The sequence below is a fragment of the Rissa tridactyla genome, chromosome 5 (assembly GCF_028500815.1).
Source record: "Rissa tridactyla isolate bRisTri1 chromosome 5, bRisTri1.patW.cur.20221130, whole genome shotgun sequence".
NCBI lineage: Eukaryota > Metazoa > Chordata > Aves > Charadriiformes > Laridae > Rissa > Rissa tridactyla.
The window spans coordinates 27,794,615-28,064,183 of record NC_071470.1 but is presented as its reverse complement, the minus strand read 5'-3'; the positions used below and the strand labels follow the sequence as shown (position 1 = coordinate 28,064,183).

Genomic DNA, 269,569 nt, shown 5'->3' with positions numbered 1-269,569 from the left:
GCAAAAACTGAAGTGTTATTTATATAGGGACCCGACCAGAGTTAATGCTTTTGGAAAACCTCCGTTATTCAAATCTCACAGCTATCTTTATTTTTATTAGAAAAGGGCATTCTTAGCACACGGTAATATGTGGCACTGTTCCTGTGCTCATCCTCTGCCTCCATCAGCTACCCCAGTTGGTTCATAGTATGTTACTACTTAGTTTGGTGCTGCTTTTCAGAAGCTGGAAGCAAAATGAGTGGTTTTGAAGAAATATTAATGCACACACTCACTCACACTTTAATGCGGGAAACCCGTCTTCATTTCTCAGCAAGGTAGCAATGCAGTTGCTTACAGCAGTAACTGATTTGGTCTTCATCCAGCACCTCTTTAGAAAACACACACCAGATGCCAAGGGAAATAATAGCCCCTGGAAGCGATGTTTTGGAGTGCTGTCTAAGCAGAGGAAACACCGGTGAGGTTCCAAAATCTGGGCTTCTGCTCTCGTGTGTCTTTCCCTTCTTCTTAATACCTGGCCAGCACTTTTGAAGACAGATATACCTGATACCCAGCCACCAGCTGCCTTGTCAAATGTTAAGATATTTCAATGTGGAAAAACACTTGCAAATATTTAACATCATAACTTTTATATCGATAAAATGATGCTTTAATAATTATCACTTCTGAGAACTTTTTTTGGAGCTTTATCTTGCTGACAGTAAAATACAGGGCCTGGTAGTTCAGGCTGGAGGTCAGATCGTAATGCATCAAATGTGCTAATAATAAGGGTATTAATAATAATATCCTGTGATAATAAGATAGTAAGTCTTTGTTATCCTAGTGTAGCTACTGCTTTGTGATTGGGGCCATAGTAACTTACCATGTAATTATGCCTTTCTCAGTCCAGTCCCTCTCTATCAAAGGCAGACAAGTGTGGTTTATTTTAAACTATCAGACTTCGTTTTAAACTAACTAGGTGATTTGGCCCCATTATTCCTCCCGCTAGAATTGCAGATTTCCTGAACAAGGACTGCAGACACACACAGGTGTACATGGGGGAACAGACAACTTGCAAGCATATTACCTGCCTGGAAGCACTGTTATGCTAAATGGACTCAAGCAGTTCCTCAGGCAAATGGATTCTGCGCTGGCACTTTGTAACTTTGCTTCACAAGTCACAGATTTCGGTTAAAATCTTGTAGCCCCTTGTGTTTTTAATTTTTTAAGGCATCCATTTTTCCTACTGCAAAGCATTGTTTAAATATGTGCAGATACCACTGTTGCCATTTGGCCAGCTGTTTCAGCTGTTTTTCATTTCTCTTAAGTAAAAATGCGTGATTTTAGATACTGCAGTGGAGGAATGCTAATAATTTAACAGCAATCTGTTTGGAGTTTTGCATGCAACAGCATTAGAAAAGGTGGGTCAGCTAAAAGTTTTCTTTATTTAAACTCTGTCCTACTCCATTTTTTCCCACTACTGAATGGGCAAATGAAAAGTGGCGGATTATGCCAAATAATTATGCACCAATTGATGTACAAGAAGATTAGATGATTTAGATGATACATTGCACCATCAAACAAGCTCCTTCAAATAATCTTTAAGTACAGTCATTTGTAGAAACCAGCTCCAAGATGTACAGTGGCAGGCCAGATGGTTTGTATATTGGTGTCCTGCCAAGCTGACGTCCTTTGGGAGTCTGAGCTCGCTGAGTGACTCGTACAGAATAATTAATATTGCCCCTTATTCTGTAAATGATTTGGGGGTTTTTGAAATTGAGGGTGATGAGTAGCAATGTGCTTACAGAACACATCTGAAGAGTTGACTTGTGTTGGACCACCTACGATTTGCTCCTTGTCATCCACGGACCTCCCCAAGTCAAATGGCGTTATCTGTGCTTGACTGGATGATCAGGACACTCGGAAGGAAGCTGGACGACAGCATGCTTCCTACCGACACGCGCTCAGCCTGTTTCCCATTCAGACTCTTCCACTTACAAAGAACTTGTTTGAAACAGCACAGAAAGCTATTTGCTCAGATCAACAGTTCACATCAAATGGGTGCTTATTAACATACTCAGGTAATATTTGCCCAGTTCTTTTTTTCTAGACTTGAAGTCCCCAGTACTAAAGTCAAAATATCTCTTATTTTAGCAGCAAAGTCATCTCTCTAGTTTTAACAGAAGTATTACTTAGAATACAAATGCAATACATGGAAGTAGTGACCTGAAATGGTGCATAGTGCTTTTTAAAGGCCGTGTGAAAGATAAACTTAAAAAGAAAACTTACAATGTACCTGAGGCTACAAATGCACTGTAGGGTAGTTTGTACCCACTTTGGGGGATGACTGAAAATCAAAAACCACTGCAAGGAATAGCCGTTCTCCCATGACAGGTGTAAAAAAAAAAAAAAAAAAAAAATAGAAAAAGAAAATATGAATCCATCACTTTCTTCTGACACTGAACAAGAATTTTTATGTAATCAAAGAAAAGTAATAATTCTCCTGCACTTGTGCTTTATCTGTTTTGCTCATCTCTGGTAGAAGAGGTCATAAACAGGGAATGTAATGCCAGTTTTTATGTTCAGATGAAAAAAACCAGAACACCTGCACTGACAGATCATGCGTATTTTAGGAGTTCTCTTTAGTCAATGAAATTAATAGAACCATAGAATAATTTAGGTTGGAAAAGACATTTAAGCTCATCAAGTCCAACCGTTAACCTAACACTGCCAAGTCCACCACAAATCCATGTCCCTCAGCACTACGTCTACATGTCGTTTAAATACCTCCAGGGATGGTGACTCAACTTCTTCCCTGGGCAGCCTGTTCCAGTGCTTGTATTAGACTACTCCTTCTATTCCACTTATTTTTCAGAAAAATAGCATTCATTATATTTTAAAAAATAAGTTGCCCTGCACTTTGTCTACACTCACCTGTGCATACAGTCTCACTTAACTACCAAGAATTCATTATGCAAGTTCAAAAGATTAAGTCAGTTGCCAGTTAATGTTTTAGGAACATCTAAACCAGACATGGTTTTGTCACAATCAGTGGAAGGGACGTGGTCTGCATCTCTCTTTGAGAACTGGTCTGCTGGAGAAGGCCTGGAAGGCAATGGAAACTAGGGAAGATGACAAAACTCAGTGTCTTTAAAGTAAATTATGCCACTATCCACTCTAGGTTGTCCTGGAGATTAAACATTTGTAGAAAATGGAGAGGCTCGGACGCTCAGCCTGTGGTAATTCAGTCCCATGCTTAGGACTGATGATATTTGTATGTATTTGTGTGAGTTGCCCATGATTAAATTTTCTGTAGTCCTCATTAGTTCCTGTTTATATTTTCTGGGTAGCAGTTCTGATTTGTAAAAGCACTATTTAATATCTTCTTAGCAAAAGCCTTTTCATTTAGCCATTAAGCTGACAGATATTAAAGCTCCTAATTAAAACCAGATAATGTATGAAAGATTTCTACAGTGTAGACCTCTCTCTTAAGGCTCGATTAAACCAAGAAACTCCCACATCTGTTCGTACAACTATATTCTCAGCAGGTCAGGCAGCTGGTAGTGTTACCTTAAGTCCATCTTTCTTGCAGTAGCTTTATCTTGGGAATAAAGAGAACAGGAAGGACTAGGATGGAAAATGGAATGTTTCAGAAACCATGGCCTATTACATTTAGCTAGGAATATTGTCATTCCTCAGTCTGTGGCTCTGATCCTATCAGTTGGGATAATGGTGAATCATAGAATAACATGTTCTTTTACATATAAATATGTACAAAATATTTATGTGCATATATATACACCAATATATGTATAATTGCATGAGGTTTGGCATAGAATAAAGGTAGTATGAAGTAATAGGGAGAAGTAACTTTCTGCAGATCTTTCTCTTTTTTTTATTTTTTTTCCACTTTCCTTTGGGATTTGCTAATAGAAGCAGGGACATGAAAAGAGATTGATTTTTTTCATTATTGTTATTTTAAAGACCGAATTTAAACCTTAAGTTAAGAGGAAAGTTGCAGTGGAAGTTCTGGTTGTACCTTGACTCCACTGCAGGTTAAAATCCACGTATGTATCAATCTGCTTCCCTTTCCCAAATACCCTAGTTTCCGTAGGAAGGAAGCTCACTTGCATGCTCCACCTGTCAGCCCAAGTGTAGATGATAGTGGAACCAGGCCAATGGGGGACACTTGCTCGGTAGCAGTTTAGCTCCCTATTGTCTCTTTTGGTGCTGAAAGAGGGGAAGAAAAAGACCAATGGTTGTATAAAGTATTCTCAGCACATTTTTGCCTTGTTTTTATATGCTTAAACTATTGAAAATTTACTGGGTAAGAATTAGGCACCACTAGGGAAAATGCCAAGCTCCCACAATGGAAGTGGGACTGACTAGCGCCCTTGTTAAAGATCTCTTGAACTGTAGCCACTGTCGTATTTCATGCAATATAACCTATCTGCCTAAGGAAAGCTCAGAGTAGTGTGGCAAGTTCTTGAGAGAAAAAGTTATGCATCTCTTAAAAAGAAGGGAAGGAAAAAAAAAAAGAAAAAGGAAAAAAAGGGGGTAGAGGATCTTATTACAGATGATGGGTCAGGTTCACCAGGGTGCCACAGCAGCTCTGTTCCAGTCTGGTAATCCACAGCAGCTGTAAGCCTGGCTTCTCAGGCACTGAAACCGGGTTTATGCTCAAGCCATTAGTGAATCAGGTCACACATCTAAGGATGGAGAGTGAGTTCTTTTTTGGTGGGTTACTGAGCACATCTAATCAACAATAACTCAGAAATTAAGATATTATCTGTTCTGTCTAGTCACTGCAGTTTTGGTCATGATCTGAGAACATGGAGCAGAGTAAAGGGGAGTTTCAGTAAAGGTTTCCTTGAAGTTCACCTGGGTTGGACTAATTGTATTTGGACAAGAACAAGAAGCTTTGAAGTGCTGTGGCCTCTCAGCATATGGCTATCTGGCAAAGCCTTCTTTAAGTGGGAAGATCCTGATGCACATTGTTGATTTTTGTAACACGGCTCCAAGGCTGAAAGTCGCGACTGATTCTCTCTCGCCCCTAGTGAAAGCCGCAGATAGGGAGAACGTGGCCATCTTTTGTTGCCCTCCCTTGCCCCCACCATCTGCTGGGTGCTGCCTCTCTGCTTTCCCATCTGTGGGCTGGGGACTCTGTTTCTCAGCAGCCACATCTTTGTTTCCAGCTGGCTGCAGACAGTCCCTTCTGGTGAGTGGGCTTTAAAACCGAGGGATGAGGCTGCCTAGATGGAGGGTACCGATAGTTTGTGACTGTTTGCGCAGGGAGTTTTGCTTGGGGGGGGCGCATGGCTGTTTTTGTCTCTCAGAGGAGCTGATTTGTAGGAGAAACTGTAGTCCACCATGTAGCTGCTCTGTGGATAGCCAGGGATTGGGGTCTGCTCATCTCTGACAGCCTTACAGTTTCACACGCCTTTTCTGTGCTGGATACGATCACCAGATGATTTGGCTTCTGAAGGAACAGTTTGTTAGAGATCTTTTGTGGATGGTGGATCTTTGCAAATGGTGGTTTATGGATGAGCAGACAGGTTTGTCTGATGTAGATGAGCTATTCAGAAACAAAAAACAAATGTACTTTATATGGCCCCTATATGATCTGGATACCTCATCATTTTGCAAGGCAGAAATATACTGTCCGTATCCTATAGCTAGTGAGCAGAAGTGTAGAGAAGCCACGGTCCAACTAAAGAGCTTTATTTAAGAGCACCCTGAGTGTTATCAATGCTAAATTAAGACATGGTCTCATGGAGGACATTCCTAAGTTTGAGCTGGGAGGTAGAGGTCTTGGTCATGTATTTTTTTTATGGTGGCTGCAGTTTTTCATCCCCTAATTTAGCTCTCGTAGCTCATCATGGCCCCATTGCCACCTATCCACAAGTAGAAATTGCTGCCTCCTCAAGCCCATCAGTGTGGCTGCTCATGTGATAAATCCCTGAAACCATTTCTGTCAAAATGAACCTGGTAAAGAGCAGATGACCACAGAAGGAATTCTGCAAGAAGTTCTGGGGAAACAGTGGTGCGTGGCAGCTGGCTGGCCCTTAGTGAGTGTTGGAGAGGGTACTGGAGGCAATACCCTCTTCAGGTTTTTGAAACCTAAGAAACGAAGCAACAACTGGTGTGGACAAGTATCCCAGTGTGTTATGTGGTCTGAACTGGGTTCAGAACAGAAAGTACCTTGTGTGATGATGCTTAGGAGCGCCAGAAAAAATCACCGCTTGCTGTATCTGACATCTGCATCTTTCCCAGAACAGCACATTCCTGTAGTCCCCCTTTTAGATGTCTCTGTGAGACTGGGATTTGCACTGACTCTTGCATGTAGACAGACAATTGACTCAACATTTCCTGGTTCTTCTGTGGTGACACAACATCTTTACTACGCTACAGAAGTAAGCTCTTTATTGCTTACAGCTCAGCCAACACTGCAGACCTTCACAGCAGTGACTGTCAGATGTCTGTTTCCCAGGCAGGAATCTTGTTCTCATGCATTTAGGAACTAAGCTTAATTCATGCTCTAGGGGGTGGGATTCCTTGGAACATGTATAAATCTGAGTTAGTCTTCTGGCGTCCCTGACAGTCATGAGAAATCAGCACTTGACCTACAGGACAGGATTCGTCTCATCATAACGTAGATCTAAAATAGGTAATAGATGATTTGCACTCTAGAGGTGCCTTTTCAATTCACTGACTGCAAGGATGAGTGGAGGCAGACTGCCTTAGGTGCCAAGGCTACACTGCAGAAGAAAGGGAAGGTGATTCCCACCCAAAGTACTAAAGTAGTAAATGTGACTGAGGTCATATGGGACTTGGTTGTGGTGATCTGGTAGTGCCTAGCAGGACAAAGACTTGAAGTCTTCCTCCTGTCTCCTATGTGACTGCTCTGAACACTGGACTAGCCTTCTCATAAGAGATAACGGATGCTAACACTTAACACTTGGGAGCTTCTCTTTTGTGTTGTTCGAGCTCTTTTTCGAACGTTCCGCCTGAGGTCTTTTCCTCTGTACTTATACCTTGGATTAACTATATAGTTTTGTCTTAATTTGTAGTCACTGACTCTGCTGGATTCACTGAAAGATGTTTAGGTACCGGTTTATAAATATATTAAATAGGAAATAAAATGTGTATGTAGATCTGAAGCCTTGTTGACCAGACATATTCTCCTGAGGCCCTGGGAGATCAGAGGCAGCATTCATCAAGTGAGGCATTGAGCATATGTTGGATCTAGTGCATATTCAGGAGCTTTTGCATAAAATTAAGCTGAATTCACTGTCCTTTATCTGTGTACTGCTATTGTGCATGTTTCCCCTTGAATAGGGTACAATAGGACAATGCAGAAGAGAGGGCAACAACTTTATAAAATAGCATATTCAAACGTGTCGTTTCAGCCTGAGCTGTGGAGAGTTTTCTTCAGTGGATTAGTACCTGCAGTCACCACTGTTCTCCTGGGAAATCACATAAGCACATGTGTTTCCTTTAGAGGGCTTCTGACCTCTTTTGTGTTCTTCTTCTTAATTTCTGTGTCCTAAGTAAGGTGATATTAAAACAAATCCTTGTTGGTATGCTTCCTTGGGAGCTTTGCAGAGCATAAAGGAGGGAAAGTAGTTTCTGCTGTTTCTAAATTAAAAGCAATTCCTCAAATTCCTGCAAGTCTCCAGAAGATGACATGTCTGCTAAGAATGAGCGCTGCTCTTTGCACTGGCAAAGTGAATGCTGGGGAGAAAATAATGTGATTGTCAAGACACATCTTTCAGTTTAATAAACCATTTTGGGAAGAAGGCTCTGCCTCAGTTTAATAGTAGTTTTGGGGAAAAAAAAAATCTAAACTCTAGCATGAAAATAAATACTTCTTGCCTATTTTGAAGTAAACATACTGCTGTTTTCTGCAGCACTGTTGTACGTTGTATGTTAAGCCTTTTATAAACAAATGGCGTATGAATAAGAAAATTGCCTTGGCAGTATTACTAGGAGTAATAACTTCTGCTGTGGATAAATCTGACCCTTTTTAAATGTAAACACGTTCATATTTTATTACCTAGCCTAGCTTTACCCTCAGAAGAGGTTGTCTTGTCTGTAAGACTTATTCGAAATGTCATGATATATGACCTACTATGCATTAATGTTTTTGAGCTCTCAGTTGAACAGAGGTCGTAGCAATATATTGTTTTGTGCATCTCCACTGGATGCTCTGGAAGCTTAACATCAGGGGCTCCTTCCTGCTCCAGAATGATTGTTTGGGGACTGATTACCAAGTGTTGTGCAAAATGTCTGAATCTGCTTGCCAATCTCCTCCTTGATTTTTGGTGGAAGGAACTGCATTTCCACCTGGGTGCTTTATGTTGGGACCCCTATACATAAGGGTCTCCCCTCCCCTCTGTCCCGTGGCAGAGTTTATGCTGCTCCCACAGTCAGAGCAGCTGGTGTGTTTTCCCTTTGCAGCGAAGCCATTACATCCCCAGCCATCACAAAGCTGACACCCATCCATCAACACTCAAAGAGAATAAAAGATCAGTCACACAGACCTCAGGCTGCACTGCTGCCTTGTGCACGTGAAGCCTTGGTATTTTTGGATTGCTGCAGCTGAACTCTGTGTTATCTGTTAATGACCACACCATTAAAAAATCAACTTCTAATTTATTGCCTAATTTATAGGCCAACCTGATAGACACAAGTTGAACTCATGTTCAATGATTAATGTGAAATAAAAGGTAACGTTACGTGGCCCAGTTAAATCAGATGCTCTTGATCTAATCCTGTCATTCAGCCACAGCTGTTAACAGTTTTATGTCCTTATAAAAGACCATACCTCTGCTGATATAGCCAGAGCTTATATAACTCAATAGGATAAGAGATAAACATCCATAAACATAATCAGAAAATTATAGGAGGATATACTTAAACAAATACGATTTTTACCATATAAAATGTTACAGAGATTTTTCAAAGTCATAAGAAGACATTAGGTATCCAGATTTCCTCGCCTTTCCATTTTAGTTGGTAACTAACTCCTCTTACATCTTTGAAAATGTCCCCTAAATTATTGAATTTGATTATACATGCCATATATAATCATATAGGCTCAAAGATGAGGATTCTTTGTGATTTTTAAATTCTATTTTTATTAAGTACAAATTTCCAATTGAAATATTTACCCATGGAATGAGTAGCAATGAAAGTAGCTGAAGAACCTCAAGGTGGTTTCACTGGGGCTTGGTAATATTCACCTTTGTAAAACCTGGCAAGCAATAGGGCTGTTGAAAAGGCTTTTTGTCACCCTGGGCATCAGGAAGTGGCTGCAGAGTTGACTGCAGGGCTACAAGGACAGTGTAATCCTCAGTCACGTGTTGGGTTTAATGGGAATTAACAGATTCCAGAAATCTTAAATGAATGTTCCCATTAGGAAGGACACTTTTCTTCTCCCCCATTTTGTGTGACAAGATCAATATCTCATCAGGGAAACCTTCAATACAGGATATTTTGAATGAGCATACAATAAATAATATTCTCTTGACTGTATTTGGGCTATAGGAAAAAGAGTTTTCCTGGTATAATCAGCGATAAGTAGAACAAAGGTCATTTGGGAATAAAATGTAGCTGTTTGATCCATTTGATAATTTCCATCTGGATGGCATTTGCTTCTCTCAGTAAAGGGAACGGGAACTGCCTATTTCTAGGCAATCTGTTCAGTTTCTTTCATGGGAAAGAACAGTTTATCTATTCCTTCCATATGGGCATACATTATTACATCTAACAAACATGTTGTTCATCTTTCATTTTATTCAGACCCTCTAAGCAGTCTTAATTCCTGGGTGGGTTGGGATGCGGATTGAATATCCTCTTCTTTTTTTTCCCCCTCTCTCCAGAAATCAATAAGGGAAGGGAAAGATCCCCAATATTCTGTATAGACAGGTGCTGGTTAATTTACTAGAACAAAAGAAACTTGGCTTGAGGGGGCAGAAAGCAAGATGCTGATGGGCCCAATGATGCTGGAGGAATACAGCTCTGCAAGGGTAGCTCCCTGCTATCACGGGATCCAAGTCATGCAATCTCTGTCATAACTAAGCAAGCTGTATCTCAGGATTCCCCCTCTAGAACAGTAAAATATTCTAAACATTAAAAGAGTCATTATAATCATAATGACGTCTTGGCTAACGGAAGAGAGACTATTTTCTTAGTACAGTACTGGTTAGTGCTGTGGTTTTGCCACTGCCCTGAGACTCCTGGATCTTATGCATTTTTAGAAGTTTTTGCTATCCGTGTGGTTTTTTGTCTGAGGCAGCCTGGGCCCTTTGGTTAGCTTTCAAGAAGACCTGTGTATCAGAAGGGACAGGTCAGAGCTGCTCCACTTGGCTACCTGAGGTGGGCAGCGAGGTCTGCGCCCTGCTGTCCTCCCTGAGCATAAGATTCATTCCAGCATTAATTCCTGTCACCCCAAATGTCATGAGGTACCCGAGTGCAATAAGCACGTGGGCACTGCTGCTTTTTCCTTGGAATACTTTTATTTGAAAAGTGATTCTGTTGCCTGAATCATAATTTTTTGGGAAGTGCTAGTGTCTAAAACTTTTGAAAAAGTACTGAAATATATTCCTAGTATCCCTGTGTGTAAAAGTGGGAAGCAACAGTAGGATTCGCTGCTTTGCTGGTTGTAGTTTAAGAGGAGATACCTATGGAAACGGAAAACAAGCTTGTAATTTTTTTTCCCTTTAGCAAACCCATGTGATGTTGTTCTGCAGAAATGGAGTATTGTGTGACTGAAAGGAGCCTAGAAAAGGAGGAAAAATTAAGAAAAGGATATACTTAGTGCCTGATGTTTTAAGGCTACGCCTCCTTCATCCTCTTCTTACTAGCGGTCTCTAGATACTGCTTATTCTCACTTTCTTGGTTTGGTTTGACTTGCTGGGCTTTTTCAGCAGTGAGTGAGCTTTGCTTTACCACATCCAGCATCCCTGGTGGATGCTGCTGGTCTAGACGTGTCCAGGCAGCTTGACTGGAGGTTCATCCCCAGATCGGTTCAGAGTTAAAAGAGCCTTTTGTTGCTGCCACTGATAATCGTTTGCTTTGTCAGCAAGAGTTGCCGTCCCTACATCAGAGCCCTGAGAGCATGAATGGCTTCTAAATGTGCTAATTCAGCTGTGATTCTAGCAGCAATTGCTCCTTAGCATTTCGCACCTGGAATTGTTAGTAATTTTCATATTTATCAAACAGCTGTAAATTGAGACCTCTAGCTTGCAAATACCTGCATGATCCAAAGAAGCCTGTGAAGGATGATTACACTCCAGTTTCAGTGGAGGCTCATACAGATTCAGGTAAAGTTTGGTTAGGGCCTGTTTTTTGGGGAATTTCAGTGCCTTGGCAATCACATATTTCATCAGTGAGCTATGAATTTTCAATTTCAATGCCTAATTTTTATCCTTGCTGCTTGCTGGTTATGTTTGGACTGGGCACAAGTAACCTGAGAGGCAGCGAGCTCTGACTGCTCACAGTAGGTTTAAGGTGAGTCCAGGCCATAACACTCGTGTTTGGAACGTGCAGTCCAAGACAACCAAAATTCTTAACTTCTAGAAAAGACTTTCTTTTCTTGTTCTGATCTTTAGCAAGCTGCACCAGTGAACAGAGCCGTGTCACAGGCAGCTGGTAGGAACATGCTCGGCTCTTTCGCAGTCTGCATCTGATGTGCCTCCTGCGTGGGAAGGGGAGTCCCACCAGGCCTCACCTGCCACCCCCCTAAACACGAGGTTTTCCTGGTACAGTGAAGCCAGATCTTCTCTCTGCTGAGAAGCTTTGAGATTTCTTGTGGCTGGAAATAAAGGATTTAGCCTTAATTCCAGGCTGGCTTGGCTGTCCGTCTCCTGCAGGAGTGCTCCTAAACTCTTGCGGTGACAGGAGGTGGTGGGAAAGAGTGTTGGTCAGGTTTCTGGTGACATGGGGTCTCATTATTCATAAAGTCCACTAGCCACAGTGAAATTACTAAGGATTTAAGCCTAGCTGGCTGAGTTAACTAATGGTGTTTCTTTCATAGTCACCTTAAAGGAGGTAAGGAGGGAGAGGAAAAAGATGTAGGGGAAGAAATGTGGAAACAAAAATCCATCCAGAAGTAGAGGCTGGTGGAGGAAGAGATGAAATTGTGTTGAGGGGGAAGGATTAGAAGGAACACGTGGGTCAGGCAGGACAAAGATTTGAACTTGAATCCCTGCTTCTTGATTCTGATGATTATGTTTTATAAATCTGTATTTATTCTTAGTTCTTCAGCACATATTTAATTCTTCACTAAAGCATGGTTAAAGCCAGAAACATCATAATGTGTGGTGAGGATACAAACAGCTTCTTCCAGTGATGATGGGCTTTTTATGCTGCTAAATGATCCATATCAGAAACAAATAATGTAAGTATTGTAGTCACTTGCCTTCAAGTTTGTTTCCATGGAGCATTTTCAGTTTGTTGAAGGAGGAAAGCACTGTAAAACCAGGTATATTCTGGATTGCCTTATGTGTATATTGCTCATAGAGTGATTATGAGGGGAGAAAAAACATTTTTTTATTAGATTTCTTATGAGTGCATTTTAAGAAGGAAATGTCATATGACACATTAGGCTATTCTTTAAAATAGGAGGAAAAGGAGGATGTGTGGAGTCTCCTTCTGTTCCCCAGAGTTTTAAGAACTCATGGCTGAGCCAGTTAATGTGCACATTTTTCATGTGAATTTCGGTCTTGCCATGCTGGAGGCCTTTGTCCCTCCACAGCACACAGCCAGGATTAGAAATCTTCAGGCGGGTTGACTCAGATGTGGTAAATAAAATGAGACGGCAAAGCGTGTTGTGTACGGAGGGCTGGGGAAGCACGTGCGCCCGGCTGTGCAGAGCCCAGCTGCTGGAGGACTTTTTGGGGAGGGGAGAGGGAATGGGTCAAAAAGAAGAAACAGATGTTGTCTAGGCAGGAATTCCCATTCATTTTGTTTACTCACCTGGCTTTTGACGAAACCCCGTGACAACATATGTTTTCAGCTGACAGTCTTTTTATAAGCTCAGCTGTGACAAATATAATACCTCGCTTTCCACGCAGAGAGCTGATGCCTGTTACTGCTGTGTCACTTCAGTTGCAGTTGTGAATTTTCTTTTTCTCTTTCTCTGAAAGTAGCTTTATATGAGACAGAAGTAATGTCTGGTTTGCTCACACAAATTGAACAGCCAGCTGAGTTTTCCTTCCTTTGCCAGAGCCCTTAGAGCTCTCCTTGTGCTCTTTAAGATTTTATCCAGACAGGTCATGGCTTTTTCAATCCTGGTGGCATGTGACAGTTGGTTCTGGCTAATATCTACGCCCTTAATAAGTTATTAAAGTAGGCAGCATCATTAAGAATTTATTTCATGCCTTGAAGCCTTTCTCAGGCCTTTTTGTTATGAGACAGCAGCGGCTACTGCTGGCAAACGGGGCTTTGCTGCTGCAGAGTCACGGCAGCGCAGGGGCTGCACAAGCCGTGCCCCTGTGGTACCCCCAGGCGTGCCGACACTGTGTTGTGGGCATCCTCTGAGCAACTACGATACAGCATTCAAATTCTTGATGTGGTTGTGTTAGGCATAGTTTCCTAAAAATTGGCTTTATTCTTACTTGCAAAGTTACGTCCTCATGTCTTCCGCAGGCACATACTAGAACACGGCTAGAGAAGGCAAATAGCCAAATTGGTATGTTGTTTCTCATTCTTAGAGAATGACAACTTCGTTGTGGATAGAAGGATAGAAATATGCTTGTGGACAGAAAAGGAAGATCCATTTAAAAAAATGAGCCAGCAGCTGAAAACAGATACCTTGGGGAAGAGAAGAGAGCAGACTGATACTCTCCAGGGCTTTCATCATTTGCTGCTCAAGGACTTCCTGAAGCAGAGCTGGTTTCTATCCATTCAGTGATCCTTGATGGATTTTTCTTCTATTAGGTTGTCAAGCCTGTCTCAAACCTGCATAAACCTTTTGTATTTGCAGTATACCATGGAAAGGAGGTCCACTGCTTAATTACATGTTAAGAACCACTTTGTTATGAACCTGTTGCTGATGTTTTCATTAGTGCACTCTGGCTTTTGTCATTCCTGCTTTCTCTCTCCACTTCGATGTACTTTTAGCCAAGAATCAGTCTTCACTGTAGAGCGTAAGGTTCGTGTAAGAATCTACCTAGCAAAGAGCACCTTCATTTACTGTTAGCTCTTGGACTCAAATTTCCAAAGCCATTTCGGTCCATATATAGAACAAACATTTTTGAAAAGTCCTAGCACCTTTCTTCTCCAAAATTGTAGGCTTTAGTGTAAATGGCCACTTGCTATTTTTTCTTTCTTTTTGAGTAAGAGAAGGTACTCACTGGGCCAATTCCAGAGCACAGACAAAACATTGTCAGGTATGACTAATACTGCAAGCTGTGTTCCTTATCAGAGCTTGTAAGATAAATCAGGCAATGATAGGTAGCAGGAAGGTGGACTAAGTTAGGAAATAAAGAGGGTACCATTCCTTTTCTATTCCAGATAAGTGTTTCCATTGGAAATATTTGACATTTATTATGTCTTTGTCTCCTCTGTACAACTCCAGAGTATTTTGCACCCTGGAAACCCTCAGCTTCACAAATTATTGACTCAGGTTAACACAGACTGAGGCAAAGTGAACAGGAAAAACAGGAGGAGAGTCTCTTATTGTCAGCTCTTTAAAGCTGCGTATGCACAATTAACAATTTCATGATTCCTTTTCATTTTTCAGTTGCTACCTGTTCTGAAAGAACTTTTAAAGCCAAAGTCTTTATGTCTTTAAGACACATTTCTACCCCAAAATGCCCAAATACTCATTCTGCTGTTGAATATTAAGAAAGACAATCAGCCTTTTCTGGCTGAAGTATTGTTTCTCTCAGATTCCTACCCTGATAATTTAGTAGCTATTTTTTTCAGATATTGTCTTTTTTTTTCCATGCTATATTATTACACCTGCTTCTTTTTATTCACTCTTTTGTCTGTTTAACAAAGTCCCCTTTTGTTACAGTAATTTTACTATCACTGTGAACCAACATTTTGATGAAAATTGTATTAGACTACCTAGCTAATGCAAAAGATGGGTTACTTCTAGTGTTTTTCTAATCTCCAAAATACAGAGTTAATAGGGAAGTTCATGGAACTGATAAGGAAGTGTTGATACTAGAAAGCTATGTCCCTGTTGAACCAAAGCATTTAAAGCATCTGCTCAAATTGCATTGTACCTTGAATGCTATATTGGCCAAGGGGTTAAAAATTGACTAAATAGTAAGAACTCAAATGAAATGTTGTACTGAACTGGGGACACTGTTAAATTGACTTTGCTCACTAAAGAAGATAAAAGCTCCAGTGCCTGCATTTACACCGTGTCAATGATTTGAAAAGCTAATGAAAATAGTATTCTTGCTGTATGCTTTTTGTTTTCTCTCCAGGGATGACTTTGCCAGTTGGTTTGGGCTGCGTTATTAAACAGTGGGGAGAGGCAGCCTGATGGTTGGTTCAGAGTGTCCTGTAGATGACGAATTAGGATTTTGGAATATGACTTTCATTGCGGAATACAAGGTAGGTTCAATACTAATGAACATTTACTGTTCTATCTCAAAAGACATTAAGTAATTTTTGTATAATTTTGATGTTGCTTTTTTGAATAGTTTCATTTAGATAGAGAAACTCCTGTATGCTAATTTTTAGGAGCGTTAATTTTCAGATACAGCACATCGATCTTGAAACACTCGATAAAATCAATGTAACCATTTCTGATGACAAACGCGGATCTGACATTTTTTGCGCAACGATCACTGACATATAATCTATTCTGTTGCCTTACAAAAAAAAAAAAGCCAGCAAACTAAGTAGAAATATATGTCATCAGGATAGTTCTAAAATCTGGTATTTAAAGTTGGTCTTAATATAGTTACTCTTTTTTTAGTTGAAATACCAAGTTTAATTATATTTCCCATTTGCACTAGAGGCTAGATTTCCTGTTCTACATTGGTTCTGTTCCAGGACTTGGACTTAGACAAGACTTGGGTCGTACACTGTTGCTGAGCCATCCAATTTGTATCAACTATTTACCTGCCTCTCATGAACTGTGTAATGCTTGTTTTGATCACATTCAAGATGCCCACAGTCCTAAACCAAGATCACCATGCCTTTAAAATCCAGCAGCTTTGTCTGTTACTGAGGTACAGAGAGATTAAGTCCAAGGTCATGCATGGTCCGTGGCAAACCAGGGTATCAAAGTCTGATCTAAATCCAAGGGCAGCACGCTAAGCACTTCTTATGTCAGGAAGGAGGAGTTGACAAATTAAGTTTTACCCAATAGAAATAAACGTATTAAAAGCTGACATGTAATTTTGATGGGAAATTGATTTATTTGTATTAAATAGATTTAATTCTTGTGAAAGGTGCCAAACTGATTACCTGGGAGATACCAGAATCCTATATTCATCAACGGTTACAATAATTTACATTTATATAGCTATTGAAAACTTGTGTAGGCTTGAAATAGATACTTTTCCACAAAAATGAGAGTTCATAGTCTGTACTTTGATGCTTTGACTGCCTTACTATTAATGTTTGCGTTACTATTAATGGAGGACACATGCTATCGGGTTCATTACGAGAGTCTGAATACTTCTTCCCTTCCTGCTGCTCCATCTGCCCCTTTCACAAATCAGAGTTTCCTCGCTTTCACAGTAAATTCAATGTTTCTTCTGGTCAGTCCTGTTATGCCCCTTACCCATTTCAGTCCCTCCAGGGACTCTGCAGTACCACTAACCATTTCTCATAGCTCCTGACAGCTGGCTGGGCAGGAGATACTACTTGCTGCAGCTCACCTGGGTGGAGGTATGGGCTCATTTTAACCAGCACATATGTGCTGACTGAGTCAGGATCACCTGCCCCTTTTTTTCTTATGAAAACTGAAATCCCTTTCCAATTAACTATTGAAAATGTGTTCTATTATTGGGAGATAAATTTAGTACATTATCTTCTTTATACTACTTTGATACAGATGCAATATTAAAGGTACACAGGGTATTCTGCCACTACTATCTGTAATTTGAAATTAGGTACTCTTTGCAATTCTTCCACATCTTCCTATGCATAATTAATTTTAAATATATGTCTTTGCTGCCCTTTCCAGTTCTCTAAACATAATCCCAATGAGGGTAATGTCACTACTCCTAGTCGTCTTGTCATTTGGATTTATGCATGTGTTATCTGAAATGACTTATGCACTTTCAAAGGGAAGTTGTTTCCATCTTCTTATCAAGGGCTTGATCCTACCTTATTAAAGACAATAGTAGGCCCATTTTCTTTATTAAGAACAGTTTCCATACGACAATAACTTCCATAATGTGTGGTTTAAGAAAGATCCCTGCATATACACTCACATTTACAAACAGCTCTTCAGGCTGTTTGAATTGTTTGTGTTTCATCATACTAAGACAGTAGTTGAAGAATTATTGTTGCTCATGGTTACCATATGTTTGTGTCTGGGTTTTTTGGTCAGCGTTTATATTGTGGTACTCAGGAGAATTTTTTGCAAGCAGAAATTGCAGTTCAATGGCTGAAGCCCTTGCTCAGCATTACAGTAAGAGCTGATTTTTCGAGCAGCCCCCTTGAAATCCATTGCTTCCTGAGGATTAAGTTGGCATGCAAAGCTGAAATTGAATCCAAATGGCCCAGACTGAACTGAATGGACTGAAGAGGTAGACACCGATTTAAGAGAGAATTTGGATATATCTGCACAGTCCCTGGCAGAGGGGAGCTGGCAGGAATGTGTGCCACTTCATTTATGCATGAAACGCTGGGTGAAGTCAGAGGCATTCCTACAGCTTTCTGTAACACTGGGCACAGGCAGACAAAGCTGGTAGCTTCCTAGGAAAGCCCAGAAATGTACCTTTTGCTTGAAAATAGCACGAGATTTGCCTGAATGCCAAAGGTGTTTAATTATTTAAAGATGCTTAAGCAAGGCAGTTACCTAAATATGCATGTGGGGAGGAAGGAAAGAAGAGTAGTGACTATAGGATTTAGCCTAATATATTTAGTCTGGGCTTTAAATTTTTACATATACATTACTGTCTCTAGTTGCCTTTCTGCAGTCATTGGTGGTGTGAATCTGAAGATGGGTTTGGAACCAGACATTAGAAATCTTAAATAGGACAATTTCTAGTCAGCCATGAGAATGCCACAGCTGTGCTGGGGTCAGAGAGGCTTTTATGTTGCTTGTCTCCAAGTCTCACAGAACATCTACTTGCCATTTGAGTCCATGTAATCAAATCATGATAAAGTAGAAGCTATGAAACATAGATCACCCTTTAATATCCACTTAGGACTTCATGACCACTAAAGGCAAATATCTATCCTATATTAAACTATTTAAACACGTGCTTTTCACATCAGCTTTTTACATCTTTTTGTTTTCTGCCATGGTTATACCCAGATGAGGAGTTGCGTAAGTCAGCTATGAGTTCAGCAAGTACCAAGGTAACCCAAGTGTTTGTTGAAAGATATTATTTATTCTATCGATATTTAATGTGGAGCAACCACTGAACTGCATAATTTGATAGAGGTGGGTGTGCTGCTCCCTGAATACCTCTAACACTCTCATGCTTTCTTCACTTTTTAGAAGCAATGTAAGAGAATAAACACTAAATGCTGTGTTCTGGAAAAAAGCATGTAACAAGCCAATAGTACTTGGTATCGCACATATATTGTCCTGGCAGTTTTCTGAAACTCTCCTGGGGGCTCAGTGGTGTCTCTTACACAGTTGATTGCTCAGCGGCTTTACTGGCGCATGGAGGTTGGTTCCCAGCACGCGGTATGTGATGTGCCTTCTCAGACACACATTAGCTTCTCCTGGGATTTGTGGTCCTTCCCGCAGTGAGCTCCCAGCAGACATTCAAGTTAGTCATTGTAAGCAGCAGGGTGAGACCAAGTGAGTTTGCTCTTGGTAGTGTTACTGCTGGTTAGCCTTCTCCATGCTTCTTGTTGGCTCTGAATGCTGAGGCAGCTTCTGGGTCTGCTATGGCAGCTCTTTAACAGCATCATTTGCAGTTATTACCTTAAGTACACTGAGATTAGGTTTATTTCTCTGAGCTGCTTAAAGAAGTTCACCCTGAATATCATTCAAAACAAATTTGAGAATACAGAAACGGCATAAACCATATGGCCATATGATAAATTAGTTTATCTTGCCCCTTTGGCCTCTCCACCTGATCTCTGTTCCAGGGGCCTCTTCCAGTACTCCATGCCACTGAGATAGGAACTGCCATCAAAAAATACAACAGGCAAGGTAATTTTTTTCCTGTTTCTTGTGAAATTCTCACAGACAAAAATCGGTCCTTTGGGGGTCCTGTGAAGTGGGTAAGATTCTCTCAAGGGCTGTTAAATACAAGCATTTTTATGTCAAGGATAATTGTTAAAGTCCAGGATATTATTGTATTCTCTCCCACAGGAAAGGGTGAACTTTTTTTCACTATGATTTAGCACTTTCAGTTCCCTAAAAGATTGAGATGATAGACTTGAAGCCATAATAATTTTTAGCATGAAAGAACTAATGTAATTTTTAAACAATTTTGTGATCTTTTGTGAGCTCTTTACAGCAGGAGTCTAGATGCCAAAACCTAGAGCAGGGAAGCCATAAAGTACTTTGCCAAAAATAAAATGTACACATTTCTAAGGAGTGACAAGTAGAGAATAAAGACTTTAAATGGCAAGGATTTAAGAAGACCTGCGTTACTCAAAAGTGATTTGACATTCTGATGTAACGCAAGCATTCTGGAATAAAATAAAACTCGATGCTATTTCTCCTCTGTATCTCATTTCATGCACCCCATATTATGTAGCACACAAAGTACTATGAACTCTGCTGTTGCAATCAGGTAAAACTGCTTTCAAGTCAAAGGATTAGTACTCATTTGCTAGCTTGGTCTAGTATTGTATCAGAAAATGTTGCCTAGTGGGTAGTATTGCTAAAAAGGCTGTAGGAAACTAATTTATTTTGCAATTAATATTTTTTTTTCTCTTTCTAGACTGTCTTGGAAAACTCATGCTCCCTATGTACATTTCAAATCAGTGTTCAAATTGCTAGTGTTTCTGGCTTGGTTTCTGAGAAGACAAGTGTCCAGTGCAGTTGTAGGAGAGAAGTTCTGTGATTTGAAGTTCAGTCTTGCTCTGAAAAGCAGTGGCCTGTTGCCAGCTCTTGTAAGGTAGCAGTTGTACTCTTCATGTGAAAGTTAATGCCAATATTTATCCTCAGAGCATCTCTGTGCATCTCCATGCTATTGTCTTTGTTGCAAAAGCATTTTTAATTTAAATACATGCATGTTCTAATAAGGAGACACTTTAACGCCAAAGAACCTGTAAAAGGTCAGTAGTACATTAAGGTAATTCAGCAGAAATGCACAAAACAAAATGGTTTTGTGCTACTTTTTTTTTTTTTTTTCTTAAACTGAAGCATCTGTTTGTGATTCCTGACTAGATATCATGTTTCTGGGTGAACAGCGTTTCAGTGTCTCGTTAAAGGCAAGTTCCAAGTGACAGCAGATGGAGTTGAAGCTAGGATTAATTGTAAAGAAAGTGAGAGCTGAGGGTGTTTGGTTTCAGTTTTAAGAATCAAACCTCCTGCCCTGGTTAACACTGAGATATTTGGATTTGATACAGATTGATAAGGAGATTATTGGAGCAGGGAGATAAAGAGCAACTGCAGATCACCTGAGTAGAACCTGGTTTTATTCACTGTAACATGGAAAAACTGTTCTAAGGGCACAATAAAAGAGTACTCAGCTATGGCAAAGCTTGCTTTGAGAAGTTAGTAACATTAGTGTGTGAAGACCTCTGGGCTCAAAATACAGGGATTTCAAAGTTTGAAGGATCTTGTGAAGCTTGGTTAAGAAAGTTACAATTTCACTTACTGAAGAAAGTAAGAGGCAGACATTATGTCTTGGTGAAGAGTAGTGAAAAATACTGTCTAGGTAGAGAGTGCCTCTAACAAAGAGATTTTAGTTAGATGCGTCCGTGGTAATCCCAATGTCTTTAAAAGTCAGGTTCTTGCAGCACATGAAGGAAAAGAGTGAGAAGATCAGATTTCCTCACCAAAAATGCTTGGTCTGTAAGATGGGACATCTGACTTTGAGTTTTGCTGGGTGAATGTTACGTAGTGCTGGCTACCCAAAGAAGTCCCCCTGACTTGAGCAGTTCTGCATTATACACACCCTAGAACGCAAACAGAAATAACTGCCTGCTTTTACATGCCCCTGTGTGCACAGGCTAACACCGGTAAATAATGATAGTTGTTTAAATGTTTTTATTGGTTCATTTTTTAAAATGCTCTGTGGTGCCTTTGAAAAGCCACCAAGCCAGTCCTTCAGCAGGGAGCTGTGGTAGGTCCCTTTTGTTTAAAAGAATATGTATTATATTGTAACTTTGGATGTACGAATAGGTATTTAGGTCTAAAGGTGATTTTTATTTTTTTTAACCCAGATCAGAGTGACTAATGTTCAGACATGAGCATGCTTTGTAATGTTCCCTTCTTGCTGTTCTGCCTCCAGAGAGGAGATTCTCCAATTCATTACTCCTGGACATGCCTCCCATGCTAAGTGTCCCTGCGTAGTACATGTCCAGGGGAGGGCACAGGCGGTGCTGTACGTTGCCACAGAAATTAAATCAGGCAGCCTGCTGGATTACAAACACAACTCAAATTTACTCATTTGGAAAGCAATCTTGTTTGCTTTTGGATTTTTTAATTTTTATTTTTACCCTTGAAATCAAAATGGGCAAATTATTAATTTCCCATAATTGCAGGCAACATAATCTTGGTGATAAATCTGACAAAATAAGAGGAGATAATACTGATCTAGCCAAATAAGAGAGGGATATCTTCCTTGTTTATGCTGTACACTAGTCAAGGCGTGATAGTTTTACCCGCCTAAATGAGAATGCAGTGATTCTTGGCTTTTTATTGCTATACAGTAGTTTCCGCACGTTTGTTAAGTTTAAGTTTATTTTTAATTAATGCTTGTAAAGCTTTAATCAAAACACTTCACACAAGATCTTCAAAGTCTATGATTGTACTGGATAGCTTATCCAACAGATGCAGATTTAATATATTTTTTAAATTCTTTAATTTAGTTGAAGACTTTTTTTTTTTAACATAGGTGGCATTTGACCTATGCCAGATGAAATTGACATCTGTCTTGGCAAATACCATACCAGACTGTAATGAGGAAGTTAATAGAAAGCTGATGATGAGGAAAACTAGTTGTCTGGGGTAAAAGCAAAAATTCAGTGAGTGCTGACGAGCAATGCTTTTTAATTTAATAGTTTTTATAAAAAATTATTGACTTACGTTGTCAGGGGGACAAATTAATCTAGCACATTCACATTAAGTAGGGTTGTAGAGGGGTCTCCAGAGGTAAAGAACTAATGTCCTGCACACTGTGTCCCCAGCTGGACACTCAAAGGCATGCTTTTGTTCATCTTTGTCCCAATCTCTTTTGCTGTTGTGCTGTTGTTTAGCCTGTTCGTCTGGGGAAAGATACAGAGTGAACAATGAGAGAAAAATGCAAGAAGTGAAGTAACACTTCTCTTGGGTTGCATGGGACAGTCTGCCAGCTTTCTTGAGCTCTACGGTCAGCAAGAGATGAAAATCATTATTTAAATTTTAGCTAAGAAATACATGCTTACATTAATTGTAACGACATAGGTTTTGCTTTTAACTATGGAATATTTTTCATACGTGAGTTTAAACTGGAAAACGCTCTCCAGCTGCTGATGGCTTTCAGTCCATCAGATCAGACCAAAGCTATTCAACCCCCCAAAACTCGAGTGGAATGGATATCAGGGCCTTTCTGCTTTCTGCTCCACCTGCTCTGATTGTACTTCATTATTTGCTAAATTAGGCAAAGCCAAAAATATTGATCGGAATTTAATATTATTTTAAGTGAGTTTTAGATGTTTTTGTAAATCACTAAGGGTACCCTCAAACACCTCAGTAGGTCAGGCTCTATGACAACAAACCTATTTTCAGTGCTCTGTACCAAAATATTAAAAAATTGTCTAAATAAAAATATATTTCCTTCTCCTAAATATGTTTCACAAAATAGGAAATGCCTTTAAAAGCACATATTTTCTAAATAAAACAAAATTAAAAAATATAACCAGGTACTTTTCAGACAGTTGCAAACATATGGTCTTTGTTCTCACAATCTTGAAAAAACTGTAGTAACTTGGGACAAAATGGTTATTTACTGTTAATGGTGTATTAAATACTTACTTGCATGCTTTTAGTTGCAATAAAATAGCTCCTGTTAAATTCAATAGTAATATATAGTTCACTTCAGTTTGGCAGGATCAAAGCTTGAATGAATAAACAATTTCCTTCTTGCTTATGGTGCTATTCATAAAATATTCAAATTTTTTCCTTTACACATAAGTAGAGCCTCCTGAGAGACGGCTTTGTTTCAAAATCAGGAGCATGCTATACTATCTCTGGCTGCGAAACCACTTTAATCTGGAGGTGACAAATAGAAGAGATTAATGGCTTCAATTTGAACACATGCAGCCAAGTACCACATTGATTCTTTAACAAAGGCAGCACGGACATGATTGCCTGGGATTTAAGAAAGAAAATATTGACTTGGTTCATGATATTAATACATTCTTATTTAGCTTAAAATATTTTTAATATCACCATACTGATGGGAATACTCTATGTACACTGCAACGCCATATCAGCAAAACCGCTTGAGTGTATGTTTAAGCATACAGAGAAATTTCATGAGCTTCAATAGCAAAAGACGCATAACTAAAGGTACAGATAAACTAAAGGGTTACGCAGGTGTTTAAATACTGGAGTAGTTCTTACATCCTTGTTTTTACAAGGAGAAAATTAAGACACAGAGAGGCCAAGTGACTTCCCCAACATTTCCCAATAAGAAAGAAGCTGAACGCAACTTTATTGCGCTTCAGACTCTAGGTTAGATTCAAGAGTGACCTACAAAGTCACTCTTAAAATGCAGATGGTGTCAGCATTGCTAATTGTCGATGCAAATCCTGGTGGGATGGAAAACAACCCCAGTCTTTGCGCCACTAAGGGCTTTTAATAGACGTGGTTTTAGACAGATATTTTAGATAAGATATTTTAGGCTAGTTTTATCAACAAAAATGACTGAAATTTTTAACACAAAAATAATTTATGAAAGTTTTAGGCAACATTTTGATACATCTGTGGATATTTTCCCCTGTCTTTGCGTTGTTTTTAGAGACTATTTAACCCTTTTTTGCAAAAGATGAGAGAGAGGGGCTAGGATTCAAAGGAAGGTTGCAGAAATGATGTTGATATATTTTAATTGCTAGCCAGCATGCTGTCCTCTCTAATGAAGCCTTTTCTTAAGTCAATTAAAATAAAAGGCTTAGAACACAGGAGGGTGCAAAGAGGTGATGAGAACTGATGTGCGGTCATATTAGCTGGAGAGATGCAATGTTCATTTTCAAAGGCACAAGGGAAGGCCGAAAAAACCCTATTCTCATCTTTCTGTTACACTAGGAGCATAGGAAGATTTTTGCTTGGTGGTAGATATGAGTGTTGCAAAAAGTGCAGTCTAAGACTTTCTGAAGATTAACTCGTGACATGTGAGACCGCCATCAAGAAAAGGTAGAGCACCATTCAAACCTCTGTCATGGTGTGACATACCCAGCACTTTTTAAAAAACAGGCCATTTAAATATAGCTGGGAGCCTAAGGAAGGCAAGTTTTAAAAATCTTAGCCAAAAGCCTTAAAATATCAAAGGGCAATAAGTCTAAATGTTACAAGTGTGAAGTTAGACATATGGTGTGATGGTTTTTGGGTTGATGTCAATTATGCAAGTTGATTGGAATTAAGTAGAACTCCATCAATACTGGGAAAGCAGGTGGATGGACCCAATTTAACCAGTTTCTCCCCTCCGTGGTCTTAACTGAATATCTTTGAAATTAGTGTTTTTGCTGGAAAATGGCTGTGGACTAACAAAAGCAAATTGCAACAGATTGGAACAGAAATAATGAGAAAAAAAGGCCAAATGCAGAAGATACAAAAGCTCTTTGTTAGTTAAATCATCCATAGTAAGAAATCAAAGCTTAAAAACCAACCAACTGTCCAACCAATAAAAAACCCCCAAAATCCAGCTGTCCATCTGATGACAGAGCTGTTCAGTCCAGGAATCCCTTAAGCCACTGTCTGCTTCATGAGACTCCAAGGGCAAAAAAGCTTCTGCATTTTGTGTCAAGACTGAAGTGATAGAAGATTCTTACAGTGGATTTACTTCATCCCCGTCAGTTCCTCCACTGATATTGGTGGGGTTTTTTATAGTGTATGGCTTTGGGGCACTGCATTTTGAAGCTCAATTTCCCTCCTTCCTGAAAATAGAAAAGTAATCCTGCTGCCTTTGGGAGAATGAGTTGGCTCAGAGAAGAATTATGTTAGCATGACATATAGAGAAAAAAAAAACCAAACCCAAAACTTGCCTGAGAGAGAACAATGAACATTTATTTACTGTCTCCTGGAGACAGACTTTCATGACGGCATGGAAGGTCACCATATGACTTATATGCTACTTAAGTCTCACTTGAAGGCCCACTGTTTTGCTTGGATGATTACTCAATGATAATTTCTTGCCTGTCCTGGAACTGAAGCATTTAAAAACCAGATAAAGCTACCCATGTCTTTCTGATATGTGATCATGTGTGCACACTCAGGCAGTTTGTGTGGTAGAAATGAAGGAAACGCAGACCAGAACTATGCTTGCTGCCTGACATTCTTACAGTAGCTGAACCTGTATTTTAATGAAACTCCAGCAAAAGAAAAGGAAAACAAAAATACTTCAGTTCCCCAGTAACTCCCTCCATGTACATCTCCTTCATGTCACCATCCTGGTTGCGTGAGCAACTTTGATCCAGCTCTAGATTTAGGTGCTATGTCTTTTTTTGTCTGCTGAAGAATGGTCAAGCAACCCTTTGTATATTACTTTGATGTGTTAGAAACTTGTAGTAGACTGCTAGCAAGCAAGTCTCTAGTTGAATGAAAGTTAGTGACTTTTAAAAAGAACCAGTTGAGTAAAGGAAAATAAAAAGCAAATTGAAGGAAAACGTGATCTCTGCACTTAATATTCAATAAGCTGGCTTTCTAGTTCTGAATTTGCTCATTTTAAATATAGTGGAAATGTATATAATCCGCATATCTGGTTAAGAACTCTAGCTTCTGCAAGATGCAAATAACTTGATCACCCATACTGTAAAATGTACGTTAGTCTTTGGACTTTATGAAGTAGTTTAATTGTGTGCTAAACTTGAAATAGAATATAAACAGCAAGTTTAAATGCTGTTGCCTTAATAGATTGTATCATGTACTCTAGTTTAGCATTTAAAGATCTCTAGTTTAGCCTTTAAAGATAAATGTATTTTGAAAAGGAGATGAAATGGGATAAATGTAACACCATGAGTAAAGTATATCTGAATTTCATAGACCATTAATCTTTAATCTTTAAAGTTTCCTCTTCAGGGCTATAAATGCATTAATTCAGCTATCAGCTCTTCTCTGCTATCTTGATTATGCAGGTCGCACAGAGGTTGCTATAGTAACCTTGCATTACCAATGTAAAGACAGTGAAGGGTCTGTCTATCTAGATAAATGAAATAATCGAGGGGTGCTTGCAACCTGCACCCTGATTAATATAATGCCTAGGTCTATTGAATGAGCACTTAGTCCCGCGTGGATTAGGCCCTTGACTTGTGGAGTATGACAAAGACTGGTGCTCAAAGCCAATTTGGCTGGGGTTAAACCACGACAGTGGAACAGGTTAGTAATTACAGAGGTGCTATTCGCTGGGAAAGCCCGTGCGTTATGGCATGTATGATCTTCATTTGTTGCAGTCTGCAGTCACACTGTCAAAAGACAGCCTGGTGAGGAACCCGTGTGTGCACTCAGAGAAGCAGATATAGTTTGGATTTTTAGAAAACCAAGAAAAAGTGGTTTCTGTGAAGCTGAGGTAAGTCCAGACTATTGAATACAGTCATTGAAGTAGACAGCCCGGTGCTAGTGGGCACTAGGCACTTCACCTTGTGGGAGAAAAGATGAGATTACACAGCGGTCAGGTAACAGGTGTCATTAAATGCTAGTGCTGGTCTGTCATGGGGACCTCTCCTGATGATAAAGAATGAAAAGTAGTAAGCAGGAAGAAGCAGCAGATTTCTGAATTAGATTTGCCCATGAGTTGAATATTTATGAGAGTTACTGCAGGGGCTTGAGCCTCAGCTGAAGCCTTGCAGTATTTGGGTACGCAGAGGACCCATGTGAACTCTACAGGAGGAAAAATCCTAGCTTATGCAGTTTTTTCTATAGCAAGGAAGCTTATTTTGGGGGTTGCTTTCTTTTACCAGGCCTCTGAGTTCTCAGAAAGTTGTAGGAAGTTTGAGGCTTTTTCGCTAAATTGGTTTTGGTCAACTATAGCCACTGGGTTCAAAAGCAACGCAGAGATGCAGGTACAGAGAGGCACAGTAGTGGCGAATGCTCTGTTTCCATTGGAAACCAAGCCTAAAAATACTCCTGCAGCCACAGCTCAACTGTGCTACCAATTGAAGTTGCTGGCTAAGCCTGTGAACTAACTCTTGAGCCTAAACCAGAGAAATAAGAGAAAGAGTTCAAGCTGTAGTCTCTCGTGAGCCTTCGTTCAGCCTTCAGTCCTACAAAGGAAACCTCTCATTGCTTTGGAAGGGTCCCAGCTCTTTTCCTTTTTGTCTGGTCCTGAAAAGCCAGATCAGTTTTGTGACTTGCATTGTTGAGACTGTCAGCCCGCTCCCTGAGAGAGGCTGCTGCTCTCCTGGCAGCTTTCTGCTGGGGGAAAAAGGGAAAGAAAGATTCTGCATCAGCAATTCCATTCGTATTGCTTTCCTCCCCTCCTTCCCAGCACAAAGGTGGTTTTGTTTGTGCTCAAGAGCCAACTAAAAAGTTTGGCTGTGAAATGAGCTCTCTGGAGAAGAGGGAAGGGCTCGAAGATGTAGCATACAACTGCCAGACATGAACTTCTGCTCAGTCCCTCCTCCAGGTCACAGGCTAGAGATGGCTTTAGCATTGGCTGGTGGTTGTGTTGTTTCACACAGCCGAAGACCAGCTAATGAGACAGCAGTTGCTCATTTGAATCCTTGATAGAAGTAATTTATTAAATTATAACATTCAATTCTAATTTCATGATGTAATTAGATAGGAGAGAACTTTAAAGAAAAGGTCCTTCCCCGTCATTGGTGGGACACAGGGAACAGGAGGGTTGGGTATCTGTAATTTCATTGTATTGGTATTTACTTCAATTCAGAATCTTTTGTCCTGTCAGACCAAAGGGAGAGAGGTAGAGCAATCAACCCTTGCAGCTAACACCCACCTAGGCATCTCAAGGTGGTCATTACTTGTGCAGACTGAATAACATTAGACTCAGTGAATTAAAAATTCTCTCAGTAGTTCCCACTGATGTGTAGTCTCTGCTGGTAAAATAGGTTCTACTCCTGAAAAGTGTTCTACTCCTGAAAAGCATTCTGCTCCTGAAATTCATATTGCCTGTTCTTTGTGCAACTAAGGATTTGCAGGATCAGAGAAGTATCTGCATTATTCTTCCTGTCAGAGATGAGGTGAATATATTGAATAGAGGGGAGTGTCTTTTCTGTATTACTCTTATGAAAAGATAACCACAGCAAAGCATTGTTGAGCACATTTCAAGGTTTAGACTACAGTGATAACAGGGTAGGCATGGCCCATACACCCAGGGCAGTTGGGCATCAAAATCAGATGGGTAACTGAAAGCCTAACTCTGTGCTTAAATGCTTTGGACAGAAATGGTGGAGGAAGTTTGGAAGAATGCATCCAGCTCTGGGGCCCCCAGTGTAAGAAGGACATAGACCTGTTGGAGAGGGTCCAGAGGAGGACCATAAAGATGATCAGAGGGCTGGAGCACTTCTGCTATGAGGACAGGCTGAGAGAGTTGGGGTTGTTCAGCCTGGAGAAGAGAAGGCTCCAGGGAGATCTTATAGCAGCCTTCCAGTACCCAAAGGGGGCCTACAGAAAAGGTGGAGAGGCGCTCTTTGTCAGGAAGCATAGTGATAGGACAAGAGGTAATGGTTTTAAACTGAAAGAGGGGAGATGTAGATTAGATATTAGAAAGAAATTCTTTACTCTGAGGATGGTGAGACACTGGAACAGGTTGCCCAGAGAGGTTGTGGATGCCCCATCCGTGGAAGTGTTCAAGGCCAGGCCGGATGGGGCTTTGATCAGCCTGGTCTAGTGGGAGGTGTCCCTGCCCATGGCAGGGGGATTGGAACTAGATGATCTTTGAGGTCCCTTCCAACCCAAACCATTCTGTGATTCTATGAATGTGTGTATTTTGCTTTGCTTCCACAAAAGACAGTGGCTTACATATTTTGAAACAAAGAAAGAAAGTGTAATGCCTCAGTAAGAAATGTTAATGAAGTGAGTGTACCTGGAAGTTGTCTGGTGTCATTCTTTATGAGGCTGATGCCCTTTCTCAGGCTCAAGGTTATGGAATTTGCAGGATAATCAGCCACATAATCCTCTGCAGCTCCGTATGTTCAAGCAAAGGTATGGGATATACAATGTCTGGGTAATTAGCCGTGACAATCTCCCTCCAGCTTTTTTGGCTAAAATGACTTGGAGAACTGACCTTTGTCTCTGGTGTCTGGTATTGCAAGTTAAATGATGGCTTGGGGTTTGAATGGAGAGAAAGCATAGTCAATTCTCTTCCTTGTAGCTGCCTGCACACAGGCGTGAGGCACAGAAAAGGCTGTGGTTGGTGAAGTTGGTCTCCACTGGAGGAGCACACCAGTTGAACTGGTTTGCATCCCAGCGTTGTTGATGAACCTTCTGAAGACATCACATGAAGATCTATTCATAAAGGAGTGAGGAATGGTGGTAGAAAATAAGTGTGCATGAACCCTTTTATTCAAAAATTAGTTCATGCTTTCAGTGAAGGTCTATCGTTCCCTTCGAGCTTGCCAGCATCCCTTAATTCATATCACTTAGAATAATATGACTTCTGGGTGTAAGGAAGATTTGAATTGTCTTTTCTGTATCGCTAAATAATGATTACCTAGGGAGATACAAAATGTAAATTGGAAATGAATGAGGTATAGCTGGTAATATGTTAGATGTATTATCTCCAACCTGAGGCCTTCAGTCAAGAGAAGGTCATCTGTTAACATTAAAGAGCACTGCAGCAGGTATTTATATTTTCATTTTTCTTCTTTCTTGAGTTGCATTTTCTCCTCATAAACAGTGCAACACTTTTCTGAGGAGACATGTGCCATGACTTCTTCTTAGACTTCCTAAATTATATTTTTTTTTGTGACATGTTTCATAAAACAGAGAAAGGAGGGATCTGTGTTTTTCTGAATGACTGACCTTTGCTCGTTTCCTGGAAATGTGTAATTTTCCCCTTTATTTTCTTTTCTGAACGATCTCCTCTTTGTGCAGTTACTGTGTGAACAGTTCAAACCATAAAGACATTAAGTCTCACTTCCAATAATCTATGTTCCTGTGTTGGAATTAAGTTTTTTTTCTTTTGTTCCTGTTACATCATTAGAGCATACCCTACATTATGCTGAGTCAGACAGCACTGTAGAAAAGGTACTAATTAGTCCCATGAAATATCTCTTGTGCTTTGCTGAATTACAGACGGCACGTTTCTTAAACTCCAGACCTAATTTTTCACATTTAGAAAACAGGGCCGGAATTATTGGTGATGATAGGGTGTAATATATTGAATCCTAGTTAGTTGAGGCAAGATTGTACTGGACAAACGTGCTGGAGGGAGAGAAGTATGGCCTGCCTTGAATTTCTCTCCAAATATTCCCAATGAGAACAAGCAAACTGGAAGCAGATGGAGACTTGTTTGTCTCCTGTTGCTGTGACGAAGTGGGACTGGTTGTAGTTGGTCTCCTTACAGATGTCTGGGTTTGTCTTTCCATGGAGCAAGAGGGAATATCTGAAGCTTTGTGTCTCCTGGGGCTAGAACAGTTCTGCACTGCTGAAGGCTGGGGTTAGTGCCATGAACCATCCACCAATGGTGGATGCATAAGCAACAGTGGACTTGTTATTTAATTAAATGACACTTTTCTAGTTGTTAATTATACTCCTATGGTTTTTCATGTTTAAGCTGTATCATTATGCTTAACAAAATGTTTGTTGTTACCTGCTGTGATTTTGAATAATTCATGGTATTAGTATGCAATTTGAGACTATCATATGTTCTCTCCGGAGAAAACCAAAGGTTGATTCACTGTTTTTGTGTCTTTGAAGGTGTATGGAAGGGAGGGTTTGGCTCCCATGGTCCTTTATCAGAAAGTTAATTTTGAATCACCCAAGCAAATTAAAGAAGGCATAATAAAGGTATAGTAGTCACAATATATTTGAAATATTTTTCTGAAATATTATGAAATAACTTGCTAAGATACAAAGTAACCTGAATAAACCAGCCTAGGACCTCTGTAAACAACAGGGTCTTGTACTTTCAGTTAATAGTTTCCACAGATGTAGTCAATGACAACATTGTGTTTATCCTAAGGCAGTGTTACTGCAGCTCCCAATTTCATTTGATTTCATTTCCTTTTCTTAATGGATGGGTTAACCAAATCTAAAAATAAAAATCTATTTTTTCAATTGTGACAGCGGTTTTCTTAGATGAGTTTTGTGAGTTGCCCTGGAAACAAGAAAACACTGAAGTAAGGTCAGAAAAGTGGTGTCATGCCGAACATCGTTTCTAGTTGTTTGGTCCCTGCTTAGATAAATGATATGGCTGAGGAGTCCAGCTGTTAGCTGATACCGGGAGGTAACTTCTGAACAAAGATAGGTGTGGTATGTTTGTTTTGATTAGAAAAAAGTCAATGGGAATACTCCACAACGAAAAGTCACAGTGTCAGAAAAACATTTTTTAGAAGCGTTTTCCTCCCCCATCCTGGCGCGTGCTCTGGCGTCGCTTCCCTCTGCCACTGTCTGTGCCTCGTCGCAGTCTCAGGATTGCACTGACTCCATCTTTATGCTGTCTGCATCAGCCAAGACCTTTCAGACTGCAAGGCTGAAATCTTCTTTATGGTTATCTTCACAGAAAGTTGTGGAAGATATTCTCATTTTCCAAACGCTGAAAATGCTGGTCCTCTGAACACGAAGAAGACCAGCTTAATGTTAAAACAAAGGTCATTCCTAAAGGTTAACTGCTTTATAAATAGCCAGATTTTTCCCTCCACTCACTACAAGTCTGCAATCTGCTTAATATATGCACAGTCAGGGAAAAGCTGTAAATATAATGCTAAAAGCAGACGCTTGGAACTATTCCTCTTGCTTTTCTTCAGCTTCTGCAACTATTTGCAGTAGCTTATTGCCAACACAACGGTTGTGTCCTAGTACTTCGGGATTAATATCTTATAAGTCTCCTGAATATGCTGTTCCCATTCCAACACCCTTGAACAGATCTGTGTGAGGAGGGTTTGCAAGACCAAGTCATTAACTGAAAGCCACAAATACATCACCACCTGCTTAAGCCATCACTCTAGAACTGAGATAGTTCATGAAGTTATGCCAGCCGAAGTCCTGGCTAAAAAAAAAAAAACTATTAACCAAACATTTTGGCTGTAAGAAGCCTGCCCCTCAAATCTTATCCAGATCACTCCACCTGCTTCTCCTCTTGCAAATGATTGAAGTTTTCCAGAGGTTTTCCAGTGAGTCTTGCTGATCTTTCAACTGCAGCTTTATGTCCATTGATAAATGTTCTTTTCTCATCTGCCTATTCAAAGCAGAGCCTAAAAATGCAGAGGTTATCTGCATCCTTAGCCTTCTCTCTGCAAACTGATCCGGAGGGTCTCTGACAGTAAAAGCATTCTTGCTCCACAAGCGTGTAAATCCACTGAAGATGCCAAGGTGATCCAGGAAATTGCTGCCCTCAAAAATTCCTGTGACTGTGTGTTCGAGGCACAGTGTCATCTGTGATGCCTGTCTGCCACTGGTGTTCTCCAATATTATTATAATCTAATGCATTAACAAGGCGTAGGAGGGAAGGACGTATTTTATGTAAATTTCGTCAGGAAGTCTTTGAAACTAATTGCTTAAAGTGGGTGGGGAAAGCTGATGGAGTGTGATAGACATATAGAATTTTTTTTGCTGCTTTCAGAATAGATAGTGTTGATTAGCTGGGCTTAGTATAGCACTGCATATATTAACTGAGCACAAAATTGCTCAGTGGATGGGCCTGCTCTGTGGATGAACTTAAGAGGCCGTGCTCTGGATGTTATTACAGGTGCGAATTTAGGAAGTGTTAGAGCTACAATTCTGCAGATAAAACCATGGGTTTTGGCGAACTTGGTATCGAAATATTGTCCTGGCTTAGTGTCAATATTTTAATTTGTGGTGAAATGCATTGTGGTAAAATGTGTAATCAAGTGCAAAAAAAAAAAGATGTGAAGCCATACCTACAGAACGGGCCATTTAATTGGAAAAGTCTCAAACTCAGGAGTAACGCTAGGGAAATTCTACTTCACATATGCTACTCAGCATAGGTACTCCTGAGAGCTGTCAACAGCTTGTCTGTCGATCCGTCTATTAGTTTACATGTAAAGTCCTGTTTGGTCTTTCTAGTTTGTGCTTGTTGGTCATGCTGACTTGTTGGCTAGAGCAGTCTCTGATCTTTCTTCAGTGCTCCTCTGGACATGGTCTACCATTCTGAAGGCATAGGCTGCACGCCTTGTTCCTAACGCATCACTTTGCATTTAACCATATTAGAATATTTATAGAAAAGCAGAGATTTCATTTCCACACTAGCTGGAGTCTGGAGTTACAAGTTAGAGTTGTCTTCCTGGTCTAGAACTGGGGTTGGCATAGATGTTTACATGTATTTGATACCTGAATAAAACACATTATGGTACCTACTTTAGTAGGTCAAATCTGTTGTTCTCAAATATGAGCGCATGTCATGGATTTACGCATACTTCATTTCAGCATGAGAGCTGGGCACCTGCTGTTGACTTGTGTCCCCTTGCTTTCACAATGCCATAACCTAGTTTTAATGGAGAGAAGATTCTTACAAAATGCAAGTCTGGACAGAGTCTCCTCTGTGCTGTGCTCTGGGTACGTGTATGAAATCCCTGGCCATTGCCATGACCATTTCACAAGGGTGACTGGTGAATGTGTGACAAAATAAAAAACGCCAAAGGAAAAGGCAGACCATGAAGCAGCAGTAAGAAAATGTGATGGAGTGAACTCACAAGTTAACAACAGAACTTAAAAAAGTATATTAAAATATAACTAATATGAATTAACTCAAATGCTTTCTTTCCAGAAGCAAAACTGCACTTGAATGGATGGGCACTAGTGAATTAAAAAACAAACAAACAAACAAACAAAAAAGCTTCATGAAAATGATCCTGTGCTTCTGATCGTAAGCACCAGGCTGAGAACGGGTAACAATTACAGGTCTTTGGAAAACTGAAGGCTGAGATTTCAATGGGTCTCCTTTAATAGGAAAACAATATGGATAGGAACTTTCGATGAGCAGCGCACAAGGTTATGTAGCAGTCACAGCATATTCTGTCGTACTTATTTGGGACAGAGAGCCAGATGCATCACTGTTACATAAGCCTGCTGACCTGCATATAGAGCTTTGTGGTAACAGGAGCTGCAGAAAAATAAATCCTGTTTGACTCAGACAACATGAAGATACAAAATTAGTGCCTGTTTAAGGTTTTTTTTGCTTTCTACTTGCTTTCTCTGGAGTCGTATGGCTATATGTATACATACAGCTATATGTTTAAGGGGGAAAACCCCACAAAACATATTATTCCCTAAAGGGCTTGGTTTGGAAAATAAAATTGTGAGGGCATGAATACCTAGGATAGATAGGAGATGAAAGCTCAGTCTGCTGAGTAATGGTACAATCTGTATGTTTAGGGAGCAGGACCACAAGATGTGTTGTACCAGCCATAACAACCCGTTATTTAAGAGGTGCAGCATGGAAAAAGAGCATGCAATTTTGCAGAAGATTTTGGTAGATTTGTTTAGTTTGATTTTATTCTAATTTTAAATGAACACGAGTATTTTTTTCAATTCTTAATGAAATTAATGACACCTGGAACTGGAGACATCAGAAGCTCTGGGGTCCCCAGCACAAGATAGTCCGTCTGGATCCTCTGGCTCCCTGGGATGCCAAGGAGTTGCACATTTCCAGAGCTTCCAGACCCTTACTTCTTGTCTTTCTGCCTGGTGGGCTAACAGGGAGCTGGCAGTCTTGGAGTTTATGAGCAGGGATACTCTGCTCTGAGTTTCTTGGCATCCTGCCTAATGAGATCTGTAGAGGAGCCAGCAGCTTAGGAGCTCTGCAATCTCTGAGACAATCCTGCAGCAATAACTTCTTCCAAACTCCCACTCTCTGTCAACCAGCCAGGAGTACTGTTGAAGAACAGGGAAGGGAACCTGGCAGGAAATCAGGCGTGATTCCTGCAGCCTCATCAAAATCAAATGTTCCATGCAAAATGTTTCTGGCCACTTTTAGTAACCCCACGCAGAAACCCTAATGTGTCAGCACCTGATCCTGGAGGTCCTGTATCCCCTTGCTTTAGATATAATGGGTGCAAAGCTCAGTGAGGCAGAAGAGAGGACAAAGAGATATTTACACCATCCTAGCATCCCTGTAGTTGGGATGCGAGTCAGCTGCGGCTCTTCACATCGTGCTGGACTGCCTGTAGTCAAATGGCCCACAAATCCTCATTGTCCTGAAGGTATTGAAGGACATGGTTATTCTAGGAAGGCTCTAGACTGGCGTAGTGACTAATATGATGGTATTGGAAAGGCAGATGAAATACGTGTTGGCACCTTGCACTCTTTCCCGCACTTCATTTATGATTGACCTTGAGTTCTGTGTCTGAGTAGAGATGTTGGTCCAAGCAGTGTGGACAGGAGAATTGTCCGGGCACATGTGTGTCCCAAGCATGTATTTAAAATTCAATACAGATATTTCCAATGTAAGTTATAGCATCCTAAAAGTTACTGTAATTTATACTTACAATCTACAGCAACAAAGTGATGTTTCAGCAGCTGAGGGTCCCTGGAAGGTAAGCATGCTCTTGCTTTTTCCAGACATAGAGCAGGAGCATGATAATACAACAGGCCTTGTGGCTCACTGTCACGACTCTGGCCCCTGCAGGGTGAATTCAGACTAATGATGCAGTGCAAAACTGCCCAAATGACAGAGAGAATCTGGGCCACTGCGTTCATCTTGTCTGTTTTCCAAACTTTTCAGTGCTCAGGGGGACAGGATTATAATAAAGTTTGACTTCCTGCTATGTAGGTCATACGCTGTATGCTGACTCTTCCATCACAGGGGTAAAGCTGGAGCAGGGAAACTTGCTTTGCCTTTGCAAATATTGATGGGAATAGCAAATGTTTTTCTTTTATTAATAATTTTCAAGTAGTTAGATTTGGGATAAAAACATTTCATAGTATCATAGAATCATTCAGGTTGGAAAAGACCCTTGGGATCATCGAGTCCAACCATCAACCCCACTCTACAGAGTTCTCCCCTGCACCATATCCCTTAACACCACACCTAAATGACTCTTAAACACATTCAGGGATGGTGACTCCACCACCTTCCTGGGCAGCCTATTCCAGTGTCTGACCACTCTTTCTGTGAAGAATTTTTTCCTAATGTCCAGCCTAAACCTACCCTGCTGCAGCTTGAACCCCTTTCCCTCCTGTTCTATCGCTAATTACCTGTGAGAAGAGACCAGCACCAACCTCTCTACAGTGTCCTTTCAAGTAGTTGTAGGGGGTGATGAGGTCTCCTCTCAGCCTCCTCTTCCTCAGACTAAACAGTCCCAGCTCCTTCAATCGCTCCTCATAAGATTTATTCTCCAGGCCCTTCACCAGCTTCATTGCCCTCCTCTGCACACGCTCCAGCGCCTCGATATCTCTCTCGTATTGAGGTGCCCAGAACTGGACACAATACTCAAGGTGTGGCCTCACCAGTGCTGAGTACAGGGGGACAATCACCTCCCTCCTTCTGCTGGTCACACTATTTCTAATACAAGCCAGGATGCCATTGGCTTTCTTGGCCACCTGGGCACACTGCTGGCTCATGTTCAGCCGCTTGTCAATTAGAACCCCCAGGTCCTTTTCTGCCTTTTCTTTCCTTTTAGACTTTTACTGTTGGTGTTGCATTAAAATATATTGCGGTAACGATGTGTTGCAGTTGTTAGACTCCACAGTCTTTAGACTGCTGTCTCTGAGCAAAATTCACTGTTGGTCTGCGGTGGTGAGTGGACAGTCTGGCTCTGCCATGGGGTGCTCAAGAGTGCCACCCCGTTGGTGCTCCTGTGACCACGGCTGTGCATCCCCTGCCTCTGGCAGACAGGGCTGTGCAGGTGGGCACACAAAGCTACTGCGAGTTGATCTGGGAACAGATCAACCACAGAAAGCCTATGATTTGCTCACAGATTTGTAACGTTACTGCTTTGAGCAATACTTTAAAAAAAAAATAAAATAAATCCAACCTACTCCAGTAGTTATTCTGGCTTGCAACAGGCCTTTGTAAAGAACAGGCAAGAAAAAACAAGCAAAAGAGAAAAGCTCAAATGTTTGTGTCATCCTGTCTTCCTAAGCTTTTGCTATGGGGTGCAGAGCATCTAGAAATCTTCTTCTTCGGATGCTACTTAATCTGTTCTGGATGTGCATGCATCATTTTTCCCTGCATGGTTGGAGGGGTAGTGAGATACAAAAATGCTTTGCTGAAATGTGAATTCACTTGCCAATTTTTCTTAGGCTGACAGCAGCAAGGCAAAGCTGCTGATCACTTACATGTATGACTGTGCATTTAAGGGAAAGATGCTTCTTTGTTACTGCTGCAGCTCTGTTGCAGCAATTTAAAAAATGTGTCTGAGGAGGAGGCAATAACTCTGAAAGCGTCTTTGGTGACTAAACATTGTACTCTAAATATGCAGTGTTGCTGCTGATTTTCCCAGTCTCCTGTGAGTCATAAAATCTTGTCTCATATTGAGTGAGCCATTCATAATGACCTTGAATTTAAAAAAGAAAATTAAAAAAATGCCTGTGACTCCCTCTAAGTCAAATAATTTAAATTAATGGTTTTCTGTAGGACATTTGTACTGCTTTTCAGATCATTAAAATTTCTGAAGGGCAAGGGGCAGGTTCACATTTGGAGGCATCACTGCTGTCCCCAGGACAAAGCCCCTCTGGCCCAAAGGTTGCTGTGGCTTAGATAAATGTGCAACCCTGAGTCTTCTGGGCAGCCTTTACCCATGTAAATATGAATAGGCTGCCTGGGAAGATCATCTGATAAAGAGATAGCATCCTCCAGAAACTGAAGGGCTCCAATGGCCTCTACTTCCAAGGACATTATGCTGTCCTGCTCATAGTTTGTGCTCTTCTATCCCAGCAGGTCTTTCAGATTTTCATGGTTGTACTTACCTCCCTGGCTTCCCCAGCACCCCGCACAGACCCGAGCGCTGCTCTGAGGCACAGACAGTCTCCCCTCATAGTCTGTTGATCCAGTTTGCAATGTCTTGCTGCAAGGAGGTTGAATCAAGCTCAGCAAATAAAGCATGTTTTTACAAGATTCATGGCTGCTACCTATTGCAAATATATTTATTCCAGCAGTGTTCTACAACTGGTCTGTGAAACTGATGTTACCCATTACCAGCAGAACCTTATCATTAAGATTTTGATATTAAGGATACCTCTCTCAGAAACTGTAGGGAAAACAGTGGCCCACCAGGCCAAAACGTTTTGAAATAACCAAGTTGAACATGTTTCTGTTGCCTTTTTTTTTTTTTTTTTGGAGTTGTGTGTCAACCTGACATTGCATATTCAGCACTGGAAGAAACACTGTATGTCCCAGTTGCACTGGATGTGTTATGGTGCTAAAGCACATGGTGAAGTACATTAGATGTGAAGTGTTTCTTGTGGTTGTTGCTGCTGTCTGTTACCATTGGTAATTTTTTGATAATACTCACTTCATAACTAGCCCCAGTGAAACATGCACATGATAGGGATTGTCTCTGTTTTTGACTGGACAAGATACTCCTTCTGGAATTTACTTTTTCATTGTATTGAGTTGCATTATTGTTTTGAGACGTTTCTCAGAAACAATATGCCTGCTATATAGAAGGTACCACCCTGCTGTCGTATTTGAGCGTGTTGTGCGGTTATTGTCTCTATGGTGTGAGGTTAACTCATTTGTATTGACCTTTAAATCCATTATAAATGTCTTAATGGGAGAGATGTAAATAACACTAAGTTCATGTCCTCAATTTACCTTAGCACAAAAGAGAGCCTATATTTAACAAGTACCGTTAGATTTTCAAGGCTAGTAAAAGCTCTGGAGTATATAAATGGGGTGGCGCCTCGACAGGAAAGTCGAATCACTAAAGTAAATGGGGTCCTGTAAAAGATGCTTTGAATACAAGGGTGTTTTAATTATTTCTTATTTTAAATTGTAATAGGGCCACTCTTTAATTAGGATTAGCACTGGATGAACTCTACCATAAAAAAAAAAAAAAGATTCCAGCTGGTTTTTCCTTTTTTTGTGTGTTCTCAACAATCTGTGATCAGACTTCAAGGTTTCCTAGTTTGTCATTTAAAATTGTTGGACTGCTTTACATCAGCTTGTTTCACCCCAAGCTTCTTGGCAAGCTGGTTTGCTTTGGCTGCGTTTTCAAGATTTTGGGTTAGAGATTGATCTCATAAGCGTCTATGTTACTGCTGCTTGCCTGCAAAGTTGGGGAATATTTGATGAGCAGGAGGTTAGACATCGGGATTCTTCTGTAAGCTTTTGCATCTCAAAGCTGCAAAGGGTTGCAAGGATACCGTTTTAGAAGACATTTTTTGAAAGCAAATGTATTGTTTCTATGTATATTGGTAGGCCATTAACAGAAGAAATAAACTTCCAGAATGGCACTCGGCACAGCAGTGAATTCAACTGTCTGTGCGCATTTCTAAGTTTCACGCTTGCAACTCCTGTTCACTGTGGTTATACAACCCTAATTAAGACTCTTAAATTGTTCTTCTACAAAAAGTGTGAAAATGAGTGTGTGTGACGTTTTTATAGAGAGTTCAGTAACATTAAATAGCCGCAGTGCTTGTATGTTGTGTATTGACTGTCTTGTGGATTCAACAGTTAATGAAATGAATGGATTTTTGCGTAGATTATGATTAAGACAAATCTCATTCATCACTGTGTGGATTCATTTTACCAGAGTAACTACATTAGTTTCATAAGAAAGAAACTGGCATAAAGCCAGAGCAACAGTATTGAATGAGATCTATAAATGTAACACTGTTTAGTATGTAATATCTTTATTAAGTACAAAAGCATAGAACAACATGATTTAATTTTCTAACAGAAGAGAATATAATTTATTTGTGGTTTTCAGCTTCCATGTTTCATTAGTTGGTTGGATTTTTTTGCCTGGGATGAAACTGGTGTAGCTTTCCCTCTCCTCTGAGATATAGGCAAGCTCTGTTGGCCTCTGCTTGTGATGGGGATCAATATGTCTTCATTCAGAGTTTAATGAGATTCACACCTCTTGAGCTCCGATGTGAATCCATCAATTAGAAATGAATTATATAAGCAGTAATTTGTGAATAAGAAGGCTACACTGAATACTATTTTATTTATTTTTTTTTTCTGAACACAGAAATCAAATATTTTTGCAAAGACCAACATGCTCTTGGTTATACAGCGTTTCATTACCAAACGGTTGAGGGATCCCATATGTATTATGGGAAAATGCAGCTTTGCAACCTTTCCTTTCTTGCGATCACTTTCTTTTTTGCCAGTTTTTCTAATCAACATTTTTCTAAATAAAGATGTTTATATTTTAAAATAAGGTACTATAAAACATACACAAAATAATTTATGGTAGATAATTTTTCTATTAGGGTGTGTGTGTGCCACAGACACATTTGATTTTCTGTAATGAATAGAAATTATAAAATGACTGGTTGCTCATGATTATATTAGTTAGCCCATGTGAAATATCTGTAACTTCATTATCAAATATTGAAGAACAGCACAAGTCTTCATGCCTGGCATTTTCTCTTATTTGTACTACTGTACCTCCAGAATAGTTGTAGAAGCCAGTGGTGCTTCTGTGATGCTAAAGAAAGGATAATATGTGACCCTTGATTGGGGCAGAGGCTCAGCAGAGTAATTCTTTTATCTTTTACAGCAGAAACTCTTTTCAGGGGTTGCATAGAATCTTCTTCAAATATTTGGTCACAATAGCAAAAATATGAATTTCCTTGATGAGTATAAAGAAATGTTATTAATTCTTTGAATTTTGCATTTTCTCCACTGTAAATGACTCTAATGATAAAAAACAATGGAAACACGATGTACTCACCCTGGTTATCAGGACTGAGGTATAGAGCACCCACTGCGTACTGGTGACTTCAGATCTTTGATGCTGTGTGTTGTATATTGAGGAAATGTTCCCACTCTGCATTGACTGAGATTATTCAGAAGCCAGAGTGAAGCAGCTGGAACTGCATGATGGTCCATTACCTGAACCCATGTCAGATACTTGGAAAGTCAGCAGACATTATTTTGGTATGTTTTGATAGTGGTATCACCACGTTTCATGTCCTCTTTCAGATGCTCAGAATAAAAGAGCATCCTCCATTTTCCATCTTCACCTTCTCAATGGAAGGAAATATTTAACTTAAAATCTTGTGTGTGCATTCATTAATTAAAAAAGAGAATAGGGACTCTCTAAAGATGCCGTGGAGATTTTAGGAATGCATGTTCGGTCCTGCAGCTGTTTGGTTTTTTTCCCTTCCAGCCCTGCTGTTGTTTGTCTTTAAAGTCTCTATATTGGCTCATTTCTTTCTGACTTTGATGCACACTCTGAAACGTTTCTGCAAAGCTTTTACTGCTCTACCTTCCTAAGGGGAGCAGGGTGGCTTCTGCCCTGTCCTTTGCAAGGGACAGAGACCACGGACCCTGGCAGTGGACACAGAGCTCTGGTCTCCAAGGAAGTGAATGGAATGGATGAGTAAAACAGGACAGACCTTTTTAGGAGGTGTAGCTGGTCAGCTTTAGTTCTGTTCCACCAGTGTGAGGTGAGATGGATGAGCTTGTGCAGACCAGTCAATACCATTGACTGAGGTGGCCAGGGGATAGCAATGGCCTTGGCTGGCAGTACTGGTGCTCTCTGAGCTTCCTTAAAGATGTTAGTTTAGATACTTTGAGGGGTAGACCACTTGCTCTGTGAGTAGAGGCCAAGGGACCTTGACTGGTTCACCCTGGAGAAAAGTCAGCTTTGTGGGGACCTCACAACAGCCTTCCTGAACCTACAGTGAAATAATGGAGAAGATGGAGCTGGGATCTTTGCAGTGGTGTAGTGGTGGGAGGATGAGGCACAGTGGGCATAAGTTGAAACAAGGGAGGTTCAGACTGGATATAGGAAGAGCATTTTCCCCACCAGGGCAGCCCAGCAGTGGGACAGGCTGCCCAGGAAGCTTGTGCATTCTTCATCCCAGGAAGTTTTCAAGATTTCATAGAATCATAGAATGGTTTATGTTGGAAGAGACCTTAAAGATCATGTAGTTCCAACTCCCCTGCCATGGGCAGGGACACCTCCCACTAGACCAGGCTGTTCGAAGCCCCATCCAGCCTGGTCTTGAACACTTCCAGGGATAGGGTCTCAACAACTTCTCTGGGCAACCTGTTCCAGTGTCTCACCACCTTTGACTAAGCCCTGAGGAAACTGGTCTAACTTCATAACTGACTCTGCTTTGAGTAGGTTGATCTAAATGACCTTCTGAGGTTCCTTCCTATGATCTTATGGTTTCTTGATATTTAGCACATGATGAACAAGGATAGATGAGGAGGATTGGGAGCTAAAACAAATAAATGCTGGTGGCTCACAGAGCTGGTAAAAGATTGGAGAACATCAAGTGAGTGCATGAAAATGGATCACTAATTTTTGTTGAGTTGGAAATTATTCAATCCTGGCTTAGAGAGCAGTGCACAGTCATCACTTTTATGTTGCAAGGTTCTTTTTAAGGCTCCAATATCATGTAGAAATCAGTTCTGTTTAATGACCTTCTGCATTAGCAGTTCTTTCTGTTGGTGACTGAAATTGATTTTGCTTGCGATGTGAAGGAACAGGAGCCCAGCCTCTGCATCATTGCTCAAGCATGTGCTTTAGCCCTACCAAAGAATGGGAGACACCAAATTTCTGAGCACCAGACATACCCATGCTGAAACTCTTAGGACTATTATTGATAAAGACTCAGCTGCTTTTTAATCACTGTGATGCATGGTTGGAAACTGTACCTTTGTGCTTAAGCACTGGAAATTCTTCATCGATACTTTTCTTAGGTAAAGTGACATCATGAAGACTTTCATTTTCCTCAAGAATTTCACAAAACAGACTTCCTCCCTGACCAGAGTAATTACAAAACAGTTCAGTAGTGGGTTTTGTTGCCATACTGCTTAGTTAGATAAGTGGTATGAAGCAAAAGAATAAGAGAAGGGTGAAGGATAAATATGTTACGGACATAGACTGCAAGGAGCAAAAGGTTTCAAAAAGACTTGCAGCAGAGAATAAAAGGAGAGAAAAATAATGTCACATAGGAAGGAGGAAGGACAGACAAAGAGGATGAAAGGAATGTGAAAGTGAAGAGTCTGACAAAAATAAGAAAAGAAACATATTTGATGGCTAACATTTCAAGAAAACATGTTAAAAATGGAAGGAAATGTAATGCAAATAATGACTTTCAGGTTTGTAAACGGTCCCTGTGTGTTTGGCAAACATTCTTTATCCCTGACTTTGGAAAACTGGACAACTTGGTTTAAATGTAAATGGTGGGTAACAAAAGATGTGGTCACTGAAGTGCAAAAAATACATGATCGTTGAAGGAAGTTTGAATGAAATTTTCGTCATTCTGGCCACACCAATTTTCAGACCTGACATTTTAGGGACATTTTTTCCTTTGAACAAGTCAGTAAACTGGCAACAATTTACATTACTGAAAATGTTGAAACATGCAACAGTAATTACTATCACCAGTAGGTTATTATAATAATAATAATTACAATATACCACTTTTTAAAATTCTGTATGTTATTATTATTTCCTATACTCCTGATGTACTAAGATGTATGTTTCTCCAGCATTAAATATACAGACACTGCATCACTGGTGGTATTTAGCAGTAATAATGACAGCCTCAGTGGAAATTGCAAAGCCAGATATAATGTTTTGCAGGTTTTGAAACTTAATATCTGTAGAAGAATTCAAATGATGAATATTGCTCTGGGAAGAGGCATAGATAAAGGACTTATTTAGAAGGTCAGATTTGTGATGGCTGTCATCCCTGGGATGAACTTTATCCACGAGACTGCTTCTCTGGATCCCTGCCAAGGGGATTATGAAATGGTGTTGGGAAGATGGAAGGGAGTGTTTATTCCCATATTAGACGGACGACAGGAACTTGTTTACAAGGAGTAGCAAAAGGGAAAAGTATGGGATGTGCTTAAAATCAGTAAATCATGGGAGAATGTCTCAATGTGTGTTGAACAGTTCAGTTTCTACCATGTGTTCTCTTAATGCTGCTGTTATGTTATGTTGTGTGGAAGCACACTTCTTCCCAGATGCTTCATGTTGGCCTTGAGTGAATAACAAATAATTCCTTAAATTGTGAAAAGCCAGGTACTTATCTTAGTCTCTTTTTTTTTTCTTCCCTTCCCTTTTTTTCCCTCCTTCCTCTTATCCAGGGAAGAATGTATCAGTCACACAGAAGAAGCACTACTGCTCTGAAGGAAGGATGAAAGGTGCTTTGACCTGGTGGTCAAAGCCGCTTCATTACAGGAAAAACTGAGAAGTTGCCCTGACTTACCATCTGCCACGTTTTAGCCACATCCTGCAGTGGAAGCTGGCCATGTGGGCCAACCCAGTGTGTGGTTTGAGTTCTTGTTCTGTTTTCTTGGGATCTCAGCATTTGCATTTTAAAGAAATTATCAAGTTAAGCACAGATCTTGGTCTTCATGGGTCTGCTTGTGTGGGCATGTAATATCTTCAGCCTCATATGGCTTTGCGCATTCCTGAAAGAGTCTTTGATCTGAGTTAGGATGTTTAGTATTTCTGAGGATGTGGTACTTGAGGGTACAGACTAGGAAATGAGACAGAACCGCATTTTTACAAGGGTAAGTAGGAATTGGGAATGTACTTCATGTGCACTGAGAGGCGCTTGAAACATCAAAGGGCTGTGTCCTAATACTCCAGATTGATTATTTCAACCACATGAATAGGTCACACTGAATTTAACTTTCAGATAAGGTATTTGCAGGCATACATGCTTTTCCTGAAATAGGTGGGTTTGTGCGCAGTGGTTGGCTATGGTGCACTCATTTTGCAACCACACTGCACGATACAGATTTACACACCCATAACCCATACTATTCATACCTGAGTACCCATTTGTGAAGGCAGGGAGATGTGAACGCCGGCACAAGATTTGTGCATAAGGGATTGTATGGTTGCATCCATTCCTTCTTTTAACTAAAGGCTTGCACACAGCACTGTTGAAGTCAGTGGCAATACTTGTGTTGTCCTGAATGGGAGCAGCCATGGCTACTGTTCTCTCGAACTACCCCTTACAGTCTGATGCACTTTCAGTTTTGATAACTGTTTTATAACTTGTATTTCCTCTTTTTTTTTTTTTTTAACATTGAGCTAACTGCTAGATAGTGCTGTCTTTACAATGCTTAGTTGCCCCGTAATTCCAGATATCCTTTGAAAGGAGGCAGAAGGATAATAAACTGTGGAATCCCAAATCAGTTTAATGTAACATGCATTTCTAGGTTATGATTAGTAACAAGATGACACGTTGGCATGGTAACACTTGAAGCTTAACTACAAGTTCTTAAAATAAAGCAATGACATATGTGTAGGTTTCTATCCATTTGCATACTATCCACCTGAAAACATACATCATTTCCACAACACTCAGGCAATTAAACACTACTTACTTTTGAATTAAGTGCTGAACTAAAACATCATGCCTCTTTCCTAGTATTTATGCATAATCTCCCACCACAAATTATAAATGTTGATAATGAGCCTGTCCATTTTGTAACATCTTAGGCTTTCTGCCATTTGGTTTCTTTTTAAAACGATTAGCATAAGGAATGTAGAACACATTTAATTCTTTGTGGTTTCTACCACATTGATCTCCTTTAAATTCTACCACCTCCTAATATGAAAATCGTCTCACGGATATTGGAAAAGCCTGTTTATTAATTAAATTGATAGACCAGTGGGTGCATTTCAGGTGGCTGAGGACCGGGAATTAAAATCCCAACTTTACCTCAAATAGTTGTAAGAAAGCAGTAAAATTTTTAAGTGAGATTACTAGGTGAAACAGAGAGCCTAGCTATTGTTTTCTAGTTGCCTTATGGTGAAGAGAAAAGTGTTGTCTAGTTGTTATAGCCCATTCAGCTTTCTTTCACTAAGCAGAAGTTAACTTGTTTAGATGTGCTATGTATGGTAAACATGCCAGGGGATGCTTTACGTGTATCGATGTTTTGTGTTAAACCTTCTCAGAATGCAAAATCGGGCACTTTGTTCTGATTGCTTTATATGCACAGTATTGCTTTGACCAAATTCCTTACAGTCAAAATTAAGATGCTGCTAAATTCTGCGTAAGTAAATATACAATCTTCTTCTGTCACCCTAAATAGACAAAATGGGCAGTGTTACATGGAAAATAAGATTTCTTTGACAATTCATTTATTTACATATACAATTCTATATAGAGCATCGCAGGATATTGAAAATAAAGCTTACAGTGTTTCCAGAGCTCCTTACACGACCTTTAAATCCCAAATTCTGTTCACACCACTATGGATGGCAGATTCTGGAAGTCCAATGATTGACTCTGGCATGATAATCATGTTACATTCAGTATAATACATTTGCCAGGAAATATTTCACATATGCAGCAGAGTTCCCAGGATAAACCTCCTCCTAAGGTATGGCTGATGTTTGTCCTTGTGGCCTTTTAAAAAGTTAAAAAACCCTGATCTGTTTTTTCATAAATCTACCTGTATTTCTCACTCGCAGATGAAGGATTTTAGTATTTGAATTTGCCGTGGTTGTGGGGTGGAGGGAGGGAGGGAGGGACATGTGCATGCTGGGTTTTGCCACTAATCCTTTGGAAATCCTTTAGTGCCTTAAGGAGGCAGAGGGGGAACAGACCTTAGGATTACAGAAACTTGTTCAAACCTCTTTCCTGCTTTAGCAGAATTCTTTTAAAATATATTGTGCCTTTGGCTCCAAACACATTTACATTAGAAATCAGTAGCCATGGGATTATGGACAGGAATTTTTGCCCCTGCACGGATGTTAGGAAAGAGAGTCTACTGTTTCTTATATAGGATATGAATTAAAAATATAGCTAACTTAAGTTCTGACAGTGGAATCCATGCAAAAGCCATGATTTGACAACTAGGAATGTTGCAAGTTTCAGGTAAAGTCAAAAAGAAAAAAAAAAAAGGAGAAATTTAAATGTGCTGGATGAAATGCTTGTGCCACTGAAGTGACTGGCAAATTTCCACTGGCTTCCCTGGGACCAAAATTTCATGCTTGCTTCTACTTGGCTTAAGAAATGCTCACATCTGATTGATAGATACTTAAGTGTCATGCTTTAATGTTTTCTATGCACATAGGAGAGGAAAAGAGAGATTAGTAGTTGTGGAGATGGGCCTTGATTGGGAGCTGTTGGGATCTGTGGTATAAATCTCTGTTCACTATTGTTTCTCCGTGTAACATAGACTCTTGCTATGGGAATACGAATATGCAAATGTAAATTCCCATGTGAGAGGTTACTGCGCAGTGTGCACTAACCGATGCCGAACAACTATATTTCTCTACTCTCTGAATTGTGGCTTTGTCTTTTTTAAAAAGAGGGTGAAAAAAAGCCTGAGTGAGGCAATTCATGTACTCACTGATGGTCATAAGTAGATCTTAGGAAAACTTGAATAAGCTTTTAGCTCATGAGTGAATTTTACCTTTTAAGAATTAAGAGCAATATGTTGGTTACAGAGCCACAAAAAAAAAAAAAAACAAGGCAAAAAAATGAGGACCTGAAAATCAGAGTAGTGATGGTGGTCTTCTATTTTGCTCCCTGTTATGACAAGTAAGTTTTAAAGAATATGTAAATAGTTAAAAGAAAATCATTACATGGCTCGCAGTATGTAAGACAAGACCCAGCATGGAACAGATTTTTATAGCTTGTTTATAAATTATGCTTCTGTCTTTTGCTTGGAACTTGGAAAAAGAAACCACGTAAAGTAAATAAGGAGTAAAGACTTACTGCACACATTTGTTTGACTGAAACAAAGATATTTCCCCACCTCCTGAGGTCTTAATGAGAGATCTGGGATGAATAATGTATCTTGCCATTTGAGCTCTAGTGCTGTGCAGTTATTTAACTCCTTTGCACAGATATCAGTGGGATGGTAACCAGTGGTCATGAAGAACAGTTGTTAGGGCTACAAATTGGGATCCATTTGAAGAGGTGCCAAAGAATGAACAAAAAGACCGGGGTTTATGGTGTGATATTTATTAACCCGATGTACCACCTGGACTGCGGAGGGAGGGGTGTTTGTAAATAAATGCAAGAAGTTTAAAGTCTGACCCATGACCGCCCTGTAACCAGGTGTCAAATTGGTCTCAGCTAGATGAGAAGCTTCAATAATATCCGAGAGGCCACTCTTGTTTTGGTCTGTTCCATTAAAACCTTCTGGATAACTTTTCAACAAAGATTTCCACTCTAAGACATTTGTCATAGGTATCAACTGTACATACGTGTTAATTTTCAGTGTAACTAGGGAGGATACAGAATTGTAATGAAGTCACGAAGTCTACTTGATGATTACCACAAATTTGTAACTCTCACTTAAATTATGTAAGATATGTTGACATTTTATCTTGTTAACAAGATGTATTTTTCTATGTTAGTTAAATGTATAATTTGTATAATTTTGTATATTAAATGTATGCATATTTTAAATTAAAAACTTTATAATTTTAATTATTTTTAACTCTAAAATGGTGGTGGAGCTTCTGAAATATAGTTGTAAATACAACTGTATCTCTGGGTAGCAACCCAGGGACTCCATTTTGAGGAAGGGGCCACCTGGTCTGCCAATAGGGTAAGGAAACTTTTGCACCTGAGCTCTTGCTCCCCTTGGTGGAGGAGCCATTCAGCTTTTGCTGATTTAGCAGAATTAATATGAATTAGCAAAATGCTGTGGGCTGGATCACTTGCTCAGGAAGTGGGAAACTTGAGCCTTCCCCGGCTTGTAGGGTTTTGGATCCATGGTTCCTACAAGTCAGGAGACAGTCCGAATCACCAAATCATGGGATGGGGTTTTGTGGGGGGACAAGGACACTGCAGCCAGAAATACAACGGTTGTGTAGAGCAGAGGGAGGGAGACTGACTCAGAGACTCAGTGACGCAAGTCACTCCTCTGGGAGAAAGAAAACATGGGTCCCTCTCACACTCACTCCCTTTGGGCTGCTCATGCCTTTTTTGTCTGATGATTCTGTTGTAAAATGCACAACGGCAATAATAGATGCAAGATGTACATTGCGTATTCTCTGAGCCCCTGAACCAGGGAAGTCCTGTGCTAGCTCATGATGTTCACATCGTTGCAAGAAGAGTTCCAGCTACAACCGGAGCCAAGCAGGTAAATGATATCTTTCTTGTTGGACTTTTGTTGTAGGTTTTTGTTGTGTGAAGTAAGCACGTCTCTAGGTTTTCTGCTATCTCTCACATAGTCTATTCAGAATACAATTACTTTGTAACTGATGCTACACTGGTATAAAGATTAAAGGTCTTATAGGAAGAGGGTGCCCTTTCAATCAAGTTCTGTCCTCTTTTCGTCAAGCTATGTCAAGACAGGATGAGATGCAGTGCCTGTAAGAGAAGATACCAAAGCAATATATTTCTCCGAAGCTGCACGCGTGTAAACTCGTGACAGGGTTTCAGGCTGTAACTGGGCCTGCTTCTGTAGCACCTAAAACTGCAATTTTATCTCTTTGTGAACACAAGAACAGTATGCATCTGTTGACTTAGAACACAGTTTTTAATAAACTAAGGGCTACAATATGAAAAAATCCATTTAAAAGCAAAGAAAGACTCCAATATGATTTTATGCTTATTTCTAACTTGAAAATTTGATGCTGTTTTCTAAAGCATTGATTTGATGTGTTCTCTGAGTCTTGTGGTCTCCTTATGTATTAGCATTAAGATGAACGTCCTAGCTTAATACTGAAAGAAATAGCATTATTCTTTTTTATTAAAAAAAAAATAAAAATCAGAAGTTTTAGAAACCTGAACATTGTTATCTAACTAGATTCCAAGTGTAAACAGAGTCCATCTTTCTTAGCTTTATGATGTTAAGTAAAAGATGGTCTTCATTTAGCAAACGCACGCACTATGTGCAACATACGGAACCATATGGGACCATCAGAAGTCTTTTTCTGGAGTTTTAAATTAACCTCTTGATTGGAAAGAAATATCTCATAAAATTAATAATTTTTCCAATACTTGTGAAGACAGGCAGGTCACACATCACACTTCATGTGCCACCTGCATATTTTACTAACTGTCAGGGTTTGGTATCCCGTGGAGGAACAAATTGACTTTTTTTTTTCCCCAACACGATCAATACATCTCAGTGTTACCATTAGGAACAAAAAAAAAATCAATATTTGTCTACATACAAGAAAAGAATTTAAGGAAGCAACAAAGCAATGTCCTACATGCTATACTTATTTTTCCACACACCAGTGAAACCTCTATATGATATAAGTGTTAATGTGGTAGCAAGGTTTGTTAAGTGAGCTGTGGAATCTTGGGCAATATATGCTCAGAAATGTCAGTCCCGATTCTGCAACTCCTAAAATCAGTGTGTTAATAATCAACGATGAGTGAACTTTTGATTAATTCCCTAATTCCCCTCATGCAAACAACAGTGTTCCATGGCATCCAAGACAGGAGGTACCACTGCATTATAACAAACACAGAAAAGAAAGGTGTTTTCTTTTGATGTGTTTTGGCAATGCTCAGGTATGTTAAATCACTGCTTTTTACATGGTTTTGGTCCAGGAGTAGCTGTTAATGAAAAAGGTGTTTATCTGGACTTGCTTCTGATGAAATCCCAGGGACCTCTATCTTTAACATCCCCTTTTTCCTGATCAATTTATAACTTGTCATTTTTCTTGTGCTGGGACCACCAGGCATGCCTGCGGGCCATAGGCAATAGTGCTGTGTGGCTGGGCTTGTATTCAAATGGCATAACTGTGTTATGAACAGGTCTTGCAATTGATCCACTGCTTCAAATTTGCTTAGTCATTTAATTGATCTCAGACCGGTTTATTCCAATATATTATTTCAGAGCAATAGAAAATATTCCTTATGTAACTGCTGGTGTATTCACAACCTGTCAGAATCGGCTGAGGCTGGCAGCATGTGCGGGAGAGGAGTGTCCCAGGTTTTATGCTTTCAGTGGATGATCTCTTCAGGCACTGTAAGACAGGTAGCGGTGTAAAGATGGACTTTCTGAAGTGGGCTGTGCAGGGAGCACATTCTCCACCCTTCCTGCTTTAAAAAAAATCAACCAAAACCTCCTTCATTTGGGGAACTGGCATCCCTCACAGCAAAAAGAAGCCCTTTGCCTCAGGGTCCCCTCTCCGTGGCCGAAGCGACAGCCAGGCGAGCGCCGGCCGGGGTTGCCGGCGCGGGGACGTGGCCCGGGGTGCTGAAAGGGACAGCTCCACGGGGGCGCGCCGCGCTCCCGCCGCTCCGCTCCGCGGGTCGGGGGCCGCGGGGCCGCGCCGGCTGGCGCGGGGGGTCTCGGCGGGGCGGGCACCGGGGGTAGCCCCCGGTCCGCGGGGGTCTCGGCGCCACGGGCTGGGCACGGTGTTCCGCGGAGCCACCGCCCCCCCCCAGCGCCCCGTCCCCGGTGGCGGAGGCAGCGCGCTCGGCGCGATCACTTCCGTGTCAGGGCCGGGTGCCGCCGCCGTGCCTGCTGCCGGATCGGACGCCCCCGCAGCCTCGCCGCGGCGGGGGGGGCGGGGGGCGCGGCGGGGCGGGGCGGAGCGGAGCGGGGCCGCCGTCACCTCCCCCCGGGCACCAGCTGCTGCGGCAGGGAGAGGGCAGCGCCACCTCCCTGCCCCAGGGACCTGGGGCTGGTTGTTCTTTCTTCCCCCCTACCCTGGCTATCCCTCTGCCGCTCCCCCTGCGGCCGCCGACCGACCCCGAACGACGGGGGACGCAGCGCGGATGGTCCCCTCCTCTCCCCCTCGCGCCCCGCGGGCTGCCGCGCCCCCGCCCGCCCCCCCCCCCGGGCACCGCCGCAGCCTCCTCCTGCGGAGGGAGCGCGAATGTGCAAAGTGGAAGAAACTCCCTCCGGCTCGCTCGGGGGCGGGGGCTGGGGAGATTTTGGGCTTTTCTTTTTTTTTTAATCTCTTTTTTTTTCTTTTCTCTCTCTCCCCCCCCCTCCCCCGAAGCCACGTAGCAGCAGGTGACTGGCGCCCGCCCGCCGGGAAGGACCCTGTTTGCACCGGCTGTGTGTGCATGTCGAGGGCTCCCTCCTCCCCCTGCCTCCCGCCCCCCGGATCATTCTTTATACCGGGGGAGCGTGTGCACTGCGGTCCTTGCTCTGGGAATTGCTGCTGCTCCTCCTATTCGTCAAGGGCTTTCCAATCACCTGCCTCTGCCACCCTCTCCTCTCCGCTCTTTGTACTTTATTTTCACGTGCTCTTTACTAACACGGCTATTTTTAAATCCCGCTTGGATTTATTTCTTTCTCTCTCCTTCTCTCTTATTTTTCTTTTTTTTTCTTTTTTTTTTTTTTCCGGGGGGTGGGTGGGGGGAGGGAGGTTAACGTTTGCATCTCCCTGAGGGAAAGATCCCACCAGCCAACCCAGCTCCGCCACTGCTGCATCCATCCATTCATTTTTATGGTCACTAGCAGCTTATCCCGGTAGTAGAAGGTGCAGAGAAGTGGGAGGCAGAGAGAGAGAGAGAGGGAGGGAGGGAGAGATCCGGACAGCGAGAATGGCCGAGAGAAAGAGGAACTGGAATAAAGAAGATGACCTGCCTGTTTATCTAGCTAGGCCGGGTACGACAGCCCAGACACCGCGGCAGAAATACGGGGGGATGTTCGCCTCCGTGGAGGGGGCCTACGAGAACAAAACCATCGACTTCGACGCCTACAGCGTGGGGAAGAAGGGGTCCCGGACCCCGCGGAGCGGCAGCCGGCACGACATGCTGGACGGCGGGGACAACTACAGCGAGACCGCCAGCGACATCAGCGAGGTCTCCGGCTCCGTCATCAGCTCCCCGGGAGACCGGGAGGACAAGACCCCGGGCGTGGAGATCAGATACCCCGCGGGAAAGGAGCTGCTGCAGGGCCAGGACAATGGGCAGGTGAGCGGGGCCGGAGCGGGGCCCCGGGCCGGGGGTGGGGGGGGAGCCGCCGCCCCCGCTCGCCGGGCGAGCTGAACCGAGCCGAGCCGTGCCGCAGAGCCCCCGGGGGCCGCCTTCGCGGGGGAGTTTCGGCACGGAAGGTCGGGGAGGCACGGACCCCTCCTCCCCGGCACGGTGATGCTATAGGAAAAGCCCGGCTGGCCCCTAAACTATTTCACTACCCTCAGCTTAGTGGGGGCGGGCGGGGGGGAGAGGAGGGGGACCGACCCCAGAAATCGTTTTCCTTTGTAAGTGATGGCCATGAGTTTTCTCCGTTTCCCTTCCTGCCGGTAAAACGCTGCCCATGCCGGCTGGGTTTGGAGGGCAGCCCCGGCGCCTCCCCGCCGCGCCCCCTCCCCTGGAACAAAGCAGCCCCCGCTGCACTTCTGGGCTCGCCGGGCAAACTCCGCGGAGCCTGTCCCAGGCACAGACCCCGGCTCTGCCCCGGCTCCCCCTCCCCGGTTCCCCATGCGCCTTCATTGTCTCCCCGGCAGGGAGCCTGTAAGGCGGGAGGATCAGCCCAAACCTTTGCCCGGGAGTTCCCCACCTCCGGGGCTGCAACCTGGGCTTATATTGTAGACTTAAGGAAAAAGTGAGGCTGATGGTGGGGCTGGCTAGCCCCCGCCAGCTGTGCTTCTCCGTCTTACCCCTGTCTGTGGCACGCAGGCTGGAGGCAGACCCGGGGGGCTGGCTCTCCTGTGAGCCGGGGCTGTCACTGATTTCCCCTTAGAAAGAAATGTGGCCTTGCAGTCATGTCCCTGTGTAGATGCACCGGTTCCCTTAGCACCCAGCCTGGATGCTGTATGGCCTGTCCATGCTCCACTCTTTCCACAGGCTAAACTGAGAGTTTCCACTCTTTTCTCCCCCTCTTCAGTTTGAGCATGAATGGGGCACTGGTCCTCTCTGGTCTAGGTGCAGGTGCCACATGGCCTCCTGTGCAGCCTGGTGGGTGCCCGCTGTGGTGGGGCACTGGTGCAAGCAGGCAGGGCTTGGTGGGAGACTGTGTCTCGCAGTGGTGCCGCTCCACTGCAACGACCTCAGGGTTGCCTTCAGAGGCTGCCAGCTGCAGTGCAGTCTTCCCTTTCCCAGCTCACCTGAACCACTGTGTCTTTTCCATCAGGACCCTGGGGCAGTGGGAGGGCATGGCACACCCTGAACATCCCCCTTCTTTTTATGCCTCCTCCCCATCTTCTCTGCTTCCTAGTTCAGCCTGGGACTCAGGGTAATGAGCACATTGCACGCTACCTCCTCGTATCTCATTGTGCTTCCAAAGTTGGCTGGCTCTGGATTGGGCTGGGGGGTTAGGAGGAGGAGGTTGGGGGTAAAGCAGGCAAGATCTGGCTACTGGCTTAGGAAGATGCGTTTTAAGCAGCAGCCACGTGCCTGACCCCGGTGCAGCAGCGTCCAGAGCTTTATGCAAGCTCCGAATGGTGATTTTGAGGGTTGTGTGTCAGGGATGTGGCCTGCGTGGGAAATACCTTGTGTGTGTCGCAGGGGTGGATGTGCTGAGAGCTTGTCATTGGGGGGATTAACTCAGGCGCAGCTTTGCAATGCCTTTTACCCTTCCTGCAGTGGTTCATGGAGCATTAACCAAGCACCGTGGGTGGAGGGAGGCACTCTGAGTCAGAAAAGACGGAAGGGTTTCAACTAGCCACATTTCTTCTGCAGCAGCTGCTGGCATAGCATCTACCTGGCCTGGCCAGGCTGTGCCGGGCTGTGCCATCACCCACGGCCTACCTTGGTACTGGGACAGTGACGAGGAGGGCAGAGCAGGGCAATGTGGTGGGGATCAGAGGCAGTGGTGGGGACAGAGCAGGCAGTGTCATCTGGGTCAGTGCCATCAGGGACAGAGCAGGCAGTGGCATGGGCACAAAGCTGGGCAGTGCCATGGGGACAGAGCAGGCAGTGGCACGGGGACAAAGCAGGGCAGTGCCATGGGGCAAGAGCAGGCAGTGCTGTGGGGATACAGCAAGGCAGTGCCATCGGGGTCAGTGCCATGGGGACAGTGCCATGGGGGAACAGAGCAGGCAGTGCCATGGGGACAGAGCATGGCAGTGCCATCCGGGTCAGTGCCACGGGGACGGAGCAGGCAGTGCCATTGCCGTGCACTGTGCAGTTGGACCCACAGACGGGGGGTTACCCCCCCCCCCCGCGGTCCCCACCCTGCGGGAGCCCACGCGTGGGACCCTGCCGGTGACCTCCGCCTGCAAGAGGGGCGGCGGCAGCGGAGCTGGGGGGGGCGGTGTTTCCCAGCGCCGGTGCGGGAGGGAGGGAGGGAGGGAGGCTCCGGCTGGATTGATGGGCTGGGAAGGGGGGCCGAGGGGGTAGGGGTGGGGGGGACAGGAGGGAAGGAAACGCTTCCTGGGTTGAGCTGAGCGAATCCTGCTCCGACCTGCAGCCGGGAGGGCGCTGCTGCCGCCGGGAGAGGCAGCGCTCGCCGACCCCCCCCGGGAGCCGCGTCCCTGTTTCACTGCAGCCGGGAAAAAAAGGTGCCGGGTTTGCCTGGCTCCCCTTCCTCTGGGCGAGGAAACTTTGCCTCCATTACCCAGCTCTGCCGGGTCGCCCCTGCCCCGCCCCATCACCCGACCGGGCTCCGAATTATTATTTCTCTTATCACCGCCGATATTTTTCCGTCGGGCTCGGCTCGCTCCTCGGGGTGTGTGGCGTGCGCCCGGCGCTAGTGAGAGCCAACATGTCTTACCAGGGCAAGAAGAGCATCCCCCACATAACGGTAAGCGGATGCCGGCAGGCAGCGAGCCGCTGCCCTCGCTCCTTTGTTAGCGGGGCGGGGAAGGGCGTGAGGCGGGAGATGCCCCACGGATGGCGGCGGGGAGACCGCCGGGACCGCGGCCGGGCTTCCCCGCGGCTGGGAGGGCGCCGGTGCCCTCTCCTCCTCCTGCTGGAGCTCCCGTCTGGGAGGGATTTAATTTTAAATTTTTATTTTTATTTTTTAATTATTTTTTTTTCCCCCATTCCTCCCCCTCCGCACCGCCGGGGCTCAGCGCTGTCTGCTCTCTCGCCAGCCCGGGGCCGGCGGTGGTGGGTCGGGGCGGGGAGGGGAGGGGAGGGCAGGGCCGGCGGGAGGCTCGGGGCCCGGGGCGACGGTGCCGCCGCCCTCCCGAGGAGCAGGGCCCGGGGAGGCTCGGCCGCCGGGCGAGGCAGAACAAAAGAGGGAGGGGACGAGCCGCAGCACAACGTGCCCCCGCCACCGCCGCCCCCCGGCAGCGGGCAGGGGCAGCACAGCCCCCCGGCGGGGGCAGGGGGCGGTGGGCCAGGGTGGGCTGGGGGTACGGGGAGATGGGAGGTGGGGAAACGGGGGAGCGGTGGTGGTGATGGTGGCGGGGGAAGTGTAGAAAATCAAAGAGCGCCATGATGCCAGCACCGACACCTCTGCAAGCTATTAATGCATCAGGCATGGTGGGGATCAGGAGTCAAAGAGTTAATCATAACCATCCTCTTCCTATCTGTGCCTGTCTCCCGCTAGATGCTTTTATCCCCGAGCAGGGCTACAATAGAGCATGCTTTCCATGCCAGAAAGAAAGGATCTGGGTCCTTTGATTCAGTATATCGTTTCCCATAGATACACCGGATCGACAGGGGCTAGTGGCTATTCTTTATTGAATGGGCAGAGCTGACGGGGAGGGGGCTTTCAGGGGAAATCTCCCCCCAGAGTTTGGTCATGCAGAGGTTTTGCCCAGCACTGGTGTTGGTCTCCAGGCTGGTGCCAGCTTTCCTCTTGGGGGGCTGGATCAATGCATGATGGGGTCACTGCTGCTTTGGCACCTGGGGCACAGATGAGTGGGGAAGTGGGGTGAGCTCAAAGAGGCTTGGGTTCGTTGAGCTTTCCCAGGAAAGCTGGCACCAAAAGCATTCAGGGCAAGTTTCAGTAGCAGAAGAGAGGGCTGACTGGTGGGTGTGGCAGCTTCACGAGCAAACCTGGTGGTTAAAGGCATTATTTGAGCCTGTGTTACAAGGCTTGTAAGCACCCTGAGGCTTTCTCCGTATTAAAAAAAAAAAATCCTTTAGCCAAAACATTTGGTCAGGAGGGGTACAGCTTCCTTCTAAAAGCAGAGTATTATGATAGCAAAGTATGCATTTATAGTTTTCCACTATCAACAGGCAGCAGTTCTTGGCGGACAAGGCTGAACCTGGGTATTGCAGTGGCTCTTTGGGTGATGGCTCCTCTTGCCTTGGTCCTCAGTGTATGGTGTGAACTGAGGTTACTGAGGGTACCTCTGGACTGGGGGAGGCCCTGGCTGCCCTCTGAGTGAGTCAGGTGCTTTGTGCATGGCTTGACCTTCATTTGCAGCTGGAGTGTAACAGGTTCCCACCCATAGCTGGTTGTTTGCGCTCCAATTTGGAGTAAAAGAAGAAATTGGAAGAGTTGCAAGTGTTTGCCTTGGAATCAACAGTTCATTTTCATTTCTTCACTTCTCACAAATTTCCTTCTCTGTGCGAGAGAGAGGATTGCTGGGAGAAAGAACCCCCAAACCTCAGCCTGTTCTCTTTGAAATAGGATGTGTTGAAGCTTCTATAAATGAATATTCATTAACACTAGTGAGTTTTGTGACCAAATCAAAGGCATAAATTAACATTAGTGAAGTTGGCAGGCATCAGACTTGGACTGCCTTTTTGTATTTTAGTGTTTTACACTTCTGGCCTTTCTTCTTCTCCAGCGAAAGCAAATCAGACACTCTGTGTTATACCTTGTGCGTGCTGCCCATCCCACAAGAGCCCACCGGATTTGTCTGTGTGTCTCTTCTGAAAGCCCCATTCCGGTATGGTAAATTAGGTATTTCATCCTGCCACTAAGGAAATACATGGGAGCTTCAAGCCTTCTGGGCTCTGAGGAAATGTGATAGCTCTGTAAAGTTATGCAACAACAGCAGCAATGATGAAATCATATAAAAATGTCATTTGTTACTGTGCTTAACATTTCTCTCCCCCCCGCCCCCCCCTTGGCTTTTTGGAGCTACAGCAGCTCCTGGATTCATTGGAATAGTGAGAAACTAGTTTTTGACTGTGTCCTGTGTGCTGATACTTTGCTGTGGATTTTCCTGTACCAAGCCTGTGTTCCATGCATGGGGCCAAGAGCCATCCTGAGCGCACGAGAAGAGCACCCAGCATCCTGCCACAGCATCCAGCCACAGACACTACCTGCCATCAGTACCTGGCCGAAATGTCCCTCCAGGAGCTTGCTGTGAGTCAGGTCTGTGCATCAGGAACTTTGTGAAGGAGGAGGCAGAGGCTGGTTTCAGCTCTGGTCGGTGTGGGAGCAGGTGTCACTCTTGGGAAGACAACCCTGTAGTGTCCTTTCTGGGTTACCCCCCTTGGTGTACGTGGGCATAACTGCCACCTTGTGCTTTGTCTGACTGTGCCTTGCCTCCTGACTCCCTCGGACTGTTCACAGTGTCTGACTAACACCCTCTTTCCCCTTTATTTCTGCTTTCCCTTCTCCGCTTTCCCCTGGAAGTATCTAGGACAGCAGAGACACTATGTTGCAGACAGGCCCCCTTTGGCACTCAGCATCTCCCTGCTCTCATTTATCAAAGCCTCCACTTGCTGTTTTTTCATTTCATTTCACCTGCCTTATTTTTTCCTTTCAGCCCCTGAAAATTCATGCTTCTTGCAATTTATCTGGTTTGTGGCTCTCCTGTTGCCCTTTATGCATCCCATGCAGCATCCAGGCTTGCTGTTGTTAGCTGAGCACCAGCACTGCTCCAGTGTAAGGTGCCATTCGGTTGTAAGTCAGGCTGGAGAAACTCGGCCCCTTTCGCTGTAAGTGCTGTGAGGAGGACCTCTGTATTCGAAGCCCCAGACCAGTCTCTGGGTGATGTAAAATAGAGATGCACTGAACGAGTAAGTGTAAGCACTTCAGTCACGTCCCCTGCACCGTGTTGAAGTCCTGGGGGGCGGGGGTGTCTCACTGCCCTGGTTCAGGAGTGTTAGCTGGGAATGTAGCAGGGTGTGCATAATGTAAGGGTGACCAAGAATGCATCTGCAGGAGCATATTTCTCAGGCTGTGTAGCACAGTCAGCCACCGCATCCATTGCTGAGGTGTTTTTCTGCATGAGGTGGCAATCTTTTGTGCTTCGGTTGTGCAGGCATGCTCTCATGCAGACAGATTTTCCGGGATACATCCTCCCGCCCATTGCTTTTAATGTCGCTATTATACTCCTCTTGTGCAGCATGTTACAGGGAATCAATGGGGCTGATGACACTGGAAGATCTGTTACAAATTATTTTGGCTTGTGGGTTTGGGTAGTGCTCGGCACTTTTCAAGCAAGGCCTGAGCCCAGATGAACTAAAAATTACAGTATATACAGAGAACAACTTAAAAAAAGCATGTGGCATGTAAAATGTCTGTTAGAGGACTTGTTTTTTCCAGTAGCGATTGCAACCATGAAAACATAATCAGTGTGAGCTCAGTGAAGAGGAGGTGTGAAGACAACTCTACTGAGCAGAGGGAGAATAGCTAGTCACCAAAGCAAATGCAAGGAGGGACACAGGAGAGGCAAATGGTGCACAAATCTCTTAGAAAAGGGAATAATATTCCTGGGAATGGTCCAAGGGTTGGCATATGAATGGGGGAGGGAGCTGCTGGTCCTGAGCTGGCAGACTGTAAGGCACGGGGAGACAGAGAGCTCAGTCTCCTGTGGTGTTACAGGGGAGGATCTCATCATTGAGCTTAGCAAGTAAAGAGAAGAACTGGCACATGATGAGAAAAAGAAGCAGATGCAGAAAAATGAAGAGAGGCTGCAGAAATTCAGAGGAGTGGGCACAGAGAATAATTTTAGTTGTAGCCTTTTGAATTGATTGACGTGGAGAGAGCTGAGAAATAAGTAGGCTTCAGTTGAACACAGCAGAATACTTTGTGAGAGAAAAAATACATTCATCTGGACTTCTGCTGTGTGAGACTTTGGTCTCAAGATAACTATTGAGAGTCAAGACAGAAATTTTCTGTTTGGCCTGAGCAAAGCGCTGGGTTAATGTGAGGTGTTCTGGTGTCAGACAAGATCAGTGCAAGAGCTGCCAGCTGATTTACTTTGGACACCAGACGGGACATGTCCTACAGATGCAAGGTATGGTGAGCACCTGGAACGGGGAACCAAAGTCCTCGTCTAGGTTTGGATCTATTCCATATCTCACCTCACCATGCTTTTTTCCCACCCACCTTTGCTTAACAATATGAAGCTACACAAAGATTGGTGAGTGAGGTGCCAAAAGTGTTTGAAAAGCCCATGCCCTACTGAGTGCTGGGCACGGGAACAGTGTCTCACAGTGTTATTCTGCTAGTGGCGCAAGATTTGAACTGATTTAGACAGCACTTTTTGTCCTGCTTTAAAACACCAAGGCCTGGGACTTCTGGGTCCCCTCTTACTCTTGAATATTTGCTTAATACTCCAAAGTTAAATTTGTCCATTTCTAGCTGTTTCATAGACTTGGCCCCTCTCAGTTTACTTGTCTGCCGATGAATATTTGTGAATTCACATTGCATATTGCGCTGGACTTGGCAGCTCTGGAGGTACTTTAGCTGCTTCAGTAGAAGTTGTTGGACTTCCAACCACCAGTTCTGTCATTCTGTGGTAAGTCTTTTCCTTTCCTTTTTCTGCAGGAGAAAAAGTGGCCATAGTATTTAAGCCAATTCCATCTGATGTCTTAAATTACATTCAGCGTAGGTCCTTCTGGGGACATTTCTATGGAGATTGAAACCTTTGGCAGAAGGTCAGAAAGAGGGGTTGGGGGCAGCGATTCCTTTAACTGCCACAGCAAGTTTGTCAGCTAGTGCCCACATCAGTGTCATAGCTGGTGGGGAGCTGAGCTGCGTTTTGCTGGAAGCTGTGCAGGTTTGGAAAGGGGGCAGTGGCTGTCTGGGCAGACAATTGATACGGTAAGGTGGTTGTTCAGCAAGTCTGAATCTTCTTACAAGTGCCGAGAGCGACCACTGCCAACGAGCCACTTTCCTCACAAGAGGTCAGAGTCTGTTTTCTGCTTTGCTGCCATTTCTTCCATAAGCAACTTTATTCATCTGGTAAAGCTTCATTTTCCTGTGTGGAATCCAGGAGAGCCCACTGGCTTCTGAAGCACTTGGGCACTGCGAGAGTTAGTTGCAATAAATTTCTTGCTGCTTTTGTAAATATGAGAAAGATGGAACAGAGATGAGCAGCAAAATAATTTGTAGGTTTCTAATCTTGCTATGTGTAAAGACGATGGCATTTTCCCTTGGGGCAGAGATACTTTGGGATTACTTTTGCTTGGCGCTTAATGCGCTTGTCACAAGGTAAAGTTCTGAACTGTAGTGCATGGCCTGATGAGGTTTAAGGCCTCAGCTCTTGCTTAGGTGAATAATAAAAGTCACTGAATAATAAATTTCCCTAATGATTTCAGTAAAATCTACACTCTATGTGAAATCTCTCTTGGTAAAGCTGATCACCCTTGCACGTGGCTGGCTGAAGGAGTATGTAGTGCCCACAGCTAAGAGACTGTGGAAGGGTTGTTCATGGACTGGTGCTGATGCCATAGAAGCAAGAGTTGCTACTTGCAATGACTTGCAAGGGGAAGTAGGTACGTGAGGCAACATGACAGCAAAAAGTGTCTAAGTGCAGGCAATACACATCTGTATCCACCGCGTTTAGTCACTCAGGAATTACTATTGCTAACATATTACATTGCTAACAATTAACATTGCTAAAGGGCAATTTTTACTGTTCTGCTTCCCTTGCATCCACCTCTTGTGTCCAGAGAAGGGATTTCTTATGGTCTTAGCCAGATTTTGACCACGAGTGGTGCCAAGGTGTCCCGGTAACCTGAGACAGGTTTCCGACTAGAACTGAGCTGAAACTCGTCTTCAGTTCCGTGGCACACCGCAGCCAGTCATGCTGTAAATTACTGTTATTTTTTCCCAAGTTTAACCTTTCCTATGAATGGCTTGCAGAGATTTCGAAATCAGCTGTGATTGATGTAACCTATGTGTAACCCAAGAGATGGCTACAACACACAATGCAATGGGTTACACGCTCCAGCCCATGCTTAGGTGAACTCCCTGCTGATGCTGATGAATATTGTCATCGATAAGATGTTTGTTGTGCTTCCCTTCTAAAAGCAAAACAAAGATGACATTTACAGTGTAGAAATCCCCATGGAGTTAGGAGCTGTAGGAGTAGCCCTTTTAGGCTGTGTGATTAAGGAGTGAAATTGCTAGCTGAATAGAGAGTCAGGTCTCCAAAGGGGAAACAAAAGAACATCAGATCTTTTAAATGAATAAAGATGAATGAATATATTGGCTACAGACCAAGATACAGCATTACTACAATCAACATAATCCTTCCTAAATGAATTGCCATATACTGGAGTGCATTTGTGAAGAAAAGGACCTTAAAAGCACGATTCTCCATTAGTGGCGTATCATAAATGATGCCTCAAGGATACAGTGTTTTACAAGCAATTCCCTGAGTTGATTCAGGGATCACCCTGCTTAAAAATTACTTCCTATGGAGGGTAACCTAGACGTGAAATTCAAAAGGAAGGGTAGTGCCGATTAAAAACAGATCTTCTATAAGGAGACGGTACTTCATGAAATCCCATTTACAGCTCTTTGATCCTTATGAAAGGATTTTAAGCAAGCATTCCTCATGGGAAGGATGTCTTTCTTCTTTTGCCATTGAGTTTAAAAATGTTCCTTATTTGTAAGTACTTTGCTAAAAGCAAGGTAATTTAATGGTATTGCATCACAACTGAGTCTGAATCTGACCAGCTCTGACAATAGACAACCAAATATATCCACCAAAAAAAAAAAAAAATTAAATCTCCTGTATATTATGGACAATAACTGCAAGAAGGAGAGCACAGAAGCACAGAGGAGCTCTGAGTGTCTTCCTCCATTGTCTGCCAGTGGCACTTTTGCCTTTGAGAAACTGCTCCCTTGCAAATAGTCACCTTGTGGAGATTTGGATAATCAAGAAGAACACAAACTGCAGCCTGTGGCTTTTGAGCCTTCCCTCTAAATTGGGGATGCCCTGTCTTTTCTAACTCTCAATGGCCCTTTTAAAGCCTTAGCAACAAAGGATTCTGCCTCTCAAATGCTAAAAAAGTAAAGATGGATGCCTTGGCTGCAAGTGTGATAACGTAGCCTAATGCCTTCTTATGTCTATTGCCTTTAATCTGATGTCTTTTAAATCACATGCATTTATAGGCAGAGAACTGGAAATACAGGTGGGTTTGGAATTTAAACTGTTTTCAGTCGTCTATTTAGCATAAAACCCTTAGTCATCTTCAGGGCCATTGACTAATCTGGATTTTAGAGAATACAGCCATTGTTGCTCTGGAGATGTAAGGACAATGGTATATTCTAATAAGTCCTTAGAATTATGAAAAGGATGAAATCACTGCTGAGTGCTTCCTCCTTCTTTAGGCTTGGAAAATGTGGGGCTCAGAGTGTTGCAAAGACTTTGTCAGTTGGCAATGGCTGCAATGCAGCAATCATAAAAGTCCAAATGCAAGAATGAAGCAGCGCTTAGTTAGACCCATATGCTGGGTGTGTTATATGAAGTTCATCGTAGTTAAATTGTAAACTATGTATATATAGACTATAACTATGTAAATAGTTAAAAAGACATGTTTTACTTGATTCAGAGATGAAGACGTAACACGTAGACATTCCATTTGTGGAAGAGAAGCAAAAATGTAATAGCATATATCAGAAGTGCAGTCTGGATAGATTCTGCTATTTGTTGAAAACACAAAACACTGCTCTTGAAATATCTTTGAATCTTTTTGTATGGTTAGAATACATCATGGCAGATTCATTCTCTCTTTTTTTTTTTTTTTTTTTTTTTTTCCCAAACTCCATCTTGTAGGATAGAGGCGTGGTTTTCTCTGAAAGGTGCCTGCAGGTGGTTTGCTGTAACTTGTGCTCATTGTATTTTGACATGCTGCACCAATTTGAGATAATATTTGTTTAGTAAATCTTATGTCAGAAGATGGCAGTTTCTCAGTAGTTCAGAAGCAGATTGAGAACTGCATGTGTAAAAAATGTATTTGAATTTTGCTTTGTGTAATATTTTTAAATACCTCTAGCTCTGAGTGGAGTAGGTAAATGAAAAAAGGCTAATTTTCAATTTCTTTGCAGTTGTTCCTGCTCTAACATTTGAATCTAGCATTTGGATTATATTTACAAATAACCCAGAGTGATTTACTGACCAAAGTAAATCACTTCAGTTGTAACTGGGGAGACTGCTGCAGGTTTTGGGCTAGCAGCAGGGCTCAGGCTCATTGGCTGGCAGGTTGGTGCAGACGCTGCTCGTCTCTGCTGGCCTCGTACCATTGGGAGCATATGAAAATACGGACCCGCTTCACAAGAGCTGAGCCAAGCTGGTTTAAAAATCTCAGCAAAACAGGCAATTTGTACAAATTGTGCCAGTCACCAGCTTCCACGTTTCTTGTTGCTCTTACTGTAATGCAAACAATAGTTGTAAAGGAGCGAAAGCCACCGCCTCAAGTCTGAGCAGCCGGCCCCTCCTCCTGCAGCAAACGATGCTGAGTTTGTGGCATCTCCTTCTGCTGCCGTGAAAATTGCTGTCATGTCGCAGGCTGAGCTCTGTGGCTCTGCTGCCAGGTTAAGCAGGAGAAACTAGAGCGTGATTAGCAAAAAATCACCAGGAAAGCAGTGCGCAGGGTTTGAAGGTGAAGAGCTGTGAATAATAGGAAAGGCTGTATGACACTCAGCACCGAGCTGAGCCGGGAGGTGCCGGAGTGCTTGTAAAATGGAGCTGCAGGGAGACAGCAGATAAGCATCGTTCTGCTGTGCTGATGCTGTGTCACAGCCGGGCATGAGGCCTGGAAGCAAACGGCGATGCACTGATGCGGTTGCATCATTGCAGCAGCGATGGGTGGAGGAGAAACACCTGGGCTCCCACACCCGGCAGTGAACGCTGAGCGGCGGCACGGATTTACAGCGGTGATTTCCACACCTCCCATCTCAATGAGAGCAGGGTTTTTTCCCCCCTTGAATCTTGGCACCTAATGAATTGCTCAGTTTATGCGTTCAATATAATGGTCCTTCTCTGTTTTGCTGTGTTCCTGCTGTCTGACCTTGGCAGCCTGGAGGGAGGAGAACGTCCTGGCAGCTTTTCCAAGAGAGCTGGGCTGGCAGCTTCTTGTAGCAGGCAATGCACTGAAAGCTTGGTATGGAGCCCTTAAGGCTCAGTAGCCAGGGCACCAGTGACTAAGACATCTGTTAGCTGAATATAAAGGTGGCAGCCACCCTATAAAGGCTTACACTATATTGTCACCTCCTGAGCTGAGTAATGCATGCGTTGTTTGTACTGTGAGAGCACCCAAAGGTCACCCCAGTGGCTGAGGGTACATCTGGGAGCTAGGCAAAGAAAGCGTCCTGCCTGGAGGGATTTACAGCTGGGAAGGGGAAATATGGGCCAGCGCTGCCTGATTAATTCATGAGCTTCATGAATGCTTTCCCCAGGGTGTCACAGAGCATGGAACATTGGTCAGGCAGAAGAGGACTTTGGTCCCTAGTTTTTCTAGATGTTTGGCACTTGGTGAAGAAAACTGCAAGAAGCCTTGCCTGACATCAGGCCCCTGGTAAATAAGAAATGGTCCCTGACCATGCACAGCCGGCAGCGGGTCAGAGGGGGCTAACCTACTTCACAGACCCCATGCGTGCCCAGATTTCTGTCCAGGACTTCACTGCCACAAGTAGCGGTGACCTAAACCAGTGCAGAAGCGCCCAGGCATCAGTGGCTGTGGCAGCAGTGCAGGGTGGCAGCGTCCCTTTGCCTTTAGGCCAGGGCTGTGCCTGTGCCCGAAGCCTGTGCTTAGGCAATCATAGAATATGTTGGGTTGGAAGGGACCTTTAAAGGTCATCTAGTCCAACCCCCCTGCAGCTAGCAGGGGCATCTTTAACTAGATCAGGTTGCTCAGAGCCTGATCAAGCCTGGCCTTGAATGTCTCCAGGGATGGGGCCTCCACCACCTCTCTGGGCAACCTGTTCCAGTGTCTCACCACCCTCATTGTAAAGAACTTCTTCCTAATGTCTAATCTAAACCTACCCTGCTCTGGTTTAAAACTATTGCCCCTCATCCTATCGCTACATGCCCTTGCAAAAAGCCCCTCCCCAGCTTTCTTGTAGCTCCCCTCCAGGTACTGGAAGGCTGCTATAAGGTCTCCCTGGAGCCTTCTCTTCTCCAGGCTGAACAACCCCAACTCTCTCAGCCTGTCCTTATAGGAGAGGTGCTCCAGCCCTCTCATCATCTTTGTGGCCCTGGGAATCCTCCATGGTGGGGATGAATACTCACATGCTGACCATGTCTGCATACAAGGATCTGCATGAAAGTTTATTTCATGAAGTGTGCAGCAAATTGCTTGCCAACATTAACCCACGCCTCCCTGCTAGTCAGTTACATTTGTGTGGTTTTTTTCCAGTGTGTTCGTGGAAATGCATCTATATGGTGAGGTTCACATGGCTATTGAGTGCTGCTGCTTTAGCTAAGCACAAGCCACCTCTGGTCCGGAGCAAGGTGTAGGAGGCAGCGCCTGTTTGCTTGGGCGCAGTGTACTGCCAGGATGTCCCTGTGTCACTGAAACCCCACCTGGGATGCTTGTGCCCATCAGCCCCATCTGTGTAAAGGTACCCTGCTTTACCCGTGCTCCTGGCTTGCAGCAATCTGCAGCGTGTCCTACCAACACACTGACAGCTTAAGCTGGTTGTGAAAAGTTCCAACAAAACCCTTTTTCTTCTGAATTTGCTGATTTGCTGGAACGGAAATGTGTGTCAGACATGTTTCCACATCTATCAGGTCCTAATAAAAGCTGGGCAGGGCTCCATGACACCCTCCCTGGTGGCTCGGCAGATTACCTGGGGAGCAGTGGGGAGCACCAAGATTGGCGTGGTTTTTTGTCGGCCTTGTCTCCCATGGCTTTGTATTCCTGGCTGGGGGCAACCAGAGAGAGCAGGACCTGCTCTTTTTTGCAACAATTATGAATGGTTTGCGTTTTCTACTGAAAGGGAAGGTGTCAAGAATCAAAATGCTGGAAGTCCCCATAAAGAGGAGTTTTCTTTCTTCACCAGAATTTCTTAGACCCTCTGAAATTCTGAAGAAGGTGAGACTTTATAGCTAAACGTTCAGTAATCCTTTATGGACTGTAAGTGAGGCTTAATTTAATGGGTGACTCACATAATTGAGGGCTTTCCTGAAAGTGCATTTGTATTCTTTTTCATTTCAGATAATTCTAATACCTAGTTTTACCACTTATATATGTATATTTGTATATAAAAACGTGTAAAATCCTTATGTCTACAGTTATTTTTCTGGGGTTGTATTTCTGCTTTATTTTAGTCCGTCTTACTTTCCCAGCCTGTCACATTTGCTTTTATTTATTATGCACCTTCTCCTGTTCTAAAAGAAATAAAATGCAGAACATCTTGATGAGCATGCCAATTTTTTGATTCATTAGCAGTGACAGATGCAGTCCTCTGGTAACGTTCCCTGCCCGTATCAATAAGCTCTCGCCTTTTGTAATTGGACAGTATTAATGTTTAGGAAGGCAATTGAATGAGCTTAAAAAGAGCTCACAAGATGGTGGCCTCTGCAGGTCAGCAGGCAGTGCAGTAAATCATCATGGTGAGGAGATGCAACTGCCAGCACGTGGCAAAATAACTTATTACCATGCAGGCTGCTGATGCACAAGTCCTGCGATTACAAGTGACAGCAGAGAGGCTGGGGAGAAAACAGGGAGCCTGCTCTGGCAAACTCCAGACTGAGGACTTGCTTTCATCTCCATCCTTTTACGAGAAGGTACCAACATCTGAGGCAGGTCCTGGGGACATATTTCATTGTAGTTCTCTGCCTTGGTTCCCCCTCCAAGGTCATCTCACTGCTGCAGCACATGGAGAAAAACCTCAGACCTTCTATGTTCATCCTCTTTTGTAATGGACTGTATTTAAATTGTCTTCCCCCCCTTCTTTTTCCCCTTAAAATGTCTGTTTCTCCCTTTTTGTTTTTCTAGAATGATACAGAGGGCTATAAAGGCTTCAAACCTGCAAAATGTTCAAATACAAGCTGGAAAGTAAATACACTATGTAAAACTGAGAAGTTACGTTGAAGAAAGGTTGTTGTAACATCTCTAACTCTGACTTAGCGCTTTTTAATCAATACGTTTTTAGAAGGGCCGTATCGTTGTCCTGGTTTTATAGATGAGGAAAAATAGCAACTTGTTTAATTGTTTTCTAAAATGGGAACCTGGGACATTCATGGTTTATATGGGTGAGTCATCCTGTAATTAAACCAGGAATTGAGGCTGGAGTGAGGAGAATAAAACATGGACAAAATGAAGATTCAGAGTTATTGTTTAGTGAGACAAGGAAATAATTTACAATAAATGGCTTTTTTGTATATGAATGGGAAAATAAGATTCTGACTGCTTTAGGCTTTTCCAGCATTCGCAGTCACTTGGCAAAAGTCTTTTCAAAAGTGTTAGGTACTGAAGTTACAGAGTTGCCCTGTCTCTGGCAGAGTGCTGGCGTTTCCTTTTGAACTTCCATTTGAATAGAGAAGAATGGAAACAGATGATTGTTGTGAACAGTGCCCCATCAGACTTGATGGTGATGATGAACAGTTCTTCACAGGAAAAATTGTTTGCTTTCTGGCACTTAAGAAAACAGCAGAAGGCAGTATCTCTCTGTGCTGTTTGTATGGTATTTCAGGTAAACCAAATCTTTGAGGCTGCACTCCCGACCTCACTCATGGAGTGAGTGAGATACGGTGTGGGGAGCCTCAGTGCAGAGTGACCCCAACTAACCAGCAGCCTTTGACCTCACAAATTAGACAAGAATTAATTCTCATGCCCACCAGAAACTAGATTTTCTGCTGTTGGTCTGTAACACAGTACATGAGGTGCAAGCTGTGGGCCATGACCCTTGGCCACCTTGGTAGAGCAGCCGAGTTGACCCTTCTGAGGTGATGTTTCTTAAAGTAGCTTTCCTGGGCAGGAATTTCTTCATTACAGAGCTCAGCAGCCTCTCCTGTCCTTGTCCCTTCCCATTTCAAGCTCTGTTACTCTTCCAGGGATGCGGAGAGTCTCAGGTGAGCTCATCTTGGCCATTCCGGTGTTGGGCTGTTTATTTTGAGGTCTTCTCTTCCATTTTTGGCCTTCGTACAATAAGGTGGTGGTAAAAAGAGGATGTAGCGGGATTTCAAGTGCTTCCACATGCAATGAGTTCTGCTTTGAGGAAAAAAGACTGTGATGGCCATGAGGCCTCATGTTCCAAAAGTCAGAAATAAACACTCAATGAAACTATGGTTTTCCTCTCCGCTGTCTATGTACCCACCTGAATCTATGGCATAGACCTTTATATAGGGTAAGTACTTTGATGTTAATGTCTTTCTATATAACATAAGCCTATTTGATATCATCAATACATTGTTATGTTTGTTTACTTCAACAAACCCACGTGTCTTCCTCTTTTTTTTTTTTTCCCCAGAGTGACCGACTACTCATTAAAGGTGGAAGAATTATCAATGATGACCACTCCTTCTATGCAGACATATACCTTGAAGATGGACTTATAAAGTTGGTTTTTTAAAATACTGAATTTTTTTTTGCATGCCTGTTAGTATAGACTACTGTGATTTCATGACAGTGCTGACCTGCAGTCTTGCAGCCAGCATCTCGGTTACCTCTAGATGTGGGGTGAGAGTAGAAGAGAGTTTAATTATGAAACTCTGCCATTTTATCTTTACTAAGATTAGATAAGTAGAAAATTTCTTTGTTGTAAGCTGAAGGTATTTGCTTTTCAAATAGTTCAGTCTTAGTTTCTTCCAAAACAGTCAAGGTAAGTAGGCTCTCTCGAGAAGTGATACTAAGGATAATGGGTATTTTTGAGTCCGTGTATGACAGAAGGCCCATTACAGCTTTTTTCCCCACACCTAATCAGGGCGAATGCAGCCGTGCTCTAAAGGATTGTACGGCACAGAAAAATGCCTCGTGTTACACAGTGCTAACGGGGACCTGCTCCATCTCAGTTCCCCTGTTGGTTGCTGCTGAGGCATAGCATGTTCTGTTCTTACAACATTGTTATGCGTTGCTCATGTGTCCCTTTTCTTGTTTAGCAAAGGTTTAGCAAAATCTTAAAATCTTCCCACAATTATTAGACAGAAAATCCTACTGATTTATCACAATATAAATTACAGGAACTGGGAAATTATTCCTTAGGTGAAAAAACATGAAATACATGTTACTGATAGCCTGGGAAACAGTAACAGAGATTCATGTAGCTCTACTGGTCCTGCTTTGGCTTAGTGGAAACGGGGGTCTCTAGTTTTGCAAAGCTACATAGTGTGTACAAGCACTCTGATGTACACAAGGATCAAAGCGTTTTTCTTGACTGCTAAACATTTCCACTAGTGACCTAACAAGTTTGGTCTCCAGAGGCTACAATTTAATGCACAGAAAGATAATTATGGTTATCTGGTAAATAATTAATTACCTACTTGTTTTCAGAGCTCCTTTTCGTGAGAATATACCATCAGATTAAGAGTCCAGTTCTTTATACATCTGTGGCTACTTACATTATTCATGATTCAGGTCGTTCTAACACAATATAGCAGAAAAAATTATGAGCACTTTTATCCATGGACCGTGCAGTTTTCTTTTTAATACTTCACTCTGCCTTTCCAGTTGTGGTGTTCCTTGCGTTGCAGAGGTGGCAAAAGGAGCATATTGTTTTAAGTGGAGAAGGCACAAAATCTTTTTTTTTAGTATCTTTTTTTAGTAGCAACAATCAGCCAAGTTGTGCTCTCTCTGCTAGGTATTTTAGTTGAGTTTTTCTGTGCTTTTGTTTGTTCAGATGCAGATTTTCTAGTAACACTTATGAACATCAGAACTGATTTAACAACTAAGTGCATAAGATGCTGAGAGTCTGAAACTGGTGCGAATTTTTGGCCGTGATTCCAGAAATGCAATGGTACTGGGCAGGCAGGTTGGTAATGCCAAGCTTTCAGCTGCCCTTGTGAAGTGTGTAGACTTCCTCTGAAATCCATGCGTGCATCCGTACCTCCAGAAAGTATCTCAGCTGCCCAAGGTAGCTAGAATTAATAATGAATAGACAGGCAAGATCTTATTTTTAAAAATGCCTTTATCTTGCCCAAGGAGGCATTTATAAATGCCCAAGGAGGCAAGTTTACTGTTCAACATCCCGAGTCGTGCCTGATTTCCTGGACTTAGGTGACCCGAGATTTTTCTTTATAAGCTGTGCAAGAAGTCCTGCTCTGAAAAAGCAGCTAATTTGCGAGGGCAGCCTGGTGTGAGATGGGCTTGGGTCCTAACTGTGTTCAGATGATAAATTCTGCGGTCTAGGAAAGCGCTATATTTTCTGGGATTGGTCTCTTTTAGGTTCTCCAGCGGGAACTGCCCATTGTGTCTGAATATTTAACGTAGCTGTTAAATGTTGCTCAAAATCCTTTGGAGCAGGACCTTGCACCCCAGGCATCCACATTGCAGTTGATGCCCTAGGTTTCCAGCTGCAGATCCTGCTGATAATACAGAATTCTTTCCGCAGAATGGAGCAGACACCAAACCACACAGCCCAGAACAGGCAATAGCGTCCTGTTTTTGCTAGGGTATAAAAGATCTGGGTTAATTTTTCTTACTCTGCAGTGGAAACTGATTGGAACATAGAGGGTTGGGTTTCTCTTGCAGACTAATGAAATGAATAGTGTCTTTTAACGCTTATGTCCCTGCAGAATGTCCTGCAGAGAGGAATGTAGATGTAACCTTGAATGTGTTTGAACATTAACCATAGTTTGGAGGATGGTAGATGCTTTTTCCTACCTATCAATGCTCAAACTGGCTCCCTAGGTACAAGGGAGCAGTGGTGCATGTGGATTTTTCCTAGCTGAAACTTAAGCCCTGCGCACTCAGACGGCAGCTGAGAGGCAGTCTCTGGTATCCAAAGAATAACTTAGATAATTAGTAATTTAAATTGCTGTTGGCATGTAAATAATATATTTTGCCTGCATCTATCCTGTCTCTGTTATCCACATGAGGAGGTGAGCCCCGGTCGCCGTGCTAAGCAGCAGGTCACACAGTCTGGTGCCTGCTGTCCTCTGCTCCGTCCCTGCCGAGGGGAAGGGTTGGGTCCCTCCGGGCTGGAGGGGACTAACAATTGTGCAGGATGGGTGACCGGGGATGGCTTCTCCAGAGCTGGGCAGGCGATGAGCCAAGGTAGAGGGAACCTCAGATACCTAAAAGAGATCTGGGCTTGATAATGACAGAAATAACCCCATGGAGGGAGGTTTACAGCTTTCTCAGGTTAAGCTAATGGAGAGTTAAAGCCTGATGTTTCCTTTGTGTTTTAATTGGCTTGCGTACGACAGAATTTACCAGTTTGTTCAACTGAAGACTGCAGACAGCATCAGCTTTCTGTTAGTCTGAGTTTTCTAGTTGCTGGTGCATCAGAAAACCAGCTCAATCATTTATACAGTGCCTAGAATACAGTTATCTGCGCTATTGTATTTTTCCCCCCACAAGTAACTGAACCCCATTCTTATTAACATACACTTAGCATTAACGAGTGAGCAGTTCAGGAATGCTGTCACATTATCTCTTACTCTGTGTTCTAGTCAGTCAGAATAAAAATAACCTTGAATGCCAGCGAAGATTAGCCTTCTGCCAGCCTTGATCTTGATACCAGGGCAAGAGACGGGACAGGCTTCTGACAGGTAATAGTGCAGAATGTCCCACAAAGACCATTTGGTCCCATGTCCCTTCAGCATGGATGACTTCAGCCCTTGCCAGATCAGCTGTTACTCAATGATACACTGAAAATAATGAGCAGTGAGGCATCAAAAAACTTCAATACATACTTAGCACTCTTTCACTTCATTAGAGTATGTGCTTCTTGAAGGGGAAACTGGTAGATACTGATTGTGGAAGAAAATAAAAATTAGTTGCTTTTACACTTTTGTGTAGGTTTTCTTTAATGTTATTTTCAGGAGGTGTGGTAGTCCTTGGAGTGCAATTCCAACTTAGGCATATTTGAAGGAGATTGGTCATAGTAAATTTTTTTCTCCCAGTTCATTTTTTTAGCCACACAAATGCTGTACAAAGGTTTAGGATTGTTCTGATTAAAATATTGGGAGGGGATTCAACTAACGAAAATTAGTGCAACACCATTATTATACGTGGGGCTACCTGACTTTATACAAGTGTTCAACCTGCTCATGGATTGGAGCGCCTTAGGCGAGTCAGACTTTAATAGCAGAGAAGCTTCTTGCAACTTGTTTGCGCCATCGGATGTGCTGGGTTGCTGCTGGCATTTGCATACATATCAGTTCCCTATTTGTCATGGCATCATTAGCGCGCGCCGCACGGCTGTAAACAGGCTATGACATCCTCCCAGTGCTGTACGTGTTGATGACTATTAGGTGCCAGACGTGGAGTTGGACGGCTTCGAGCCATGATATTATCGGCTCTCCCGAGTAAGCCCTTTTGGGTTTGTTCAGTGCTGAGCGGCTGAGACCCCCACTTGGGACGCTGGTGGGGAGTTTGGTAACCGAACGGCTGTGCTTCCCTCCAGCCAAAACCCAGAGCACCGGGGGAGCCAAGCTGCTGGAGGTGACATTTTTGCATAGCATATGAAACAAATTCTTGACCTCTTGGGGCTATTTATTAACTCTGGCGGGTTGGCCAGATGCCAATGTGAATAATTATCCCTGGTTTTTTCGCTGGTTTTAATTAACGGTTATATTCATTTTTGGTTCTAGCTTGTTGCGATTGGCTGTTAATCAGTCACTGTGTTGGCGCTGTAGGTGGGAGTTGCATTTTAATATGGGAGCAACAGATTCAGCAGCTCAGATGTCTGGGGTATTTGTTTAGCTGTGGATAAATGGTTTTTTATCCCAGACAAAAGGAAATTAAGACAAGGACTGTCTGTATCTGTAATACGAGATAAACTTAGTGAATTTAAACTACCTTATAGTTATTTCTAAGCCCAAATATATTACTGTGTAACAGTGCAGAGACATTTCTTCCGCACAGACCCATACCTTTTTCTGATCGGCACCATGTGAAGTAGACAATAAAAAGGTAATGTGGCTTTAAAAGTTAAAGGTTAATTTACTTGCAGTTGTGTCCATGAACACTAAAAGTATTTTGACTGTAAGTGTCTGGAGTTTGCTTGATATCAGCGTGGAGGACAGATTAATATTTGTAATAGTGAAAAAAAAAAATCCTATTTTGACAAACTGAAAAGAAAAAGATGGCAACAGTTAATTAACATCTTTCCACACAGTTATGCAGAATATTTCACTAAGTTTTAACTTTAAGATGAGGATGAAGAATACGTTACATGGTAGATTAAAGGCGTTTGGGTCTCTTAAATATGTGTTTCTGTGTCTTAGAATATTTAGATTTCTTTTTAATGATAAATTTGCATTGCTTGTTTACAAAGTAATTATAACTCCTTTCTGATGTGCCTTGTGCTTCTGCCATATATTTACAATTCCAGCTTGCTGTCATATTTGATCTGTGTTTCTCGGTTTTCATTTAAGAACTTAATATACAAAACCGGAGCCCCCAAGAGAGCGTTAACTGTACATATTTGTAATTGTTTAAAGATAGGAGTCATATAAAAAAAAATAATCAGTTTTTAATGCTGGTGCATTACGGCTTCTGTATTGGCCACTAGAGCAATGCGAAGCATCCTGAGCACAGGGCCCAGCTCGGCAGACTGGGGTGCTTTGTTCTGCCAGTGCCGTGCAGAGCAGCCAGAGGGGTGTTTGAGCTTCACCTTTCCTTTGGGGTCCCAGTTCTCTCTGTATGGCCCCTAGGTTCCTCTCCCATACATGCTTCAAATAGCTTTTTTGTTTAAGTAAATTAATATTGGCTTTCCTTGCTGCCTAGGCAAATAGGAGAGAATCTGATTGTTCCTGGAGGAGTCAAGACCATAGAGGCTAATGGGCGCATGGTTATTCCTGGGGGAATAGATGTCAACACTTATCTACAAAAGCCCTACCAAGGAATGACCGCTGTTGATGACTTCTATCAAGGCACAAAAGCAGCGCTAGCAGGGGGCACCACCATGATCAGTGAGTACTAGCAATACTAACTCTTCCCGCTCCAGGCTGAAGCTCATGTAGCACACGTGGGGATCACTACAGGAGGCTCCATACCCATTTTCTGAGACCATCTGCAATGAGCCTTCAAATTTCTGGGCACAGTGTTGGAGAGCTATTTATCATTGTCACCCAGGGTTGGCCTGAAAATGAACTTGCCCTCAGAAAGCAACAGCGGCATGGGGAATTGCCTCTTGGATTTTCCTCTGAAATACAGAACAAGCACTGGGGGATAATGTACCTACTCTTGGGATTTTTGAAAAACAGTGTAATTAGTGCTGTAAGTATATGGCACAGACAATCTGACAAAGATCCACTGTTCCCACCTAGTGACATTTCAGGGGCTTTGGAAATAGCAAGATGCTTATTTATGAACTTGGTTTTGGCACCAGGAATTGAGGAAGTCCTTACCAGAGATGTCCTGGAGGAGTATCTTTCTTGGTGGGAGGGAAAAGTGTTTCTAGTTGTTAAAGACCCTTCTTCTGTCTACCAGATGGCAGGACAAGATTTATCTCTTTCCTACTAGCAGTGGCTTGGCCCCTTGGTTAGACTTTTTGAGGCAGTTGTTCAGGTCACATAAATTGTCTTAGCTTCCTCATGCAGAGCAGCTTCCCAGTGGGGTTTTACTCCCAATGAACTGGAATGTGGCTTTTTTTGCCGAGTGATGGCATCTATTACCTGTGTTCAGCAGCAAGTATCAGCTGAAAGGATCTCTGGCAATAAGCCCAAAATGCACTGCTCTTCATTACTTTTGTTAATAATTTTTTCAGTGTATGTTCTTCAGCTCCTGTGCAGTATTAGGTTTGCAAATGCCGCTGGTAAGCCCATCTTGCTTCGTTTCCATACTAAGTTTTGACCTAGCCCTGCAAAGATAAAAATATGTGCATGAGTAGTCGTGTCTTTATTTTATGTCAGTAAACATTGTGGTATCATCAGATGCAGAATGTCTTGAAATAGTGAAGATGGATCATTGCAGCGCAGTCGATCTGCCATATAGTGTGGCTGAGTGTTTGTGCTCTACATCATCTCTGCTCAGACCTTTGGCTCTATTCCCAATTCTGGCTGCCGAGAAAGCATTCAACATCTCCGTTGATGTATTGGTAGGGCACAGGGGGCCAATTCAGTGATTACGAGGCACTGGTTAATAAAAAACACTTACTGTGAAATACATAGAAATGGACGCATCAGACAACAAACAGAGGTGAGTCCAGAACTTGCGGTCTCTTACAAAACAGTAAAGGGAAAAACAAATGTTTCCCGAACTGTGAGATGTTTGGCGCTCCCACTGTGTGTCTGTTGATGCTACACCAAGCTGGTTGCCAGACTTAGCTTTAGTATAGGCTGTCCACAAAGTCTGCTGCACCTGAGACAGCAGGACCTGGCTAACATCCCAAAGTTATGGTCTGCACACAAGCTGCCTCCAAAGCTGCTGTTTTGGCCGAGATGGTGGAAGACTACTTGTTCATGGGCACTGAGGAAATCTGAATAGCGTGCGTGCTGTCCAGGTAACCAACACTGAATCTCTTTTTCAGTTGACCACGTGCTTCCAGAACCTGGATCGAGTTTACTGACCTCCTTTGAGAAGTGGCATGAGGCAGCTGACACCAAATCCTGTTGTGATTACTCTCTCCATGTGGACATCACCAGTTGGTATGATGGCATTCGAGAAGAGCTGGAAATACTGGTGCAAGACAAAGGTTAGTGAGCGTAAATTATTAGTATTTTTGGGGTGTTATTTCAATTAAAATATCATATGGAAGGGAAATTTTAAAGCTTTTAATGAATGCCTCATCCCGAACAGAAATGCCCAGGCGCTGGTTATGCTGCCCAAGGTTCTGCACTACCTTGAACTTTTGTATTCACTTGCTGCTGTGTAAAATGGACCTAAAACTTTGTGCATTAATGCTCTTCAGCAGCAAGGCCAATGGAGGGAGTAGGTTTACCCCAATATAGGCATGGAAAATTAAGATGTGTATGTTGTCAGATACAAATGTATCACTTTACGCTTGCTTGTACATGTGGAAATAGGCTCAGATATTGCATACTTAGGTTTTTATTTTAAGATAAAACTCAGAGATCAGCATTTAGGGTAATCAGCCCAGTTACCTTACATCCTCTATTTCATGAATGGAGAGAATAAGACATTTAAAGGTAGTGGTTCAGATTTTAACTAGACTGCAATCTGCCCATTTAGCTGCCTCAAATTAAGCCCAAATACGAAGGGCACGTATGTCTGAGAAACTGTCGTCACAGGCTAGATCTCCTTTCTCGGCAATGGCTTAGGACAACTTACTTGCCAAGACTAGCTTTTTTTATAAAACATGCCTATATTTTTAAAATAGGTCCAAGTATTAGAAATAAGAGATGCTAAAGTTAGGTACCTAATATTGAAAAAATGTCCTGATTTTCTCAAGTGCTTGGTCTCTGGTGGCTTTCCCTGAAGTTACTAGAAGATACCTTGTTTCAGGACTTACAAAAACCAGGTCACTTATTTAGGAATCTATTTAAGACGCTTGTGTGCTTGATTCAGTTGAATTACAGGTCTGCTATCATGTCAGATGCTGCAGGTTACCCTGCCTGGACTCCAGCTACCACGCCAGAATAGCACAGAAAAAAACCTCTCATAAATCCTTTTCTGCACATGCCAGCTCAGCATGGCAGTCCCATATGTGGAGGGCATCTTGGTGGCATCTGATACCTGTGTGTGGGAAATTGAATCTAGCCTTCAGAAAATCCGAATTTAGATCTAGTTCCTTAAAATTCTGCCTAACAGCATGGATTTTCTTTCCAGAAACATATTTTTCAGATATTTTTCACTTGATACTTTCCTTGAAATGATATGGATATTAATTAGGAAATATTTTCTGAAATGGTATTTAGTTACCCTGGGTAAATGAGAACAACCCTTGTGTTGAGAAGTCTAAGTAATACTTGTATGCATCATCCTTTATACGGTGTAGTGCTAGTGGTGACTTAGATTTGAAAGATCCTCCTTATAGAGAAATGTACTATCAAAGTAGAAAAACAAAGCAAAATCCTGTTTTTCAGTATTTCAGTTGTTTGCTGAGATACTACGGAGGTGCATTCACCTAGGGGAATTTATCCTGTATTGCAGCACGCTGGCAGTACATGTGCTACAGAACTACAACCAGATTTTAGGCAACAAAACCCTTCAATCAGCAAGATTACACATAATTTAGAGAAACTGCAGCTGGTCTTACATAGGTCTTTATAATATAGGTGATTTTTACAAGGTGGTGACATCCGTCAACACTGATGGTGCTAAATCTGTGCTGTTTCCCTGCTGTCAGCGTTAACATGGATGACGCTGCTGTGCATTAGCTGACTGTACTCTCAGACAAGTGTCCTGTGCCTTCTTTCAAAGGTTAGATACTATTTTCCAGAGCTCCCGGATCACAGACAGCTCAGCACTCCCAAATTTGCCTGAGGGCTTACATTAACAGCCTGGTGCAGACAGTTAGGTTAATAGTTTTCTCCAACTATCAAAATGTGAGTTTTCAATATAAATCTGACCTGCCTTTCAGTCTTCAGGGGAAGCAGGAATCTGTTCATCAGTTCCTGAACCGGGATGCGCGATGAGGCCCTTGATGGCCTCTTTGGTGGCGATAGCATTAGGAGGTCACCTTTGTTCTCACGGATGCTGGAGTATGTCTCAGGCAGTCAACGAGAATTACTCTCACGTGTTAGGGGACACAAGGTAAGGGCCAGTATGAAAGCACAAGCACAACAGGAAATATTTCAGAGCGGCAAGGGCTTTCAAATGAATGAATACTATCTGCTGATAATTGGAAACATTTAAGCCAGCTGGTGCAAATAGACTTGATGTCAATGGAGTGACACTGGTTTTCATCAGCTGGGAATCTGGATTGAATTTGTTCTCGGCTGATTGTCTGGTGGATGAGTTAGCTGAGTAGCAGGGCTCAGCTGATCGCGTTGCAGTGCTGCGTGTGCCTAATACAGTCTCGTCATGAGTAACAGGGGAGCTCACAGAGCTGCTGTTGAGGTGCCTTGTCATGAGGTATAATTGAATCGTTAATCAGTTGTAAATCAATACAAAGCTAATTTAAGGAAACACAGGCTTTGGAAGGGCCTGGAGATTTTGTAGAACCAAATGTTGATTATAAAGACTCAGGCTTGTAACATTTCAGCAGCTAATTTGGGACTGGGCTTCTCCAGTATATGCAAAGAGGAACAACAGCCTGAAAAGTGTTGACAGCGGCCTCACTTGTTCCTTTCATTACTGCACTTTGTCACTGTTCAAAAAAACCTGTAGCACTGTCTGAAGTTTGGAGAGGATCCTGTTGAGTATTCCTGGTGGAAGAGCAAACAGGACTTTAACAAGAACGTAGTATGTAACAAATATTAAGTATTAAGGTCAATAGGCCATGGATCAAGGCTTTTGAAAAGCCACATGTTTCCAATGAGTAGAATGAGACACCAGACCAAGACATTAGGCAAAGTAAGCAAAGAGTCTAATCTTGGATACCTGTATATGTGAACTGGTGTTATTTTATCTTTGTATCTTGTAAAAGTACTCTCTTTGCAAGCAGGATGGTTCAAACCATCTCTCCTGTCAGCTGTGAGATGCCCTTCCACCTTGTGTCTATCTGATGTGGTAGCCGAGGACACGGATGTGCATTTAGATGGGAGAACTCTGCTTCTGCACCGTGGGAGAAGTCAGTAAGGGACAGGCTCAAGATCCCACCGCAGGATCCTTGCTGGGATCCTGTCTACTCTTACTGGCTTCGGGAAAAACATTAATGTGAGCAGGAGCAAAACTCATAGTACTTTTACCAAGGTCAGAAAAGGGTCTAAGAAGACACAAAGGCAGTAAAAGAAAAAGGAAGAGAATATTTATCATTTGGGCCAATGTATGTCTCCCAACCACAGTACCCAGAGAAAGCTGCCTTATCTCCTGTGGGATTGTGATTAAATTAATTACCTTTGGCTAGATCCCAGTGGATAAGGGAAAGCAATAGGTAACCCAGCTCTTTGCTTACAGAGGAACGTGTACGAGAGGATTCAGTCCCATGCCATCACTGAGGCTAGTCAGCATGGCTTGGACCAGCCTTGACACGTCCCTCATTGCTTCATGTGTGCATGGTCACCCGTGCAGAAAGGTGGCTCCCAGGCAGCTGACATCTGAGACACTGAGTGGGTTTGTGAAGAGAAAACAGAGCTTTCCTCCAAGGCAGGTCAGGCAGATGTGCTGGAGGCTGCTGTCATCAGTCAGAGGGGAGACGGGCTGCAGGCATGAGGCTGTAAGCATTGGCCCCAGGAAAGACGTAGTCAAGCTTGAAGGTTTTAAAGTGGGGACATACTGAGTACTTCGGGACTGTGTAATGAGGAATAGACTGAGGGATTACAGTTAGTAAAGGCCATGTGTATTTTCTGGGAACTGGGGAAATAGAGAAATAGGAAGAAGGGACGGGCTTACAGGCTGACAGGGCTCCGTGGTCCAGGCTGGATGTGCTCAGCGTGGAAGTTGGGAAAGAGGGGCCAGCTCCCGGTTTGTATTTCTCCCTGAGCTGCCTGGACTTAGCAGGAAGACATAATACCAGGGATCATTTCAAGGTTTTATCCTGCATGTATCCTGGGGTATGTTAGTCTTGTAAGGGGTATTTTAGTCTTGTAATTGTGAATAAACAAATTCTCTGTGTGCGTGTGAACAGCCGTACCCTCTGCCTGAGGTTATATTTGCTCATTCTAGACTCATGAAGGAGTTATATCTTCATCAGAGAGCCTTATTCATTTTGTGTAGACAACATGAATAACACGAACAGATCTCTTTCTTTTTCCTCTTGCCCCAGGAAGTACAGTTTTCATGACAGCTATTTTGAAATGCAGCATACGCTGCTTAGACAGCTTAGAATTTACTTTTCTTTTAAGCTAGAAAACTCTGAGATCAGTCCCTGTACCAAACTGGGGGTGGTGTCAGTAGACTAAAGAGTAAAGCAAATGTATGAGCTAATATGAATTGGTATGTACAGAAAATACGAACAGAAGATGTTTGGGATTCCCATTCCGTTAGAATACGAAGCTGTGTACATAATCGAATCTTTGAAATAAATAGCAAAACTTGTAGGGGTTTGAATACAGTTTGTTCTTGGCAACCGACACTCAACGCCAGCATTTCTTACTGATGTCTAAAATTTGGAGCTGTCATCTTTCATGGTTTTGTATGACTGCCAACATAAATCCTTCCATCTTTGCAAGGTGGAAGGAGAGGTATGGTGAGCTGCCCTTGTAACTGGTTTCGGGCTTTGCTTCTACTCCTTCCCAGTGTCTGCCATCAGCTAAGCTGGGTGCTTTGGGCAGTAGGGTCAGGAAAGAGCAAGTCTGTACGCTAATTCAGATACACAATTCCTTTTCCCGGGAATTCCCAATTCCTGGGTTGCTCCAGGGCTGAACACAGGCAATTCAGAGGAGTCCAGCAAATTCCCCAGAGAAGAGGGGATTCAGGCTTCTCGTCCTAGGAGCTCTAATGCAGCTGTGGAGCCGTGCTTTATTTCTGGCGATCACTGTTGAATATCCTCATCCAGACAAATTCTGGGATTTGTTTTTCCTGAAGTTTTTGTTCAAATGCAATTTAAGAATCCACTTACATGGCAACACCTTTGAATTTTGTCTTGGAACAGGTGTGAACTCTTTTCAAGTCTACATGGCCTACAAAGATCTCTACCAAATGTCCGACAGCCAGGTATTGCTGTGAATGCTTTCCATTGCTGTGATCTGTCCTCCCTTCTATCATCTCCCAACACTTGAGGAGTTGCTAAGGTTGAATCCCAGACAAATGTTCCCACTGACCTGAGTGGCACTGGAGGAAATGTGCGGTGGGAGAGTTCTATCTGGAGGGTCAGTGCCGAGCAGCGTGGAACATCTGCATGCGTTCATTCAGGTGTATGACATTCACTTTCTGCAAAGATTTTCTGGTGTCTCCCAACATTTCAACCACTCAGCACTGCTCAGGGGTTTGCCCTCACTTTATTTGGCTGTTACCTTTCAAGAACTCTAGGTCAGAGAGGGAAGAAAAGATGAAGCACTTGAGGCACTGGCAGTTTTGAGGTTTCAGGAGTTTCTCAGTTGCTGCGAACAGCTAAATGGAGTTGCTCTTTGGGGGAGGTGCCCTTTTCTCATTAGAGATGGAGATAACAATGAGCTTGTTTGTCCAGAGCTCATTACGGATTCCAGACTCTTCAGCTTTCCCATTCATAAGTAGCAGGTCATTGTAAAGGGACAATGGCATCTGTTAGTAGTAATAATGTTTGCTTATTCAGTTGAGAAAATGTTTCTTTCTTACTTATTCCCAGAGCTATAGCCCTCCATCTCTCAAAAAACCCTCGTTACACCTCCAATACATGTGGTTTTAATTGGAATTTTGGACATAATAATACATAAATATTCTCTGAGAGGCAACGCGTGTTAAATTCAACTCCCTGTTGGAATTGCCAAGGGAAAATACATCAAAATGTTTAATGTGTGCCTAGACTAATGCCCGTTACCTTGTTTAAATGCGCATGTTGCACGCTGTGTATTCCAACCCATTCAACACGAGCTGAAGTGCCCTACTGCAAAAGTGGACTCTGAAGAAACCATGTCTTCAGTATTTGATCTGTGTTTGAAAACTGGGCTCCCACATTACTGAGGTCTGGTTTAAACAGGGAATATATTAGCTGAATACCTTTTGGAAAGGGAACTAAAATTTCAGGAGATCTGTGCTCAGAAATTCTCAGTAAAAGCAATAGGATCAACTATTTCCCTTCTGTATGGATGGGTTTTGAATCTTAGAAAGCGATGAAAGATGAAAAAAGGATGCTCTAGAGAAAACATTACAACTTTTAATTGCAGAATTAAAGGTGTTGGTGAAAGCTTGACACTATCTGCTCTAAGAAGATGGTGCAAAATGCCTGCGCTTCAGAGAAGAGGTGTTTTAGCTGAACTAAACGTGTCTGTAGTCCGTTGATTATTCCCATTCCGTGGGAATAATTGCATTTTACATTTGTTAAAACTACAGGAAAAAAAAGTACTCGCTAAACTTAGACCTGTGTGGGAGGGCATGAAGAGGTAGCCCTGCAGGTCACAGGGCTGGGGGAGGCACTAGGTCCGAGGGAGATACAGCCCTGCTTGGGACTCTCGAGCCTGTCTCGGTGTGGAAGGGCAGGGGTTCATCCCAGTGCTGGCTGGTGTGTAAGGGGGTGGGTAAGTCAGCTCCGAACAGTGAAGCTCTGGCTCAGTGGAGAAAGTGGAGAGTGGAAAAGGCAGATAATTTGTTACTAGCCTTAGGTAATTACCAGCATAGAAGGAGCAAAACTGAGATGAACAGAGAGGTCTGAGTGTTAAGGAATGTGTTTTCCTTATTCAGCAGTGTTTCCTTCTTTGTACTACCTGCAGCTTTATGAAGCCTTTACCTTTCTAAAAAGTCTTGGGGCTGTGATCCTGGTCCACGCTGAAAATGGAGACTTGATAGCTCAGGTGAGTGAACTATCATTTTTGCTTCACTTTGTGAGAAGATAGACCCAAGAGAGGAGAAGTAAAACCCTCCAGTCAGAGTATGGGTGGGAAGAAAGGAACTACCTGGTAAGTGCCTTAATTGGGCCTGATGTCCTACACATATCGCTGGCATAATCTCTGGGATGAGAGGAGGGAGGCCCTTTTGCCTGCTTTGGCAGAGCGTCCGTGAGGTAGAGCAGCGATCCAGGGAGCTCCTGGCCTTGGCAGCAGATGAGGACTGGGTGAGGGGGGCAGAAGGAAGCAAGAAGATCTCTTCTGCATCCGGCAGAGACAAGTGAAGCAGAATAACGTAAAGCCTTGCTCAGAGATTCTGGGGACAAAAAGTGGAGCTGGGAAGCTTTATGCCAATGTCTGTTGCTGCAGCTATCAGCATAAACAGCATAGTGAGTTCAGAGTGGGTGGTAAAGCTCTCAGACCTATTTATTTTTGAGAATATTCCTATAAGTCTCTGAAGTTTGAGAATAAGAAGCCACTGTGATCTTCTAAGCATTTAAAAAAATGCGTTTTAAAGTGTAACTCATGCTCTTTGAAGATGCCTCTCAAAACCAGGAAACTGGGCTCAAATTCAGTATGTTCCGTTAAAATGTCCCAGATCCCCAGTGTAGTTTCAGCGGTTCAGGTCCCCCGCGTAGGTATTGTCCTCACACTGGAGTGCGCCACATTGCTGATCTGTGCAACAGAGGTATCCCAAGGTAAGTGGTCGATAGTAAACCTCCCACTGGTCCTTCAGAGGCCAGGATTCCCCTATGAGGCAGAACAGGCGGGTTTGGGTGGATGTTGTTACGACTTTATACATCTGTGGCAGATGAATCTCTTAAGGCTGTTGCAGAGATGTCTCCCTCCTCTGATCCCCTGTACTTGTGTGTACAGCCCCTCTGAGGTCTGTGAGGCTCCGAGTGAGCCAACTGATTTATCTGCTGAGCTCTTTATCTGCTGGCTTATCCGCTAAGGACTAGGCTGCAGAGCTGACAGGGAAATTACAATAGCTAAAACCGAGTTGTCTTTGAGATCTGGACTGGGGAAGCCACTTTGTCTTGGAGGTTAAGGGAGAACCTCAAGGGAACATTTGAGTGTTTGGGCAGCGTGTAAGGGCTCTTCCCCACGTGGGTTTGTTGTTTTTTTTTTTCACTTTGTGGGATTCTGTACTTTATCTGCCTGGTAGCAATATACCCACTTTGAGAGTCTTCTTTCTCATTTCCCCTCAAATTTGGCCAAAATAACCACTGGGTTCAAAAGTTAACTAGTGAAGAGTCAACAGACGCATACAGTGCAGTTATGTCCTTCCGTCACTGAAACCAGGAGAAAACCCTCATTCGGAGGGAAGAAAACTTCCCATGAAGTTTAGCATGATTTAAAACCGCCAAAATATATAATTTGTGGTTTTAATTCAACATAAAATATCCAGTAGAATGAAAATTAATAAGAAACGTAGTAAGTCAACATTACTCTGGGAATGGCAGAATGAAACAAATCAAATGGCACCCATGATGTTTTGATACGTTGCCCATTAAAATCAAGGCGCACTCGTGGAATTGCATTTCTGATAGAAATCTGGTTCAGTTACATCTTTCTTTGATCAGCTTTAATATACAGCCATGGACTGTGAATGTACAGGACAGAAAAATTATTAGGAAAAGAGGAAATAGTAAAGAAATGTAAATTACATTATGTAGCAACATATTTCTTCACCATTGCCACGTCTCATAAAATCACTCTTTCCTTAGGCTTTTATTTAGAAGGATTATTTGGATAGTGAGAAGAAAGCTGCCTGCAGGGAGGTTTTTCAGGACTATCCTGTGTGAAAATCCAAATTTGATCTTATCAAACTACTATTCTATCTTATTAGCACTATCAAATCCTCTTACAGTGGGTAATTTTATCATATGATCTGATTTTATGACTTCCTTCAAGACGCAAATCTATCCGACTTTGTGTTCCATTCTTTTCTTGCTATTTTTTGTATTATATGGTTGCAACTTTATTTTCTCTTGTATTTTAATTATCTGAAATCTTCAACTGGCACTGTTCAGAGCTGTTGAACTAATGATTTAGAACAGCTATTTTTAAGAATACCTATGAAACATTATGATTTTCTAACCAAAATAATCTTAATTACAGAGTCAGATTAATACATTGCTGTTAATGCCTCTTCAGCCTTGATTGGTTGCAGCAAAGGCAAAAATATATGTGAATATTAACTTGCTCAGGTTTTGCTAGAGTATGTTGGTAATGTGCGAGCTTTTCCCCCTCAGGGACCTGGGATCAAATATTTATTAGATGATGCAGTAAAGTATGTTCGGTAACTTCATCCTGGTCTCTGGGGGACATTTGTCTGCATCACAGGCTCATTACATTTGTTGAACTGGGTTCATTAGAGACCTGCGGGCCGGGCGGGCCAGGGTAGGAGGTACATCAACACCTCTGGTCCCACTTCTGCTCTGTTGACAGACCTGGACCAACCTCAGGTCAGAAGTGGTTGACCACCATTTTCTTCAAAAAGGGAAATTTATTCCAATACCACTGCTTGACTTTAAATTAAAAGATAGGTCAAGCTTTTTGTCTGTTTTAAAAAATTTGTCTCGCTGCTGTGAAGCTGGATAGCACAGATTGTTTCTGACAAACTCCCATTGGTCTTAAGATGGGCTTCTTGGTGTGGACCCAGTGCCCTTGCAACTAGAGGGCATTGTTTTGCTTTCATGAAAACATAAATTCAGCGATTCACTCTGTAGGAAAAAAGTGTTCCAAAAAACTGGATGCCAAAGGCAAGATTTTTATTTGATAAAGTGTCAGCAGCGCTAAAAGTTTAAGGAAGATAACAGTGCATCGTGGATTGCAGCCGGAGAGGAACTTGTGCAAGTAAAGAAAGAATCGCAGGCTGGAAACATCCTTAATTACTATTTAGTATATTGATTGAAGCCTGTTCCCTGGGTTGGTGTCTTGGCGTCAACTAAGACTTTCTGAAAGGCAAAGGAGATTTCCGATGGTGCAGCCCAAGGGCTTGAGGCACAAATAGGCTCTATCACACTGCAGTGGCAAACCTTCCCCTGAAATCTGTGCTGGCTGTGCGGAGCAGACGCCAGGGTAGCATGGGACCAGTTTAGAGCCAGTGTTTTCAGTCCTCCTCCCCAGCAGCAGGCTTACGCAGCTGCGTTTACACAGACAGGAAAGGGACAGGCAGACAATATGTCTGTTAACCCGCCAGAGGATGCCTGGTGCAAGACACTCATTCTGGAGCAGTTGTCAGCATTTGTCTGCTATGTTGCAGGAACAAAAGCGTATCCTGGAGATGGGAATCACCGGACCCGAGGGACATGCCCTGAGCAGGCCCGAGGAGGTAAGAGACTTCACCCATTTTGTCGTTCATGGAAATATTTTGTTGAGCACGCGGTGTCAGAGCTTGGCTTCTATATGTGCAGATGATAGATGGGTGTGTGGGGGAAGGCAACAGGCTGCTTTTCCCACTGCCTCTTCCGGTATTATTCAAAGCCTTGAAAAGCCCAGGTCCCCTTCAGCCTGTTTGTTTGCCTGAAATACCCTTTTGCTGCTGCAGCAGGTGCATTTTCTTGGTCCAGGGATGAGTGTGTCTTTGTACGCTCAGGAGTCACCGCTCCTGCTGCTCCGGGCACAGGCATGCGGGTATTTTTGAGTGTGACTCTTGTGGTTTGATTTGTGAGGACAAAAAAATGGCTTCTCGGGGTAAAAATCAGCAGCGCAACTTGTGAGTAGGGCTTTGGAATAACTGTATTCATTAAAATGCTTTGGCTGAAAATCTCCTGTAAGATGCATGTGTGCACGTGCATATGCTTGCACTCACATATAAATCTACGTTTATGCCGGCAGATAAATTCATAGTAGAAATGCAGGCTGCAGAGATGCAAATATGCGAGAATGGAAGGATGCTGCAAGGCAGCTCATTTTATGCAGCTCTCTTATAATAAAAACCAGGCTCTGGCAAGGATCGTCTCAGGCATCTGGAAAGAGTTTCTTTAATGAGAAGGAAAAGGTGGAGACATATGGATGTCCCTTAATGTACACAATTCAGACCGTTAATGGGATGACGGAGGGCGGTAGTGGGAAGTGACTGCTTTCCTTGAAGACTAAAGAGACAAGGCCCTGGGGATTTGAGGCTGAACTTGAAGAGATTGTTGTGGTTTGCAGATCTTAATATAACCTCTCCCCAAGCAAAAGGAATCAGCTTAATTGGTCACATTCTTCTATTGAGCTGTTTATGTACTTTTTTATTTTGCTGTTTAACTTCCACCTAAATTATTCCAAAAGAATGGAGTCATATTCTAAAAGAATGGAGTAGTTTCCTTTTAATGAGAACAGGGGCCTAAGGAAAATCTGCATTTGCAGTTTCCACATAGGAATATTGTGTCTTTATGACTGTGCATCTCAGCCCCAGTGCTGAGGTACAGAGGTCCTGCCTCCTTCCCTCATCTAGGGAGGGAGTGGATCAAAGTCCTGGGGCAACCTGAAATGACAGTCTGATTTAAGAAAAAATACTTTGCAAAACTGTGAAAAATGAAGCCACGTGGTTTTGGAAGGGCTAAATTGCTCAACTTCTCTAGCACAACTCTTGGAAAGAAAGTTCTGTACCATGGAGTCAGTATTTGCAGTCAAAATGGAGTTTTAGATATTCAAATGCTGATACTGTGAGACCATCTGGGAAGGAGGTATAAAACTGATGAGCGGGGAAGGGAGTCTCCAGAGCTCCTGAGAAATACTGCTCCTCTGTCGGAAGACCTCTGCTTTGTGTCCCTACATCCCAGATGGCTCCCTGGGAGCGGATTGCCTTCACGCTTGCTGACAGAGGGGACTTACTGGGCGATGCTTCAAAGGCTTTTATGGATTACGGGCTAAATTCAGTGCATAGTGCTGAAGTTGCTGTTTAAGAATACTTTACATTCACTGTCATCTTATCCTTATGTAAAGATTGCATAGGGTAAGCTGCCAGGGAGAGCTCAGAGGTTGTCTCTGAGCTGGGGCAATGTTTCCTTCCTTCCTTCTCCTTCCAGCTGCAGGGTAGAAGTCTGAAGCAGAAAGGTGGGAGGGAGGTAAGGAGGAGCCCCATCAGCTGCTCAGACGTGACCTTTCCTGGGGCGCAGGGAACCAGGGAGCTGTATTTGTGCTGGGGCAGCTGTACCCCGTTGGCAAGTCCAGCCTGGCTGTGGTTACTCCTAACACAAAGTGCCTGAGGTTGGGTTTACTCCCTCTTTCCCAGCACTGCATCTCTCTTTATGGAAAAAGCAGAATCGGCCCCTGAAGAATTCTTGCTAAACAGTGAGAAATATGGCTCAGTCCCCCAGTTCATTTTTTCTTCAGTCTGCTTTTGCAGTTAACTTTTTCCTCCTTTTCTCCCTCAGCTTGAAGCAGAAGCGGTTTTCCGTGCCATCACCATTGCCAGTCGAATAAACTGCCCAGTGTACATCACCAAGGTGATGAGCAAGAGTGCGGCTGATATCATTGCACTGGCCAGAAAGAAAGGTAAGAGACTTTCTTATATCTCCCAAACTCTGATTATTTTTTTTAATAGAAGCTCAGTGGAAAAACCTGAACATCTTGACTCAAATCACAAGATACAGGGAGAGGTTACCAAAGAATTGTAGCACCATCACAGACCCTAAATATTTAGGACTGGGAAAACTGAAGGGAGATCTTTCTGCATTTTTCAATTGAGAAACTCTCCCCACAAACTATAAGCGCTCCCTGTCCTCTTGAAGTTTTTGTTGTAGCTCTTCTTTATCCCGTTGTCCCTTTTACCTTTGCCTTAGACTGCTGCTTCTCTGTTCATGGGAGGGAGATACTTTCTTCCTAACAGGGCCCAATACACCTTCTGCGCCATTTGGGGGAGTATTTCAGGGTCTTACCCTCTGAGGAGTGGCTTGGGCAGTGAACCTGCTGTTAGAGATGCCTGATGCTCGCTCCTGGCCGGGCTGCTGGAGACTGACCTCATCAGATGTGCACTGGGGACATCTGCAGGTTGACACTGCTTGCTGGGGCTGTGGAGGAATCCAGGTTACAAAGCATCCAAAAGGGACCTGGGAGCCTGATGTCAGCCACTTTCAAAGCTACATTTGTGAGTCAGGACTGTTCTGCTGGTTGGTGCTACAAAGCGGGTGAGCAATATGGAAAAGCCAAAGACCAAAATATCGTCTCGATATTTGTATTCTTGGAGGCTTGGAGTATGGTGCTGGGGACCATATGCTGCTATGTGCTGGTGCTGTGCCCAACCTGGGAGTGGGAAAAAGGCATCTGTCTGCTGGAGCCCATCCTCCACCTAAACACACTCTGAATTGGAGCAACAGAGAGAACGTGGCTGTGATTAAAACAATACAAATTAAAACCAGATCTGAACTGTCTCCTTCTGGATTAGAAAGGGAGCTTTGTAAATATGCTGATCAAAAGCATGTGTAGTTCAGAGAGCCTCCTGATTAATTTTTTATCATACAGACAAAGCCAGGGCTGATTAATTTTCTGGGAGCTACGCTGGCCATGTAGCAATGCGTAAATCATACATGGCTGCATGCAGCAAGCAGTATAATGTGCTAAAAAGCGAGTGGACTGTAATCAGTTCCTGTATATCTTTGCTTTCCCCAAGGTCCCCTTGTTTTTGGAGAGCCGATCACTGCCAGCCTGGGGACAGATGGGACACATTACTGGAGCAAAAACTGGGCAAAGGCTGCAGCTTTTGTGACCTCGCCACCTCTGAGCCCTGATCCTACCACTCCAGACCACTTAAATTCGCTCTTAGCATGGTAAGACCTTCATTATTTTTACAGGCAAGTGCAAAAGCCACATGGGATGAAGCATCTAGGGATCAGCTCTGTTTCATTTAGATCAGTTAGTTAGTGTCATACACAAAATAGCGGAGAAGGCACGTAGAAAACCAGGGATGGTTATATCCCTGTATTTAGGCTGTCAGTCAGGTAAGCAGTCATGGACTCTCCAGCTCCTGGTTAGCATGAGAGAGAGGCAACTTCTGGCTATTCAGGAATTAATTCTTTTTATTTCTGCTTTTCAAGTGGTTCCTAGTTGTACAGGTAGATAGTCTTTAGTCCAGGACTTCAAACTGTCTTTCCTCCCTAGTTCTCTGACTTCTCCATCCAAATTGTTACTATGTGGTCAGATGGCATCCTCACCAGCATAAACAACAGCCTGGTGGATAGACCCCCGTCTCTGAGAACAGACTCAGTTTTAAGCTCTGGTTATATCTGGCAAGCACAGATCCTCAAATCAGGGTTGTCCCTGAATGCAGAGATATATAGAACTGAGAAAACTTTACGGGTGCTGTTTTTGTCAAAGCCGGTGCAGGGCTGTAAGCTATGAGGACTTTTGAGAATTAGGCTGTCCTAAACTAAATTGTGTTTGTAGCAAGAGTTCAGTGGTTTTAGCTCCTGTAAATTGCAAACTTTTGATCTGGGGTAGTCTGCCTTCGTCTGGGATGGAAAATCATGTAAGTTTACTTGTGTTTAGTTCTTGCAGCCTTGTTTTTACTTTTAGCTTGCCTTGTGTCTTTATAGGTTCCAGGGTCCTCAAGCTGGAAGACAGCAAGGATAAGTGGTACATATAGAGAAGGCACGTCAGGCAGGAGATGGAGACCAGAGTGGATTACAAAGGAGACTGGCAGGGACTCGGGTCGAGACAGGCTGGTGACTGGAGGCCATCACTTGATAGGACAGGGTATGGGCTGACTGTCTTAAGGCTGGCAGAGAGAAGCTTATCACTAGGGAGATGAAAGGAATGTGAACAGCAGAGGGAGAAGTGTCTTTCTCATATAGAAGAGAAGACATCAGCAATGCCTTGCCAGGAACCCAGACTGTAAACCCATCCCTTAAAGCATTTCCTGCCCGTAGCCAACTGTGGGTCTTCTTCAGCTCAAGCAAAAGACCATCTGCTTTGAAATGATACAGAAATTCACAGCTGAAGTCCCACCAGGACAGATTACTAGTGCTGGAGTGAGGAACTCAACTTACCATTCAAAACCTTATTTAATGCCATGTGATGGCGCTTATCTCACCTGCTGCCTCCCCTTTCTAGGGTTTCCAATGCACTGATAGAATTGGAACCCTAAAAGTGACCCGTTGGTCTTCAGAAAACATTTCCTCGTGAGGTTAGTTTTCCACATGGCTAACTGGCGGGCTGTATGGCCGACAGTGCCAGTGTGTCTGGTGTTAGAAAGCCCCTGCATGTGTAATTCAGGCTTGGGCAGAGCTGCCCTTTAGGTGGATGGGCACGTGCCCATGATGGGAAGCTGCCGTCAGCCAGTGGCACTGCTGCAGCATGCACACATCTCTCCTTGCACACGGTGGGTCAGGGTGTGCAGTCCGCCAAACCCAGGTTTTAATTCAGCTGTCCTAATGATGTTGCATTGACAGTACTATTAATGAATGCACAGTTGAGCTCCGAGTTACATGCGGCTCTGGTAAGAACACGCAGGAATTTGTTCTGTTATGACGGTCTGATGGCAAAAGTGATTTTCCATAATTGAGCTTTCTGTTCCTTAAAATAAGGAGAAGGAGGAAAATCGACTTTTCTGGTTTGATCCGTCACTCTCAGTGCTGTAAAGAGTGAAGCTTATTGTGTCAGGGTAAGGCTCTTAGCCAGCAGATGTGGATGTGTATCAAAATGTTTGGCTCTTCTCTGTCAGACACGACTATATATTTTCTAGAAGAGAGTCCCAAAATAATACTATATGGGTCAAAACAGATTAGCTAAAATAAGAAGAGAATATTTAGAACTGGAATCCAAATAGTGACTTTTTTTAACACTAACATCATAAAGACAAACTGAGGAGTCACAGAAGTTTTCATTATCCTCCAAGCATGCAAAAATTTGGTGTGTTTTTTTTTTTTCTAGTGGCTTAAAGTCCTAGATCTTAAATGACAGCAGCTTAGCCTGCTTTCAGTTTTAATACTTTAAATCTATACTGTGAAACTAAAAAAAGAACTGTATATTTTATCAGTCTGACATGCATTTGTGGGGAATTTTATGCAAGGATGATGGTAAAGACAGTATTTCGCTTTTCTATTGCACTGTTCATTTGGAGACCAATATTTTACATGTATTAAAAAATCCTTACAACATTCTTCCTCTGCAAGTATGCAGCATACTCCTTGTGCTGCTTTCTGCAGGAAGCGTTGATTTTTCACTGAAAAGCTGAACGTATAAAAATCCAGCACGTGTCATGGGGTTTGCAGATTGGATTTGCCACGTGAGATTTGGTCCTGGTTTCATCTGCGGGCCATGCACCTGAGGTAGCTTTCATCTTCCACGGTGAACGGCTGTGTTATTGCCGCTGTGATATGCCATCTCTTCTGAACTAGAGATGTGAGATCTTGGTGCTTCGTGGAAGATGCAACCCACCGCAAAAACCTTGCTTACAGTGAAGAATAAGATGATGAGGTATTGATGCGGCATTTAAAGATACACATATGTCCGCTGTTAATTCCCACCACTCCTTCTTTTGGAGATGTTTTCTGTGGTGATCCCTTCTTGTCTCTCAGCTTTTTTGTTGGTCTGATGCTCATCCCCATTTGACAGTAGAGTGTATCTAGACGGTCGGAGTGCCTGTGTGCTTAACCAGGAGGTGTTGGGCAGCTCTCCAATGACATGCTTCAGCTTTAGAAGTCTTCTGTTGATTAGACTGGGGAGTGCAGTGCATGCCACTAAATGTCAGAGGGGAGGGAAAACGGAGTTCAGAGGAAGCGACTCCTTTTTGTCTTTCAGGTGTAGGAATTAATAGCGTGGTGTAAGAAGCACAACATAACCTCAGGGAAATGGGCCTGGCTGTGACATTCATGTTTCATTCATCAGAGTGCAGAAAAGAGGGAGAGGGGTCAGCCACAGGAAGATTAGCTTACAGAAGAGTAACAAAAAGGAAGAAATGGCAGTGCAATCTCCTGACTTTATTGTGGTGTTAGGATAAATGAATGTTTAACTGATGGATTTGGTGTAATCCTATGGAGTAACACCAGGCACTCATTAATAATCAGGAACAGTTAAAACATAGCTGCCTTTTCACTATGAAATACATGGATTTGGCTTCTGCTAAAAACTGGATGGATGGATGGATGGATGGATGGGAGCATGATGAAGAACAAGAAAAGAGGCCAAAGGTTTTTCTCTGACTGTCAGCAATCATTAGGGCTGACAGCCCAGAAAAGTGCATTAGAATTACTGATGTGTGACCCGTTTTTCCTCTGTACTTGGCTGTTTGTTAGCTTGCTGGAATCTAAATTTGTGGACCAGAATCGTTCAGATGTTTCAGAGCTGGAACTTACATAATCAGTAAAAGAAAAGGATGACAGGCTCTTGGGGACATTGTCCTTCTTGAGTGATAGAAGAGAAACCGTAGTGTGTTTTAATGTGTTTGACTCCTGTAAGCTTAATCAAGACCTAAAAATACCACTTGTTTCCTGTGGATATTGAAGAACCTATCTCTTTTTTTGTCTTTCTATTTTTGCAAGATTATGCATTATGGTTATGTTCTTCCTCCTTATTCCCAAGAGCAGCTGTGATCCAGTTCGGCTCTCTGCAAAAAAAAATTCTCTAGGCTGAAAAAAGTGACTTCTTAAATAAAAGCATTATTATTTGGTAGCTGTTTTTGTGTTTTACCCCATGCCTTTTTCTGTGTAAGACCTTTAAGTTAGATAAATCCAGAGCACAAGTTTGACTTGCACTATGCCTTTCTTTTTTTAGTTAGAAGACTACCTGACAAAAAACTTTCCTTCCGTATTTATTTTCATGCTTCTCTTTTGGAAGGTCAGACAAGAAATATTTGTGTAAGAACTGCAAGAAAAATATATGTGCAGGGGAGAAATAGAGGGAAACAAGCTTGATGCTCATGACTTTGCACTGTAAAATCTGCCATTATTTGTCAGCATGGTTGTGAATTAATTTACTCTGAGAGTGGCAGACATTTCGTACAAGCTTCTGATCATATCCTTAATCCTGGAATAATCCTTTGTCCTGGTTAGTGGGTTTGTGCCTGATCTCTGTCGATACGCAGCTGGAAACCCGAGGGAGCCGTAATCTGGGAGCTGAGGGTGCTCCTGGGGGAAAGTGGAGATGTCCGATGCCATTGTTGCTCTTCAGTGATCTGTAGCCAACACGTAAAGGCTGCTGACGTGATTTACAGCCTATGCCACTGGTGTGTAGGCTCAAAAGGTCCATTCACAGCTAGTCTGAGACCACGGTAACCTTGGTGACGCCTGGTCTAAACCTTCTGTGTGTTAACTCCACAGTGGGGACCTGCAGGTGACGGGAAGTGGACATTGCCCGTATAGCACTGCCCAGAAAGCCATTGGAAAGGACAACTTCACTATGATTCCTGAAGGGGTCAATGGAATTGAGGAAAGAATGACTGTTGTCTGGGACAAGGCTGTAGTAAGTAATTACTTACTTTTATGGACTAAAATGAAATTGAGTGTTGGCTGAATAATGAAAGCCAGGAGACTCTTGGCCAGTACTTAAATGACTTTCTAATACATTTCTGAGAATTCCCTGAGAGAGAGCTACTACGAGGTGAATTGTTTATTTCAAAAACCTTCTCCAGTTTATTATAAACTCAGGGCTGTGTTTCACTTTTGACAGTGCAACACCACCGTATTTTATTAGACCTGGGGCTTCACAGACTACACCGCTCGATTTTCCAGTGGTGTCGGAGTGGATGCTTCTCAGAGATGCAGGATCTGGAGCGGTTTAATGAGTTTGAAGTGGACCCCATGTAAACGTGATGAACGGATTGTTTGAATTTGGGAAATGTCTCATCGTTTTTGAGAAATTACAAATGGATGGCAGCCAAGCCTGAGGCTCGACTATAAAATGCTTTGAAGGAGAACACTGCATGTAATTCATACTGGCATATTTTGCGGTGGGTGCCGGTATAAGTTAGCAATTTTTTGATGGTTCCATGGATCCTAATATATAACGATATTCTCCCCCCTTTGTCCGTCTTTACCTACACTCCCATTCACACACACACACACACACACACACACACACACACTCTTTACCTTACACTGCATTGCACTCAAATGCATACAGCAAACTGGGAAGTGGTAGTACTTACAACGCTCTCGAGAGCGCTTCTCCCAGACTGTATTTAATAACCAGGGATCACTATTGAGATTCCAAGCACAGAAGCAGCTTCAGATACCTGTCATGTAGGAGCAAAGCAAGCAGGAGGAAGGAAGCAAAGTGACCAAGGCCGGGCTGGATGGGGCTTTGAGCAGCCTGGTCTAGTGGGAGGTGTCCCTGCCCATGGCAGGGGGGTTGGAACTACATGATCTTTAGGGTCCCTTCCAACTCTGACCACTCTGTGATTCCATGAAGCGCAGCCAGCCAGTGCTACTTCCCTTTTGTTACTCCCGCAAAGGGAAGGAGCTGCAGCAAGGGCTGCAACATGGGATTTACGTGTGAATTTAACATTCAGTCCTGGACCACTGACTAGCTTATATTTTGCAAATCTCATGTTTTACCAGGCAGGAAATAAGTGTTTATTTAATATTAAAAAGTTTGGCACTCTTGTTCTTCCTTGGAACATTGCTTTTGCTTATTGCCAGGGAAGGCCCCAAAATATTCTACTGAAAAATCAAAATGCTGCTGTGTACAGCTGCTATTAGGCCATCACTGACTGTATAAAAAGTTCAATTGGTGGTGACGTTTCTCCAGGTAAGGACTTTATAACTGGGGTCGTATTACTTAGATTTATAGGTTTGGTAATACTGATAGTAGAACAGACTTAATTTGCAAGAAGGGTTTTTAAAAGAGTCTGAATCTTGATCTTTTATTTAATCTCATGTACTCATATAAGTTTTTCTCTTTTAAAATTGTTAAAACATTTGAATGGAAATTACTAGCACTAGCAACCAAACCGCTTGGACATCAGTGTGTAGAGAAAGGGACCTTAGGTAGCTGAGCAACCTGATGGTATCATCTGCATTAAGGTTTTATTGGCTGTTCTTTGGGGTGCCAGGAGTAACGCATTTACCTATTTGAAACTCCCAAGTATCGTGCCTTGTATAAAATCCTGCTTGATAAAACCTCTGTTTCACGCACCATCACCATATATACGAACCGCAAGCCTTCCCGTATCTCCCTGATCATTCGTCACTCTGAAGAGTAAATCCCTGTTTTATAAGCATGTTTTGCTCAAGTCACATTGTTTTTAGGCCACAGGTAAGATGGACGAGAGCCAGTTTGTAGCTGTCACCAGCACCAATGCTGCCAAAATCTTTAATCTGTATCCAAGAAAAGGCCGGATTGCTGTAGGATCGGATGCTGATGTGGTTATTTGGGACCCTGATAAGGTGAAGACTATAACAGCTAAAAGCCATAAATCGGTAAGGAGAAAAGGAAAACCAGCCATAAAAATGAAGTTATCACTGTTGCTTTTCAAATGTTGATCTAATTCATGTGAACACCAAATATATGTGGAGTGATACAGAGGAGTGATGTAACTGCCTATGCCTATTGTGAAATGGGTAAGTATTTCAGAAGGTGAAAGTATTGAAATCTTGCACTGGAAGCACTGGGATCAGGAAGGATTTCTTTTCTCTCTGCATGTACCATTGTACTTTTTGTTGCGTGCTTGTGGCACATCTGTAACTAGGTGTGCATCAGCAGGTCTGCAGCTGAGGTTAGTAGAGCTGTGATGATAAATTTAAAACCAGCTCACTTTTTTTGCTTACCTGAAGAGCACCTGATATTATAAATCACACGATTAAATCAACAGTATTCTAAATTACGACATGATAAAATATTTTGATAATATAGCTCTGAGCAGCTTCACAGTGGGGATTTTCTATTTAATTCCAAAGCTTTGCTGCATACTGCTCTGCCCTTGGTACAGAGTACCAGTGACTCACAGTTGCTTCGATTTTGACTGTGACAGGTTTTATCTTATGTGCTGTGTATTTCAAAGTTGTTACATTATTGTTTGGTGCTTTGGTCTTCTGTATTTGGGGGATTCTTCCAAATGTTGTACTGGAATTTGACTTTAAAAGGCACAAACCTTTAGAAACCTTTTAAAAGTAAGTTTGGGTGATTCAATTTTTATTTCTCTGTCTTGGGATCTCTCTGTGTTTTTAAGAAAGTAATAATCACCTGGTCTTTGACAGTCATTCCCATTTAGATTCAGGCTTTCCTGGTCCTTTCTGGGCTTTTTTCAGACAGAAATATTTGTGCTGGCCCCTTTGAAATTCCCTTATGCAGTCACAGCACATGCATGGTGGGACCATGTCCTCTGGGAAAATTTTCCATATTAAGGCTATCGCACTTCTACAGGCACTGGAGAAATATGGAAAGTCCTTAAAAACAAATGAGATAAAGCCCTGGTGGAAAGTGAGCAATGGGAAGGAAAAGCCTGATTCAGGAAAGTTATCAGAGAGATTCTTTAAAATCATTTCATATTGAAATGCATTGCTTTTTCTTCAGACCAAACAATTTTATACACCTCTTAAAAGGCAGTTAACTAAAACTATGACACCAAATACAGGTTATAAGTTACTAACTGAAAGACACCTTGTACCGAACTTGCAGTGATTATGTTGGTTGATCCCCAGGCTGTTGAGTACAACATCTTTGAAGGAATGGAGTGCCATGGTGCCCCACTCGTGGTCATAAGCCAAGGGAAGATTGTGTTTGAAGATGGAAATCTGCACGTAAATAAGGGAATGGGTCGCTTCATCCCTCGCAAACCTTTCCCTGAATATCTTTACCAGCGCATCAAAATCAGGAATAAGGTAACGTCAGATATTTTTTAATCTTCTTTATAGCCATACGCTCTTGCAACCACAGTAGCACATGCGTTTTTACTATTATTGTGCTAATATGAGCCCATATCAGATGAACTGTATATGACTTGTTCAAAATGTGACCAAAAAATGGTTCCTCTGCAAGCATGAACTGATATAACTTAATTAACACCATGAGCTTCAGTGGGTAGAGCATGTAATTGCCAGTTGTGCATAATTGCCTCATGTCCAGCTGTGCAGGCTTTTGAAAGGAGGTGGAATAGTGATAGAATTTACTTTCCATTAAAGTTCAGAAAAAAGATAAAGCTTCTTTGAGAGGAGGGTTAGCCAGAAGAAAAACAGAATTTTAAATTGCTGCTACTCTTTGCATACTGAACAGCCACACTGCAGAGAAGAAAAGCCTCTAAGCCCGAGATACTCAATATATTTGGCATCTTTGAACTGTTGTTGGTGCATTTGCTGAACTGGGTATTAGCAGCATTCACAGCTCAGAAAACTTTTAAAAAAAAGCTTGGGAAATGACCTAGATTAAGACTAGGCCACTTCTGGTTTTGAATTAAATCAGTGCTCTTCTGTTGAAAACCAGTTGGCTTGGCACCAGTTCGGGGTTATCTGGAAATTGCTTTTTGCCACTGAGCACAAAAGTCATTATGTGAGGACAGGTAACAAGACAAATTGATGAAAACCCGTATTCTCTTCAACCAAGCATATACCATAGCTTGTGGGGATGGCAGCTGAAATTAAGTCTACAAGCAAGTTGATAGTTTTTCTCTTTCATCATTTGTCACACAAATTCTGTCGAGCTGTGCGATACAGAAGGTCTGCTCTTCTAATGAGAAAAGGTACTCTAAAAATCAAATGCATCTGCAAAAGTTTTGCAAAATACCAATCGGTATTGCACTTTTTTTGTATTATCCACTTCGATGACGTGGGCCTTCTCTGCTCACTTGCATGGGAGTGCTATATAAATTAAATTACTATAATCTGATAATTATATATAATATAATAATCATATACTGTAATATAAAATTATATATTAATTATATAAATATAATTTCAATAGTGAAAACACAACTTTAAAAACAAATAACAGAGTGGTGTCTTATAGTGGAGTATGCAGAAAAGTAACTGGGCTAAATAACCTGCATCTTGCAAATGGGCCTAGATTTTGGGAAAGACCTTTGATTTTAGATACTTAGGTAAAGATCTGCAAAAGGACCAAGAAAAGGACTGATATTTTCACTCCTGCAGCTCCCTCTGCTGCCTGCCGAGAGGAAGGGAGAGCAGATTCATGTCCGTGGTTCTTTTCCCACTATCAAATTTTATTGACTGGAAATATTTAGAAAAACCCAGTGATGGTCCTATCAGCCACCATTTGAATACGTCACTACACAACTAAGGAATATAGAAAAAACGTGTCAAACAAGGGGCTGCAAAGCTGTAACTGGCACAGGATAGCAATATAAATTTATCCCTGGCGCAGGGATGGCAGTATAAGTTCCTGCCTTTGCGGGGGTCCCTGTGAGATGGATTCATTGCTGCGATCGGCAGCTGTTCCCTTCTGGGCACTCATTTTGGCTCAGCCTGCGAGACGGTGGCTCTTCTGAGCCTGATGTCCCCATCACCGAAAGCAAGGAGGATGCACGATTTCTGTAAGAGCTGGATTAAACCCCTGTTGACAGCAGCCTGCCTGTATGGTATTTTAATTTCACTGTTTAACCTGCTGGGGAAATGGCTCTGAAACAATAGTCTTGTAAGCCACGGAGTTCTGATCTTTTTGGTGAGCTTTGGATTCTGCGATTCAATGGCTTCGGGCTCTTCCTGAAAATTGGAACTGTTTTTTAAAAATATTATTCCCTAGATTCCTGTCATTTTAAGGCCGGTGAGACTGTTTTGATTTGTCTTTTCTCATATTCCTTACAGGAACTGTAGAAGGATAAAATCCAAAGACCTCAAACTGAAATCAGAGTTCAAATGATAGCTACTTTATTGCCTAATAATAATAATAATAAAATAATAAGATGGGTCCCAGGCCACAGTCTAGCGTAGAATTGCTTTTCTAGTTGATGGCAAGAAGTGAAAACTTCTGAAATTTTAGTTTAAAAATTGCCACCACTTTTCAATGAGTTCTAATGAAGATAATGAGATATCTGAAGGGGAGGAGCAGAGAAAATCCAGGTAGGAGTGAAATTGCTGCAATCTGTATTGTGGGTATCAGTCTTGCAAGAGCCAAAGTGTGATTCAGCAGCTGAACAGCCTCTGAATGGAGAGAGAAGAGGTGATGGTGACTTATCTTACCAAAAATAAGTATCTTAGATCAGACCTGTTGTTCTGAATCCCGATTCTCTCCATTAACTTTGAAGGACGCCTAATAAGAATCTCTCTCTCACAATTTTTAAATATATAAAAATGGTGGGAGGAAGCTTTATCATTTCCTTTATATATAAAGCAGACTGTAGCTTTCATGAGAGTATAGACATGTTTTTCATTCAGCTAACGCAGAATATAGGTCTGTGCTCAGCGGTCTCTGCCTATAGGCAGGAGTATCATTAGGGAGCATTACCAGAGCATTCAGCATCTGGATTTTTATTCTCCTGTTGATCTAGGTGGGAGGACTGCAAGGAGTCTCCAGAGGAATGTATGATGGGCCTGTGTATGAAATCCCAGCTACACCAAAATACGCAACTCCTGCACCCTCAACTAAATCCTCCCCTGCCAAAAACCAGCCCCCACCAATCAGAAACCTCCACCAGTCCAATTTTAGCTTATCAGGTAAGTCAGCCTGACTCATCAGAATTGTTATAAAGCCATCGGTATGGATTATTGGTGATAAATTTCAATTATAACTACCTCTTTAATCAAAGACGAAAGGATTATATATGCTCACATACATGCATATACTTACATATATATATATGTATGTATGTATATATATGTTTTTATACATTCTTTCTCTAGGAATATTTTACAAATTGCCAAAAATGTTTGTAATGTAATTTTTTTTTCTGCATGTAGTCTTTTAATATTGTTTACCTGGCCCATTACACTTAGCTGAGGTCTCTGGTTGATGTGACTGAGGCCCCTTGGTGGTACGTACAGCTGATGGGACTTGGGTCTGGTGCAACTCGCGTGGCTCAGACATCTCAAATTTCTTTCTCGCTGCATCACCACAAACTGCTAGACACGGAAACCTCAACCGTCCTTGTCCATGGTTGGCAAACCATGTGCAGAAGGTATTCATATAGAGCTTAGAGCGTTTCTTGTCCTCTCTGCTCTTGGTGCCCAAAACGTTTTCCATGGTACATAAGAAAATCATCCTTTGGGGTTGTTGGAAATAATTCTTGTCATTTGAAGATAATTACAAGTGTGTCAAATCCTTATACTTCAAAAGTCTACAGCCCAATTGGTAAATAAGTGGCTTCTTATGATGTTATGAAAGTCACTGCATTTTCTCCCCTGGGTGAGCCGATGGTAGAGTTTTTCCTTCCTGACAGACAGATCCTGTCTTTAGAAACTAAAAGAAACTTCTGGAAGAAAGCCCGAGGAGAGCAAATACTTAAAAAACCCTTCTAGTGAATTGAAATGTATTTTTGCCCATACACCTGGGGCCATGGTGAGCACATACAGATATGTAAACCTATATAAAGCAAAAAAAATGCTTAGAAATTTGACGTTTAACAATAATAACTGATAAGTGGGATTTTCATAAGCATCTGAAGCTGTGGTTTCACAATCTACTGCTGGATCTAGGTACTACCAAGGCATCTAGTGGTATGGAATTTGATCCGAATCAGGCAAATGCACGTTACTGTGTTCTTATGAGATTAAGCAGAACCAGAGACTACAATAGCATTTAAAATGATCCAGTGCTTTTCTGGTAGCCTTACATTGCCTTTAGGAAGCTGAGTGTCATCAGGCAATATTCACCCTGGCAGAAAGCTTGCTGTCACCTCAAGCTTAACTTTCAACATTTTTAAAAGCAGTTTGAATTGGGTACAAGTTTACATCAGCTCAATCACTAACATCACATTTACTGTACTGTTGACCCGCGGACTCAGTGGGGACAGGTATGATAAATCAATGAGTCAGGTTTGAAAAATCCACTCTGCACATACGTGTTTTGGGGTTTTTTTTCTAATTAAATCAGTAATATTTTCTACTGGGGTCTGATCTCGCAAAGGGAACCCAGTCTGTAGGCTGTGATCCCTGCATAGGCTCTTCAAGTCAGTGGAAAACAATTCCCCATGTAGGGTGAGCATCAATCTGATCCCAAACATTTCAGCCTACACTTCTCATTGAAGCCAACTGGATCTAAGCACAGAAATGTGCCTTGTAGGTCTGTTTAGCACTTCAGTCAGGGGTCTGGCTCAAGAGAAACCAGCTGATGGTGACGTGGTGGAAACATACCTGGAACTAGCCAGGTAACATCTCACCGCTGATGGTTTTTTCCTTTTCATGGCTTTGTTTCCTGATTTTTCTCTTGCTGCAGGAGCTCAGATAGATGACAATAACCCACGCCGTACTGGTCACCGCATCGTGGCACCTCCTGGTGGTCGCTCTAATATTACCAGTCTTGGCTGAAAAATGATGATGTACAGAAACGGAAGGATGAAGGATCATGGGAATAATGTCCATTCCCTTCAATATCTGTGTTATCGAACCCACAGTTTTATTTGGTACTAATGGAAATAAAAAATGAAATGTCTTTCTTTTTTTTGTATAGGAAGAGGTGATAATAGTGTGGTGTGTTTGCTTGGAACTACTTGCCTCACAATTGTGCTTTCATGCCATAGTCACCTTAAAGCATGGTGCTTCCATTGCCCCTTTAGTGACTACAGGTTTTAGCTTCGTCTCGTAACTGAATGATGGTTCCTTTGCACCCTTTCGCTGTATTAGAGTAGTTAATGCATGTTACTGAGTTATTTATGCAAGTTGCATTCTGTGAGTGAGTCCCTTTAGAACACGTTGCCAACAATTGACTAGACACAATGCCAAGATTAATGTCCGTATTTGAGAAACACCACCAAAAACACTTATGAAGGAAGAAAATGGCCATCTTGAAAGTATGCAGTAGAGTAGTATAAGCAGCTTCTGTTTCATCTTTAATTTATTATAAACCCAAGAAGCACTTCATTCAGACACAGAAAATTTTCAGGACACGTAATGACAAATGGTCTCTGTAGCACCTGTCTCTTCCCACTCAGTACGTTCCAAGTCTGTGTCCTTCTTGTTTCCATTTTAGACAGAGCCATAATTTATACATATACCGATGCCATTGCCACCCCTGCAGGGATTTCTCCACCTGGGCAGTAGTGCTCTCCTTCTGCATGAGATTTTTGGTACTTACAGATAATCCAAGTTGCCGTCGGATTTTTAAAGTTTTTTGTACAAAGTTTTTCCTTTGTAATCACACGCATTTTTACTTACTCTACCGTATCAAGATCTACTAGTTGTGGTTCAATTTCTGAATTCAAAGCTTGTGAAATAAAAGAAATGAATTGATGGGTAAGCGTCTTCCTCTGCTTTCCACTGCTGTTGCTCAATGATTGAAAATTTAGCGTGGAGAAACTCAGGAGAAAATGTCTTTTAGGTTGACATCATGTGAAAGAAGGAACCCTCTTAGGTCACAAGGGGTGTTAAATGTATAGATGTCTGCATATGCATACTATAGCAGTAGTAGGAAAGTGGACTTGTGCTCTCTCTGTGAAAGTGAAGGAAATGCTTTCTCCTTGTCTTTCTGATGCTCTCACAAACTATGTAAGGAAGTCTTTTCTATTGCTTTTTACTTGTCTGATGATTGCATTGCAGATGTTGTGGGGGGCGTGGGCTATGGTGGAAGGTGGGGTGCTATGAAAAAGAGTCGTTTAGATGTGGTGTTAGGGGATATGGTATAGGGGAGAACTTTGTAGAGTGGGGTTGATGGTTGGACTCGATGATCCCAAGGGTCTTTTCCAACCTAAATGATTCTATGAAACTAAGCAGGTCAGCAAAACACCTGCTCTCGGCCTTCTACCACTTTGCCCTTGTCTACACTTCAAAGCTGCTCCAGGAAAAGGCTTGTAGCAGCGTGGTGCCTGTGGAATGGTTTTATCTAGCTGGGATGCTTGCCGACTTATCACTGGTCCATCCTTTCACGCAGCAATACATTGTGTTGACGCAGGTGCATGTACAACATAAAGGTTTTGGAAAGTAGCCTACCTGAGGCCTGTCATCTTATTCTGAAGTTGGTATGCTGTCACCTCCAACTTGCCCGGGAAAGGAACTCCTACCCTGGAAAATTCCATTTTTGTCAGCTTGCCCTAAAAACCTGGTAGCAGAGCTGGTCAGAATAGCCAGCTTTGCTTTTGGCTTTGGCTTTGACCTGAACCAGTGAAGAAACACTGCAATTCATCCTGCAGTGAACTGAACTGATTGCTCCCAAAATAAGAGAAAAATAAAGCTTTTAATGAACAATCCCTTCTGCTAAGCATTCAAATTCATGTTTCCTATTGCCTGGAGAGTGCCCTCGTCCCTAGGCTTGCTTGCTCACTTGGTGGTTCAGGTATTTTATATGAAGTGAAATAGCACTAGCAGAGAAGCCTGAGGACAAGCTGCCCTGCAATAACGCACAGCCTAGCAGGTAAGGCGATCCTGAAAAGCCAAATCTCCATCTCCACTGTCCTATTCCAACCCATTTGCTGTGAGTGTTGATAGAGCCAGCAACAGTTCTGGTAATCTAACCCTGACAACAGAAATACAGGTGGCTCGTGAAACTATGTGGCAAATTTGACATAAGTGTGGAAATTTTGGAACTGCTGCTTACCGTTTCCTTAGGGTTTTTCTCGCGTGTTTGTGCAAGTAGCAATGGTTGTTCAGCTCTGAATAAAACAGCTACTTGATCTATGAGGCTTGTCACGCTTGAGGTGACAGAAATGATTGTTGTCTAACTAGTATTGAGAGATTCCACTTTTCCTACATGCTAAACGACATCCTAAACAGAAGAACTCTTTGCCTACAAGCTAGTCAAGATCCACTGTTAACATGCATTTATTTTTCCACAGTGAAGTGCGGTGTGTTTGGGAGGCACTTCATGGTTCAGTGCTTCTGTGCGAACAAGACTCTGCTTGTCAGGTCAACGTAACTCTGCTATGATTTCTCCGAGGAGAAATGCGCTAGCGTGCCCATGATGTTCATAAGCCCCCGCAGCCCGACTGCTGCTCCCATGCCGCTGCTGAGGGACAGCCTGCAGGAAGCCTGTGGATCCTGTCCTGTGCCTGGGTTTCTCCACTCTGGACAAGCAATACTACCTAGATGTGATTCAAACATCATTTTTTTGGAACACAGGTACCTTACTGCGTGGTCACCAGGTGAGGTGAAGGATGCCTCCCTTGGACGGTTACTGTGATATACCATCAGAGAGCTGGCATGTGCCATTGCTAATCGGGGGGTTTAACCCAAGCGAGGTAAGTGGTGTTTCTCTTACCACTTGGAGGTCTATTTCACCTAACCTGTCCTTAAAAAAAATAAAACAATAACAGTAAATAAAATGTGGATTAGCTGGTGATGATGAATACATCTGCAGAATAGGAAACTATATACTTGAGCTTGCTCCCTTGTAGGAGCACTAAGCTGGGCAACATTCACTTTGTGAACTTGAGGTTGGGAAGCTGCTGTTATCTCAACTACAACAAGTTGTTGAAATCTCAACTACAGTAGAAAGCTTTCATGGGTTTTTGAATCATCAAACACCTAAAAATTTGCAGCAGGGCTATGACCTTTTAATACTTTATATAGTCCTAGTGATGTAAAACTGGCTCTTCCCTATTGCCATTTGCAGACCCCTTAAAATTAGTCCCTGTGACCAGTCTAAGGACTATCTTTGTGAATCAAGTGATGTGGAAGGGAAAGCTGGATCCACAGATTGTTTCCCGAGTGATAGTTTGGACCAGTTTCTCTTGTGTTTGCCTGCTACAGACCAATGCAGTTACATGTTTGAATTTTAGTGTTTGTAGCAAAGCCTGTTAATTATGATGCCATCAAAACTGACAGCTGTCCCAGCCATTAAATTTTTCTCTTGGCAATATGCCGATCTTCATCCTTAAGAACTAAAAATGCAGACTGGACCAGATCAGATAACCATGTTCTTTGGGTTCCAGTAGCCAACAACATGAGCTTAAGGGAGACCAGAAGAGCAAACGTACAATGCTAATATTCCTCTGAGTGTTTCCCTCACTTCCAGTGCCTTGAATTTTCTTGAGAAGCAGCATCATCTTTGTACTCCGTAGCTGTCAGTGGAATTTCCTGCCATGACTTAATTTGCTAAGGTGCTTTTAAACCCATGTAAAATCTTGGCATTTATGACAAAACTTTTGGCTCTGCCATCACCGTCAAACTAGTTTACCTGGCATCAGTTAATTCCTGCCATGTAGGCCTGGCCAGTATTAAATCTCAGTCATTTGAACAAACAGTTATAAGGATAGTTTTCCACTATGATTTTGGTGAACGTTGCACATGCTTTCCAGGTGTGTTTCAGTAACAATAGTGAGAGGTATTCAATTAAAAAAAATAATGTGGAAGAGCTCTATAACACAGTAAAAATACAGAGTTTGAGATACTGTTTCTTTATCATTTAACTCATTAAGTATTTGCAGTGATATGGGTAAAGTAGTTAGGTCTCAGCACATCACCTCTGCTTCCCCACCCCCCAGCCAACTTCATATTCTATAATTTTTCTAGCACAGTGAGATGTACATGGAAGGCTGTCTTGAAATGTATAGCCATATATAGTCAGACATGCTTTAAAAAGCTTTAAGCTTAGCAGCTTCTTCCTCACAACTGGAAGTAAACCAACCTGCAAGTACGTCAGTGACTCCAATGGTTCTTTTGGAAAGTCTTGGTATGGGGCGGATTGAAAACTGGCTGAAAGAGCTCACAAGGGCGTGATTAGGGGCACAGAGTCTAGTTGGAGGTCAATGATGAGTGGTGATCCCCAGGGGTCAGTACTGGGTCCAGTCCTCTTCATTCTTCAATGACCCCGATGAGGGGCAGAGTGCACCCTCAGCAAGTTTGCTGATGACACAAAGCTAGGGGGGGTGGCTGACACGCCAGAAGGCTGTGCCACCATACAGAGAGACCTGGACAGGCTGGAGAGTTGGGCAAAGAGGAACCTTATGAAATTCAATAAGGGCAAGTGTAGGGTGCTGCACCTGGGGAGGAATAACCCCATGCACCAGTACAGGTTGGGGGCTGACCTGCTGGAGAGCAGCTCAGCTGAAAGAGACCTGGGAGTCCTGGGGGACAACAGGATGACCATGAGCCAGCAATGTGCCCTCGTGGCCAAAAAGGCCAATGGCATCCTGGGGTGCATCAAGAAGAGTGCAGCCAGCAGGTCGAGGGAGGTCATCCTCCCCCTCTACTCTGCCTTGGTGAGGCCACACCTGGAGTACTGTGTCCAGTTCTGGGCTCCCCGGTTCAAGAAGGACAGGGAACTGCTGGAGAGGGTGCAGCAAAGGGCTACCAAGATGATTAGGGGACTGGAACACCTCTCTTGTGAAGAAAGGCTGAGGGAATTGGGTCTTTTCGGTCTGGAAAAAAAGACGACTGAGGGGGGACGTTACAAATGCTTATAAATACCTAAAGGGTGGGTGTCAGGAGGATGGGGCCAGGCTCTTTTCAGTGGTGCCCGGGGACAGGACAAGGGCTAATGGACACGAACTTGAACATAGGAAGTTCCACCTAAACATGAGGAGGAACTTCTTTACTTTGAGGGTGGCAGAGCACTAGAACAGGCTGCCCAGAGAGGTGGTGGAGTCTCTGTTTCTGGAGGCATTCAAAACCCACCTGGACATGTTCCTGTGCAACCTGCTCAAGGTGAACCTGCTCTGGCAGAGGGGCTGGATGGGATGATCTCCAGAGGTCCCTTCCAACCCCTATCATTCTGTGATTCCGCCTTCAGCTGGCAGGGTCCAGATCCTTGTCCCCTCTCCTGATGCTCTGCAGTGCACCAGTGGCCACAGCTGTGGGGGTGCTGAGACCAGGAGCCCTCCCAGTGCAGAGGCAGTTCCCAGAGAGCACGGGGCAGGCTGGGCAGCTGCACACTAAGCCCTTCGTAAGTCTCTGCTGAACACATGGAAGATGCATTTGTTCAGACGGAAGAAACACAACCCAAAAGTTGTTGTATGTAAGGAACTCTGGATGTCAGAATGGCTCCCAAAGACTGCTCTAGATGCCATGTCGGAGTGAGTGAAAGTGCCAACCTGGTGCTTGCCTGGGTACTGGGTTATGGTGTGCACAGGCTGGATCAAAAGACCTTTTTGTTTGACTTATACTTAGGAGCGCATGTTTTTGTCAGGAATGAAAATGCCCGTATTGCACAGGAGCTGGCACCAGCCTGAAAGTCCCAAGTACAAGTCTTCGAAGTCGCACACCTCTTCAGTGTGATCCAGGCTGCCTTTCAGCAAGAATTCTGCATGGCAAGGCTTTTCACATTTTTCTACAGCAGAGAGACCATTGAGGTGGGCTATTATTATTCTTTCATGACAAACAATGCACTCAACAACTGTAACACCTAGAGTTTGCCTAGAATTTGTTTCAGCTAACCCCTTGTCACAGAGCTGTGAATGAGACAACACAATCAGGAAATGTTGCAATAGTTGTTACCCTTGATGTTAAAAAAGGAGAAAAAAAGCATGGCATTTTTTTCCTAAATTTCTGCAGCAAGTGTTTTTGATACGTACCTACACAGTATCATCAAAGCTCCTTGTGAGCCTCTTCAGACTAAGCTAAAGAGAGAATGCTTTATAGATTTACATTATAAAGCAAGTGTTTTGAGCTGTGATTGCCACCTAGGTATCTCCATTTTCCCCTATCTGACATCCACTATGCTGGAGACTGCTCTCAGCTGGCAAAGCTGCTTAGCAGTTTATCTCCCAGGGACACTCTCGGCACAATCCCTGGCTCGCAAGCAATTTCTACCATCCCTTAAAACTCGGGGAAGGTACAAGGGGGGTGGCGGTGGGGGAAATGACACACACACCCCAAACATTTCAGTAACATCAGTAGGAAGGAATATTAGAATCACGGACAGATTTAGGTTGGAAAAGGTATCACCTGGCGTCCAGCCTCCTACTCAAAGGAAGGCTAACTTCAAAGTTAGGCTGATCAGGACCTTGTCTGGCTGAGTGCTGAAACTCTCCGAGGATGGATATTCTGCGCCCTCTCTGAACTACCTGCTCCAATGATTCACCCACTTCGTGTTGAGAATCTTTTCTTCTTGATGAGTAATTGGACCTTCTGTGCTGAAATTTGTGACTGTTGCAATGAGTTGTGGCTGTTTGGCTGGTGATAAAGTATTTCACGGCATCACAAAAAAAATCTTGCGCTCGGTACTGTTCTGTGTTGGCTTTAAAATAAACAGTCGCATGGATTTAAAATTAACTGAAGGGCCAGAGGTAGAAAAAAAATAATCACTCTGCAATGATTATGACAGGAGATGGGAGGGAGATCTTCAGCATCAGGATGCACATACTGACTGTTACTATGGTTAAAACAACATAACAGCATAAAATTTGAACTGTGCTTAACTGAAGAGCAACTGTTGTGAGCTTAACTTGGACTTTGCTACACTTGTTTCTTCATCTGATAAAACCCTTTCTTGTTCAATATTTGCATCACTGACAGGGAGTGATATTAAGTAAGTGCCAGGACAAGCAGGAAATCTGCACATGACTTCAAAGAGACAGCGAATCCATGGAATAACTCAAGGAGACTGGTAAGTCGGTAACAGGGGCAAGAGCAGCGGGTGTTTTGCCAGGAAGCTAATGTGACTTTGTGGGAGAAGAGAAGAAACGCCTGTCTGTAGAGGCTCCAGTGCAGGGACGTCGGGCAGACGGAGCAGGGATGTGCCTGCACCTGCGGCCGGGGGCAGTGGGGACTTGGCGGGACCTGGCACCCTCTCTGGCTCCTTCCTGGTGCTCCCTGCCCCTGCCTCCACCAGCAAGGGGATGAAAACCCTGCTAGCTGCCCAGGAGAGGGCACTGCTACCCTGCTTTTGGAATAAGCTGAACCTTTCCATGTTTTCTAAGGGAGAGAAAAAGCCATTTCAGTCCTGCCTGGCCAAAGGAGTCACAGTGCAACCAAGGAGACCCCGCTCAGGTGACAAGAGACTGGGCTTGGGTAATTAGAGACCCCGCTCGGGTGATTAGAGACCCTACTCAGGTAATTACAGATCCTGCACAGATGATTATGCTGCACCCTAACTGGGATGGGAGCCGCTGCTGCGCTGCATGGTTTAAAACATCATAAACTCTAATAGTAAAAGCTTCCTTCTTGCTATCTATATAGTGAACTGCAGAATTAAGATGTTCAGAGCTGAACAGGCTGTATCCATTTATAAAAGAAGCCCAAAAAGCAGCAACTAAAGTGTCTAGATAAGGAAGGTAGAGAGACCATAGAGACCAATTGCTGAAATACCAGAATCAAACACTTGAACTGCTACAGTTTAGAAAAAAAAAGGTATTTTAAAATGATTGAGGTGAAAATTGGCCCTTTAACATGCCTGGCAAAGTCACTTTCATCTGAGGTAAACTGCATAACTGATGCAGTATTTTCCATTATATGTCAAAGGACAGACTTTTAGTTAGCAAAACCTATGTGCATTTTAAAAAGACAGAAAATTTTCATTTCACAGAAACTGTAAGGTTGCTTAGTGGGGAAATTTATTACACAATACAGGTGCTCTGTACAGCCAGCAAGAAGTAGCTGCTTTGCATAACAAGAAGAATTCCCACAAGAAACGTAATGAGCATAACCAAGTATGTTAGAAACAAAAGAGTGTACTTAAGGAAGAAGACTAGAAACTGAAGTATAAAAAAATGAAACAGTAAACCGGTTTTGTCTCATTCTTCCTAAAAATAATAATTTGAAATATGAGACAAACGCAGAGAAATAAATTTACAAAAAACTTTGTACAAATCTAAAAAAGCATACATAGACTTGGAAGCACTAAAATATAACAAAAGAAAGACCAAATGTAATCTTTGGATGTATCAATACCATCTGAAGTCTGTTTAAGTATTCTTTACATTTCTATCTATTTTTGTTAGTCCAAAGCTGCAATCAAAAAACATTAAGACCCGATCTACCACATTTAGGGCTCAAAAGCAAATAGTACATCACTATTGTAATGAAACCTGACTGAGACACACTGACCTGGGCAACCGGCCTAGTGTGGATCTGTTCTCTTACAAGCACCCTTTCCTCAGGCATATTCCTGATCTAAAACTATCTGCCCTCCACATTCCCCAAGCAATCTGTAAGACCTTACATTAAACATTTCTTTGTTCTGCCTTACCAAAACCCAGTGGGAATGTTTTATGAACAGCTAAAGGAAGTCAGGATTGATTCTTGGTCTGTAGCTAAAGCAGATTTCTCGGTTATTATTGATGTTCTTCGTTGTTCCTCTGTAAAGCAGCTCAGTAAGTATTTATAGCTGCTGAGATTCCCCAGAAGAATGCTTTGGTACTCTGTGTTCTGACAGCTCGTACAAATGCTTTTGCTACCTGTTGTCTCTTTTTTTTAGCGTCTTTGAGTTTTTCCTTGGTTCAGTCTCCCCTTCATGTGGACTCTGTAACCTGTCTCTGAAATATACAAGAAAAATAAAACAAAATTGTAGACCGAGTTTTTCAAATGCTACAATTCTCATTTAAGCTGAATTAATTTTGATAAAAGAAGAAAGGCGCTTGCAATATAATTACAACTTCTGCACTCGCTGGTTTCAGCTGCCTCTGTTGAGGCCGCCAAAACAAAGTTGCATAAAGATAAACGTTCCTTTGTTGGGTCCCTGTTCCCTACACACGTATCCCTTGTTGGCTGTGGGAAAGGAGTGTGTGAAAAGGGTTGATGCCATCAGGGAAAGGAGCCATCTCCTGAAGTCAGTCCCAGACTGAGGTCACTCAGGGGATAAATACTTTTCCCCAAAGGCCTGTGGCTCCTGAGAACCAACTGTTTGCTTTGCCTGTCAACAGGATTTTCTCTGCTCAATATATCAAGCCCCAGCGACCAGCTGGCTGGTTTGATCTGCCCGTAGTAATCAGCTGGCATCTTTCAGGTTTGTAGCCATTTCTTCTCCTCTAGTTAGCACCCCAGCATAAGCCAACTGAAACATCTATCAAGAAAATCATTGTTAGAGCTGCTACCCTCATCAGCCAAAGACTGGCGCTTGCCTTTGTTCCTGAAATAAAGGTGGAAGTTGAAAGCCTAAATACCACAGACCATATTTTGGTTGCTACATGTCAGCCAAGTTCCACTGGATTCACTTGTCCCTGCTGATTTATGCTGTCTGTGACTCAGGTTTTAAAAAACCTCATCAAAGGAAATTTGGAAACAGTATTTCTCATTTCTCTACCAAAAATCAAAGTTATTTATAAAATACATAGCAGCACAGACAAGCAAACTCAGACGATTTTCCTAAATTTAAAACAGAGTATGGTGAAAAAAAAGGTCAAGTACATGTGAGAAGTAACTATTAAGGAAGAAGCTCAGCTAGTGTAGGCATTATATTTTGGATTTGATTGACATACATGCGTATTAAGTAGATTTTGTACTGCTTTTTATAAATATTTTTTCACACACCATTTTTTTAGCCTCTACTGTACCTGCATAAGCCAGAAGTCAGTCCAGGGGGCTCTTGAGTCTTTTCATGAGAATCATCTTTGTCTGCTGATTCTGGTGACTGAAAGGTCTTTCTTTTTGAGTTTGTTTTTTCCCCTGAATTACCAAATGCATGTGGATTAAAAAAAAAAAAAAAAAGAATCACATATAGTATAGCTTGTTTGCTTTTGATTAACCTAAAGCAAAAAAATACACTCTAACACTTCATACATACATGTTATTATTCCAAGGAAATAATTCCATTTTACATTAGTCTAGCACATTGGGTTTTTACTATTGGTTAGCTCTCACAGAGCAGACCTTGAACTTTCACACTTGCTGAACACTGAAGTAAGTTTCTGTGAGGTGCAACAACTGAAAGCCCTATCATACATTTTCTTAGCAAGAAATTGAAAATGGCTTTTTACTACCAGCAAACAAGAAAAGCCAATTCATAATTTTATATGATTTGAATTAAACCAATTTGATGTTTAAAAGTTGATGTTTTTAGGGCCCTGAGCTAAGCCTCCACATGTGTCCCTGGGGTCACGGTGCCTACCAGGGTAAACAGCTCTGCACCCTTGAGAAACAACTGTCTGGGGAGAGAGACTTCAAAATTGTCCAGGTGAGTGCGCTGCTTTTCCATTTCAGCACCTTTCAAATGTAATGCCAAACTTTTCATTCTGATAACGACAGCAGGGTTGCATGGCTCAAAGGAGGAGAATTTGTATGCTCCAATCCTGATCCCAAATGTGTATCAGGAAATACAATTGCTATTCTGACAATTTGTCCCTAAATATCTCTTGAATGAATAATCAGCTAGTCTAATTTGTTAAAACTGCAGTAAGTTCATATCAATATTTCAAGTTTCTTGATTCGGTAAGATTTTCCTTTTGAGCATGTGTGTGGGAAGGCAATTCTTCCATTCTAACAGGAGAATGAACGCTAGTGATTCAGCTCTGCTGTCCTCCCAAAAACTTAGTGATTGAGGTGAGCAGAATCGTTCCTAAAGAACACAAGAAAGACATGAAAAATAATTCCGGTTTGAGCAAGGCAAAGCCTTACCTCAGTGGACATAACACAATCTATTGGCTAAAGGACTGCACTGGAGTGAGGAATGGTGACACACTTGTGGCTGTGCTACTGGCGAGCTGGGTGACCTTGGAAGGCTGCCTTACTTTTCTACATCCCTGTGAGGGAAATGGCACTGACAAAAAATCTCACCTGAAACTCCATTGTGTTACATTGCAAAACATGCACTGATATGTGGAATGATGTGGGTTTTTTTAAACATTTCAGGATTGTACCAACCTGCTGGCTTGCTCCTTTTGGAAGGCTTCCTCTTCACAGCCACTGGAACTCGGGCCAGCAGAGCCAACTCGCTCACAAAGTCCTGCTCTGCCTCCTGAGCACAATGATAAACGAGAAGTAAGTTAACACAACACAGCATGGTTCTGGGTTATGTTATTCTATATGTGGCGTGACAAAAAAAGGTGTATGTCATTGCAGAAACACAGGAAACAATATGGCTAGCATCAGGGAAGCACTTCCTACAAGGTAGTGGTGAACCATAGCACTGATTTCAACTAGGACAGCAAAGAGACCCTTACAACCTGTCCAATGTTTTGCCATGGACTGCTTCAGATCCGTAAGTCATTTTACCCTGATTTACCCGTAGCTGATTCTCCAGCTCTGTTTCTAGGTGATGCAATCCCAGCAGCTTCTGTTTCAGAGACTCCAGACGAATTTGCTGCTGCAGTTCAAACTGAGCCAAAACCTTCTTTTGCTGCAGCACCATCCTGATCAAGAGAAATTTAAAAGTACTGATGTTGTTCAGTTCAAGGTGTGAACACAATCCTGGCAAAGTGCATTTAGAAGATTTTGTAGACAGAAAGGCTCACTAACAATATTGTGCCATCCGGCTTCTGCTGGGACAAAACATTTTGCGGTAGATTTTTAGACAGATTTACTTGTTTTAATAACCTGCCTTGGCTCCCCATGGGATACAAGCTCCTTTCAGAGGTAGGAATTGCAGCAGGAGTTTGGGTTGGACTTTGGAAGTTGGAGTTCAGCTCTAACGTTGAAGTCTGCTTTCAAAACCTTTGTATGTTTCTGAAGTCAGCTTTACACTCTGCTTGCCAAAGAGACAAGCTGTTGGAAGATCAGGTGTGAGGATAAGGGATTAAGAATTAGGCATTTCATTCAGGGCTCTTCAGTACCAGATGGGGACTGAGCCAGAAACATGGTAATTCAAAACTTGGCAACTGGGAGCATTGACTACTATATTCTTCGCTTGTTTTATTTTGCTGGTTGAAGATTAATACTGATATAGTAGAACCTGAATGTCTGCAACTTCGCTGAATCTGTATTTCTTCTGTTCTCTTGCCTGATCTACCTTGAAGCAATGCTGTCAATCACCCATCACACTCCTCAGGGAATGAGATAACAAAAATTGTTTCTGACACCTACACAAAATGAAGTTCCTGCTGTAATGGTCAATGCTTACAGAAGGTTAGCTTTCAAAATTTGCTTTTTGAACTCACGCTCATAACCTTGCACAACAAGCAAAGGGAAATAAAACAATCTCTGTTGAGTTTAATAGGAGTTAGACAAATTAATGGTAATTTTGTCATTAATTTACGCAGGACTGGGACTTGATCGTAAAAGAAATCATAATGACAACAGGAAAATGGGTCTGACTACTAATGGCTATGAAACCAGCTTAGATATTGAATAGTTAAATTCTTCAATATCACATTTCTGTTTGCATGAAGGCCAATTTGATTGTATATTGTTTTAAGACACTAGAATAGATTATGGGAGAAAAAAACTGAGACAACAGCTAGAAGTGAATTTATATTGATAATGAATAACTAAAAGATCGTTTATGAAGCCTTTTATTACATGAATCCATTTCTATACTAATTCAAACAAGGATGAAAAACAGAAAGTGGGCAATGATTTCTTTCAATTTAGAAGTAACAGAATGTCTAAAAAAAGAATTAGCCTCTTTACAATGTCAAAATGACAGATGCTGTGTTGTTCTGGATCACAAACCAAGAGTAAAGAAATAAAATGATTATAAAAATGTATCATGTGCATACCAAATCATACAGCTTTTTATGACAACTTATTATTTTGGAATTGCAATGCTTTTTTCTGGACTGTAAGTTTCATAAAGTCAGTAATGAATTAAATATAATTTTTATTCAATTAACATTTGAGGGATCCCACTCTAAATTTAGTGCAAGTAATCTTGATTGTCCAAGGCATTCACTGAAATCTTCTTGCCATTTTGAGTTATCATTTATGCTTCAAACATTTTCTCCTCATTATGGGATATGTTTACTCAACAGCAAACTAGCAAACACTTTTGATGTTCAAAGCAGAAAAGATGGGATGTAATGAATTAGACAGCATTGGTTCCCATCCTACATTTATGTCTAATTTCTTTTATAATTTGGCATATGCTTTGGCATCGTTTTTCATTCTCTCTTTTCAAACTATGTATAGTTCTTCCGTCTGTAATTAATGAGCATCAAAAAGTTTATTTAATAAGAAAGTAATTCTCTGAGATCAAAGAGAAGACATAATTTGGCAACAGATATTTCTTTTCCATCAAAGACAAATACAAAATGCAAACCCGAGAAGTTTATTCAGCTAGACATTTATGTAGATCTGCAAACACTCAGAACATTTAAACAGTCAGCAGTGCCGCTGCCTGCTTTTACCTTTGATGGACTGTGGATGATAGGTTCAGGAGGCCTTTGGTCTCTTTTTCTTTCAATGTCAATTCAATCTCTTGTTTCTTCTTAAGTCTGTTCCTTTCACCTCTTTCTGCTGAAATAATGTTTTTTGTAAAATCTTCTGCTCAAAATTACAAACTCTGAGTTGTGGCAACCTTACGATTTATGTTTTGCATCAGTACAAATCAATCCCTGTTCTAGGTAGTCTTTCCAAAGTTACTGCTTCTTAGGGATATCAAGTACTTCTTACACACTCTTGCTCTGCCACTGTGATCTGTTGCACAGACAATAGTTTGTGCATCATTTAGCTGAGATAGTAATATCACTGAATTCCTATTCTTATATATTTCTCCCACTAGGATAACTGATTAACATGGAATTCAAAGCAGAAATTCTACTAAAAGACCTTGATGCCCTAAGCAAGAACCGTAACACCTACGCAAAAAATGCAATAAAAAGAAAACCTCCACTCGGAAGCCACTCACTCCTGGGAATCATAGAATCATAGAAGTGCTGAGGTTGGAAGGGACCTTTAAGATCATCAAGTCCAACCATTAACCTACCCTGACAAAAACCACTTCTAAACCATGTCCCTAAGTACCACATCTACCCTTTTTTTAAACACCTCCAGGGATGATGAATCCACCACCTCCCTGGGCAGCCTATTCCAATGTTTAATAACCCTTTCAGTGAAAAAATGTTTCCTAATATCCAATCTAATGCCTAACTTCACTAGATGTCCCCTCATTTGATGGCGAAGTATTCTGGGTACTTTGGCTTACACTCTGTGAGTAACTTGGTGTTTATCTGCTGATCAGGCTCCTGCCTCCTGCCCCTGAAGTCCTGCCCAGCAGCAAGGCTCAGGGCATGTCTGACAGATAGGACATGTAGGTTTCCTTGCACCACTGCTTTTAAATAAAACACAGAAGGAGGGAGATAAATGGGTATGCAACAAATTAGGGTACATAACATTTGACGACTTTTTCTGAATGCTCCAAGAGGCTGACAGGCACTTCTCCTACCAACAGCACCATCAAGGACCAGTTACTGAATGTACTCTAGGCTAGGCTGGGCTGGGCTGGCTGTGCAGGGGGAGGTACTCTCCACCTTTTTTCCTGTGGCTGCGCCAGACAGACCATAAATTCAGATTTACTAGGCCAAGGGATGCCCAAAGAAGCAAAATCCTCTAGCCTGACATTAAGCATGGTCACTGGCAGAGAGAAGCTCAGCATTATGGTCCTTACCCCTATTTAGCTATCACTCAATGAAGTACATAAGACATTTCCTACGTGGCCATTCTAACGCCAGGGCTATCACAGAGTAGGTGGCTCTATTGGCAACTTTTTTTTTTCTATCTTGTGTTTTAGAGAAAGGAGTTATGAAACTTGGTGAGGAGGATCACACTCTCAGTGTGGTAATCATGCTTGGAGATCACCTAACAGATCAGCCCCTTCTGAAAAGGAAGAAACATATATGTTCTGCCTCCAGGCTTGAGCTTGGACGGAAAGTAGCTGGCTGGCTGTCAGGGCTTAGAGTGTCCTGGCTGTGTCCCAGAGCAGAGCTCCAGGCTGCTAAGAATCACAGAGAGAAATCTAAGTGCTTTTGGGGCAAACACAGCAGCTGAAATGAGAAAGGAGTGGGGTTCTGCATCACAAATTTGGACTTAGGTTAGAGGACTTAAGTGCACTAAAGCATCAAAGTCCCTTATTAGATACTAGTGCTTACTCCTAATGTAAAAAGCACCAACAAAGCTGAAGCAGTTGATACTGAAAATCTCAGCCGGTCTACAGCATGCACACGTAGGTTTGCAATACTTTTTCACTGTAGCAGTTCATTTGATCTGTGAATTTCAGCTGCGTCTCTCTCTGGCCATCCAAATCTAAAACACTCTGGCTTTTATTACCAACATAAAAACTCTCTTCCTCACTCATGCCTTCAGGCAGCAGAAGGATTTTCTTTTTCTTCAGTTGAAAAGAAAATATGCTCCTCTGACACGTGTAATTTTCTTCCTTGTAGTTCATGGAACACCAACACACTGAAAAAATAATATATCCACACAAAGCTCTAGGAGAAAAAATAATCTAAATGAGCAATTACCAGAAAGCTGACTGTGGTTTTAAGAACTGGTATTCTAGGTCTCACAACCTAACTGGGAGACCAGTTGAGACTCTTTAGAGGGACTTTGTGAAAACTTAAGTAAGCGACTGCCTTGCAAGCTGCCAATGTATAAAATACAGATTGTGAAAAATTGCTGCACAGTTTTTGCCTAACTCTAGCACTCCATCTTCCAGTATTAAAGTCTTCAAGTTTCACAACAGGGCAGTGCATAACAGATTGGTTCTGTCTTATAACCACTGAGCATATCTAGCTCCTACTGGGGCTCACAAATCCTTCCTACCAACTCATTTCTGGATCTCAGTCTTGAGTGGATATGCCTGTTCCTCTTCAAAAAGTCTTTTCTGTGGTTAAATAATCATTTCTATTTAAAATTGCTAACTCTATTTTTAGAAAAAAACATTCATTCCATGTGTCTCAAATACTTAGCCTGTGATGATATTGCCATTTTACTAACTTGCTAACTTGATTTAATGCCAACAGCCTTCACCCAGGGGAGGGGAGAATGTTTACAAAAGAAATCAATAATCAGGGTTTGCTTTTTTCTCCTGTCTTGAAGGAACTGAGCAATTAAAAATAATTCCAGGAGAAACTGCCTGTTTTTATGTGAGATCCAGCAGTTCATAAACCTCTTCAGCACTTTCACAACCTGCAAGGGGGTCACGGTTGACAGCTAAGAAACAATGCGGTAGCTCACACAGTGTTCCAGGATGGGCATGCTTGGCTTTTTGGTGTCTCCTCTAATTCATTTCCTGAACTTCAGAGACAACAACATTTCACTGAGCCAAAAAAAGGGAATGAGTATAAGAATGTACTCCCCAAAGCTGAGGGCAGTGACCGCAGAGGAAGCAGACTGTCTGCCAATGCTGTTTTTGTTTTCTAACATGGGAGCAGGGATTGCAAACCCAGATTTCCTCCCTTCTAGGGGAGAAACTTGTACCTGTCATATATCCTTTCTCTCTCCCTATGAATATTTGATTCATTGATTCATTTTATTTGCATATATTAACATGCAAAGTTGAACAGTGTTTATGGTAGATATTGGCTGTACGACCTAATACTTGTACAACTCTTTGCTTTCTAAATTCTTCTGACTTGTGTTGAGGTTTAGGGCACCAGAAAATCAACTGCTGGTGGTTGTGACTATGGTGGTATCTCTGATCTTAGCTTGGTGAACCAGAGTTCACGGTTAAACTATGATCTCCAACACTGCGTTGTCATTCTGTGTGCGTCTGTACCAAACTTTGAGTAACAGGGTCCTGCACCTACGACTGCAATTCAAGTAATTATTAATAATGACAGTTCTACCACTTCACCTTCAAAGGTGAAAATGGACTTACACATTCATTTTGCTTTGTTGCTTACTTTAACAGATTTCTGCTATCTTTAAAAGCAAGCTTTACAGTGATAAGAAAATTAATTTGTCCTTAAAAACCAAGAATTACCTTATAAATATCATACATACCTTGAAAGGATTTCAGTTGTTGAAGCTTTTTCCCTTCATAGCCTTCTGTGATTTTTCCTAATTGCTGATAGTAGTTTTGCACCAGTCTATTGATATTATTGCTGGTCCCATATACACTTTCTACAGCAGCTTCCACCAGTCTCTCCTGTATTACATGGTACAAGTCACATTTCATTTTCTAAGTAAGTCACAAACTGAAGGATTTTGATCTGTCTAAAACTGAAGACCCAATCTAATTTTGTATGCACACACAAAATTGTGAATTTTGTGCTTTAAAAATGCGGCAGGCCGAGATGCTGGAAAACAGGTATTTCTATTCATCCCTGGAATGTTTCAACATGAAAAATAACAGTAAAATCTTTCTAATGTGCCCCACCTCCATCTAAAAAGTGTCCATTTCCCTATCTGATCAACCTCTATAGCCCATTTTACCTGTCAAGCAGACTGCCAGCAAAGTAAATCAATATATGCATAGCCCTACTATAACCTGCTATTATACAAACATACAAATATTTACTTTGGGACAATTTTATTAGCCTATGAAGCAACTTTCATTTTTATTTCATTATTTATCTATGAATTAATATTAAGCTGTTAATATACAAATACTATTAATTAACCATAAAACCTTCACAAAAGATAACAATCTCCACTTCTTCATTTTTGTTATTCTCTTTCATCAAGAACTCTCTCAATTTTTTTTAAGTTCCAGGGTTTGGCTTAATAAAACCTGTTTTGGCTGCTATAGCAAATCACTAGAAAATACTGTACTTCTACATAAGTGCTAATTTGTAAATACTTCGCAAGGTATCTTTAGTTTTAACACAGGTTGTAATGGTCTTCTGCTGGTACTTCTAGGCATAGGATAATACGTAAATGAAACTGCCTTCCATTTTAGCAAAGTAGTACTCATTTTGTTTGGAAAATTGCTATTGAACATTTCCATACCTTGAAGTCCTGTCCATCATCTGAACTCTTTTTTCCAGCCTCCCGTCGGGCATGCTGCAGCAGTGTCCGCCCAATCACCTGCTCCATGTGCTGCTGAAGAAACTGAAGAGCTTCTTGGATTTCTGTGACTAGCTGCTGGTGAAATTCTAAGTGTGTTTGCTGTGTTTCTTCCTCAAGCTTCTCCTCCTCTTCCAGAATGTGGGACTCCTGGTAATCAGACAAAAAGAGCACTGCCATTTAAATACATTGACAAATTTAGTCAGCTTCACTTTAAAAGTAAGTCCTACACCCATTCAGAGTAACACTGGTTTAATACTTAGAATAATCTAATACACAAATGAAATTTATGTGCAGTTAATTAACACACCTGTCTTTGCAACAAAACTATTGCCTCCGTCCTGCCATGTACAAAAATTCTAGTTGACAAAGTCCCTTGAGAGGCAGTCATGAAGGGCAAAGGGATCCGGGAAAGCTGGACATTCTTCAAGAAGGAAAACTTAAAGGCACAAGAGCAGGCCATTCCCATGTGCTGAAAGATGAGCTGGCAGGGAAGAAGACCGGCCTGGCTGAACAGAGAGCTGTCGCTGGAACTCAGGGGAAAAAAGAGAGTTTATGACCTTTGGAAGAAGGAGCAGGCAACTCAGGAGGACTAAAAAGATGTTGTGAGATTATGCAGGGAGAGAATTAGAATGGCTCAAGCCCAACTAGACCTTAATCTGGCTACTGCTGTAAAAGACCAAAAAAACCATTTCTATAAATACATGAACAACAAAAGAAGGGCTAAGGAGAATCTCTGTCCTTTATTGGATGCGGTGAGAAGCATAGTGACAAAGGACGAGGAAAAGGCTGAGGTACTAAATGCCTTCTTTGCCCCAGTCTTTAATAGTAAGACCAGTTGTTCTCAGGGTTCCCAGCCCCCTGAGCTGGAAGACAGGGACGGGGAGCAGAACAAAGCCCCCATAATCCAAGGGGAAATGGTTAGCAACCTGCTAAAGCACTTAGACACACACAAGTCTATGGGGCCAGATGGGATCCACCCAAGGGCTCTAGGGAGCTGGCAGACATGCTCACCAAGCCACCTTCCATCATCTATCAGCAGTCACGGCTAACCAGGGAGACTGGCTGACTGGAAGTCAGCAAATGTGATGCCCATCTACAAGTAGGGCCAGAAGAAGGCTCCAGGGAACTAAAGGCCTGCCAGTCTGACCTCGGTGCAGGGGAAGGTTATGGAGCAGATCATCTTGAGTGCCACCACACAGGTACAGGACAACCAAGCGATTAGGCTCAGTCAGCATGGGTTTATGAAAGGCGGGCCCTGCTTGACTAACCTGATCTCCTTCTATGACAAGGTGTCCACCTTAGTGGATGAGGGAAAGGCTGTGGATGTTGTCTACCTGGACTTCAGTAAAGCCTTTGGCACTGTGTCCCACAGCATTCTCCTGGAGAAACTGGCTGCCTATGGCTTGGAGGAGCGTAATCTTTGCTGGGTAAAAAACTGTCTGGATGGCTGGGACCAAACAGTTGCAGTGAATGCAGTTAAATCCAGTTGGTGGCTGCTCACAAGTGGTGTTCCCCATGGCTCAGTATTGGGGCCAGTTCTCTTTAATATCTTTACCAATGATGGGGACAAGGGGATCAAGCGCACACTTACTAAGCTTACAGAGGACACCAAGCCGAACGGGAGTGTTGATCTGCTTGAGGGTAAAAAGGCTCTACAGAGAGATCTGGGCAGGCTGGATTGATGGGCCAAGACAAATGTTGTGAGGTTCACTAAGTGTCGGGTTCTGCACCTGGGTCACAATGACCCCATGCAGCGCTACAGGCTTGGGGAAGAGTGGCTGGAGAGCTGTCCTGTGGAAAAGGACCTGGGGGTTTTGGTCAACAGCCGGCTGAATATGAGCTGGCAGTGCGCCCAGGTGGCCAAGAAGGCCAAGAGCATCCTGGCTTGAAATAGTGTGGCCAGCAAGACTAGGGAAGTGATCGTCCCCCTGCCCTCGGCACTGGGGAGGCCTTGAATACCATGTTCAGTTTTGGGCCCCTCACAAGAAAGACACTGAGGTGCTGGAGCACGTCCAAAGAACAACGAAGCTCATGAAAGGTCTAGAGAACAAGCCTTATGAGGGGTGTCTGAAGGAACTGGAGTTGTTTAGCCTGGTGAAAAGGAGGCTGAGAGGGGAAACCTTATTAGTCTCTACAACTACCTGGAAGAAGGTTGTAGCGAGGTGGGGGTCGGCCTCTTCTCCCAAGTAGCAAGTGATAGGATGAGAGGAAATGGCCTCAAGTTGTGCCAGGAGAGGTTTAGATTGTATATTAGAAAAAACTTCCTCACTGAAGTGGTTATCAAGCACTGGAACAGGCTGCCCAAGGAAGTGGCTGAGTCACCATCCCTGGAATTATTTAAAAGACATGTAGATGTGGTACTTAGGGACATGGTTTTGTGGTGGTTTTGGCAGTGTTAGGTTAACGGTTGGATTCGATGAACTTAAAGGTTGTTTCCAACCCAAATGATTATATGACTCTGTAACAGCTGCATTCTGTTGCATTAGTCATTTCCAAGTGATGTATTTCCATCTTCATATTCTGTACTGTTGAATTTGGCCTTATTTCTATTAAAAATATGAATGATCTAGGTCAACTATTCTGAGTTCTGTAAGGGATAATTGTGGATGCCTTGATAAAGTGCACAGGAACAAGGCAAGTATACAGTTATGCACCTGGAATACTCATACAGTTTGTGGGCTCCACTTGAGAAAAAGTTGGTATACTGGTACTTATGGCCCTTGGGAGCGGTCATGAACGTGTTTCATAGCACTTGGAAACCATTTGTACTCTTGGCATCTACAGCATCCTGTTGTGGTGAGTTCTACAGTTTACCTACACACTTCTTAATTTTGAACCTGCCATCTAATAGCTTTGCTCGGTGCTCTTTTCTTTTATTAGAAACAAGTGAAAATTTTTTCCATATTCACATATTCTATGCCAGTTTTAAAACTATGGTATTCCAGAAGACACCTCTTTTTTAGGCTGAAGAATTCTGGTCTCTTGAGGTCTCTGAACCATACTTGCCACCATTTTCTATGCTTCTTTTTAAATTCACTTTCCCTCCAAATTCTCTTTAGCGCACAATAGTATACACTCACCAGATAGACCTGTTCTGTCTTCCTTATATGTATTAGTCTTCCACAGATTGCCTTCTATTGAGTTGCCGCTGTCCCTCTTTTAATATTCTTATTTAAGGCTAAATAAGATTAAATTACTGTGGGGGATTCGACAGTACCTATTTGATTCCCTCTTGGAAATAAGAAATGCAAGTAGGGAAAGGACCTGCTTTGCCCCCATTCACCTGCAGAAAATAATGATGTCCCTATTAATGCTGGGTTGTTTTGACATGTCTTTATTTATAGCTGAGGCATATGTTTTTGATGTTTTTTTTAGACAGTCAGAATGTCATGAAATCATTTCTCTTTTTTTTAAGTGACCCAATGTCATCTTATCATGTCCAAGCCAGAATTCTTTAGTGTTGTTTTACATTTTATATGAAAGCAACAGATAGACATGACACTGCATACCAGTTTAGAATTGGCACAAGATCAAATTGAGTTTAGTTCAAATAACATAGTATGTCTAAAAACTCTGGTTGAGTGTCTGTAAATTAACTTTTTCTGTAACTCCTTATGCATTAGTTCTGGTTTTGGAGGTTGTTCATAATATTTTTTTTCTCTCTGACTTTTCACAATTCCACACCTAGGCCCTACTTCTTTGGTAGCAGGAATCTTCTATGTGTAGTTTTAGGTAGTTCTTTGTGAGATGTGTTTTAGCTGGCCTTGGAATGAGGCTGTAATGGAGAGAGGCCAAAGGAACAGTACTACCTTTTTTGTTAGGAAACACAGTGATTGCATCAATTAACATCCCTGTAGGAGCTAAGAGATAGGGAGTAGTGGAAAGCACATAACAAGAGGAATGCAGTCATATGCATTTGTATTTTATTATTTTATATTTTATTTCTTCTGAAAGCTAATGAGATTTTGAGATTTTTACACTTAACAAGAACTACTTCAATAGACATCAAATATGAAAATGTCAGCAGATAGAATTTCCTTATTCCTCTTCCAAGTGGAGAATTAGGGTTTGCATTATGCAAATCAGAATTAGAGGGATGCACAATATAATCTCTCAGGTAATTCTCAAGACACAGCATGGAGCACAGAGCTGCAAAGTGCTGGATGGGTTCAACCCACATGTGCAACAGCAGTGGGTTGGGAAGGGACTATCACTGACACCCGCTAGGAGGGTCCTCTGAGGTTGAAATCTGTAATTTGGTGTTGTTCTAGGTACATATCCAATGCAAATAAGTAAATAACCAACAACACTTAATGGATTAACCCTAAAAAACACAATCACAAATAGATCTGAAAGTAACCTGAGGGAATATCAAGTCTAAAAATCCCTTAAACTGTCTCCCATCTCTTTGACCTACAGGAGCCAGATTATTTGGAAGGATGTCAGGGGAGTGCCAAGCATCTCATGGACAGAGAAGAAAGAAAAAAGAATGAAAAACAATGACAGTATAGAAGAACTTGCTAGGTCTGGTGGTGGGAAGAATTTCTTCTGATGCTCAAGTAAGAACTTTTCAAGTGCATATTACGATCCCTGGCAGAAGGAATTTATCTTACCCTGAAGCAGTAACTTGTGTAGAAGTCCTTTATACATGTTGGCATTCCTTCTTTCATTAGTATTTCCATATGATACAAATAGCTAAATAAGCTTACTATGATAACATATATCACATATAGCTAGCCAGTAGATAAAGTATTAGGGAATTTAAAACGTCTGCCCAAACTAAACCAGGCACATTCAGTGACCTCCTATGCCAGCAGTGAGTGTATTTTTGACAAAGAATATTTTCCTTTCTATTTGGAACTTGAACATTTTTATTTTCTGAGATCTTCTATGGCTACTTCGAATGCCAGACATCATAGCATACGAGACCTCTGGAGAAAAAACACCCGGACGCGGTACCTACCACTGCCTTCTGTAACTGCCACTGGTCCTCATCTTGGCAGGGGGAGGATCCCTTCTGTAGAGTATGTTGCACTCTCAGTTCCTGAAGCAAGCTCTTCTTTCTGGACATTCTCATGCGGGCCAGGGCTGCCATTCCAACTCTTCGGAGGGTTAACCTTCTGAGTACTGAACACAGCAGAAGTCGCTGTTTTTGCAATATAAAGTTAACAGACCTGTAAAAAGGACCATTAAAAATCAATCAGGTAAGTTGTTTGCTGATTTAGCACACCTGTGTTCAGCAAAGTCATTGCTCAAAGCAGATAAGAGTTACTATTCACTCTGTGCAATGTCTTCTTGTACAAAGCATGCCTGGGAGAGCTGCTCACATGTAAAGAATGGTATTGCTGTGATAGACTTCTAGTTCTGTCACACTGAAGTTAAATTAAAATAAAAATAGGAAGAGAGAGAGATAAATAATCATCTATAGTTACAAAATAAAAGCTTTTTTTAATAGGAGACTTGAAATAAGATGAAAAGTGAATGCAATTAGAACTACAGAAAAGTTATTTCAAGACAATGCAGCACAGCATATCTTGGATTACCAAGGAGGCACACGCTGAAGAGATGTTGAAGAGACTAGTGTTACCTGGCAGGGCAGACATGGCTGAAGCAAGTTTGTGGTAAATTTTAAATAGGAGAGCAAATTTTGAAGTTGATTCTGGACCAGGTGAGTGAAATCTGTGTGCACATTTGGGATGACATTTGTCTGTGCCTGCATCTAACTTGTGTGTATGTGTAAGGTACCATGAGCTCTCCAGATACCTAATGTTGGGAAACACTGAAGTCAAAGGGAACGTGAAAATGAGAGGCTGAACTGAAAAGCAGAGCCAAAATAAAGGAGTGCAATGGCAATATTACCAGTATTCCAAATAGAAAAGTCTTCAAATACTTTGATCTTTGGTAATGTGAAGACCATGATGAATGAAGTAATTTTATATCTTAATCAAAATAAGGCAGATAGATAACACAGAATTGTGTTTTCTTGAGACATCTCTCTATCAAAGGGATGTTTAGCTTACAAAGATGAGATAAAACTAGAAGTTTTCTTGGTGGATACAGACAGCGAATGCAAGAGAGCAGTCATCATCATGCAAAGCAATGGTCAGTGGTATTCTAATAGCAGAAAGTAAAGGCAGAGCTGAATGGTGCTGGCCTGAACATTTTATCTCGAAGAATATCCAACTCCAATGTGACATACAGGGTGCAAAGAGAGGCTGGGTCAAGATTAGAAATCACTTACGAACATAGGAGCAGAAATACAGAAAGCACACCACTTGACAAATCACAGAAGACACTATTTTTTCTACTTACCAGAAGTGATGATATCTGTTTTTTTTTAAGTTGTTTTTGATACTCAGACAAAAAACTAGAGTAATGGCCTCTCCATCCGAAGGTGCCCATAGTCCCTCAACACTGCTTTCCACAATGTAATCTAAACAAGTTTTTATCTGTGCATGCAGCAGTGCAGTTTTACCTCACTGCTTACTGATAAAACCAAACTTACTCATCACTGAGGCATCCTAGTCTGCTTACGACACCTTGAATTATCTTCTCTTGTTTCTCAGACAGGTGCTTTTGCATGACAGCAGACAGAGCATATTCCTTTATCCATAGCTAAAAGCAGAGGAAAAGAATGACAATTGTAAGATACTCTGATTTCAGTCATTCTAGTCACCACATTACAAAACAGGGGTTTATTTGATGTTATTTTGCTAAAAACAATCATCCCCCTCTTTCAAGAAATAAACTCATGCTGAATTAAAATTATTCTACTTTTAGAAATATTTTTTTCTCAATGATCAAAGATCACTGAAAAGAAAGGGAGGCTTTGCACTGTTTTGGATCAGCCCTGAGCTGTGTCATCTTCCAGTTTCAGCAAGAAAGGAACAACAAAAAAAGAACAATATGGCACAAACTACTGCATCAACACTTACCAGCAGGTTGCAGTGGGCTTTTTGTTTGGTCATGGGGTTTTTTTTTCCACTAGTAGAGAATGAAGCTTTTATTTTCACTGAACAAAATAAAGATATCATCTTCCATCACACTTCTGTGTATTGTACACAGTGCTAATAGTTAGCAATGGAGATTGTATGATTAGCTTTACGGACTGCAAGTTTACAGCTCCTTCAGGGTGATATTTACATCAAAGAATTTAATCTTTAAATGTTTTGATGGATTTGCCATTAGACTGTAAACTTTTGGAGATACAGACTTAAGATTTCTGTTTATTGCCAGAAATTAATGAATAAGCCATAAGATGAAATGGTTGTAAGGCCCAAACTCTATTACTGTGAGATGAAAAATACATTTTATGCTACACTGGCAGTTGGATAAATGCAGGTTGCCTGCAGACATATGCAGAGCCCGAAATTAAATATAATACTCAGGCTCTCTGACAGCTTCACTTCATGTTCTAGCCTCATTCAGAACATGAGGGACTAAATTTTGTATTATTGCAGACAGCAAGGTTTCACTAGATCAATATTGTCTAGCAAAGAATTAGATGTGTAACTGCACAGTTGTTAGCATTAGGAACTAGAAGTGGTTACCAGGCCTTCCTACTGGATTTGATATTCCTTTCCTTGGGAAGCAGTGATCTGTGCTGGAGGGAGGCTTTATCTGTGAGCACAGAATGAGCCCTCCTAGGAAGTGCAGAACATCAGACACCACGTCATCTTTGGCTTTAAAATAAAAATGTACTTCTTTCTTGGATAGCACCTTCTCTGTAGTATACACAGCAACACATATAACTGAGCCCTCTCCATGCAGAAAACCTTACCAAAACACATAGTCTTGAGCAGGATGCCTGGGAGGGATGGGCAGGCAGTCAACAACAGGGGACAGATGGAAAGAGTGCAGCTGACCATGAGAAGCACAGCCCAAAAGTCTGCACAGTGCCGGGAGCTCACCAGGCTGTTCTAAGAAAGAGCCACAAGACGTACCTGTGTAGCCAGACCCCAACTGATTTGAGTCCAGGCAATTCTTAAAATCACAGAGCACAGCCGAGCACAGTGCCTTCTCCGACGGCATGCTGCAAGCGTCAAACTAAGGTCTATCAGGTCTCCAGGTGTCATCATGACAGATGGCAAATACTTGCTTGAAGTAATAACTGTATCAGTATTTCCCTTTAGCAGCTCTGTGGAAATGGCTTCCTAGCATTTCACGCTTCTCTGCATATGTCTAGTAGATCCATCACATTGTGTATTTTAATGTCTCTTTCACCAGTTAAAAGAAGGGCTGAAAATGACCTTTTACTTTCTAGAAGTGTTTTAATTTTCTGTGAAAGCCTGCCTGTGGCTCAAATGTGGCTTTCCATCATTTTTGGAGACCTGGTTATTCACTGTGAAGTTGCTCTTGAAGGGTCTGTCTGCACACTTACTGTCAAACAGCATGTGGATTAAATCTATGTTGATCACCAGGATACAGAAGATTGGAGATGTTTTCTGAATTACAGTTGGCATGGTAGGTGATACAATATTGCAGCCAAGAACCCAAAATTTAGTATCTCTGCTGCTATCAGTATATTCTATCCAAAAAGGCACTCAGAATGATAAGACAGGAACTGTAGTCCTTGTTTACTTCTGTTTATGAAGAAATAGCTGAGTTCTGTAGTGGTGAACACTGAGTTTCTTTGAAAGGAAAAGAATGAGTCACCTTCTCCATCCTGAGTGCATTTAAGGTAAGCTGTATGAAAAATTTATAAAAGGTCTCTTTAGCCCTCTGAGACCAATGGAAAGCTCAGTACACAGCAGAAAATTCCCCCTGCGCACAGTTACTAAACTGAACAGTGGAAGTACATCAGCCATGTAAGCAGTAAAAGAACAAACAGGAAAGGAGGGGGATTATTATGCATTTCAGATGGGATGGTAAGTAAAGAAGATTGAAATTTGGACCAACTACCGAAACATGCCTGTTCTTGGGAATGGCCTTACTTTGTTCAGAGACAGCTCAGTAAAGAGTGGAGAAAATAACACTGCTGCACAGGCTCAGCAGCTGGAAGAGAGCTTGGGCTCTCCGATTCCTGCATTTAATCAGTAAAATCAGTGACAAAAGCATCTCAAGTGGGGGAGTAAAGCTCCGAGGAATATCTGGCTCTTTGAAAATAAGAGCCGTTCCAATCACTATGAAAAAATGAGTATAAAATTAAGAGAAAGTGATAAAATACACACCATGTCAAAACTGATAAACACATGCTGGTTCAGCTTTCTGAGTGTCAAGCACTGATGTGGGAACAGACAGGAATCTCCTCACCCCATTTTTTCTCTGTAAGCTTCTCAGTGTTTTGCTTCCTGGCAACAAGTCCATTACAACACCTTCTGGAGCACTGCTAACATTGAGCATTACTCTCTGGCAATAAAGGTGAGGAATATGCCTTTGGTAGGTAATGAAACCCACAAGATACTTTGAGTTAGACCTCAGATAAAACAGCAAATTAGACCCAAGTAAGCTCACTCTTTTTACTGCAGCTCTCAGTTTGACGTTTTTAGCACAGATTCTCAAGAAATTGAAGGAAAGCAATTTCTCCCTAACAGCCTGTAGATGGGGTGTGATGCACACTGAATGCCAAGCAAGCGCCTGAGCCTGGTGCAACTGCCTGCTCCCCGAAAACCACTGCCCAGGCAGGAGAGCTCACCTACAGAAATCACGAGGTAGGGGCTACGTGGGAAAATCCTCAAAATTTATTTTCATTAGTCATTCATTCTCATTTGCCTCACTCACATTCTCAAGCGTATAAGGCAGAAGTTAAATATGAAACTGATTTTTACTTTTCAATTGTAAAAAAGGGATTCTGTTCCCCCAAAGGACATCATGCTCCAGATAGGTATAAATGCTAGGAAAGATAATCTCAAAAAAATGCAATACTGTAAGTAAATGGGAAAAATGTCTTTTTGAGCCACCTTGAAAACCACACATAAATACCCTGGAGAAAAGCCTTCTGGTGTTATACTTCCGAAGTCTGTAAAGCAGGTGACTATGCAACTCAATATAGTACATTTATCAAGAGGCAAATGAAAGACATATCTCCTGCTGGAAAATGCCTGATAAATTAACAGATCTACCAATATGAATGTTGATTTGTGGATCTTACGTCACATTCAGCACTGTGACATCTACGGAATCTCCTGAATGACATGATCAGCTGTGACAAGTGTCTGATCTCTGTTCTTCTTTGCTTAAGGTGGAAACCAAGTGCTCCTTTTTGTAGGATGCAAATGCCAGATTATTGCTTAAATGTGCATGCTAATGCTTTATACTAGGAAAGGGCCAAGAAATGCATTTTGCATTTGAACATAATATAATGAGTTGTGTGATGTTTTTCAGACTTGCTTATACAGGAAAACTTGCCAGCCTAGCTTTGGTGGAATAGCTATCTTCCTGCATGTTCTCTTTAGAGACAGAGCAGATTTTTTTCCAGTTTAGCTCAAACCACTTCCAAAAAGCCACATGCATTAAATTAAAAAAGCTACTTAAGCTCCTGCAAAGAATATTGTCTTGGGGTATCACACATTTTTGCACTAGGAGAAGCCGTGGTCTCTTTGAGGAATTTATTCCGCAGAACCACTCATCTTTGGGAAAGCTCTGTCTGCTACTCAGGAAATTTTTATACTGAATAAGGCTCAACTGCAGTGCAGGTGACCCAGAGACCAGTGTGAGAGCTCTGTTATTGCTAAGTGAATTCTTCTATAGCTCAGTAATTACTGTTAATGATGTCAGCAAACCCTTTATCCTTTTTTTTTCAGCTAGGAAGCCATCTGCTTTATATTATGAATGCTACAGTACACTGAAAGTGATGGGAAGTCAAATTTCTAATTCAAATAATCTATGCTTGAGCATGACTGGAACATCTGAATTCACATACAGTGAATCCATCGTACAGTGCTGCCCAAAAAGCTATTATCCAGCAACTGGCTGCTGGAGAGGAACTAATCCTTTTAATCCCTTGAGAAAAAATCCCAGGGTGTGGTTTCTCCACTCAACGCTGTGCCCAATGATAGTAACAGAGGAACGCATAAACAGCATTTTTGAACAAAACTTTGGACTTGAGATCTCCCCCTCTGCGGAGAGTCTCCTAGCCATTTAACAACCACCCCTCTGGCCCTGAACAATGGCTGAGGTCCAACGGGACAGTGGAAGGACCAGAGCAGAGGTGCCCTAACAGGCACTCTGACTTCTGAGACTAATTGTAAGTTGCACATCAGAACCTTCTCCTTTTCTGACTGTGGTTTTTAATGACAGCAGATGCGACCACGGTGCTTTGGGCTCCATGCGCTATGAGACATGCTTGTAGCGCACCTACTAGACCAGGCTGCTCAGGTCATTCACATACAAGGACAGGCAATTTGTGAACCCTCGGTGAATGTGAAAAGGAACAGCAACCTAGAGGTTTAAGCTTACCAAGTCAGGTATTGAATCCAATCCTTGATAAAAAGGGGTAGAATAAAAAAAGTTGAGGTCAGACATTGCTTCATTAATCACTGAATTTTTAGGTATGCCGAATTCAAACATTAAATGCCAGACAGCAGTCCTAGAAAACACAAATGCCTGTCCTTAACTTAAAGCATGTGAGCTCATTGGCATCAGTGGTTGGTCCCAAGCATATTTTAGTTTAGTTTGCTACATTTCCCTGTGACACTGAAACAGAAGAGGCAAGTAAAACTGTTTTTCAAGGTAGTTGAGATAACAGGTGAGTTACTATAAAGTAAACATCAAATGATCAGGGAGGTGCATATTGTATAACTCCAGATTAAGGAAAATAGAGAAGAAATAAAGGAAATGGCTAACAAGAATTTTACTTTTACATTCCCCAAGGGTATTCTAAAACCACTGGTCGGCAAACCACTCTACCAGATTGAGTAGGAATCCCAGAGTTTCCTGAATCACAGGGTTTTACAGAAAAATCCTAAATATGGGTGGAAATGTTAAACATCTTATAGCAATCTGTAATAATGAGGGACTCAATCAGTACCTTATTAACCATATACTGTATTGTCCAGGCACTTTAGAGAATGAGGCTAGGGAAAAGTATGATTTTGCTAGTGTTGAAAAACTGACAACCTTTTACTTAAAGAAGATCCAATTACTCTGTATGTTGCAGCACACACTTGACATTTGGGAAGGGTCACACCTTTGTATAAAGAAGCTCTTTCTTTGACTAAGCTGTGCTAGTCTTCAAAGCAGTGTTAATAGAGACATAGAATTGCGTGAATAAATTGAAGGTACATTTGAGTTCTAGCCTAATGCTGAAGATGCCTGCCTCCCCATTTACTGTTGTTGCTTTTCTCCTCTGGTGTCATTGCCCCCTACGCTGAGAACAAACAGAGCAGGAAAGCTGGATGTGTGTTTCTTCACCTTCTCAGAGTAAAGAATAAGTTTTATATGAAGTATGTATCGTATGTTTCCAATTCTTATAGTATAATACATAAAAACAATGAAGAAATACCTATCATTGTAAGGCCTCCTTTCCTGTAAACTGTACCCGTACATACCCTCTCCAAACAGACCAGATGAAGGTTTTTTTGAACTGTTTCTGCCGATGCTCAAGAGTTGAGGACATCAGACAGCAGCCTTGCCAAAAAATGTTTATGTGCTGCCAAAGCCATCAAACACTGTGGACAGATGTTCAGTAATTACACTCTGACTCCTCTACGCAAGTCTGCATGCACAGCATATATATTCACTCCATACTGCAGGTCAAACTGCCCATCCTGCATCTGGACCTGTGTTTGGGCTTGGGCTGTATATTTGTACATAAAATACTCCCCACAGATAAATATCTTGAAAATTTTTTCCATACCCTCGTTTTTAGACCCTGGGTCCTAGAACGTAATATGGATCTTTCTTACTTTTTTTTCTTGCAATAGCTGTTCCTGGAAAAGCTTCCAGCGTCTCTGCCGGTGGGTCTCCCATTTTTCCAGCTGAGGGGCCAAATTCTCCTGCCATTCCTCTTTCAGAAGCTCACATTCTCTTACAGAGAGGCCAGTCACGACAGGCAGGGTCTGAAGAAACAGCTCCGTCACCAACTCCACTAAGGCATGGGAAGCTTTGGAGTACAGCTCCTAACAGCGGGACAAAGAGGGACAGAGAGAGAGAGACAGGTGAGAAAGTGAATCCCCCAGCCCCTTGAGGCTGTTTCATTGCATGTCTCTATAATGCCAGTCAGGGACCCATGTTCCATTGAAGACCCTTGGCCAGTGACCGACCCATAGAGCTAAACCCCAATGCCACTAATGCTTGAGTTAAAAAGACCAGGTTTTGTAGATGGAACAACAACTTGAGTGTTTTGGTTCAAGGCATAGAAGGGTGTTTAAAATGCAACAGTGGTATAAGCACGTGAGACTGAATCCTAACACTGTTGCCCGCACGCAACTGCAGTACAAAGAATATCTTGCTTTACTGGCTATGGTGGTGTGTTAAAAAACCACTTATTTTGAAACTTGCTGTAGAAACAATCCGGTACAGCACAATACCTCATAAGCACATTTTCAAAGGTGCTGATACAAAATGAATAAAGGCAAGAAAGAAGGAAGAGTTAAAAGGCAGAGTACGGCATTTAGATAGACAAAATTGAACATAGATGTATTATATAATTGTTCCTCCAAAATATGACACTCTTCAGTGCATTCTGGAAAGACAGAATTATTCAAATGCCTTCTTATACACAACAGGTTCAAGCCTAGGAAAACAAACACCTTCCGGTGGTTTTATTAAAACTAGTCCCGTATGAGCGGTTTTCAATTGCGGAGGCTGTTTCACTCGCAAGAAGAGTTTGGGTGGTTTAGTCAGATGGCATTCAAGCTAAAAAGTCTGTTCAAAACACAAAATTTTACTATCAGATACACAGTGACGATATGAGCTGTATTTGCAAACTTGCTACAATTTGAGATAATCCCTGAGGAGAAAGCGTGAGGGCAGGTGGCTTTCCCCAGTGGAAGAGAGAAAACAAAAACACATTGGAAAGGTCACACGGACACTGCAGTCCTCCAGCAGTTATGAAGAGCTATTTTTATGTGAGTTCTACATGATCTTACCAGTCCAAAAAGCTTTATTGCCTACTTGGTTTTACTTTCATTGTAAATGAGTGTTAGCCCTCTTAAAAATGCTTATATTTCTTTCTTTTCCTTAAAATACAGCTAGTATTTATAAAACCGCTTTCAGCATTCCTGTTGCAAAAACAAGTCAAGCCTTCTAGCTGTTGCCTTCTTTTAAATACAAGTTTAATTTCAATCTCTTAAGTATTCAAAATCTAGAACCTCTCAATAGAAACACAGACATATTTATCTAGATGCCAAAAACATCTGTCTGTAGCTCATAGACAAGAAAAGTTCCAGTGGACTTGCCTTTTCTAGGAGACACGCTGGTATAATGTACTATTGTGTAAGAACCCGTTCCAACTGGGAGATGTGGTATCATAAAAAAGAAAGTAAGACCAACACCAGAAGACCAAAAGAGTATGCTAAATTGCAAAGTCAAGAACTCAGAAATAAAGAATGACCAGAACTTAGGTTGCATGTGAAATCTCATTCTGTGCCCCCATGATGATAAATTTGGGGTTCAAATACTGTTTCCATAGGACCTTTATCTGTTCTGTCCTTAGATTTATCACTACCCATTGAATGAATAGATTTTTTAAAAATCTTTATTTTGTATTTCTCATTTATTGTAAAATATCCAAACTGTGCACTGAATACTAAATTATTTTTTTCCTCCTGGGATCCCTTTAGGATGCTAATCACCATATTAATGAGCTGTTTCACAAACAATAAATAGCTTATCTTAAGAGCTCCCCACAGTAACCTCTTCTTATGGATAAAACTGAGGCACAACACTATCGAAAGTGTTCACTACACCTTTGAGACCTTGAGCTGTCTTGATTTTTTCCACTCTTACCTGCAGCATTTTTGGAATCCAGGTCTCACTGGCTTTGTTTAATCTCAAAGTGCTAGGAATTCTTCTAAATCGGGCTAGAGGTTTCTGAGGCCGGGTACTGGGCATAAGTATCAGAATTGGATGTCAGAGACACAATGATCAGATACTGAATTTCTAGTAACACTCTCCCATTTCTAGCTATTGCTCACAATCTGGACATGACAGTATCATTAGAGGAACATTTGCTACACAGGTGCATCCTGTTCTGAAGGATGGATCTCCCCTCCTCCTTAATTATTAAGAGTTACCAGTTGCTGTACAACAAGAGGCAGGATCTATACCATCTTAATCATCCGTGTAGTGGTGGTCCTGGCTTAGCTTGCCAACACTAATGCAAAACGGTTTATTTGAATTCTCTCTTCTGCTGCTATTTATTTTAAAATTCAAGTCTCCACATTCTGGGATTTACCATAAACTCAAAGATCCTATGTTCTAAACTCCATATCCCATGCAACATTTAAAAAATGATCACTCTGTCTCTGTAAACCATCTCTTTGACCTTTACTAGCCTTTCAGGACAAGTTAATTCTCCTGCCTCTACTGGGTGTTCAGGGATATGAGAATCTCTCCTGGGTCTGAAATAGTTCACAAGCAGTTTAGAGGAACCTGTGGCAGTTCTATTGCGATCTCAAAAGATCTTAGGCAGGGTGTTAAGGAACTCTATTTTTATAGCAGCTAAATCACTTTGCAACACATTTTGCTGCGGAACTGATAGCATTTCCCTGGCATGCTCACAGCTTTGTATTATTATTTACTAGGAAATCTTTTGCACAGAACATAAAGAAGGTATTTTTTTACTTGCCTTCATGCCATTTTGTTTAAAGACCACGTGAATAGAGTTCTGTTTGCACTCCCTGCAGCTTCAGATTATACTGTATACTTACCTTTGGCACTACCAGAGTGGGTACATAGTCAGACAGGAAAAATGTGACTAGGTCCTGTTCTCATAAAATTACTTACCTACATGTCCTCACTAATGTGATGGGCTAAGTTATCTTTTGATCGAAGGTGCTTAACTATTTGTTTGCAAAATTATTCATGGCCTTCTGCTAAAACCGGTGTGTGAAAGGACAAGAAAGTGGGATTAGAATTCCAGAAGCAGTTTTTCACATGAAAAGTCCCTTTAAAAATGAAAATGCTGGGAGAATATACAGAGGGGAAGCAGGACTAAGCAATATGTTCTTTACATCTCACATATATTGCAAACTGCCATGCAAAGCAACAGGAAGCCAGGTGCTGTAAGTCCCTGGGATGGTGGCTTTTAACAGGATTGAACACTTCACCCGAAGTTCTATCAGAAATTATCCTCTGTGCAGGATACAAATCGTGCACTTCCTGGTCTTACTTGTTGTCCAGGATCACAAAACAGACTATTGTCTGTGACAATTATCAAAACAGTAACTTTTCTCAGTGTTCAAGGAACCACCGGCCACTGGCTTCTTTAATCTCAACACATAATCATATGGATATTAGACCCCAGGCAGTCCTTGCAACCCAGACCCTAACACAACAGCACGCTCTGCCCAGAGAACATACCACAGGTAGAATACAACGGCCACACTGTGTTGTGCAGCACTTGAAAAAACACAGTGGAACGGCCTTTTAAAATTTGGTAGAGGAAATGGTAAATCTACATTTAGGAAAGACTGCAGATGTGATTGAATTCTACCAAAGTGACCCAAGCTAACAAAATATTTCAAAAGTATTTGTACTCTAAGGAGTATACTTGATCCGAAACAGCAATAAAGTCTGTGAACAGGGATGGCGCACTATGGATTACAAATCTTTTTCTCCACAGGAAAAAAAGGAAACTGTTAAGAAATCCTACTGCTTCCAGGATCTTATTTGTGGATTAGAACCCCTACAAAATAGTTCTTACAAGCTTCCTGATATGCCATCTCTTGTTTTCAGAACTTTTACTTAATGAAATTTATTCAAATTGATGCCATTAATAGAATAGCTGATTGCAGTGTTGAATGAACCTGTTTGTAGTACCTGGCAGTCAATCTCAAAGCTTTTCAGAAAATCTCCAGAGAAATTCATCAAGCATAAAGAAATACCATGGGGTATATGCAGAAATAAAATGGGCTCAGATTAAAATGCTAAGTGCATCTGAATTTCAAACAAGGCAATAAATATATAATTTTGTCAAAAACCAGGGGAAATACACAGCTTATCAGATTTCACTACAAAACCAAAGAACAATATTAATGCTTTCCCTCAAACCCAAATGATTAAAAGGTTCCTACATACAGATGAGAATAGAGTGAATAGGGACATTGTGAAGCAGGAAAATGTATTTAGAAAGGCTAGTTGTAACGTATTTTACATGCCAGACACTGACTAGTATGCATTCTGTCCAAGTGGCAACTGCACAGCTATTTGTTAACTTGCGATAGCTATTTGTTAACTTGTGACACATCAGCATGTCATTATAATAATTAAAATTTCTGGTCAAAGCTGTGAAACCCTCTTGCATGTATCTCCAGAAGCTCAATGTCTAGGATACTTGCTTAGGAGGTAAAAGATTCATCTACCAACCCATATTGTATCTTATTAAGGACAGAGATTCACTACTCAGATCATACATCCCATAAATACTCCACACGTTCTTGGACACCACTGGCCACTAGACGATACTTCACACTCATGCTAAATGGGGAAAAGCTGATTGCATGTACTTCCTCCTATCTTCCACGTGAAGAATTCTGGAATGCTAATTGGAAAATGAAAACAGTATCCTGCTTTTTAGCATCCTAACACCAATAAAACACAATGACTTTTAAGTCATCCTTAGCACAAGCTAATAAAAAGAAAAGTTTGATTTCCATGCATTTAAAATGGAGGTTCATTGAAATTCCAGTTTTGCCCCCTCACTGGTCCTTGATTTATTCAGGAGGCAGTTTCAATCTTCTCTTTCTGTACTCCCTTTTTAAGAAACGTGCCTTTGTAGATAAGGTTATGTCTTTTACTAGATCTAACTATTAATAAATTTTGAATCCATATAGAGGTAAAATACATTTTCTTATGCAATAAATCAAGAAACAAACTTCAGACTGAAGGCTATCTATATCAGCATCTTGTATCAGCTTTGACTGAAGTGACCAGACCGAATTTAATCAGTGCCCAAAACCAGAAGTAGATTGAGCTTGCATGTTAAGAGTTCACTAATTTAATCTATTAGACCACACTGCCTTGCAGCCTGTTTGGGGTCACAAGGCAAAATTTTCAAAAGTGAGCATTTGAGGTGGAGGTCTCTTGATATGGATTTCCATCTGAGATAAGCTGTGGATGATTCACCTTTAAAAGAAGGTGAATTTTGGTACCCAAAATTGCAGTCCACTCTATGAAAAGCATCCATAACCATATCTCATGTTAATGAAATTACATAAGGAAAGTTAGGAAAGAGTAAGTAGTCTCTGAGAATCTGTACTTCTTATTTTGACAAAAATAATTTTTCCCCTTTCACTAACAAGGAAAAAATAAAATCTTTTGCTTCAACCTTACATTCATGTTTACCCATTCCTAAAATGTTTATTGCCTTGCGTTTTGATAATACTCATTACTTACTTAATACTTATTACTTAATAGCTTTTAGTCTAAACTCCCATGCATTTCTACGTTCTGTCAAGTCAAATGAAATAACATTCTGGTGAACTGCTATCAGCAAAGGGGAATTATAAATGACAGTAAATTGTGTGTTTTTATGGTTTTGATGTTAAGGCTGAGGAAAAATAATTATCTTACCACAGACTACGTAATTACTAGCTGTTAATTGATTTCCTTTGTGCAATCTGCATGTCTGTTTTCTTAATAATGAACTCTTAACCACCAACCTCTTTTCACATCTCCTTTCCCTACTGAAATAAGTAGGTAGTTCACAAAAAAAAAAAAAAAAAGGAGAAAGAAAAGATTAAGTGTTGGTCAACATCTGATATGCTAAACTGGAGACAGACTTGCAAGGAGCTAGCCATTAATCTTTTCAAGACACCATGAGAAAAGAGAAACAGAACAGGATATATTGGGAGGGGTGTGCTTTTGTTGCCATCTAGAAGAAAATTACGGTAAAAACTTCGCAATTGAAAAGCTAGTCAAGCCAATACAAAACTGTTACTGCAGCACAATACCCCTTGTGTACGGGATAACTCCGCAGGCTGTTTATGAAAATATTTGGATGAGCCATTCAGTCACCTCTGACACAACTCCTCCTTCATTTATGATGTACTGTGATAATCAAAATCACTTGCTGCAATTCCTCAACTTGCACTTCAAAAATTAGTTATGGAGCCTGTGTCTAGACCTACACCTACAGCGCACTATTTTAATCCACTAGTATGGCTGGAAAGGCCTACTCTATCCTCAAAATATAACTCATTCATTCACTTCAGGCAACAATAGATTCCATTGACCTTGGTTAAATAATTTTAATTGATTTATTCATGTGTACACAACACAAACCTACTCAATTATTCTATGCAAACACAGTCAGCTTCCAGATCATTGCATTTTTACATATTTATTCACCAATTTGGATAATTCTTTGATGTACTGTAGGACTACAGGCTACACTAGTGCTAGAGGGTTACCTCTTGATGAACCCACAAACTTTTTAAAAAGGGGAGAAAATGAAAAAATATAAAAGGCATAAAAATCGGAGATGGGCTTAGACGATCACAAAAGGGCATAGCGATCACAAAATGATGGAGTTTTTGATTCTTGGAGAAGTAAGGAGGGGGGTCAGCAGAACTGCCACCTTGGACTTCCGGAGGGAGGACTTTCGCCTGATTTTAAGGGTCTGGTTGACAGAGTCCCTTGGGAGGCAGTCCTGAAGGGCAAAGGGGTTCAGGAAAGCTGGACATTCTTCAAGATGGAAATCTTAAAGGTGCAGGAGCAGGCCATCCCCCTGTGCCGAAAGACAAGCTAGAGGGGAAGAAGGGTAGGATGGTAGGAAGGAGGGTACAATGGCTCTACAGAGGGATCTGGAGAGGCTGGATTGATGGACCTAGACCAGCGGTATGAGGTTCAACAAGGCCAAGCACAAGGCCCTGCACCTGGGTCAAAACAACCCCATGAAGCCCTACAGGCTTGGGGAAGAGTGGCTGGAGAGCTGCCCTGTGGAAAAGGACCTGGTGGTATTGGCCAACAGCCAGATGAATATGAGCTGGCAGTGTGCCCAGGTGGCCAAAAAGGCCAAGAGCATCCTGGCTTGTAAGAAATAGTGTGGCCAGCAGGACTAGGGAAGTGATCATCCCCCTCAGCACTGATGACGCAGCACCTTGAATACTGTGTTCAGTTTTGGGCCCCTCACAACAAGAAAGACATTGAGGTGCTGGAGTGTGTCCAGAGAAGAACAAAGCTGGTGAGAGATCTAGAGCACACATCTTATGAGGGGTGTCTGAGGGGACTCAGGTTGTTTAGCCTGGAGAAAAGGAGGCTGAGGGGAGACCTTATCGCTCTCTGCAACTACCTGAAAGGAGGTTGTAGTGAGGTGAGGGTCAGTCTGTTCTCTTAAGTAACAAGTGACAGGACAAGAGGGAACAGCCTTAAGTTGCACCAAGGGAGGTTTAAATTGGATATTAGGAAAAATTTCTTCACTGAAAGGGTTACCAACCATTGGAACAGGCTGCCCAGGGAGGTTGAGTCACCATCCCTGGAAGCATTTAAAAGACTTGTAGATGTGGTGCTCAGGACTTGGTTTAGCAGTGGATTTGGCAATGGTAGGTTAACAGTTGGACTCAATGAACTTTAAGGTCATTTCCAACCTAAACAATTTTATGATTCTAACATTGTGAGAACAAGGTAAGGATCTTCTCCCACAAGTGAGTGGCACTTACAAGTAAATGACATCTTTTCCTCTGTCCCCAGGATTCATTGGTTCCCTCTTTGGTTACATTGCCTCTTGCATTGAGGTTATCTTTCTACTTATTTATGAAACTAAGTCTGTCAGGCTTGCTTCCCTGCTGGACAAACCAAGGTAACCATTGAAATAAGTCAAGTAATTCTAGCACACAGCTGTTGGAGGAACGGCGGGCCTGAACATTTTATCACATGTAAGCCTTCATCACATACAAGACCTTGCCAGGTACTTTTCTCTTGAAAAAAAGATGTAATGACCTGCAAATATACCAGCTAAGGACCATGAGTCTAGGGCGATGGCTGGGCACCTGGGCTTCTGTGCTTGGTCAAGTGAATTTGTCAGAGTGCAACCCTTGGGAACTTTGTACTGGTGTCCTCCTTGAGGATTTATTCTGGTTGGTCAACTACAGTGCAAGTTTTGATACAGTACTTTAATGGGGGTAAATGGCTTAGAAAGTTGATATAGCATGGAGGCACCTATATGCTCTAAGACAGTTGCTTTGAAAGCTGCTAGTAAGCTGCTCTTAACTGAAAGTATGCCTGAGAATGGAACCTAACTCTAGCGAACTGGATATTATGCATGTCTCTAACTCTAGTGCTGTTACAATACATGAACTAATTGGATATTACTCCAAATGGTTATTTGTCTGAACCAACATGCCTGTTGGATATTGGTGTTTATTTGATAAATTGCAATATTGATGATACCCCAAGGATCAGGAAAGAAACTTAAGAAAAGAAAGGGCTTGGATGTGGGGGAAGAAAACACACCAAGGTTTGGGTTCTGCTGACATTAATCTGAAAAGTGTGATGTGATTCATTCCAGTTCTGGGGGTTTCCAACCAAAGTCAAGATGGCAATGGGTACACAAGCAGGAACTTTTCTGGAACCCTAAATCCTGTGAATACTGGACAATATTAGATTGTTCAGCCCAGAAGAAATACTGATATTTCTTTAATCCTTGGCCAGTAGAGAGTATATGCTACTTGGTAGAGGGGACATATAGGATGCTATCGCTAAAACTTGGTTATGGAGAAATTGTGATTGAGATAACACTTTGCCTCCTCCAGGATTTAGGTAATTGGCTCCTAGCAAGACAACTCAGTTTTATTTCCCTTAAATACAACAGCTATTTAACTTCTGTATGTGGGAAAGCATAACTACTTTGTGCAGTTTTGCAAGGCTAATTTTCATTTGCAACAAAATAAAAATTGGGTAGAATTCTTAAATATTTAATTACTTCTAGTTCTTTCCACTCTGACTGTGTTTACTAATGTATGAATACATCTTTTTTAAATATCTTGCAGTCTATCTTTGGATGTCTTGTGGACTATAGGCTGAGGAATATTCATCTAAATATCTGTGGAGTATGCCAGGCTGACTTTAGAGAGTTTCACTCAGTTTTTTCAGTAATATTGCTAGGATTCCGTTTCTACTGTAATGATAAAAACCCAACAGAACCCTCTACTGGTGAACTTCCTATCTTACTTTGTAACACATGCTTGCAGTTACGGAAATATGGAGGTTGGGTGAACAATAGAATGTTTAACCAAATCTTTAATTTAACCTCTTCCTTGCTCATGGTAGAACATAAACAGCAGAGTCCAAACCTTCCAAACGAGTGCAAGGCAAATGACTATCAGTTAAGCTTCACGGAGTACAGACCACCTGGAATGACAACATGAAGCTTTGCAGCGTTTGCAGCTGTGCCCAAACCTGACTGGGACATATGTCTTGTATCACAGTGCTGACTATTGCCATGTAAAGGTTGCTGGTACCCAGACAGTTAGTCTAACGTTTGCTTGCTTAGATCTACCTGAGCTGTAGTCACATCACTGCACTGTGGAGCACCTCAAATCCCTGTCACCTTCCCATGCGTATTTCGCCTTCCCTATTGGTAGCAGTAGCTAGTCCCTAGCAGAAATCTGGAGAAACTAAGTGAAGGGGCAAAGCCCTGCTGCCCAGGGGAAGGCTTCTGCTCGTCCAAGATGCACTTCTGCTCTGAAAGTGTGGTGGAGCAGAGAGAGAAGCAAAGGCATTGTGGTTGTGAGATGCAACTCCTTCCCTCAATGGCGAATCTACTTTTGCATTTATGCCACAGGTAACGGACAACATGTGTAGCTACTGCACTTCCCTCAGCTGTAGAAGTCAGAACAGCTCCATTTACCCCCAGTGGGGCTATGCTCATTTGTATTTTCTCTTCTTTCTAGCTTATGCTGCTTACAAGGTATATTAAGAAGCAGCTTGGTCTCCTAAAGCAGTCTGTAGTATCTGTGTTTAGGGTTAAGGGGAGACAGTGCATTTGTTCATTGTGTTAAATGTCACAATAAAAATGTCTTATTACAGAAAAAAAAGTGGAAATTAAGATTTGTGGACCCTCATTCAAGAGATGCCAGTTGGATCACAGTACTTGCAGTTTTTCATGTCTGGCAGTGTTTGTTTGGGTCTAGGAATAAAAGAGCAGCTGCAATATGGAATATAATGGCTTAGAGCTGGTTGAATTGGCAGAGTTCAAGTTTGTGCAGCTCTCCTGGCAACTTCACAATTCTAGAAACATTTAATTCACCCAAACCAATTTTTCTTTAATGAAAAAGAAAACTTAGCTAACAGTGCTGAAAGAAATAGGATTTTCAGTCTGATCTTAGTGTTACTAAAGCAGAGTTCACAATAAAGGAAAGCAATATAATTTCACAAATGAGGTGGAACTGTGCAGGGTGAAAAAAAAATTTTTTGGTCTCCAGAGACTTCATGTGAATTGAGGGAGCCGGTGGGGGAGTTAGTAACTCTGGAGAATGGACTGTAAGCAGTGATATCAGCAGACATGTTGACTTTTCTTAAATTAAATAGCTTTGTACAATCAATCTACTCTGATTCACTGGCATAGCCCTCCAAGCAAACGTTTTCTTTCTCCAAAGCAGTAGTTCTCAAATATCCTGTTGCTTGCATTATTACATAAAACCATGGTAAACTATTTTTTCTAAATACAGCGGCTTTATTTTTTGATCAACTGAATTTGAAAAAGTGCATGTGGACTAGTGCTAATTAAGACTTTGTGGGTATCTTATCCCAATGTGATAGGGACTACAAGTTTCCATAACACCCTGATCTGGTCTTAATTAGTCACGACAAGGACCTTGTTGAGCTGAAAGTGATTAGTTCCAGCCTAATTAAAGGTCACTGCTGGCTACAGTTTTGGGCTTCATAAGATAGATCATGTTATCTTATTTTTTCGGTGCAGACTGAATATAATTGAAGATGATGCAAAAGCATGAAGCATCTACGTATTTTCCAAATCAGTAAGATAAAGGAGTGTAAAAATATTACTTACACCGAAGATCTGAACTTACTTCAGGGAACTAACTAGTGTCAAAACAAATTTGCTGAGAGTAAAAGAGATGAGAAAACTATTTTTGGAGATGTAGTGAAGTTAACTAAGAATAGTATCATCCTACCATGGTGCAGAGATAATTATGCTATGTAACTGAAGTCTCTCTCCTGGTAGTAATGCCAGACGTTATATGCTCTCAGCGTTATTGCAGTCTTGTCAGCCATCCAGACAGCACATTTTGGCAGACCATGTAGGAATTTTCTGACTAATACGAGTTTAGGAAAGTTAGTGTTTTGGGAAGATAATGAAATAGGCAAGCTAATGTGGAAGACTGTCCTGTCTCCATCTCCTGGTTTGCCAGCCTAGCTTCCTGGAGCTGCCATTGCTCCTGCAATTCCTCAGTCCTCCCTGAGGCCTGACATTGTATACTGGGGTTAGAGGTTCTTCAGAATTATTTTAGTAAATGACACATATCACTAGAGGTGGCACCTTGTAGAGATCTGTGACAGCCTCTGTGCTCTCGCAGTCATCCTCCTCCTGCAGTTCCCACTGTGCTTGCCGATGTTTCTCTAACAGCTCATGGTAAGCCTAAAAGAAACACAATAGGTATATTTAAATAGCTGAAAAGGTCTTGATAGCTTCTTGTGATACTCTCCTTCCCATGCACTATCACAACAGTAAACATTTATCTGTAACTGTGGCTCAGGGAAATGAAACTTGCCTTATAACCTTAACTTGAGCATATACAGCCTTGAGTATGAAACTCCATAGCCTCAGCAATTTAGGGTTAAATAATACGTACCTAATGCTGAAAAACATATGAAATTATCTGATTTGCAACCTGCTTTCCTGTGTATGAATATCACTTCATGACAGCCAGTACTATGAGGTGCAGAACCGCCATCAGGTATCATCATCAGAAACCTTAGTTACAGCTGTATCATGCTGTATAGGGCTTTTGCACTGGGGTTGGTCACCATGTCCCATGGTGGTCCCTAAAAGGCTGATTTATGACTTGGTCCTGGTTTGGTCCTTGGTCACAGATTTAAGACAAATGCTATTTTTTTCTTCAAGCCAGGACTGTGATGTGTTGGCAGGCTCATATGCTGTAATGGAAGACTGAATTTCACAGACAAATAACATCTCATTCTACAGACTAATGAGTTGTCTTATATGTAAATATTCCATATTTTCATTTAAATTGCCAAGCGTCCTCTTACATCCACATGGTAAATATGGCTTTCTTTGTCAGGTATGTCAATAGGGCTCTTCTAAAGAGCACAAAAGTGCTCATAAACTCTTCATGCACAGCTCATTCTTGTAGAGGTGGATTATAAAATTCACATCTATCATGAAACTGTAGTTTACCAGAATTTGACAAGTCAATTACTGTAACTTGTACGTTCACCAGGGGTAGGGTATGTCCACCCAAGACTGGGTTACGGTAACTGGCACATTTTGGCTTGTGTGCTTCACTTGATTGTTCCTGTAATTTCTGTCAGTAAAAAACAAAATGAAAGTTTTCCTTTTCCAGTGGAAACATAGATGAAGGAGACAGAATGATACAGGGACTCTAACCTTTACTATCTAGGTCATTCCGTCATTTAAAAAAGTCAAAGCTGTAGCAACTAAATCATTAACATCCGACTTGTGTTCAGAAGAAACTGATGTGAAGAAAGTTCATTGCAAAATCCACCTTCTTAATTGGCAACCACTTAAAATTCAGCAGAAAGGTTAGTTACTGCTGAGGCTGCTACCACAGTAAGTGTGAGCCCTTTGCTGAGGTGGAGGAGGGAAGGCAGAGAAGAAAAATGTATTTGATGGGTACAATTCTGGGCTCACGGTGGAGATTCACAACCAACTCCTTCACTGCTGGACTGGCTGTGAAACCATGAAACAGGTTTAAAGCAGCTCCTCAGTGCTGAGGGGCTTGTTCACACAAAATAATTACTGGACTATTTAAATCAAATCATGGGAACTGCAGACATATACATATTTTTCTTACTCTTCTAAGAGTCTCTGGACTCAAGACCCCATCTGTTCTGAGACAAAAGGCTCTCTCCCCTGTGGCAGCAGAAAGGCTTAAATTTCTGACTTGTTTTATTATTTACTCACAGGCATTTCATAATACTAAGACTCAGTTGTGTTCTGTCCTGTAGCAGGAAGTGCAAGTTGCCCATTCCCGCTCAGCCTGTCACAAGCAGATCATTAGCCTACAGTTTAACTAAGCATATTTGTTAGCTTTCTAAGGTGTACAGAATAGAGCATCTCTTGCACAAAGCTGTGTGGCTCTAACTTTGTAGGGGAGAGGTCATAATACAAAATTTCTGAGCTTTATTTAATGAATTTGGGATGTGTCCAAGAGTTTTGAATGATATGTATAAGGAAAATACATTCACAGGTGCTCAATGGCTAAAAAAAATGTGTGATAGAACTATTTGTCTCAAGTTATGAAAAGCCTAAGAGGCAAAATGTGTTCTGCTGTTTTAAAGTGCCTGAAATCTTTTGTTTTGAAGTGAGGTGTTGCCAGACAGGTGTTGCATACAAGAACAGTAACTGCATTATCCAATTCATACAATATAATTAAAGAACTTGTCCCCGCAGTACAAAATTGCAGTGTTGAGATCAATAAATTTTGACAGTTTGCTACAGCTGGAATCTGGGTCTTCTCATACAGTAATTTATCTAAGTTATTAGATTTCATCAGAAGTTTAATGCTGCTGGATGTGACCACTTTAACCTTAAATTATTTCTTTTCATGAAAATTGAGAATCGAATTTTTTTTTTATTTCTTAATAACTTGGGTCTGTAGTTCTCAGCAGTTACAGTTTTGCAGCTCTCAGCATTTACAACTAAGAACTCTGATTTTGTATATACATTCTGAACAATAATAGAGCTCTATAGAAAATATGGCCAAGAAAACACCACACTGGCCATTGTATACCATATTAAATTATCTACTGCAAACCTTTTCTACGGTATCCTGCCAACGATCATAATGAGTTTTCCCTCTGCTTATGTGAAATTTGATAGTCTTTTGAGCCTCAGTAACCTCACTCATAGGAAAGCAATTAGATCAGTGCAGCCTGCTTTCTTCTGTAATGCAGGCCAGATACTTTCCTGCAGAGATTTTTTATATTGATAGTACCTATGTTTCTACTATACATAGTATCTATGTTTCTACAAAACATGCAATCTTAGCATTATGCCCTTTGGCATTTTGTTCCAATGAGACAAGACCAACACTGGAAGAAAAGTCTCTAGGTAAGCCTAGGCAACAGGGGGTCTGACCCTATCCCACCTGTGCTACTTACTGGACTCCAAAATCCCAATTTTATGGAACTAGGGGAAATCTGCAATGTATTTGGCCTTAAAAACTAATGGAACAGTGAAAATAAGCTTTTACATGCTCACCTTAAGAAAATCATGAACATCTTCATTATGAAAAGTTTTGCTGAGGAGACTCCCTTGTTCAGCTTTCTGTCTGTGTTTGAACTCTTCTCTCTTCTTTGCACGGCACTCCAGTCGTTTCAAGATCAGGTCTTTACTTTGCTGGATACATTCTGGAACATAAACCACCGATGATTAGATACCATAACTCCACAGGGAGAATGTAGCATCTGCTACTGTCACACAACATAAGCTCACAGAAATCTGTTAGTGAGTGAAATAAGCAAGTAATTACCATGCAGGATTTCAAATTTGATTCTTACCCTGATGGTCTTTTCAGATGTGAACTTCTAGGTTGTTACATGGCACTTAAATCTATCATGTTTTTGGATCACTACCATCCTGCACCCCTTCTTTCACTGGTGCTGCTACTTATGCAACGGCAACATGTTAGTTCAAGAAACAGATTCCCACCTGCAGCACCCCAAACCTCCCCCTCCTGCTTCGGGAAGGTCCAGAAGTGTCTCATTACCTAATTGCAGATATGCAAATGCTGCTGCAAGGACAGGGGCAGTAACATACGGCGGGGAGAAAAGGTCTAGAGCAGTGCTAGTTCAGATTAGCTTGAACTGGCATGCAGCCATATCAGGCTTCCAAAGTCACTCATCCAGGAACCTGCAGCAAAAGTTGTGAAGGTCCCTCTGATTTTGTGCTAGTACTGTGAAATATAAATCCAAGTGATTTATAAATTCATGAGTCTATCTGAACCCTGTGCTGCAGAGCAGAATTGGTGCTTTTGGTGTTCTGCCACTACTTCATGTCTCATTACCTGTCCACCTAGGAAGAACTTTATTCATTTCCCCCACTTGCCCTGCCCCAGACCAGTACTTCACTCCTAACACAGGCAGCTAAAGGGGAATGCAAAAGAACAGTCATCTGTGGCTGCTGTTCTGCCACCACACCACTACAAGAAATTATTTTGCGGAGAAATAAAGGAGTACAGTACTGTAGCGCTGAGCATGTTACTTATTCTCCATGCTAATTTACCATGCTTATCCACAGGCTGATGATGCACTGACAAAACACTTGAAAGCACACTGAAAGTACAGGAAAGCCTGTAATAAAAATGTCAGGTGAACAAACGTAGCAACTGTTATTTTTAAACACTACTTGATTCTTTACCGCTTCCTTGTTTGTTTCCTAGGAGCACGGTCTTGCTGGCTTTGTGTTCTGCTTGTGAATTATAGGTACTGTTTAATTTATATATTTAAGAGCTCATAAGCAAGGTCAACATAGACTCTCATGTGAAAATACTGCACTCCAGATTTATTTTTTTAAAAAGCATACTTCGTTTGTATCTAAAACCAGGAGGTTGATAATGCCCTTCTGCACTGGCTGTACTAACTATAATATATAGCTACATATAAACACCTACTGTGCATAACATCAAGGCTTTGACAGAGTTATTTTTGCTTTGGAACAAGAGAAACTTGACATAAAGGGGGAAAAAATCACCCACAGATTTACATTTATGCTTAAGGAATGTTAGTCGCTGAACCTATGCAAACACTATGCACCAGGCATGCCAGTTTTAGGAGCAAACAACCATGAAATAATTTGTATCAGGACATACAGGAATTCATGAGTATCAGCAAACTGTTCACATGGTTAAGTGATGTTTTTAAAGCGGAGCAAGTCTGCACCATGTGAATTCCAATCACCTACTATGATGAAATGACCAGCTTGAAAGATGGGGAGAGCAGTGGATATTGTCTACCTTGACTTCAGCCAGGTTTTTGATACAGTCTCCCATCAGATCCTCACGGAGAAGAGGATGAAGCATAGGCTGGATGAGCAGACAGTGAGATGGACTGAAAACTTGCACAAAGTCCACCTGGAAGCCAGTAATGAGTGGTGTACCCCAGGGATCAACACTGGGTCCAATCCTGCCCAGTATCTTTATTAATGACCTGGACAATGGGGCAGCGTGCACCTTCAGCAAGTTTGCAGATGTCATAAAAAAAGGGAGGAGTGGTGATACACCAGAGGGTCATGCTGCCATCCATAGGGCCCAGGACAAGCTGGAGAAATGGGCTGACACAAATCTCATGAAGTTCAACAATGGGAAGTGCAAAGTCCTATAGGCAGGGAGGAACAACCCCAGGCACCAGCACGCGCTGGGGGCCACCCAGTTGGAAAGCAGCTCGGCAGGAAAGGACCTGGGGGTTCTGGGGGCCACCAGATTGAACATGAGCCAGAAATGTGCCCTTGTTGCAAAGAAGGGTAATGGTATCCTGGACTGCATTAGACAAAGTATTGCCAGCAGGTGGAGGGAGGTGATCCTTCCCTTCCAGTCAGTACTTCTGAGGCCACACCTGGAGAACTGTGTCCAGTTCTGGGCTCCCCAGTACAAGAGAGGCATGGACAGACTGGAGGCCATGAAAATGGAACTGGAATGATGTACTGGAATATCTCTCCTATGAGGAAAGGCTGAGAGAGCTGGGGCTGTTCAGCCTGGAGAAGAGAAGGCTCAGGGGGATCTTATCAATGTCTATAAATACCCGAAGGGACGCTGCATAGAAGGCAGGGTCAGGCTCTCCTCTGTGACAGGACCAGCGGCAATGGGCACAAACTGAAACATGGGAGGTTCCCTCTGAACCTCAGGAAACACTTTTTTACTGTGAGGGTGACTGAGCGCTGGCACAGGTTGCCCAGTAGGTCGTGGAGTCTCCATCCCCGGAGATAGTCAAAAGCCATCTAGGCAACTGGCTGCAGCTAACCCTGCTTGAGCAGGGGAGGTTGTACTAGATGACCTCCAGAGGTCCCTTCAAACCTCAACCATTCTGTGATTCTGTGAATTGCTGACCATAAGATATGACACTATTTATCGACAAGAAGCCTGAATGGGAACAAGCAGCACTGCAGCAAGAATATACTGCACCAAGATTGTGAACTGTAAAGTAAGTTCACAGTAATACCTGGAACAAGACCTAAAAGGCTTTAAGCCAAAGTTCCCATTCTAAGCATCCACCCTTCTCAATAATAATGTTCTTGGCCAATTCATCAATACCTTTTTAAAACAGGATATAGGGCCAAAGCCAGAGTATTTTACTATTTAATATAATAATGAGAAGTCATACCCATATTTGTGAAGTCATGAGCTCTGATCTAAGAACTCACCATTACTGAAATGTGCCAGCTGTTCCCAGAAAGCCTTGTGCAGATCTGTTAGAAGTTCTTCCTTTTGTCGGACTGAAAGATTATTCTTTACAGTTAAATGGTCCAGAATATTTGACACAATATTTAATCTACACTTGCACTCTTCTGGTATATAGGACTTCAGTGAATCAACGATTTTCACCATAAGCTCCCAGTTGAATAACCTTTCCTGAATGTCCTAAAACAAAATTAAAAAAGTCCTCTTTAGAAACAAAGAACAGTTCTTTGGTTGTGCTTCTCTTTTCATTGAATTATTCATTCGCAACCTATGCGCAAAACTGAGGAGGCTTCTTAAGACCACGAAAGTAACAATCTTCATGTACTTAAATACTTCTGAAAATCTTGAGCAGTGTAGGTTAGCAGTGGGTTTATCACATACTCAGTTATAAGAGCTAATCTAAAACTATTGGTGTTTTTCATTATTTGTAGCTTGCAGAACAAACTTTCAAGGGGCAAAGATGGACAGAAGGGCAACATGGAAGTCCTGGGCCTCTTTTCAAGATGCTATCTGGCACACCAGTACCAGGGCCTTCATTTTTGAAATGAGAACAACCACCTGATTTTGATACCACTGGGATTCCTTTCAAGCGTGTGGTCAGCTGGAGTTCAGTAAATATACTAAAAATTAGTGTAATTGCCTATGGCCTAGCAGCTTTCATTGCATTATTAGAGAAGCAGCCCAGGATTACAGTAGGGAGCAAGATTTCCTGGGTGAAACTGCAACTGCTTTGGACAATGCTGCAAGGTTGGAAAGAGTGTGACAATTACTGTAATTAACAGAGACACACAAACAATGACCTTTGCGATGAGATCCACTGCTGTCATCAGTAGTGACTTCAGGGACGAATATTTCCTGTATCTTTATCCAAACACGTTGCTTGAAAACTGTCCATCTGAAGGAATTTAGTGTAGAATAGCCCAGAATGGGTGAAGTGTGATCAACTTCAAAGACTAGTTTCTTACCTGGCCAGCTCAGTTTACTTAGCTGCTCCAATGCAAAACTAACAAGCTGATAATTACTGTATCTGTTTATCAGTAAGCCAAATAAAGCTAGCTACCCATTTATTCACCAAATTACTAATAAATGCAATGGGACAGATTCTGACTGTACTGTTAATCTATAAATTCCAAGTAACACTTTCAGTATGTCCTCTGCAAAGCAAATAAAGGATCTGTTAGATTTAACACAACATAAAGCACAGGGCCGATGCATTTATAAACACATTTTTCCCTCTTAAAACTATATCACTACAAGAGGTTAAGGGTTTTCAATTCCAGTTAAAGTCATTGGACACACAGAATCACCCTCAAATTTAAATTAGTATTTCTCAGTCAAAGTGGAATAAATACGTTGGAAGAAAAAGAAATGTCCTAATGCCCAGGGTAATGATGCTCCTTCATCATTAGATCTAGTGCTCTTGGTCCTGGCTCACTGGCTGCATGAATATCACTTTTTCCTAACATGACTGCCTAAATGGTATTTTGAGAATTAGAACTCAAGTGCAGAGAGTTCACTCTCCTTTAAGTCTTCATAAACTGCAATGGAAGTTGAACACTTTGCAACAAATCCGAAAGAGACAAGTGGAGCAAGCAGCCTACATCACTCCTGTGGCAGAACTGACAGACTCTGTACACTTGCATAATTTCTTTTGTGTTCAGATTGACTAAATCTCTCTCAGCTTTTATTTCTTTTTGTACTTTACCATTGCCTGCAAATCTTGAGATTCACTTAAGAAGCTTTCTACTGCAATCATCTTCTCGGTCAGATCCATCGTTATCTTCATTGCTTTGGTACTTGAGCATTTTGATTGGTCCAAAAAAGCCTGCTGGGCTTTGTCAGTCTGCTTCCAGAAAGCTTCCATCTACGGAATATGAATCAAAAAAACAACCCATGTTCTCTCATTAATTGTCTAGTATTTCATTACAGTGACAGGCATACGAATCTACTGAAATACAAGCCACTGAGACTAAAGACAGCTTTCAGTATTAGTTACAGTGAACATTTTGCAAGGCTAAAGAGCCTATTTACTATATGATGATACACGTGTTGCTGGCACACAACCAGTAGGTCAATTCTGACCAGTCATTCTGTATAACTCACTAAGTATTTGTTGTTAGTTCTCCACATATTGCATCTATAACAGCCTACTATGTTGTTTATATTAATGGGAAAACTAAAAAAGGTAACAAACTGCAGCCCTTTTTTCTGGGAAGTTTATTTAGCTGTAGGAACAGGCATTCCAGTCAAACAAGATTTTTGCTAAAAAAGGAAAACTGAAAATTGTCACTGTTTTTCACCATCAAAGCCTTTCATAGACTCATGCAACATAAGCACTTTATTAACTGCGCTGGAATTAAGTACTTTATGTAGTATCAGCACAACGCATGTGCCCATTCTGGTATATTATCATATGGGTAATCTCTAGTTTTAGGCTCCCATTCCCCAAACACTTATGACTGTGCACAACTGTGAATATTCTGTGGTCTTCAGTGGCATTACTAGTATACGTAAAGATAAGAAAACATATCCATCACCAAGATTTATATTAAGTATCTGTGAGTTTTCCAAAAAACTGTGACTATGGCATCTGTGAGTATGCAAAAAAACCCCTTCATATTACTGAGGGAAGAGTGGATTAGTTCAAGGTCCCGATCTATATGAATTTGCGTACATTTTCAATATGGATGAAAAGCATCTGCTGGCATCAGAGTGACAGAGCAACTGAAGCATGACTGCTGCTGGTGAATAACTGCCTCATGCTGCTCAGTGAGGCTGCCAGGGGGCTTTCATGTGACTAACTGGAGAACTCCAAACAATCAATTTTTCAAAGAGCAAAGGTAAATTGCAACAGAAACTTGACACAGATGTACCACTGTTACCAGCACTTCTACTATGAAGTGAAAGGCACAGAGAATCACAAGAAAGCTGAGAAAATTCCAAGTGAAGCACTTAACCATCAGACATTAAAAAACGTTAACTTCTCGATGAAAAAGGCCCAAGGCTGAGATGATGGACTGTTTAGTTCAGGGCTGAAGTGCCACAGTCAGTCAGCGCAGGCAGCTCACACAGCCATCAATCTGACTCATCAGCCTCTCCTTTTCATCAGCAGTGAATTTGCTCAAACCTCAAAAACAGGACTGGGAAGGAGAATATCTTAGATTACTCAGTTTACTGGAAAATAATGTGCAGAACATTCTTAACCCCCAGTTTACTAGCCTGCAAGCTATTTGGACACGGTGACACTACTGTAGAGGAAAAAAACCCCAAACTTTGCTTTGAGAATCAAATGCCTGCTATCAAACTGTATTTTTTACATTAAAAAAACATGTAAGTATTATAATGTGCAGAGCTGCTAAGGCAAAATGCTGAAGTAAACATGCAAAGCATGCTAAAAGGTAATTATTTTCTTCGTAATTATTTCAGCTCACAAAATGTTTTATAGTCTCTCATTACTCTCTTACTCAGTTATGGAGTACTGAAGAAAAGAAGGTTCCAAAAAAAAAAAAAAAGGTTCCTAAGAAAGAAGGTTCGTACAAGAAAACAATATTCCTAGAAGTCAGACTATACCTAGGCTTGAAATAAATCTTACCATCTGACAAGCAATAGACACTTCTCAGCTGTAAATCCAGTGTGATAAAACAGTGTTTGTATAAAAAACACACTGGCTCCCCAAGGGAGCTGGAAATACTTCGCTGAAGCAATGTAAAAATGTTTTCAGGACTCACGCGTATCTGAAGTACTAACTGTAGACTAGTCAACACAACAGTTTAAAAAAATAAAAAAGCATTCCCCATCAAAAGAATAACACTAAAATAAAATTTTATGAGAGAAGAATTAGAAAGTTACATTATCTATTATGTGCTCAGAATATTCTCTTTCTTTCCTTTCTAAGTCTTCTAGAGTCTGGTACTCTGAATTATGGGCTCCTGACATCTCAGTATTCTGGAGTCTAGAGTCAAGTTGATTCTGTAATTCTTCAAAATCCTGGAAAACAAAGCAAGCGATTTGTTAAACAGAAAAAAAAAAAGACATAATTTCTAAATTTGGGAGTGAATTTCTATGTCAGTTGCGGCTCATGGCTAACAAAGCTGAACAAGAGCGTTCAGGAAGTTCTGTCTCTGGGTAACGCACCTCCTGCAGCAAGCAAAGAAAACTGAAGGTGTATATACACATGGCAGCTCTGAACTACACTCAAAACAAATACATACATTTCCTTTAGTATGCGAGTATGATCAGGACTGTTGTCCATCTCCCCTGAATTCAATTTTTAGTAAACACTGCTCCATGAGCTTTCATACTAATAATCCTTTGAATCCACACACAAATATTTTTATTTTAAAGCACATGCCCCATCTTAAATGGCAGCTATGAGTGTATACGCTGTGTTTGAAAGCACAGAGAACTATCCAGATATGATAATCAGACAGCGTTTCCTGCAGAGTGTTAGCACATGCAGATAAACACACCTGTACTGCTCATAAGGGACAAATTACAGGCTACATGATTATATGGGGTTTTAAAGTTTTTCGGTCCTTTGAAACCAGAATGATTTTTTCTGCACACTAGTACCACTGACAAATCCTAGTCTTACTTAGTAGCTTGGTACTGAAATGGATGATGCTTCAGTTGCTGAAACAGGCCTTACGTAACAAGAATTTACTTTTAATATCACACAATTTTGAGTGTCAATGCATTAACTTGATACCCCATGTATCAAAAAACATAACCATATTTTGACACGCTTCACAAACATTTTCATCAAAATCCCACGAATTTTTCTTAAAATGCAGAATTAAAAGAGGAAAATCCTGTCTGTGATAAATCATATAATCCTCAGTCTTGCCAATGTGGTATTACCTACAGTAGTCTCCACTGCTAATGCTTTTGCTTACTGCCAATAGTATTGGCATTATATACCAATAGTATTTTACATAGTATCCATAATCAGCCTCGTCTCTTATGCGATATCCCAGCTCTAAGGCTGTCATGTTTCCAAGACCTTTCTCTCCAGAATATAGGAATCCCATATTGACACACTAACAACTGGTCTACACCAGCAATTACTGCATCTAATAAACAAGATTTAGTCTTACAGCAGCTCAGTTAGGTGCATGAAGACTCTGATGCCGAGAAGGCTCTTTGAGAGTGAGGCTATACTGGGAAACATGTCTAATCTATATTACCTCTGTTGACACTTTGAAGTCATTAGTAGAACTCCATCAGAAAAGGGGATCTGCACACCAAATCGCACTTTTCATTTAGTAAATACAATCAACTTTAATACTAAACCCGAGGATTTAAGGCAGAGGAGTCGTTTTAAGGTAAAATCCATTCTGAAATAAATGATTAGGTACAACTACAGAGATTCCTGATACTCGTTCACAGATTGTGAGACTGCACAAACAAAATTAATCTCAACAACTAGAGCCAGAAAGCTGATAAGACTTTAATGCCTAAATGTGAAATTCCATCTGTATGTAAGAAAAAAAATAATAAAATCATTACTATGAGAAGAATTAAATACTGGACTAGGCTGCCCAGAGAAATGGGGGAGTCTCCTTCAGTGCAGCTATCCAAGACATGGCTTGGAAGGGCACTGGATAGCGTTATGTTATTCCCGGCTTCCTACAGAAGGTTGGACCAGATGTCTGGGTTGAGAGCCAGCCCTGGAGATCTTTTCTATAACTCTAATTTGGAAAATAGAAAGCAGAATCAGTAGATGCCCTATTTTATTCAGTTTTGTAAAGCTTTTTTTCCTTCAAATAATCAAGAATAGTATTGTGACTCCACCTGAAATGCACATTGACTGTCAATGTATGTCATCTAGTTCAGAAGTGGAAAATGGATTTTGATACAAGTATACGAAAGATAAAAGGATAAAGAGGAAAATAAGTATATTTCCTCTTGACATAAAAAGCCTTCAGTTTCCTTCTGGTACTTTATTTCTTGCTATTTTATTATCAGTAATGATACATGGGACCAGACAAAGGCCTGATAATTAGAAGTTTTAAAATCTGAGTGTGTAAGATTCACAACGTTCTGTTTGCTTGAATGGATTCAACTACGAAATACTTGTATTCTTAACAGATTAGACACGTCACTCTCCTGATCACCTCATACAACAACAAAGAGGAAATGCATAGAAGGTAATGGGGAGAATCAACTAACAAGGGTGTTTCTTTGCATTTCTTCTGAAATAGTCTACGAATGACATTGCTGTTTAAAATGAACTCTTATTTTCTGTGGTCTTCAATATTAACCAACAAAAACACTTACATTTTCCTGAATTAAAAGGATCTTCTTCAACAAATCATCAGTAATCTTCTTTTTATGATATAAGTCTGTGAAGCGTATTTTGAGAACCTGAATAAACATCTGTTTAAAAGGAAGGAAATGAAATCCAGGGTAAGTGCCTGTTCAACACCGTAAGGACATCTTTGTGATAACTTCTGTTCATTTAAATCGATCAGTGAAACTATAGTAAATCATAAGCAAAATAACAGAAACATCATCAGAAGTTCTGCAGTACTTCCATCGTGAAAAATTCTTTGGCTTTGGCTTCAGTAAGACACTAGAAGATGGTGTTACATTCTGACAAGGACAAGGGCATAATCCCATATATCCTAATAACCAGAATGACACATTTGAAAGTGTCCTTTACTGGAGAAAATGCAGATCATTTAAAAATATAAAGCCCACTTTCCTAAAGTTTAATGATTAACTTCTAAACTGAAAGATACTAACATATTCATTACTATGATTTCAACTGTAGCTGGCCAAATGAAGTATCAAACACTTTTATATACAACCCAAAAGTAACCTTCTCAAGTTCTACGTACCTTCTCTTACCAAGAATATACCTATTTTCCAGTTGTGTGCTTTTTTAAAAAAAAAGAAAGAAAAAAGATTGTAATACTACTGTCTTCAAAAAGATGGTTTTGAACACTCGGATAATTTTTGCTTAACCTCTTCTCTCACCTCACTTACAGTGTCAGTGTAAAGACAATTCACTTCATTACTAACTGAAGTTATTAATGCTGCAGCATTTTCAACATGAAGATAAAGATATGTGAAATTTAACAGCCACCTGCCTGTTACTCATGTACCTGAAAACAGATGATGCAGAAATTGCCCACCTTAAACATGTAAAAACATAAATAAAACCATATTTACATGTACAAACAGTTATCGAAGCCAACATTTCAGCTGAGCAATCTAGAAAGTATGTTATCGTTAGAGCTGAGTAGAAGAGAGAATAGTAACGCAGCCACGTTTTGAATCTCACTTGCTAATGTTTTGGACAGAATTCAACAAGTTTTGAACACACAACACCAAGATACCACACACTGTAAAAAGGGAGAACAAATTCAGGAAAACACTGAGAAGGAGGATATGTTTCCTTTCCATAGGCCTGATGCTAAGAAAGACTGACTCTGAAATGAGAGAAAGCAGACTGGAAAAGGAAGAAAGCATTCTCTAAACCAAAATTTCCCCTGCTAGTGAAAATACACAGCTATTCAACGCTTCAGCTAAAGGTTAAAGTCATCTGCCTTTTGTGGTAATTTCTGGTGCACCACAAAGTACATTAAATGCTCATTTTCTCAGTGTTTCTGTGATTACATCACCATGTTATTAACCTATCTTCATTTACAAATGGATGATTAATTTTGAGATCGAGTTCAACCTTCTCCAGTGAAGCTAAATTTTCTTCTGGAATCTGATGTCAACTTCCCTTCCTCACCTGTTTAGATGGGAATAAATCCCATCAGAAAAAAAGCTGCTTTCCAGGTTTACTTTCATGCTTCCTCTTTTGGATTGTGTAGAAATTTGTTCAGAAAATCCCAGAACAGAAATATTCTCACTGCATTTAACAAATTCTATCAGAAATTACCAATCTGTTTAAACAGAGGCTGGGAAAGAAGGGGAGAAGAAAACACTATATTTTATGTCCAGTTCTATATTAACTGAGCTAAAACTCAATAATGGTAATGATTCTGTACTTGATCATAACTAGTCAGCATAAACAACTGTATATATCCATTTTTGTTTTGGTTTTTTTTCCCCTGTCAGCTCTGGACACTGTGACTTCATGTAGTCAGGTATTTACAGTTTAAAAGGATACCTTAATTCCTCTGTCATACAAAATCAGGACTATTGTACATATGACAATGGTACTGATTCAGTTGAACTGAATTTTCAGTTTTATTCAAAGGGCTTGGAGTCTTTGGAGTTGCAATGTGCAAGCATTGTCCTTAAAACATAAACTCACCTATTAATTGTTTTTAATTATTTTTATGACCCTCAACTTCTGTATGTTATTCTCTGAAGTAAAGTTTAAAATGAATTTTTTATATTATCCAGTCTGACCTCCTGTATTTCACAGCCCAATATATTTCATTACATTTTACTCCTTTGAGAAGCTCAGATATATATGCAGAACAGAATGAAAGGAATAAAGAGAACACTGTAGAGATGCAACTCTGCTACACTACTTCCCAGCTAGTCAGCAGTTTGTGTTATTTCCTAAACTGATATTTGACAAAGATGGTCAAAAGAAATAGCTATAAATGAGACACGAGTACCTACCACATGTTTTTCGTTTCTGAGTTCAGTATCAAGAAGCATGAGATCTTTTAAAATAAGACTGCAAAGGCAGAGCTTAACATCAAAACTAAAACAAAGATTTAAAATGTGTTAGTATCAATCTAAATGAAGGTCACATACAAGAGCAACACCATATAATAGTCTCATTTAATCACTAAATTCTCCTAAAAGCATTGACCCTAGAACAGCATTCAAGTCACTTCATTTCTATGTTGCTTTCTCTTTCAGATAAAATATCTCTATATAAAAGTAAGCAAAACAAAATAGTGCTTTAACCAAGTTGGAGTTGCAGCTCCCTTTAGAAAAAGGCAAGGTAAATATAGGCACGAGTGGCTACAACAAAAGGAAAACAAAGCTTTAAATTAAACCAGCTATACTAAGAGTGGGCATTTTGAAAATATTCTTCATCGCTACTACGCTCCCTAGTCCCCTTACTGACACAAATATGATTTTCTTTATTCTTCCTAATGAGAATACACACATCTACGTATCCACCTAGGCGTATTTCGTCGTTGTGCAGCTGAAATAAAATCAGAGCTTATAAAACCATTTCGATCAGTTCTACCTGGTCATCGCCAGAGTCTTGGAGAAAGGAACAGTTTTCCCACAGTATGAAATTAGTAGTTCCCAGTAAAACGGAGAGAAGACTGCTGCCACTTCTTGTTCTCACAACATGTTGTGTGACTTGACATTGTACGGTACAGAGGACTCCATCCCCACTGAGCACACAACTATACGTGTGAACCGAGCATACAAGCCAAAACATATTGTAATGTTGGGGATCTCTGTATCATAACAGTGATACACCTTTTACGAGACTGCTTTTGCCGAAGTTGTGATTCCCAGAATCACATAAAGAACAAACTGGCTTTCAATATACAACATGATGCATTTCTTCAGTCTCCCCAACCACTTTTTAGGGTTACAAGCAGATAGTCCTGTCTTTATGTGGTGAACGTATGTATTCAAGCTCAGCCTTTGGTTTACACCAGACCTTTCATGATTGTCCTGAAAAGCACTGGGGCATGGCCGGAAATGACCAAACGGGAGGGCAGGCTTACTGCTTACCTGTCACATGTTAGCACTTCAGGGAAGCTGGTCACCTTGAGGAAGGCTCGAGCCTGAAACCTGTCATCGCTTGTTGTGGAATGTATTGTTGTCGAGGAACTGCAGTCCTCTTTGTCTCCCTGGCTAAGGGAACCCAGGCTGCCTGATGTAGATGTCTCCATGACCTGATTAGGCAGAACCGCCTGCTTTGGATTCTCATGCAAAGATGGATTGGATGAGCCATCTGCCAAAGGCTAGAGTCAAAGAAAATTTACAAGGTCAATTAATACAACACAATAAGGAGATAAACATCTCATCAATTCCCAGTGTTTGCTTTCAAGCGAAAAATTAAACAATATACAGAGCAAAAGTGTTTCCACATAAATCAAGATTCATCATACTGACAGATTTCTGCATTGCCCAGAAAAGCAGTCTTCTGTTGTAGTTATCTGCGTGGTGTATATTTTCTTATGGATGGGCAGATCCTTGTGCGGTTTTTCTTATGTCTCCTTGTACAGACCCAACTTCCATTAATGTTAATGGGAAGAAAATGTCTCTTGACTAGAGTGAATATTGACTGGACACCATGTAAAGCAATGCAGGTTTCAGGGGGAGCTGAAAGCAGCTGATGCCTCACAGAATGTGCCCCGAGTCAATGGACTATAAACAAAGATCCCTACTAAGCAGATTGGCAGTAAGTTTTCTTCCATTACTTGACTCTGCAATTTACTCTAACACAGAATGATTGTCATTAATTTTTACAAGTAGAATCTAAAACCTTACCCTAAATTTCTGATTGATGGGATAGATCACTTTTGCCTTTAATGCAAATGCCGTGATGTTACTGTTCAAAGGAGACTCACTTTCCTGTATGGAAAAGAACAGAAAACCATTTGGGAATAGCAGAAGACCTGACGGTTGTTCACTGTAAGTATTGCATGCCCCTTTTGGTTACACAACTTAGAAATTCCTATCAATAACTAACTTTTAGTGACTGTTTCTGCTTTCACGCAAGAAGTCTTCTCATAAGACTCATTCAGAGTATGAAACCCAGAAAGAGAACTCTCTCGTTACCACTGCTCCAAAATGTTTTCACTCCTGCAAGGGAAAACAGGCAATAGCGGGTATTCACAAGCTATTTTCATTTTGGTCCTCCCCCCGTCTTTAGCAGCAACTAAAGATTTCACATGAGAGACTGAAATTATCTTAATAATAGAAACTGCTAACAAATAAGCTGCACGGATATCATCATGGCTACAAATTCTGACTTTCAATTTAAATAAAGAAACAATAGATCAAACAAAGCCAGTCATCATTTTTTCCAGGAAGAACTTTTATAGTACAACCCTTACCTATAATCTAGGGAAAATACCGATGTTCTTCCAAAGAACTTTTTATAGATAATGCATTCTTTTCATACAATCTGCTATATCACGTAATCTGACTTTCTGCTCCTCCTCTTTCCTAGCCACTGCTTTATGCACTGGAACAATGGGATAATCAGCTTTGTTTTGTGAGGTTATGTATGGCTTAATAAAAGGTTGGCTATAAGCAACAGATAGAATGTTTACATCCAAGCTTTGGGAGATTTCCTATTCTAACTTTTTTGGTTTTATCATATGAAATGAAAGAATCTGATTTGTCAAAACACAATTTTCTTTATATAGATTTTTATAGGAAATATCAAAGCGCTAATAGAGTCTAAAAATAGAAATGGAAAGAGAAGAGCAAACTACGTCATTCATGACTCTTTTATCATTGCACCTTTTCATCTCTATTTCATTTATTTCCAGAAGTCATTTTTGGATTTACTGTTAAAGTTAAAAGCATGGGGTCAGCATGGAAAACACTTGCTCATACTAAGCAGTCCCACTGCTGCGGTACATATTGAGGGACAGAAGCTGACAGATCCATCGCTCTGCAATGGCTGGAGGTCGAGCAGCTCCAGGCCGAAGCCGTAAAGCCATATTGCAGTGTGCTAGAACTAACACATCTTGTTTCTCAGCAGGCACGAGTAATACACAGTTATTATTAATACTGTAATTACAGTATTATTGCAATGTGTAAGGTCTCAGAATGAAAATACCTGGTTTTCTGAAGTATTCTAACTTAACTAAAAGCCTTTTCCATCTATGCTTCTTCATGAACTGTCAATTTGATGCTAGTAACAGCAAAAGATGCTGGGAATTGGAACAAATGAATAGGAAAAAAAAACACTTCAGTAGTTAGACAAATAGGTGTGAGAAAGTCTCCTCAAATAACAAGGTTACTTCTTAATGTATTATAAATGAGTTAACGTGTTTGAGAAATATACAATGTTTTGCTACATGCAGCAAGACGGACATCCACCACCAAGAGCAGAGCTTTACCTCCAGCACCATTTCCTCTTTTGATGCATAGGGTTCTGCTTTACTTTTCATGACTGTGTGCTCTTTTTCATCAGAGTTGAAGCTTTCCAGAAGTCTCTGGGAATCGTCCTTCTGAAATTCCAAGAGCAAACAGATAAAATATAACACTGAGATCATGCAGATTCACTGGAAACATCTTTGACAGCAGCCTGGATACATTCATGCTTCCATGCCAAAAATTATTTCAGTATTAGTTGGAAATTTTGGAAAAATTTGGAAAAAAAGAAAACACCGAGTATTTTTGCTCCCCTGCTATGAGAAAAACTTCCTAAATGAAGTTTTATGTGTGGGAAAGTTCCTGTCAGGAAGAAATAACCATCAGAAAACATTCACCATCATCCTTCCCCAAAAGCAGCCCGTATCATTGGCCTTTACTTCCATGAGAAACACACTGAGCCACTGGTATGGACACAGACAGTGTGGGAACAAAACCTCCTGCTGTACACGCTCCTCCCTGAGCACTAGGTAGACCAAAGAATAATACTAATGTTGGTCAATGCATCCAAACATGGCATTGCAAGGAGTTTTTTTGGTGAAGATGGCAGCCACCTTACCTCAACTACTTTTTAAATTATTTTCCAGGTTTTCAATTCACTGACTGCTTTCTGATGCAGTCTAATATATGGCTGCAGCCACTATGCATGTAACTGTCTTATGGAAAGACTCTCCTTGAATTATTTGGCCACTTAGTACATAAACTAGTGCATTTTCTCAGAATACAGAGAGCTGCCCAGCCTTTGAATACATTTCATTCCTTATGACTTGCCTCTGTCACCTCTCTGGAACTTAGATGCTCAATAACACAGACCCTATTCTTGGGTTAGCCTTTAAGATGTAGTGAACTGCAGATGCTGGTTCCTAAAAATCTACTTATGACAAAGGAGCAGCTACCAGTCTTCCTCAGCAATCTTGTCACTTATTTGTCCCAAACCAGAAGTTCACAAAATTCAGGTTGAATGATGGGGACTTGTGGAAGTAGCCACGTTGAGTTCACCACTGTACCTCACACCATAGCCGAAATAAGAATTTGCTTTTCTCGACTTGTTTCTACAAATGTTCATAGTCGTCCAGTATTCATTTTCACTCCTTTATACCTCCATCACTATAATTTTAAAAGTATTTTAATTTTTCCAGGATTCGTTTCTTTCCTGCTAACATTTCTAATCTCAAAAACAATCTCCATTTGTTTTTGTCCTTTGTTATTTTTGCAACTGAAGTGCTACTGAGCTCCCCTTTAGAGCATTAAGAAGTTGAATAAAACTAAGTCTAACTGTAATTACTGCAACACTTCATCAAGCTAATCTACCAGAATACTATAATGAGACAAGCTCCAACACAAAGGCCCACAAGAGACTCCAGGCAACACCGTACTCTAACAGGAGTATATTATCAATAGAAATGTATTACAGTACACTACATGGGCTGAAGTTGCCATGGTAAATGTTTCTTCTTAAAACTATCCCAGTGCGTCCTATGCACAGATCATCAATAAGGCACTAAACTGCATGCGTCCAAGTCCAACAGATTCAGGCTGAGATCTATAGAAAGTGATTAATTGGGGCTGAGTAACAAATGCCGGGGGCTTACAGCTGCTTCAGACTCCAGGTACTTGCCCTGCCTCCCATTGCAGGATAACTCAGCTGCTTGGGAAGGAACATAGCACACTTCAGTAAAGTGTCCCTGCTTTTATGTTGGATACAGAAGGCTGTAATACATGCAGTTCAGTACCAGCTACACACACGACAAGCTTGCCCCAGAGCATCTGTGGGGCAGGCAGCACGAAGAACGAACAGGCACAGACAGCCTAAGGTAGCCCTGTTTGATTTGGGAAATCAGACCCATAGGATACACCCTGCCCACCCTGCAATGTGCTCTGTATGTGCCAGCGGGCAGTTTATTTTCCTTTCAAAATACACGACTCTTCTACAACAGCAGCATTGATCTTAATGACATTTAAGCACCTAAATGCATCTGAAGATCTGGGCCAGAGAGAACTGACAGCTTCTATTTCCTATTGACATAACTGACATAAAGGATAAAATTGTACATGGCTATATTTGAGTTGGTAGTGTCAGTACAATAAAGATACCACCTATTAAGGCAGGGAAAATGAGCAATTGAATCAGAGAGGCTTGCACTTGCACAGGATGCATTGATCCAGCATTTGAAGTGCCTCCATTACTAGGCTAAAGCACGATTTCAAACAGAGTTTCAAACCTTCTACTTAAAAGCAGTTGGGAGCAAGAGGATTTTTCTCTTATGTCATGTTTAATGACGACCAACACTAGCAGATATGTACACGCAGCAGACCTGTTATAGCTGAAAAAAGGTGTGGTTAAAAACCAAGCCAAACCAGACCCCGCACTGCAGGCTGGCAGCACGCTCTGCAGGGCTCTGAATTTCCCAGCTGCGCCAGCGCCAACCACTCCTATACCCAGTGAATCCAGCACAACCTGGGACTAAATGCAACAGAGGAAAGAAGCAGAAGTCAATAACAATTCTCAGAAAATATATCTGCCCGGTAGCAGTTCTGCGGGTATGTGCTACTTCTGCAATCCTCAAATTCAAACAATCACTTTATGTAATAAGGACATATGAACAATCCACTGCAGTCCTTAAAACAGCAAGGCAGGTATGTTATTAAGAAAATCACACGCTTTAGAAAACCCTGTTACGTTTGCATCAAGCAAACTGTCAGATGTGTTCTGCTTCCTTTATTTCTTGGGAATGTACATGTGTACCGCCAGTGCAGAGTTACTGCTGTGGGTTAGTACTAACATTCTGCTTGTGCTTACAAACTTTGAAACAAAGTTTCTAAAACGCTTTGGGAGTCGGATTGTTCTTACTGGTTTAGGAAATAAGTGTTTATTTTCAGTTATCTCACGAAGTTTCTGCAAGCCGGCTACATCTTCCATTATCCCCCAGGCACAAGAAGTGATGACTACCAGTCACCTGTGCTAAAGACAAAGGCCAGCAGCGCAATATTCACAACGCATAAACACTTAAACCGGCCTCTCTTCTGAGTCACCCCGTTTGTTTCAGCGAATTTTTAAATTAAGGAAATAGTAAAACCTTTTCCAACAGAGGTGAGCCGGGCATTACGGGGCTGCCCACCTACCACCGGGCTGGCCCCAAGCCCGCAGAGAGAAGCTCACCGCCGGCCGCGCCGCTCGCCCGACGCCCCCGGGGCCGGCCCGGGGCTCCGGGAGCAGCTCAGGCAACGCCGGGCCGAGCCGCCGGCACCCCCTGGGCCCTCCGCCCCTCATAACCCACTCCCGACTCCTCCACGCCGGTGACCCCCAGCCTCCCCACGGCGGAGAAGGCCAGCCACCTGCCTGCCCCCGGCCCCGCGTACCTCTCTCCGCCGGCGCGGCCCGAGCGCGCAGCGGCAGAGCAGGGCGGCGGCGGCGGCACCCAGCAGCAGCCCCAGCAGGACGGCGGGAGCCAGCAAGGCGGGCAGCGCCTGCAGCGAGGGAGCCCAGAACTGCAGCCCCACCGCCCGCAGGCAGACCCCGGCCGCCGCCATCGGGCTCGTCCCGGCCCGCGGAGAGGAGAGGGGAGGGGAGGTCCCGCTGCTCGGGGCCCCTCCGCCCCCCGCCCTCGCCGCGGTGGGAGGAGACCGATGGCGGATGGATGCGGCGGCTGAGGCTCGGCCTGGCTTGGGGGCAACGCCTGGAAAGTCCCCGCGGCGCCCTACGCGCCCGCGGAGGGGCCTCCCGCCGCCATGCGGCGGCTGCTGGCCGGCCTGCTGCTGGCGCTGCTCCCCGGCGGGCCCTCCGCGCCCCCTCAGCCCCTCGGAGCGGCCGCCTGGCGCGCCCGGGGCTGGGGCCGCTCCCCGCCGAGCCCCACTGAGGGGGCCGGGGCGGCGGGACCGCCCCGGGAGCCCGGCGGTCAGACGGCGGCTGGGGTAAGGGCGCTGCGGGGGTGGCGGGTCCGTCCCTCGGCGGGGCGGGTCCGTGGGCCCGGGGCGGCTGATGGCGGGCGAAGGAGAGGCCCCGTCTGGGGTTTGCGGGAGGAGTGGGGGCCCGGCGGGGCTGCGGCGGCTCCCCGGCTCTTGGGCTGGGGGCGGCGGCCCGAATAGCTGCCAAGGGGTCGGTGTGGTGGGGCCATGCAGCGGGCCACATGCCCACCATGGCTCCGCTTCCCTCTTCTTCCTGAGGAGAGGCACTGGGGGTTTTTTATCTGGTCACAGCACCCTTGCCCTCTGGGGTCAGCCCAGCTGGGCACAGCCCGGTTAGCAGTGCCACCGGTGGCTTAGGATATACGGCTTCTATTTTTCGTTCTTTCCCCTTATCTGGGTATATATATGCCAATCTGCCTCAGAATGCGTCAGCATCATTTTCTTTTGCCCATGTGGAGAGCACCTGGCTGTGTGCGGTGGGCAATGGAGGGTGGCATGAACGATGGTTTGCGGTGTGATTGCAAAAAGACTGATGATCAGGAAACAGTATTGCAGGAAAATGAAAGGAAAAAAAAAAACACCAAAACCAACCACCTAATTATTCCACCAGATAAATAAATTAATATAAAACTTGGGAAAATGTCTGCTGGCAATATTACTGCATTAAAATAATTACTTTGGAAGCATGGTGCGAGTGCTGGCCCATAGAATTGGCACTATTTGCCGATGTGGAGCCCCTCACGATGCCCTCTGGTACTATGGATGCACTCTGCAGCAGCGTGGAAGAGTTGTGCCGAATATCCAGACTATATTTTCCAGTGCAGACTACTGAGAGCTGAGTGTCAGATAAGGCAGAAGAAAAAACAAGGAGTGATGTAATATCATTTGTAGTTGATGCACATGGATGCATGGATGTACAAACACTGTAGATTTTTGTGCATGAGCTGTTGTAAAACCACAGATGAATGAATGCCTGGAGTTTGTGGAAATCAGGAGCCATTTGTACACTGATTTCCTAGGAAGTAGAAAATAAAGCTTGTTAGCTAGCAAGCCACATTTTCTGCATGCCTTTCTGCATGCTTAGAACGCTGTCTACTTTTGTTGCAGGCTCATTTACAAAGGAAGAGGTGACGTTTAACATTCACATTCATATATATGCTGATATAATGTGTAAGAGTAATATTTGGGATTTGTATTTATAAACAAGATTTATTTCAACATGTAACGTAATAGACCATTGAACTGAAAGAGGGTAGATTTAGATTAGATATTAGAAGAAATTCTTTACTCTGAGGGTGGTGAGACACTGGAACAGGCTGTCCAGAGAGGTTGTGGGTGCCCCATCCCTGAAAACATTCAAGGCCAGGCTGGATGGGGCTCTGAGCAGCCTGGTCTAGTGGGAGGTGTCCCTGCCCATGGCAGGGGGGTTGGAACTAGATGATCTTTAAGGTCTTTTCCAAGCCAAACCATTCTATGAATGCTGTTTTATATTGTCATTGGTGTTTTACTCTGGTGTTATTACATCCATTTAGTGTACTGGTACGCATTTCCTTAATGCAGATAAGGCTCTGGACTGCTCTAGAAATATCTGGGAAAGGTTAATTCCCTTTTAACATGTCATGTCTATTGCTGCATATACATATGCATATATGGAAATACATATCTGTATATATGTATCCATCAGGCAATTTTTTGTTTAAGTTTGACACTGGAGTTTCTTGTTCTTACATTTTTGTCTTCTTGAGATGATCGGCTACTCAAAATTCAGCGTCATATAGGTTGTTTAACCAATAACAAAAAACTAATAATGCCATTAGAGAACTTTGGCGTAACTGAGTTTGTGTACGAGAATTCTGGAGTGCAGGGAGAGCTGTACAACAAGGTATTTGCAAATAGCTCTGGTGAAGAGCTCAGTCCCTGGGATCTCCCAGAGCAACATCCCAGGGCTGCTCAGTGTGCTGCATGTTCCCACCTGTGTTCATTTCTCTGTTCTTTCACTTCCACAAGAGTTGCCTCCAGTCCCTCGTATACTGTTTTCCAGAGCAGCATCCACTTAAAACCCTGGTCTCCTGGTGCACCCAATTTACCAGACGTCTTGTTTTTTCTGTTATTTTGAGGGAAAGTGCCCTGTCTGAAGTGAGAATTATTTTCACACAAGGTTAACTAAAGTTACAGCTCTAGCAATAATCAAAGTGACGGCATCCCTGAGCAAGCAAAGAAGAAAATTGCCCCTAACTTGCTGTACTGTAACAACAGTGGTGTTGACATAAGTCAGTACTTAACATTACTCACATGCAGTGCTTGGGAGCAAACAGAAACAGCAAGCGTGGGTCATGTCACTCAGCAGACTTAGAAGATCGCTGTTAATCAGCCAACATTCCTAACTCTGTATTATCTCCTGCAAGGAAGCATTTTTATTAAATGAAAACTTGCTTGTATGACTACTACATCTTGATCAAAACACTGGGCATTAACAATCCTTAAAAATACTGTTTTCTTTTACTGACGTTTTAGAGCTGTGATTTCTGTAGCTATCTCTGTGGTCTGGGCACAGGTGGGAGGCTGTCACAGATTGCCTCGTAAGCAGCAGTTTTTATCCTGTGGTCCTTTTGGAAGGCTCCGTGTCATTTTCCTCTGAAGGAAAAATGAGCGTAATGTCAGTAGATTTGATCATCTAATATGGACACATTCCTGCTGACTCCTCATGATCGTATTTTCCTGTGTCCTCAAACCTGTCTTTGAAAATGGCAAAGAAAGATTATTTTATAAGAAATTAAAAGGAAACCCTTCTGCTCCACTATTGTGCAGAGGCTCAGCCTGGTAATATGAAGTGTAAGTACAGCTTGAGCCCCAAGTGTGCGTAGCCATACTGGGAGACAGCAGAGCCTCACACTACGTGACAAGCTGTGGGAGACCTCTAGAGCTGTGTTGTGTCTCTCCTGGTAGTTAATTCTGAAATTCGAGGCTTTGTGGAACAGTGTTCTGTCTAATTGTAAAGCATAAATTCAGAGTAAGAGTTCAATATTGGACATTTATGAAAACAGTTCTTTTTTTATAATTGCTCTTTTCTGTGTTAACTTTAGGTTACTGAAGATAACCTGTGGCTTCAAAAAGAGATGGGATGTCTGGGAATGACAGGTATGTTACTGTTTTCTCTCTCTTTTCAGCACTGGGGGGTGTCCCAGGACTCCCAGGGCACGGGTGTGAAGGTGGGCAGGGGACTGGAGCTGTGCCCTGGTGGCCCACTGTCATCAGTGGGACTCCTGATCCTGGGCCACAGGGGGGTGTTTGCTCAGAAGTTAGGAATAGGGTGCTCTAGGCTCCCTAAACAGCTCATCTAGAGTGGAGCCACTGTGAGAAGACCTTAGTTCATACCCTGCTCTGAGTCATTTTCAGGAGGAGCCCTTTTTCCTCATTAAACACAATGACGTAGGGGAGCACCCTCTGATACCCAGCATTCCCAGTGTTGTGGAAAACCCATATTACTTAAAGCTGATGAAGACCTTGTTCCTTTTCAGAAGCTAACTTATTCTCAATGCATTTACTAACACTGTTGCAAAACCTACTCTGGAGGTTATTTTCAATGATTACAATGTAATTACAATAGCTAATATATTTTGTCCCGGACCATGTTGTTAAGAACTCATACACGTAGGGGGTCTGGAAGTGCTGCTGTGATGCTTATACTGTTTACAGCCAGTATCAAGTATACTTGTCACTGATCTCAGATACACCGGGCATCTCCAGTGATAGTTGCCTAATCTGATCAAAATAGGGTACCCCTATGCTTAGAGAAGTCCCTTACGGCTTGGAGGAGCTGCATCTTAGGGCTGACTACCACAGGCTCTTTGTGTACATTTGAACAAATCGCTTAGTTTCCGAGTCTCTAGTCTTTATTTTCTTTACGTGTGTATAATAAATAGAGTGCTACCTCACCCAAGTGTAGTGGAGATGAGTATCCTGAAAGGTTATGACATCCTCATACAGCACATTAATGGGGGCAATGCAGTGTCTGAAATAGGCACTGCCCCCCCGCCATGGCTGTGATTCCCCTAAGAGATGATTTCATAACATGGATTTGCCAAGAAATTACACGCTCTGAAGCAGTCATCTAGTGAGATGCCTCTAATTTCTTTGCCCTGTGCCATGGCTAATTCACAAATGAGTTTATTAATTTAAATACGAAAGCAAATAATTCAGATTTGCTGAGCTTCCTTGTTTTTTCCCTGTATTTATTCAATGTCATCTTTGCTACTCGCATCTTGCTTTCTGATGGGTTGCAAATTATTAATGTACCATCCACTGAGAGAGGAAATGCATTCAATCCTTTAGCTCAGAAGAAGCTTCTGGCACTAAAGAAAAAGTGGGGTGATAGGAGGATTTTGACAAGCAATATCTTTTTGTTAGTGGTTGAAAATAGTGTGGCCAGGAGGACTTGGGAAGGGATCGTCCCTTTGAACTCAGCACTGGTGAGGCCACACCTCGAATACCATGTTCAGTTTTGGGCCCCTCACAACAAGAAAGACGTTGAGGTGCTGGAGTGTGTCCAGAGAAGAACAACGAAGCTGGTGAGAGGTCTAGAGAACAAGTCTTCTGAGGAGCGTCTGAGGGAACTGGGATTGTTTAGCCTGGAGAAAAGGCTGAGGGGAGACCTTATCGCTCTCTACAACTACCTGAAAGGAGGTTGTAGCGAGGTGAGTGTTGGTCTCTTCTCCCAAGTAACAAGTGATAGGACAAGAGGAAAGAGCCTCAAGTTGCACCAAGGGAGGTTTAGAATGGATATTAGGCAAAACTTCTTCACTGAAAGGGTTATCAAGCATTGGAACAGGCTGCCCAGGGAAGTGGTTGAGTCACCATCCCTGGAGGTATTTAAAAGACTTGTAGACACTGTGCTCAGGGACGTGGTTTTGTGGTGAACTTGGCAGTGTTAGGTTACTGATTGGACTTGATGATCTTGAGGATCTTTTCCGACCTAAGTGATTCTATGAAACTGCCATTTTGTTAGGAGGTAAATATACGTGTTAAATGAGGGGCTGCTACAAGCACTGAATTGTATGCTTGATTTTATAACTGAGAATTGTCCCATTGTAATAAACATGATTTTTTAACATAATTAAAGCTAAGTTTTTAGTGGCTTGGTTAATCACGGTCCTAGACTTTTTATTTCTAACTGAAGAAGTTCTCAGTGAAAGTAGCGAGATGGAAACTTCTGCATAAAACCTTTGTCATGGAAAATGGCAGTGTGCTGAAGTGAAACAGTTTGTGGCAACACACTGATCTCAGGGTTTCTGTTGAAAGCTTTTTCAAGTTGTTTCTGGATCAGATGAGAAACAAGCAATCCCGGAATAGCCCTGTGGTTGGGGAACACAATGGATTTTGGAGACTTATGTTCAAGTCTGCTCTGACTTACTCAAAACAAGCCTGGAAAGTAGATTTGTTTTGTCTTGTTGATGCCCATAGTTTCTTTGACTTTGTAGCAAGAAAAGCTAATGGCAACATTCAAAATTGAAATACAGTAAATTACTACCTTTGCCTGTTCATTGTTGTGTGTAATTGAAAGGGCTTCAAATTGGATCTTGTATCCTGGATGGTTTTCAGGACAGGGAATAAGTCAGAACAATAACAAAAATATGTAAGCAAGTATGTTTAACTCTTTTCTTCCCCACTGAAATAGAGCAAGATTGTTCTAGGCTTTGCTGATAAATTGCGTTTTTTCCTCTCAGTGTCAGGTGATTTTTAATTCTGAACGCGACATTTCACAAACTTGTCAGAGTCTTCACTTTCCTGCTGTAATTTGGCAGGTTAGGATGTGTTGTAAAGGTACAGGAGTCTTAAGGACATACTGGAGTCTTTGCTGCAAACCTATTGCAGCACTGTTTTAATTTTGTATCATCCTATTTAGTTGACGTGGACAAGAATAATCGTCATGCTAACTTGTATGAAGAACAAATAAGGCACTGTAGTGTTGTACTTGCCCTTTTAATGGTGGTCCATCTGTGCCACTAAAACATTCAGGACTCAGCCCATTTACTCCAGTGGTGAAGGGGCCTACAGGAGAGATGGGGAGGGATTCTTTTTGAGGGAGTGTAGTGATAGGACAAGGGGTAACAGTTTCAAACTGAAAGGGGGGGAGACTTAGATTAGATATTAGGATGAAATTCTTTACTGTGAGGGTGGTGAGACACTGGAACAGGTTGCCCAGAGAAGTTGTGGATGCCCCATCCCTGGAGGTGTTCAAGGCCAGGTTGGATGGGGTTTTGAGCAGCCTGGTCTAGTGGGAGGTGTCTCTGCCCATGGCAGGGGCGTTGGAACTAGATGATCTTTAAGGTCACTTCTTGGAACTAGATGGTCTTTAAGGTTGCTTCCAACCCAAACCATTCTATAATTCTATGAAGACTTGTGCTTTAGCACTGAAGGTCTCTGTCATTACACAAAACTAATTTCTTAGTAAAAGACAGTATGCTGAACACAAACAGAGGACAGTTTCTTTTCTTAGATACCTGTCCTTCTACTCCCAGCCCTTACGAACACAGACCCACTGTTGCCATAGTCTTCACATGGTAGGTGTTGGTAGGTGTGATGCCTAAATGTTGTACCAGGTCGGATCCTCTCTGTATTTGCGCACCCTGAGCAGCAAGCAAACGCGGTGAGAGCTGGGAGTGGGGAGCTCTCCTGCCTAAGTTTATTGCCTGTGCCTTGAGTGTGGCTGCTGGAGGTCCAAAGGAGCAAAAGGTCACCACCCAAAGCAATAGTGCATAAACTCAAGAGCAGGAAATGGGGACCTACCTGGGGACCATAGCAAAGAAAACTGAACAGCATTAAATAGCAGAGACTGTTCTGATCAACTGAGCATTTGTCATTTCATCGCACTGCGTATATGTGGGACTGAGTGAATGCTATAGTAATATGAGTGGTAAAACATTACACCAATCTTCCAGCAGTTTCACCTATATTAATATTTATTTTCATGTTTTCATTTTGTAATTCAATACAAAGCCGACCTAGCAGCACTGGTAATTAGCTAGGAATATGCCGTTTAAGACAGGGTTCTGGCATATCTGTTTATATTGGCTTTATGGAGGATTAAATCATGGGAAAATGTTTTAGTAACATGCTAATTAAAAGTTAGATAAAATATTTAACAACTTGATAATACATTGTAAAAATGTGGACTGTTTATTTTGTGTCATTAAGGAAAACAAAGCAAAGAAAATTTCCTCTTGAAGATGGTGATATTGTCTCACATCTCAAAAGAAAGTAAAATTACTGCCTTTGATGAACTGTTTCGCTTGGTATCTTTGGAGATGTTTGCAGAAAAGCCCCAGATGAAGCCTCATGCTCTGCTGGTTTGCTCGCTGGGAAGTGTTTTGGCCTGAGGCATTGTACCTGGTGAGTGCCTGGTGGCAGCCTGGCCAGCCCAGCCGAGAGGGGACTGTTTGGACTGTAAGTAAAGCTGAAACCGTTCCCCTGCTTTGCAAAGTTTCCCTTTTTAAAAGGAGTGGGAATAGTTTCCGTTTAGAAACTAATGGAAGTGAAGACCATGCAGCTCTGATAATGGCTTTTCTGAAAACAGCCAGAAAAGTGGCAAAGGTTGAAGCTGTAAAAAGAAAAGAGAGTAGAGGGAACAAGGAGACGGCAGAGTCAGAGTCAGAATTAGGAGGCATCTCTGAGGGGACACTGACAATGGTGTGCTCGCACTTCTGAGCATCAGGATATCCAAAAGAAAGCTCGATGCTTGTTAGTGGAAGGCCTCAGGAGTCAAGTATTAGTCTTTTCCAACCTCGGATGAATCTATTTGTTAAAAAAAGGCAATTTCAGAACAGAAATCTAGAATAGATGTGAAAACCACAAAATGTGTGATGCCTGTACTGTCCTTTCTCAGATATTCAGCATCCAGCTTTTCAAGAAATCATCAACCATCTACAATCCATCTAGGACCTTATCTGAAAAGCAATAGCATGTGAATTGATAAATACAATTATTTTGTCTTGATGCTAAGAGTATGCAGCAAGTTATGTGTAAAAGCAGTTACGTTCTTGTAGGTCAGCTGGACTAAACTGTATAATGTGGATCAGGAAAAAATATTTAACTGACAGTCGATAACTACAAAAATAATGAGATAGAAGAGTGCTGCTTTTCTGTCAAGGGAAGTCAGGGTATTATAAAACAGTCTATATTGCTAAAAATTAATAGGAAGGATGAGAAGAAATCTGGAGGAAGGCAGTGGCCCATGTTGTTGTATGGACGTGTGTCACACTGATTGAATCTATTAAAGCAAAACCTTCCACTGACTGCTGGGAAGATACAAGTGAATTTGCAGAAGTATCTTTGTAATCATCATCAACGCTGAGGCAGCTTAACATAATGTCAAGAACCTGCAAAATCCCCAGCCTCCAATTACTGATGATGGAGCAGCCAAATAGCAGCCAAATAACATGCCTGGAGACTTCTGCTGGGATCTGGGCATGTTATCTTGGGATTGCAAGTGATGACAAAGCACAACTTGAAAACAGACTCATCTGTGTAATTATTAATCCAGAGATTTATTCGGAGTCAGAGAACATGATCAGTTAATTAAATTGTTTACTGTGGACTTGATACTCTCCAGAGGGGAGTATCAGGATTTGCTGCCACATGAAAAGTGCAGTTGGGTGTGCTGATGGAGATGTCGCGCTGCATAGGGCACAAGAACAAAAGATATTTTATGAAGCAATTACCCCTTTCTTGTTGGCTGACCTCCCTCATCCAAAACACGTAAGGAAATGATCAGCTAAACAAGGAGCACTTTCGAGGTAGTAGTTGTTCAACCCAGCCCATACATTTTGCCATTTTGACTTCTGACTCTTACAAAGCCTACAAAGAAGCACCATGTCTTCAGTCAGGGTTTCTGTTTACTGTAAAGGAAAGCGCATCTCCAGTAGTCTGTCAAAAAACCCGAAAAATAGGATTGGTGCTCCACCTCCATAGGAATGGGGGGGCAATTGCATTAATATATGAGACACAGCAAATGTAAAATGAATCTTTTTCAATGTTTGGATATATCTATACAAAACTGCAAAGGGGCTTGATTCAGTAGTCAGAACATAGGTTTAGAGCCATTGGAAGTGGGATATAGTATGATACTTGGATCTGCTGGGCATTGCCATGGCCAGGTAGGCTCAGACTGGTAGCCAGCGGGTCTGTACTGCACTTACAGTTCAGCACTGGTGTCATCCTGAGTGATTTGCGCTGTTGCTTCATCTTGAAACAGAAATATGCCCTGCATGACTACCCTGAAAAACTTCTGACCCCAAAGATATGCAGGCATTTGGTATTACAATTACACACATTACTGTTCCCACCAAGTTTACCTGTTATTTTTGCAGTCCCTAAATTAGGCTGAGTCTGTTGCATTGTTTAACAGTGGTTTAAGTATTTAAGTTAAAGAAGTGAATTAAAGCTGATTGTAAAATATAAACAGCTAGCTTCTCCTGGCCCATATATCCACAATTTTCTCCAATATAAACCACTACCTCCCAAATAAAAAGCGTGCTATTCCAGCATGGGAAGACAGTGAAACTCCCCAAGATACACGTGTCCGTCTGGGTTCTGTAAGCAGTAGGACTGCATCTCATTCATTAGGTTAACAGAAATCTTTTCAGTGATTCATGTGCATCAATGCTTCGAGGCCCTTTATAGGACCTCCTTCTAAGGGTCCAATTCTGAATGCTCTGTGCGTGTCTTTTCTACTGTATTGTTCTTCCAACAAAGCAGTGTCTTTTCAAAAAAATGCTCCTTCTCATATTAATGAGATTTTAGTGTCTTCAGCTTTTCAACTATCTTCAGCTTTTCATATCTCATTAACATATAATAGGTTTTTTAAAAATGAGAACTTTATAGAAAAATGTCATTTGCCAAAAAACTTTGCTTTTCAATGAGAGTTTTTGTTCACATGAATATAAGTTGCTAATGATTAAAATACGGGATTTAAAAATAAGTAATAAATGAGAACTAATATGTAAAGAATGAAAAAAAAGTATCTTCTTTAAACATAGAGAGCCAACTATCATTTTGAAATTTTCATGACATTTTTTCTCTTCATTCAGCATCTTTACCTTTTGACAATTTGGTATATTAAATTATTGATTTTTAGTATAAGCTCCTTTTATTAATGTCATAGGTGCTTTCACTTTAGCAGATGAAAGTGATATGATTTTGAAACGGCTCTTGTAATTTTGTGTGATATCATGGACTAATCTTTCATAAAAATGTAGGAGTATAAGCTAGCATTTATATTGCTAATTACTAAATTGAGGAGCATTTGATTTGATGGCACTCCAATTCAGCTGAAACGTAGCTGAGACCCTTACTCAACTGAGAAGTATTTTTGTTTTGAATATGTATTGACATGGTTAATGGTTAATTGGCAGACTGAATCTTTGAAGCAGAACACCCTTAGCACTGAGGCCACTCACGTCGTGGAGTGCTTCAATTATTTATGCATTGCTGAAAATTTCTTTGTGTTGAAAATATTAACAGTCGATATAAGGCTGAAACCTTTTAATACATTAGATGCTTCACATTTAAATGGCAAGGAGTTTTCTGTAGGGTATATGTGAGTTCCTTAGGTAGGAAGCAGTTTTGTTCTAACTCCTGCTGGGTTTTGTGGGGTGAATCCCATCTCTGTTTCCTGTCTGGCCTCATGTCTTTGTTACCTGTATTGATTTTAAGTGCTTTGAGGGAGAGTGTGCTGGTTGCTGTGTGCACTGTCTGTAACCTGCACCAAGGGGCTGCCGCACAGGAGCCAGCTTTAGCTCTAATACAGAGTGTCGCCTTGGTTTTCAGCAATGCACTTACCTCTTGTCATTCAAGCAAGTGAAGCCCCTCACCGGCTCTTGACATCTGCCGCCCCAGACGATCAGTGGAGCCATTCACTGTTTGCTTTGATACCTTCATGGACAAAGAAGATTTTGTTCAAACGAGAGTCTTCTGTTAATCACCAACTGGTCAGTAGAAGATGGCTTGCCACTTTTAATGTTTGTAAGGATTGTAGCAATTATATCAAAAGTGAACGTTGCTGGGAACTTACTGCCCATTTCTAATACTGTCTCAGGTGATTATGTTCACTTGAGATGGCTTCAGCAACACCAACTAGTTGTGAGACTTCCAAAGAATTATTGTGACAGATACAGCTATGTGATTGCTGTGTAAATTCTGATAGACGTTTAGTAATGAAACGCATCTGTATAGTCTGATGAACTTTGTGCATAGTGCACTTTTTAGGGAATTGTGATAGCCAAAAGATGAATACATCAATTAACATAATAGTAATTACTTGTGGGAATAAGTTCATACAAATTTGGACTAGAAAAAAAGATTAACTATTGGGATAACAAAGCTGTTAAATTTGAAGTTGATTAATACCCTTAAAATTTTTTTCTCATTTCATTATTTGCATAATTTGACTTGTGCTGCAGTTTGTGAATTATGATATTTGCATACACTATGTAGACTTTTCTTCTTCCTCCACAGCCTGAAGATGTGTCCAATATGTCAATGTCTTCTGGATTTGGAATAACCCTTCAGAAATGTGGTGTGGTAAGTTTTCTTACATTTGTCTTGTTAATTTGATGGGAAGTTTTCATCCAAATGTCCTTTAAAAAGTGGAAACAGAATTGTGCCCATGCTGGGTATTTGGGAGAATGTCCATTTTGATATTAAGATGATTGCACTGTCTGTAAGAGGCACAGTTTTGCAATGTTGATTTAAAACTGAAGGAACTGAGTGAAGTCTTCTCTCAGACTTTAGGGGATTTTGGATTGTGGTCAGAGTAAATAGCTCAGTGTGAATTTGTAAAACTATAAATGGGCAAAGCCCAGTGAACCCTAGAAATCAGCCACAAGGCTGGGTGTAAATAGAGACATACTTCTTCAGAGGATGAGATAAGCCTTCTGAGATACTCTCCTGGCTCAGCCATGGGTGCTGTACATGTGTCCAGTATGGACTCCTGTTGAACAATGGGACGCTGAGCCCTGTGATGCCCACTGTGTCTTTAGGCATCCCGTCATACAGCCATAAAAGGGGCAGTGTGTCCTAGTCTGCATATTCAGTGGGACTCAGCTACAGCACAGTATTTAATGAAAAAAAGCTTTCATTTGACTGGTATAAAATGTTTATGAGGAGCAAAGACCTCCTTACTATAAGGAAATCTTAAACCTTCCATTTTATTTTTAATTTATGTGGCATAGGTTGATAGGTTTACCTAGACTGTTATTTTTCCTTTACTTTTTTTTTCATTGTTTTTTTTTTTACACCGGCTGAAATAAGTCTGAATTTTCATAATTAGAGACAGTTCGTCGTACCTGTCCTATGGAGAGCAAAAACGCATCCAACTTTAAGACAAATCTGAATTCAGCCACTGAAATGCTGCATATGAGGGTAGAGGATTCAGTAACCAGTACGGAAGAGGTGACATTATAACCTGCATCAGATCATTTGCATAGAGAAGAATGAATATGCATAACATCTCATGGCACTAATTGCCTATAATGTTGTTATTGAAATTGCTGCATATCGAAATTAACAAGGCTGAATAGTGAGCATTTCAGGTGTAAGAAGCAGTAACACAGAATCTTCTGCTTTTCCAGCTGTAGATTCCCAAATTTTGTATCAGAGCTTCTCAGAAAGAGAGTTTGAGACAGTTACATGTTGTTTTTTTCTGCTATTTATAGCACAGCCTCACACAAGCTCATTAAAAATTGTGAAATCCTGCTGTACAAGATGAAAGATAGTCTGTTGTAGATGCTAGGATTATCAGAAAGTAATTTTGCAGTGCTGTTAGTTGTAAATTACTGAAAACTATGCAGTTGTATGTGATCATCTTCCACCTTCAAATACAGTTCACATTTTATTTTCCTTTGGTTACCTTGTCATCTGCTTCAGTCCTAATTCGTCTGAACAGATGCTTTCCTGCTAAGAGACAGACTGGCCATATGGTGGTCTTTAGCTCTTTTAAATGGAAAAAAGTTAATTTTGCACGTTTTCCCTCCTCCTACCATGAGCATGGAGATGACATATGTTTACTTCTTGGAGGCAGGATTTTTCCAACACCTTATTGAAACTGGGGTGTTTAAATTTTACCTATGCTTCCAGCACCCAGTCCCTTCCTTCTTTCCAGAAATGTGCTCCTTTAAAAGCTTTATTCCTTAGTATGACATTAACTGTTCTGTGATAGGACTTCACAGTGACAATAATCTTCAGCAGAGATTAAGTAAATCTTTAAATTTGACTGTTTGGCTTTTAACACATTTACCTGTCTCGTTTCTCAATCTCCTAAGCATTCTTGCATCGCAGATCATCTGTGATACAAAATCCTTCATTTTTTTCCTCCTTTCCTGTAACTAGTTGTTCTAACTTATTCCCAAAGATCCTGCGTTCCTTTCACTTCCATGGGAATTCCTTCCTCCTCTCTTTTCTCCTAATATGTCCTTGCTCTTGCTCTTGCTCTGGTTCTTGCATTCCACTCTCCCAGGTACCTGAAGTGACATCGCTTGCAGGGGGTGATGACACACACTGTCATCAAGTGAGACACAAGAGAGAGAAAATGGAGTATGCACTTAGGTATCATCAGTGGCTGCCATTGGGTTCGGTTCCTGAAGATGGTTGGCAGCATAATCACCTGATCCAAAAGCAAGAAAAAACATCTTCAGACAAATCAGAAGAACAACTTAAAGGAGATATCCAGTGGCCACTGATCCCAGTGGCAGTGGCACAGGGAGGAGGTTCTTTCTAGGAGAGGTCAAACCCAAGAGCTTCCCTACTGCTTGATTCTCATCTACTGCTTTCTCCAATGCTATCCAAAAAAATCCAAATTCTTACAACGCCTTTGCAATTTAGCTTAAAATTCACTGCCAGTCAAAAATAAAGAATGCAAAACATGTATTTATATTAATCAGAAATGCAATAGATGTGGCCTTTTGGCCCCCTGAGGAAGACTGCAGTAGGAGATAGGGGGTACAGTTGGGATGCCTCTGAAGGGTTGCTTTGTTTAGTTACTGAATTAAGAATTTTATTAAATGAAACAAAATTAAGAGAAGGCGCAAAATTGGTTGTAGAAAGAGAACGAACAGTTTGTGGGAGCGTGCATTAAACCTCCTGCCTCGGGGAAGGAGAGGACTAATGCTGCCATATTCCACCCCTGCCTGTAAATATACACATGCTACTTTCTCTGCCTGTTTTATTGTAGGAATTTATCTAAATCACTGTTTACATCCCCTCTCCCCAAATGTAAAGGAATATATTTGTGCATGATTGGAAGCACAGGAAGAGACCCTGAAATCCTCGGTTTTCACCTTCATCTCACAGAAAAGCAAGGGAAAGCTATGGGAAAATGAAGGAAAATATTTCCTCCTGTTTCCCCAGATCCCTCTTTTGTTGGTGCACGTTTGTCTGCAGAAGCTCATCCACACTTACTGTGGAGCATAATAGAGTATTAACAATTCGTGCAGTTTGAACCTTGGATCTTTCAAGGTGTGTTTTCTTGTTTTGGTGTTTGGGTCAGGGTCTCTGCTTTGTAGCATTGGATTTTCTTTATGTGGCTTTGAGGCTTTTTTTCCCTCTTTCATTTTATTTGTGCTTTTTAAAGCAAGTTTTTCTAGCCTTTGTGACTGCACAGGAAAGGTTGAAAGGCATGTTGTCTGTATCATGCCAGTTCAGAAACCAGGAGAGAGAAAATCTGCCGAAAAATATATCACATTTTTAATATTTGATGATTTTAAGTCTGATGAAAGTTGGGATGAAAGTTGGGATGTAATTCGTGATATACAAACAGATGAAATTGGTAATGCTTTCCTCACAAATATGATTAAGCCTATTTTTATACATGCTGACAATATTTGCAGAATCTAGTACAATAAATAGTTGGGTTTTTTCCTCCATAAGATTTTTTTAAATATAATTGAGATTGAACTTGCTGTAATGATTTTGGAATATTTAGTGCAGTTAGGGGGAGTTAGTTATATAAACAGATTTATTCAAATGTACTTTAATTATTGTCACGTAAATAGAAAAATGCAAACTAAGCAGTAATAATTTCAATAAACTGTTTCTTCTCCTTGATTCATAAGATACCCTAAAACTGTAATCTATTTCTATACTAAATGAATATGAAATGCAGAGATTGATGGTGCACAATGAAATCATAACTATGTATGTTGAACACTCTGGCTACCAGGAACTCTGGTGTAATTTCTGAAGTCTATCACAATTCATATTTTTAGAACTCATTTCTATGGGAGCAGCTTTATTATTTATATTTGCTGGTGTCTAGATACAGAGTAGACAGTTTCTGAAAAGGAGAAGATAAAAAGAGAAGGCTGGGCCTGAATCATACATCGGTCACTTATTTAAGTGTTAATTTGGTGCTGTTATTAGACTCTGTGCTCAAAGTAATTTCATTCAGAGGGTATAATTACTCAGTAAGAGTTAATGGCCTAATGGAATAAATAAATAAAACCACATGAGCGCTTGTTGCTAGAGACTGGTGATTAGTTTATGAACTTCACCACTAAATGGAAGCAGAGCCATGAACTCCCACGTCCACTGGTGGCTCTATCAGCCCTCCCACGTGAAGGGTGAATCGAGGCAGCCGGCACCCTTTGGAGAGTGTGGTTGCTGTGAAAAAAGGGAAATAGAGACCAAAACTGCATGGAGGGAATAAATTTGCACTGAGGGCAGCTTGCAAAAGAAACATCCTTGTGGTACAGAAGTTCAAAGTTAAGAATTTTCCAGACTCTGGTTATGAAGTTACGATCCAGTTCTGTGTTGTATGAGGTATCACGGAGATATTCAAATTCTTGTTTTCACTTCTGGCTCTGCATGAGCTATGTTTCCAACTTCTGGCTTTCTGTCCTTTCGTCTCCAAGCAACAGCTTGACATACCAAAGATTAAAATCTCCTCGGGAGATTGTGATCAAACTGAGTGTAGTGCCATTTGCAAGTCGTTCAGAATGCCTTCAGAAAATAAGTTTACGGGTGTAGTGAACTTTTATTAGTAGTCAAGACTATGAATTTTGCTGTTAAGATGCACATACAGCCATTTTGCACCATTAATACTAATATTTCTGTTTTCAGGTGGATGTTGAACATGACCCTCAAACTGCATACATTACACTTCTGATTAATAACACCAACACGCTGCTCTCAACAAACATTACAGATCTTGTCCTCCTGGATAATATCACTGGTCTACATGTTCAAAAAAACAGTGGCAATAAGACCACAGATGGTATACAGATTTACAGGAAAAGGTTCTTGCAAGGTAAGAAAATCTGCAGGGAAATACCCCCGGTTATACGTGTGGATGAGCATCTGTTCAAATCACAACATTTATTTATTTATGGTGGTGTAAATTCTCCAATTATCAGTTAATACAGGTGAAAAACTCTGGGAAAGGTTTCGTGCTGCAGTTTACAGTTCTATTAACTCACATTTTGGCTCCCACCTTTGAACTGCTTCTGATCTCCCAGGCACAGAAGTGAGCCCGTGTACTCTGTAACAAAGTCGCTGCCGTCAAAATGAAACTGAGTCTTTCATGATAGTATTTGTTCATTTTGGATATTTTTAAAAGCTGCTGCACAAGCCATTTTAATCAACATGACGAGTTTTCCTTCTCAAGCCAAGTGTGGCAGATTGGCTTGCTGAGGCATTGAGGTACCTTGGAATTGCGAAAGGCCATGCAAGCAGGCAAGATGATTCATCAGAAATAAGGCAGCTCTTCTCAGTATCTGTTCTTCCCCAGCTGAGCAAATTATAAAATCAAAGCAAGTAATAGAGAGAGAAACCTGTTTACTCTTGGAGACAGTCTGTTCCTTTGGTAGCAGTTGGATCATTGCACATTCATAAAATTTTACGTTTTTTGATTTCTTTATCTCCATTTTCCTAAGCACAAGCACGTAGAAAATTATCAGCTTGCTTTTGAGAGTCATGATATTTCTCTTGGGACTTCAGAAGTGTTCAGTAATATCTGCTTATGGTTGAAGTATCTAGGGTTATGATACTGTTTTACTGGTGAAAGACTTCCAAATAGGAAAGGGAAATAGGTAGACCTGGGGCTGCTGCCTGATTGCAAATGGGTAGCCGGATTCCACTTCTAGTAACAGCACTGTGAGTAGTGGTACTCATTATAGGGCTGTTTTTTTTTGAAAATGTCAAGGAATTGCTGACTCTCAACAGAAGTTCCTAAGAAAGAATGATCCCCGAGAAAGAACAGAAGAATGGTTTGTAGAGCTGATCTAGTAAACCAAGTTGGAGCAGTTATTTAATTTGAAATTTCTGTATCTGGAATTGAAGCTAGCTTTTCCAGCCCATATACATTGCACGAATCAGCATGAAGAATACTGAAGTGGAAGAAAATCCGGCAGAAAGATTTCTGCATAGCTTAAGGTTTGGTCGTTACTATGTCAGTCCCGGACTCAGCCTGTACCTTGCCACGAGGGCTGGGCAGAAAGACTATGCCTGCACAGGCCCATGTACTGTCATGCTGCACGTTAGCCATAATAATTTTTCAGTGCATTGTGAATCGAAATTCATCTGCAATCTCAGTCAGATTTCTCTTTGGTTTCAGTGGGAGGAGAACCAACCAGTTAGTGGTTGTTATGTAGGCTGTCCATTTTATTAAAAAAAGAATAATTATTTTTAAGTATATGTCATGGTTTCGGGTGGAGCAGAGCTAACTTCCTGTTCAGGGAGAGAGGCCCTTGATGATGCTTGTTGCTGTGGCAACCAGGGTCAGCTGAGTCCGGTGTTTACCCCGTGGAGGTACCACCTGTGGAGAGGAGGGGGCAGGTCAGACGACCCAAACAGACCAACAGGGTGCTCCACGCTCACTATAAAAGCTGAGGGTTCTGGAGTGGTTCTGTTTCCCCAATGAGTGATGCCTGAGGAGGACCCTGTCTGTTCCTCTGCCTTTGATCCCCGTGCGTGCATTCCTGAATCAAGATCCGATATCAAGTTCCCATTCATCGCTGAATCCAGTCTGGGACTTCCCCAGTGCCTGCCAATGACATCTCCCTGGGAGCTTGATATGGTTTTGTATATATCGCATCTATTTCATTATTTCCTTTTTATTTTATTATGTATTATTTATTAAAGTAGTTTAGTTCTTCCTAAACTCATAAATCTCTTTATCTCTCTCCTGCCTCTCCTTGTCATCGGCCAACCTGGCCCAAACTGTGACATCTTATGTTGAGTTTTAGCATCAGTCAAAGCAGCTGCTTTTCAGTAGCTTGAGGCATCATTTAGTGCAGTTTCCAGATTCTGGGCCAAATTTGCTTGACTTCTTAGAGGCAGCAGATACAAAGGATTTTGCTTGGTCCTGTGGCCATTGGCGAGGAACTGTCTACTCTGGACGCGGGGCATCTGCTGTGTTGGAAAGGAAAATCTCCAGTGCTGTCACAAGCCTTCCCTAGTGATCTTTGAGAAATTTTCCTGGGAAAGAGCAAATCTATCCACATCCCTCCTCTCTGGACTATGCTGGTAGGCTCTGGCTGCCTCCTTTGCTGAATTCCCTTGAAGTCAGCAATGTGAGCTCACTGCAGCTCGGTTCCTAGGAGAGCACTTCAGCTGGTGAGGAAGCACAGTCTAAAGGGGAACCTAAAAAGCTCCTCAGATGTTTTATTCATATTGAACTTGCTTTTCAAATTTTGCAAACATCTGTAACTGCAGCTGAGCTCAGCTGGATGCTCAACCCTTCAGAGATTCACACCCAGTCTTCTTGTGTAAAAAAAGATGTGCAGCAGTTACTGGGTTGTTTTCAAGGCAATGTAGCTACTGTTCTGTTTATAACATCCAGATACACAATTACTTAGAGGCCACTATTGCACTGGTAGATGCATCTCACCTGCTCAATTTACACAGTTGGGCTTTTTTTCTCTTAACAGGTGGAGAATACTTTGCAATCAACTACTCTGCACTTCTTGATGCAAAAGAAATGTGGGATGGCAGGGTCTTGATGCTGCCTGTGAAGCTAACTTTCAGGAGTTCATCACAGGTATTCCCTTTGCAACTTTACTTTGCTCTTCAAAATTTTTGTAAAAAGTCTCCAAGGTGGTTCTTGTCTGTCTAAGCAATGAGGCCTGCGTGTAATGAAATGAGGTTTTTAGGCTTTCTGATTGTTTACCATGAATTTATAAATACATGAGTTATTCTTCATAGCTTAGGAATTCCTAGATTTCCTTAAATAGGTGAAGTATGTTTGTTTTCCTGTATCTTTTCTCTCTACTTTTTGTATTTCTCTCCAGTTTATCTATGTGTCCTGGAAATAACGGTGTTCCACATACTTAGGTGTGCACTCCTGTAGTCTGTAAGAAATTGAAAGTTTTGCCATATTTTTATCAGAAAATAATTTCTTTTAACAAAAAAACAAGTTGCAGCAAAGGAGAACTTGCTTGCTTATGAGGAAGACACTTTTTTAATATGACAGTTGTGAAGCTCTGAAAGAGATTTTTCAGAGAAGCTGGAGAATGTACATCGTTGGTAATTTTTGAGAACTCAGTTGCACCAGGCTCTGAGAAAACTGGTCTAATGCCGGAGTTAGCCCGGCTTTGAGTAGAAGATGGGACTAAGGCAGGACAAGTGGTTTCTTCCGAAGCAAAATTTTCCGATTCTTAAATATGTCTTGGTATTTTTTCTGTGGTTTTCATAATTGCATGTAATTAGAACCTGCAGAAGTATTTTCATTTCAACTGCTGTATCTCCTTTGTTTTAGAGGAACAAGTGTTCAGTGTGCATGAGAGTGGTACTAAAGTGGTAGATAGCAAGACTTCAAAAAACAGGGAGTCTTAAGAGTAGAGACATATGCACTGACTTTGGCTCCTTTTCTGTGCATTTTCAGTCAACCTAGATTTTACAGGAATGGAAAAATGTAATTCTGTGAGTACCTGAATATGCCTCTCTGTGTTTAGAAGCAGAGCGTGTCCCACAGAGCAGCTGCTTCCATCTTAGTGTTACCCTTAAGTACACTGCATTTTCCTATCAGATTTATTTCAGCTTTAAGCTTAATGAGAAGTATAGCTTATCTTCTAAGGAGAAGCTTTTCTAGAGACTCTGAGCTGTTTGCCAGTGGCTTCTGCGCATTTTTTAATGTGTGTAATATTTTTGTATCTCTCAGAATAAAACACATCTTGTATCATTGACAACATCATTCACCATAACTGAAGAAGAAAAGACCAAGGTAAATTCTATGATTTGGTATTATATTGACTCTCTTCTTAAACTTACGGACTATCTAAACTAAATCCTAGGAGCTGAGGATGTACTTACATCTCATCACTTAGCTATTGGCTGTTAATCATACGCAAGTTCTGATTGTGTATGATTTTAAGGAGTCAAGATAAAGGGTCTTTGTTGTATTAAAGCAGCAATATTAAATATGGAATATCTACAAGCTTCCATTATATTCCTAGCCATGTTTTTTCATTTAAAGAATTGTCCAGGCACAGAGAACTGTGATGAGGAATATGTTCACCTGCTTCTGTGCAAAGCCACCAAGAGAAGGCCTTTTGCCTTTCCAAAAGGGTGGACTTATCCTCCACCTATTGAGAAAAGGTTTCTGTATCATGCTGATACAGAAATCAAAAAATAGCTGTGTGGGGACCCTGAGAAATGAAACTGCAGTGAGAGAGGCATAGTTTATGTTTGACTTCTAGTCATCCTTCCAATATGACTTCCTGTTCTTGGCTTCTGAATTAACATGGATTCTAAGAGGCTAAATAAACTTTCAGAACTACATTGATTGCAGCAAACAGTGTTATTCTTCTAGATAATGTTTTATTAGAGAACTTCCCACTGCACCCATCAGTTTCATTGTTAGAGAGTAATCTCTTCATCAAACTTGATTTTCTCGCCCAACCCTTCATTACCTTGACAGTCTGCTGTGTTGCAAAGGGTCTTTTTTTAAGGAATTGTGGCTTTCTTGTGGATTATTTGTGATATCTTGCCCTCTTAACTTGTATTAGTGTAATAGATATAAGTCCAGGCTTGGCTTTCTCGTAATTGAAGATCAAGTGCCCATTCTGTTAAAGCCAGAATTAAACAGGATATGAAGTGCAACTGTGCATGAGCTAGAGAACTCATTGTTCCTGGATGAAGATCTAGTAAGATTTAAAAGGACTGGACATTTGTATAGCTAAGAATTATGCTTGAAATTACAATAAATGTATTTTATGGAAACTCTTAGCCTTAAAGGTATAAGCCATGCAGTAGCTGACTGGGTTAGGAAAATAGCTTCATGAATGGTTTACTGTAGAGTTCAGTGTGAACTGATCTGCAGCAGTTGGTCATGTCTAAGCTAAGACTGTAAGCTATGTTGGTCTCAGCCCACCATGAAAATTCCTGCAATCTATTACTATACTTAAAACTTTCCTAGTGGTGGTATGTTTTTTTTTTTTTCCAACTTGAACCTGATAGTTAGACCTCAACAAGTTCTTGGGGACTATTCCACAGTTAGGTAAAATTTGGTCAGCTTCATTTGATCTTACTAAATGAACAGGTTTTGTAATTAAAACAAGTGGTAAAGGTGTGTGGAGAATAGTGTTAATTTTTGAAAAATAAAGCTTAGAAATTTTGGAACACATTATGTTTCACATGCATAATGTTTGCCTTTGGGCTGTGGCCAAACATAAGCTGTTCCAGAATGAAATCAGTTTGTGCAAGAAAATTATGATCCGCTGAAAAAGGTGTGATATATTATATTTCATCTGTATCTTTAGCTGTCATAAATGCTCTCAATCTCAGATTTTATTTATGAAAAATCATTATTTAAACCTGTTCGTGGGTGTGGTGAAGCCAACACACATGTGTTACTAAGTGAATACTAAATGTTGACTTTTGGGACAGAAAAGAGAAGTATTAATTACGTAGTCATGGCAGTTGGTCCTATCAGCTTTCACATAGTTTGCTTGTACACTTGGCTACTGTGCTGTTCTTTTGAGTTTTACAAACCCTGTGGATCTTCTTTTCTGCACCACTGGAAGAAAGTGCTTTGTTGCCTGTAACAAGGTAGTTTTGTGGGTTATGAAAAAAATATGGGTGTTGCTCATCTGAGTGTCTGTGCCAGATGTCTTCCCACACTGCTTCAGGGGCTGTGAGTACTGCCTGCCTCTGCCCTCGGTTGGGTGGTGTTGATGCAGAATAGGAAGCTGTAGTGAAAAGGGCAAAAGGAAGTTCTCCCATCTAAGCACATTGCATGGGATGGATGATAGTAATTACTTTGCTCTGATTTTTACTAGGCTTGCTTCCCTCAGCTTCCTTCAAATCAGTGGGAGCACAGCAGTTTTTGAAATAAACTTGGGCCTGTAATGCCTGTTCCCACTGTTGGGATTGCTTAAGAAGTTAGCTTAGGGTATGGGTTTTGAAGCTCGCTGGTCTGTCAGTGGTTTGAAGGTCAGCCTGCAGTGCCGACGCTGGTCCTACGCCATGGCTTGTGTAGGGGGGGCTCTGTCACCTGCCCCACAGCATCGGCTGTGATGCTTTCAGATGCCATTAGGTGGCTGCTGTGTCCGCTTCCTTGGGTTTACAGCCCCCCAGTGACATGGACTCTCCTTCCAGAACCCATTTTCTTTAAGGATAAAAGCACAGATAATTCCCTGTTCATTTTTCTCCATCACTGCTTAACCTCTGACAGAACTGCCTGTTCTGATGCAGACTGACTGTCCTGCCATAGATCTCGCCTTTCACTTTACTTAGAAAGCACAGCATCATTCCCTAGCTAGCACTTTTTCTTCGTCAAAACTTAATCAGCTTCATTTCAGCTTCACTGAAACCATAGCCTCACCAGATTCCTGCTTTACCCAGAAGCCTAGAGAGATCCCTAAATTTCACAGAGTGCTTGCAAATTAGACAAATGCAAGTGAATTCAGACAAAGTGATGAAGTGGTTCCAAAGCAGCAATTTTTTCCCTAAGTATTATCTACAGCATCTCCTGTTTCTTGAAAGTGGTGGGACCTCAGGCAGAGCCTTGGTGTGGCAAAGCTCAAGGAGAGCCTTTCTGTGATTCCCTCTTGACCAGCTAGTGCAAATGGAGAAGCTGAGACAGCAGATTGACTTAAGAGAAGTTGCATTTTTTCCAAGTCATGCTCTGTGACTGTTCAAGGGGAATGAGCTAAACACATTTGATCCGTGAAGGGATTAAACACTGGGGAGGGAGTTACTTGATATTTACATAATCATCTTTCAAATAAATTTAAAGATGATGATATTTTGATGCAAAGCGATGCAGCTTTAACTGAACTCATGGCAAGGAACTGGGGTTCAGTGCAGAGTCAGAGGAGGAGAGAGCTGGTACTGATGCTCATTTAGTTGTGCTGGATGTCCTTAGCAGTCAGCCCTGGTACAGGCGAGCATAATGGAAGCAACTGGCCAAACTAGTAGGAAGATACATCAAGAAAAAAAATTTAGACAATGTGTTGGTAATTACACACAGAACTGGGGAAATTAATGTGTTGCTCCTCTCTTTCTTTTCTTTCTTGTTTCCATTTAAAACTTAATGATATTAAAAGGTATCAGGAGGAATTTGGCACATGGCTGACTTACTTGGATAAATACTTAGTTCCAAAACATTATAGTGGACCTCAAAGTGCTTCAAGGGTTTCATTATTTTAGACTAAGCACATTAAAAAAATAAACCAAGCATACCTTTGTCAGTCAGAGCAATTGTTGATTCTACATGTACAATACTGTGAATAAACCTTGAATCTCCTTCTAGGAACTGTGCAAGTGCCAAATAGTAGCCTGTATTAATGTCTTGGTGATCTCCTTGATACTCCTTGATACTGTCCTTGATTAGGCGATCATGTTGAAATCAATGAGTGCTAAGCATCTCCTGCAATTTTGAGGAGCTGAGTCTGTGAAACAACAAAGCCTGGCATGAAGCAGTTCCTTTCAGTTAGAGATATGACAGTTTTTCAGTGTACAAAAACATACCAGAGAGAGAACAACTGGGCAGTAAAAGGATAAAATTCTGCTGTTAAATTGGAATAAATCCTTTTCAAATTGTGGACTGCGTTTGATAATCGCTTCCTATGCAAAATTACATTGACTCCATGGAATGCTCTCAGGTCTCTACTCCAAGGGATGACCAAGCCCAGCTTGCAAGCAGCATGTTAATTATTTACACTCTAGCCCCAGCAGAGTGATTAGTTTGTGGTGAAACATTATACCAATAGCTGTGCTATGTTTTTTATCCAGAGATCTCAAAGAACTAAACAAACACTGAACCAACTTTTGCTACATGGAGCATGAAGTAAAAATTAATTTTTAATGCAATTCAATTTAAAGATTAAATTAAGAGCTAAAGTGAAAGGCCTACAAAATTGTTAGCTGGCTCGCGGTTCTGGTGTTTCTGCTGATTTTTTTCAGAGCCTTTAAGCAACATCAAATGCCATCGATTTCAGGCAGACTTAGGAGAGTTTGGCAACACTGGAAAACAGACTATTAAGTACAGGACACCCAAAAGTCACAGAACCTAAAATTCAGTCTGTAGGAGTTCTGTTACTTGGAACTACACAAGAATTTGGACTAGGTGATCATAACAAACCATGCTGACTTGAAAACCAATGGAAAATAGACACTTATTTGAAAATATTAATAAAAATGTAGTAATTATAACAATGCTGAGAAACCCTGGAGTCATGTGAAGCCATTTAAAAATAATTTACTATGCTGCTTACAGTTACAATCTTTTAGTCTGATCTTTATATATATTTAAAATGTAGTTTTAATAATATGGTCTTGTAATTTCAGGTTTCGTACAGCCATGCCATCCATGCTTCAGGGTTCTTCGTTGCTTTTTTTGTTTCCCTTGTATTGACATGTACTATTTTTTTCATTGTTTACCGAACGCCAATATTAAAATGGAGTTTCCATAGTAAAAACCAGGTGAGTCATACTATCTGTAACAGTACCTTATTTAAATTTTTTCATTGATCTTATCTGATGATATAACTTGCTAACTAATACAGATTGTCTAAAGAGTTTTTGAAGATAAATAAAAAGACACCAAGTGATGGATTGGATTCACAGGTAATGTAATCTACACAACTTCTAATCTTTAGCACAATCAGATTTAGAGGGGAGTGTAAGAATGATAATCTGATCAAAAGAACTGCTGTCAGTACCTGGATGATATTCTGTGATAGCTTCAGACTGGAGGGAGATTACCCTTTGGCTATTAGTTGCTTTTTGTATTCCTCTCTTCCTCCTCTCCGTCCCTCGAAATGAGAGGCAGGATGTCTGTAGGTTATAAGCAGTTGCCCAGTAGAGTAGACCACTCACCTCGAGCACAGCAGACTTGGGTCCAGTCCAAATTGTATTTCTGATTATCAGGAATAGGGATTTGAATTTAGATCTCAGTTCCTTGGGTGTGCCTTCATCTCTTGAGTGATTAAGCAAAGCAGTTGGGTTTGGGGGTGGAGCATTTTCAGTGTTCTTTATCCAAGCTGTGCCAATTTGGAGAAAGTATTTCAGTACATACTGGGACAGAGAGAGAAAATAGTGTCTGATAAATATTCATCAAGTTGGCCCGATTTCCAGCCCTTGTTTCTATTAATTATTTATGTAAAGTGGAGCAACTTAAATGGGAGGGAGCTAGAAATCTCAATCAGAATATTACAGAGATTGGAGCAGTCCTCTAAGAGGGGTGTGCTCAGAAGTTTGAACCGCTCCTCTGCTCGGATAGCAGTGGATCTCCCATCGCTCTGGACTGACCAGAGGAGCTCACAAATCACATCCAGCCTTATTTTCTGTGGTTGAAAATTACATCTGCATTAACAAGGTTTATTTCTTTTATGCCTGAAAAAATAATCCCTTAAAATGAAAAGGGCGTGCCTTGTTTCTTTTTACAGAAAAAGCTGTGATAATGAAATCATTAAAAAGGGCCAATTTAGTCCTAGCATCAGATATTTATAGTGGGTTTTTGTATAGTATTTTATTAGCCCTGAGTCTTAAAGGAGTCTCACTGAACTGTGAAGTAACCTGAGCTACTTCCGTCATTCATAGGATTAGTTTTTTCATGTTCTTCACCTCATAATACTGTAATCTTGCCACATACAATTTGTCTACCATGATAATTTAAAAAAAAAAAAAGGCCTAGAAAGTTTATAGTGGAAGATAACCTCCTAGAATCACAGAACTGTAGGGCTTGGAGGGGAACTTTGGAGATCATCTAGTCCAACATCCCTGCCGAGGCAGGTTCACCTAGAGCAGGCTGGACAACAAGCCTAGTGAAGTCAATGTAAAGTCTTCCATCATCTCCATTCATTTCTTCATTTGCATTCCAGATCAGTTCAGCCCAAACCAAAAGTAGTATAATTGATTTCAGATCATAGAATCATAGAGTGATTAGAGTTGGAAGGGACCATAAATATCATCTAGTCCTGACCTTGAACACCTCCAGGGATGGGGCATCCACAACTTCCCTGGGCAACCTGTTCCAGTGTCTCACCACCCTCACAGTAAAGAATTTCTTCTTAATATCTAATCTAAATGTACCCTTTTTCAGTTTAAAATCGTTATCCCTTGTCTTACCACTACACTGCTTGACAAAAAGTCCCTCCCCATCTTTCCTGTAGGCCCCCTTTAAGTACTGGAAGGCCGCTATAAGGTCTTCCTGGAGCCTTCTCTTCTCCAGGCCGAACAGCCCCAACTCTTTCAGCCTGTCTTCATAGGAGAGGTGCTGCAGCCCTCTGATCATCTTCGTGGCCCTCCTCTGGATGTGCTTCAACAGCTCCATGTCCTTCTTACGTTGGTGGCTCCAGAGCTGGATGCAGTACTCCAGGTGGGGTCTCACCAGAGCAGAGTAGAGGGGGATGAATCACCTCCCTTGACCTACTGGCCATGCTTCTTTTGATGCAGCCCAGGATGTAGTTGGCTTTCTGGGCTGTGGGCGACTGTTGTCAGCTTAAGTTGAGCTGCTCATCAACCAACATCCCCAAGTCCTTCTCAGGGCTGCTCTCAATCCGTTCTTCGCCCAGCCTGTATTCAGATACATATCTGAATTGCACAATCTCTTTATACCCTTTTCAGCTGTACAGCTTGATGGTGTGTAGGAACCTTCTCACCCAGAGTTACCCGCAATAAATTAGATCAGATACTTAGTAATAATTTGTTTTATAATCTGAAGTTTACCTCTTTTATTTTTTTTAGGAGATACGGCATGAACTCAGCCAAAATCACAAACTGGAGCATTCTCAGTTTAATTCAGGTGATCTCTTTAGTGAAGATATAATTATGAACGACCAAATCATCGATATTCTGTCCTTTGAAGAATCTGGGAACATGCTTCAGGCTTTAGAAGAGTAAGAATTCACTGCTATTACATCACATTTGTTAAATTTATCAGCAACCGAACCTTTGAATATGTTTTGAGTATCTGCCCTTTAATTTTTTTCATAGTGTATGTTTATGCATATGACTGCACTACCTTAGGTTTTTGAACTGCATTAAATAGCCGTCTGTGGGAACTAAAAATCGTCATATTTCTTATTGCTTCACCTGTAGAAGTCACAGCTCCATCTGGGCCTTAGGCATCCATGTTTTCCAATCCAAATGAACATCTAGTTTTGCCTTTCTTAAGTAAAGGGAAATTTTTTTCTGTGCAAGAAAATGTTGAAAGAGTAGTTTCTGCTATTGCCGAACACGTTCTGCTTTCAAGAGGGTGGCTTTTTTCCTAGAAAAGAGAGCCCCTAGTGGGTGCCAGCATTGCTGTGTAGTAGCATATTTTGGAAACACCTGGATCGGAATCTGAAGAGTGACAGTTCGTAGTGCTGCCAGAAAGATACCACGTAGCTGCAATTGTAAGGACCACTGGGTAGAGCAGAGAAACTCTCCTGATATTGTTGAAAGGCCAGTCAGGGCTGTTTGACAGAAACATGCCGCTGTTAAAGGTCATCTATTCTTCAGCTGAATTTGATAAAAAGGTCTGATGTGAGGACAGAGCACATTTTGTTTGTTCAGTCTTACCGTTAGCTTCTGGCAAGTCAGGTTACAGGCAGTATTATGCAACTATAAAATCTGTAGAAGCTGAAAAGGAAAAGTTACAGGACCATGAAAGTAATTTTCTTTCTTAAAGGGTAACTAACAGCATTATTATTTCCTGCATTTCCTTGGTAATCGGGTTATGTCTGTAAATTGCACGTTGGTCCTTGCTTTTATAACTATATAGCAATTTAGGTTTTGAGAAGACTTATCCTGAAAATCATTATGTGAATAGTAAGAACACAATCAAACATTTTTTTAACTTGCTCTAGTATTAATGTATTTCGTGATAGTGAATATCTAGCTAGTTTGAAAAAAAAAAAAAATAATGGTGGACTATTTGCAGATATGTAATGATTTAGAAAGGTAAATATTCTTGCAAACCTTTGGATAGGATTATGTTTATAACTGGATTATTTCTAAAACGATAAAACAGGATTCATTTCTCAGCATGAGTATGTATCCAGGGGCTAAAGTTTTTTTAATATTCTTATGCAGTTAGCACAAATCTCTCTTGCTTCTGCTTCTTTCCTCACGTTTCTATGTTCTCTACCTCTAAGGAGGTAGAGCATTGCAGTGAATAAAATAGATGCCCATTAAACACTCAACCTTCTTCATCTTCTGAGTTATCTTCCTTCTTCCAGGATGAGGATAGTAGATGGACCACAAAGGCATCCAGAGTTATAGTGGTTCCTTCTACAAAAGCAATGAGTGATTCCTGATCCCTATTTAGATTATCCTAGTTCTTCTCGTTTCTTGTAGTTTTAAACTGGACCTTCTGACTTGTTTGCTGTTAGGAGGTGACACGCAGATGCACTTACAGTGGTGGGGTTTTTTTGTTCTTTCCCTCTTTTTGTTGTCACTCGTCGAATATGTGTATTCAGTTACTACACACCTGTTCTTCTCCTCTTGTACTGGTGATGCAGTTTGTCTGACTGAGTGAGGATTTCTGCAATATGAACTCCTACACCAAGTTGCCCTGGGTTCCCTTTTTTACTCAGGGGTGAAAAAGGGCACTTCTAGGATATAATTATTCTCATCCTAAAGTAGACTTCCAAAAATGAGTTGTATGGGTGCTGCTCCCACTGACCCTGAAGCCTGGTCTGATTAGCTCAGCTGTAGGGGTCTGGAGGTGGGTGACACATATCCTAGTCTTGTTGGTCAGAAAGGGTACAGAATTACTTTAATGTCTATATTAAATAGATGCAATATTGTTTCTGCTTTCTTCAGTAGCTATAATACACCCTGTATTTTATCTCTCATTGTTAACACTTCGATATTTAGCTTAGGATGCTTCCTCATCTCGTAATCATAGAATCATAGGTTTGGAAGGGTAATGTTGGTTCCTTATTCATTCTGCAAGTTGAGGTAAAGCAGTCCTTTAATTTCTGATCTATATTCCTTAAGCGTTTCATTTTAGTCTCGTACTTCATCAACTGTTGGATGTTATCCAGGTTTTTAGCTGATTCCAAAGACAAAGAAAAAACAATGGACCGTTGCCTTAGGAGCTTCTATGACAGTGATATAGGCTAAAACCAGAATGGAGTAATCCTTCTTTTTACTGAATTACCTACTTTAAGGATAGTGATTTGCAAAATGTAATGGGAAAAAGAAAGATGGTGCATTTGTGATTTATTAATGTATAATTGCAGTCATTTGAGTGGATTCTGTTTGAATGAAGTGTTGTGATTTTACTAATTGTGGTCACAATCAGCTTTTCAACAATGTTGCATTTTGTTTCATTACATTTATCATCACCGAACAGAATAGTTGGGCTTTCTTGCAAGGAACTCGGGAACGAGGTTTGTATTGTCATAGGAGTGGCAGTATACTGAAGATAAAAACCAGACTTGTATTTTGAGCACAATTTTTTCATGTCGTATGTATACCAATATGAATTTTAGCATCATAATCCTGGGTTTTATTGTTTGGGGAGGCAAAAGTATAGGGGCTTTTGTTAGAAAGCTTTTGATACTTTAGATCTTTTCAACCAACCAACATCTTGCTTGTATGCTAGTTTGATAATTCCTTCTGCATGTATTGGTGCAGCTATGTGTCACTTTCTCTACGACCCTATGTATAAGCTTGACAACGTAATTGGTATATTCTTTTTAAATTGCGCTATGATAGTAAACACCAGTGGAGTCACTCTGGTGCTTTGTTCTTTTGTCCAGACACAAATGAGAAAATTACTCAGAAAAGTAAAAGCCATGGGATTTTTTTGTCCTCTTTATGACGTAAAGCAATGTTAATAGTTGATGTCTTCTATGAAGTGACAGTGCCAAATTGTTTAGCAAATACATTAGGAGCATGTGTTCAATATTTATGGACAGGGACATCTTTGGAGTGTAAACAGTTTGCAATGTCAGGAGGATTAGCTAGAGAACAAAACATACTTTTAATATTTCATAAGGAAGCTTCTTAGTTGCTCATTTTGTGAGTTTTGTCTTAATAAGTCATATCCTTGATGTATATGTATGCTCCAAGTATGGAGCAAAATAGCTTGGCTTTTATTCTCAGAAGGTTCCTTATTGTGTATATTCCTGAATATTGGCCCATTGGCAATGACTGACAATAAGAAGAAGCTATATGATTTGAATATTTGATGTGTGTAGTAGAAGATCATGTTCCAAAACGTTGTGGGTGTCTTTTTCTGTATGTCTAGAACAGAATATGAAGACAGCTGAGCAGTTTGGGTTTCTGTCCAACGTGATGAAATCTGACCATGCTTATAGTCTTAGAAGATACAGATATGTTAAAGGCAACTTAATTTCTTTAAATGGCTTTCCACTACTACAGTTTTTCTTTTTTCATCTTCCTTTTGTATAGCTATGCTTCCTTGAGTTTGGCAAAGCTCTAGCTGAACTCGAACCTGCTTGCTGATACGCCGTGCATACTGCCAATTACTTCGGGAAATCGCTAAGCAATACGCATGTATTGCAGCTGATTTTTTCTGATGGTAGAGAGCATTGAGGCCAATGTACTAGAGAACAGGATCAAACTGTCTCCAGAGAGCCTTGACAGAAAAGTCAAAAACAATTTACCACCATATTAGAAGTTCACTTTTTCTTTCTAAATGTAAATTTCTTGCTGTACATCTCAACTTAATTTGCTAGGGAGCAAATGTGTTTTGTTTTTTTTTTTAACCCTGAATTCAAATGGAAAGTAAGAATAAAAGATCACATTCTCACAGCAGTTAGACCTGAATATATCACATTGATATAACGATAAGATACAATGAATACACATGGAATGAACACCAAACCCTGAATTTGTAGTTCTGTGTTATGAATGCTGTTATAAACTTGACAAATGTGTAAACTATACATTTTTTTTCCATTGGAGAAACTCAAATGCTTAATAGGTGACAGGAGTCCATAAGACAGGGGAACTGAAGAAAGCAAGTAATTTGAAATGAATGAATTAATATCTTCTTTTCATCTTAAAAATGGCACTTCTCTTTGTTGGCTAACTATGAAGAAATTTTGTTCAGAATTATATGGGTCATTTCTGCTGTCCACCCAGAACAATTTTTCTCATCCAGAAAACAGTCCGCTTTTGAGAGCGGTGCTGTTAGTGATGCTTTATTCCATATCATTTTGAAAGAAGATTGGTATCTCCTACTGTTCCCTGTCATCTGAATACTCACCCTGTCTGAGTAGATCAGAAGAATCTGAGTAGATCACAGCAAAGTTGGAAGCTCCTCGGGCATTAATGCATATAGCCATAATATTTATTTATGTTTTTGTTAGTATCCAGGCTGAAGTTGGTGCTTTTAAAATCAATGGCAAAATGCATGACGACTTCACTGGAAGCAGGACTGGAGTCTTTTTTACGCTCTTTTTGCATAGTAGTTTTTCAGTGAAGTACCATTGTCTGAGCTCCGTTGCAACAGCTGTATTGTAGCTGGCTGTACTTTTAAAATTGGTTAATTGGTTTGACGAAGATCACTAATTTATCAGTTTTCTTATTTTCTGCAATCAAAACAGAAGTTCTCAGTCTCTTAAATGGAGGATTTCTCAAATATTTTTTAAACAGATTAATTTAAGAATTGAAATGCCTTCTCTCTATTGCTGTGGAGAGTTAAAGGAATTCAATAGTGAAACTGCTTCCAAATCTAGTGCTTAGACTTTTGGCAGGTTTTTGTTAATCTTTTTTTTTTTTTTTTTTCTTCCCTGAAGAGCCATTGGTGTCTCAGCTCAATTTATCATCATCTTGAGTTTTGTGGGTTTTTTTAAATTTTTGGCTATACATCATGAGAATCCTATTTATGATTTTGTCAGCATCTTGGCTTTTTCTGGAAAGCTAAACTTAACCTGTGACTCATCCCTGTGAAAGCATCCTTAGATAATCATCACATACCTTTCTTAGCAATTTTACCTATTGAGGAGATGTCCTGTATTCTCTGTAGGTTCACGTTTCAGCTATGCTGAGTTTACGCTTAGCTGTTTAAGTGTCACAAGACTGATGTTCCCCCAGTTCAGAGCTGGCTGCAGGCCAGTACAGCTACTGGTGTAGGACAGAGCATCTTCAGACCTCCTTTAACATAGGCAGGCTGTGCCCAGCCTGGCCACAAGCAGAGACCAGGGAAAGGCAACATGCCCTGCTCTGGCATGGGAAAGATGAAGAATTTGAGCGGTCAGTAGCTGTTGGTGGCCATTCGGAGCTTATGCCATTACCTCTACTTCTACTTCAACACAGTTTTGGTCTCCTGCAAAGATTTACACCTTGTCGTGCCACAGCCTGTGTAAATCCCTGCCCTGAAGCGTTTGCAGTCTCTGTTGTGACTGGACCCAGCAGGAGAGTGTGGGAAGCAGAGGAGGGAAAGAAGGAGGGGAGAGGCTGAAGGGAGGAAGCTACAGCACTGCACACAGGGTCTGCATTAGCAGAGCAATTAAAAACAAAAACCAAAAAAAAAAAAAAACAAGAAAGAAAAAACACAGCTCACTTTATTGAAGTTGTATTACCCTCAATAAATGGATGATTTAGGAAACAAACCACATCTGCAACTGAAGACCTTTGCCCGTTATACTTGAATTGGTTTTCTTCTCTTACTGTTAGTAAAGCCAGCAGTGGCACAGATTGTTTCACGTCTCGGCTGTATGACTCTGCCTGTCCGACCCTCTCTCCATCTTTACTTCTCTGAAGTGTGACAAGGCAACACAGACCATAATGCTGCTTCTTTGTCCTCCTTTTCCCTTCCTCACTGCAGCTGTACCATTGGCACCGTGCCTGCGGATGCAAGAGACCTGTGCTGCTCTGGCTCAGGTGGTAGCAGTGGGTACCACTGGGCTGGGGATGGTTGTGTGTCTGTCTGTCTGTCCTTCCCCGGCTGCATTCCTCTCTCCAGCAGGAGCTGGTGCAGCTGCTGTGCCCTGGTGCTCTGAGTCATGGCTGTAACAGGGGGTCTGGGACAGTGGAGACAAACTGTCCACAAATAGCCATAAATTACACACTTTTCAGGAGCATTGTGTATCACAAAGAGGTGCTTTTGCAGGAACTGTTACCACAGGGCTCCATTCTCCTCTGGATGCTGTTGTAATACGTATGCTACTAATTGGCTACCATTTGCAGATGAGAGATAAGTCTTATGAAAATGATAAGAAAATTTTCTGTTTTGGTGAGAAAATGTTACCGAAGGGGAGTTTACTTGATGTTTCTCTCCCCTTTAGACTTCAGAAAGTTGTGTCACAGTAGTTTCTTACCTTTGTGAACTCTGAATTTGTTTTAAAAATGTGTCAGAAAGCCATTAGTTCATTTTAGGACTGTTAAATTCAGCAGCTATTAATTCTCCTGTTCAGAAATGCCCTCTGTGGGCCTCTGATTTGAATAATAAGACTTAAGGACACAATTATTTTGTAGCTAATGAGAGGTTTCCTTTTTTGTGATGTGTTGTGTTCTTTTTTTAAATTAACAATAGTTGTTTCTTTGCTGACCCTAGCTGCTTTCCTGTATTCTTTTATTAGGTCTGTGGAGGACATCAGATGCTCAGGCACTCTCTCTGCTTCTTTGTGTTTGGCGTCTGGGGTTCTCCCCTCCCAGATCTTCTCTGACAGATCTTTAAATCCTCTTCCTCTTCAAGTGAGTGAAAAATCTTTACACTTGCCGTTTGCAGTTTCATTTTCTGTGTGTCTGTTCACCTTTCCTCTCCCCACGCTTTTGTACCACCTGCCGTCTGTACTGTCCTCATCCCTTCTCTGCGTGCTTTGTCCAACAGAAGCTTTGATCTCTTTCATTAATACGTTGCCATCTGCTACCTGTACTTCATTGGCTTTCATGTTTCTATTATGGTGAATATGCTCACGAAGAGATGCGAGACCTTTTAAACATGAATTGCCGTAACAAGCAGAGTGCAGAGCATTTAAAGCAACTTATTAAATCTACCTCAGTTTGAGGAGGCACAGAGTGCCAGGTTAGGATTTTTTTTTTTCCTAGGTGTCACAAAACATTGCACACTTAATCTGTGTAATCGTAAGCATTGTTCTTCTGATAGACTTGTGTCTGAAAGCATTTGGTTTATTATACATACAAGATTCCTGTTTTGTACTGACTGTTGTCATCTAAGACTCCAGGACTGTGTTGATGCAGCTTGTTAAGGCCGCCCCCAACCTCTCATTTGGAGTGAGAGCTTGAAGCAAGGTTTCTGGTGCATGTGATGAGCTTGTCTCACTCCCAGTGGCTGCGGTGTGGAGGAGGCAGACCAGAAGCAGAGCACATCAGGTGGAAGGTACATTTCAAATTTTTACAGACATGACCTTTCTTCAGCTGCCACTGAAAAAGGGGTAATGGTCTAGCTGCGGTCTTCCAGGATGTGACCTGGGAAAGCTTTGGCTTGTAATTACTTTTTCTCCATGCTGTTACCCTTGGGTTGGTGGAACAGTTCATGTGCTGCTTCTGCTTCATTGCCTTCTTCACAGATGTGCTGTCAGGAACATGGAGGGTGAGAGTTGCAGATTGAATACACCTGAGCTCTTAACAGCTCTCACTTGCTGACACATGAGCATCAGGTGAACTACACCTATTGCTCCTCCTGTGTTTGGCATCATGATCTTGAGGAGCAGAATTAATTGGGTACCGTAGTTATCTTTGTGGGCAAGAAGGAGCATGGGAAGCTTGCTCAAAATGAAATCGGATCTAGTCAGTAATGACTTGCACTAAATAGAAAGAAATGCTGTGGAAAGACTGAGGGAAAGGTAACAATAGGAAACAAATATTGTGATGGGTTTTGGTTTTCGCGTTTGTTCTTGAGTTCACTGCTGAAGAAGGCTGGAAAAATAGCAAGGAGGTGGGTGAGGAATGGCTTGATCTTTTTTCAAAGCATGCTGGAAAAAGTTCGGCATTTGTGGTAAGAAATAAATGTTGTGTTATGTTACATATCAACGCGGTGGAACTGTGAAGTGTTTCCTTCCAGGGTGAGAGAGAAGGAATTCTTACCTCAGTAAGAAAGGGTTATTAGGTGCTGTGACCACCATCTATCAGTGCATACGTGAAGGACAGAAAAATAATGACTACAAAACTTGTTATTCCAGCAAACAAAGAGAGTTGGAAGTTGAAACTAATCAAATTCAAGCTGAGGATAAGGTGACCATTTTTAGGATGTAAAGGAATTATCAAGTGGAAAAATTAATTAAAGTGTTGCTTAGTTCTCTATTAGGGGATGCTTGAAAACCAAGATGAGATGTTTCTCACAAAAGACAGGTATGCTTCAATTAAATCAGAGCTCCTGGACTTTAAGCAGGAATTAAAACAGAAAAATAAATCCAATGGCTTGTATTTTACAGGTTAATAATGAATTGGTGAATCTATGAAGGGAAGCCTTCTACTACTGCCTGGCAATCATTAGGGAAATGTTATAGCATCAAGCTCCTGTTTTCTGGATCCTTCTTTTTATTTAAATGCATTTGCGCAAAACTGAAACACATTTTTTTTTAAGTTAGTTGTCATAAGTAAACAGCTTAGTACCAGCTGGCAATGTCAGCAAAAGTCCAAGGACTTCTGTAAACAGAAAGACTTAAGAGAAAGTACGGATCTGCACTACCCATTTGAAGTGCTTGCTGTGTTGCTTCAACATCCTGTTCCCTTGATCCTACCATCCCTGTCCTCTGTGGCTGCCACTGTCCTGGACCGAGAAGGACTCTCCCCAGGAAGCGGGAGCAGATCAGCGCCCTGGGGGACTTGACCGTGGATGTAGCTGAACACCACCTAAGAAGGCTGTGTAGCTGCAGGTGCTGTCCTGCAGTGCCCATCTGTACCCAGCACAGAGAAGCTGGATAGTTGTGTTGTCTTGGGGACATTATATAAAAAATTAGCTCTTGCAGGATTTTCAAATTACTGTGAAGAATGTTTCAGGCACACAATGTTTCAATCACAGGGATCTGGCCCCATGCAGCAGTGATTTCTGCTCCTGAATGGAAGAAAGCTGGGCGGGTGGGGGAAATGGAGGAGGTTTTGCAGCTGCAAACAGCCAGCCTTGGAGCAGATCACCAAGACAAGTATGGGCATCGCCAGTGCATTTTGAGGGTTTTGACAGACTGCAGCAGAAAAACCTCTCTGCCTCTTTGTGATCAATTATCATAGCTTAAGCTAATGTCTCTTAAATACTTCAAGTATTTGAGTCATGGTAAGAAAACAACTTAATTGCATCCTATTGATTTCTAAATGGGAAAAATACATCTCTTGTGTTTAACAGAGGGACAGTGATAATAATGCATCACTGATTTACTTCTTAGTTAAACTTTATTTGCTTAACTAAGGAAAGTCCGTTTGACAAAAAGGTGAAGTATATATAGATTTGCATGCTTTGATATATACCATTCTGAATGTAGTGTCATTGTGCTTTGCAAATCTTGCCAAGACCTTTGCTATGGATTTGAAATTTATTCTAAGATTTGACAATGGAACAAATCAAACCAATAATTTAGCTTAACTGAAAAAAGAATGGATTTAAGCTCTTAAAAGTGTATTTTGTAGGTCACAAATTCTTGTATACTTAATCTACACAGAGAAGCATACAGTGCTGTTCATGTAAATTGACACGCAAGGGCAAAAGCCACCTAATTCTCCAATCCAGATTTGAGTGCAGAATACGCAAAGCTATAGAACTTACAGTAGTTATGTACTATATGAAATGAGAATAATTATCATTCCAATTTAATTAACTCTAAAAATAAGGGAGAATGTATTCATATGCAATGTGGTATGTATTTCATTTTGTAAAAAATCTTGTATTTCCCTTTGCTTTTAATCTCTTTATTCTAGAACTCTGTTAATGTTCATGAGAGAGAGATATCAGCTATTTTAATTTATTTGTATGGGCACATAATCAACACGCTGTCCCCTCTTCCCTGCAGAGAAGGGAGTACACCAGCGTAGAATGCAAAGCAGTGATGTATTAGTGAAAATGGGTCAGTGAGTTTAGAACTATTTTACAAAGTCAGTGAAATTTACAGTCTGTTCAGATACTCACTTCATCTGCTTCCAAACAGAGGGGTGTTTTTTGTAGGAAGTTTTTGTTTGCTTTTAAACTGAGGCAATGTTATGAGTTCCAAAGAAAAGCTTTCCCTTTTTCTGCCTAAAATGGAAATCCAAGAATGGACATACTTCGTTAAACTTGCTGTACTAAAAGTTGTCTCGCCTTGCTTTGTAATGAAGAATTACTGTCATGGTTAGTAAACTAACTAGATATTCGTGCACTTCTCTGACTGCCATTCACTTACCCAATATTGAATGAATCCTTGTTTTCTGATAGAAATTTCCTGTAATCTCAAACAGTCCTGATTGCCTTTCTGCAGCTTGGAGGTAGCCAGCCTGACACGGGCAGATGCTGATCTGGAGGCATATCGAATGCAGATATGTAAAGAAGTGATTGCTATGATGATGAAGAACATGGTCTTAAGTCACAGCCTCTTTCCTCATGTGGAGAAGAGGATGAGTTCAATTTTCAAAAAGCAATTTCTTGCAATGGAGAAGGAGATTCAGGAGGAGTATGAAAGGAAGATGGTGGCTTTGACAGCTGAATGTAATCTGGAAACTAGGAAGAAAATGGAGGCTCAACACCAAAAAGCGAGAAATGCAAATGAAGAGGCTGAAGAATTGATGAAGAAAATGAATGAAAAGGTAAATTGGTATAAAATCAAGATACGTTGCATGATATGTGGTTCTATATAGATATTTTCTGGTTTAGACTAGAATGGTGGGGTTGTCCTCATAGAAAAGTAAAGAGCTCTGGAGTCCTCAGCACAGGAAAGACATGGACCTGTTGGAGTGGGTCCAGAGGAGGGCCACAAAAATGATCTGAAGGATGAAAAACCTCTCCTGTGAGGACAGGCTGAGAGAGTTGGCGTTGCTCAGCCTGGAGAAAAGGCGGCTTCAGGGAGACCTTATAGCGGCCTTCCAGTACCTAAAGGGGGCTTATAAGAAAGATGGGGACAAACTTTTCAGCAGGGCCTGTCACGACAGGACAAGGGGTAATGTTTTTAAACTAAAAGAGGGTAGATTTAGACAAGATACAAGGAAGAAATTTTTTATGATGAGGGTGGTCAAACACTAGAACAGGTTGCCCAGGGAGGTGGTAGATGCCCCCCTCAGGATCAGTTTGGATGGGGCCCTGAGCAATCTCATCTGGTTGGAGATGTCCCTGCTCATTGAAGGGATGGGGGTTGGACTAGAAGGCCTTTAAAGGTCTCTTCCAACTCAGACTACTCTATGATTTTAAGAGCAAAGCTATACAATTTAAATGTGTTCAAAAAATCAGATGTCATAATTAGGGTAGTTGTTACTAAGAAAATGGGTTTTACTACACCAGAAAATGAATTTATCTCAAGAGAATCTGTGACACCTGAAAACAAAAGGTTGTCATTACCCTGATTTTTTTGGTAGTCACTTAAACCCTTGCAAAGTCGTGTATTTTTATTTACTATATTTTACTGCAGCAGTTTCTACCAACTCCAGTCAGACACTGTGTAACGTATTTTGTACATTCAGAGCAGAACAAACTCTCTGCATCGTAAATCTTACAATCTAGGTTAAAAGCCTCCAATATTTTTATTCTTATTTTGAAGAAAATGAGTATATAAGCACAACCAAACACCGATTCCCTCCAAACGGAGTGAAGGCAAGCAGAGCAATCTAAACTTTAGGCAGAGCAGGGAGTGGAGTTTTCTTGGAAATAGCCTTTGGATAATACTGAGATAAATAATTTAAGGCAGAGTATGATTCTTTACAAGTTTAGAGTATCCCTTTAAGTAAAAGCTTAGTGCTTATGTGTGTCACTTTCATTCAGAGATCTCTGTCCAAATGGCTAAATATCATTACTCAAGCATTTCATACGTAGTCACTAGCTGGAAATAGAGCGCAGGTCACCAGTCCAGCATCCCATTTTGTAAATTTAAACAAAATTACACTCCAGTCTTCCATGTCTTTTTTCAGTTATATTGAAAGTTTACAACAAAACTGTTTTCCACACCCCATCCCCCTCCTTTTTTTTTTTTTTTTTACTTCATGTGTCTGTAGAGGATTCTGTTAAGTTTTGGATGTTTCACCTCCATAAGCTTAAAATGCTAAAATTCCAAAGTTAATGTTTCATGCTTGTCTAATGTTGTAACTCATATTAAGACGACGACTTGCTGGGAAGTTACTTGCAGTTTGTTACTTACCAGTGGGGCTTTGCTTCTGGAGGACAAGTGGATACATGGGCATGGAATGTGACGTTGCTGAGTTTCCAGCTGTCTGTTTCAGTTCAATTATAAAGACAAAAGAAATTACGTGAGAGGTATAATCCCTTAGGCCAGTATATTCCTTGCTTGTTGATGCTCTCTTTGTAGACATTAGTTGAGTTTTTGGCCTTCTGTTGTTTGTTGGTTTTGGTTGTTTGGTGGTGGTTTTTTTTTGTTTGTTGTTTTTTTTTTTTTTTTAATTTTAAAAAAAGCACTTTTATTTGCATATCACATATGTATAATTGCGAAGGACTTTTATGATGGTTCATGATTGCAGTTTTGACAAAAGAAGTATTTTGCTAAGTGTGACCCATCAAAGGTACGACAGTATGTTGAGATTCTCAGGAAGAACTTCAGTTTATCAGGCTGTTGTGTGGATAAAGTTCATGGCACAATGCTAGTGAGACGTTTCAATTTCTTTGATGTATTCAGCTGAATTTTAAATTGTTAACTCTAGGGGGCTTTCAAATACCTGTAGGATATGAAGATCCTGAACTAGAGGTGCTAGCAAGTCAAAGGAGACAGCAAGGAAGGGATACTTGTGGACATCTTTTTAAGGATGAGGTGAATTGTACTCTGGTGACAGAAGGAGCCTAGACTACACATCTAACACTTGGACTTCGCTGAGATAAATCCTACCTTTGCAGAGAAAGAGGCCTGACTGTAACTCAGTGTGTGAACTCACACTAAATGTGCTCTTAGCAAAGTGGCTTTTGTTGGCACAAAATACATTGGTATTGGTTCAGTCTGGTTTATACTGGAAATCCTGAATGGTAGGAATCAAAGGTTTAATGGCAATCCAGTACCTACCCCGATCCATTTACCATTTACTAACATCTTGCTGTTCGCTTTCCTGCCTGTGAAAGGACCTGGTTTTGTACTTGCTGTGAAACCTGGTCCAAAAGGAAGTGCCAGAGTGCTAGGGATGGCCTCCACTTGTGCTCCTGGCAGCGGGTGTACTGACGTCCAGGAGACGGCAGTGAAAAACAGCCGGAACAATAACCTCCTTCCCTTCTCACTCAAACCACAAAATGTATATTCCCTGCCTTTTTGATTAATTATTTGCTGTCTACAGTGTGCCTCTTGGGAATGAAGGGTGAGGTGTGGGGGCCTCAGTGCAGAGAACAGTTCTCCCCAGATAAATAGTATGAAATTTAGAACAAGACCAATGTAACTACTGTTAGGTAGCTCTGCTGGCATAAGAAGCATTCTTTGCTCTGTAGGATTGTATGCTTTGATTCTATAATGAGTTCATGCCGTCTGAGATTAAAACTATGAATACGTAAATCCTACTGGAGAACTATGAAAAAGTATTTCTTGCAAAGAAGCTTTTAAATTAATGGCCATTTAATTCTACTCCATTGTTGTAAATCTAAAATGATGCTCTTGGATTAATTTGTAGAAACCAATACATGAAGTAGGTCACCAATAATAAGAAATTTTAGAGATTTGTAGGAGAATAGTTTTTTCTGATTTATATTGTTTTTAAAATGTATGCTTATTGTTATTTCATTGTTCTGACTTATATGAGTCTATTAAATTTTAATAGGATTTCAGGATTGATGAAACCTAAGAAATTAATTTCATATATAGTCTTTGTGTTGAATTTCATGCCTTTTTGTATAATTTATCTTAATGCTTCTAATTTCTAAGACGACTTCATTATGCCTTGGAAGTGTTATCTGGATTAGAGATTGACAGCTGTAGAATCCTTGTCATTCCAAACAGACAAAAACCATGGAAAGCGTACACTGATTTAGTATTAGCCTTCATTCAAACCTGAAATGATTGTGATCAGAGTATGCATAAAATATGTATGAGCTAGTAGCACCGATACTTTAAAATATGTTGAATGCTGAAAATCACTTCAGATTTATTTATTTCTCTCTCTCTGCAGCCTGCTGTAGAATACAGAAGTCTCCTCGAAAGACTTCACAGACTCGAGCAGGACCGCCTGAAGAGGTTCCTTCTGGTAAAGCAGGAAGAATATTTTGCAAAGGCTTATAGACAGCTGGCTGTTACGCAGAGAAAGGAGCTCCATAATATCTTTTTTACACAGATATCAAATGCTACTTTCAAGGGAGAACTGAAGTTGGAGGCAGCTAAAACTTTAGTGGAAGATTACTCTAAAATACAGGTAATAGCATGATAACTCCATTCCTAACCTAATGACAGAATACAAACCCACAGTAACTTTTGAGACATGTTTCAGGATAAATGTTATTGCATTTATAAACTAATTTTTTTAGGAATAATTAAAAAAAATACAATGCCATCATTATGCACATCTAGACATCTGAGCAAATGTATATTGATGCATACACATAGCCTTTTTCTATAAAGGTGAGGTAGATGTATTTGCCATGATGTTATGTGCTTAGTGCTGACTTTTGTTCTCACGGGTAATATTTCGAAAGCACCAAAGTGCTTAAAGCTTTTCTTTAGTCGGGGAAAATAAGGCTAGTAGCTCACCTGTGTGATGCAGAAGAAATAAGTTTGAAAACATGTCTACACCATGCAGTGGGAAATTGTGTAATATAAATCCCCAGTTTTGCAGTGAATATTTTGATATATCTGTATGTCTTGGGGCTCTGCTTAGCTCCTGAAAGCTCTGTTGGTGCAGCTCTGCCCTAAAGCCTTTCCCCACACTATGGTCTGAGAGCAGATTTGTGCTCATGCAGCAAACTTCTGGTTCCAGGTCTGCCCTAGCTGGTGTTAATGGGGCCTTCAGCATAGAAACACAGAATCATTTAGGTTGGAAAAATCTCTTGAGATCAAGTCCAGCCATTACCCACAGATCAGATGCTGTCTAATGAATGATAAGTACCTTTGGAGGCCTGTCTCTATAGGCATTTTCACAACCCCGTAGGCATCAAGGGCTTTTCTGTACTTCAGAAGATGTACTGAGCCCCACAATCCAAATATGTAGATTATTGAAATTGTGGTATGTCTGAAGTACTATCGTTTTGTACTTTGAAAGGTTGAGTATCTAGCTTATGCTGATGAGGAGTATGTTCAGGGCTTTAGTTTTGGTTTCAGTTACATTTTAATCCTCTTGCAGCAGAACTGAATTGTTTCCTCAAGGTTTGGCTTTTTTTTTTTTTTACTTCATTTGTGTTGAAAGTTAGTGTTCTAGATTACAATAATGTTGGGAATTGTTCTTCTGGCTGGTTCTTGAAGAAGAATGTGATTATTGTGGTTCCAGGGGTTGAGGGCCTGGAAGTTGAAAAGCAACATCTGGAAAGTAGAAGTCAAAACATGTAATGCCCCATCCTAAAACTAGATACACTGTCAGATCGCAGTACCGAAAAGGCACGCATGGGCCACTCTTAGAGATGCGGCAAGCACATATGCAAAAGACAGTTGAGCAGACAGCAGAAGATAGAGCAAGTGGAAGAAGTTTAGACGTGGGTCACCTAAGTATCTGATGTTACCAGAACGTCTGCTGTAGAGCGCTGTGTGTCTGCCTCCAGTCTCTACCAGACCCATTTGTAGGTAGCGAAACCCGTCCTGTTGAAGCTGGAGCTTCTAAGGCAGTCTGTGTGCAGCGGGCTTGGCTTTCCCCACACTGTAGTGGACTTCTCCTTGGCTTTGGAGTCAGTTTAGACGCCCTTTGAAAATATTACCCTTTATTTACTTAATCATACAATACATTGTAAAGAAAAATGAAAGGGGGGAAAAAAAAGGGACTTGATGCCACTTACTGCTGTTACTGAACACATGCCATCTTCAGGTCCCAGATCAAAGCAACCTTTCAGACAGTGGATAGCTTTAAGCAGGAACAGTACTACTAACGCTGACAGAGTTGCATGTGTATTTAATTGTGGTACCTGATCAAATGACCTGTTAACTCAGGGCTCTTGTGAGGTGTGCTAACTATTCGGGAGAGTACACACAATATTGAGGTATTCAGGCCAAAAGCTCAGCGCAGTATTTATCTTGTTTTGTTGAAATAACGGTAATAATTTGACATGATCATTAGAGTTAAGTCGATGCAAGCTTATTGTTTTTCACTTGTAAGAGCTTTTTAACTTTGCCCTGTTAATGGACAAATCTGTTCTGAAACCCACAGGTGTTAGCTGAAATTAACATTACATCTAATTAAATATATTTGTTCACATTCTTTCCTGTAGGGAGACATTGAAGAGCTAATGGATTTTTTGCAAGCTAGCAAGAAATACCATCTGAATAGAAGATTTGCTTACAGAAAGTATCTTATAAGTAAGATACACTTGAGGGATTCTCAAGCTTCTGCTCTTATAAACGCAGCGGCAACCCAGATATCAAGTCTCATTAATAAGATGGAAAGGTAAATATCTCAGTTGTTTTTTTGACAGCCATTTGACTATGTTATCTCAACGACAGTAGAATAGTCTTCAGTCATCTTTTTGTCTGTTACCTAGCAGGAAAAGTTCATAAAAATGTTGTATTTTCAGTTAATTCTAAGAAAATACTTTGCAGCCAACGGCTTTGTTACTTACTATCCTCACAGACATGAAGGTGGGACTTTGGTGTCTGTGTCCGCTTTGTACAGCATGGAGATGGGTTGCTGGGATCATGTATAGTACCTGTTTGTAATTCTGCCTTCAGTGTGAACCAGACTCATGTAAGAGTCTCAGTGTCTTTATACATCCATTGTTCACGTAAATAGTCCTCAATCACGTGGGAAGTCCATTGCAACATGTACCAGTTAAGACTATTTGTCTGGGTTCTTTACCCATGAATACATGCATTTAACAGGAAAGAACAATTTTTATTCGCTTGTGATAGAATGTGCTTGAGGAGCTGGATGTACAGTCTCAAGCTGGGATGCATGAATATTTTGTAAAGAAAGTTGACAAAGTTTATAAATAATGTAACTGGGGAGGGTCTTGAGTAGCAACTGTTGCAGACAATATATAAAAAGTAAAGTTCAGGTGAAATAAAAAGTAGACCTGGAAATGGACTGCTGTAATACACTCATTTAATTTATTTGGGATATCATACTGGATCCAGGCCAATTCAAGTACTCCATGTGAGGATAGTCATAGTCAAGGTGGAGAGATAGAAATGGTGACTTACCAGAGACATAGTTATTTAAAATTACATGTGAGAGAGACTTCTTGCTGCTATGCAGAGGACTGTGGTATATCTTAATTTGCCATACAGAGAAAGCACTGAGGAGCATGTTGCTGCAGTACAATACATCAGTGGGTGGGAAAACAACCTAGCACTACTACTGTTGATTCTGTGCATGCAGCTTTATTTGTATATTTTAGACATCTATGTTGGTGTCAGTCAGTGGCATCATGTGCAGCATGTATTAATAGAACAAGTATGAAATAGGAAATGTGGTACCAGCCTTTTGGCATCAACAGCAAGAGACAGCACTGTAGAAATGTATGTTTTTACATTGTTGTTTTTCTTTCATGATGTGGACTTAAGTTAAAAGTAGTTTAATATTAGGAAACAGGAAATGTGTTAAAAACTACCAAAGATTGTATCTGTTGATAAGATAAAGTAATTTACCTGGTATCTGTAACCTTTCCTTGCCTTTCTTTTTAATTGTCCTCTGTGCCGCCTCATTGGAATCACACCCTAAGTTTAGTTTCAAGATTTGTTGATCAGGGAGAGGTTCTTCAGGTATGCTCACACTGCTTTGCCTATTTTTCTAAAATCTGCAGCTGTGTGGTTCAAAGACAAAAATAAACCTGGCATAGGAAATATAATTCAGACACATCTTTCACAGAGAGTTCCTTTCCCTCAGTTCATGCCTCTCTTTGCAATCAGATGATAAGAAAAATTCTGAGATGTTTTCCCAGACTTTGTGCTTATGTGAGAAGCCTTCATGAGAAACTCTCAGCTGTGTGACCACTGCATCTGTGGCTCAAATCATTGCAATGAGCAACTGGGACTTCTCGAGCTGGAAAAATAGGTTCCACACATTGTTCGATGCCTGTTACTGCACCTAACAGTCACAAAATAGATCAACTACAAATCAGAGAGGAAACATCTAGTATTAGTAAACTAAAACCTCGAGGATCTGAATATATCTTAGTACAAACCCAGGCGAAATTATGATCTATGCTAGCTGGGCTTGAACTTGAGTTTTTAATTAAAAAGTGATTTGGGGAATTTTACAAATTGGAGTATTAAAATTGGTGCAGCAGGAGAAGTCTGGTCCGATGAGCTGGTACTTTAAATTTGTTCTCGTAATATCCTCTATTTTTCATTCTAGCATTGAATCTGCTTGTCTAAATATAGATACAGGTCTGTCTTAATCTATTGTGTCCAGCTTTAGTGTGCCTTAAAATTACTGTTATAAATGGAATTTTAAAATGCAGAGCTGTTTATATGGAGAAGAGAAACTGAGAGAAGATGTAGATTAGATATACCACAGATAAACAGATTCGGGGATACAGAAATGAGCAGGTAAACGATGCGGGTCTTTTAAAAATGGAGCTTAATAGGATGTTTAAAATTTATCGGATAGCAAGGCAAGTTCAAATTAACATGAAAAAGATTGTGAGGGCCCAGAAATAAAGGTTATAAAAAGCAAAATAAAACCAAACCAATTTTAGGGAGGATTGTGAACATTTTAAATGAAATACAGCAGCCAGTTTTCAAGCTGGGCTTTCTAAACATAGTATTTAAATAAAATGTCCTGTTTGTCAAGACTGGCTGTGGGTACTCAGTGCCTTTTGGAAATGAAGTCCATGAACTGCAGTGCCAAATGCAGGAAAGCAAGTTTTAAAATATAATCCATAATGATAGATTTCAGGGATGTCTACCTAGGCTTTTTGTGTTTCCCCTTAAAGAATAAACGGGCAGGAGGGCGATACTTGAGGCAGTATTTATCTCAGGTTGTTCCAGCTATCCACAGAGTCACGAGGTTCTTGATGTTTTTGAACTACAGCAGCTGTAACTTGTTGCATCGTTTTTCTCTAGAATCATAGAATGTTTTAGGTTGGAAGGGACCCTAAAGATCATCTGGTTCCAACCCCCCTGCCATGGGCAGGGACACCTCCCACTAGACCAGGCTGCTCAAAGCCCCATGCAGCCCGGCCTTGAACACTTCCAGGGCTTTGCAGTTTTGCTCGTTCAAAAGAAGCTTCCTTCATTCTTTGGTGTCTTAAAAACTGAAGCCAGTTCCGATGACTCTCTAGGTATGAACAACTCAAGCTCCTTTATCAGTTTCTCCCAAAATTTTAATTTTTGTAAGACCTCAACGTTTCCTTTGAACTGTGTTTTTAAAGTACGCAATTGATTATCTTTGACATGTAAGTTCAACGCAGAACGTCTTGCATTGGTCTCTTACTTATTCTTCTGAATAATCTCAATTTATGTGGACCTTGTTATAAGCAGAGTAGTTTTCCAAAGTGTGTCCTACCAGACATTTCAACAAGTTGATATTCGAAAGTGAATGTCTCCAGCAGTAATGAATTAGTATAAAGTTTTCTAATAAGCTCTTAACACCTTTTCTGCTTGTAGCACTTTGCTATGTAGAGTATTTATTGCTCTGAATTATTTACCTAAATCCTGATCTGGGTACTGGCAAGATGCCAGTTCAGACAACGAAATCCTGAAGTAGCTAAAGCAGAGCAATGTGGGCACCGTCTTGCAGGTTCCTTCTGTATAATGCAGTGATTCAGCCTCCATGCACATCCAGGCTGGTACAACTTTTCTGCTTTGTATTGATCTCCCTTATATTTTAGTGATGCTCCCGTTCCTTCTCTGGCTTTCATAAAACAATTTTCCTTTGCTGGGGTCCAGCATCACTTAGTTCTCCATAGCATAAAATACGAACAACTACTTTTTACTTTTAGTGCCCTTGCTTCACATTTTCTCCTCATTTTGTTGGCTTTTGTTTAGTACAGAGACGTCAAGGTCTGCCTCTGATTGACCTGTGATGCTGCTGCTGTTGGCCACACACGTATCAGCTCTGTTCCCTCCACGGTGCTCACTGCATTTGGGAGGATCTCCCCGTAAAGATCCTTGTCGTTACTGCAGTATTCTCCTTCATTAAAATTCTCCTTGTTCAAAGACATTAAACATGTGCCTGCACATTTCTTCAGTGATTAGACGTCTGGTATGCTAAGACCAAGCAGTTTATCATACAGTCTATATTGTCTCATTATCTTTCTCTTCTCCTTTTTTATTTCAGTTTTGAGTTTCAGTTCAAAGTCCTTTGGTAAGAGGACATCTTTTAATTCTAATACTGTAATTGGTTTTATACTGTATTTATACGAAACCAGAAATGAAGGTCTCTTGCCAGGATTGAGCCTTCTAGGATTTGCTGTAATACTGATTAATGGAAGTTGTCATATCAACTCCCATAGACGTCTGTGGTGGTAGGCGTTTTGCTCATTATTTTTGTTGTCTGGGATTTCTAAATAAGTAGAGTCCAAATAAACAAATAGACAGGATTTACAATACTGCATCATTTTCAGTTTGAGCTGTGGACATATTGGATCTCTAAATAAATCAACGACCTGAAACTGAAATAATGTAAACTCTGGGGGCTCTCTAATGTTTTGGGGTTTTTTTCATCCTAAGAATAGGTAGGTATATATCATCTTGCAGTCATTCTGTGCTGCATGGCTTTTCCTGTATCTTTCATTTGCTGGGTGGTTCCAGCACATCTATCTTATTCTGTTGCAGCCCCTTTTCACTGCTCTGGACAGGGATTTTAATTGGATGCAGCAAGCCTGGGTTTATTTCCTCAGTACAAGACAGGATGAAGGTGTTAAAAATAACATCTTTGTCATTATCTTGCCTCACTTCCTCACCATAAAAAAAAAAATTACCTTTTATTCACTAATTTTTTTGTCTTGGATTTGATCAAAATGGGGGGGCAGGATTTAGAGTTACCAAATATGGGTAGGAGATTGTTGATGCTTTGGTTTTTTTTTATCGTAACACTGAAATTTAACATTGATTGCTTTCAAGGCAAAAATGACTTGGCCAAAAGATCCAAGAATGATGCTGGTGGATTGCTCTCAAGGTACTGAGAGGTATTTTAATCCTCTTTGCAGAAGATTAAAGAAATGCAATAGATGAACATTGGAAAAGCTCTGCGAAAGGAGGCACTCTGGTTGACATAACAGTGTGATAAAGTAGATCCGAGTTTCTCTCCAGTGCATTCATTATTTAGGGCATAATGTTTCATGGCTTGCCTGAGATACTTGTGGATGCTTGAGCAGTAGATGGAGAGGTGTGAATTGTGGTATCTGTCTGCCCCGGTTACAGTGCAGTGGCTGCAAATAAAGTTAGTACATTAATCTTCTGGTTTATTTCTTAAGCTGATACAGTATCAACAAATCCTAATAAACTGGAATGAGACTGTCCTTTTTGGAGAAGGACTTGCAACATTTAGCTGCTACTCTAGTTTATTAATTGGGCCAGGTATCATGTTGGAACAGGGACTTGGAAGCCCTGGATTCATCTCAATCCAGGCTCTGTGTGTAATGTTAATGTCTTCTGAAAAATGGGGATTTGAAAAATAAACCAGAAAGTGTTTGGACAACATCCAGGTTCAGGTCAGGAATTGGTGCTTTCTATTCAAAGTTCCGTCTTGACTTTCTCAACCCTGCATTTTGGAAGTCCGCTGTGTTTAATACTAGAAATAATAACTCACAAGTGTCCAGCAGCCTCCTCTGAAGTAAGATGTTCTTTTATTCTTCTGTTGTCTGAGAAAGATTTGTGGAATTTCTGGTGTAAATATAATAGCAGATAATTTTTGAAATTCAATTTCAGTTTGTGGAGGGATGTTTTTCTAACTGTTGAAGGCACGAATGGGATCTTGCTTACTCTTTGAAATTAAGTACTGTAGCAACTGGAGGTAGACCATAGTATTAAACTTCCATTTGAAAGCACCAGGTGCTTAAGACTGAGAATTTGCTCAGTTAGATTATTGTATTTCACTAATAACTTGAAATCTTTATAATTTTTCTGGTGGTGTAAATATAATAGGAAATCTGGATAGAAATCTTTTTATGGATATGATTGCTTTGTATCTTAAAATAATTTTTAGTTGTTTTACTTGATTAGAGTACATCCTTTAAAGAGAAAATTGTTTCTAATGAGGAGAAGGAGTTATAAAAGACATCTAGAATTGCATTGCAGGGGCATTAAATGAAAAATATAAATATTATGAATAATATGTAAGATTTAAAATGTCTCATTTGAATATCGCTTACATTACTAACTGATATGTAATTGGGTTTGCATTTGCATTCCCTTCCTTCCTTCCTCCCGTTCCTTCTTCATGCACCTGCACTCTACCTTCACAAACGGCTTTAATCCTACACTCATCTCAGAGATTATCTTTCTGTTATCCATTTCCTTGTTTGATCCCCCCAGGTATCACTGCTAAAGAAACAAAGATCATTCCGTGTGTCTACTTTGTTGAGCCTTATTACGTTACTAATTGCCTCAAATATACTTTTGCTTTTAAGAATTTGGTATAACAGGCTTGAAACACTGTTATTACAGAGCAGGTCATCTACCTGAAAGTCATTTGGGAGTGCTGCTGGACCGAGCTGAGGCTGAAATGAATTCTGTTAAACAGAAATTCGATCATGATTTAAAACAAGAAAAGCAAAAGCTTCGCCAGAAACTCATTACCAAGCGAAGGCGGGAAGTGCTACAAAAGGTAATTATTTTCAGTATATTTATTTTCACAGGGCTTATCATGAATTAAAAATGGAATGAATTGAAAAGTAAAGCGTAGTTCTTAGGACAGGGGTCAACACTGCCAGGAGCATGGATGAAAATAAGCGTCCGTTGTTTTTAGCTGTGTACTGCCGTGTGCTGTATTAATTATGCAGTAATTAGTAGCTGTTCTTTTAGAAAAACCTGCAGGAAAGTAATACAACTGGAGAAACTTGTGAAGCTCCTCTACTTAGTCTAACCTGTCCAAGGGGGTTATGACAAGCCTCTGTAATGTGCAGACAGGCAAAGAATGCCAACTGAACTTCTGGAGTCAGTGAGGGAGATGGCACAGACCTGTGACAGTTGTCATTTTCTGTGGGTTTCCTGGATATGTGTGACTTGAATGACTTCTACAGCACAGTTAAAATTCAGCTACAAAACAAAACTATTTAAAAGATGCTGTACCTGTGGCTGCTTGTGGTAGGACTCATGTCACCTAACCTCAGCCATCTGAAAATCGAGGCTAACTCCAAGAGCTCCAGATCTCATCTCATAATTGAAGATGACTTGCAGGTGATCTGAGGTAGACGAATGGGAGATCTTATCCAAAGGTCCCTGTCTGTCTCTGCCTAAAAGATGTAGAAAAAAAACTGTCTTGGATTAGGTGATATTTCTTTAGATGACCAAAGTTAGGTAAGATTAATTTTACCTTTTGTGGGATATGTGTTTCAGTGTTTTCTGCTCTTTAATAGGTATCAGTGGAAGGAGAGACAGCAGGTAGAATGATGGAGACTTGTTTTATTTATTCTCAGTATAGGTAGCTTTGGTTTAGCTTTCCAATGAAATTGCTGCATGCAGTAAGATGGGGAAAACAAAATGGAAAAAAAACGAGCCTTTTTTTCTTCCCACTTTTTGTTTTCTTTGTCCTTGGTATTTGATCCAGATTCACTTCTGGAACACTGACAGATCATTACGGTTCAGCCAGTTGGGACTGTATCAATCCACAAGATCGTGCATTTATTTAGGTGATAGCCCTTCCTTCTATCTAGCAACAATCTAAATTATCACAGGCGTGTGTTAGCCCTTCTATCTAACAATAATCTGAATTATCACAGGCCTGCTAGATGCACACAAAGCCATCATGCTGAGGGCTAGGTAAGTCTCTGGACACTGAAAAGCAGTTTTGGAAACACTGAAAAACAAAAGTATGAAATTTGGCGTTGCTATGAAATACATATTTAAAGAGCTAGAATTTGAGATGTTCCTTCTCTTAACCTTGTTTCTCCTTTTGGCAAATGAATCAGCAGAAAGAGCATCGGAGGGAGCAGCTGTCACTTGGAGACCCCTGCAAAACTACTAAGGAGGTCAGTCCCTACCTGAGCCACTGGAAGAATCTTCTGAGTGATCACACTGTTGAATTTGAAGAACTTACTGAAAAGCTTGACAATGAGGCCGGTGAAGAGCTGAAAGAGCTTCTATTTAGTGTAACAGAGAAAACTGTTGAAGAGCTTAAACGTGTTCAGTATGGAGTATTTGTGCAAGAACTGGTAAAGCTCAGTGTGCCAAAGATGTTCCTGCTGGAAGCTGTGGAGGAGCATAAAAAAGAGATGGTTGTTAAACATGAACAGCTTGAAAGGGAAGAGCGTGACAAGAGCACGGCAGCTGAAGAGCTGCTTCAGCTCACCAGGCAGAAGCTAAGCCAAGAATTGGAAACGAGCATTTCGGAACAAAAAAAATTAAGGAGCTGGGAACAATCAGTATTCACGCAAGTATCCCTCTACACCCTTTTCTTAGTTGTTGTTGCAAATAGAGATGAACTAGGAGTTTCCACACCTGTTCGGGTATAATTCCTAATGATCAGTTCTCTGTCAATCACTTGGGAATTGACTTTTTTGCAAGTGCTCAGCCCCTGTGATGCCAGTGTGTGAGCTGGCACTCCTTGTGCTGCAGGGGGAATCCTGGGAAATGGCAGTTTTGAAACCAAAACCATGGAGTGGTATATTTATACGTCCGTTCACTCTGCATCAGGTTTCACTTCCATATCTTTCACTATTATTCTCAGTCTGTTCTCAGAGGTCGGGCACTTTGGAAATGTCATTTAGTATGTCAGGCCTAATTAGAATCATAGCATGGTTATTTAGAAGGGACCTTAAAGATCCTCTAGTTCCAGCTCCCCTACCCTGGGCAGGGACACCTCCCACTAGACCAGGTTGCGTAAAGCCCCATCCAACCTGGCTTTGAACACATCCAATTAGCACAACGTCCAATTTCAGTATATTCCTTCCAGCCACATGTCAGGCCTTACTCACGGGGTTTGTTTTAAGCTCAGCCCCAGTATTTCCGCATGTTTCATAAATGCAGAGTGTGGTAGCCTACCTCTCTAGCTCATGGGCTCCATGCATCAGTCTTGGCTGATCTGGCCTGCTGACGAAGTGCCCCTGGCACCGAGCCCCAAGCCAGAGTGGCATCATGGCACGGGCAACGTTGCAGAGAGGTTTGTTGGCCCCGGGCGCGCCTTATGGCCATTGCTGCCTGCTACGAGGTAACGCTGGGGAGGTGGGAAGGCGGGTGGTGGCCTTGCCACCATTGGGAGACCTTGCGCAGGGAGAGACCATGGCTGCAGCCAAGAGTCGTCGTGTGTGGTGTTTCTCAGACTGAGCAGCGAGGTCCCTGAGAGGTTTGCACCGCTCATTATCATTTCTTCTTAACTTTCAATTACATTTATGACTAATTGTTTTATTACCTGAATATTTACAGTACTACATTTGCTACACAATGTCTGTTTAATAACAGACATTGTTAGAGTCGTGGGAACGTGAAAAAATAGTCTGTTGTCAAAATTGCAGCTTTAGGGGAGGCAACTGGAACGGGCAAGCCTATATTGGTCTGCCCCTGGAGCAAACAGTACCAGGCATGAGAGACTGAACAGAGTGGGTGGGTTGGGGGGAAGCATTAGTAAAGGTTTCTCTTTCATACCTCTTCTTTAAAGCCAATCAGATTTGCGTGGGCAATTTTGTCCAGACAGCGTCTTCTGAAGTTTATCTGCTGCACAATGTAAAACCATATAACAGGAATATAAAAAGAAAGCTTGCCTGTTACATTTGCTTTGTTAAGAAAAAATTCCACTTGTGTCTTGTTTTGGTTCTAATTTCAAGGGCTTTGTATTTTACTCAGCATTTAAAATACTTTTCTATGAGCCATTTCAGTGTATTTTCTAGCTTGTCTTATTATCTCTTATTTACATTGCTGTCAACAGACCTGCAAGAGCAGGGAAGTAGATTGTATGACCCGGCAAGTCTTTCCTATTTCTAACTTACAATTCCATGATAATTGTGTTCCAGCCTTCAGTGTCACCTCTTGTATTTGTTAGATAATATCTTTATTTACAGCAACAGTAAGCTGTTTGGTTTTTTTCAGTAAAATACTGGAATATATATACAAAAAATGGAGCATTTGCATAACTGTCCTATCAGAAGCCCCTTAAAATCTGTCCCTGTCTTTTTGTTCAGTCTACTGTCTGTCAATTTTGATATTTCAGTGACAGATGCCAGCTCTCATGTTAATATTCTCATCTGCTATCTAGTTTTCACAAAGAATTGTTTTGAATGATAGCTTTTCATTTTTGTTGCTTATCAAAGAGACCGTGAGTTAGTCCAAAATATTTATGAACATCATTAACGCTTAAAGTCCTTTTTTAAACATGGACATGACAAAACTGTGATTGTATTTTCTTTTGTATCTCTGGCTATGTATCTGTGTATGTGGATATATAGTATGGATTTTCTTCTAAAAGAAAATGAAAAATGGTTAAGTATACTGTAAATGCTTGGAATAATATTGCCTTAAACTAGGTAATTTTTTTAAGAGAAAAACTTTATGCATTAAAATTTTTTTAATTTAGGATTTAGATGTACTTTGCTGAATCAGTCAACAGAAATAAGGACTTCTAAACTCAAAAATATTTTAGTGAAGTGATGAGGTAGTATAGGCCTGTGATATACTGAATAAAAGCATCAGTCCTGATGGAACATACAATATAATATATTTTTAAAAGAAAACTACTTTTTAAAAAATATGCTGCTCATGCTTTAAATACAAATACATTTTTTGGGAAATAGAGAAAATTTCCAAACAAAAAATTATGCTGTTTTTTTATTAAATGCTCTTAAGGAAATAGTTCAGTCACCAAATAAGATGATGAATGTAATCTAAAGTCACAACTGGAAGATGAATTTAGGCTTTAGCATGCTTGATTTTTAAGTCCGCTTCAGCTTGACCTGAGGATCAGTTCCCCAGATGTCTATGTTGAGAACCTTCCTTCTACAAAATGGGAACTCTGAGTGATTCAGATTACTGCTAAAATATATTCTGTGTTGTTCAGACTGCTGAAAGCTTTTTTACAAAGAACAGCTGGAACCCTTGTGACTTGGTGATGGGAGGGATGACATATACGAGTTTATAACAAAGAGAGACTTTTTTATTTTATTTTTTTACCCCTCTCAGTAGCTGTGAGTGTTAAGTGCTGGGAAACAGCACGGGGAGGCTTTACGGGAAGCTTTTATCTTGATTTCAGCCCTAAGTTCAGGGTTTGTATTGTCTGAAGAGGTGGAATGATTCTGTGCATAGCAAATGTGCTAAAAGATATTTATTTATTTATTTATTAAATATTCAAAAAACTGTATCCCCTTGAAAATGAAGTTTTACAGTCCAGGAAGTTCTGTATGCAGGATTTAAAAGTATCCTCAATGATATTTCGAACATGCTGAGTAGCTCAGTCCTCTGTGTGGAATCATTAACTGATATATGAATAAGATCATTGTCACGTAAAGTATGTGTGTGTGTGTCGCTTGTATTTTACGCAATATTGCCTGTATCGCTGAACAGCAAATAATTTTGTTTTTTTTAACAGGCAGCTTCTAAGTTTACCCCTCTCACTGTCAGAAGAGGAGTTGCTTAGAATGAGGCAAGAGCTGCACTGCTGCTTCTCTCAGGTGGACACCAGCTTGGCTTGGCCCAAGATAAGAGCAAGAACCTTGCTTCAGTCTTTTGAGATGGAGCAGAGGGATGCAGAGGTGCTGAAAGTCGATCAGAATTTAGCAATGACCAATAAACAGGTGGGAATGGTGTGGGATCAGTGTGGGAATGTGCGAGGGGTTCCTGGGTGTATCTGCAGGTTGTTGGCCTTGGCTGCAGATCTGGTTCTGTAGTTTCTTCATAGGCGCGATAGAGGTGCACACTTCTGTCTGTGTAGATCAGTGGACCTTAAAGTTAATTGTTCAGGCAGCAGTTTGATAAATATGTTTTTTTCACATACATCTGCATATTTCTGCTGCTTGTGTGTCACCCAGCTTTCCCAAGAGGAAGGCATAGTTACAGAGAAGCAGATGGGTGGCCAAAAAGGGGCTGCACCTCTGAGAAGAGTCCACTGACATGCCAAAAGTTTGAGTGGTGCTGAGCCTGCCTCTGTATATTAGGGACACTTTGGGTTCCTTTACAGCCCAGATTTAGATTTCTCTGGCAGCCCTTACAATTACTAAATTTGACACTACATCAAGGAAAGATTTAGGGAGTTTCTGTAGGGGAATGTCCTACAATGTCTTGTCCATTTAGGAAAGTAAAGTTCCTGAATTAGCTGGTCTTTCTTGGCAAGAATTTGGGCTTAATTTCTGTTGGGTGTATACAGAGGCTTAGGTTTTAGTTGGTTGGTTTGTTTGCTTTTTTCAAATCTAAGTATGTAGAAGATGAGGCATACTCACTCAGAGGGATATTACCAACAAGAAATCTGTCTATCAAATCTAGCACATTTTTAAAGAATTCTTTGAGGGGTGTTTAATTCCTTCAGTAAAATGTGTAATCGTAAATGATTTTCAGTCCTTAAATAGGAGTGGGGGGAGGGGAAGTGTTTCCTGTACAAATTGTATCTGGTATTGTCGTAAAAAAGAGGTCTTTCCCTTGCTTTGTTTTGGTTCAGCTATGTTTTCTAAACATGTAAACCAACTTGGGTTAATTGTACTAGGAATTAGCCTAGTTCAAAACCTTAATTTCTGAAGTATTAAAGAAGGGAAATGACTTTGCAAAGCCTTATAGATGAACAGATGTTATCATTTCCCCAAGAGTACACTATACTTAGTTGACATTCTTGTAAAGAAATATAAAGGTCAAGAATAATTTGATTACATGGAATGGTGCCCCTTAATACTATCACGGTTCATTTGTGATTCGTATGCTGTGTCTTGAAAACAATGGAGTTCTTAAATTAATATTCTTTGTTCATTTTTAACCATGCTGAAGAGACAACGCGTCAGTTAAAATCTTCTCTTATTATCACTGCTAAAGCTTGTTTAAAATCAAATTTATGTGCTAGGAGCTTTCATGGAAAGGATGAATATATAATTCTACTTGAAAAAAATTTAAAAAGAAATTTTCAACTTTGAATGTCTGAAAGGAATCTTCTGAATGAATAGGGGGCCCCATCATTTCAGAATTTTTTTTCTCAGAGAAAGTCATCTTTGCCAAGTTTTCATTAATTGGTGGATCTGCCAATAATAGCAAGTAATAATCTTGATGTTAGCATCCTCATATATCTCTTACAAATAAAGCATTTTGTGCTCATCTTCTTACAGCAGCATTCTAAAATGAAAACACCGGGATCCAGGAATAGAAATAAGATAGATATTCTGAAGAAATCTTTACAGGACAAAATTTTCATTTATGAAGACTCAGTGAAAGATGAAAATTTGAATAAGGTAAGTGCAAACTCTCTGTACGGAGGTCAAAACCTAGATCTTTAGTAATGAAAAAATGACCATTTTCTATCAATGTGAATAAGAACCAGATAAAAAAGGCATCAAGTGTAGTGGCATGATGCATCTCTGCTTTTGCCTGCCTTTATCAAGATATTGTATTTCAAGCGTAATAGTTTTTGCTGTGTTTTAATTTTTACACCTTAGTTACAGAACTGATTTCGTGTCTTGCCCTCTTTGCTTCTGGTGTTTCTGGGGCTTGGCATATGCATGACTGCAAGACTCCCCTAGATCCTGTGGTTTTCTTAGTAAGGCTTTCAAAACATGGAATGTGCTTTACTGCATACTTCAGCTGAACAAGGTTTAGTTCTTGGACCTCTTCTAAGGCTACTGAAAACCCAGAAATGGGTTCTTAGATCCAGTGGCTTCTTGGGTAGGGGCTGAGTTTATTTGTACAGAGCTTATTGAAAGGAGCCTTGATTCCGGCAGGTATCTTTTAAAAGGCTTGCAGCCCCTTTCTAAAGTTAATCTTTAAGGAAAGAATGGGGCCAATGCCAATATGGGATTTTGGAGGCTTTTTCCTTCTCTGCCAGCAGATGTTCCATGAGGTCTTGTTTGTATTCTTTAACCCTTCTCTCCTTCTCTTTCCCACTTGTAGAATATGGGTATTATTACTTTTGTGTATCAGAGGAATGTTACAATGATAACTGTGTTGGACATAGGTGGTACACAGCTATAAGAACTATGCAGAACAAGCAGGTGTCATTTGTAGTTAAAATTTGTACGTTAAAAATAGTTTCACAAATTATTGCAATATCAATTTTAGTACTAATTTGAACAAAAATCTGTTTTTACACGTCTTTCCTGTGCTTTTTATACTTGTATCCTGAGAAATGAAAACTGCTGGGTCAGCACGTTCACTCAGAAATAATTTATTTTGTAAGAGCAACACATTGTTAGTATTGGTTGCATGTGGTAAAAGCAAATGTTTATCTAGTCCAGCACCCAGCCTTTGAAAGTGAGAGCAGGTGCTTGGGCAAAAATGCAACAAGTGGGCAAGCGTGTTCTGGCACTCCTTAATTGAATAACTCTGGTCCAAGAATACCTAATCCTTTAATGGAGGCATTTAAAATTTTGCGTGCAATACCTAATGCCCTGACCTCCACAATTTAGAATTTTTTTTGTAATGTTACTTGAAAGTACAACAGAATATGGGCTAAGCTCTTATGTTACAAGAAGTACTGAATATTTGTTTGGTATGAATATTGCCTTACATTTTTTTGTAGAATCTTCTTTTAAAATTGGAAAGTTAGCTCCTCTAAGCCTCATTGTTTAAGTTTTATGTGTACCATCTGCCATACCTGTTGTTCTAATTGTATGGTTGCACATTAGTTAGAAAAACTTAAATCCCTTGGGCTTTTCCCAATAAGGAAGCTAAACTATTGTTAAGGAAAATTGTTAGTTCACACATTATCATTAGGACACAGAAGTATAAACAACAAATCTTATGTTGATCACAGAAGCAGACTTCCTTTCTTTTGGCTGTTGCAATCTATTACCTCATTCCTCATTTAGAATCTTAACAATTCTAAATTTTGCATTAATGCGAACGCTTTTTATTATCTCACTCAAAATTAACCATCTGAAGTTGCACAGCCAATTCAAGGCAGGGAAAAAGGACTGTGGAGCAATACAGCTCTGCCGCATTTCTCCTGCCTTCACTCCTGCAGACTTCACACAGTGGTGTGGGTTCTGTCTCGCTACAGATGGCTGTGAAATGGTTTCCAGCTAATGCTTATGAAAGGAGCAGCGGGATGCATTTTGTAGTACTGTAAAACAGGCACGGCAGAGAAGAACAACTAACAACTTGTAGACAGGAGGTAGTGAGCCGGGAGGCCATGGCAAGAAGTTTGAAGCCTAGTCTTGGAGCACCTGAGAGTATCAACCTCACTATGCAAATCTTCAAATGCAGACTGTATCTACTTTTGTGTTTCATAGCTGTTTTGAGCTGTTGTGTGTGAGGAAGTAGCTGTTCCTTTCTGAAATAGCAGTTACCCATCTCAGAAGAAACACAGTGGTAAAAATACTGACATTCTTTAGTCTATTTTGCCTGCTGGGCTTAAAAAAACCCATAATACTACTTGCATGAGAAATGTCCTTGGGGTTGCAGATAATCAATTCCATTTTCAGATTATTCTCTTTACTTGTAATATTTAGGACTGAGACAACACGAGTTAACAATTAGTCTGAACTAAATATGGAGTTTAGAAGGCAGTGCTTTCAAGCAATGGACTAATAGTGCATTTACAGCACTGGCATTTTTTTTGTGTAGTTTGGATGTTTCAGGTGGAATCAGCAGCAAATGTTCAGACTTCTGGTAGTGGATTCATCATAAGCGAAGTAGTTTGACACTGTAACAATATGACAAATAGTACAATGTCAAGCAGTATTTTACAGTCTTCTTTTTTGGTATGACAACAGGCCAGGGGATATTAGTGTATAACTAGTTTATAATTTAGTTTGTAATCAATGTTTCTTCCAGCTCCTACTGAAATCACCTTCTTTGTCATGGTGAAGTCAGGTCTACTTGCATGGTTTGATTTTGCCAGGTGTATTTCTGTTTGCAGAGCTGTGATTTCAGAGCTGACGAGGCAAAAAGAAACTCAGGTGGCTAGGGGTAGATAGAAGTACCGGTTGAGTAATGCAGTATTTTGTTTGATTAAGAGCAGTAAATTTACTGTATAATGTTGAATACATGCTGAATGATAAAGCTGAACATAATTCCCATAGAATCATAGAATAGTTTGGGTTGGAATGGACCTATAAAAGTCACCTAATCCAACTCCCCTGCAGTGAGCAGGGGCATCTTAAACTGGATCGAGTTGCTCAGAGCCCTGGCCGACCTGACCTTGATTGTTTCCAGGGATGAGGCATCTACCACCTGCCTGGGAAACCTGTGTGAGTGTTTCACCACACTCATTGTAAAAAAACAAACAAACAAAAAAACCACAAAAACAAACCCAAAACCCCACAAACAAACAAACACCCCAAAACCAAAAAAAACCCAACCCAAACAATTACTCCTTATATCTAGTCTAAATCTTCTTTCTTTTAGTGTAAAGCCATTACCCCTTGTCCTGTCACGACAGGCCCTGCTAAAAAGTTTGTCCCCATCTTTCTTACAAGCCCCCTTTAAGTACTGGAAGGCTGCAATAAGGTCTCCCCAGAGCCTTCTCTTCTCCAGGCTGAACAGCCCCAACTCTCTCAGCCTGTCCTCATGGGAGAGGTGCCCTGTCCCTCATATTTGGGCATGCTTAAGATCTGGCTTTGTACTTAGTAATATGCAAATAGTATCCAGTTTTGCAGCTTGGACCCTAAATCTTACAATTCATGGAATGTATTGAACATATCATGTAAACCCGCTGTTACATGAAGTGGTTGACAAAAGCATAAGTGTTTCTGTCATCGATGGCATCTCTTTTGCCTTTGAATTCAGCTGCAATTAAAATATACATTCCTGTGTCTCCTTATAAGTGAACTTGAGTTGTCAAACTGCATTTCCATCCTTACTCGTTATCCATTTTAATGGGTTCAAACTTACACTAAAGGTGATCACTCATTTACTCATTCATCTATTCATTATTCATTCACCCATCCCCAGATTTTATGTATGTATAATTCATTTAAAATCCTTGTGTCTGAAACTGAGCCTCCTGCGAAGAAAGAGCAAACTTTAAATTCAGTTGTGTGCACACACCTGTCAAAACATTTCTGTGTAATTATTTTACCTGCACTTATAAAGTTTTATAGCACATCCTGTTCCTAAACAACAAAGGCAGCCTTCAGATATTGCTTACTAATTTTGTGTCATATGAAACAATCTCTCAAGCGTGTATTTCCCCTTTTTTGAGTAAAAAATGTGTGTATTCTGGCAGGCAGTATCTTAGACACGTAAATAAAAGCTGGAAGAAAAGAAGGACCAGCTTTTCAGTGTGTGTATGTTGTCATAACTCGTTCAAGCTAGTAGTGTAGTAGTAATTTGTATTAGTTAAGAAGCTGCCCTAATACATTGAATTCGGAGCATCACATTGACTCTAAAGCATTAGTGCTTTTGAAAATGGACTTATTTACTTCTAGGCAGATAGGGCTGCTTGAATTATTTTTTTTACATTCTGTGAGTTGGTGCTATTTCTAATGAAAATCATAATATAAATCATATAGTCTCTTGCGACAAAAACATTAGTTGTTCTCATGCATCTTCATTTTCCTGCTTTTAGGTAAATTCAAAACTCAACATTGCCGAAGTTTTGAAAGGTCACTTGTGGCATTAGCTGTCCAACCTGGTTCATTTCTAACATGAATGGCCCCTTAAAGTGATGTCTGCTGTAGCAATGCATCTCCCTGAACACCTTGCTAGGTAGCAGCTGTTAGCGAAGTATTAAGTGGCTGTCTGAATCGGATATAAATCCCTTGCCTTCCTTTAGAATCATAGAATCTTCATGGTTGGAAAGGACCTTTGAGATCATCGAGTCCAACCATACACACAGAAAACCCCCCCCCTATAATCTGTCACTAGAACATGCCCTTAAGTGCTAAATCTAGACGTTTCTTAAATACCTCTAGGGATGGTGACTCAACCACCTCCCTGGGCAGGCTGTTCCAGTGCCTGACCACTCTTGCAGTAAAGTAATTCCTCCTAATCTCTAATCTAAACCTCCCCTGCCGCAACTTCAGACCATTTCCTCTGGTCCTGTCATTATTCGCTTGGGAGAAGAGGCCAACACCCACCTCTTTCCAACCTCCTTTCAGGTAGTTGTAGAGGGCAGTGAGGTCTCCCCTCAGCCTCCTCTTCTCCAAGCTAAACATGCCCAGCTCCCTCAGCCTCTGCTCATGTGACTTGGTCTCCAGACCCCTCACCAGCCTGGTAGCTCTCCTCTGGACACGCTCCAGCACTTCAATGTCCCTCTTGTACAGAGGGGCCCAGAACTGAACACAGTACTTGAGGTGAGGCCTCACCAGTGCCGAGCACAGAGGCGCGATCACTTCCCTTCTCCTGCTGGCCACACTATTCTACACTACACACAACTATGCTGTTGGCCTTCCTGGCCACCTGGGCACACTGCTGGCTCATGTTAAGCTGGCCGTCCACCGGCACCCCCAGGTCCTTTTCTGCTGGGCAGCTTTCCAGCCACTCTTCCCCAAGCCTGTAGCGTTGCTTGGGGTTGTTGTGACCGAAATGCAGGACCCGGCACTTGGCCTTATTAAACCTCATACAGTTGGCCTTGGCCCATCGATCCAGCCTGTCCAGGTCCCTCTGTAGAGCCTTACTACCCTCAAGCAGATCAACACTCCCACCTAGTTTGGTGTCATCTGCAAATTTACTGAGGGTGCACTCAATCCCCTCATCCAGATCATTGATAAAGATATTAAACAAAACTGGCCCCAAAACTGAGCCCTGAGGGACACCACTGGTGATTGGCTGCCAAGAGGATTTCACCCCATTAATCACAACTCTCTGGGCATGGCCATCCAGCCAGTTTTTAACCCAGCGAAGAGTACACTTGTCTATGCCATGATTTGCCAGCTTCTCCAGGAGAATGCTGTGGGGGATGGTGTCAAAGGCCTTACCAAAGTCCAGATAGACAATGTCCACAGCCTTCCCCGCATCCAGAAGGCGGGTCACATGGTCATAGAAAGAGATCAGGTTGGTTAAGCAGGACCTCCCTTTCCTAAACCCATGCTGGCTGGCCCTGATCCCTTGGCTGCCCTGCGCTTGCTGTGACAGCTCACTCAAGAAGATCCTCTCCATGATCTTTCCTGGTACCGAGGTCGGGCTGACAGGCTGGTAGTTCCCCGGATCCTCCTTCCAACCCTTCCCTGGATCCTCCTTCCGACCCTTCTTGCAGATGGGCGTCACATTAGCCACCCTCCAGTCATCTGGTACCTCTCCTGTTGACCAAGACTGTTGATATGAGAGAGGCTTGGTGAGCTCTCCTGCCAGCTCCCTGAGTACTCTTGGGTGAATCCCATCCGGCCCCATAGACTTATGTGTGTCTAGGTGCAGAAGCAGATCATTGACTTCTTCCTCCTGGATTATGGGTGGGTTGTTCTGCTCTCCATTCTTATCTTCCAGCTCAGGAGGCTGAACACCCTGGGGGCAGCTGGTCTGACTATTGAAGACGGAGGCAAAGTAGGCATTAAGTATCTCAGCCTTCTCCTCGACCTTGATTGCAACAACCTTTAGAAGCTCTCTCTTTTGGTATTTGTTAACCTGTCGCTTTTACTGTTAAGGACTCACTTCCATTCCATCCTTTCTTTAAGAATCACCTAAGAGTGCAACAACTTTCACCACTGAAAAGGAGGGAGAGGGCAAGTCAATGGAAACTTCACAACTGATTGGACAGTCGGACCACATGGCTCTGATAATTGCTAATTGTTTTTGAGAACATTAGCTTGTGTCACAGTGATCGGTAGTATAACAATTAATTCAACGTGCCTTTCAAAACAAAAACTTCAGCCTTATTTGAGAAAATAAATCTTGTGCATAGGCATTTTAAGAATTTTTTTTTATTATTACTTATTATTTTTGCTTTACATATTTGCCTTGGTACAGGGGCATGGAATAGTCTTGCTTCTAGGCCTTTGTCTTATGTCACTAGTTCATAAGAACATCTTGAAATAACACTTTAGATTTTGAAAATAAATTTGCTTTGACAAGATAAATAAACCAAGCTAACCAACTAAACAGACCCCCAAAACACACTGATTTAGGGTGGGATTGGCTGTCTGGTGCAATCTGTATCAGAGTCGTGACTTGTAGAATGTTCTGAAGAGGTTTTTATCTTTGATTTCTGATCAGTGGTGCTAGAGTACAGCGTACACCTTCAAATGCCTGTGCACTGCTGGACTGTGAACTTAAATGGGAGATGCCAAAGTTACTTGCTTTTCAATAAAAAGCATTCCACAGAAAACAAAAGGCGTCAAATTCACTTTAATAGGTTTCTTGTCTGCCTGCAAAGAACATAGACATAAAAACCCTATTATTATTTAATTTTTCCTACTGAAACATAGAAACAAGTAAAGCATATTCTAGCCTAAGGTAAATGTTATCTACTTTTTTTTGAACAAGTACTTGAAGGCAGCTCTGCTCTTTTTCCATAATTCCTAATTTTGGCCATCTCTTTTGCTTTTCCCTGGAGATCTCTGCCTCCCGTGTTCAAAAATAACAGCTTAGTGTTCTGCATTTTGGATACCATATTTCCAGTATGACCTCTGAGTTGAATTCTCCTCCTAATTCAAATATTTGTAACCCATATGCTTACTTATTATTTCATGTCACACATCGACATTATTCAGGATCTATTTGTTAGATTAACAGGCGTGTTGAGAGACAATGTCTGTCTTTTTAAGATGGAGATTTATTAAAGATATCAAGAAAATGAATCTTGCCTCTACTTTGTGTCTGTAGAATGATTTCTTATTCTTGTATTGTAATTCATGTTAGTAAGAAATACTTCCTGAAGGTGACCTTCCATCTCTTGCATTCAAGGACGTTCCAGATGATATAATGGAGACTTTGGAGAGTATCACATGAACATGAATGAGAATATCAGAAGCATATGTGGTTCCAAATCACATTTTAAATTTAGCTGTATCTACTGGATAATAGAATTTGGATGATACACAATCGCTCTTAGCTGGTCCCATATCAATAACATTTCCAGATAAAAATTCATGGGCATCATGTTACGTATTTATCATTTTAGGGATCTAAAAACTTGGTGGAAGTCTCCTTAAATGCTCCTTTAAAGCTAATCATGAATAGAGTCAATAACGTATAATTCTGATTAGCATGAATAGAAAGCTAATAAGGTTTTAATGTCTTGAGTACATACCATCTCTATTTGTGCAAAGATTTTCTGAGAGGTTAAATCAGGTCTTGTGCCAATGGTAAGTCATACAGTGTCTAAAGACTACAGTTGACCTTTACACTGTTGTAGTTTCATGCTTGCAGGGCAAATACTATTGGTCCTTATTGTTCTTATTTTATAGACTGGTAAAACTGTAGAGAGATTTAAGACTACTGTATAAAGGTACACTGCAGGATGCCTACCACGTTAAGGCACTAACCATGTAGGTATGTCAGTTAAATAGGAATGTTCATCTCTGCCTGCTCTTTAAAAGAGAGGCCAAATTTGATGGGGTAAATACTTTTCCATAGAACGCGAATGTGAGTACCTGCTCTCAGGTGCCATGACAATAGTAAACTTAACCAAAACTTATTTAAAAGTTCTTGAGATGCCTCCTTTAATGGCTGTGCTTCTTCCATTCTGTCACAGGCAGTAGTTACTTGAGTATTGCTGTTAAAATGCATAATACTGGAAAGTTCTGAAAATGGTGATTTGGTTACTCTGTGAAACCTATCAGATTAGATTTGTAAGGACCAAAAGGCAATTTAGAGATGGAGCAAGGAAAAACCCTGCACTCTGATACCCAGCAGTGTATAGATGGGCCGTTTCTGTGCTTAGCTTTAGTTTAAATCCAGTGTGTAGGGCAGCAGTTGAAATCAACACCAAGCAGTGCAGTTGGAGCTCTTATGGTTGTATGTGCTTTTTCTGTGTCTTCTCTCTCTTACAATCAACTTTTGGGCCTGTGTGGATAATACAGGGAGAGAGAATAAAACCACACTAACAATTTGCTCTCCTTGAGGATTTGGCTCCCAAAATGTTAGATAGTCAGTGTAGCCATCATTGTCTAACCTAGACATCCGCGCTTATACGTCAGTGGAAACAAATTTTTCAGGATATGAAATGTACCGAGAAGTACCTTTTTTGTAGTCTTTTCCTGTAAAGAGAACATAGAGTAGCAAGCTCTGATGGAAGCATCTAAAGAAGGTAATTGCAGCTGGCTACTGTCCACGTTGCCCTGCAGAAAAATGGTCACAGTGCAGTATCACTGGCTGTGAATGTCAGTGGTATAGGATGGAGAACTCATCAGTCACGTTGCATTTCATCCTGTGCTTGCACGTGCCGTGCTTGCCTTTCACCCCTGGATAGTTTCTGTGGATGTCCCATCAGATGCGTGGCAGCAACATAGTTATTGAGTTAAATCATTTTGATTTAATCCTGTTTAATGTATATTCAATACAGTTTTAATCTTGTTTGAAATCCATTACCAGTAGATTCTTCATTTACAGTTTAACTTTGTTTTATATAAGAGGATTTTTGGTTATTTGCTTAAAGAATAGTAGGTTGAATTTCGCTGGTCAATGTTAACTGACACCAATTTGAAACTAAATACAGTCTTTCTATAAATTTTGTACTTTTGCTCAACAGAAGGATGTATTTTATCTTCTCATTTAATCAATCACATAGGTAAGCTTAGGTTTATTTATATTCTTAAGCTTTACTGTTACTATATGAAACATTATAGACACTCAATATCAAATACTAATCTAAAATAAAAGTTATGACAGTATTTAATATTAAAGTTATGACTACTCTAAAACAAAGCCTGATCTCTTTGAAATATATGACCTTATATTAAATTTTTTTTATAACGTTAACACAGTAAAAAACTTGGAATTTAATGTTAAAAGCACTTCTTAAAACCATGTATTACACTGCAAGGTAACAGCATTGATTACTTTGCTGCTTTAATCCTGCTTGTTAATTACAAAGTGGTAAAATAATGGGTGTCCATGTAAGGTTTTCTGTTAATCTTGTTATCTTTTGTGTTTTGGTGTGTTTTAGGTGAAGTTCGAGTTGCTGCTTGAGCGAGAGTGTCAGCTACACGATCTGGAAAATAAACTTGGAGAGTATATTGCTGCTTTAGCCTTTCAAAAGACCCTTAAAAAATCCAAAATGTTGGAGCTGTATACTGCTGTCATAAGTGTACAAGCGTTGCTCTTTGAACAACTGAGCACGTCAAAAACCCTGTCAAAATTGGAATGTATTCAGATTTTAGAAGCGCATAATCCTGTAAGTAATGAAGTTGTGAAAAGGAAAAATTCCTGTTAGGAGACAGCAGCTATTGCAGCAGCTTATTTGACTTTGATTTAGCTGGTCTGGTTTGCAGCTCCTGGTAGTCCAACCTTTAATTTCTGTGATTATGTGGACTTTAGCGCACTCAGTAAAAGAAATAAACAGAGTTGAAAATATTACAGCCAGGGAAGATTGTGTATTATTATTACAGCAGCATCCAGAGACCTCCAGTCAGAAAGAGCAGTATTTTGGTAGCTAATTAATACTAAAGTTTTGTCGATTGCAAGGAAGACAGTTGCGAGGTGATTGTGTGTGTAAATTGTCATGACTATGTTACAAAATCATTCATGTTACAGTGCTATCTATATAGTAAAATCCATAACCACACGATATGCTTCAGTCGTCAAGTTTTTAAGGATTATATATACAGCACCTGCCTGTCTGTCTCTGCGAGCACACTCATGCAGTTTAAATAGTAGACGCATTAGAAAGGCCTCTTCCCTTCATCGTATTTATTACGTAGTTGGGATGTGCCAGTTTTCTAATCCTTTTTTAATACCTCAGTGCTCTGTATGCATAAGGATTTTTTATTTATTTATTTTTTTTACCTCTGCTATTTGCAACCATCCAAGTGAGGCTTGGGAGAGCACTGGAGTAGAACAAACAAAATGGGTTTTTAAGAGCAAAACCTCTTTGCTAGAGGGCATCATTAGACAGTTATTGCTGTGAAAACTCCTGGTTAAATTTTAATGCTGTCATCTCTCCAGAGTTTCTCTTAGAATGGCAGTTAGAATGCTTACATGCTTCCAGTTTTCTTAAATTTGTATTAAATCTGCAGGAAATATTGCAAGTTGTATGTAGATGGAGTATGAAAAAAGAATTTGGATTATCTAATTATAATAAAAATCTGGAATTATTGTCTTTTATGCAGTAAGTGTATGAGATCTCTGCAAATAGGTTGCTTTTAGCTTCTCTGTCCTTGCGCAGATAAAGAAAAAGGATTGAAGGAGAGGAAGAAGAGAGACCTGGAGCAGCTAACACTGGATTCTTTATCCAGCATGCAAGAACTAAGTTGAGCTCTATTTTGGGGGAAAAAAAAAATATTTTAGGCATTGTTTAAAGTGCCTGTTAGGCTTGGTTTTACAGGGACTGTTTCCCGGTGATCGCACCCCTCTCTCTTGCTGTGTTTTTGTCAACTCCTCTATGCCTCTGGCTGGCAAACTTTAACACTTGTTACTTTGAAACAAATATATCAGATTACATAGGATTTGCTAATGCTGAGGACATCAGTGATAGTTTTACCAATCGGTGAAACAGACTCATCCAGGTATATGTGAATTTGCTGTATCCCCTTAGAGATAACAAATTAATCCTTGATTTTGATGTTAGGAGAGTGGATCTAAGCTCCAGTGTCAAACCTTGCTGACCGGGGAGCAGACACTTACTTAGAGATGCTGTGCTCCAATGCATCTGTAGTCTCAATACAGTTGATAAAGTCAAGGAATAGATTAAAATTCAGCATTTTCTCCAAGGTACAGGTTAGAAAATAGGGCGCTGGGATATTAAGCAACTTAAAGCTTGAGGACAGACAACAGTGACATTGGAAAACTGGAATATGAAGCCTTCCTTCTGATGTCTAGTTTGACTCTGACCAAAGAGAGACCTCTGGTATGAGGGATCCAGTCCACTTAAGACTTTGTGTTTTAACCCTTTGCTTTTTAGAGCATTGTATTTTAACCCTGATTTTATCACACTAAATGTGAATTATTCTCTTTAACTTCAGACCTCTTTAATATTAGCTGTTGATTCAGTATAAGTAAAACTAGTCAGTCTGAGTTTCTCGAGCTGTTCCAGTGGCTTTATTCAGCTTATAGATGAATTCTGATGGTGCCATTCTTTTGTTTGGATCTCAGCCATGCTGGTAGGGTACTTTCTAGGTGTCCTCTACAGTGGAAAGTTTCAGAGAGCATCAACCTTTAACACAATGAAAATATCTTGAACACAATGAAAAATCTTTAACACAATGAAAATTAAAGACTCGTATCTTTCAGCATTGTTCTGATATTCATAGCATGCAAGTCATGTTTACTGAAGCCATGCACTGAATTGGAAAGTGTAATCACCGCAAGTGGCCGGGTAGAATGAGAAATGAATAAACTAATATCGGAAATTCTGATACCATCTTTTTTCTTCACTCCAAATGTCATTTGTTCTTCCAAGTTAAATTATGACTTTTTATCATTATGTGTTTTCAACTTCTAGGAGATTGAAGAACTTGACAGGAAGCTGGAGTATGAGATGCTGCATAAGGAGTCAGCGCAGCAGCATCTAATGAGTAGGCAGAGATGGACTCCAGATGGATTGGGACTTTCAAGTGAACCCGTGGAAACAAATGAAGACAGACAGGTGACAGTTCTGCTCAGACAGGCCATGAATAAATGTAGGCAATTCATAAATCTGCACCAGCAAAGGTAAGTTCTTTGGTCTCAGGTTTTATTAAGTTACTGCAGTCCTTATAGACTATAAGGTATCACAGAGAAACAGCAGGATAAATGTTCTGGTGTGTCAAGGAGAGAGTATAGATCTATGTTTGAACAGTGCATTTTTGTAACGTGGCCCAGGGCATAACTGTGGAGTCTTGGGAATATTGAAATAGGAAACATGAAATAATAATAGCTTAGTTACATATAGATTGTGATGTGTTGCATGGCAATCAACCGTTTCTTGACGTGGACAGTGGAAATATAACAATACTCCTTAGCAGCAAGGAGGAAAAGAATTTTAGTCCTGTTCCTCTGTCTCCCAAGAAGATAAGTAAGGATTTCAGTGAAACCTGATCCGCTGGGGTCACAGGAAGTACCTGAGACAATTTAAATTGATTTTCCATCTCCAGTGTCACACTGTAGACTGAATTCCCAGTCATGCAATCATTTTTGATGGGATGTATAAACTCTTCTTCAGAGACAGGCTCAGTTTCACTTTTCCCTTGCCAGTTTTTAAGAAAAGATATCGGTGAAAAAAAAAAAACAATTGCCTTTTGGGAGGTATTAGAAATATCTGTCTTGTCATTGAAGGGTGCCTAGCAAAAATCAGTGATAATTTGCAAAGTATTGTATTATATTCATTAGGGTTACAGGAGTTAGAAATTATATTTTCATGTGTATTGCACAGTATTAAAAGCGTACCACATTTCAAGGATCATGTAAGATCCTGAGAGGGTGCTTTCCATTACAAAAAGGGTTTTCCATGAAACAATTGTTACATTAAAATGGCTTTGAGTGGAATTGTTGCACACTTAAGTCTGTTTTAATTCTTAAAGGGATGGAATTCTACTTGATGTAGATTAACATTTCTCCTGTTGCAGAGGTAGAGTGTCCCTAGAAGAGCAGATAGGCTTGTGGATACTACTGTAGAGATGTATCAGTGAAGGCTTCAGAGAAACTGCAACTAGTCTTTACTATTTACCTGAAAACTTAATGGAAGAAACAAGTTTTGTGCTTTTCCCAAATAATGTGAGGATGGCTTCATGATTTGGTCCAGAAGCAAAAAAATCACAAGTACTATACTGCTACACAACTACTATACCACTATATTCCAGCAACAAAAAGATCCACAACTTGCCATAAAGCGTAGTGATAAAAGTCAAAGAAGAGGGGGGACAGATTGAATCACATTGCTTTGTAGTGATTCTGGATTTGAATTGTGTGCAAGAGCATAACCTTAGGTTCTGCTCTGGTGTTTGCTTGGTGGTTCAGGGAAGAAGGGAGGAGAAATTGGCTTATTTCAGAAGTGCTGTTCACCCAACTTCACTGACAGAAAGATAGGCTTCCTGAATGGATGACTTTCAGGTATTGTTTCCTGTAATAGTCATTGGGCCTGGGAAGATTTCAGTGTTAATTCTGTCTTTCACTTCAGTTTGAGAGATGAGCAATGGAATTGTGTGGTGCTTGAAGATCTCCTGGAAAATATAGAAATGGATGCATTTTTGGCACTTTATAGTCAGGTAAGCATGAAATTGAACAAAGCTTCCAAGTTTAAATTACAGCTATATCTGGAAAACAGCTTTTCTTCTTTTTTGGGAACTGTTAGAGCTGCATTTGGAGTGACTATCTGCTAATAGTTGCTACCAGTTCTGGTGTTTGCAGCCTGTATTATCATTCACTTCAGTTAATTCTGACCTACTTTCAGCCTTTTTAATTTTACTGAGTTATACTTCTTTTTGTTCACTCACAAATCCTTTCCAGGGGTTGTCCTGTTGCATTTAATTCTGTGGAGAACTAAATTGCCTGAGTTTCTGGTTTACAGTCTGATTTTCATGTAATGAGACAAGGGTTTTGTTTAGGTTTTAATCAGTGTTAGGAATGATTTGCATTGATTGTGTTACAAAAGTAAATGATAGAAGGACTGCTAGTTAAATTTTCTAGTATCATTACTCATATTGTTTTCAAAAAGAGCATCACCTCTTCAGGTAATTTGCTGTCTGTTGGCTGCCTGTCAGTCCCACAACAGGCATTAAAAATGAATCACTGCTGTCCCCAAATTTTATCTGCAGGCCTTGGTTTAGATACATAGCTAGCCTCAGAAAGAGACTTGGCGTTGCAGCTTTTTGCATCTAAGTTTCTTGCCTCTCTGGGACAAGTGGGGTCACAGTCACCTGTATCATAAATTGGGAGCTTCAGAGGTCAGCAAGCCAAGGAGGGACCACTTAGGCTAAGGGTCTGACAGCTGTTCCTGTCTTACCTTGTTTCTGCTCAGTTTTCTGACTCTTTATCCTCTCCTGAGTTAGATGTCTGTTTGAGGTCAGCTGCTCTCATGAAGCATTGGAGTGAGACTTCTGTATATTCTGTGTTAGGAGATTCACCTGGAAGGTAGCACATGTTTTCAGGCCCTTACTTTCTGATTTGTGTAAAGAATTTGCATCAAAATCTCTTAAAGCTCAGAGGAGCGTGATAATCACTTCAGTCTCTGCTTCTTGTGGGGACACTCGGGTTCCATTCAGAGTGGAGTGCTTCCGTGAGCCTTGCTGGAAGAGACATACCTCTGAATATTTGACAACCTGATGACTAAGGTGCTGTCCTGGAATGGAAGATCTCACTTGGTGCTAATGAATTAAATCAGGCAGAGTGGGAATTCAAACCTCATCTTAACACTTTCCAAGAGCATCCTATCCTTTGGACATAATAATGTTAACACCAAAACCCCATTCTGGTGTGTCTTACAGAGTGTAACATTTGAAGGTGTTTTCATGACCAGTGTTAACCAGCCTTCAGTTTTAAATCCAAGCTATGTGTTCCCTTAGAGTTTGGGCTTTTTTTAGTATTATTATTTTCCTTTTTGATTTCCCCCCTGCCTTTTGTTGCAACTGTGTTTTTCTTGAAATCAGCTTGCTACCCATTGGCCTTGACAGTTTGGGGTATCGTAAGCGGATGTGGCTGTCAGGAGCTGCTGAATTCTGTTCCAGCCTTCAGTTCCTTCTCACTGTTTTCTGCCCCCATGGCCTACTGCACATAGAGCTCCTAATGTTTTATTGGGAATTTACAAGAAGTAGCATCCTGCTGACACCGATAAAAATTTCTGCTGCAGGCCTTTGTAGGGTGCTTATGATGTAAATATTCACATGATGGTGAGTTTTAATCTGATTATTTCTTTATAACTTTAGATTATTTATTATTAACTTTAGTTATATTCTTTATGACTTTATAATCTTTAGCTCCTTTAAAATAACTTCCATAATGCTGATGAGAGAGATACCCACTATTTTCAGTTATTTATTCAGTTGTGGAATGGTCATGTGGGCAATGACAGCTGTAACACTTTTCAGAGGTGATATTAAATTTGAGGCTTTATTTGCCCGTTTGTAGTTGCAGTTTGTCTAATGGCTCAAGATTTCAGAACACTTTTCTAGGAGAAAAGATGATCTTTTGTCCTGTTGAAGAATGTTCCTTTTTTTTTTTTTTAAAAAAAAAAAACAGGTAAGGAGTTAAAAGGCTTATGTGACTATTTTGCTGAAACATACAGTGCTTCAGATACATGTTGAATATGATAACGTAAGATGAGTCTTAGATAAAATGAGCTCCATTCAGCATTAGTGGAAAAGAAACATCAGAACAGTTACAAAAATTGAAAATGCTTTGAAAGGTCCGTGGGCTTTGCTGATCTTTCCCTGTGCTACTTTGGTTTAAGTCATTGGACTTGGTGTACTGTAGTCTTTTGAATTCTTTTTATACCATTGGGGGTTTTTTTCCCAGTTCATTATATATTTATCTGACAAAATATGTTGCATCCAGAAATGCTGGCCATTATAAAGTCTTTAAACAGCACAGACCAACTCCTCCAGATCAGCAATACCAAGACCATTTTCATAGTTTAATTTCAATACTTTTAAATCTGCTATTGCCTTGCAATCTTGGACTAACTGAAGAGATCTTGTACAGTGTTTATTTAGCAATTTCATAGGCTGGCAAAAACAGTCACTGCTAAGTGGGAACTCTTAAAAGAGAGCATGAAGACTGCATTAATCTCATACTGTAGTTCTTAGTTTGCCATATGCCTGGGCATGGGAAGGGTAGGAAGAAGATGCGCGTAACAAGCCAGCTGCTCAGCAGAAGAGTTTTATCTTGCAAAGGATATTGTGAAATGTTTTTCTGCTGCTCTTGAGTTTGTTTGCCTCTGATAGAGCCTCAGAATCTACCTCCCTCATGAAGCCATGAATTCAAGATGTGTGGCATGTTAAGATGTATGCTGAAGAGGCTGTGTAGGACTTGGTGGGAAGGAAGGGAGACAAACCTGGTGACTGAGTGCTACTGCTGCTGACTGTGAATCGTTCATTTCGAGGGGAACCCTATGGCAAGAGACCTTGGCTCTTTTCTTAGTATTTCAGTTCAAAGACAGTGCTATTTTTCTTTTGGAAGTGTTAAATCATATTTATCATTTGACTGCCCAGCACTAACCAGGAATATGCTGGGTTTGCACGTTACTGTGGCCCGTTTTGGTCCTAGAAAGTTTTATAATTAAATACTGACACTCCTTGTTCTATATTCCCCAAGATGATACTACTTGGCTTGGGGGGAAACTGGATATTGTTTTTCTACAGCATAGGTAAACCGTGTTGTTTTAGGTTGCTCACAATTTAATTGTCTTCCTGTGATGGTTGTTAAGTTTCTTTGGCAAAGATACATTGTGCAAGAGCCTTCTAAACAGCATAGAATCATAGAATCTTCATGGTTGGAAAGGATCTTTGAGATCATCGAGTCCAACCATACACACACACAAAAACCCCTACAATCTCTGTCACTAGAGCATGCCCTAAAGTGCCAAGAGCATGCCCTTACGTGCCAATGGCATGTATTCTGCAAGTTGAGAGGTTAAAATCATTGTTTTGCAGATTACAGATGCATGCAAATAGAATATGTCATAATTTTCACAGTATTAGTCCTCTTAGCACCCTAGCAGGTGAACAATGACTTTTGATAATTACAAATTTTGACATCTTGAAGACAGATTTAAGAGCATCACTGTCAGCTCACTGCACTTGAAAAACTGAATGCACTGTTCAGTACATACTTGGGGGACTGTGTTTTATGTTTTGTTTGTAAGATTCCCTGAAGAAATAATTAATTTGTGTAAATATGCATTAGATATACCATTGGGGTTTTTGTGTTTATATTTATTCACATAAAGCGTAGCCCAGAGATATTCTGGGATGGACTTTATTGAAGCTCCATAAAACCTATACATATTTACCCTGAAGATATACAAAACATAATTTCTGTTCTCAGCAAGTATAACAGCATAATAACTCCAACTAAATTCCAAACCTGACTACTCTTAATTCAACTGTAAAGAAGTATTAATTTATTAAGGCTCACAGTGTAACATGTTCCTGCTTCTGGATGTGTTTATCCTGTCAGCTGATATGGGAACTGATTTTTTTTTTTTTTTAATCTTTTTTTTGCCCCTGTTTTCTTACAATTTATAAAACACATTACCTTGGCAAGTCTTAGGATACTATAGCTATTATGCCTCTGTATCTTGTTCTTTTCCTTAAAGAGGATTTTCCCCTTTAGACTAGTTTTCAGAACTGTAGAAAACCAGGTAAGCTTTGCTTTCCTACATTTCGTGTTTCAGCTTATATCCTCATCAAGGCAGATCTAGTTCAATAAGAGATTTGCTTGAATGATAGTGAGATCAGGATCATAAGCCTTTGACTGAGAAGTTACTTTTAAATTAGCTCATAGCTATAGCCTCAGGTACAGTAGTTGCATTTTAGGAGACAACAGATGATGCAGGCAGACTGTCATGTGCAAACAGCACAATAAGCCTGAAACACAGCATGGGTTGAGTTCATTGCCTCTTGTATTAGTTGTTTAAGTACACGTTGCTCCGTCCAAATACTTAAAAGTGATTCTGCTGTTTATAAACTACAATTCATTCCTGTTTTTATTTTGACCAAATTCAGAGAATACAAATGAGGTTATTGGTGGTGCAAATAGCATTTGTATCCATTAGATTTTATGAAAAAAGTGAATTCCTAATCTTTGTAGTACCTTACCATATAATACACCTGAAGAACCAAACTCATCCCATGCTGGAGGGCTTTTGGTCTGACCAGTGTGACCATTCCTGTGTTTGCATCCACGTTCACTTCTCCTCCCCGCTTCTGCAAGCTGGATTGGGTAGCTGTGAGCATCTGACAGCTGCTCGCTGCTAGTGCGTGTTCACACATCAGCACACCCGTTTGCATTACATATGTTAGGTGCATCTGGCTCTTGGGTACCTGTGCCACTTTTGGTACTGTTGACAGCATCGTGGCACCTTGCAGGATTACTTCATTGTGAATTCTGCTGTTAGAAAAACATTGAGGGTTGCCTCTCAGTCCAAATCATACTTGATGAGAAAGGTAAGGTTCAGAGTGGAGAAGAGAACACTTGAGAAGAAACTATTACAGAGGAATGCAGTACTGAAGTCATGATGTTTCGATCATCTGTATATAAATTACTGAGTTAAAGGTCCTGAGACTATTTAGCCAAAAAGAGCAGAACAGGTCACAGAGATGCGTCATTTTTATTCTCACTTAATGTTTTTTGTAAGTTTCTAGAAGAACAGTTTTAAAGACCAAAAGTACAACACAGTCTGTATACAAATGTAGAAATTAAACTTAGTTGTCTGTATTAAGATTTAAGCTCTTACTTACATTCCTTTCCAAAGAATCAAAACATTTCTTGCTCTAAGTAGCCTGAACAGACATATCTTTTACCTAACTTTGGTGCCTGTTTAGCGTGAAAATATTGGACTTTTTAGATACTAATCATCAATTTTGGGATTCTAGTTCACTGTAGTATCTCAGTGCTTTCCATGGAAAACCTGTAACAACACTAAGGAGACCAAGAAACTTTGGGAAGTGGCTAGTTTTCCTGCCTTTTGGAGAGGGGCTCTCTGCTTGGAGAAGGGTTATGGGAAAAGGAAGTGGATTGATGTTGTGGCTTCAATTGGGATCAGCTAACTTTTTTACTGGCAGCTGGTATAGTGCTATGTTTTGGATTTGGGATGAGAAATAGTGTTGATAGCACACTGGTGTTTATAGCTGTCGCTGGGCAGTCAAGGCCTCTTCTCACACCGCCCCACCAGCGAGCAGGCTTGGGGGGCACAAGAAGTTGGGAGGAGATGCAGCCAGGACAGCTGACCCCAGCTGATCAGAGGGATATTGCATGCCATATGACATCATGCTCAGTGTATAAAGCTGGGGGAAGAAGAAGGAAGGAGAAGACATTCTGAGTTATGGAGTTCTTCTCCCCAAGTAGCTGTTACGGGTGATGGAGCCCTGCTTTTCTGGAGATGGCTTAACACCTGCCTGCCAATGGGAAGCAGTGAATGAATTCCCTGTTTTGTTTTGCTCATGTGCGTGGCATTTGCTTTACTTATTAAACTGTCTTTGTCTCAACCCACAAGGTTTTTTTTCTTGCTTTTACTTTTCTGATTCTCTTCCCAATCCCAGCACGGGGGAGTGAGCGAGTGGCCATGTGGTCCTATCTGCTGACTGGGGTTAAACCATGACTATTGATTTCTTTATTTTGTGTGGCCATCTAAATTTGGATTAGGGCTGCTTTGGGGGTGATTGCTTTGTTTGTTTTAACATGGATTTAGCAGAAAGAATTATCCTTTACAGAGCATCCTTTTATTGAAATGACTTCTTCAAACAAAAGATTCACTTAATACAGGGATCTCCTAGGTGCATTTGCTCCTCTGAAAATCCATCATGCAAAAAAGAGGCAGAGTTCAAACATTTGCTGTGACATTTTGAATCCACTGTGCACAAACAAACTGGCTGTCTTCCTGCATGGTGGGACCTTGTGTATTTTTATGTGACGTGGGCTTTGTAGTCATCTCTTCCATCAATGCTTATAGGAGGGTCTACAGAGTGGAGGTGACTCGGATGTCATGAGTCATCTTGAACGTTTGGCACGTCTTACCTAACTTCAGCTACCTGAGATACATGTATGGTTTTAATAATGGTTTTAATAAGACTACAACAGCTTTTTTTTTTTCTGGCATCCTTTGAGGCATGTAACTTGGTTTAATTTGCTCTACTCTTTTCTTTCCATGTAGTTCTCAATATATTGTAGACTTTTCATATTTGATACGCATGAGAAATCCACAGGAACAGCCCTGGGGACACAGTAGTTTTGACAGCAGAGCAGAAAATAACAACGGGATTTTGGTGTTTGGAGGGGGGCAGGATATGGGGCTGGTGGATTGTCTAGGGAACAACTAAATTTGAACTTAGTCTATTTGAACACTATGTGAATATGCTTTACCACTGACCTTTGGGGTGAAAAAGAGAGCACATTTGAAAAAAAAAACAAACACCAAAACAAACCCAGATGTTTCCTTCACCCCTTAACAAATGTTACAAGCTGTTCTCTGAGCTTCTCACAGAATCTGGTGTTAAGAGAGGCTGAACAATGAAGTCCTCAACCATGGCAACATGTAAATGTAAATGTTGTCATTAGGCTTCAGATGCTACTTTTTTCGCCCGAATTTTACAGACCAAGGAATGCTGTATTGCTTCATTGCTGTCTTGAAAGGTTTTCTTTATAATAGCACAATCCGGAAATTAACTCAACCTTACATGGTAGAATATGGTTGCATTGTGATTTTTCAGATCAAAGGGCATCCGGTACATACCCTAGGCACGTAGGCTAAGATCAGCTGGTTGTTTAACATTTACGCTGCCTATATCCAGAATGAAATGGACAACTGTAATATATATGGGCTGGTGTAAACAGAAACGGTGAACATGGGACTGTGTCCACTTGACACCAAAACTGTCACCACTAACATGATTTTTCAATAATATCTTTTGTTTCTAAAATGAATAATTCTTTAACGACAGTAATTAAAATTCACTAACACTTGTTTTTATTTTCAATGCTAAATTTATCTGTCCTCTTCTCATTAATCCTCTAGGAGCTGCGCCTGGCAGGTTATTTAGCTAAACTGACGAGGGTGCCAATGGGGATGTTGCACAGGATCCTGAACTTATTGCTGCCCTCCAGCTCACAAAGTGAGGTTCTTTCTGTCCTCAATTCCATCAGCAAATATTCAGATGGTGTTGCTGAAAGTGACAGTAATGCAGATGAGCCTGCCAGCTGTAAGAAAAGGTAAGTGAGATGGTTTTTTGGTAGACCATTGCAAGAGGAGATTATTGCTTTACATGTATCTGTATTTGCTGGACAAGCAGGTTGAGAGCAATGGAAGAAATCACAGGTGCATAAGTTTCCTTTTGAAATATTTTTATGGGGTAAAAACAATTTGAAGCTGCTACCTTATTTTGTGAAATACTTTAACTATAATAAATTTATTGATAAAAATAACAAATTTTATAACTTTATGAATTAAATGGTTATTTTTTAGATTTATAAGTCTTATTCTGATGACCTTCTTTCTGTTGACTTTAATTTGAGTTTATTAAAATATTTTTTCTTCCAGCTTTTTGTATTTATAATATGCATAGCACACCAGATTTTAGGTGTCTATAGCTCCTAAAGATATAAAGGAGGTCCTCATTTCTGATAATGTAAGTTTCAACCTTGCAGATGCCTGTCCCTTTGTAGCTCATTACTAAAGTCCCGAGTGGCATCTCTTTTTCTCTTTACTCAAAGAGACAGGTAGTCTTCCAGAGCCTTCATCCCTCCAGTTTATCCCCATTAACACCAGCCAAATAGCTGTGCAGCTAGCACCTGAGAGGTGCTCATGGACCCTCTCTCCCAACTCCCTGCCATGACATGGGAAGGGGAGAAAAGCAGATGTTGTGGCACAGGGTCCTCTAGTTGTCAGATTTGAGTTGTCAAGAAAGAGATAAGTGACCTTGGGACCATGCCCTGAGGTGTGGTTTAAATGATTTGTGGCCAGGCAGCAAAAATCCTTGAACACTCTTACTGACTGTATTCATGTTATTAGCGTCATGGGTTTGGTAGCTAAAATCAGAAAGGGGAGGAAAGTGTGTATATTTCATAGAATCATAGAATCGCCGAGGTTGGAAGGGACCTTTAAGATCATCAAGTCCAACCATTAACCTACCCTGACAAAAACCACTTCTAAACCATGTCCCTAAGTACCACATCTACCCTTTTTTTAAACACCTCCAGGGATGGTGAATCCACCACCTCCCTGGGCAGCCTATTCAAATGTTTAATAACTCTTTCAGTGAAAAAATGTTTCCTAATATCCAATCTAAACCTCCCCGACATAACTTGAACCCGTTTCCTCTTGTCCTATCCCTTGTCACCAGGGAGAAGAGGTCAGCCCCCATCTCTCTACAGCCTCCTTTCAGGTAGTTGTAGAGGGTGATAAGGTCTCCCCTCAGCCTCCTCTTCTCCAGGCTAAACAATCCCAGCTCCCTCAGTCGTTCTTCATAAGGTTTGTCCTCCAGACCCCTCACCAGCTTTGTAGCCCTTCTCTGGACACGCTCCAACACCTCAATGTCCCTCTTGTAGTGAGGGGCCCAAAACTGAACGCAGTACTCGAGGTGGGGCCTCACCAGTGCCGAGTACAGGGGGATGATCACTTCCCTAGTCCGGCTCACCACACTATTCCTGATACAGGCTAGGATGCTGTTGGCCTTCTTGGCCACCTGGGCACACTGCTGGCTCATATTCAGCTGGCTGCCCACCAACACCCCCAGGTCCTTAAGATTTGAGAATCTTCTGAGAATTTTTCTTTCCTACTCCTTCAGGAAGAACCAAGAGTTGTGGCAAGTGCTGGAGGACAAAGTAAGGCAAGATCTGATAAACAGAAGTTTGGAAAAGATCCCTTCTCCAAACAAGAGGAAAAACAGGTAAGGAGAAAACAGGAAGAAACATACATGGGTTTTTTAATGCTTCATTTCATGTCCAAAGATTTCTATTATGTCTGTTAGAAATCAGAAAATAAGTTCATAAATATGCGTTTTCTGACACTGTTCTGCTGTTTGTGCTTGTGTTTCCTATAACATATTTGCACATAATACGCAACAATACTATGCCTAAAAAGATTTTTTTCTGTACATATCCACAAAATTCATACATTTTTCATAAACATTGCCCATCTTCCCTATGGTTATTTATTAGAAGGTTACTTTCCGTATGCAATTTTGTATCTCATAAAACAATGTGTAAATTATCGGGGATTGGAATGGAAATTACAATTCTGTCTATTGATATATGAATTTCTTTAGCTTCCAAAGTCACCACTTCTTTGGCAGGATATGATATAGAAAGTTACACTTTTTTTTGCCCAAGTTTTCATTTTTTAATTATATTTTTTTCATTAATATAGCTTGATGAAGAAGCAACTCGCCCTCTTGGAAGAAGCAGCATTCATTCATCTTGGATGTTTGCCTACGCATCCTCCTATGAAACAATCCGATCCACCTGTTCCGTTGAACATTGCAACTGCCGAAGCCATAGAGCTATTAGACACAGGGGAGAAGGTGTTTTTGTTCCGTGAGCCGAGTGATCCAATGCTTTCTTTGCATAATTCTACAAGGAAAAAGAAAAAGAACTTTCTTAATTCTAAAAAGGCTGCTCGTGCAAATATGGACTCGTGAGGGCGACTTCCATTCAAAGTATATCAATTAGGGAAGAGGAAGTTATTTAAAATTCAGCAAAATAATGAGGAAAAATGAAGCGTGTAGTTTAAATAACGCATACATTGTTTTAATCTCATTTGTCTGACATTGTAAATAGCTGTAATTTTAGAATGGCGCAGTTAGCAATGTACATTGTGCATTTTTTTAATTCTTGTCAGCGTATGATGCAGTAGATGAAATATGGGTGTTTTATGATGCACATTCTGGCAGACAGGACTCTTCCGTCAGTACATTTTGATAATTTTTGCACTGATTTTACTGTAGCGGTATTTTCATAATCTATATATAAAGAATATTTATTATATAAAGTAAGTACTGATTTACTATTCTTGTATTTATATACTCTTGCAATAAGCTGCAGTACAGCAGATGATATGAAGAGATGAAGTGGATGACCAACAAGTCCCCTGTTCTCTGATTTTCTGTTCTTCTAGCTGATTTTCGGTTAAATGTTGTGTTCTTAATAGGCTTTGAATGTTACTTCTGCAGTCTGTGTTTTACGGTGATAGCTGGTAGTCCAGACCTTCAGCATATACATATGTACTTAGCCTTACATCCTGGGGTAACTTCAGCTTTTTGCTCTTGTTTCTAAACTTACTTCAGTGGAACTATGAATCAGACTGAGGTTCAAAACTATATTAAGTATTTGCAGCCTTTTTCTTGGTGAACCAATATTATCGCTCTTGCTCAGTAGAAAAGGGGAAAATGTAAATGGACATGTAATACCTTCAGAAGCTTTTTTAATTGCAGTGCTGCCAATTGTCACAATTTTAGGTGAGTATTTTTGAAGTTCTTATTCCTGGATTTCTCTAAATTGATGAGAATATAATTTTACATTTGAAAAAACAGTTATTTTTTTTTTTAAACCTTTCTAGTTGACAGAAAGCAACCTGTAAAAATGAACCCTAAAAACAGGTACAGAAAAACGCTAATTAAAAGAAACGCATATATTTGTTAATATTTCATGATATTCAAGCCTGTTTTGAGGTTTTTTGAACTGTATTTAAATGCTATGCTCGAGGGTACTGTGACCATACATTTTTCATGTATGGACTTTCTGTGTCTTTGTATTAGTAGGGTGCCAATTTCATTTTAAAAATTAAAATGTTACAACATACGTGCGTCTGTAGTTGGCATCTGTTCCAAGTGGAAAAAACCTATTTTTTCCCCCCCACTTCTCTTGAAAAGTTTAAATATTCATCCTACAGTAAACAATAATTAGTGTTTGATATCACTATTAGTGAATATACATTATAAAATGCATGCAGTAATTAGCCGCATAATCCTAATTATTTTTTGATAGCATTCTTCAGTCTTTTCATAGAAGTCATTGCTCTCACAGAAAGAGGAGTCCGTCAGGGTTGTGGGAGTTCAGAGTCGCTATGTTTTATTAATGCATCTGGTATATTGGCCCCCAGGCGTGGGTAGGTAACGGTAAGGTCTGTTCAGCCTTGGAGGTGGGTCAGAGCTGAATAGAAGGCAGCTCTGGTGTTTCACAAAGTGGTTTGTCCCTATGCAAGAAAAGCCAGTAGGAAAACCTGAACTGTGCTCAGGTCTGCAAGGAGTGCTTGAAAACTGAAGTATCCTCTCTTGAAAAGGAGTCTCTTCCAAGATTCCTTTGCAAGCCCAGACTCTAGGCTGTTATAATATAAAAGAGAAATGGCAGTACTGATCGCAAATAAGACATTGGGGCCAAGAGCTTTAATGAGTTACAATAATACAATGCAACATCTGAATATTGGTTGCAATATCAATTTATTATCTTTAACATATAATCTGTATGTCTAATAATAGAAAGCTGATTTGTAGCTTTCTGACACCTCATCACAAATTTGAAGCAGCTCAGTGATCGTAACTGTTCTAGCATGGAAATTCGTGCCCTGCTATGAGTAAGTTTCCTATCATGCAATACGTATTCGAAGAAATGTCTAGATCTTAATTTCTTCTGTGTCTTATGAAAGAGGTACTTCCTGAAGCCCACTTCAATGAAGAGTTGTCTTACGTTCAGTTTGAGCCATTCAGAGGGCCAGCTGTTGTGTGTGCAGTTCTGTGTGTGCCGCAAGCATTAGCAACTGTATTTCACAGTTGAAGCCTTCCAAGGAACAGGGGCTGGACAAGCCCTTCAAATTAATCCCATTTGGCTCCATAGTCATCAATAAAATAAGTAATATTTTATTGATGTAAAGGCCAAAAGTAAAAAAGGCCATGTTCTTCAGGATTTTGAACGTTACCCACATGGGGCAAACTGTTCTTCGTTCTCACTAAATTAACATCAGAAAGGGACACCTTACAATTTGGCTGAACATCCTATTTTAAACAGATGTAGCCGCAAGGCTCGGGGCCGGCGCCCGGCCGCGTCCCCTCCTTGGCGGCGGCACCGGCGGCTGCCCTCAGCGGGGGCAGTTAGGCCTCACCTCAGTTAGGCCTTCCGCCTTCACCCGCTCCCGGGACTCGGCGGGCGCTGATTGGCTGCCGTCGCGCGGGGCGGGCTCTGTCGCCGCTTTACGATTGGCGGGGATGGCGCTGACTGCCATCAGCACCCGCCAATGGGGCCGCGGCTGGGGGTGCGGGAGGCTGGTGCTGGCCACTGGGGCGCCAGGGCTGAAGCCCAGGGGAGGTGCGCGCGCGGTCGGCGGGGCCGGGCCCGGCTGAGGGGGGGTGGAAGGGCGGCCCCTGCGCTCCGGCCCGGCCAAGCCCGGGCTGCTGCTGGGTCGCCTCCGCCGCGGCGGCAGCCTGGCCTTGTCCGTGGCCGCGGGGGGTGCGGGGCTGGGGGGCGTCATTGCCATGCGGCTGCTACTTTAGGGGAAAAACACGCTGGAAAGGGGACAAGAAGTTCTCACGTCATTGTCACCTGGGAGCAGCCGCTGGCGTTGCCAGCCAGACCCCCCGCAGAGTCCCTGAGTTCCTCAGAGTTCCTGAGGTGGCCATGGCGAGGTGGCAGTGGTTTGGCCAGTGCTGGGGCTGCCCCTCCGGGAATTGCCTTAACACCGCTGCGTCCGCCCGCCTTCCTGTGTGGGCAAGGAAAACACCTGCCTGGTGCCGACGATGCGAGGAGTCTCTGCCGTAGTCCAGGAGGGTAGTAATAATAAGATGGCTTCATTGAGGGAGAGGTATAAAAACAGATCTGCAAATCATATGCATATCTTGGGCTCGATGATCTTAAAGGTCCCTTCCAACCTAGATGATTCTATGATTCTGTCACATGAGATGCGTCCGTTGTTACCAGCTGATAAGGTTGAATCAGTAGTTGACTGCAACTTCCAACAAAATCAAGAAAAACAACTGAAGTAGTCCAGTTTCCATCACTTACGTATGAGCCTACTTGTAAGTGGTGACTTGGATCACTTCTGGCTGCCTTCCTTGGCTTCTTGGTTTTCTCAGACGTACCTTTCCTTTCTTCCTCCAGAGTAGTCGTGCTCTTACTGAATATATGCTGGTCTGCTGGGCTTTTTTCTGCAATAACTCAGAATGTCTTCCCCTTCCTTCTTCTTCCCGCAGCTGTATACACTGAGCATGATGTCATATGGCATGCAATATCCCTCTGGTCAGTTGGGGTCAGCTGTCCTGGCTGTGTCCCCTCCCAACTTCTTGTGCCCTCCCAGCCTGCTCGCTGCTGGGGCGGTGCGAGGAGCTGAAAAGGCTTTGAGAGCTTAGCAACAACCAAAAACACCAGTGCTCTACCAAAAGTATTTCTCATCTCACATCCAAAACAGCACTATACCAGCTACTAGTAAAAATTTTAACTCTATCCCAACTGAAACCATGACAGATGCAAGAAAGTGTGGTTTGTGGTGAAAATAGGAATTCCACAATTTCCTTTACTTGATGTCTGTTAGTCATAAGAAAATAACTTTGCCTTTATCATAATTGTGTAATTCTCCTCTCAACTTCTGTTGAACCCCATATACCCGTATTTACCCAGTGCTGTTTAACATCTTTGTCGGTGACATGGACAGTGGGATTGAGTGCACCCTCAGCAAGTTTGCTGACGACACCAAGCTGTGTGGCACGGTCGACACACTGGAGGGAAGGGATGCCATCCAGAGGGACCTTGACAGGCTTGAGAGGTGGGCCTGTGCGAACCTCATGAAGTTCAGCCAGACCAAGTGCAAGGTCCTGCACCTGGGTCATAGCAGTCCCAGGCACAAATACAGGTTGGGTGGAGAATGGCTTGAGTGCAGCCCTGAGGAGAAGGACTTGGGGGTGCTGGTGGACAAGAAGCTCAACATGAGCCGTCAGTGTGCACCTGCAGCCCAGAAAGCCAACCACATCCTGGGCTGCATGAAAAGAAGCATGGCCAGCAGGTCGAGGGAGGTGATTCTGCCTCTCTACTCTGCTCTGGTGAGACCCCACCTGGAGTGCTGCGTCCAGCTCTGGAGTCCTCAGCACAAGAAGGACATGGACCTGTTGGAACATGTCCAGAGAAGGGCCATGAAGATGATCAGAGGGTTGGAGCACCTCTGGTATGAGGACAGGCTGAGAGAGTTGGGGTTGTTCAGCCTGGAGAAGAGAAGGCTCCGGGGAGACCTTATAGCAGCCTTCCAGTACCTAAAGGGGGCCTACAGGAAGGATGGGGAGGGACTCTTTACCAGGGAGTGGAATGCTAGGACACGGGGTAATGGCCTCAAACTCAAAGAGGGGAGATTTAAATTGGATATCAGGAAGAAATTCTTTACTGTGAGGGTGATGAGGCAGTGGAGCGGGTTGCCCAGGGAAGCTGTGAATGCCCCATCCCTGGAAGTATTCAAGGCCAGGCTGGATGGGGCTTTGAGCAGGCTGGTCTAGTGGGAGGTGTCCCTGCCCATGGCAGGGGGGTTGGAACCGGATAATCTTTAAGGTCCCTTCCAACCCAGACTATTCTGGGATTCTGGGATTATCGTTAGCCCAGCTTTCTGTTTGTGGTGTAATCCCTCATGAGGGACCAAGTAGTGTTTGCCAAAGCAGAGATATGCATCGGTAGGGGATAAAATGCCACAGCTATATAAAGACTCAAAGAAAATGATTTTAAGATACTTTGGTCCTTCTAACATTAAATGGGCACTTATGGGAATGTTTAAAATTTTCAAGGTCCTCAGAGTCCATAGATTTAAACAGAATCAGTATCCATATACTTCTGGACCTGTGCAGCTGTTTGCAGTGAAATAATTATTCACCAGATTTTCTGCTGTGTCGTATTATGATCCTGTCGTTCATGTTGCATGCTGTAGTTTCCTCATGAGTGCGTTTACTGAAGTCTAATTAATTTGAATAATGAAGTTCTTTGCTACATCTCTTCATAGAGGTTGAAACAAAAATTACAGCGTCATAGATGATAGCGTGAAGCCTACGTAGTTCCCTTTAGGAAGAATAAGACTTTTAAAAGATTGTTTATTGTCCTTGCCATATTTCGGGCTTGGCGTATTGGAGATACAGGTACTGGATTAGCATGCAAGACGTGTTGCTCACTCAGTTGTTTAGTTTTACTCTAAAATCAAGCTTTTATTTCAAATATTTCATTTTAAGATTTTTTTTTGTTTTAATTTAAAAAGATCACACGTGGTAAAAAACATCTTAGGTGAGATGTACACAAAATGTTGTTATGCAGCTATTGAGCTGAAAATGTTTCCATGAAACCAGTGAGTTGAGATTTCCTACAATAACTTTCCATTTCATTTCCCTCTCCTCAGTATTATGTATTAATTTATTATAAAGTAGAATACACATACTAAGCCTAATGAGGACTAATTAATACCAAAAATGAATGACTGGATTTTCTGTTAGAGACTTTCATCATTGTGTCAAAAAGTCAATCAATTGTAATGAAAAGTGAAAATACATATATGGATGTGGCAGTTCACTACAGAAAGATATAAAAATGGAAGTAGAAGGGTCAACATTTTTGTGGAATCAATTGTTATGTTTAATAGGTAACTTTATCTTATTGGTATAATAGTTTGGGATTAATTTTTGAAGTGGCAATGTCTCTTTAATAAGGTCAATTCTGCAAAATACTCGTCTGCTTTATTTGAACCTGGGGAAATCACGCCGCTTTCTTTCATTATCTTGTATTTACCCAGCTGCTATTTTAACACCTTTATTTCTTCTGGGGAATGTTAAGTTTTTATGCTGTTATCTTAATACAACCCAGTGCCAATAATTACCCTGCCTTTCATCAACAGCTCTCACTTCCCAAGAGACTGACAGAAGGATTTTCAAAGCACCCAACGCCGAGTCTGCTCACTCAGCTGACGCAGTTCCCCCCCCCTGCCCTATGCTGAAATGTTTTGCTGGTGTAACCGGTGCAGACGTAGGTGTACCGGCATAAAGCTTGTTTTCCTTACGGAATGATAGAAGCTATCTTGTCACAGGCTATTGAGAGCTGTATGAGAGTTCATGCGGACACTTGTACCCGCCGAGCAGTATCGTGCGAGCGATGAACGTTATCCTCCTGGCTGAGTGCTCCAGGTGGGACCCAGCCTTTGCCACCTTCTGCTTCTCCACTCAAGTCCTCTTCTGCAAAATGGCTGGCAAAGGCCACCAGCTCAGGTCTTCAGCGCACTCTTTCCATTTGTTTTCTTCTCGTTCACAGGGAGCAAGTCAGGGGAAGTCAGGCTCAACCCTTGTACAACCCTACACAGCGTACTCACTGCTTGCCATTGTGTTGCAGACAAGCTGTGATATAAGTGGTCCATTTAATGAGAGCTGATAATGCCCATCTCTGAGCAGTCTGTGCTTGTTGGTATATATATAGTTATTTTTGCCACCTCAGCTGTATCAAGAAGCTTGAGGGCCACGCTGACTGAAAGCAATTTGTTTTCCCCAAAGTTCAGACATTCCTCTGGAGAGCAGGAGACAGACATTTCATTATACGTGCAGGGAAATGAATTATGTTTTGAAAAAGTCAGCTTCTTTGGAGCATCTTCTTCAATTATGCCAGAGAAGCTATCTGCGGAAAAGAGGCTGTATATTTTCAGCCACTTTTGTTTGAAGGAAGATAGCCGAATAGGAAAATAAACTAAAACCTGGAAGCGGTAGGTATCATTCCAAACCAAAGTAGCACTCAGAATCTGAGGGCAGAACTTGGTGAGTTTGAGCGTTGGTGTTAGGCTTTAGTGCTTGATTTTGTGTAGTTGAGAAGGGCATCTGGTTACAATATGTAAATGTTTTTGTAGTTATTCAACTGAACAAAAATATCCCCTATGCAGAGTGTTTCAGAAAGAGTAAAAAATTACTTTCAGGAGTATAAATTGAAAGGCCATTAGAAAATATTTTGAGTGGATAGATGTGTAATATCTGTATTAATTGGAATAAATGTATAATTGTTTGTCAGATTTTTCCAATATGTATTTTGTACTGCTTATGGCTTGACCATCACTAGTAATTAAATCTGGTCATGTCTGCCAGCAAATTTTTATTCATTTGCTGTTGATCACTGGTAATTCATCGCTCTAAAATTACCATCTTGGCTGTATCTGCAAATTGGCCTTTATGCATATTGTGTACGCAGGAGTATGTTTGTCCCTGCTCTTTGTATGCTGTAGAAACTGGGAAATTCAGGGTTGCATTATTGAAAGTGATCTCTTTCAAAAGGATGTCTGCTTTCCCATCCTTATGTCCTGGAGAATATTGAGGAGATAGCAGGAATTAGAAGCTGTCTTTGAAGGTTTGCTGGTTTAGTTTACTGTGTGAATTCCAGCAGTGGATGAATAAAATTCCAGGAACAAAGGCCCCAGGGCACGGCATTTCACTTGTGAATAAAACAAGTGAAAAATCATACCAACACTGGAATAAGGCTGTCCTCAGCCAGCTGTTGAATATGCAACACGGTCTCTTGTGAGCGTTGGCTCCTGGGTAGCACTGCAGCGGGGCAGAGAGGGCTCATGAGGCTCGTGACATGTCCCTCTCTTCCAAACCAGGCACAGAAAAACCGCAGGTTCAGCAAATTTCCTCTAGGCTTTTGATGCAAAGCAGGAAACTGTAATACTGATGGAGCGTGTGCTGACAAAGATCTTTAAACGCATCTCGCATGTGGCTGTCAAGAGTGAAGTTAATTTCTGATACCAAGCCTAGACTGCAGAATGAATAAAATGAGATTACAAAATTACTTTATTCCGAGAAGAATTGTATTGCTGCCTTTGTGTGTGTGTTTGAGAGGTTTTCTTCCTAATTGAAGTGTATGAAGAGAGCACTTCTAGCATTTGGAAATAATATTTACCAAGAACATGTGATAAGAAAATTGCGATAAACTGTATAAATCTGAGGGAGAAAAAAAACCTGCAGAAATGACCAGACATCTTCCTGGCTCCTCCAGTTTTGATGCATGTGAATAGTCCCTTAAATGCAATAATAGTATTTACATGAATAAAGATGTCAGGGTTTGGTTAGTACAACCCCCGTACACTGTGATTCAGTGTCGTCTCAGACCAGAGAGTAATTCAATGTGGCACAAAATCCTGCTAGCATGTTCTGCCTGTCAAAGTGCGCTCTGTGCACAGGCTACGTGCTGCAACTTGTTTTGCTTTATTTTGATCATCTAAATGTCACGGTGTCTAATCAAAGCTAAATGTCGCGGCTTTCCCCATAACTGAGAGACAGGTACTACCCTAGGATGGTTCATCTAACGCTTAACAACAGGCGGTATGGGTTGTCTTTCAAATGACTCTTAACTGCTTTGTTACTAAATGACAGTAGCGAAGAGGAAGAACTGGGAAATTTATCGAGTAGGAAAACATACTCAGATAAAAATCTATTTCTCCTCGTTTTGGACTTTTCTGCTGTGTGTGACTTCTGCAAAGCAGACGTACATTTTCGTTGTGGGTCTCAGAACCTCTTTATAGAAAAGATACCGAGTGCCAGCCATCATGGTTAGGAGGGAGAAGAACTATATTTTATTAGACTAACCAGTGTACTTGGGCAAAGCAGAGGAGCTTTTCAGCATCCAAGTCTTTCTTCAAACAAAAACAGAAAATCTTTTCAGCTTCTGGCTGCAGTTGCCAAGGGAACAATTTCAAACAAACATGTGATTAGAGCTGGTCAATATTTTTAATGAACAAATGGCTTTCATTTCAAAGCCAAACTTGTTTAACACATATTAAACAAAACTGGAAATAAAAACATTCAGTCTGGTTTGTTTCCACTTTCCTTTTTCCTCTTTTCACTTAATTCTTTTAAAAGTCTGAAAATCTTGTATTTTCCCTTTTCCTTGAATTTATGAAAATAAGCCCTTTTTTAATAGAGGCAAAACGTGTTGCGAAACACTTGGATAAAAGAGTTGTTCATTTTAAATCAGTCATTTAGGGCTAAATCCACAATCTTGGGACCTTTGTTGGTACTAATAATAGGGTATGTATTTAAGTATCCAATATCCGAAATGTGATCTTCAATGAATTCTTCTCCACTACAGCCTCACCCTAAAGGCACCTACATTTCATAAGCCTTGAACCTTTGTTTTCCACAGTTGCCTAAATGTTGATTGGTAATTACCTGCTGATGATCCTGAAGTAGTCCGGTCTCATTGGGGCTGCGTAGCTTGGTGTCTTATTTATCCTGACACGTGTTTATCATCTAGAAAATTGATGGAGGTGGCTCAGTTGAGGCTCTACAGCTGCGTGCTGCTCCCAGACCAGCGTATTGTACGTGGTCACTTGTGGGGCTGGGCAGACGTGGGGGTAGCTGACTGACACAGATCACACTAGCTAGAGGAATCAAGACATATAAATGCTCTTTTTATTTAAGTGTGTTTGTTTTTTTTTCTTTCTAATGCCTTCCTGATAAGCCAGCAGTGCTTTACAAGGTAGGAGTGTGTTTTTAAAAAAGATGTTTTAATGGTTCATCCTCAGGAAACAGTCAAATATATAAAAAATGGCCCTGGAAATCATATGAAGATGCAACTTGAGAGCCCTCCCTTGCTTATATGAATGGAGGCAACATAAGCTTGAAAGCACAGTTATTCTCTCAAACCAGGCTGAGTTATGATACTGTTATTGCCACAGAGGTAGCCTTTACACTGTCTAAACTCTCTAAAATCCTTAATATAATTGACTGAAGTTTGAAAATTCAATCAATTCACATGTCTTAATTTCAGGGACTAAAACTGCCACCAGATATTAATGTGTGAAGAAACGTGAGGCAACAAAGTCACGGAGGCTCAGCACGGGGCTCGTTCCGGACCCTTGGTGCAGTCGGTCTGAAGGCAGCAGAGTAAGCCCTTTGCTCTTTGCCGGGGGATGTCATGCAGTACTTTAGACTGTCGCTTCATAACCGTCACAAGACTTTTGAATGAATGAAACATTTCTGGTGAGCAGTTCAATTCTGGTACGGTCACCCTGAGAAATACCTCTCGGCTGAAAGCAATTAATTTGCTGCATTGAGCAGTTGATGCAGGTTGGTGTACCCACAGCCCGTGCCCCTTCTCCAGCCGCTGTGAGCGAGGACTGGGGCTGAGCCCTGGGGGCAGTTAGGTACGGACCCTTTACAGGACACCAAAGGATATTATGAGGCCAATATGTTCAGGACATTGCCGTGCTCAGCTGTATCTCGCTGTGCTGTGGGCGAGAGACTTGGTTTTATCGCTGCAGATTGTGTTAATCAAAATGAACACCAACAAATCTTTAGACTCCTTTCATGACAGTTAATATCTACAGAGCCTAAGAGGCTGTCTTGGAGATATATTTTCCTGGGAGCGCGTGACTGTATTGCTGACATAAGAAATCTGCTAATTCTTGCTGTTGGAGATGATGCCATTGTGCCCAGGAACTGCTGCTGCAGTGGGCTGAAACGCAAGTACTTACTCATGTGCCATGCAATTGAGTTTCAGAAATTAAAAGTGTTGATCATATCTTCCCATCAGTCCCAAGAGGAAATTTTACGGGTTGTTTTTTTCCTTAGTTCTTCCTGAGGCTTGAATTAAATAACCAGCGAGCTATGTGTGCATATGTACTTTATGAAACAGTGGTGTTACATTACACATCTGCGAGAATTTCACTCGGAGCCAGATCTTGAGCACAGATCCATTGATGTTAACAGATGTATCCTAATTGATACTCCTTGAAGCTCTTTTGATGATTCATATGTTTCTGCTCCATTGGTGGGTTGTTGGTTTTTGGTTTTTTTTCATTTCTCTTTTTGCTTTAGCATAAATATATAAACAGAAGAAATAAATACATCTCTGTGTGATTTCCATATTGTAACTGGAAACAAATTCTTAGACCTGCAGTCCATTTCTGCTCTATTCATCCTTGTATACCCTCCCATTGACTAGGGAATTTTAATTTCATTTGATTCCCACCGCAGTTAAACTGAATAGTTCTAACTACTGCTTTGCATTTGGACTGTCTGGTAATACCAAGCAGCCTTCCAGCATATAGAGAGAATTGCAGGTGGAATGACAATTACCAGTCTGATACTGCACACTGTGGGCATGTACATCAAAGTGTAATCTGCGTCTCTTCCTTTCACTTACTTTCAGTGTTTTTTATTCTTTTAAAAAGGAATTCTTTGTGTTTCAGTAATACGGACTTCATATTACTTCCATTCGTCCAGTATTTGTTTTGAAAAAAACACAGTAAAGAAGTATTGCTGCTCCCATTTAACAGAGAGGGGAAATGAAGCACAGAATGAATAGATTCAAAGAAAGAGAGAGTGGTCTTTCCAGCCAGTGCTATCATTTAGCATTTATCCCACAAACCTCAGTTATGAGTAGCTGATGCCATCCCTTCCCAATGAGGAGTGAAGAACGGCTGATGCTATTTCACAAGTGCCCTCAGCACAAAGGCCTGTGGGAGCAGTGGAGGGAGAAAGGCAATAACAAAAGTACTTCTTGAGCATGCAATGATTTGAAGGTCATTTTCTTGAGCATTGCAATGATTTGAAACTCTTTCACTTCAGATAATGCAGGGTGGTCATTAAAAAGAGCATCTTTATTACTGATATAATTTTAGTTATTACTTGATAATACCGTACATTTCAAAAGTGCTTTAGTTTGTATGCCATTGTGAAGCTAGTAGCTTTTAAAAAAAGGTGATTGCAAAGAAGTTAGTGTGGAATTAAGGGCTATCAAGCCAATTCTACCACTATTATTTCAGTGAAACGTATATGGATAAGATAAAGGCATGGGATGCGAGTTTCTTTCCTTTTAGTGAATAGAAACCTGTTCAAGCTGTCATGAGGTTAAAATAATATAATGTCAGATTTAAAATTCACAAGTATGGATGGAGTCATCAGGAAGGGCTGCAATCAGCATGCAGAGAGTATAAAAGCTTTAAAAAGATATGTCTGGATACAGCCCTCCTGACGCTCTGTTTCAGGTGGTAGTTCTGGAACAGCAGTGAATTTCTTGGTCTAGCAGAGTAAGCACTAAGTCAGGAGTAAGCACTGGGTTCAGAGCTATCGCTTAACATTGTCTTGGATTAGTCACTTCATGTTTTGTCTGAAGTGCTGATGTTATTAATAGATGAAATAATGATATTCAAATTACTGTAATCATAACTGTTGATTGTAGTTGATTGGAAAATAACTATTCTGGTTGCTTTTTCTTGAAGGAAATTTTGATTTGTTTCCACGAAATCACAGAAGTAGCATTTTGCTCATACTTCAAGTGTTTTGATTAAAAATGTGTCCCTTCTCCCCTGGGACTGCTGTTCAGGGCTGTATTCCTCGTCCGTGCTACGGGCAGGGCTCACTAACTGGACAATAGGGGAAGGCACCTACTTCAGTTATTTCCATTGCATTTCAGACCATGGCTGCTGGGCTCTGCATGTTACCAAAAAGAGGTACAAGGGATTGCTGGGAACAGAAGACATACAGAGGTTTAAAACCCAGGCTGGCCAAAGTGCAAGTTCTTATCACATAAATGTATAAATGTATAAAACGCAGAACTTGTCAAAATAGAAACAAAACAAAAAGGCTTGCTGCTACTACTGAGATCAAAAGTTACTTAGAAGACAACATGAAAAAGAAATCAAGCTTTGATTTAGGCTTAACTGGTAGAAAAATTGAGAAAACAGATGGTTTCCCTGTCTCGGTTCCTTCCCTTGCTCTGTAATTCTTCATGTGGGGTGTGAAGAAGCGAGGTGGACTGACGGGAGGGAGCCCATCTCTGGGGGCTGTCTGGGGATCCCCACCGTGCTGCATCCCCGCATCGTCGCTCTGCTCCTCAATGAAGACTGAAGCAGGGAGAGGCTGTTCCTGCCACAACCTGTGGCCTGGCCTCCCCCAGGACTCTCCTCGCCTGTATTGTCCCTCTTTCGCATACTGCCCCTTCCCTGCGCTTTTCCCTGGGAACAGCATCCATCTCCTCATGATTTTTCCTAGGGAAAGAGGGAAAGAAAAAGGAAAGAGAGAAAGAGAAATAAAGAGGAAAAGAAAGAAAGGGAAGGAGGTAGGACAGGAAGGAGGAAGAAAGGAACAAAGGAACGAAGGAAGGAAGGAAGGAAGGAAGGAAGGAAGGAAGGAAGGAAGGAAGGAAGGAAGGAAGGAAGGAAGGAAGGAGAAGGAAAAACAAGAGAAGAAAAAAAGAAGGGAAAAAAAGGAGAAAAAGTAAAAAAGAAAAAGCCCAGGTATCTCTAGCAACAGCATGACCAGAGGGGCAGCGAATGCAGTTCTCTTTGCAGTGCTCCCCTAGTCTGAGATTTACCAGATCTGGACAAGAACTGAGCCTCTCTGTTATTCTTTTATCCGCTCTCATTTTGCCTTTTGGGAAGCAAAATCGGAATCAAAGAGCAGCAACAATTCTAGTTCCTCTCTTTTTTCTCCTGAAGAGACAGCTAAATACTTTAATGCCATTAAAAAGACTGACAAATAAATGTATTTCCCATTTAAAAGAATTCACCACTACAGGTGAAGGGAAAGAGGAAAACAGCGTTGTTAAACTGAATTTCACTTTGTCTTTCACTTTTCACATGCTTTAACAGTTTTCTTCTCCTTCTTTATATCTTTAAGATAGGGTTAAAAAGATTTAATGGAGGTTGTTGCTATGGTGCTCATACCAAGGTGTCCGCATTCATTCCTCTGAACCTTGGTTAGTGCTTGTACATGTTTATAGCTTTGTCTGGATCTGTTTCTATCAAAGTTAACGGAGTGCACCCCAGCTGGTAGAGAACATGTGCTTGTTTTTGCCTTGAGAAGATGCAGATTAAATGTAATGTGAAAGAAAGGTCTGCAGGCCTTTTTTTTTTTAACACTTCTAAAGTCTTTTCATAGACTCAGAATGTGCGTGTGCAGAGAGAGACATGAGAGATGCTATATTTGGCAATGTCTGCAAATCAAGGGACAAATTATTTAGGTTTTTTTAATAGCTTTACAAAACTTTACAACTGATTGAGCAGTCCTTGCCAGCTGACATCACAAAGAGGTAATCCTGAATGATGTCATCATTAGAGCCTTGTAGAAGGGAAAAAATAAAAGGAAAAAAACCCAGTTAGTGAATCTGATCTACGCCATAGCTCCCTGCTCTAACATTGGCCGTCATCGGTTTTTTAATACTGGTTTAATTTCTTCTGATCACGCGGGCATTTAGCTTTAAAAGGTGAAATTGTCTCCAGTCCTTCCTCTGGACACAGAGCAGGGGAGAAGGTCCAAGGAATTCCACACCCTTTGCACACCTTGCACCTAAGTCCTGGCCAGAGGTGAGGGGCTGATCTCCACATCCAGCCTTTGCTCCGGGGAGCTGGTCATGCTGCTGAGCTCCATCGGTGACACGGGTGGCCTTTTCCTCTGGAGACACTGCCCTGTCCTAACTCTCTCCTGCCTTTGCGCACAGCAGTGCCTGTGCCGACACCGTGGCAATCAGGTCCTCCCAGAGACAGAGCATAAGACTGATAGCTTCTCTGAACACACCATCAGGTCAGGGCTCGAATTAGCGTTATTGTACTCTAGCAGAATTAAAAGAGAGAAATCCACTATGAAGTATCGCATAATTAAACTGCAGTCTGTATCGTTTATCTGTAGCAAATACCTTCTATTAAAATGTTCATCTTGGAGTTGAAGAGCGTTTCAATCCAAAAGTGCTATTTTTTCTGATCAAAAGGTGCCATTTTTTCTATAGGATGGGCTAAACTGTGGTAATACCTGAGTGAACGCATACACAATGAGCTGCAAGAGCTTGTGTTTCTGATGGCTATACATCTTTTTCCTTGTAGTTCTCTACTATTCCTCCATTTATGAGCTGATGGTAGTATCAGTCATTTGATTAGTAAGTACCACCTGTGGGTTTAGGTCGCATATTTGTCATCCTCCCTCCTGAGGTAAACCTGATGTCCTGGAGAAACACAGCCCAGGAGGTATTCTGAGCTGCACATGCATGAGATGTGCAGTTGTTCTGAGTTAACATGGCAGTGTTTCTCTCTGTGACAAGGAAATTTTCCCCACCAGATAATCAATTATACTTGTTCCAAAATAAAGGTTCTTTCCTACTGGTTAAAAAAAAAATTAAATAAATAAACTGTGTCCTTATTTCTGAGGAGAGGATGACTTCAGAAATGTGGGCTGCCTGTATTAGAGGAGAAAGTCCATGCACCAGTCAATGCGGATGAAAGTCTCTGGTGAAGCTCTTGGCCTTGGTGGTGCAGCCTAAGCGTACCACCTTGAATGCTCTTCTTGGAGCCAGGTGTGGTTTAGGTTATGGCAACAAGAAAGCGTGTGTGTGTCCTGGAAAAGTTATTCCGAAATGTCTTAAGAAGGGCTTTAACTGGCCCATCCAAAGGTCTTTTGAAGTCAGTGTTGTGTCCCCAGTGGTACCATAACTTAATGCCAAGGGAAAAACAAGAGCTGGGCAAGCAGGAATCATCCTTTCCCAGCTTGCAGCTATTTTAGCTCTCTGACATTTGGATGCGTTTTCTATGTTTTCAGTGGGTTTCTGTTTCATCTATTTCTTCACCCTTGTGCCCATGTAAGTTTAGCACTCATGGCATCCGCTGGCAAGTAGTTCAACAGGTCTATTTGTTAAGCAGTACATCGTTTTGTTTGTTTTGTATAAGTAGGAGTTGACTTAGGGCATAAATAATAGTGTGCAAAGTCTCTTCAAAGCAAGTCTTTTCTGCAGCCTGCCCGTCTTCGTCTCCCGCTCTGGCAGGAGCTGCTCTTTGGGAGCCACATTCCTCCTCAGCTCATGTGGCTGCCAAAGGAAGAGGCCAGCACCGCGTGGCATCACTCACTAAGCTGTCTTGTTTTTAAGCCATCGACGCTTACTCTACCATAGCTTTCTATGCTAATTGAACAGAGAAGTAAAAATTCCCCTTCTTCATAATAAATAATATGAAAGTGTCACTTTGAAAATTACCTCCTGGCAGTTTGGTGACTCACAGTACAAGTTTTATCTCAACACAGTTTGGTTTTGTACAGGGTTTATCACCATGGTGTCTAAACCTCTCACAATGCATCATCACAATTGCTTTCTAGGGAAGGATTATCTTTCTGTTCCGGAGGGAGAGCTGAGGTGTTCAAGGTCTGGTCTAGCACCTGGGAAAGCTGATGGCAAACCTGTTTGCTGAAGGTCAAACAAGGAGTCTGTGGCAGAGCTGAGAACAGAATAATGGCTCAGTACTTCAACCTCTCGACCATTTTCTCCCTCTTTTTCATTATTTTTCCAGTTTTTCGAGTGTTTTCACTTGTCAGAATTCACTCCTTTATCTACATCTCTAAGATGATGTATTATTGAAATGTTTTGACACCTGTCAGGTGTTTTCTGCTTAATATTCGCAATCAGTTAGAAAGCGCAGTTTCCAAAATGGTAGACCAGTGGATGAAGGAGTATTGATAAAATTTAATTTTCTCTGGGGGTATAAAAGTATCGGCAACATCAGACTGTTATATTCTTTTCTTGAAGTAGATTTAGTAGGGTAAGCTACTGTATTTTGGTACCATTTATACATCCTAAGTTTGTTAATGATTTCCTGCAGTGATAAATAATCTGCTAATTACTTGTTTTCTATGGCAACAGACCATGTAGAATTGAGTTTTATATGTGACCAAGAAAAGTCATATAGTGGCTGTCCCTTTATTCCTATTTTAACTCTTATTTTGATTTTGCAAGCAACAGAGAAAGGTATATTCTCAAAACTCTTCTTTTGGTTTATTTTCTTTGCAGGACAATGGACTTGTTTTTTCTAGGATACTGAATGAGATTTCATTTTTAAAGTGTCATGATCTTCCCCAAAAATAACCTACAACATTACTGTGAATTTATTTCTTTTTTCTTTTTCCTGATTCAATTGAGCAACTCCATTGCCATATTTATATTCAGTGAAAAAGTTTTTAATAGCACAAACCTTTTTCTGCATTCCTTTTAAAAATTGGAGGAGGGCAGACGATGTGGGATATGAGTAAGGATGGTGGATTCCTGGATGAATATTGCTAAAACAGTCATGAGAAATACTCAGAAATTGCTCGCAACAATAGCAATCACGGAAAGAGAGATCATAACTCTCAGTAGAGCAGTTTTTGCAGTTCAGTGTTACTGTGGGTTTAGATGACACTATCCATGTACTTGCAAACAAGTAGAAAAGTAGGACAGAACTAATTTAACCAAAACTGTATTTTTTGCTAACTACTAATTGGTTGCGCTAAAATCTAGGCAGAGTGAATCCTGAACAAAAATGGTCACAATGAAAAAATTCAGTGTTTACCAAGAATTACTGCCTTGTGGTATGTGACAGACCGCAGTCATTGCCTGAAATTTAATAGTGAAACGAAGACCCTGATTCAGGATTTCCTAATGACATTAGGAGGTTTTTCATTCAATTTAGAGAATTTTGGGTCTGGTCATCAGTTATCTTTTTGAAACACATTTTGTCAGCCAGCCTGAAGTGCCTGGCACAGCTGGGTCTTCTAACTGCTACCGCTGTTCTTGGAGAGATGCTAGCCCCTGTATTTATATAAATCAGGCATAGCAACTGCCAACAATTGAAACACAATGTTTTTCTGTCTTTTTTGGTCTCACAGTAAATTATCACTGAATTCTTTGGCCATTAAATCATGAAGGCCACTACAGATATTTACTATTTAACTGCAAAATTGAATTCGCTAATCAATCAACTACATAAAAGCCTCAAACAGAGCAATTAAATTGTTCAGATGAAACTATTACAAAATCTATTACAGCAGGAAGTTTATTTCAATATTTCAGTTCATTTAATTAAGTAGCTAATTCAGTGAGTTTAGGCTTATTTCAAAACACTGATCTGAGAACTGAATCTCCAGATCTATATTTTTTATTTCTGTCATTCTTTACTTCTTCCAGGCCCCCAAATCCCAAACTTCTCTTGGCTGTAAGTCTCATTTTGCTTTGACACAGACTACTAAGTATAAGTCTTGCATGCATTATTTTTCTGTTTGCTCCATACAGGCTTAAGTTCCTGGGCTGAACAATCAAGAGATTTTGTGATTTGCTTTACAACTCAAAGCTATTTTTTTTTCTTCTCTTGTTCTAAGGTCCCCATAAAATAGGTTATGGCTGAAATGGAGAGGTGTTAAACAGCAAACCATTCTCTGATGATCACATGTAAACAGGGGGAAACTTGCAGATGAACAGGCCCCCAAATGCAAATATTGGCATCCTAAATATTCCCCCCTTAGCACCTAATATGTTGACAACAGGAGTTCCGTTCTCTGTCAGGTCAGCTTGGGCTGAGGCTGTGGTCATCTAACTAAGGTCAACAGTGCAGCAGATTTGGGTGGTGTCTCTAGCAGATACTTTCCAGAATAGAAAACACAATACAAATAGCAGCTTTTGGTGTATAAATAACTGATAAGGCTTTAGGGGATAAGAATGCTATTTCTAACCTTCCTTTCATTACATTCTAGTTTTCTTTTGCAGATTAAAAAACAGAAAAAGAAAAAAATGTACGCCCAAAATATTTGAAGGGCTGTTGAGGTATTTCCGTGCACACTAAAGAATTGTTTAGCTGATGACTCGACCTTTTCCCCATGTTTGCTGTAGGCTCTTGTGTAACACAGCTCCCAAAATTGTAATTTAATAGGACTAGCCTGAGGGCAAATTTGCCATAACATGGGGCCAAGTTATTACAGTAATCAGCTACCTGAAAAGAAGCTTGAAGAAGTGAAACAGAAAATGAGCCTATTTTTTCAAAAGTGTAGGTGCTTACGGAACGTGTGGACCATTGCTAACATTGCTAAGCAATAAACCAAGCAATTGAATCTCAGTATGCTAAATATGTAAAATAATTTTAAGAGCTGGAATTTTGTAACTATTGAGATCACATAGTGGAACTACTTAGAAACTTTTCTAACCATAGTTTACATTCTATGGGATTTTATTCTATTACATTTCAATTACTTTGTGTCTTGCATTTTGAAACACCCTGCAAAAAATATTGAACATTTCCTCAGTTTGATTTTCCTTGTTCCCAAAAGACAAAACACAAAGTTTTCCTTTGTCAAAAGGAATTAAGAATTATGAAAATTACTTTTTTAAAAAAAGTATATTCTAACTTATTTTCTGAGAAAGTTTGATTTCTAAACCTGCCAGTGTTCTTCTAAAATCTTTCTGAGTAATAGTACAATGAAATGCAAAGATTTAATTCAGGACCATTATATCTGCCATAGGCTGCTGCAAATTTCTGTAGCTGGTTTTCAGCCCCACCTTTTTACCTTTCTTTATAGAAAAAAAAAAGACTGTGAATTTTATTTCTAGGAAATAAAAGATTAATACAGAATGAATTCCAGAAAAAAAACTGTATTAGGATGAGTATTACTAGAATATGGCACGTTTATTTAAATTTCAA

General features: G+C 41.2%; 3 protein-coding genes across 13 annotated transcripts; 2 read left to right on the top strand and 1 right to left on the bottom strand.

Moving 5' to 3' along the window:
• The first annotated feature begins 53,152 nt into the window (after positions 1-53,152).
• Positions 53,153-104,554, top strand: CRMP1 (collapsin response mediator protein 1). 2 transcript variants are annotated; one of them, XM_054203965.1, is made up of 14 exons: positions 53,153-53,542; positions 70,077-70,165; positions 75,497-75,681; positions 77,241-77,405; positions 82,368-82,429; positions 84,121-84,201; positions 87,506-87,574; positions 89,607-89,727; positions 90,842-90,998; positions 95,487-95,628; positions 97,416-97,586; positions 98,808-98,987; positions 101,606-101,771; positions 103,489-104,554. In XM_054203965.1, the coding sequence occupies exons 1-14, from the start codon at positions 53,171-53,173 to the stop codon at positions 103,578-103,580; spliced, it is 2,052 nt and encodes a 683-aa protein (XP_054059940.1). In that variant the 5' UTR covers positions 53,153-53,170; the 3' UTR covers positions 103,581-104,554. The 2 variants fall into 2 exon arrangements, with proteins under 2 accessions (XP_054059940.1, XP_054059941.1); XM_054203966.1 differs by lacking the exon at positions 53,153-53,542 and adding an exon at positions 56,035-56,312.
• Positions 104,555-111,672: 7,118 nt separating this feature from the next.
• Positions 111,673-168,633, bottom strand: EVC (EvC ciliary complex subunit 1). 4 transcript variants are annotated; one of them, XM_054202978.1, is made up of 21 exons: positions 168,098-168,631; positions 164,704-164,814; positions 163,118-163,201; positions 162,356-162,588; positions 161,270-161,354; positions 158,960-159,058; positions 156,530-156,667; positions 154,386-154,544; positions 152,644-152,860; positions 149,488-149,636; positions 146,563-146,661; positions 134,807-135,019; positions 128,467-128,576; positions 126,925-127,135; positions 121,902-122,108; positions 120,954-121,098; positions 117,359-117,464; positions 115,300-115,426; positions 114,939-115,032; positions 113,633-113,744; positions 111,673-112,615 (listed from the first exon to the last, which is right to left on the bottom strand). In XM_054202978.1, the coding sequence occupies exons 1-21, from the start codon at positions 168,266-168,268 to the stop codon at positions 112,534-112,536; spliced, it is 2,952 nt and encodes a 983-aa protein (XP_054058953.1). In that variant the 5' UTR covers positions 168,269-168,631; the 3' UTR covers positions 111,673-112,533. The 4 variants fall into 4 exon arrangements, with proteins under 4 accessions (XP_054058953.1, XP_054058952.1, XP_054058954.1 ...); XM_054202977.1 differs by having other exon boundaries at positions 117,359-117,467; positions 168,098-168,399; XM_054202979.1 differs by lacking the exon at positions 163,118-163,201 and having other exon boundaries at positions 117,359-117,467.
• Positions 168,467-250,968, top strand: EVC2 (EvC ciliary complex subunit 2). Of its 7 annotated transcripts, XM_054202975.1 has the most exons (23): positions 168,467-168,649; positions 171,727-171,781; positions 179,468-179,628; positions 180,155-180,220; positions 184,754-184,940; positions 187,561-187,670; positions 188,790-188,852; positions 193,421-193,555; positions 195,821-195,972; positions 206,443-206,767; positions 210,263-210,337; positions 210,425-210,502; positions 212,499-212,674; positions 218,839-218,998; positions 220,302-220,766; positions 223,911-224,111; positions 225,621-225,743; positions 235,493-235,720; positions 237,986-238,194; positions 239,639-239,726; positions 247,190-247,383; positions 248,958-249,059; positions 249,539-250,968. In XM_054202975.1, the coding sequence occupies exons 1-23, from the start codon at positions 168,467-168,469 to the stop codon at positions 249,807-249,809; spliced, it is 3,807 nt and encodes a 1,268-aa protein (XP_054058950.1). In that variant the 3' UTR covers positions 249,810-250,968. The 7 variants fall into 7 exon arrangements, with proteins under 7 accessions (XP_054058950.1, XP_054058948.1, XP_054058946.1 ...); XM_054202973.1 differs by having other exon boundaries at positions 179,495-179,628; positions 210,263-210,502; XM_054202971.1 differs by having other exon boundaries at positions 210,263-210,502; positions 220,305-220,766.
• Positions 250,969-269,569: the final 18,601 nt, after the last annotated feature.

Excerpts from the sequence above, each read along its gene's own strand:
- CRMP1 (XM_054203965.1), top strand. The coding sequence starts at position 53,171 with ATGGCCGAGAGAAAGAGGAACTGGAATAAAGAAGATGACCTGCCTGTT. Across the intron at positions 95,629-97,415 it reads TTGTCTGGGACAAGGCTGTA|GCCACAGGTAAGATGGACGA; the intron begins GTAAGTAATTAC and ends CATTGTTTTTAG. Across the intron at positions 97,587-98,807 it reads CAGCTAAAAGCCATAAATCG|GCTGTTGAGTACAACATCTT; the intron begins GTAAGGAGAAAA and ends GTTGATCCCCAG.
- EVC (XM_054202977.1), bottom strand. The coding sequence starts at position 168,268 with ATGGCGGCGGCCGGGGTCTGCCTGCGGGCGGTGGGGCTGCAGTTCTGG. Across the intron at positions 163,202-164,703 it reads AAGAGGAAATGGTGCTGGAG|GAAAGTGAGTCTCCTTTGAA; the intron begins GTAAAGCTCTGC and ends TTTTCCATACAG. Across the intron at positions 159,059-161,269 it reads TCAGAAACGAAAAACATGTG|ATGTTTATTCAGGTTCTCAA; the intron begins GTAGGTACTCGT and ends CCTTTTAAACAG.
- EVC2 (XM_054202970.1), top strand. The coding sequence starts at position 168,467 with ATGCGGCGGCTGCTGGCCGGCCTGCTGCTGGCGCTGCTCCCCGGCGGG. Across the intron at positions 179,629-180,154 it reads CTTCTGTTAATCACCAACTG|CCTGAAGATGTGTCCAATAT; the intron begins GTCAGTAGAAGA and ends CTTCCTCCACAG. Across the intron at positions 220,767-223,910 it reads AACAATCAGTATTCACGCAA|CTTCTAAGTTTACCCCTCTC; the intron begins GTATCCCTCTAC and ends TTTAACAGGCAG.